Raw genomic sequence first — 288,358 nt, forward strand, 5'->3', positions numbered from 1 at the left:
GCCGAAACATTTATAAGGTACAAGGAGGCCAATAAATCATGCAAAGAAGCTATAAGGCAAGCTAAAATTGCTATAGAAAAGGACATTGCAGCAAGCAGTAAAACAAATCCAAAATTATTTATTAAATATGTTAATAGTAAAAAAATGAAGCAGGAAGGGGTGGGACCCTTACTATCAGAGGGGGGTCAGCTGGTTGATGAAAACAAAATAAAAGCGCAGATTCTGAACTCATATTTTTCATCTGTCTACACAAATGAGGAACCAGTAAGTGAAGGTTTCCTTCTTAACAGTCCCAATTCTAGTAATACAACTAATGGCATGGTTCACACATGAAGAAATTCAAAAGAGACTTGAACATGTTAAGATTAACAAAGGTCCAGGGCCAGATGGTATTCATCCCAGGGTAATTAGCGAGCTTAGCTCTGTGATTGCCAAACCTCTTTACTTAATTTTTCAGGATTCATTGAGATCTGGCATAGTGCCGAGAGACTGGCGAATTGCTAATGTGGTGCCTCTATTCAAAAAAGGATCCCGTTCTCAGCCTCAAAACTATAGGCCAGTTAGTCTGACGTCAGTGGTAGGAAAGCTTTTCGAAGGGTTAAAGGACCAGTAACATAAAAAAAAATTTAAAAAAAATTCGTTCGTACACATCAAAACAAAAACACCAACACAAATTATACTTTAAAATCACAAAGCTTTTATTAAGAAATAACTTACAGAAGCTGCACTTCCTGTCCTTTACAGAAACTGCGAAAAGGCGACCATCCATCCTGCTGGGCTCGATTTCTCCTCCTGGCTACTCTGCTGACAGCGTGTGAACGAGCAACTATTCACGGACAGGCATCATCTCTCCTCGGCTCTCCTCTCCTTCACTGTGCATGGCTTCCCTCCTCCTCGCTGCTCCCCCCAGCCAGATCCCCTGAACTGAATGATGAATGATCGGCCCGCTTGTCACTTCACAGCCGCACAGTACCTTTATTGCTGCGTATTAACGGTGCGCAGGGGGAAAGTCCTGAGGCGCCACATCCCTTTCTTTTCCTAATTGTGCTTCAACCACACTTTCCGTCCCTGCTGCAATGCACAGAGCCTGAGAGAGAGTATTTCCTAAACTTCAGCTCACCACAAGCCAGAGGCACAAGGGGTCAGGATAAAAATGTGAGGGCAATGGAATGAGCAGCTTTCTCTGTAATCCCTTTGGCCTCCTCTTCCCCCTGCGCACCGTTAATACGCAGCAATAAAGGTACTGTGCGGCTGTGAAGTGACAAGCGGGCCGATCATTCATCATTCAGTTCAGGGGATCTGGCTGGGGGGAGCAGCGAGGAGGAGGGAAGCCATGCACAGTGAAGGAGAGGAGAGCCGAGGAGAGATGATGCCTGTCCGTGAATAGTTGCTCGTTCACACGCTGTCAGCAGAGTAGCCAGGAGGAGAAATCGAACCCAGCAGGATGGATGGTCGCCTTTTCGCCGTTTCTGTACAGGACAGGAAGTGCAGCTTCTGTAAGTTATTTCTTAATAAAAGCTTTGTGATTTTAAAGTATAATTTGTGTTGGTGTTTTTGTTTTGATGTGTACTAACGAATTTTTTTTAAAAATTTTTTTATGTTACTGGTCCTTTAATAAAGGATAAGATACTGGACTTCATAGCAAATCATAATACTATGAGTTTGTGCCAGCATGGTTTTATGCCTAATAGATCTTGCCAGACTAACTTAATTTCTTTTTAAGAGAATGTAAGTAGAGACCTCGATTCTGGGATGGCAGTGGATGTGATTTACTTAGACTTTGCTAAAGCATTTGATACAGTGCCACACAAAAGGTTACTGGTTAAATTAAGGAATGTTGGCCTGGAACATAGTATTTGTACCTGGATAGAGAACTGGCTAAAAGATAGACTACAAAGAGTGGTGGTAAATGGAACATTTTCTAATTGGACCAGTGTTGTTAGTGGAGTACCGCAGGGCTCTGTACTAGGTCCCTTGCTTTTCAACTTGTTTATTAATGACCTGGAGGTGGCCATTGAAAGTACTGTTTCTATTTTTGCAGATGATACTAAATTGTGCAGAACTATAGGTTCCATGCAGGATGCTGCCACTTTGCAAAGTGATTTGTCTAAACTGGAAAACTGGGCAGCAAACTGGAAAATGAGGTTCAATGTTGATAAATGCAAGGTTATGCACTTTGGCAAAAATAATATAAATGCAAGTTATACACTAAATGGCAATGTGTTGGGAGTTTCCTTAAATTAAAAGTATCTAGGGGTCCTCCTACCCTCACTATTCCTTTATTCCACCTCTCTAAGGTGTTTCACCCACTCACTAGGAAGTTAAAAAGCTACCAAGAGTGTACTTCAGACACGGGGGCAGTTACCCTTTCCAGATTTAGATATCTTCAGTTGAGGCATTTTGTTTTGGCTATTGTTCCTAAGGGTATACTACCTCCTATTGATCCGCTGTCAGCATTGTGCCGCCTCGGTTATATTCAAAGAGGGCTAACATCACGGTGGTATTACTTACTGAATTCTATTGATTTGGAAACTCACCCTCATGCTTACATGCAAAAGTGGGAAGCTGATCTGCAATGTTCTATAGATTTGCCCAGATGGCAGAGAATGTGGGAGAATGCTTCCAAAAGTTCTATATGCACTATTATCAAGGAAAATATTTACAAATTACAAATGAGGTGGTATCATACTCCAGCGCTATTGCATCACTTGTTCCCTCAAACTTCTTCTCCCAAGTGTTGGAGATGCAATACTGGGGAGGGTACTATTTTACACATTTTCTGGTCGTGCCCGGTGATTTTAGGCTTCTGGGACTCTGTGAGCAAATGGTTAGGCAAAGTGCTTCCCTCACCTATACCTAAAGATCCGATTATATTTGTCTTAGGGGATACCATACCTCACGTTGCCACTCCGCTGCAGAGACTGGCAAACTCTATTTTGTCAGCAGCTAGGTGCTGTATAGCCAGTAAATGGAAGGGGACATCCCCACCTTCTGAACTAGAGTTGTTAAACCGGATCAGGTATGTCAGACGGATGGACTTTTTAACGGCTTTACGTAATGACACAATTGACCGCTTTAATAGCATTTGGGGCAACTGGGATATAGCCCAGGAGATACTTTCTAATTGACATATTTTGCCACTCCTGCTACCTTCCTTATTTACCCAATTATATCGTGCTGGGAGGTTCGTACCACTTTATTATGTCTGCTCGGGGTGTCCTGTATCTGAGATGTTGCTGCTGCTGTGCTGAAACTCATTTGTGTGTATTGCTATGTTGAGTTTTATGTTACTTCTTTTTCGTCACTTTCGGCTTACTGTGTACACTGTGCCATTTGATTTTCAGCTGTCGGATTGCACTTAATGAGTGATTGTTTACCAGAGAAGATTTTTATATGTGTCCTATGCAATAATGTTCTCTGCTGTATGCTGTGATATATTATACCAAGTGTGAAAAATACTGTACACTTTTATGGTGATGTTTTTCTTTTTGTTTAATAAAAATATTTTGAAAAAAAAAAAAGTATCTAGGGGTCTTTGTAGATAACACGTTGTCTAATTCTGGGCAGTGTCATTCTGTGGCTACTACAGCAAATAAAGTTCTGTCTTGCATAAAAAAGGGCATTAACTCAAGGGATGAAAACATAATTATGCCTCTTTATAGGTCCCTGGTAAGGCCTCATCTGGAGTATGCAGTTCAGTTTTGGACTCCAGTCCTTAAGAGGGATATAAATGAGCTGGAGAGAGTGCAGAGACATGCAACTAAATTGGTTAGAGGGACGGAAGACTTAAATTATGAGGGTAGACTGTCAAGGTTGGGGTTGTTTTCTCTGGAAAAAAGGCACTTGCGAGGGGACATGATTACACTTTACAAGTACATTAGAGGACATTATAGACAAATGGCAGGGGACCTTTTTACCCATAAAGAGGATCACTGTACCAGAGGCCACCCCTTTAGATTAGAAGAAAAGAACTTTCATTTGAAGCAACGTAGAGGGTTCTTCACAGTCAGGACAGTGAGGTTGTGGAATGCACTGCCGGGTGATGTTGTGATGGCTGATTCAGTTAATGCCTTTAAGAATGGCTTGGATGATTTTTTGGACAGACATAATATCAAAGGCTATTGTGATACTAAACTCTATAGTTAGTATAGGTATGGGTATATAGAATTTTAATTAAAAGTAGGGAGGGGTGTGTATGGATGCTGGGTTTTCATTTGGAGGGGTTGAACTTGATGGACTTTGTCTTTTTTCAACCCAATTTAACTATGTAACTAACTATGTAACTATTTACCTTCATATGGAATGCACAATCAATCTCCTGACCTGCTACTAACCATTCAGATCAAATAAAGTATTAAAAGTACAGATCAGACGATGTTATGCCCCTGACAGCAATCGTACGAAAGTTATGTCCGACAAAAGCTGGTGTCAGTCTCCCACTGATATTGTCAGATCGGCAATAGATGCAGAGATATTATTGGTAAGCGACAGAATCCATCTAAGACAACCTACAATAACTGCTAAAGCATTTGCACGTGATCTGGAGAAGAGTGGACTAAGGTCTTTATCTGTGAAGAGGGATGTAAATGGGATTTGGAGGCAATAGAAGAGACATCTACTGGGATAGATCATAGATGCTTTTCTTTTTTGTGTAAAATAAAGCAAGAGAATGAATATACTGATAAAAATCTGAATCTCTCCATGACCTTCTTTCTACAACAGATAATCCAAATTAAGGCTCTATGGGTGTTACACTTTCAAAGCAATTTGTTTACTAGTGTTTGTGTGAAAATATAAAATTTAAAGAGAAAAGGGTAGACAGTATTACCTCCTTTTTTGGTGCCTCTGCTTTCTTATTAATTTCCTACATTTAATTAATTTGCCAGCATTTATAGTATATATATATATATATATATATATATATATAGTCAACTACAAGAGGTCCTCTGCACTCAACCCATTATCAGTATATTTAAGACAGCGACATTTTGTGCATACTGCTACTAAAAAATGCCTTACCCTTTAAACAACACAGGGATTGTTTGTCCATATATTGCAATATATTTAAGCTGGCCAACTACGTCAAAGTCATCCCATATCTGGCCAGTCCTACGCTTCATTTTCATCTGATTCATTAAGAATTCAATTGCTTAATTAAACATTTTACAAAGGGACTAAGTTTTACCTGCAACTTACTAGCTGCTTTCAAAGTAAAACTCCCAAACTTGGCTGCCCTTTTATTAGACACCAGTGGGATCACCTGACTATAGCTGGGAGGGGTGGGAGCTACAACATGGAGCTGGTCACTGTTCCTGTATAACTATAACAGACAAGGGAAAGTTGTGCTCACCACTATTTTTTAAAACCATTAGGCGGGGGTGCAATGAGGGTGTGACCACAAAATACATATAGTCAACTACAAGAGGTCCTCTGCACTCAACCCATTATCAATATATTTAAGACAGCGACATTTTGTGCATACGGCTACTAAAAAATGCCTTACCCTTTAAACAACACAGGGATTGTTTGTCCATATATTGCAATACTGTATATTTAAGCTGGCCAACTACGTCAAAGTCATCCCATATCTGGCCAGTCCTACGCTTAATTTTCATCTGATTCATTAAGAATTCAATTGCTTAATTATACATTTTACAAAGGGACTAAGTTTTACCTGCAACTTACTAGCTGCTTTCAAAGTAAAACTCCCAAACTTGGCTGCCCTTTTATTAGACACCAGTGGGATCACCTGACTATAGCTGGGAGGGGTGGGAGCTACAACATGGAGCTGGTCACTGCTCCTGTATAACTATAACAAACAAGGGAAAGTTGTGCTCACCACTATTTTTTAAAACCATTAGGCGGGGGTGCAATGAGGGTGTGACCACAAAATACATATAGTCAACTACAAGAGGTCCTCTGCACTCAACCCATTATCAATATATTTAAGACAGCGACATTTTGTGCATACTGCTACTAAAAAATGCCTTACCCTTTAAACAACACAGGGATTGTTTGTCCATATATTGCAATATATTTAAGCTGGCCAACTACGTCAAAGTCATCCCATATCTGGCCAGTCCTACGCTTAATTTTCATCTGATTCATTAAGAATTCAATTGCTTAATTATACATTTTACAAAGGGACTAAGTTTTACCTGCAACTTACTAGCTGCTTTCAAAGTAAAACTCCCAAACTTGGCTGCCCTTTTATTAGACACCAGTGGGATCACCTGACTATAGCTGGGAGGGGTGGGAGCTACAACATGGAGCTGGTCACTGCTCCTGTATAACTATAACAAACAAGGGAAAGTTGTGCTCACCACTATTTTTTAAAACCATTAGGCGGGGGTGCAATGAGGGTGTGACCACAAAATACATATAGTCAACTACAAGAGGTCCTCTGCACTCAACCCATTATCAATATATTTAAGACAGCGACATTTTGTGCATACTGCTACTAAAAAATGCCTTACCCTTTAAACAACAAAGGGATTGTTTGTCCATATATTGCAATATATTTAAGCTGGTCACTGCTCCTGTATAACTATAACAAACAAGGGAAAGTTGTGCTCACCACTATTTTTTAAAACCATTAGGCGGGGGTGCAATGAGACTGTGACAACAAAATACATATAGTCAAATACAAGAGTCCTCTGCACTCAACCCATTATCAATATATTTAAGACAGAGTCTCTGGACAAACAATCCCTGTTTTGTTTAAAGGGTAAGGCATTTTTTAGTAGCAGTAGCACAAAATGTCTCTGTCTTAAATATATTGATAATGGGTTGAGTGCAGAGGACTCTTGTATTTGACTATATGTATTTTGTGGTCACAGCCTCATTGCACCCCCGCCTAATATCTTCTCTTTTTTATATATTATAAAAAAGAGAAGATATTGCCGCACAACCCTCTTAGTTTTTGGGTGCAAGTAATCAAAAAGGCACTGCCAAAGTAGCCAATATCATAGAAAAAATAAAAACTGACACAGCACTCCAAATTTTGTATGCAAAAAAGGATATATATTGTAGAAAAACATACCAAAGCCCATAGGGCGACGTTTCGGGGTATACAAACCCCTTTCTCAAGCCAAGGGCATCATTCAAATAACAAACATTAGTTTACACCTATTTATACAAGGTAACACAGGAAGTTACATGTAGAACATGACATCATTAACGATCCTCGCACATTAACCCCTTAATTGCTTAATGTCATCCATATAGGTATACAACAACTCAGCGTTAGTCCACTGCATATCCAAATCCAGCTAAAAGGAGACAAAACAAAGAATAAAAAACAGAAATGGAACTGATACTTATCCCATCATAGAAATACATATAGGTCATAGTCTCTATTAAGCCCATTTGGGGCCAACATATTTAATTGGTGTATCCACCATACCTCTCTTTTCCTCAACAGCAACTCTCTATCACCCCCCCCGTTTGGGGGAGGGTACACATTCCAGAACCATATATTTCAAATCTGTATCCGTGTGACCTTTCTCCACATAATGCTTAGAGACTGGCAACTTCACATTGCCCTTCCTAATTGTAGATCTATGTTGGGATATCCGTGTTTTTATTTGTAATGTGGTCTCCCCAATGTAGAGGAGACCACAAGGACAAATTAACACATAAACGGCAAATTTAGTCAGACACGTGTAATACCCCCTTAGAGGATATTTACGACCAGTAGTCGGAAGCTCAAATATTGTACCCTTGTGTACACAACAGCATTGGGAACATGATAGACAAGGGAACATCCCCCGCGATCTTGTACCCATATATGATTGTGTCAATATCTGATTTTCCTTCGTATCAGAGTGAACCAACTGACTACCCAACGTTCTCCCCCTTCTATATGAAACCAATGGAGGTCGACCAAACTCTTGAACTTCCGGATATGAGGATTGAAGAGTCCCCCAATGTTTACGGAGAATATTAGCCACCATGTTACTGCGATCATTGTAATGAGTGACAAATGTTCTTTATCTTTACGATGAACCTTAGCTTTCCTTGCCCTAGTTTTAGCTAGGACACATCTCGGGTACCCACGTGTAAGAAATTTGTTATACATGTCATTTAACTGTTGCTCACGTCTCTCTGGCTGGCTAACTAGCCTCTCAACCCTGGTAAACTGGCTAATGGGGATAGAGTCCCTAGTATGCACCGGATGATAGCTAGTATAATGCAGTAACTGGTTCCTATCTGTAGGCTTCAAATATAATTCCGTAGTAAATCCATTCCCATGTCTATTTACTGTAACGTCCAAAAACTGTATAGACCCCCTATCCATATGTATAGTGTATGTGATATTCGGATGTACTCCATTAATTTCTTGATGGAACCGATCAAGTGAGTCCGTGTTGCCCCTCCATATCACAAATATATCATCGATATAGCGCCATCACACTACAGCGTGTGTGGTAAACGATACATGACGATAGATGTTATCTTCCTCCTGCCTAAGCATAAAGGAATTTGCATATGAAGGGGCGACATTTGAACCCATTGCTGTTCCTCTGAGCTGTAGGTAATATTTGTCCTTGAATCTGAAATAATTCTCACAAAGGATAATTTCCAAAAGTTTCATAAAGAATTCAACCGCCTCTTCACCATAGTGTTTGCTTTCCCTTAATAATGTAGCACAAGCTTCAACACCATCTCTCTGTTTTTTATTCTTTGTTTTGTCTCCTTTTAGCTGGATTTGGATATGCAGTTGACTAACGCTGAGTTGTTGTATACCTATATGGATGACATTAAGCTATTAAGGGGTTAATGTGCGAGGATCGTTAATGATGTCATGTTCTACATGTAAATGTTTGTTATTTGAATGATGCCCTTGGTTTGAGAAAGGGGTTTGTATACCCCGAAACGTCGCCCTATGGGCTTTGGTATGTTTTTCTACAATATATATCCTGTTTTGCATACAAAATTTGGAGTGCTGTGTCAGTATATATATATATATATATATATATATATATATATATATATATATATATATCTATATCTACGAGACTGGAGCACTCCTGCATTCAAAAAGCAGCTGCCTGGGTGCAGTATTCCAAACTTATGTAAACCAAATACTGTACAAAAACATTAAAAATACATTTATAAGTATAATTCTTCCCCAGTGCAATCACAAATTTTCACTGCTTATGTTTTAAAAACTGACTATACTCTTTTGGTGTCAATTTTGGCTATAATCTTTAGTAAACTTTGCGAGACAACTTACCTAGCATGAATGCGATAATAGGTGTTAATATATATGTTTGCCAGAATATTCTCAATGATATAAGTGCTCACACTTTAGTAAACTTTTTTCTGGCATCACAGAAAATAAATAAAAATTTGCAAGAATCAGGTAAATTTGTTCCTGATCAAGTTTATTATTGTGTGCACAGACATCAAGCAGACCCATGTCATGAAGAAGAAAATGATCCAGTCTTGTTTTTTATTGAGGCCTGAATCCCTCTTCATATAAATGATAATATAAAATAAGGTCTCAAAAAGGCTAGGACTGGCTTATTATATTCCTTATTACATGAGGCTGATGTCTGAGTGTGTATGAATATGTGACTTTAGATTGTAGGCTCCACTGGTGTATGGACTATGTGATTTATGTATATTCTCTAAAAATCATTCAGAATATATCAGCTCCGTATAAATAAAGAATAATAATAACAGCTCAGAGCAATGAGGTACAGTTCTCTGAGTGCTACCATCAGCAATTACAGAGCACACCAGGGATTACCCCTACCAGTAATTAAAAATGGCTTCAGTCTGAGCCTTGGTGCTCATGCATATGTGTGTGTGTAAACAGTATGTATATAAAAAATGGCCAGAAACCAAGGGACTTAACTGAAAAAAGGATTAAATGAACATGTAAGTACAACTGATGTTTTGGTCCCTGTTTGGGACCTTTCTGAAGGTATCAATACCTACCATCATGTGATGGTGACCAACAATTTTGAGAACATACATACAGACTAAATAGCACTAATTAATCAAAACACATGGGATCCTTTTATCTGGGAAGGTGTTAGAAAAATCTGCCAATGACCATTCAGGGTTCAGAGGAATGTGATAAGTTTTATACTCGCTGCGAGGGGACAAGCAATACAGAAGTAAGCTGCAGGTTGACCAGCTAATACAGAAAGTAGCTGGCTTTTTATAGATACTGTAAAATGTTACAATCTTTCTGCAGCTGATCTGGCCCCACGTTCACGTCATTTATTCAGGGGACAGTTAGCTGCGTACAAATGCACTGTTTCAAATTATCACAAAGACTTGTTATTGTTAAAGAAGCTACAATTATCACAAGGACATGTTATTGGTAAAAGAAGCTACATTTCACATATCATGCGTTTCAAGTATTAACTCAAGAATTTCCTTACATTTCCACCCTTTTTATACTTGTAAATGCATTATGTGTGACAGAAAAACATCAGTGATCAGGACTAGCATAGCTTTTCATCCTTCGTGTCATATATCTGTGTTATAATTATCCACATAGTCATAAGAGCAGAGTGAAGCTGCAGTATACATGGTTTTAGTAAAAGTAGTATCAATAAGATGTTGCAATAAGCCACGAATACAAGGGATGCAACAGCACCCACAGGTTACCAAAATAGCTGCAAGTATAGCAGTTGAAATTATCACGCTGGATTCAAGTCCGCTCCATTTCCTGAACCAAGTCTTAAGAAAGTCGGTGAAATTGTTGGATATCCCAGAGTTTTCCGCCAGTTCATTAGATAACATAGCCAGTCCTTCCAAGGCCTTAGTGATACTCCCATCAGGAGCAGTGTTATTTGGGATGAAGGTGCAACACATATCACCGAAGATTTTGCACATGCCACCTCTCTCGGCAAGAAGCATGTCCAAGGCTAAACGATCTTGCCAGGCAACCGAGGTGGCTTCCAGTTGACTTGCTAAACCTTTGAATCCATCATGGGTAAAGTTGACAAATCTGTGTTGGTTGTAGTTGATCCAATCGACGTTCTTGCTTATAGTTGCCCACCAGACGAGGAAGGATTCAAAACCAGCGGTGATTTGATTTCTGGCCTTATATTCATCTGGGACTCCTCAGGGTACTCCTATATCATCAATGTATACATGATTTTCGAAAGACCCTTAAAGTCGGACTTCTCGTTTGGAGCGGTGAATCATTTCCTATCTTGGTACCTGCGGAATAGAGGTTATGGGAAAAGCATAGAAAGGCAATATCAGTTGTACTAAACAGCAGCTCCCACTCCAGAGACTTGGAAATAAGGGGAGCAATTTCATGTCTCCACATAACCACCATATATCTGCCCGCACACTACGGTGGTCCTGGAACCATCGTTTTTAAATGTGGTGTCGTTCTGTGTCAGAACTATATTTCAGGCACAAAAGGAGGCTGGCATTGCCAGTAATTTCTGACCACGCCCTTGACTATGGAAACAGGTGTGGTTACCTGCATATACTGTAATGGAAGGTGGCAAATCTAGCAGGGCAGAGAAAGGACAGGGTGGTACCGTTTGCGGGTTGCTTTTGAGTATATAACTTAAGCACACACTACAACCCTTCTAAGTCATTATCAGGGTTTAGCGGGAATGGCACCGTACCAATGGCTGGCCGTGCTTTTGCGCAAGCGAATCAGTTATCTTTCCCTGAGCGGGGGGACATGTTTGGGACATATTTTAACCATTTGTTCCCCTCGGGGACACCTGTCTCTATTCCAAAAGCTTTTTCAAGGGTGAGATTGGGTAAGTAAGTAAGTCACCCTCCCTTCAGAGCCTGGGCTCATAAAACCAGAGATAGAGATCTTTTCTTTGAGGAATGGGGTTGTGGAATCTCTCTTTATGGCCTTTGCCCTATCTATGGTTACATTAATTAATCCCATGGGGTCTGTTCCTGTGATGGTAATCCCGAGACCAAAAAGTTTTTGGTCTCTGGGATGTGGATTTTTAATGGTTTGGAGCAGTGGGTTACATGACTTGATCGTGCAGTAAGCAGATGGGGCTTTCTTTATTATGGAAATCTGCTGCTGCATGAATTTCTTTAAGTCTCCTACCCATGGTGCTATCTCCCACCCTTGTGGATCTGTACTCCACCAGACTGTGGACCAATCTGGGCAGGGCTTTAGTCCGTGGTTGGGGGTACAATGATGCACATATACTTATTTTCCCAGGCAAAGGACCTAGCAGTCTCTAAGGAATCACTCTGAATTCACTGGCATCAAATTCAACTGTGGTAGTGGTTCTTTCGATAATGGTAATGTCTAAAGGTTTGCTCCATGGTGGATATGAATAATCCTTGGGAGGTAGTCCCCAATCCTGTCTGCCTGTTGTACCTACACTCTGGGGAGTCCTATTTCTTGGGAATGAGGGATGCTCCCCAACAGGTGTATTATTGTGGTTGGTGGCATTATGTTATAAGGGGAAGAAAAGCCAAGGGAATAAGATGAAAAACATTATTAGTTCTAACATGCCTGCACAACCCCACCTTGAGAATGGTGTCCAGGTATCATATTGTTCTACTCTTTCCCTACTTCTGCTGCTGCTCCCAAATAGTCCCATGGTTCTTCACTGACGTTGAGACGACCCCCTCCCTAGTGGAGAGAACCCCCTTTGTAGTCAGACTGTATCTAAAGGACTATTTGGGTTCCCTAGCTACTTGCCCTAGTTCTTTTACTAGTTTCCAATGACTGGAGTGTACCCAAGACACTCTTTCTGCGATTTTCCCTGATAAGGCCCTTCCCACAATGGAGTCGCCTAATTCTTCATTTTTATTACCTTTACCCACATGTAGCCTCCAGGCTTCACAAGTTCTATTGGGATGGGCTCTCCGGTATCTGGAAGAGAATTTGGAGTAAGCTCTTGTTTATTTAATATTCTGCACGTGTTCCGTCAAACTTTGGTCTGCCTCTTCCTCGATGATCTGAAAAAGGCATCTATAATTACAAGGCAACATTTCTTGTTCTCCCATCTATTGAGTTTGATAAAATCCATGCAGATCTAAAATCTAAAATGAGTATGTTATTTACCATCCCTCCTGTTGAGACATGGCTTTGCCCATGACTCAAAATTGCAACATAGTGAAATAGTGTAGTAGGAAGGATTGGTTTTCCTTTTGGGGCAATAATATATGCCCTGTTTAAGTTGGGCCCCTTTAGAACCCCATTTGTGGCATTCTGCTTCACTGACATTATTTTGCATGTCTTTGAGTAACCCTTGATCTAAAAAGTTTGTGTCTGGTGATGCAGTTAAAGCTTGAATGGGAATGTGCTTTAGCAGCCGCATCAGCTTTGGCATTTTCTAATGAGACTGGGTCAGTCTTGGAAAACGGCCTGATTTACTGCCTGTAGGTCCTAAACCATGCAACAACTCCCATCAGGTTTTCCTCATCTGTTAGGGCAGCAGGTCCACCACAGGCATTGACCCTCTCTTTAAATCTGGTTGCATACTGGACAACAGACTCTTGAGCATCATGGTTAAATTTGAAAACTGTTTCCCAATAAACTTCTGGAAAAATGGTGCCTTTGGTACCTTCCAGAGCACGTAAGCGGAACCCTACTTGGGCTGGGTCAGCATGATTAGTGTCCCAATTCATTTTGACCAACAAATGTTGGTAAGCCCCTGGACCACACACATGTTTGAGTACAACTAACATCAGTCCAATTAGGGTTGGACAAACATGAGTTCCTGTACAAATTTGTGTGGATTGGTGCGGGGATGTGGAACGTCTTGAAAAATCCTTCTAAGATCTGATGCTGCCCATGGAATGTACTCTGTGTGTGTAATGTGACGTGTTGAAGCAGCAGCCCCCGCTTCTACCCCTCTTCTCTAGTTTGTATTTACAGGCGGGGTAGAACTTGGCTGGGGGGCTGGGAACTGCTTGTTCCTCAGTATCAGAGCTGCTATTTTCAGCACTGAAAGATAAATTGTCTCTAAGGTGTTTTTCCTTTTGGTGTTGTTTCTCACTGTTTACTATTTTCTGACTTAACTCCTTTGCTAGCAGCTTTATCTCTCCCTCTAGCTTTCTAGCTTCCTCATCTTTTGTGATTGTGTAAGAGGTTTGATTGGTATTTGATTCGGGTTGGCTGCTATTCTATTAAGCGGATGGTCGCCAAAGGCAATTAACCATCCGGGTGGTTATAAGGCACTTTCCTGATCTCACCAACATGTCCCTTCCCAGTAAGTTGAATGGACAATGGGAAGAGAGAATGAACTGATTAAGAATAGTCTGTTGAATGTCAGGGTCAGTTACGGCTAATAGTAGGGACAAGTATACTTAGAAACGTAAATTCCTCAGTTCTTTGGATAGTTGGCACATCAGGGGGGTGTATAAGGAATCTACATGCCCCAGTGTCACATAGGAAGGTAATGGATTTTCCCCCAACTTCAAGTGTGAGTTGGGGTTTCGACTTACATAAGAGACTACATTCTATGTCTTCTATATTAAGAATTATCCTCATTTTTCTCTAAGTTATTTATAGGGGAATGTATACTCTCAGATAGTCATGCCTCCCCAAGGGGGCTCCTGTCATCCCCATTGCTCAATTCTGCTCGGCATTCTCTAGGAAAATGCCCCGGTTTCTCACAATGAAAAAACCTAATTTCTCCTACGTCTTTTACTTACAGTATTTCCCTTTCTCGCTTGTCATCTCAATGGGGTCTGAACCCCCCCTTCTCTCTGCCTATCTCGTCCTCTATCCTGCTTTACCACATACACATCTTCCTCTACTAAAACACATAGTTTAACCCTCGTTTTTTTTTTGTTTTTTGGAGATGTCTTTCAGCATGTCTGGCATATTCATGGACTGCTTGCAAACTGGCTACCCAGTGGTCTACCATATGTTGACTCACAAAACTGCAAAGACATCCTCATAGGAATGCATTTTTTAGTTGTAGCTCATAAGGACTATCATTTACCATGCCCTGATCTGGTATAGGCACACCACTATATGTGTCAAAGACTTCCTTCAGTTTACAATAATATCAATCCACAATCCCTTCATTATCTTATTACCTGACATATAGTTGATCTTGTACCTTGCCTTTCTTGGCATTCCTTTCTTTATTTTCCCTCCTATTACATTCCTCATAATATTGCATTGGAAAGAAACTTATAACTTCACAATAACGTATTTGCACAATGCTTTTACATTACCTGTCTGATGCCCAATGCTCCTGTATGAGGAGGCTGCCATATTTGTGCAGCAGGAGGCCGTTAGCATTAGAATCTCTAACTGACAGGCTGACAAAACAGTCAGGTTTAGAAACTTCATCTAATAATTACTTACAAAAACAAACCTCCCAGCAAAGAGAAAAAAAAAAAAAACATGACCTATAGGTAACTTTTAATGTACATTTTTTATCGTCAGTACCTCTCCAACAAGCAATCTATACTGTTCCTTGTCTAATATAGGGTTAAAATTAGAATCCTCTTTCTACCTTTTAAGAACCTGATATTATTTGGATTCTGATCACGCATGAACTGAGCGTCCTCAGTTAGATCATTGATACTTTTACAGCATTTATTTCCCATGGTTAGTAGGTATAGATGACAAACAATTGACAAACAATTTTGTGGAGTCAAACGCCTGGTGAAGCAGTACTCACGGATATGGCCTCACAGCTTGGAGCTCGGCCAAGTAAAACCTGAGGAGCAAGGTAGTCCGTTTGCCGAAAACGTTCACCGGTCAATGTATCGCCCTTTACGGCCTGTCTGAGGGGTTGACCATTCCCTCTTTGACTCCCAAACACTCTCTTTCACACACTTTCAAACACAAATTCAGCGGTCCCCGGAGTACTCTTTATCTTTAACGTGCACACGGAGTTAGTTATTCCTGTAGTCTTCTCACACAGACTATGGACTTGTCCGCTTGTCACTCTGTTTCTTTATCAAAGGCGGGCGATTATGCCACTTAACACCTTAATATCAACAGTCTAGGTGACCGGACCCACTATCACTCCCTGTCTCTTTATCGAAGGCGGGCGATTACGCCACTTAACACCTTAATATCAACAGTCTAGTGACGGGACCTTTACGTAGCAACAGTCTAGGTGACTGGACCCACTATCACTCCCTGTCTCTTTATCAAAGGCGGGCGATTACGCCACTTAACACCTTAATATCAACAGTCTAGTGATGGGACCTCTACGTAGACAACTAGTAACAACAACAACAAAAAGAAAACATATACGTTACCAGATTCCAGTGACCCTGGTCGCTGTGTTCTTTGGAAACCGTCACTGTTCCCCCAAACGAGTGCAACTGGCCTCTCTTTACGACAGCTGTCGGAGGTCTTTCGGTTCAGTCCACAGAGAGAATAGGATTAACCCTCTGCAGTGACCACAGTCACGTTTCCCGTTTGAGAAGACAGATGTTGGTTTCCGGTTCGAAGGACCAAGTTGTTAGAAAAATCTGCCAATGACCATTCAGGGTTCAGAGGAATGTGATAAGTTTTATACTCGCTGCGAGGGGACAAGCAATACAGAAGTAAGCTGCAGGTTGACCAGCTAATACAGAAAGTAGCTGGCTTTTTATAGATACTGTAAAATGTTACAATCTTTCTGCAGCTGATCTGGCCCCACGTTCACGTCATTTATTCAGGGGACAGTTAGCTGCGTACAAATGCACTGTTTCAAATTATCACAAAGACTTGTTATTGTTAAAGAAGCTACAATTATCACAAGGACATGTTATTGGTAAAAGAAGCTACATTTCACATATCATGCGTTTCAAGTATTAACTCAAGAATTTCCTTACAGAAGGCCATCTCCCATGCAATCCTCTTTAAGCAGCTAATTCTAATTACAATTTCCCTTTTCTCAGAAAGATTGCAGGTTCGAAGTATTTAAGATAATAGATCCTATACCTGTATTTGCTTAAAAAAATATCCCTTACCTATATAACTGGCTTTATAAACAGTGTTGCACAATCATTGGAACTCAACATTTTTTTATAGCATCTATCGAAACAAGAGTGTGTGAGTATCCATCTTTAAGGGGCAGGGAGTTGTCATGATTAGTCAATTGTTTTATCTCTGCAGCTATCGGCACACACTGACTGCCTTCCTGGACCTCATCTTGTAAATGACAATACTGTTAAAATACTGATATATTTGTTTCCTCACTAGAATATATACTGATGCATTGATAATTGGGGTGTGAAGTGAATATTTTCCCCGCAGAAAAAAATCTCCAAAATATCTCACAGTACAAAAGAATGTCTTTGAACTAAGCATTCAAATTAAAATCTGACCCTATTTTAGTATAAAGAAATAATTAGCTGGCACTATTGGCACCTACTGGTGGATTTCTAAATTCAGAATTGAGGCTCCTATTTTACACACTAGTATGAATATTTCTGTTACTATGTATGATCATTTGACCAGGGTGAATATGTGATGCAAAAAACAAATAAACAGGACAGCATCTGCAAGTGCAGTTGAAACAAGTGATCACAATTGTATCAACTCTCACAAGATCTGGAAAGTAGAATAGTGTAGTCATGTTGCGTTTTCATAAATCTCATCTAAGATATAAAAGTTTACATTACATTTTTGAGTTCTGTAAAGTCAGATACAAACGTATATGATGTAAATATATATGTTAGCCCACTTAGCCAACCCCCCTGGTGCCAAGGTCGTACCTGCTTACCAACTAGAGTCTTGAGTCCCCTTTGCAAGGTGAAAGGGTACTGGGAATGTTTCTCTGGCAGTGCCTCCACCTAATGGGATCCAGATGAAGATTCTTTATAGGCTCCAGACTCTCCCAGTCGAGCACATAACTTGCTTGATCCATTTGCTGAACTGTAGCTCCCAGTACTGTCTATAGCACGAGCCTTTAAAGTCCAATGTCTGGCATCAATCTTCCAGAACATTAGGGTCCAGTTATCCCTGAGCCCACATAGGGCCTAGCAGCCATATGGGGTGTCTCCATAGCCTGAGGTCTGCCACTGCAGCACCCCAGCCGATGATCACTTCATCCTGCATCCAAATCAAGATCGATGTGTGAGCACATGGCATTCTCCCTTTATATTGGTGCACAGCGACACCTTGTGGCTTCCTTTGGGATCAGCCATGCTGCACCAATCCAAGAGCTCTGCCCCTGGAAACTCTAGGAAACCCCACTCTCAGCCATGAGAAATGAACCCTTCGGGTCCCTAACATATATTAGTGATCTGTTTTAGACCAAACCAGCAGAGATACTGCCTACTGCCTCAAACTCCCCGTGCCTGTTGCCAGTGACTACAGTGGCTTCAATCTGTCACTGCAAACACAGGGTGGATTGTAACCTGAACATGCATGACTGGCAGAAACCATAAAAATCACTAATAACAGACACAAAGTTTATTAAAGATGTCCCCACATATAGTGTAAATATGCTTGTAAAGTAAATGCTAGGTGTGCCTTGTAATGCCCCCCCCCCATCAACCTCACCCACAGGCTGCCTAACATTATCACCTCTGGGGCTCCAGCTTCAGTGCGAGATGTAAAATGATCCTCTGCAATGGGGATTTTAGGCTAAAACGGAACTGGTTTATGAGCAGTGGGGTTTGATCCATTCTAGTTACCCACTGGCTAGTAGTTGATATGTTATTTTCTCAAGATCACGTTTTGCAGAAGTTACTTTTTTTTTTTGTTTTTTCTGCAATTACAAAAAAATTTTCAACCTGGCCGATCAATTTTCTGACAGATGGATGAAAAATCGTAAGATGCATGATCGTTCGATTCCCACTAACTTCACGATAATTTGATGGATTGCACTGAAATCGATCATTCACCAATGAAAGATCTTTGCATCTATAGGGACCTTTAGCCTAGTGTTAAGATAAATGTGACAGCCTACTATAAAGGTATATATAGAGTTATACAGAGGGGCATATTCATTAACATTGGAGACAAACATCACAGGGAATGTTGCCCATAGCAACCAATCAGATGTTTGATTTTGTTTTCTAACTTGTAGGTGCAGGCACAGATGTCAGATTTTTCCTAACCAATAAGCGAATGTTCCTTTTGGCATTTTCTTCACTTCCATAGAAATAGCTGTTTTTCACTCTGTATTCTGTGTGCACAGATTCCGCCTGTCAAATCACACAAAGCATATTTTGGTGCAAAAATGTATACTGGGACATTACACTACTCAACCCCCCTAGACTTCCACCACCCTCCCTCCAGACTCCCCAGTCTCTCCTGTGCTCCTTCACCCCTGTCACTGATGAGGAAGTCTCAAAGCTTTTGGCCTCTTCTCACCTTACCACCTGCCCGCTTGATCCAATTCCCTCAAAACTTCTCCGCAATATTAATCCTTGTCTAATCAAAGCCTTAACTCACCTATTTAATCTTTCGCTCTCAACTGGACTGTTTCCTTCTCAACTAAAACATGCTCTTGTCACCCCCATTCTGAAAAAACCCTCTCTTGATTCCTCCAATCTTGACAACTTCCGACCTATCTCTCTGCTACCTTTCATCTCTAAACTACTTGAGGGCCTAGTCTACAACCGACTAACCTCATTCCTCTCTGACAATAACCTGCTGGACCCCCTACAATCTGGTTTTAAGCCACAACACTCCACGGAAACTGCCATGACTCGACTTACTAATGACCTTTTAACCGCTAAAGCCAACAATCATTTCTCACTACTAATACTGCTTGATCTCTCAGCCGCATTTGACACTGTAGACCACCCTCTCCTCCTCCAGTCCCTCCATTCGCTTGGCCTTCGTGACACAGCCCTGTCCTGGTTCTCTTCTTACATCACCAATCGTTCCTTCAGTGTCTCCTACAATGGAGTATCATCTTCTCCCCTACCTTTCTGTTGGAGTTCCTCAAAGCCTGGGACCATTACTATTCTCCCTCTATACTTCCTCCTTCGGCAAATTAATCAACTCGTATGGTTTCCACTACCACCTCTATGCTGACGATACTCAGATCTATCTCTCATCTCCTGATCTCAACCCAGAACTCCTAACTCGAGTCTCCTCCTGACAGTCCGCTATCTCGACCTGGATGTCGCAATACTACCTTAAATTAAACCTCTCTAAAACTGAAATGGTTCTCTTTCCTCCAACTAACACCAGTAACATCCCGGAAGTATCCATCATAGTTAACAATTCCACTATCACCCCCTCTCCCCAGGCCCGGTGCCTTGGGGATATCCTAGATTCTGCTCTGTCATTCACTCCTCATATCCAGTCACTTATTAAATCACTTCCACCTTAAACATATCCAAAATACGATCATTTATCACCGCCAAAATTCTTATTCAATCTCTCATCATATCACGTCTAGACTACTGTAACTCTCTTTTAATTGGCCTTCCCCTCCAGAGACTGTCACCTCTCCAGTCCATAATGAACACTGCTGCGAGGCTCATACACCTCAGCAACCGCTCCTCCTCTGCCTCGCCATTCTGTCAATCCCTGCACTGGCTTCAGTTACCTTTCAGAATCAAATTCAAATTAATGACCCTGACATTCAAAGCACTTCATAACTCTTCCCCACCCTACATCTCTGAACTCATCTCTATATACTCACCCAACCGCTTACTACGCTCCTCTACTCAACTCTTCTCTCATTACCTCCTCACATGCTCGCATTCAAGACTTTGCAAGGGCTGCACCCCTCCTCTGGAACTCTCTCCCACGGTCTGTTCGACTTTCTCCCAACCTTTCTGCTTTTAAGAAATCTCTTAAAACGCACTTCTTTCGAGAAGCCTACCCTCACTCTGCTTAACTACCAAACGCAACACCACATACAGTACCACATTTCTCACCCACTTAATTCGATCTTGCCCACTCCCACACCTTGTGTATTACTCCCTTCCCTTTAGAGTGTATGCCTATGCATAGGGCCTTCCTCACCTTTTTGTACCTGTATTGATTGTGATGTATGTAACTCCATATGTATACAATTCATGTGATTTAGTTGTATAATCACATTTACTTTACAGTGCTACGCAATATGTTGGCGCTATATAAATACATGTTAATAATAATAATAATAATACTGGTACAGGGTAATGCTGCGCTGACAGGTTGGTGCCCTGTGAATTGGCCTTTTTTCTGCCTGCCATGTTTGTCACTAGCCTCACCCACAGGTCTAGTAAAACATAACCATTATTGTAAGATTTGCTTTGTAGGAAATCTACTTACTAAAGCAATTGGCAATTGGATACATACTGAAATGTGCCCTGTGTGTATTAACAGGGCGGTCCCATGCCTGTCAATGCACACACATACAAGGAGTAGAAGGCAGTGGATCGGGTTACGCCAGTAGAGAAAACACATGTACAATAAGCTTAAAGGTTGCATAAAAGCTATATAAAACAGTGAAATAGTTAAAGGAAATGTAAAAAAATATAATGGTATTTCCTTAAATGGGAATAATTGATTAAGTACAATATCCATTTAACATGGAAAATGGCAACTTGAGAGCGACACTATGTGGTAGATTTGTGAACTGCAGCTGCCACTATGAAGGTAATGACGCAAAATGTTACATACCAAACAGTTTCTGGGAAAAGGGTTGCTCTACCTGTTCTTCTTTTGTCTCTACACGAGTTCATGCATTCAACCTTTTCTGTTTGTGAACTTAAACAGTTCTGCTTGCCATGGAAATAATTACAACATATTGGGTTGGGGTGATCAAGAAACATTATGTTTACATGCTTGGTATTATCAACATTTTACCCCCAGAAGATCCATGTCAATAACCAAGGGGATTGTCACTTTAGTGTTATATGAATCTTTGAAACCTTTAGGAAATAGATAGTTCAAGGAAGGCTTGTGATAGCAAGTAATTTCAAAGTTCTCTTTTCCCAGAAAGTGGGATGCTGGAAACACAGGGAGGGAGGTACTGCAAGTGCTGTGCCTGAGGTAAGGAAAAATGCAGCATCATCTTGTTGTTCTCAATGTTTTCAGCCAGGTGACCTAAGGTTACTTACACGGAGAAAGTGCTCCAATCTTGGAATGAGCATGATGAATTCAACATCTTTACACCTGTGAGGGCAACTTGATGTCATTATCTGCACACATTACATCAGCACAATCCTGTCAGGCTGCAATTACAGCCACAATTTTGACACATCTTGAGCCTCCATTGTTTGCCCATTCTGCTTGCTAATATTGCTCAAGCTCTGCCTGATTGAATCGGGGCCACTGGCAAATAGCAATTGTCAAGTATTTACCATTTTTCCAGTCCCTGATGATGAAGAAAATCCTCACATGATGCTACCATCACCATGCTTTACCATAGGTTTGGTTTTCTAAGGGTTTCAACAAAACATAATATTTTGCTATTTGCTTTTTAGCCCAGAAAGATTAATTTTGATCTTGTCACACCAGAGAACTATTTTTCATTTTGTTTTCTTTAATAAGGTTATCTAACTCATTTTGCTTCGCTGACAATTTGCAAAACAGCAACCATTTGCAGAATTTGTTTTTATCGTACGAGAATCATTTTTTTCACCTATTGCAGTATATCTGTGTCTGTGTCAATGTGAAAAACTTTGCTCATCACAAGTTTCTTGTCTCCTATATTCATTTTAGCAAACTCCAAACAAGATTTGATGGCTTTTTTTCCCCTGCCCTGCTATATAGAGAGAAATTGTGTTTCTGCCATGCGGCAAGGTGTGAACCTGATTTGATTCCAATATTGCTGAAAAAGTGTTGGGGTTGGTCTAATCCTGAACTGAATCAATGCATCCAGGGGCGATTTGGGAGTCCTTGCTGCCCTGAGGTGGGTGTAGGGGGTGCTGCATCACTAGTGCTAGATTGCATACCCATACTGTTACCACTCAGTAGTAAGAAATAGGATAGTTCAAAATTTAAATAGTTCATTGTGAGTCACATATTAGGAATTCTATGGGTGGTCTAGTTGTCTCTGGGCATTGTATCAACTTCTCCGGCACAGACTCCACCCCCTCAGGTATGGGTATGACAGTATATAAGGATGAGACATCCATTGTGGCAAGTTTAGTGTTAGGTGGAAGTGGCAAACTTTGTTTCAATTTAATATGAAAATCACCTGTATCCTTTATGTATGTGAGGACTGTTTGTACCAATGGCTAAAGAAAGAACAACAAACCTTGCCAAGGGTTATAACACTGAGTCCCTTGACTATATATTTCACCTTTATTTTTCCCTATTTTTCCATTTTACTCTGTTCTCACCTTCTATTACCCATTTGTGTTTTTCGAATTGACTTTAAACATATTTCTCTGCTTATACTCCTTGTATTTTTCTATTTTACTTTCCACTGTTTACTTTTCTAATTTTTTGTCTTTTGCAGTTCCCATCTTCTGTCTCTCTTCCGTTACCCCAACCTCCCTCTCTAAAAAACAAGTGAACAAACTCCCATGACACCAGTGCACAATTTTTATACTGCCATTGTTCTTGGAGGTGTCCATTTCAGCGAGCTTCACTTTAAATAGACCTAATGCAATGACTAACTTGACAGTAGGCTGCAGACATCCTCATGGTTGGGTTAAAAGTTCTATTTTACAAATTTTCAAATCACTGCAGATTGTATACAATAAATAAAAAAGCAATGCAGCATGGACCCTGCAAGGAAAGGTAAATATAAATCCATGGCCATGGAATCATAAAAAGTGATGGCCAACCAGTGCCTGACTCAAAAGGTTATAACGTGGTATCCCACCAGGCCATTCTGACACTGGACTTATGGTACCCCAACTAAGAAATGATGAGTTGAGGAAATGGAACTGGTTTGGCAGATTTTAGATTAAAACGACGGAATGGAGTTTATGATAGTGAAGTCACTTGAAAAGAAAACATGTTGTAACACAGAATAATCAACGAAGTACCACCTTGATCTGGGCAGTATTGGGCTGATCTGGTAGTTTGACCCATGCACCACACATCAGAACTTAATGGCAGCCAATCAAGATTTTGGAGAGGACTGCATCAATGCACTGTTTTGGCAGATGCCATATAATGGGGTAATAAGCTGTTGTCTCATTCCAGAAGGACCAAGACGCAGGTTTTACTGGCCCATGTATGGCAACTTTAAGGGCCCCAGGTAACAGTAGTTTTGTGGAATTTTTGTGGAGTTACCACCACCCTCCCTGGCCTCTGCATGTGCAAAAGTTCCATTAATAAAAGAAACGATTAGTGCTCTTTCTTTCTTTGTTATACAAGCCCTAGTGCACGTTTCCTGCTAGCTGTCCTCGTCTCCTCTTGAATTTCCCTCCATTCCATTTTTTTCCACCTGCATCCGTCCCCACACGGCCTGAATGGGAGTGCCTGAACAGTGGCTTAGTGGGAGCTGGAATGCCCGGGAGGTGAGGGGGTGGCGCCACACGTGTTCTTTTTCTCTTGCACAACCTTAACCCCAAACTGTGCATTCTCCTCAGCGCACACAGGTCCATTCACAGACACGCAGCACAGAGCCAGCCACAGGGGACATTCTCGTCCACTCCCCCTCATAATTGCACCTCCTACTTTCTTCACTCCCGTCCAATTTACACCTCTCCCTCCCGCATCTCTTTTTTGCTAGCTGCTCTGAGGGGGATTACATTTAGGATGCGTATGTCCCATGTGCTTGTAATTGTGTACGCACGAAACTATCGAACTGGAGTAATTTTTGTGCGTAAGTACACTGACACCCGCCTCTTATCACTACATTTTTTCTTTGAGCTCAAGCGCGAATTTGCACTAGTCCCCCAGAACTGTGCGAGATGTGTGCGAGAGAGAAGCAACATCTGTAAAACTTGGATTAAGAAGGGAGGAGGAGGAGGAAGAAGGAGGGGGATGAGGGAAAGACAAGGGAGGAGGGAAAAGAAAAAAATGCATGTGAGCAAGTAAGGGAGCTCTGCGGAGAAACTTTGAAAGTCCAGTGGTAAGTACCAGAATCTCCCCCGTTTCTTGCATGTGTATGGTACATGCCTTTTCTCTTGCATGTGCCAGGCGCTGTTGTGTGCTGTGCGAGTCGTGGCTTTGGGGCAAATTGAAGCGAAAGGCAATGAGATGTCAGTGTGGTGCTGCTCCGAGTGAGGCAGGGGCAGGATCAGATTACAAGATCCCTGAAACTGATGCAGAAAAAAGGGAAAGAGCAAAGAGTGCTGCTGTTGAGGGAGTTAGCTCGGCTGGGGGGGGGGGCACACAGAGCTTTCCGCCTGGCACCGGGAGGGTGACAGCCCATGCCAGGGAGACTTGCCCTGGAGCACGGAGGAGGGGATCACGCTTGTAGTTTTGGGAAGCTCGCCTGGAAGGTATGTGCTTTGCACAGGGATGTCCCCACCATGCTCTTACTCTTTGTTTTCCAATGGCTACAGGACTTTCCGCATGTTGTTACACAGAAAACTTTATCGCTACAAGAGAAACTGCTGCGGGGCCCAGTTTATGTATTCACTTCTAGCTGCAAACATACCCTCAGGGACTGATGGGCAGCCCATGGCCCTCCTGCAACCTTGGCAGCGATTTAGCTGGAGGGTTGCACTCAGGACATCCCACACACCTTCATGTAATCACTATTTCAATATGAATATTCGGTTTAAGCAGGAAGCTAAGTGGAATATGTATGCAGAAAAGTTACAGATTAGACAAGAAACATCCTTTATCTACTTTAGGGGGCCGATTCATGAAGCTCGAGTGAAGGATTTGAATTAAAAAAACTTCGAATTTCGAAGTGTTTTTTGGGCTACTTCGACCATCGAATGGGCTACTTCGACATTCGACTACGAATCGAACGATTCGAACTAAAAATCGTTCGACTATTCGACCATTCGATAGTCGAAGTACTGCCTCTTTAAAAAAAACTTCGACCCCCTACTTCGGCAGCTAAAAGCTACCGAAGTCAATGTTAGCCTATGGGGAAGGTCCCCATAGGCTTGCCTAAGTTTTTTTGATCGAAGGATATTCCTTCGATCGTATGATTAAAATCCTTCGAATCGTTCGATTCGAAGGATTTAATCGTTCGATCGAAGGAATAATCCTTCGATCGTGCGATCGTAGGATTTGCGCTAAATCCTTCAACTTCGATATTCGAAGTCGAAGGATTTTAGTTCCTAGTCGAATATCGAGGGTTAATTAACCCTCGATATTCGACCCTTCATACATCTGCCCCTATATTTTAACATTTGTATGTAAATGCATCTAGTGATGCCCAGCTGTTTATTTTCTGTGCATATGTCACGTTTAGATGTTTGCTATCCTTGCCAGGGAACAGTGTACTGATGACAGTACTTTTGGGCTAATCCCAGAATCAACATACACATATCATTTGTGATGTGTACATTCTATCTGTTTATGACTTATTTTAAGGGACACGCCAACCTCGGGTTGGCTGGAAACTTTGGATCTTTTCAAACATAGTCCTTTCACATCTGGACTGAGATGGGAGGGAACCACTGATCCTAGCTGCGGCTTCTCCTTCGCTTTACTGTTTCAGCAGTTTTTTTCCCCAGTAGCAAGTATGTTGGGTTACTAATATTAAATATAAGGAAGCACCCAGTTTATTATTTGTTTTAATTTGCTTTCTATACTGACAAATATTCAGATTAATTTTAATCTAATTCTATTTGTAAAATGTAAAGAAAGCAGTATACTGAAGCATATTCTGAGGCTATGGAATTAAACTTTCAATGTCTGTGTTAAACGGTTTGCTGCAATGAAGCAGTTAAATTATGTTTAAAATGTCAAGTAATCACCAATGACTTTGAAATAGATACAAAACTGAATCTTAACTGCAGAATTATTTTGGGGCCTGGAAATGGTCCAAGTTGACTTTTTGCATGTAGTCACATTTATTTATATGTATATATTTTTTTGCATGTGGGGGTTGTAGCAATCTGTTGTTTTGTAACCTGCCCCCAGGTCCTTTCTTTATAACATGACCCTGTCTATAGACAGGCACGTTCTATGGGGCAAACAAGGACTCTAGGCCCGATGAATCAAACTTTCACTTTCTCCAGCTGGAAAGAGACAGGGAAGAAAAAGAAGTAAAGTAAATACACCAAACACCACAAGCCAGACTGGATTAACTGATCTACACTTTTTAAATAAATAAACTTTGTGAGAAACAGAAAGGGAGTGAAGCAGATGCTGGGGTTTTGGTAGTGTGTGTATTTTATTTTGTTTGCCCATACGCTCTTTGCAAACTCAAGTGCAGAACAAATCAGGTTCAGTGTATCTAGTAAAACTTTACACATCCTGAGGCAAAATATCCTGCAACTTTTTAATCATTTAGAAAAGCATTGTTGGCCCAAACTTTCGGTAGTAGAGTAGAGTTTAAATCTTATAACTGTATTTTTTTATCCATCCATATATTTTAGACAAACTATTAATCATTTGTATTTTTGTGTTCTAAGTCAGTCCATAAACAATATACTGTTGACAGTTTCTGTTTGTATTGTGTATTCTATTTGTAGGGGATATTAAACTAGACCTTTTTTGTAAGATGTTAGTTGTGCTATATCATGGTCTTGGGTTGAAACCATTTGCTTTTAATATGTCTGTGGTATACCATGGAAGATATAAAACTGGTTGCTGGTGTTGGAAGTGGTAAGAAATCAGAATAAAACTTTTTTTCTGTTATTACTAAAAAAGTTTGGGGAATCAGTCTTTTTCCGAAGTTTAACAGGGGAAAACCATGGTTCCTGCTGGAGCCAAGCAGAAAGAGTTAATAAGAACAGAATTTAAAGAGGGCGCCAGTCTTCTATTTTCTTTCATTCTCTTCACTTTTTTTTTTTTGCATGGTCCGTCTTTGTAATTGAAAACATGGAATTCATTCATCTTTCAGGATTCATTGTTTTTTGTTTGCTTATTTAAGATTAATAATTTCAACTTGCTCCAAAGTATTAATTTCAAGTTTTTATGTAATTGCTCTATAATTTTGAAGGGTGCCACTCTGATGGATTTTGTAATTATTTCAGTTAGGTGCTTTAGTAAAAATTAACAGTTGCCTTTTGGTTGCAAAAGTAATGCTGTAAAGATTTTTAGGACAAAGAAAAAAAATCCCAGTAGACCCTATATGGAAGTTCTGTTTGCAGATAACCAGAACTCTCATACAGCAGAATATTATTATCTAATTAATATATTAAACACAGAATAATATTAATAATATATATATTACATTTTCACCATGTGTTCAAATTACCTAATAACATACCAAAAATGAACTGGTCAAGGGCATGTGGATAAGCAGTACTCAGTGAAATTCTACAGCTTAATATGTTTAAACTTTTAAAATATTTAAAATAACTACCATTTTAAGGGGCAGTTTTATTAAGGGTCTAAGTAAAAATTTAAAATTTGAATATTTGAAGTTTTTATGGTTAAACCTGTCAAATTCAACTAGGGAATTATCCAAACTCAATTTTATTAAAATTTTACTATTCGCCACCTAAAAACTGCCGAATTACTGTTTAAGTCGATGGGAGAGGTCCAGGGGTCAATTTGGAGTTATTTGTATCCTTCCTCACATTCTAGTTTTTTGTTGGAGAAAAAATTCTAATCGAGTTTGATCAAATTTGAATCCAATTTGATTCAGATTTTCGGGTCGTTTAAATTAGTCCGACTTTAATAAATTAAATTTTTAATAAATCTCTCCAAGTCGGATTTCGAATTAATTCAAATTTAAGATCGTTTAAAATACTCACAAAAATTCGAAATTCGATCCTTGATAAATATGCCTCACATGTATCCCTTACCATCAATCACACATTAAAGTTGATATACTAGATTTGATCGCTGCTCTGTTGAGATATACATTTCGTGGTTACAATGAAGTGGCATTTATTCTAGTAGTTCTGTTAAATTCATTAGTGCATCTCAAAAAGTTGAGGAGAATGTGCTGTTGCTAAAGTAGAAATTTGTTTTATTTAATAAATGCCACTAAGTGAACAGATTAATGTCAGGCAAAGACATTAATCTGAAGTTCTTTTGCTATAACATCTGCATGTTGTTCCTCTTTTACATCATCATTTAGTTACTGTATGGCAGCATTCTACAGAATTCTTAGTAATTCTACCAATAGGTCATGGATACCATCCTGTAACTCTGAGTACATAAAATAATAACGAGGATAGGATTGAAATATACATTTTGTAAGCTCATCTATAGGCAGGTAGCGTGCAAGAAAGCATGAAGTTGGACAGAAAGTGAATTATTGTGAAAAAATAAACTTGTCTACCTTCATCTTGGAATGTTAATACATTTAGACTGTGGTAGATTATCCTTAAAGTTATTGCATTTTTTCACCATGCTTGTAAATCGATGCCTAAGGCCTATGTATGAAAAATCCTTTGGTTTGTTGAATGTTTATGTGCTGTAAAGTGTGTAATCTTATAGCTCCTAAACATTGATTTTGAGGGACACTGAATGGGTTAACCCTTTAAGTGCCACAGAACGTAGAATCTACGTTCTGTGGAAAAGTAACTTGAAATGCCACAGAACGTAGATTCTACGTTCTGCAGCACTTCCGGGTTCTGGAGCGGAGGAGCGGCTGTTAGAGCCGCTCGCTCCGTTCCGCATCGATCCCCTGCCCCTAGGCAACGAGCAGAGCAGGGGATCGAGTGGCCCCTGGGGCGCGATCGCCCAGGGGCCCAAAAACAGCAGCAGGCACGTGTAACTTACGTGTCCTGCTGCTGCAGCCTACACCGCGCTGGATATCTCCGCCCCCACAGCACAGGCACACAGAGGACGTCGCAGATCTCTTCCTGAGGCCCTTCCAGATCGCCTGCAACAGTCTCCAGCGATTTTTTCAGGTTAGTGCAACAATTACACACACAAACACACCAACACACACTTATTACAGTAATACACACTTAGATTCACACTTACACACACTTACACATACATTTTTGGGGATTGGGGGGGTCACTTACACTCACTGCACTTACACACATGTGCACACGCACACACGCGCACATAACATGTAATTTACCATTTGTACACACGCACACGCACATACATGGCATTGTGGCTTTTTTTTTTTTTTTTCTTATCGCATCGTTTCTTTTTTTGGCTGAAAAAAATGTTTTATTGCCATTACGAATAGCGTATTCGCTAACCGTACTGTGCAATATCTTTTTTATGTTATTTCGGTGATTATATTGCAATTTTGGGTATTTTGGTGCATTTTTAGCCATTTTATTGAATTTTTAGCCATTTTATTGCATTTTCAGCTCTGCGTATGTTGTGTTCACTTGTTTCTAGCCGTATAACCTGTTTGGCCCAGCTAAAATATTCAAACTGTGATTCTGACGGCCGATAACACTAGTCTGGAAAAAAAACATTGATTTTTGTGGTTTTATTGGATTTTTTTGCATTTCACTCTTTACTGCCTTATTTTGTTTTGCCTTGTAAATTTTATTTACTATATATCCATTTGGGGGTCTCTGTGCGCCACATAGTTTGGTATATCTATGCATATTGGGCATCAAAGTGTTCAGTAGACCCCTGGCGTTCATATTTAGGATGTTTTATGCTGATACGTTACGAAATGTGGGGCATATAATGGGGTAAAATTCAAGCTTTGTGACGATTTTCAGAAATTTCATAAAAACCGTTATGTTCAGCATTGCTTTGCAGTTTGGCAGTTTACAGTAGAAACATTTATTTACCCATATTGTATTCGTCAGAATGTGTACTTTCTGAAAATATATGGTTTTCTGGGGTCTCTGTACTGTTAGGGGGGTCTAATGTCGCATAATACACACACCAGGTGCTCAAATTGAAGCAGCCAGCGCGTCAGCCGTGAAAATGTATATACACTATTGTCATTTGGGGGTCTCTGTGTGCCACATAGTTTGGTATATCTATGCATATTGGGCATCAAAGTGTTCAGTAGACCCCTGGCGTTCATATTTAGGATGTTTTATGCTGATAAGTTACGAAATGTGTGGCATATAATGGGGTAGAATTCAAGCTTTGTGACGATTTTCAGAAATTTGATAAAAACCGTTATGTTCAGCATTGCTTTGCAGTTTGGCAGTTTGTAGTAGAAACACTTATTTACCCATATCGGATTCGTCAGAATGTGTACTTTCTGAAAATATATGGTTTTCTGGGGTCTCTGTACTGTTAGGGGGGTCTAATATCGCATATTACACACACCAGGTGCTTATATTGCAGCAGCCAGCGCGTCAGCCGTGAAAATGTATATACACTATTGTCATTTGGGGGTCTCTGTACGCCACATAGTTTGCTATATCTATGCATACTGGGCATCAAAGTGTTCAGTAGACCCCTGGCGTTCATATTTAGGATGTTTTATGCTGATACGTTACGAAATGTGTGGCATATAATGGGGTAGAATTCAAGCTTTGTGACGATTTTCAGAAATTTGATAAAAACCGTTATGTTCAGCATTGCTTTGCAGTTTGGCAGTTTGCAGTAGAAACACTTATTTACCCATATTGGATTCGTCAGAATGTGTACTTTCTGAAAATATATGGTTTTCTGGGGTCTCTGTACTGTTAGGGGGGTCTAATGTCGCATAATACACACTCCAGGTGCTCATATTGCAGCAGCCAGAGCGTCGGCCGTGAAAATGTATATACACTATTGTCATTTGGGGGTCTCTGTGCGCCACATAGTTTGGTATATCTATGCATATTGGGCATCAAAGTGTTCAGTAGACCCCTGGCGTTCATATTTAGGATGTTTTATGCTGATAAGTTACGAAATGTGGGGCATATAATGGGGTAAAATTCAAGCTTTGTGACGATTTTCAGAAATTTGATAAAAACCGTTATGTTCAGCATTGCTTTGCAGTTTGGCAGTTTGCAGTAGAAACACTTATTTACCCATATTGGATTCGTCAGAATGTGTACTTTCTGAAAATATATGGTTTTCTGGGGTCTCTGTACTGTTAGGGGGGTCTAATGTTGCATAATACACACACCAGGTGCTTATATTGCAGCAGCCAGCGCGTCAGCCGTGAAAATGTATATACACTATTGTCATTTGGGGGTCTCTGTACGCCACATAGTTTGGTATATCTATGCATACTGGGCATCAAAGTGTTCAGTAGACCCCTGGCGTTCATATTTAGGATGTTTTATGCTGATACGTTACGAAATGTGTGGCATGTAATGGGGTAGAATTCAAGCTTTGTGACGATTTTCAGAAATTTGATAAAAACCGTTATGTTCAGCATTGCTTTGCAGTTTGGCAGTTTGCAGTAGAAACACTTATTTACCCATATTGGATTCGTCAGAATGTGTACTTTCTGAAAATATATGGTTTTCTGGGGTCTCTGTACTGTTAGGGGGGTCTAATGTCGCATAATACACACTCCAGGTGCTCATATTGCAGCAGCCAGAGCGTCAGCCGTGAAAATTTATATACACTATTGTCATTTAGGGGTCTCTGTGCACCACATAGTTTGGTATATCTATGCATATTGGGCATCAAAGTGTTCAGTAGACCCCTGGCGTTCATATTTAGGATGTTTTATGCTGATACGTTACGAAATGTGTGGCATATAATGGGGTAAAATTCAAGCTTTTGTGACGATTTTCCGAAATTTGATAAAAAACGTTATGTTCAGCATTGCTTTGCAGTTTGGCAGTTTGCAGTAGAAACACTTATTTACCCATATTGGATTCGTCAGAATGTGTACTTTCTGAAAATATATGGTTTTCTGGGGTCTCTGTACTGTTAGGTGGGCTAATGTCGCATAATACACACACCGGGTGGTTATATTGCAGCAGCCAGCGCGTCAGCCGTGAAAATGTCTATACATATTGTCATTTGGGGGTCTCTGTGCGCCACATAGTTTGGTATATCTATGCACATTGGGTATCAAACTGTTTAGTAGACCCATATGTTTATATTTAGGATGCTTTATGCTGGTAATGATACATGGACAATACGATGCTGGAAAGTTGAAGCTTTGAGGCAATTTCCAGATATTTCACCAAAACCGACAACTTTGGGAAAGCCTTGCGACTCAGTAGTTTGGAGCAATAAGGCATGGGTACCCATTTTAGATTCTGTAGAATGTGTACTTTCCAAAAATGTATGGGTTTGGGGGGTAAACATATATTTCTGTGTTTTTACCCCACAAAAATGCAGTCAATGTGTTGATTTTTCATTAGCTGAAGTTACCCACGGGACTGTTTGTATGCGCTAACTTCATTTTGGGGCCTCTAAATGCCAGATACTTTGGTAAACCTATGAAAAATGGCCACCAAACTGTTCGGAGGAACCCTGGCAATCATATTTAGGGTGCTTTTTCTTGGTGCATAACGATACATGGGTGATATGGTGCTGAGAAGTTGAAGCTTTGAGGAAATTTTCAGATATTTCACCAAAACCGACAATTGTGGGAAAGCCTTGCGACTCAGTAGTTTGGAGCAGAAAGGCATGGGTACCCATTTTAGATTCAGTAGAATGTGTACTTTCCAAAAATATATGGGTTTTGGGGGGTTAACATATATTTCTGTTTTTTACCCCACAAAAATGCAGTCAATTTGTTGATCTTTCATTAGCTGAAGTTACCCACGGGACTGTTTGTATGCGCTAACTTGATTTTGGGGCCTCTAAATGCCAGATACTTTGGTAAACTTATGAACAATGGCCACCAAAATGTTCAGAGGAACCCTGGCAATCATATTTAGGGTGCTTTTTCTTAGTACGTAATGACACATGGGTGATATGGTGCTGGGAAGTTGAAGCTTTGAGGCAATTTTCAGATATCTCACCAAAACCGACAATTGTGGGAAAGCCTTGCGACTCAGTAGTTTGGAGCAGAAAGGCATGGGTACCCATTTTAGATTCTGTAGAATGTGTACTTTCCAAAAATATATGGGTTTTGGGGGGTAAACATATATTTCTGTGTTTTACCCCACAAAAATGCAGTCAATGTGTTGACTTTTCATTAGCTGAAGTTACCCACGGGACTGTTTGTATGCGCTAACTTCATTTTGGGGCCTCTAAATGCCAGATACTTTGGTAAACCTATGAACAATGGCCACCAAACTGTTCGGAGGAACCCTGGCAATCATATTTAGGGTGCTTTTTCTTGGTGCATAACGATACATGGGTGATATGGTGCTGAGAAGTTGAAGCTTTGAGGCAATTTTCAGATATTTCACCAAAACCGACAATTGTGGGAAAGCCTTGCGACTCAGTAGTTTGGAGCAGAAAGGCATGGGTACCCATTTTAGATTCTGTAGAATGTGTACTTTCCAAAAATATATGGGTTTTGGGGGGTAAACATATATTTCTGTGTTTTTACCCCACAAAAATGCAGTCAATGTGTTGATTTTTCATTAGCTGAAGTTACCCACGGGACTGTTTGTATGCGCTAACATCATTTTGGGGCCTCTAAATGCCAGATACTTTGGTAAACTTATGAACAATCGCCACCAAAATGTTCAGAGGAACCCTGGCAATCATATTTAGGGTGCTTTTTCTTAGTACGTAATGACACATGGGTGATATGGTGCTGGGAAGTTGAAGCTTTGAGGCAATTTTCAGATATTTCACCAAAACCGACAACTTTGGGAAAGCCTTGCGACTCAGTAGTTTGGAGCAGAAAGGCATGGGTACCCATTTTAGATTCAGTAGAATGTGTACTTTCCAAAAATATATGGGTTTGGGGGGTAAACATATATTTCTGTGTTTTTACCCCACAAAAATGCAGTCAATGTGTTGATTTTTCATTAGATGAAGTTACCCACAGGACTATTTGTATGCGCTAACTTCATTTTGAGGCCTCTAAATGCCAGATACTTTGGTAAACCTATGAACAATGGCCACCAAACTGTTTGGAGGAACCCTGGCAATCATATTTAGGGTGCTTTTTCTTGGTGCGTAACGATACATGGGTGATATGGTGCTGGGAAGTTGAAGCTTTGAGGCAATTTTCAGATATTTCACCAAAACCGACAATTGTGGGAAAGCCTTGCGACTCAGTAGTTTGGAGCAGAAAGGCATTTGTACCCATTTTAGATTCGGTAGAATGTGTACTTTCCAAAAATATATGGGTTTTGGGGGGTAAACATATATTTCTGTGTTTTTACCCCACAAAAATGCAGTCAATGTGTTGATCTTTCATTAGCTGAAGTTACCCACGGGACTGCTTGTATGCGCTAACTTCATTTTGGGGCCTCTAAATGCCAGATACTTTGGTAAACTTATGAACAATGACCACCAAAATGTTCAGAGGAACCCTGGCAATCATATTTAGGGTGCTTTTTCTTAGTACATAATGATACATGGGCGATATGGTGCTGGGAAGTTGAAGCTTTGAGGAAATTTTCAGATATTTCACCAAAACCGACAATTGTGGGAAAGCCTTGCGACTCAGTAGTTTGGAGCAGAAAGGCATGGGTACCCATTTTAGATTCAGTAGAATGTGTACTTTCCAAAAATAAATGGGTTTGGGGGGTAAACATATATTTCTGTGTTTTTACCCCACAAAAAATGCAGTCAATGTGTTGATTTCTCAGTAGCTGAAGTAAAGTCCTGAACAATTTGGATGTGCTAACTACATATTGGTGTCTCTAAATGCCAGAAACTTTGGTAAACCTATGCATAATGGGTATCAAATTGTTCAGTGGACCCCTGGCAATCATATTCCAGGTGCTTTTTCTTGGTATCTAATATAGTTTGGGATATGCGGAGCAGCAAAATAAAACCTTTGAAATGATTTTTCAGAATTTTGAATTTTTTGTTGAAAAACCGCTATGTTCAGACAAGCTTTTATGTTTGGTAGTTGGGAGTAGAGAGACATAGTTACCCATTTTGTAATCGGCAGAATGTGTACTTTTCAAAAATGTATGGTTTTCCGGGGTAAACCTACGGTTTCAGGATTTTTTGCCTTGGAATCTAAAGCATGCCGTTTTCTGCCTTAGTGCTTTCAAAATTCGGTAATATACTGCCGGGAGTTTTTGCTGTACAGAAATCCTAAATCTCCCTAAAACTATACATATCTGGTATTGGCACGTTCGAGAGACATAAGGCTTTCCAAATCAGTTGGATTTTCATCCGTAAAATGAAATATTTTTCTGGTATAAATTGATATACGATGAAAAATGGTAATTTTTCATTTTTTTTTGGTATTTAGCACTATAAATTTTTTTGCACAGGTGGAAATACATGAAAACTCAGGCAGATTTAGAAAGCTCAGTTTCTACCGAAAAAAACAATGTATAGTTTTCCTAGGTAAACTATAGGTTTCCCCTCAGAAAATGCCCCTAAAGTGAGAGAGCACAAAATGTTTCAAAAACGGCTGGCATTTCGCGTAACCAAAATGTGAAATTCTGCTGGCACTTAAAGGGTTAATATAATAATGTTTATTTTGGGGGTGGGAGCATTGCGCTGTATACCCCTTCTTCACAGGACAGCCAATCAGGAAACACCACACAGTTATATGTTGCGCCACCTCACAGCTCTGAAGGGACTAATCATTTGGCATTTTGAAAGCTTACAAACATTCAATACATTGCAAACATTTACTGTAATTCAGAGGTTAATCAGGTGGGACAGGTTCTTTGGAGAAAGCTGTCAGCAGGACATCACCCTAGGGCGTACTGTTTCCTCATTGACATAAAAGTTCTTGGTGTAGTGTTAGAAAACAAACAATTGAAACCATTACCTTTCATAGGCAAAAAAAGCAGCTTGCTTTAAATCAAAAACAATGAATTGTAAAAAAAAAAATATAGACCAACTGGGTGCCCAATACAAACTTTCCCCAACTTCTAACAGTCTTATCATATCCCTCTATTTTCTACAGGTATTCGATAGGTCGGAGAAATAAAGTCTTATGCAGCTGAGCGAGGACTTTGAATGAAATTTCACACTTTGATGGTTTTTTTCACCCTTCTTCTTCTCCTGTGTCTAACTTTGATATATTGACAGCAAAAGGAACTTGCAAAGCTTTTATATGGCTCGAGTGGCAATGCTAAGCAGCAGTCAAATGTCTCCATGCATTTGTGTTTAAGTGCAGAAGAAATAGCATGTCTGGGGGCAGCAGAGGTTCTTGTCAACTCCCTAATCCCAGGTCCCAGAAAACCTTGAGGGCATGCCTCAGATCTTGCTGAAATGATTGTAGACTCACACAGTTTGCAGATTAAATATGCTATGTGTTCCTGTCTCCAGCAACAGTTTTATGAGCAAACTAAGCTTCCTGCTTTAAGACCCCCTTTTGAAAATGTTAGGACCTGCTATAGGCAATGCTGTCTGCAATTGGGGACTCTTATTAATTTGTTTACTTTGTTTTCACTTTCTATATATCTAAAAGAATGCAAAAATAATTATATTTGTAATTCGTGATTGCTGTGGTCACACTGCATTCTTTCACAGATGATTCATTTTAAATTTCTTTGGAAGCAAAGTAAAGTGCATGGAACAGGGGGATTTTACGAACCCATAGTGCAGAAGAAACATATGTATGCAACACTTAGGATTCGAATTAAAAAAACTTTGAATTTCGAAGTGTTTTTTGGGCTACTTCGACCATCGAATGTGCTACTTCGACCTTCGACTACGACTACGAATCGAACTGCAATTCTCATAATTCAAGAGAATGGGCAATTTCAAGCAACTTTTCAATTGGCCTTCATTTTTTTCTTTTTATAGTTTTTAAATGATTTGCCTTTTTCAGACTCTTTCCAGCTCTCAAAAGGGGGTCACTGACCCCGTCTAAAAACAAATGCTCTGTATGGCTACAAATGTATTGGTATAGCTACTTTGTATTACTTTTATTTATAGCCAGGTCCTCTCCTGTTCATATTCCAGTCTCTTATTCAAATCAAAGCATGTTTGCGAAGGTAATTTAGACCCTATCGATCAGATTGCTGAAACTGGAAATTATAGAGCTGAAAAAAAGGCTAAATTACTCACAAAACACAAATAATAGGAATTGAAACATGGTTTCAAACATTTAGCAGTTCCAACCACACATGTTTATAAATTATATTCTTTGGAAAAAAGAGGACATCTGTAGACTTCTCTCTGTACAAAAAGTGTGAACTGCCATGTAATTTACATTTTATAAACACAGTGCAGACTGCCCATAGAAAATGTTGTCATTCCTATACAACTTTTTGGGCTCTTTACAGAAATCTAAACTCATTGGCAGGGCACATTATACACAGTATGTGCAAGTTTTATAACGAAATTCATTCTGACTCCCCCATAAAGATAATTGTTCTAAACACACATAGAAGTTATATAATTAATGTTTATCACAATATAATACAGGTATATCTAGATACCCAATATCCAGAAAACTCTGAACAATGGAAAGGCCATTACTCATAGAGTCCACTTTAAGCAAATAATTATATATTTTCCCCTTTTTTCTATGTAATAATGAAACGGTACATTGTACTTGATCCTATTTAAAGGGCATGTCAAGCCACAATATAAAGAAAGCATAAAAACTATAAGCAACTTTCCAATATGAATCTATTAAAGAGGATCTCCGGCTTCCAAACCAAAATTTGATAAAGAGGCCCACATAACACAGAAACCCCTAATATACCCATCACTGTTACCTGTTTCGTCAAAAGGTATGAATAATTGCCATTTTCTATGCTGAAATCCAGCTGTTCAACAGTTCTCTTTATGCATCATTTGAAATCCTGGCAGGGAAGGAGGGGCTAAAACATTGATGTTACAAATTGTAACAAGTACTCCACAGTTTACAGACAGCATGCAGGACCTACATAACCCAAAATGCATTGCACTGGGATGTTCCTTTCCTTATTGAAATCATGTGTGCATGGAATTGTGGGGTTTGGAGGATGCAGACTGAGGACAGTTGGCTGTTGATACAAAGTAACAGTAGTCAGCCAGCTCAGCAAAGTAGTCAGAGAGATCAACAGGAGAGCAAGGGGCTAGGCTTAGGGAACTTTCAGAAACCATTAAAAATCATGAAAAGTCTGCATATTTTTTTAAGTTGCTTGAAAGTATGTTTACTTTTCAAAAAGCTTAAGTTATGTTTTTGTGGAGTTCCCCTTAACAATTGTTAGTGCTTTTGTTAAGTATTTGTCAATGTAATTGCTATTGAAAGCAGCTTGTTGTTACTTTTTAAACAATGTTGCAAAAGTCAATCTCCTCCAGCAAGACAGGTCTGTCAGTCCCTTGGCCTGTGTTACATTTTTTCAAAAGCCAGAGTTACCAGGGCAGAGAATAGAAAGGGACAAACGCTGCTGTCAATAGCAAAACAAATATAAATAACTTAGAAACCATATGATTTTTTTTATGAGACAAAACACTTTTTTTGGTTTGACATGTCCTTTAACCTCCATGAATCCATATTGGTGTTAAAACAATCCTACTGGGTTTTTGTAATGTTTAAATTAATTATATCAGAGGTAAGGTACAGTATACTGATCCACATCCTTATTTGGATAAATTTAGGCCCCCAGCATTCAGGATCAATTTTATATATGTATGTATAAAACTATAGATTTAATAACGTGATTAGAACTTATGTTAAGTTCATTATGTTCATTGATGCAGCATTATATTCATTGATGAAGCAGACACATATAAACTTATGCTGGATGCATCCTGTACCCTAGGTTGTATTGCTGAAATGATGAGGTGTGCCATAGGCGCAGTTGAATATGTTTGTTTGAAGCAATGTACATTACTGCATATATAAAATATAAGGGACACTACCTTAGACTTGAAGAATAGTTGACAAGTCTCCTATCTACATTGAAAGCGTTTTTTTCTGTGAGAGAAAAGCTGTGATTTGCTTTAAATACCTTTCTCAAACCCCAAATAATTAATTACAAAGAAGCTTACTCATGTGCCTGCGTTGTGAGCCACTTTTGTTCTTCATGAGGTCTGGCTGGGTGCAAATGCGCTAGATGCATTGTCTAAACCAGGGGTTCTCAAATGGTTTCATTACAGTTAAATTTAGAATCACAGTTATATACTTACCCTTTTGGAAGGGGACTGGGAGTTGTAGTTTGAGAACATCTGGTGGGCATCTGGTAGCTGACCATAGGCTTAGAAAGTTTGAAGTGAAGATATATAGACAACTTCATCTTTGAGACAACTTATTTATTTAGTATATTGCTTATCATGCTTTTATCATGCAGATGATTGCAAATGTGGTGCTTTTCAGCATCATGAAAAGAGAAATAGACCTATCCTGCCTCCAAAAATTATTGTCACTTTTCAGCCCAAAAAGGCTCACTAGAGCCATCATCTGAAAGGCAGAGATCCAGCATTAATTTTAAATGCTATACCTCAAAAATATACAATGTAGTCTGAATAACTAGAAATACCAAGTAGATTCTGTCTGATGTGGCTTGATTCTGATAACAATCTGCAGTGATTGGATCTACCATAATATTTTTACTCTTTCCAAAAAAAAGCCGGCTTGATCCTCTCTGATTTTCTGAATCACTTTCGGTATCAGAGGAAGAGGAGGAAAGATGTAGCCTAAATGGATCTCCATCTCTGTGTCAATGCATCCACTGCCGATGCCTTCGGATCCCAGCCTCTTGAAAAGAACTGAGCACACTTGGTGTTGAGGGACGATGCCATCAGATCTATCGATGGTTGACCCCACCTCTGCACTAGCGCCATGAAAATTTTCTGATCCAGAGTCCACTCGTGCCAGTCTGCAAAATTCCTGCTGAGCGTGTCTGCCACTATGTTTAATTTTCCTGGAACATAAACTGCCGTCAGATCCTTCAAAGCTTTCTCTGCCCATTGAAATATGGGATGTACTACCTCCAGAAGCCCCAGGCCTCTTGTTCCTCCTTGTCATCTTATAAATGCTACTGCTGTGACATTGTCTGATCTTATTTTCAGTCTTGTACCTCTTAGTTGATCTTGAAAGAAAAGACAGGCGTGTCTTATTGCCCTTAGCTCTAAGACATTTGATGGCACGTCTGATAATGGATAAGGCCATAGATTCTGTGCTACCCTTGAACCCAATTCTGCTCCCCAGCATAGACCTGAGGCATCTGTAGACATTATGACCCACTTTGCTGGAAATAATTTGGTACCCATATTTTGGTCCACGTGTTCTTTCCACCAAAGAAGGGATGTTCTCATTTGAGGTAACATAGTTATACCCTTGGAGCTGTTGCTAATCCGAAGGGTAGGCATCTGAATTGATAGTGATGGTTGCCTATGGCACACCAAAGAAATTTTTGGTCTGGTACTGCTATGGGAATATGATGATACGCATCTTTGATGTCCATTGTGCACATCCAGTCTCCTGGTGATATTGCAGACTTTACCGACTCGATGGATTCCATCTTGAAATGTTGAATTCTTAAAATACTGTTGACTCTTCCTAAATCCAGAATAGGTCTCCATGACCCTGTGGATTTTTATGAAGAACCAAGAATAAACTTGGTCCAGTGGGACTTGAACTATCACTTGCTGTAATCTCAGTTTGGAAAGGCAAGTTTGGAAGGCTGCCTTTTTGGATGCATCTGTTGGAACTGTCGATATGAGGAATCCTGGAGACGGAAGAGTGGATGTGAATTTGAGACTGTACCCCTCTTTCACAGTTCCCAGGACCCATCTGTCTTCTATTGACCCTTCCCAGGCAGCCTGAAAACTTTGAAGTCTCCCTCCTAAAGCCGGCCCCTGGATAGCACCACCTTCATAATTGTTTGCGGGTATTTTCTCCAGATTGCCCCTGCCTTTCAACTATCTTGTCTTGAATTCTCTCTTCCTGTCCAAAATGATCGGCGGTGATATGGTGTGAATCTGGCTCTGGTTGACGCTTTCCCCCTTGGTGGCTGTTTCCATGGCTGTCGTCTCTTCCTCTGAGTTAATAACTGACTTTTGCCACCCGATGCCTTAGATATAGGGTCTTCTAGTTTTTTTCCAAATAAAACTTGGCCTTAGAAAAGTAAAGAACATAATGCTGTCTTAGATGCAGAATCTGCTTCCCAGGCTCTAAGCCAGAATGCTCTTCTTGCTGCCACTGATAACGCCAGTGACCTGGAAGCCAGTCTTATTTAATCCACAGAGGAATTAATCAGAAACGAGGAACCCAGTTTCAATTCCTTAAGGCCTTCAAGAATCTCAGCTGTGTCCCTACCTGTAACGATCGCCGCCCGGAGCAGGCCCAGGAGCTCCGGGCGGCGCGTCCATCTTCGCCGGCGTCGCTCCCAAAATGGCGGCGCCCATGGCCGCCACGTGGGTAGCGGCGCCGGGCGATGACGTCAGCGCGCCGACGTCGGCGCAAGAGCGTCAATGACGTCAGAATGGCGCCAAATTTGAAAATAAAAACTCCAACTAGACGCCAGAATGGCGCCCAAGAATAGGATTACTTTCCTGAAGCATATCCTGGGTTTCCTGTGTGCCTTATTGCCTAATATTGTTCCTGCCTTGTATCCTGACCCTTTGCCTGGACTTTGGACTTTGATTGTATTCTGCCTGCCTGTGAACTCTTGCCTGATCCTGACTATTCTCCGTTTAACCCTTTGGATACCGCGACCTTGTTCCCTCAAGAGGGCTTCCTCCTTGATCCAGACAACCTCCCTGGAGGGAGCTCCCGGCTCCCTGACATTATTCTTGGGCCATGGATCCTTCTGAGGAAGCCACACCTCATGTCGGACGAGCGCTCCGCGGACTGGCATCCCGCATGGAGGACTACGAAAACCAGCAGGTTCGCATTGGGCAAGCACTCGATGTCCTGCTGGCTCAAGTGCCTTCTGCGTCCTCCACTGCTCCACCTACTGGGGATCCCCCCATGGCGGCAGCCCCCACGAACACAAGCTACCCGACAGGTGAGCCTCGCATTCCTCCTCCCCCTCGTTTCAGTGGGGACCCACAAGCCTGCAGGGGATTTGCCACGCAATGCCAAATTCAATTTGAGTTCCAACCCACACAGTTTCCAAGCGAGCGTTCCAAGGTGGGGTATGTGATGTCTCGATTGGAAGGCAAGCCACTGGAGTGGGCAACGTCTCTTTGGGAGAAGAATTCCCCGCTGACTTTTGATGTTAAAGACTTTCTCCAAGCTTTTCGTATAGTCTTTGATGCTCCAGGTCGGGTTACGAACGCCCCTGCCCGTCTCTTGCAGCTCCGGCAAGGAAGCCGCAGTGTCAATGAGTATGCTATAGACTTCCGAACACTGATGGCGGAGACTTCCTGGTGTGATGACGCTTACAAGGCTGTATACTACCAAGGCCTATCCATCCGCATCAAAGATGATCTCGTCTCCAGAGAGACTCCTGACACCCTGGAAGGGTTGATCGCTCTATCCATTAAGGTGGACACTCGTCTCAGAGAGCACCAGGTGGAGAGAGAGCGCAGTAGACGATTTTCTCCCATGTTGGCCCCTCGCTTTCAAAGGCCGATTCTGCAAACACCCGCTGTTCCTGTGACCCATGTGTCGACGTCTCCCTTGGAGGAACCCATGCAAGTAGGAAAGACTCGCCTCTCCGAGCAGGAAAGACTCCGAAGACGTATGGCAGGTCTCTGTTTATACTGTGGTGGGCATTCCCATTTTGCCAACGCCTGTCCTGCCAAAGCCAAGAGTTTTGTACCCCGAGGTATGTCTCAGGTTTCTTATGTAGGGGGCATCACTCGAGGTTCTCTGGAGAAGTATCAAGAAAATTCACGCAGGCTTCTCCTTCCTTTGCAGATTCACCTGGCAAGTAAGTCTATCTTCGAAAGGGCCTTCCTCGACTCCGGAGCGGATGGCAATTTCATGGATGCCTTTTTTGCCGAACGCATGAAGATTCCTCTGCTTCCATTGTCTTCTCCCCTGCGAATTACTGCCATAGATGACAAACCCCTGGAGTTTGAATTCGTCACAAAGTTCACGGCGGAACTATCTGTACAAGTTGGGGCGCTGCATCAAGAAAAACTTTCATTCTTCATCATCCCCTGTCCTTCTACTCCAGTGATATTGGGTCTTCCATGGTTACGTCTGCATAACCCCACCATAGACTGGTCCACTGGGCAGATCTCTCGTTGGAGTTTATTTTGCCTGCAACATTGCCTTCCGCCAAAACCCCTCGAGAAGGTGAATGTCTCCTCTGCGGAATTAAAGACTTTGCCCTCCACTTACAAGGGATTTTCCGATGTGTTTTGTAAAAAGTCTGCAGAGTTCCTTCCCCCACATCGCTCCTACGACTGTCCGGTTGAACTCCTGCCTGGAGCTATGCCCCCCAGAGGGCGCACCTACCCTCTCTCTCCTGCAGAGACTACCGCTATGAAGGAGTACATCCAAGAAAATCTCCAGCGGGGGTTTATCCGCCCTTCTACCTCTCCTGCAGGGGCTGGGTTCTTCTTCGTGGAGAAGAAGGACGGAGGCCTTCGGCCTTGTATAGACTATCGGGGTCTGAATAAGATCACCGTGAAAAACAGATACCCTCTGCCCCTGATTGCCGAGCTCTTTGACCAGCTGAAAGGGGCCAAGATTTTCTCCAAGTTGGATCTCCGGGGGGCCTACAACCTCATTCGCATCCGGGAGGGTGACGAATGGAAGACGGCATTCAACACTCGGGATGGGCACTATGAATATCTCGTTATGCCCTTCGGCCTATGCAATGCCCCTGCCGTCTTCCAGGAGTTTGTGAATGATGTGTTCCGAGATCTCCTAGGAAGGTTCGTAGTCGTATACTTGGACGACATCCTGATCTTTTCCAAGGACCTTGAAAGTCATCGCTCCCAGGTGAAGGAGGTACTCTCTCGTCTGAGGAAGAACTCTCTCTTCGCCAAGTTGGAGAAGTGTGTTTTCGAGGTATCCAAGATCCCCTTCCTAGGATACATTATCTCTCCAGAGGGATTTGAGATGGACCCCGTGAAAGTGTCGGCCATCCAGGAGTGGCCTCTCCCACTGAGTACCAAAGCAATCCAGAGATTCATCGGATTTGCTAATTATTATCGACAGTTCATCCGGGGGTTCTCTTCCCGCATTGCACCTATCCTGGCCCTCATCCGAAAAGGGGGTAAACCCAGCCTGTGGCCTCCATCTGCTATAGAAGCCTTTCAGTCCTTGAAAGAGGCCTTCACGTCCGCTCCTGTTCTTCGACATCCCAATCCTGCACTACCCTTCTGCATCGAAGTTGATGCTTCTGAAGTCGGAGCCGGAGCTATCCTGTCTCAGAGACATTCCTCTGATGGAAAATTGCACCCCTGTGCGTTTTTCTCCAAGAAGTTCTCATCCGCAGAGCAGAACTATGACGTCGGGAATCGAGAACTCTTGGCAGTCAAGCTTGCCCTTGAAGAATGGCGTCACCTCCTGGAGGGTTCTGAAATTCCTGTCCAGATTTTCACTGATCACAAGAATCTGGAGTTCATACAGTCCCTCAAGAGGCTAAATCCCAGACAAGCCAGGTGGGCCCTTTTCTTTTCCCGATTTAACTTTGTTTTGACTTATCGCCCAGGTTCCAAAAATCTGAAGGCCGACGCCTTGTCTCGTAGCTTCACTCCGGTGGACCGTGACCCTGAGAGACAGGAACCAATCATTCCACCAGTCAAGATCATTGCTTCTCTGTATCCCCAATTTGCCGACCAGATTCTGGCTGGGCAGTCCTCGGCTCCTCAAGATACTCCGATTGGCATGGCCTTCGTCCCTCCAGAACTTCGCCTGGCCATCCTGCAACAAACCCACTGCTCCAGGCAAGCTGGACATCCTGGTTCGGCTAAGACCCTTGAACTCTTGAGGCGCCTAGTCTGGTGGCCTGATATCCGCAAGGATGTAAAGGACTTTGTGGCTGCTTGTAATGTCTGCGCCACTTCTAAGCCTAGCCATTCCCGCCCCAGTGGGTTGTTACAGCCTTTGCCGGTACCCTCTCGTCCATGGACGCACCTCTCTATGGACTTTATTGTCGAACTTCCTCCCTCCGGTGGGAATACTGTGATCTGGGTTGTTATTGATCGCTTCTCCAAAATGGCCCATTTCATCCCTCTGAAGAAGTTGCCCTCTGCGGTGGAGTTGTCCCAGCTTTTTATCCAGTACATCTTCCGCCTGCATGGTTTCCCGGTGGAGATCGTCTCCGATAGAGGCACCCAGTTTACTGCCAAGTTCTGGCGTTCCTTATGCAAAGACCTGGGAATTGTTCTTCAGTTTTCATCTGCATACCACCCGCAAACGAATGGGGCAGCTGAACGTGTCAACCAAGCCCTGGAGCAGTTCCTGAGGAACCACGTATCCCTCTGCCAGGATGACTGGTCTGATCTCCTCCCATGGGCGGAATTCGCTCATAATAATGCTTGTCATTCCTCTACAGGAAGGTCTCCGTTCATGTCGGTGTATGGTCAGCATCCTCAAGCTTTTCCCCAAGACTTTGTGCTATCTGACGTCCCGGCTGCTGACGACTCCGCAGCCCATATGTCTGCTATTTGGGCTGCGACCAAGTTGAACCTAGAGAAGAGTGCTCTTGTTCATAAGACTTTCGCGGATCGTCGTCGAAGATCCTCTCCTCTCTACAAGGTGGGTGATAATGTCTGGCTCTCTTCCAGGAATATCCGGTTGAAGATACCATCTCCCAAGTTGGGTCCAAAATTCGTGGGACCATTTCCCATCTTGGAGATAATCAACCCTGTGGCTGTCAGACTCCAGCTTCCACCAGAGATGAGAATCCCCAACGTGTTCCACGTGTCTCTGGTGAAACCCGCCATCACCAACCGGTTCTCTGGCGGTCAGTCTCCTCCTCCTGCCATCTCAGTGGAGGGTCAACTCGAGTACGAGGTGGAGAAAATCCTAGACTCCAGAATCTCCAGAGGGTCCCTTCAGTACCTCATTCAGTGGAAGGGCTTTGGCCCTGAAGAATGCTCCTGGGAAGGACACCGTGATGTTCACGCTCCTCGTCTGGTGAGGGAGTTCCATTCCAAGTTTCCCCAGAAGCCAAGTCCTGGTGGTCCAGAGGCCCCCCGTGAGGGGGGGGTACTGTAACGATCGCCGCCCGGAGCAGGCCCAGGAGCTCCGGGCGGCGCGTCCATCTTCGCCGGCGTCGCTCCCAAAATGGCGGCGCCCATGGCCGCCACGTGGGTAGCGGCGCTGGGCGATGACGTCAGCGCGCCGACGTCGGCGCAAGAGCGTCAATGACGTCAGAATGGCGCCAAATTTGAAAATAAAAACTCCAACTAGACGCCAGAATGGCGCCCAAGAATAGGATTACTTTCCTGAAGCATATCCTGGGTTTCCTGTGTGCCTTATTGCCTAATATTGTTCCTGCCTTGTATCCTGACCCTTTGCCTGGACTTTGGACTTTGATTGTATTCTGCCTGCCTGTGAACTCTTGCCTGATCCTGACTATTCTCCGTTTAACCCTTTGGATACCGCGACCTTGTTCCCTCAAGAGGGCTTCCTCCTTGATCCAGACAACCTCCCTGGAGGGAGCTCCCGGCTCCCTGACACTACCTTCCTTCAAGGCTATCTCTATATGAACTAGCCAAACCTCCATGGCCTTTGCTACCGATACGTTAGCAATTGCTGGTTTGAGGCTTTCTCCTAATACTGAGAATACTCTTTTTAGGTCATGATGGCACTAGAACCAAAATAGAATTAGTGAGAGGAAGATTTCCATAATCATTTATTTATTTATTTATTTATTTATTTATTTATTTATTTATTTATTTATTGTTTAAATTACCTCAACCAGGCAAGGAAGATTTATGTGGAGTGGCAGCTGGGATATGAATTTGGAGCAAAAGAATACCTGCAAAACAATAATACGAAATGACAAAACAGAATCCTTAGGATTCTAAGCAGGTCCCCATAAAAATATCCCTCTACCTACCTAGCACTGTATTATGCAACCCGCACTGTGGAAGCCATAAGCACGAGGGATGTGTGGACTGGCCTATAGAGGCCTATTACTCCTCCCCTTCTGACTCACCAGGCCGGGCTGTTACAGCCAAGGGCTATTGTGAGAAGCATTGGATCCGCCTGACTGGATATGCCCCCTTGTCGGCGTAATCACTATGCGCCTTCGCCTAAAGAATGGCGGATATCCCCATTGCTGTATCCAGAAACCCGTACTGGAACAGATCGGCTCTTGCTGATCCCGCACTCCCCAGACGGTATAGTGCTCCTGGAAGCAGGAACCCCGGATGAAAGATATGCGAGTGATCGCATAATACGCTAACCTCAAGCTCTGGCTGTTAGTACTCTGCGACACACTAACCTGCTGCCACTCCACCTGATGCCTAAAAATGTCACTGGGCTGGAGGGGAAGCAGCCACGTATCTCTCGGACGCCCTTGGAGAGGCAGGCCGGATAGCACCAGGAACAGGGAGACAGTAATTTCTGTGTTTCACTGCCGGTGAATAATTAAGTCCAGCGAAAAAAAATTTGGGCGCGCGTTGGAAAAGTCGCTCTCTTCAACTGGCGTGCGTCAGCACTTTTCGGACGCCTATTGACTTTAACACCGGAGTCAAAATTGACTCAAGAAATTGAAACGGGAAAAATTTACCCATCACTATTCCTGACACTTGAGAAATTAAAAAAGAGTTAATATACCCATCTTTTTCAAGCTTATTCATTTATTAAGGGTCAAATTGGAAATCCAAATTTTCCATTTTTTTTTTTTGGTCAAAACACTCAAATTCGAATTGTGAATTATCCAAACTCGATTCGAATTTAAATGATCAATTATCAAACCTATACCCTGGGAATAATTCACCACCTTAAACCTGCTGAGTTCATGCATACCTTCCATTGTGAAGTGATGGATTATGTGTTTCTGACCAAAACCCTATTTAAAATGAGAACTAAGTGCACAAAATGGAACAGAAGACAGGGTATCATCCATTTCTCATCATACTTTATATACAGGCAGTGAAAAGGCCTAAAAGGGGTGGAGAACTGGTCCCCGCAGCACAAGCAGACTATCATGGTTTTTTCCAGTGGAATCGGGTATTATTTTTATTTCAGGTATTATATTTACTTTTTGGAAGTTCATAAAGTGTTTTTTCAAATTTTTTACATTCACCCATCTTAAGAGCTCAATTGAAGTTTATTGGTTTGGATGCAGTCATATAGAACTAACGTGTGGGTTTTATGAATCTCCTAGTTTTTTTTTTGTTATAAGTTTAACTCACATCAAACCTTGAGATAAATAAAATGATTTTGATTGAGTGTAGAATTGTTTGCTCTAAATAATTCTTCCAATAGAACTAAAGTTATTACAATTCTTGGTGATTGTTTAGATTGTTAGCCCTGATTAGAGCCCTCTTTGTTTCCATGTAATTTGTATGTTTGATATGTATACACTTCTATTTTATAGCACTGTGGAATAATTTAAGCATTATAAATACTTGCTCATGACATATGAAATAATAATGATATAAATGCTGTTAAGTTATTACAAATTTAATGGAAGGGATTTGCCATAACTTTGATGGGTGATTAAAAGGTAATGCAAATAAAACCTATTGAAAAACAGTACAGTTTTTTACACATATTGGTGTACCTATATTAGCTTTTTAAGACAAAGGAAGACAGTTGTTATTACTGCTTGTCCATATGCCATATTCAAAAGACTGTATATCTAAGACCTTGCTAACCCAATAGACCTCAGAATAAACTGCACTGATCAGACATATTTGTCTGATGTTATACACAGCCTAGCCCCATGTCTTTCACCATATTAAATTTACAATGTCTACCATTAACCCAAGGCTGATCGCAAACAGGATGCTATCAAGGCCTCTTTTAACCTCCTCTAGCGCAGGCATCAAAACATCCAAAGTTACATTCCTACTGTGATTATTATCTTCACATATTTAAAAAGCAGTAACATATTCTACAGCACATTAAACATACAGGTTTTCATATACAGTAAAGCAAACAATAACTGATGCAAGAGGAAAAGAGGGCTCTGCCCCAAAGAGCTTACAATCTCAAATTGTAAGACATATACAAGTAGGAGTGAATCATCATAGTGTATGGTTTGACCGAATTGAATACTGCTATACCTGTTGTTGTCTAAGAATTGGAAACAAGCATCAAAAGTGAGATATGGGTGTCTATGTGAGGAATGATCCTTATCCTCTAGAATTCTAGAAAGTAAAAGGTCAAAAGGGGACAAGATTATGGGCACTGAACTAAAAGCAAAGTCTCTTTGATCTATAGCTTAACTTTCTGAAATTAAGTTGGAGGTTGTTGATTGAGTTTGGTAACTCCCAATAACAACTTTATAGAAATTATTTTACAAAATTGCTATATTATGTTTGCTAAAAGAACCCAACACTAAAAACATTTTAATTAAAAAAGATCATAGGAATGTGTAACTTGTAGTTTTTTTGTGGTGTTTTTTGTGATTTAATTGTAAAATTGTTTTTTGAACAGGTTAAGGAGGCTAGAAGTAATGAGAAGACAACATGGAAGCCCAGTCCCGTAGCACTACAGCAAGTGAAAAAAAAAAAAAGGTTGAAAACTCTATAGTCAAAGGTCACACTCGAACAGAAGTCAGTGAGAAAGCTGTTGCCTCCAGCACAACTTCTAATGGTAAGTGTCATCTGCATTTATGTCTGTGAAGGTTCTCATTCATCCAGGTCATGGTATATATATAGTAATAAGTCAAATCAACTGGGCTTGCTGTGTTTTCCTTGAAGACGTCTCACTAGTCATCCGACTGGCTTTCTCAAATCAGAATGACCTATACACAATTTGTGTGGGTATATATACCCTGGAATCTGCTGATTATTTTAATATAATCTGCACCTCTAAATATTTAGTATATATCTTAAACTGCCCACTAAACTTAAAAACTGCACAGAAGTGATGAGTATAGTTAATTTGCCTGTTTGTGGTGTTGATTCTGTAATATTTATCATTACCTCATGTTGGGAAGTACTTGCTTTCAAAAGCCCTGCATAGCAGAGTGATGCACCTCAGTCCTTTTACTTGGTTCAATATATAACAGTATGTTAATCAAGTCCCACCTCCTGCACAGATATGAGCAAATTTATATTTTTTTAGGAAGAGTTTCATTTATGTCCTGGCTCAGAGCAATTTTCTAACATGTGGAAAGTTAACTTCCATCCCAATTATTAAATCTTTGGAGACCATTCCCACATGGTTGTGTAAATGGTAGCTTCATCCTGAGTTCTTTCATCTTCTTTCCTGCTCTCCTGGCTTGACAGTTGAAAAGCTCTGACTGTGCCACACAATGGTTTGATTGGTTTCTCTGGGGGAGGCTTTTCCCTGCCTCATCATTCGCCAGGCAGGTGGACCAGAAAGTCTCTTGATTCTTTTGTTTCCTCTCAAAGTCAGGGGGTCTTTGACTGAACAAATCCTCCGTCATGGGATAATTTGCTAAAAGAAGACTGAAAGATTTTTGAGAAAAGCCTTACTACTTGGGTGCTGAATTAATGAAATAACTTGGGCCCCAGAGTTTGCAATTGAAAAATCACCAGGAATGCAGCGGAGGGCGGAGACTGACTTTAGAATGCAAGTCTTTTATTCCCCATAATAAGATTTCAATGATGTAGCTAATTTGCCTTGTCTGGCCGCTGGCGCATTTGCATTTGAACTCTGTAGGAATGGAAATCCTTGCAAGAATGAAAGCCGCTTGCATTCAGAGCCTAGCCATTAGATTGCTGCAAGAGGATGTGGGGAAAAAATCACACATGACAGGACTTAAGCTGGAGTTAACCCTGGATGAAAAGTAATTTACAGATAGTCTATCCTTAGCCATGTTTGTAGCCCCGATAAGGTTTAATTTCAGAATGGAAAGGCAACATTTCCCTTAACGGACCCATTCTGCGACACCTGTGATAACAGCTCTCAGATTCTAATTGAAATTGGTTACAGAATGGATTTTCACTTTTTTATGTCTGAGAAAAATATCGAATGGGCTTAGAGCTGCCGCAGAAACCTTTGGCTTTTGGAGGAGGAATCCAGGATCATCTTTCATAGTATTGTCAATGACACAACACTTTTCTTATCAGTCTTATTAATGAACTCATTGATCATTTGATGAAGAAGGCTACTTAAAAATCTACTGAAATACTAACAATTAGTTCTGGAAAAATGAATATAGATATTAACCCATTCCATAGAGATGCCAGCACTCTCAAAAAAATGTAGTTACTCTAGTTAAAAATTGTAGTCTGGGTGCCACAGTAGCGTTATTCAATTTGGCCAGCAATCTAGCCTTTCTCATATAGATATATATGTATATACACTCATTTAAATATATATATATATGTATATACAAGTTTGAAGAAGCTCGCACTCTCAGGACTTATCACATCAAAAAGTGTTTATTCAGAAAGTAAAACAACTACGTTTCGGCTCGCACTCAAGCCTTTCTCAAAGTGAAACCACACACAAACACCAACCTTTTTACACCCAAAATGGCGGGAAGCTGGGGGTAGTGACGTCACAGTGACGTTTGTGGGGGAAGGTATTAAGTAATAGGTTAATTAAATACAAAACAAGAACAGAAATTAATAAAAAACATAAAGAATGGGGTCATAGTATCACAATAAAATAGCAGGCAGTGCTGTGCATGTAGCCATGTAAGTTTTGTTACAGTAACATATTTTCTAGTGTCTGCTAGCTTGCAACAATGTATAATGATCGGCACAAAAAGGTCTTTAAACATAACATGTTGCCTTTGATTGTCCACAGAGTGCGCTTTGCATTAAAGTCTATTAGCCGCATACACTGTCAAAAGAAGGGCAAGAGTTTACTAGCCTGCTGTTGGCCATCCCCAGATCAATATTTTAGCGACTCCGTGTTCCTCAGTGTGTTCCGCCGATCGCTCACAATAAACCTGTCATGCGGCACTTAGTATTAGTGTTCGCTATGGCGCCATGAGTCCGAGCGCCGTTTAAGCAGTGCGTGCTGTATCTTACGTGCCGGCTGGATACCACCGGATAGGCGGGGTAGTTAGGGAGCAATCTCCTAGCAACCTCCACAGCACTTGGCGCTGATTCGCAGGGGTATACCTTGAGTTCACCGCATACGTACTGTACCCTGTAGACCAGGGATCCCCAACCTTCTGAACCCGTGAGCAACATTCAGAAGTAAAAGGAATTGGGGAGCACCACATGCATGAAAAATGTTCTTGGGCTGCCAAATAATCACTGTGATTGGACATTTGGTAGCCCCTATGTGGATTGTCAACCTATATTAAGGCTCTGTCTGGCAGTACATCTGTTTTTTATGCAACCAAAACTTGCCTCCAAGCCTGAAATTCAAAAATAAGCTCCTGCTTTGAGGCCACTGGGAGCAACATTCAAGGAGTTGGAGAGCAACAATGTTGCTCACGAGCTACTGGTTGGGGATCACTGCTGTAGACAGTTCACATCTATCGTGGTAGTTGTGCAGTGCAATCAGGTGGCTGGAGGTGGCGCTGTGTATAGCCTTGAGTGGAGGCCGACGTTGCCACGGTGTCCATGCTTGGCAACCCACCTCACCAACTACTAGTTAAGGCAAGGTACTGAGCCTTATAAGACAAACTGTTAGTACACACTTGGGTAGTAGGCATGGTCGGCCACCCTGTTGTAATCAAGCGGGGGCTCCCAACACTCAGCCATTCCAAATTTGTGTGTGCATATTAGTATGGAGGTCCGTCAGGTAATTATCTAGTGTGCCCAGATCGAGAAGGAGTACTGCCGCTTATATCGAGGCCATGGAGACGGTATATCATCCCCTGCAGTGTTGGAGTCTGTTGCGTCTGGAGTGGATCCGCACTGTACGTAACAACACCAATCCGACACGGCTTGTTACCCAACTTGATGACTTCACTAATCGGTTTTTGCAACGTGGCTATCCTTTACATGAACTGCTTGATAGTCGCCAGAGAGCTTTAAGCCACACGCAGGCTGAACTGCTCGTTTCAAATCCTAGCACCTTCAAAGGAGCACAGCCTGACAGACTTACTTTTTTAACAACATATTCTACGACCACCAAATCCTTCACGAAGGCCATCCACGATCATTGGTCCATTGTACAGAAGGACAGAACCCTTCCACCACCTTTTAAACAACCTCCACGGATAGCCTACAAGAGAGGCAGAAACCTGAGGGACCAGCTAGTGAACACAGATCCAATACACTGCTACCAGCTCCCTACGCCCACAACTTGGCTTTCCAGGTCCAAGCTGGGGTGCTATAGATGCACTGATTGTACACTTGCAGACAATTGCTGACTGGATCCACATTTTCCCACCCACACTCAGGGAAACAGATCGCAATTAGGCATAGACTTACTTGCACTTCCAAATACATTATCTACATCCTGAAATGTCCCTGCGGACTTATGTATGTGGGTAAAACAATCACCAACTTCAGGGACAGAATGGCAAACCACAGATCAACAATTAGGGCAGCAATCAGCAAAGGAAGTGGAGACACCCCGGTGGCACAGCACTTTGTGGAATGCAAACACACACTGGCGTCCCTGATAATTGATAATTGACTGCGTCTCCACTCCCCCAGAGGTGGTGATCGGGAAAGACTTCTGTTACAAGCTGAGCTCAAATGGATCCACCGTCAAGACACACTGAGCCCCGTGGACTCAATGAACTTATCTCGTATGCTCCATTCTTCTAAAAGTTGTGTATCCTGTATGTTGAAGTAGTGACTTTCATAGTACAACTAATATGCTCCTTTCCCTTAAAGTATTGATAATCACACTACTACTAATATTTAACATCCCTGATAGACGGCACCTTAGTAGATTGACCTTTAGTGCAGGCCCTATGTCTTTCTCTACCCTCAGACGCAACAGACTCCAACACTGCAGGGGATGATATACCGTCTCCATGGCCTCGCTATAAGCGGCAGTACTCCTTCTCGATCTGGGCACACTAGATAATTACCTGACAGACCTCCATACTAATATGCACACACAAATTTGGAATGGCTGAGTGTTGGGAGCCCCCGCTTGATTACAACAGGGTGGCCGACCATGCCTACTACCCCAGTGTGTACTAACAGTTTGTCGTTATAAGGCTCAGTACCTTGCCTTAACTAGTAGCTGGTGAGGTGGGTTGCCAAGCATGGACACCGTGGCAACGTCGTCCTCCACTCAAGGCTATACACAGCACCACCTCCAGCCACCTGATTGCACTGCACAACTACCACGATATATGTGAACTGTCTACAGGGTACAGAACGTATGCTGTGAACTCACGGTAAACCCCTGCGAATCAGCGCCAAGTGCTGTGGAGGTTGCTAGGAGATCGCTCCCTAACTACCCCACCTATCCGGTGGTATCCACCCGGCACGCAAGATACAGCACGCACTGCTTAAACGGCGCTCGGAGTCATGGCGCCATAGCGAACACTAATACTAAGTGCCGCATGACAGGTTTATTGTGAGCGATCGGCGGAACACACTGAGGAACATGGAGTCGCGAACATATTGATCTGGGGATGTCCAACAGCAGGCTAGTAAACTCTTGCCCTTCTTTTGACAGTGTATGCGGCTAATAGACTTTAATGCAAAGCGCACTCTGTGGACAATCGAAGGCAGCAACATGTTATGTTTAAAGACCTTTTTTGTGCCGATCATTATATATTGTTGCAAGCCAGCAGCCACTAGAAAATATGTTACTGTAACAAAACTTACATGGCTACATGCGCAGCACTGCCTGCTATTTTATTGTGATACTATGAACCCATTCTTTATGTTTTTTTATCGATTTCTGTTCTTGTTTTGTATTTAATTAACCTATTACTTAATACCTTCCCCCACTAACGTCACTGTGACGTCACTACCCCCAGCTTCCCGCCATTTTGGGTGTAAAAAGGTTGGTGTTTATGTGTGGTTTCACTTTGAGAAAGGCTTGAGTGCGAGCCGAAACGTTAGTTGTTTTACTTTCTGAATAAACACTTTTTGATGTGATAAGTCCTGAGAGTGCGAGCTTCTTCATACTTGTATCTAATTTTTGGGCCATTTGCACCCAGGCAACTATGACCGTTTGACGTGTTGTGCCGGCTTTTGGACTTCTTTAGTATATATATATATATATATATATATATATATATATATATATATATATATATATATATATATATATATATTCTTGCACAACTGAACTGTAACTTTCTTAAAAAAAGACACTTTTAGTTACAAAGTTTGTACGAAGCATGCATAAGTTGACGTGCCCTGTCAAGGCAGTGTCCATGCGTCAGTCCAATCCTAAGTGGGAAAAAAAAAAAAAAAAAAAAAATATATATATATATATATATATATATATATATATACACATTCTAGTTCTGGAATGCAGCTATATTTTTTCATTTTTTTAAAGCTACAGCTAATATTACGAGCTTCTCATATTTCACTTTGAGTAGTCTCCTAGGTGTTTCTATATTCTCTGCTTGCTTGGGTCAATTTATCCCCTATTCACAGCTTGAAAAAAGATCTGTGATCAAAGGCTTTAATGATGTCACTGATCTCTGGTGATTGATTGGGAGCAGGAGATCTGCAGAATTCTACATGTATTCTTTCTTTATCAAATCCATTAGCATCCTTGTTCTAATTCTCTACTGCTAAAGATGCCATTTAAGTCCCCCCCATCTTTTTTTATTGGAGAGGATTAGGGGGTTACTTTACAATGATCTCTCAAAAAGGCTTAACGGAGAGAAAGGAATATCTTTCCTTTATAGCTATGGATCATTTAGGTTAGATTTCTAATATGTATACTTTGGTCATTATTGGAATGTATAGGATTAAAAAAAGAGGAATTTCAAATGGATTTCAGATGTTCATTTTTAAGTAAGGGTTAAGGAAAGCAACATATATTCTTTACCAAAAGTGATCATTATTTGCTTTTCTCCAGATTATCCATGCTGTCCCAAACAGTGACAGTTCCTTGCTGGTTTATTTGCTCACCCCCCCCCCCCCTTCAGTGACATTAGAAAGGTGAGGTAGGAGCAGGTAGATGAACCATTGTGGCATGGTTAAAAAATATTACTACAGAGATTAACTGGCCCCGGCATTGTTTAAATCTCAAATTTACACCGTAATCCCCTGTATTGTTCACACCTGTGATCCCCCTGTATTGTTCAAACTTGTGATACCTCTATTGTTTATATCCTAAAGGCCTGTACTGTTCACACCTGAGACCCAGATTGAAACTGCCCACATTGTTCACCTGATCACACTTTATTCAAAATGCTACCAATGTAAACCACACCCATGTTACCACACGAACTTTTAAGATCATATTCACATTAACAGTGGTAGCACACCAAAAAGCCAAATGGTTGGTGCTCACTGAGGGAAATCCCTCATCACTCATATGTGAAAAATTGAAGTCATGCTAAAATATACCCCTAAATCCATATGCCTCATCCTCCCCTGTGGATAATACAACAACCCCCAACACATGATTAAACACCTTAGGGGCCCTTACCAACAATTTCCAAATGCTAACAAACCCCAAGAACAAACCCCTAACAGGCTTACATTCCATAGGTAGTGTAGGGCAAGCAGAGAATGGCACACACAAGCAGCACTGGGCAAGCAGAGAATGGCAAACACAAGCAGCACTGGGCAAGCAGAGAATGGCACACACAAGCAGCACTGGGCAAGCAGAGAATGGCACACACAGGGAGGGAAGGCAGAACAGAGCAGGAGACAGGGAAAGCTATCATTCTAATATGTACTACATACAATGACACAGTGCTTGTGCTCCATTAGCATTTTGAATAAGGTGTGATCAGGTGAACAATGTGGGCAGTTTCAATCTGGGTCTCAGGTGTGAACAGTACAGGCCTTTAGGATATAAACAATAGAGGTATCACAAGTTTGAACAATACAGGGGGATCACAGGTATGAACAATACAGGGGATTACGGTGTAAATTTGAGATTTAAACAATGCCGGGGCCAGTTAATCTCTGTAGTAATATCTTTTAAATCTTACATAGATATCTTTTAAATTTTACACAGCATGTGGGGGGCCACAGAAGGGGGGGTCATGGGCCGCCAGTTGGACAGCCCTGTTCTAGTCTATAGAAGACTGCAGTATACTATAGGACAGGGATCCCCAACCTTTTGTACCCGTGAGCAACATTGAGAAGGAGTTGAGGAGCAACACTAGCATGAAAAATGTTTTTGGGGTGCCAAATAAGTGCTGTGATCGGCCATTTGTAGCCCCATGTGGATTGTAAACCTACATTGAGGCTCTGTTTGGCAGTGCACCTGGTTTTTATACAACCAAAACTTGCCTCCAATCCTCAAATTCAAAAATAATCTCCTGCTTTGAGGCCACTGGGAGCAACATCCAAGGGGTTGAAGAGCAACATGTTGCTTACGAGCTACTGGTTGGGGATCACTGCTATAGGACAAAAGCTCTGTAGTCTATTTGGCTCATGTTACAGGAATACAGCATGCATTGGCAATAATTATGTTTGTGGTGCTTACGCAGTGGCATAAACATTGAGAAATGTAAGCGATTTTTTTAGTGCTTACTATGAATTCAGCATATAAATTGAATCCAATATACTTTACTATAGTAGAGAATGGACTGATTGCATCTCAAATGGAAATTCAGACCATCTGCAGTATTCCTATTAGATGGAACAGGCATAACAGAAAGGAAAAGTTTGATGCAAACCAGAGCAGAACTATTAATCATGAGCAGAGTTACTTCCTAAGGCTAGGGGCACACGGCGCGATTTCGCCGCGATTCTGCGCTGGGCGAGTTGTCGCTGCGTTTTTTAAGCCGAAATAGCTTTGTTAACTTTGGCGCTGGCGTCAATGCAAATCGCGGCGAAATCGCTGCGCTAATTCACACGCGGCGATTCTTTTTCTACTGTCGCCCGGAAACGCCCAGCGAGGCAACTTCGGACGACAATAGAAAACGAATCGCCACGTGTGAATTAGCGCAGCGATTTCGCCGCGATTTGCATTGACGCCAGCGCCAAAGTTAGCAAAGCTATTTCGGCTTAAAAAACGCAGCGACAACTCGCTTAGCGCAGAATCGCGTCGAAATCGCGCCGTGTGCCCCTACCCTAAAGGCTGCCACTGACTGTCAAAGGAGATTGCCTCAGGCTTGCTTATAGCTGATTCCCTCCAGAGAATACTTCAATTTGTGGCCCTGCCCCTGAAAGAGATTGATAACTCTGTTTATAGGCAAGGATGAATAGCTATAGATAGCAGATAATGCAAATGAGCTTATCCTTATGATAAGTAAGTAAAACAATTATGGCTACAGTTTGATTGAAGCTTATTGGAAACACATTTGGATTCTTGCAAAATCTTTCAAGTGTTAAAATTGCTTTTGCTAATAAGATTATTATTTCTAACTTTCTCGTAAAGGACATTAAATACAAATAGGAGAATGAGTAACAAAGGATTGCATGGCATATTGTGTATATATTTGTTTTTGTCATTTCCATATTTTAGTAACCATAGTGAAATAATTTCTTATTACCTAACATGTCTTCTGTCTTGCAAAAATAAAGCTGTCCAATCATATATACAAAGTAATGATGTGCAGCCTGACAAAAAGATTAACCCAGACCCAACCCTAATCCAGACCTAACCCTTGATTATCTACCTGAACAATAGGAAGGCAGCCATACCATGTGATCCCTTGTATGTTATTCATCTGTTCAGCCATTCAGTTATATTTCAAATTACAGACACTTGCTGGGATCAGACAGTGAAATCTGTGAAATGTAGGTGAAATTTGTCAGTGACTCATAGCAAGTTTTTGTTGCTTGCAGCTGGAAGAAATTTAGATCGAAGAACTCACAAATTTACATATCCATATTACCAGCTGTTTGGATAAGTAAGCTTATCTGTGAAACAGATTTCTTTAACATTAACTACAGTTAGTGTTTTTATTTTTGTAATAGTGATGGTTGTAACTGTTCTAAATGCAATTAATTGATACATTCTTTGTCCCTGCTGAGTAGAATCCCTGAGTTTCATTAAAGGAAAACTATACCCCCAAAATTAATATTTAAGCAACAGTTTATATCATATTAAATTGCATATTAAAAGAATCTTACCAAGCTGGTATATATATTTAAGTAAATATTGCCCTTTTACATCTCTTGCGTTGAACCACCATTTTGTGATGGTCTGTGTGCGGCCTCAGAGATCAACCTGAAAATCTGCTGACCATAAATACTAATACTCTTACTGTAACAGGAAGAAGTAACAGAACTATGTCTGTTAATTGGCTCATGTGACCTAACAAGTATAGTTTGTTGGTATGTTTGTGTGCACAGGGAATCGTACAATCCCAGTGGACGGCCCTTATTTTTTAAAATGCCAATTTTCTATTTATGATTACCCAATGGCACATACTACTAGAAAAGTATATTATTATGAAAACGGTTTATTTACATGAATCAGGGTTTTACACATGAGTTGGTTCATGCAATATCTTTTTTAGAGATCTACATTGTGTAGGGGGGATATAGTTTTCCTTTAGAGACAGCTGTTAGAAGTGATACAATAATTGCTAATATTCCAAAACCTGTCCTGCACTGCCCTAAACCTTCAGCCAAGGAAACAGATCCAAACCGTGTATGTAGTTGAACAGGCACTCATGGACCAATCATCCATGGATTGCTATGCATACGGAATAAAATACTTTGTTTTATCTGCAAAGTCTGTGTGGAAGATTGGTCCTTGAGTACCTGCTCAACAACATACACGGTTTAAATAATCTGAAAACAACTCAACAATCAAAAAGTGTTTGGAAAGTGAACAACTGTAACTGTAAATGTAATTGCTGCTCAAAACTACACTACTTGTACCATTTAAACAATGTTAAACAATGTTGTAGAATTCAGCAACCCTTCCAGCCAAGACTCCACTTCCCACAATGCATTGCATACTTCTATGATAATAGCAAAGAACAGCAGATACTTCTAAACTAAAAAATGTGTAACTAATGTAGAATATAATGAGCTATTGGCTCAGTTTTCCTAGAGTCATATTATATATTTTGAAGTAAGTGTTCTCTATGCCCATAGGTTTTATTAACTGTTTTTTTAACTGTGCTGAAATCCGTCTTTCACCAAAGAAGACTCGTCGTGTCTATGGGGACCTTCACTGTGCAGCTTCTCAATGATCTTTTTCAAACTTTGCAGATAACACTGTGGAAATAAAGAAATATGGGGATTGATTTAAGAGGGTTACATTGTGTTTACTAGGGTTAGTGTTCTTTGTATTATCCATATAAATAGCTGGATGATCTCTCTATTATTTGTTCTTCATTCTCTGTATTCTCTGTATTCCAAACAAATCTGTGGGGAATTCCATTCAGTAAGGGACCCCTGCTGTTTAATCTTAGAATAACTTCTGCTTAGTGCCATGTTTATATTCTTCTTTAGCCTAAGTGCTACACTGATTGACACTACAATGAACAATTCAAATGCTACAGGTATATCCAATAGTCAGTGCTTAGTTAGAAATTTAATCTATAGAACTTGTCTATATTGGATGTGGGAAACTGGTGTAAGAAACTGTTGATAATTCCCGTTTTAAAATCCCTGTCATACTGATGTATTTCTTATTACCAGATCAGAAAACTTCAGTTTTTCAGATGCAACATACAACTACATTTATCCAGTAGCTAAACTGACAAAGAAGCTGGGAGTTATATGAGTACAAGAACTGGTTTATTTAAACATGTCTTTGCCCATGGTTGTGAAGATTTATTGCAGGAGATAAAACGTCCCCTGTATCGTTAACATAATTGTGCCTTAATTAATTGTATATCCCTACAAAAATGTTATGTGTTTTATAGACAATATGTACTGTATATAGAAATAACCAAACATTTCTAACTTTTCTTTTGGATTGAGCGTCTTCCACAATAACTTTTTAGCAACATGAATTAAGGGGGTTATCTATCAAAGGTCGAATTTCGAAGTTATGTGAATTTTTTTTAACTTCTAATAAATTTGAATGTACTCACAACTCAAGAGGGTTGTTTATGAAAAGACTCAAATGTCTAATATTCAATCAATTAGGAACGACCCGAAAATTCGAATCTATTCCGAATAGTTTTCCCTCCAAAAAAACCTTGAGGGGCAAATTTACTTAGCTCGAGTGAAGGAATAGAATAAAAAAAACTTCGAATTTCGAATGATTTTTTTGGCTACTTCGACGATCGAATTGGCTACTTCGACTACGACCTTGAATCGAATGATTCCAACTAAAAATCGTTCGACTATTCGACCATTCGATCGTCGAAGTACTGTCTCTTTAAAAAAAACTTCGACCCCCTACTTCTCCAAGTAAAACCTACCAAACCTCAATGTTAGCCTATGGGGAAGGTCCCCATAGGCTTTCTTACAAATTTTTGGTCGAAGGAAAATCGTTTGATCGATGGATTCGAATCGTTCAAAGGATTTAACTTCGACAGTCGAATATCGAGAGTTAATCAACCCTCGATATTTGACCCTAAGTAAATGTGCCCCTGAATGTCAGGACGGCAATTAACATCTTCAAATGGTTCAACAGACCCCTGTCATTGACTTCTACATGAACTCTGCAGGTTTTAGGAGGTGAATAATTGAATTAGAGTCTAGGGGTGATACATCTCACACTTGAATTCAAATTCGAGTTGGTGGTTTTAAATTAGAAATTGTGAGTTTTGACCAAAATTTTTTTTAAATTACGCCAGGTGAATTTTCGCTAGCGACGTAACTACGCAAATTCACTAACTTGCGCAGTGTACTGAATGCTACCTTTTACGCTAGACTTCCTTCGCCACCTCAGACCTGGCGAAGCGCAATAGAGTAGATAGGGATTGTTTAAAAAAAAGTCAAAATTTTTTCTAAGTCCCAAAAAACGCTGGCGTGTTTTCTACATTATGGGTGATAGGCTGAAAAAGATGGAAAGATTTTTTGGGGCTCCCCTCCTTCCCCCCTACATTTCCTGACTCATGGCAACTTACCTAGACAGTGGGCACATGTGTAGGGCAAAATAAAATTTTTATTTGATGATTTGAAGGTTTTCTTGGCATTTGTAGTGCTGATACGTATTCCTCCATTGAAATTTGAATTTGGCGCCGTATGCAAATTAGCCTTCGCTAGCGTAACTTCGCTTTACATAGCGAATCAACACTAGCACAACTTCGCAACCTTACGCTACCCCTGAGCGCAACTTCGGATTTTAGTGAATTTGCGGAGCGCTGGCGAAACTACGCCTGGCGAAGTGCGGCGAAGCGCGGCGAAGTTGCGCCTGGCGAAACTACGAATGTTAGTGAATTTGCCCCTATGTTCAAACAAGCTCTTTTGTCTAATCACACCTAGACACACATTATTTTGACAGCTCTTTAACAAAAGGTAGGGCAACAGAGTTCTTAAGAATAATAGGCTTCTTATGATGATATGTACGTTTCTAAGGTTGTGCTGTAATACAATATAAAGCTGTATGTAAAACTAACCCTGCGCATTGCCAAAGATCATTTGTTAAAGATTACATTTTTTGGCCTTGAACTTAAAAGTACAATCTGTAGCCACCTCATAAATAGAAGGTGTTGGAAACGAACAATTTTAAATCTGCAGTAACAAAAGCAGTGCCCTAACCCTTTAAAGTCTACATAAATCAAACCCTTCACCTATTCCTTTTGCTAAGTTAACATCTTCTGGAGGCTTTTGTGCAACATTTTATTGTATTTCCCAATTTAAATGTAGATTTCTCTCGTTTTTAAGGCTTTTCTTATGTGCAGTGCATCTTCGGCACAAAAATGTTAATCAGGTGTCTTTTGTAGCAATGTGCTTGTGAGATAAAATATTTGTTGCTGTTGTAAGGCATAGTTTGTGTCTGGTAATAGGCTGGAAGATGCTCTACTTTAAAGACTTTATACATATTATTTTCATGAAGCAGGAAAGTGGTGTTTTTATCGAAATCAGAGAGATGTTGCTTTCACCTGGAAGTGCTTTACCAGGAGCTTAGCTGGTTGCTTTCTCTCTTTCAGGTGATGCGTCAATCTTTGGCCTATTTTTTATAATCATTATTTCATACTAGTATTATGCTGAATTGTTTGTTATATGTTTCCTAGAAAAATGAGTTGCTCTTCTTGCAACTTCTTGCTTTATGTGGCAAGTCCAGTACTAGCTGGTACTAGCAGCAGCACACACCATGCTTTGGTGGAAAAGGCAATATCCAAAATCAACCCATGTTACATAGTTAATTTACACAGTTAAGTTGGGTTGAAGAAAGGCCAAAGTCCATGAAGTTCAACCCATCCAAATAAAACCCAGTACACAAACCTACACACAGCCACTGAAACTATATATATATATACCAATATCTATATTAATTATAGATTTTAGTGTCATTATAGCCTTGGATATTATGCTTATCCAAGAAATCATCTAAGCCCCTCTTATAGGTGTTAACAGAATCAGCCCTCACAACATCATGCAGCAGGGCATGCCACAACCTCACTGTCCTCACTGTGAAGAACCACCTAAAGGTGGCCATACACGGATAGATCCGCTCGTTTGGCGATGTCGCCAAACGAGCGGATCTCCCTCCGATATGCCCACCTTGAGGTGGGCAATATCGGGCTGATCCGATCGTGGGCCCTAGGGCCCAACGATCGGATCCTAGCGTTCGCCAAACGGGCGGTCGGATCGCGGGACCGCATCAACGAACAGATGCGGCCGCGATCCGACGGGATTTTTAACCCCATCCGATCGAGATCTGGCCGACTTTCGGCCAGATCTCGATCGGGGAAGCCCGTCGGGGGCCCCCATACACGGGCCAATAAGCTGCCGACTTGGTCTGTCGGCAGCTTTTATCGGCCCGTGTATGGCCACCTTAAGTTACTGCAAATAAAAGTTTTTATTTATTTAATAGATCTCCTGCTAGCAGTTTATAATGCCCTCTAATGTACTTATAAAGAGTGATCATGACCCCATGCAAGCATATTTTCTCATGAGAAAACAACCCTAACCCTCATAATTTAAATCTTCCATCCCCTTTACCAGTTCTGTTGCATGTCTCTGTACTCTCTCCAGCTCATTGATATCCTTCTTAAGGACTGGAGCCCAAAACTGCACTGCATACTCCCAAATGAGGCCTTACCAGGGACATATAAAGAGGCAAAATTACGTTTTCATCCCTTAAATAAAATTCTCCTTTTCATGAAAGATAGTACCTTCTTTGCTTTAGTAGCCACAGAATGACACTGTCTGGAATTAGACAACTTGTTATCTACAAAAACCCCTAGATCCTTCTCAATTAAGGAAGCCCCCAACACACTGCCATTTAGTGTATAACGTGCATTTATCAACATTGAACCTAATGTTTCAGTTTGCTGCCCAGTTTTCTAATCTAGTCAAATCACTCAAAGTGGCAACATGCTGCATGAAACATATACAGTAGTTCTGCACAATATAGTATCATCAGCAAAAATAGAAACTGTTATTTTAATACACACCTCCAAGTTTTCAACAAGCTGAAAAGCAAAGGACCTGCAGTACTTCACTGACAACACTGGTCCAATTAGAAAATGTTCTGTTTAACACCACTCTTTGTAATCTATCCTTCAGCCAGTTCTCTTTCCAAGTACAAATACTATGTTCCAGGCCAATATTCCTTAATTTAACCATTAACCTGTGGTACTGCATCAAAAGCTATAGCAAAGGCCAAGTAGATTACATCCACTGCCATTGCAGAGTCGAGGATCCTGTTTACCTTCTCATAAAAGACAATTACATTTGTTTAGTAAGATCGGCAATGCATAAAACCAAGCTGGCACAAACTTACAGTATTATGATTCGCAATGAAGTTAAGTATTTTATCTCTTAGTACCCTTTTGAAAAGCTTACCTATCACTGATGTCAGACTAACTGGCCTATAGTTTTGAGGCTGAGAACGGGATCCCTTTTTGAATAGTGACACCACATTAACAATTCACCAGTCTCTCTGCACCATGACAGACCTCTTTGAATTTTGAAATATTAAGTAAAGAGGTTTGGCAGAGCTAAGCTTATTTAGTACCCTGGGATGAATGCCATCCTGTCCCGGACCCTTGATTATCTTTACATGTTCTAGTCTCTTTTCCACTTGTGTAAACTATGCATCATTTGATGTATTAATAAAATTGTGACTGTTTAGAAGGAAACCTTCATTACATGGTTCCTCATTTGTGTAGACAGATGAAAAAAAACAGAATAGCTGCTTTATTTCTGTTCTCATTAACCAACTGATCTTTCTCTGATAACAAGGATCCCATTCCGTGCTGCTTAATTCTTTTACTATTTACATGTTTAAAAATAATTTTAGGTTTATTTTATGCCTTGCAGCAATACCCTTTTCCATATTGATTTTAGCTTGTCATGCTTTTATTGCATGATTTGGCCTCTTTAGAAGCTTACAAACCTCAACACCAACACTTCTATTGAACTACAACGGTTTTGTAACAACATTCATTGCTTACAAGGGGAGTATACTGACACATTTATTAAACAGCATTTTAAAAACGTCCCATTTTTGTTCTGTGAAAAGCCTTTTCCAGTTGATATGTTTTAAACTTAGATGCGTTTCGTGTCACAAAAACGTAATCATAGGCCTATGATTAAGTGTTTCTGACACGAAACGCGTCAGGCTGTGGACACATTAAACTTTCTTCACTTTTGAACATTTGCCTGGTGGAAGTTTGCCTTATTGAGTGCCTGCTCCATATTGGTTTCGTCGAAATAAACAGAACATACTAAGTCACTCAGCTAAATCATTTTAGACTTATCCCCTATTTTTATGCACCTGTTTGGATTCTTTTTTCATTGCATTAAAGGAAAAGTACAACTTTACATTAATTTCAATGTATTACATATGCACCTGTCTAATTCTCCAATTATTTGTCTGTGTACATTTTTATTCTGTATTGTATATCAGGACATTTACTATTCATCCTCCTATTTGATTTTAAAATGGCTCCTTAGTTGTTAGGTAACTAACCCCTAGACACCATGCCAAGCCTGAGATCTGCAGAACAAATAATGTTAATAATAATAATCCCAAAAATAGAAAGGCCAATTGCAGTTTATCTTCTGTTTTCTACCACAAAATAAATTACACTTAGGGGGTTACTTATTAAAGTCCAATTTTTTCTGATTGGACTTTTAAAGGGGATGGTGGTAAAAGTATGAATAAAAAGTAGTCAACTCAGACCTGCCGAGTTCATGTAGAAGTCAATGGCAGATGTACCTTTGATATCCTGATCTGCGCTGGGTTTTGTGCAATAATCGGATTTCTTGGATTTTGGACGTTAAATCCGAAAAAGTTGTAGTTTTTGGCGACAAATCTGAAAATTTCTTACTGTTATTTCATTTCATTTTTATCAAGTTTTTTTCTCGGAACAAGAAATGTTTTTGGTCAAAGTAGTTTTTCGGATTTTGATAACCCCCTTAATGTCAAGGTAGGTACTCTACTTCTTCAAGGGAAATATCAGTTGTTTTTGTTGGTTTGTTTTTACAAGTGTTTTCACAACCCAGTTACATTGCTGTTGCCATCAGAAAACAAAACGGTTGCTTCTTTAATTTTCACTAAATATTGTAGTAAAGCAAAATATCTTTATTGAAAAAATAGCAGTTATTAAGTTATGATCAACAAACTATATTTATTTTTCTGTTATTTTATCATCAGGCATTTATTATCAGGCAATGGAGAATTTAATGAAGTAATTTGACATCCTATAAGTCTACAGGATGCTAAGAAGAAGGAATATTCTCTATTTAAAAGGGTTTTCACGCTTGACTGTTATAGTTAAACTGCTTATAGCAGAGCTAATTATCTGTTTTAAGCAGCTTGAGTAGGTTTTAGACATAGGTAAATACTAAAGCGTCCTCAGAATTAACCCTTTTAATAATACAGCCTTTTTCATAAACGAGTCCTACTAGACCTATCAGAGTCAAAATGGTTTGTTCATCCATTTTCTCTCGAGATTTTAAATATCCTCTAAGTTCATTCAGGCTGTTACCTACCGATAAGAATAAATACAAGAAACAAAACCACATTTTAAAACCCCTCTGGGATGTATTTCTTTCTTCGTAGTTCATTTATTTATTTACTTTTGATGTGACTTATTAGCTACTCACAATAAACCACAACAAGCCGTCCTAATAGAAGCTTTGTACAGTTCTTATACAAAAGGGTATATGCAAATTTTTGCAAAATAGAGAGATAGTATACCTCACAGCTTTTAAGTAAGAAATACAGACCTTGCATTCAATTTCAAAGGCAGTTGGCTAGTGATTAATGGTTCTGTGAATTTCAGTACCTTTTCCAAGATTCATCAAGTGCCCTGCTTTCTTACACAAGCCTGCAAAGAGCTTTGATATTGGGTGCGAACAAACACTTGGTAGGTGTGTTTAAACTAGTGTTGTTTGATTTTAGCCCTTCTTTAACAAAGGCAGAACAAGCAGTTTGTTTAAGCACTTGTATTCTCCTTTTTTATTTATTTTCTTTTATTGTACTTAATTCTATACTGTATGCATGCTGCCGATAGCCATTGATAGAATATTTCCTTTAATTTACCAATATACTATTAGGCTAATTTCAGGTTTCTCACTAAAATGCATGAATATTATGTATGTATATAGTGCCATGTACACAGTGCTAAATGGTGTACGTTGAATATTTTTTTTCATGTATGTGTGAATTTACACACACCTCAAAAAAGTGTAATAGCACATAATGAAATTAAGTTTAGCCAGTTAACCTCTTCAGCATTTGCACCAAGATCAGTCACTTAACACATAAATCTGGGCTGACCCGTTTTGCCATATGTAACGTTGTTAACAGCCGACCCAGAATCCCAGACCATACTCATTGCAATTCTGCCATCCAGCTGTGTGCATAAACTGCAATACCTAGCTTGACCATTGCACTGGATGAACATTTAATTATCACATATCTGCATCATATAACTACTGTTCTGTTTCTTAAACTGTGTGCCATGCCTTAAGGAGGCCATACATGGTTAGATTTAAAGAAGAATTAAAGCCTATAAATGAATATGGCTAAAAATAAAGTTTTAGCTTCTCAATAGCAGCAATGGCCCAGGACTTCAAACTTGGCACAGGGGGTCACCATCTTGGAAAGTGTCTGCGACACTCCCATGCTCAGTGGGCTCTGAGCAGCTGTTGAGTAGCTAAATCTAGGGGTTGTCATAAATTATCAACCAGAAAATTAGGTTGGCTGATTACCAAATTCTGGTGCTAGTTGCAATGGTTTCTGTGCTGCCATGTAGTAATTATCTGTATTGATTACCGATCCGCCTTATATTGTGACATTTATATTCTATGTGTACTGTATATTTTAAGTCAGCCCCTAAGCTCAGTAAGTGACAGCAGCACAGAGCATGTGCAGTGAATCAGCAGAAAAGAAGATGGGGAGCTACTGGGGCATCTTTGGAGACACAGATCTTCCCTGCTAAAGGGTTGAGGTTGCCTTGGGCTGGTGCAGAAACCCAAAACATAATGTACAACATTTCTAGACTACCTTTTTAATTAAGCTCTCCAAAAAAAACCCTATTCCCCACCCCACGTATACCCCCCTCCAGCCTAGCTGCCCCCCCCAGAGAAATGCATCTAACTTTTTACTTAATATGGGGGGGTTTGTGGATGCACACCTAAGGCCAATTTCAAAAAGTATAATTTCAAAAAGTATAAAGCCCTGTCTAAGTAATTCAAGTAAATATGCCAGTGCATGTAATTTTGAAACAGGGTTTTTTTGTTACAAAGTTATGATCATAATATTGATAAGCCTTGACGTGGTATGGTGGCTTATCAATATTATGATCATAACTTTGTAACAAAAAAACCCTGTTTCAAAATTACATGCACTGGCATATTTACTTGAATTACTTAGACAGGGCTTTATACTTTTTGAAATTGGCCTTAGGTGTGCATCCACAAACCCCCCCATAACTTTTTACTTACCCCAGATTCAGGCATCGGAGTTCACCGCAGCCATCTTCTGGGTCTTCGCGTCTTCTTCCGGCGCTTTGCCAATTTCCGTCCATTTCGGCGCATGTGCAGTTGTCGAAGCCGGTACATTGCTCCAACTGCACATGCGCCACTTCGCCGGTCTTCGTCTCAGCTTACCGAAGACCCGGAAGATGGTTGTGGTGAACTCGGATGCCTGAATCTGCACCGAGGGGTAAGTTAAAAGTTGGGGACATTTCCCCGAGGGGGCAGCTGGGCTGGGGGGAGAAGGGAGGGGGGTCAACGTGGGGTGGGGGTTAGGGGTTTTTCCTGGTAAATTCTCTTTTAAGTTGCTGATATGGCCCCTTCAAATTGAGTTAGCAGTTCTGTCTGTCTATGGGGCCCTCCAATGGGCCTTCCTGACTGATATCTGACTGAAGAGCAGGCAGATATCTATCAGTCAGGTTTAAAAATCCTGTTGGAGCACGGCCCTTGTGATCAATTTGTATCAACCCAATATTGTCTACCTCTATGGTTAGAATGATTGAGGCATGTGTGTTTGTCTTTAAAGTGATATTGACAATAAAAATATATTATTCAAAATACATCAAAAGTTACCTATAGCTCAAGTTTTTTTTCACTAATAGGGCTGCTTTTGTAAGTAATTGTTACTTGAAGTTCCTAAACCTAACTGTTTTGCCAAACTGACTGTCCCTTCTCAACATGTTTGTTAGAGTTTCTAATGCTAAAGGACTCCTGAAGCTCAAATATGGCAGCACCCTCAGAGAGGAACAAGGGGGATCAGATGCGTAATGTAAAAGCATCTGTAAATACTTTTATGGCAAAATTATAGATAGCATGCAAAGACAATATTATGATAGATGTAAAAAAAAGTTTAATTTCTGGTGTCAGTATCTCTTTAAGACAGGGGTGTCCAACCTGCGGCCCAGAATGGTTATGAATGCGGCCCAGCTTGAAGGAGAGAGAAAAGGATGAGAAGGGAAAACAATAAAGAAATTAAGAAATAAATGTGTGGAAATACAGAGAAAACGAGAGTGAAATAACACTTTGTGCTCTCTAAGTCCAGACACATTAACCACCTCAGTCTGTCGTCTTGTTAGGAACAGGCTTACTATACCAGGTTGTAACAATGTGGTGACCTATGGAGTAGGAAGGATGGGGGACTCTGCCCATTGGCCAGTTAGTAATAATAATAATATAATAATATGTCTGTTTAATATCCAGGTGTCCCATATTCCAATCTATAGCTCCATCTGGTTATCCAACTGGTATTGTAGTTCTTTTCGGTGTATTTTCTTTAATTTTACAAATCAAAAGTGTTTGTGAATTTCATGTGTGGCCCCCAGACAATTTTTCTTTTTCCAATGTGGCTCAGAGAAGCCAAAAGGTTGGACACCCCTGCCATATGAGGCCTAGTAAAACAAAAAAATGTTAACTGCTGAACTCCAACATGTGTTAAATTTTTTGAGGCAGAGCCAGTCTACTTGGGTTTATTTAATGTTTAAATTATTTTCTTTTAGACTTAAGGTATGAAGATCTAAATTACGGAAATTATTAATTTAACAATTATTATTGATATTCGGAAACCCCCAGGTCCCACCTTGACAAAGGTCCTAATAGAGTGTTGGTCTTTTTAATTTCTTATGTTTTCAGTTTTACTGTGCACTGCTGTAATTATTTTTGAATTGTGGGGCTGTCTGCTGCATATCTATCTATCTATCTATCTATCTATCTATCTATCTATCTATCTACTTTTAAAAGGTTAAAGACAAAGGCAATTAAATTCATATGAGAATGTTTAACTACCTGTTGCATATGTGTGGGGAATTGAATGTAAGGGCTACTATAAGGTCTATTGTTTAATGATAAAGATGTTGGAAATCTGTATTCCTTAAATTATAGACCTGAACAAAAATAAGAGAACTCTGTCTTAAAAAAATAACAGAACACACAGCAGGGAAGTAAGGTTGGTAAAAAGGTTGTGTTTCTGCAGTTGGAGTAGGTCTATAGCAACCTGTGCTACTTTTCATGGATAGACTGGCTTCAGTGTATGTGATTTAATGATGGAGACAGGTTTCCTTAGTAAACCAAATTTAGAGTACTGGAATGCTTATCTAATATCCAGACCTTGAACATAAAAGACATTTTATACCAGCAATTGTTCATTTAATGAGCAATTGCAGAGTACAGGACGGCTAAGGGATTGAGCTACACGCACCATTATTGCAAGAAGTATTTCGAAATACCAGAAATAGGACGTAAGCTCTGATCAGGGAGAGTGTGAGCACAATTACCTTCTTTTCAAATCCTTCTGTGACACTGCGGGAGGAAAAAGGACTTTGAAACTTGAAAGGAAAGAGCTTGCTTTCAACCTCAAAAGCTAGGAGGAAAGGGCTCTGAAATTTGCTCAGTATTCCCAATTCACCATTAGCCTGTTTCTTCCTTTAGCCTTAAGGCATTCTCCGCTTTTTGAAAGGATGTTAAGAAATTCAGTCACAATAGAGAGCCTAGTTTTGAACATGTTTCACTCGGCCCATTGAGGTCTGGTCTTCAGCCTTTGTGTGGGGTGAATTGAGCTGAGCAGCTCTCTGGCTGGGAAGAGGTGAATGAGCAGTCTCTGTGCAGTCACAAATTTGGTAAGAAAAGATCTCCCTCCCTTTCTATGACAATATGCATTCCTGTGCAGCCTGGTCTCTTGCAATATGTGAAGCAGAACTTAAGCTTCAGTTAATATCCAGTATTTGGTTCATAACTCATAGTAACTCTTGTTGAATTTGAATTAGAGATGCTGTTGACCCCTCTTTGCTGCCATTGCTGCAGAAAAAACCCCCCACAAGAAAACCCCCAAAAAACCCTTATAACAAGAACTGTATTTATTTAACATAGCCCAATGTACCAAACAAAGGCAGGTTGTATATAAGAGTGAAGTTGATTTGATTTAATGATTAGCTGACTGACCCCTTAACTATAGAGAAGCTGTTGAATAGGAAGAGATCACTGGCAGGAACTCAGGAAGAATGCTAATGAGCTTGTTAAATTTACCATGGCACCAACCAGTTAATTCCACTAATGGGGCAAACGCTGCATCCACATGAGCTAGAGAGTGTAAGTGCTTGAGAAAGTGCTAAATATCTTCACAGTTAGAAATGGTACTAAAGGAATTAAGTCTTGCACAGTGAGCCACCGTCATTCTGTACTGCATTGTAAGTATGATCTCTTTTGCTTAAACAGCGTTTTGTTCTCAAAACAGTAGTAAACAGTAGTCACGTCAGTGTTGCTGCTTTACCTGCTACATACTTAACAGTTTGGGGGGAGATCTGAATTGAAGCCATTCTTGCTGTTAGTCCTTTACCACATCTGTGGTAGAAACAAATTTTTCACAAATTATCGCCTTGTTAAACATGTTTAGTATTGCAGAACTATTAGTACAAGAAACTTTCATGAGAAAAATAAGAATTTTAATTTTAATGTTCGAGATTTATCAAAGCTCTACCATAAGAATAATTCGAATTTGACTATTCGCCACCTTAAACCTGCCGAGTTCATGTATAAGTCAATGGGAGAGGTCCAGTGACCATTTTGAATATTTTATTAGCCTTCCTGACAAGCTTTTTTCGGAGAAAAAAATTAGATTCCAGTTTATTCAAATTTGATTCGAGTTTTCTGGTCGGTAAAATTTGTTGGGTTTTAGATATTTTTTCTTAAATACCCCCTCCCAATCGAATTTAAAGTATATTCAAATTTATTATGGTTAAAAAAAAACTCACGTGGATTTTAAATTTGACCTTTGATAAATGGGCCTCTAACTGTTTTTGTCTAAAAAATACCTTAGGATGTACATAACATACTGTGAGCATGTTACTATTTAAGGGGCATTACGAAAACTGTGTGTTTTATTAAACAAAGGATGGAAAGTCGGGAAAAGATGTACAGAAGCTCCAGAACTAAATTTTTTATTTGAACTGTAGGCCATTCAGCTGGGAACAACATTTTAGCAAATCGGATGTATCTTTTGCCTCTAAAGCTGTCTGTTGAGAAACTTCCACTAGCAGTAACAGTTGTCTTGTGTTTGGCTGTCGAAATCCTTTGGCAGATGCTGCAGGAGAAGTGGGCTGTTTGCTTACACTTTTTGCAATACACTCCCACTTGTTGCCATGGCGGACAGTATGTTTCTGTCAATAATTTGGCTTGGCTCAGCCTGTCTACACATCCTCTTAAAACCTTACTGAACAATCCAGTTCAGCAGAACAAGGTTAGGCAGCTTTCGTCTTTGGCCAACTGAAGTGGTTGCTGCACTTACAGAAGGCTTCTCCTCCCTGCTTCTTCAGAGAAAGAAAGGTCTTGCAAATCCCTTAGCTATTTGTTTTCTGGAGTGCGAGCACTTTCAGCTTTTTATCAGGCTCATTCAAAGGAAACTCTGTGATGCAGGGCATGAGGTAAACTCTTAACATAATGTTTGTCTCTTGAAACTCCTTGTCATCTTATGAAAATATAAATCTGTGAGGAAAGGTGAGAAAAAAAAAAAACTTCTGTTTCAATGGCTGATAACTGAAAACAAAAATATTTGTTTAAGACAGGCATGTCAAACTTATATTTTCTGGGTCTCATGTGGCCCACTCTGTCTTACTTGGTAGCCCCCACACCCATCTTATACTTTCAATTAAATGTGATCCCTGACCTTCCACACTGTTCTGTGTCAAATATATTCTGTTTTTCTTTTCAGTTCTGACCATGCTTTTGTGGTTTTATGTTAATTTAGGTAAAGCTACACAGTTATCAATGTAAATGAGTCCGTAATGAATAATGTATGGAGTAAAAAGTTTTGCTTAACCCTCATTTGCTATAAAATTACTTCTCAGTTATGTGACCCCCATTTTGGATAGCAGGGTCCCTCATAGGCTTTTATCCACTGACTCATTTGAGATTTTAGACTTTTATTAATTTTCTTATTAGAGGCTCATACAACATATACCTCTGATTTATAAAGTTTTTGTTATGTCCCATTTCAACTATTCAATATTATCTCAGGGCTTTTGTACATAGATATTTTTTGTGTGTCAAAATATCTATGCTTACTCCATCTGTTAAATTTATATACATTTAAAAATAAACTAAGGGGGAAATTTACTTACCTCCGAAAAATCCACTAGTGCTGCCTTCACCGCACTTCGCAAAGCTGCACAAATTCACGAATATCCGAAGTTGCGCACAGTTTAAGGAACGCTTGCGAAGTTGCGCAAGCGATACTACGATCAGCCGTTCGAAGTTACGCTAGCAAGGGCTAATTTGCCTACGGCGCCAAATTTAAAAATGAATGGACGTGTATGCTGCAGCGCACATTACACTACACAATCCCAGGGAAAGTTTATAAACATATATAGGGGTGTTCTAATGCCCTACACATGTGCCCACAGTATAGTTATAAAATGTATGGGGGAAGGTGGGCAAACTAAAAATAATTTTGATCTTTTTTAGCCTATCACCCTATAAAAAGTAAAACACGCCAGCTTTTTTTTTGGACTTAGAAAAATTTAACATTTTTTTTTTTCAAACTCCTATTTACTCTATTGTACTTCACCTGGTCTAACCTGGCAAAGTCAACTCTGGCGAAAGAGGTAGTGTTCATAAAAAAAAAAAAAACGTAGTAAATTTGCGTTAGGCTGCGAAGTTGCGCTACTCTAATTCGCTGGCGAATCTTCGCCAGGGCCACTGATAGTAAATTGGCGAAGTGGCAAAATGACATCACGCTGGTGAATTTTAGTAAATTTGCCCCTATGTGCTTTTTGTGAGTTTGAAACATATCTCTGTATTTTAATGTATCACGAACCTGCATCAATTACAAAAAATGTGGCATATTTTCTTTAAGAAAACGTCATAAAACATGGCTGCAAGCCTGCATCTCAAATACAGAAAACTCTGGAATATGTAGAAGTTACCCCGGTGATTTTCATTTTAGCCGGCGGGAAAGGCAGGGGAGGCAATTCTGGGAGATTAGTCGCCCCAAAAAAGAGGAGATTTGTCGCTGGGCTACTAATGGGCTACACGGTTAATACCATAGGGACACATTTTCAAGGGAACTGTTTGTGCATTAGTTATGGGGCTGCAAAACGAAATCACAGCACCATCCAAATTGTGTATAATCTTAAAAAGCCTTTATTGGATTTCTGGCTTGGATCTCAAGCGAACAACGTTTCAGGCCTGTGTGGCCTTTTTTCAAGTGGGTTAGTTATGAGGCTGCTCAGAAAGCAGCACATATGTCAGAAGGTTTTAGACTGAATTGTTTCTTTCTTCAGTATGACTTGCTTGGCAAGGGGAGAGACTTTCCTAAGGTTACAATACCCTTAGGGGCAGATTTACTAAGGGTCAAAGTGAATTTTCGAAGTTAAAAACTTCAAATTTTGAACTATTTTTTTGGTACTTCGACCATCGAATAGGCCTAAATTCGACTTCAACTTCGATTCGAAGTAAAAAAGTTTGACTTCAAAAATTGAAGTACTGTCTCTTTAAAAAAGTTCGACTTCGACACTTCGCCATCTTAAACCTGCCGAATTGCTATGTTAGCCTATGGGGATCTCCTAGAACCCATAGCCAACATTTGGCTAAGTCTTTAGAAGTCGAGCGAAATTCGACCCTTGATAAATCTGCCCCTTAATCATTGCTTGTGTAGTTGATGTGCATAAGTCTCTTAGTTTGCAAATAGTTGGAGAAAAAAAAAAACAGTGTGCCTACATTTAAATGTTCAGCATGATTTATTATTTCGCTAACATTTTGATGTCACAGCTGTTAATACTTAGCTCTTTCAGTGACAACTTCTGGGAATGTTCTGTTATTCTGCTGATATTTATATAATGCTGAACACTAAGGCACAGCTATGTCCTTACAAGTCACTATACCCACCCATAGTCTAAGAACAGACCTCAAATTGAATATTTCATGTTTCTATTTGTATGTGACAAGTTCATTTTGTGATTTATGATGAGGAGAGAAATACCATAAATGTAACATATGTCACTCTTGCTTTTCTAATGAAAAATAGGATTTAAAAATGTTGACTTTGCTAACAGGAAAAATCACTTGTCTCAGTAGATAGTATATGCTTAATAAAAGTATGTACTATTATCCTTTATTTATATAAAGCTAACATGCTGTGCAGCACTTTATACAGCTTGTTCATAATTCACATCAGTCTAGACCTCAATATGTAGGCAATACATTTTTTAATTATACAAAACCACTACTTGTGTAAGAAGAGCTTTACATTAGGGGGCAGAATTGTCAAATTCGACTAATCGCCACCTAAAATCTGTCAAATTCAAATTCATGTATAAGGACAGAACTCCACAAAGCGATGTGATGGGTCAGGTTGCGAGGAAATGTAGGTGACCAGTTGGAGGCACCAAATATAATGTAAGTTATAGAAATATTGCAGCAACAATCTACATGCATCCGACTGTCAAATGAAGATGCAGCGTGCAGCTTTTGCATCGGGCAGTCGAATGCATGGTTTGTAGCTACGATGTTTCTATAACTTACATTATATTCAGTGCCTCCAACTGGTTGTCTGCGATTCATCGCATCGCGACCCAGCGCATCGATTCGTGGAGTTCTGGCCTAAGCCAATGGTTTTTTAAGCTTCCTTAAATTCGAATAGACTTGAAATTTGACTGGGGGGTTATTTAAGAAAAAAAAATCTAATATCTAAAACTCTGACTAATTTTACCAGCACGAAAACTCGAATCAAATTTGAATCTAATTCGATCAAACTTGATTCAAAACGAGTTTTGATTATTCCCAATTGGGGTATATTATTTCTTAAAACATTTCTTTAAAACATTTTATAGTCATGCGACAAATTACATTATTGAGAACCGGCGATAAGTGATTACAAGCTTTAAAAAAAAAATTTGTAATACAGATTCATGTCAGAAGTACTGAACCTGTGGTTCCAACAATGCAGAAACTGTCCTATAACTGAAAATAACACTTGATAAAAATTTAAGTTCAACAGCAATCCAGTAATATATTGAGTCTCTGCAACATTTACACATGCGTTTTACTTTTACAAAAGCAAGAGCTACAAAGACATAAAAGGCACAGCTTTTGCTAAGGACATCCACTGGACCCCAATATTATTCTAGTTTTACAGCATGAGACATATTAATCGCTGAGCCAATTTAACCATCAGCAACTCTTATAGAAAACAGATCTTTAGCACACTGAGCAGGCTGGAAACCTACTAGCAAACAGTTTTTTTTTTTATTGTTTTTGGCTTCTTAGCTGGAGAACAGTGATGATTGGCTGAAAGGCACTTCAATATGAGTCCTATGAACACTCTGAACCAGAAATCTTTTATAGTTTACAGAGTGGAAAATCGCTGCACATAATATTACAGGTGTGCAATCTACCCTTTATATAAAGTATTTTATACCAAAACACAATTTTAGTTTTTTCCCTTGGGTTGCTTAGACCTAGTTCTTTCAGTTATTGTATCTGTTTGTCTGCAAACAAACAACATTCTTTATCAAAATAATTTCACTATGTTGTAACAGATTGTTAGCATAGGTAATTGAATTTGTCACACTGCTGCAATTAACAGCATACTAGTTCATCTATTTACAGATATTACTTTCTGCAACAACAGAAGTGTGAAATTTTACAAGACTTGGCAACAAATTGCTTCCAGTTGGTAGTATGATCCAATCAAGGCTTGTTTTTCTTTGGAGGCTTTTTACATCCTTGCCTTATAATGTGATAAATGCAACCAAATGTGATGTGCAACCAAATGTGATGTGCAACCAAATGTGATGTGCAACCAAATGTGATGTGCAACCAAATGTGATGTGCAACCAAATGTGATGTGCAACCAAATGTTCTACTTTTTCCATGAGGTACTATTTTGGATTTGTGTAATATTGGTGAGAAGATCAGGTCCGGACTTCATTTTTTTGTGACAAAAAGTAGCGTGATTTCCCTCAACACCCTTAATTTGCATTTTCAAATTAGGATTTGGATTTGGTTCGGCAAGGATTCTGGATTTGGTGCATTCCCAATGAAAATTTAGCTTTTTTGTTATTTCTTGAACTTTGGGGAAACTGAAGCTCTTTTGTGTTTGGTCTTTGCAAGGCAAATTATTAACCTTCCTTCAAAATGGACATATGACAAAGAGAATTGAATGGGCTTGTATACCGGCCATCTACTTACACAACTATCAAGAACCATGCTGACACATGACTGTGCAGCCACGCACCGTGCAAATCACATCATAAAGTTCGCTGATGACACAACCGTAGTGGGTCTCATCAGCGATAATGACGAGTCACAATACAGAGAGGAGGTGCAGCGGTAAACAGACTGCTGCAGAGCCAACAACCTGTCTCTCAATGTAGACAAAACAAAGGAGATGGTTGTTGACTTTAGGAAGACTAGGGGTGACCACCTGCCACTGTACATCGACGACTCTAATGTGGAGATCGTCAAAAGCACCAAATTCCTTGGTGTCCACCTGGCGGAGAACCTCATCTGGTCCCACAACACCAGCTACTTAGCCAAGAAAGCCCAACAGCGCCTCTACATCCTGCGCAAGCTGAGGAAATCCCATCTCCCACCATTCATAGTCAAAACCTGCTACAGAGGGACTATCGAGAGCATCCTGAGCAGCTGTATCACTGTCTGGGCTGCACTGCACTATCATGGAGCGCAAGACCCTACAGTGGATAGTGAAGACATCAGAAAAGATCATAAGTGTCTCTCTTCCTTCCATCATGGACATTTACACCACTCGCTGCATCCGTAAAGCCATCAGCATTGTGGCTGATCCAACAAACCCCCTTACACTCAATGTTCACACTCCTGCCATCTGGAAAAAGGTACCGAAGCATTAGGGCCCTCACTACCAGACCGTGTAACAGTTTCTTCCCCCAAGCCATAAGTCTCCTGAATACTCAGGGACCGGATAGATCTCTCTCACACTCACACTCCATCTGACCTTATTGTATAAATGAATAGCCATTGGATACAATTGTTCTCTGTGAGCACATCTGCACTTTATCATGTTCTTTATCATGTTCTTACTACTATCATATCACAATGATACACCCATCATGTCTGATGTTTAGCATTATTTACTTAACATATTACATCTGCTGAGTCTGCACTGTCTTGTCCTGTCCCTGCACTATGCTGTCCTGTTTTGCAGGAGTTGCATATTTTTGCACTTGCACTTTTTGTCTGTTGTCTATGTTGTGTGTAGCACCATGGTCCTAGAGGAATGTTGTTTTGTTTCACTGTGTACTGTACAAATGTATATGGATAAAAAGACAATAAACTCACTCTTGACTCTTGACTTGACTCTGAAGTTTCTTGACTCTTGACTTGACTCTAAAGTTTGCCCTGTTTAGCTTAAGAAATAACAAAACAGACTTCTGGCGATTAAAAGAACACTTACGTCCTGGTGGCATTTCCTTATGTTTTTGTAAATCATCATGCCTTTTTCTTTGTACTGCTTCAGCAAACACACATACGACTTTGTAAAGTATGAGTTAATGTTTTTATGTATAATGATTGTGTGTATTCACAATTTCTTATTATATTGTCATTTTATTTATTTTGCAGAGGATGAAAGTCCTGGACAGACATTTCACAGAGAAAGACGGAACGCTATTGCCATGCAGCCTCAAGGAGGCCAAGGTCTTGGTAAAATCAGCGAGGAGCCCTCTACATCAAGTGAGGAAAGGGCCTCATTAATAAAAAAGGAACTCCATGGATCTATAACACATCTCCCTGAACCCTCAGTTCCCTACCGTGGCACTCTCTTTGCCATGGATCCTAGGAATATTGATCCTCATTACCGTAAGTATAGCAGTCAACTTTCTTATTTATTTACATCTTATTTAATTGATTCATGCTTTTATCTTTTAACATTGTCAACGTAGGCTTAATGGATTGCATGGAGTCGTAGTATAATAACCCAAGGTGGTCAGTGGTCAGATATTCTCTGATATTAGCCTGCCATTAGTAGTAATGGGCGAATATCGAAACACATTGAAGTCAATGGGCATCAAAATTACTTTGATGTGTGACGAGCGACAATTTTTATACGTGAAATATTTTGTCCAAATGCATAAAAGTCAAAGGGGTGTTCAAACAATTTTTTTTGTTGCAGCAAAATTTTCACCGGCTAATTTTTGCCACAGTATTGCGAAAACATTCACGGGCGGCGAAGCGCAGAAAATTAACCGTGAATCCATGCTTGCCGAATAAATTCACCCATCACTAGTCATTAGTCATTTGCCTGCCACATTTTTTATCTTGCTCAAAAGGTATGAAAACACCAAACAAAGGCCATAATATTCCCATTGGTTGTAAATTTATGATCCCATTGTTCAAATGAAGCCATATATCCACTATAAAATAAAAACAATAAAAGTTCACATGACATGGAACCTTCTATGCAGGGGCTGATTTTGGCTACAGACACCCAGAGCCACAGGGTCCTAGCACCCGCGTGAGCGAACGCATGTGGCATGCTGCCCCTACCACAAATCCAGGCCTGCTTCTTTGTTCCCTCACAAAACTACATACTCAATAGGCAGAATCAAAATAGCATAAATTCAATTATACATTTTAAGAAACAATTTATAGAGACCTCCTCTTGTTAAATGTCTTCATTGCAAGATATTTAAACATGGCTTCAATAAATAAACATTTAGGTTCTAGCAAAAAAGGGCTTAACGCAATAAGACACTGTAATAAGAAAAATAAGAAAAATGCTATTCAGTAATCAAGGCCATTCAGAGGTGCCAGAATTCACGCCTTTGAATCCCTTATATATCACCCAGGCAGGATATGGCTTTGCAATTTAACCTTTTGCTCCCCTGTTCTAGATGACAGTTAGCATCACACAAAAAGGCACCAGTCTGCTTTTTTCCCTTTCACATTATTCACAAACTTTTACGGTTTATGTTAAAAGGTCATTGACCAGATGACTGATTAGGAGGGACAGCTGATTAGTGCCCAGGGGTTGCTAGAAGAAATGTGGCAGGAATAAAAGCTAACCTTCCTCCTTCGTTAGTAAGTAAGCAGCATAAAGCAAAGAGCTCACTTGCTGGGGAGGAGATCAAAGTGTTTTACAAATTTAATAATTTTCACCAGCTAGTCTCTTTTCCATGGCTTAATGAGACAACATATGTTTTTTGTTTAAAAATCTGTTTAACAATATTTATGGGGTAAAGGCATCTTTATTGTTCAATGAAAATCTGATCCATATATATCCAAAAAAAATCAAAGTGCTGCACAATTCTGATTTATTCACTTATTACATATATACCATAACCATGCACATAAATACTGGCCAACAGTATTTAAATACTTCATCACTGACTGGTCACTAAAACCAGCTACTAAAGAGTCAGCAGTTAGCTAGTCTGAACTTAAGCAGGGTTATCCTTAAATTCAGGTCTGATTAGTGTCTTGAAGAGATAAGATATATCTTATTAAATTACTACAGATGACAAAGAGTTACAAAGAGCAGACAAGGGTGCAAAGTGGAATAAAAATATGCAAACCATAAACACAGACTGTTTAACTGGCTAACTATTTTATCCCTATATTCCTAATTGACTGGAGATACTTGTCTGCAGTTGTAAAATGTGGAGGCGTATTTATCAGCATTTTTTTATTTTAGTGGTTTTAGAGGCTAAACTCACATCTAAAACCCACAAATGTTATGAAATTTATTCAAAGATCCGAATATAAAAAGCATGAATGGAAAAAACTTTGAACAATGAGCTAAAAGATATGAATGCCACTTAAACCTATAAAAATGTAAGCTTTTCAGACAATTACTACAGAAAAAAAAATCCGAAAACAAAAATCCAATTGACTTCTATAGCACCTTGACAACTTTTACTGGGGTAGTTTTTGCATTAAAAGTTTTTGGTTGTTTTTAGACTTAATACATCTCGAATCTTTAGAATTTTTTTAGAAATATAGGAAAACCACGATTAACTGAGATTTGTGGAAAAAAAATTAAATTGTTAGTAAATGGGCCCCTTAGATTGTTAGTTGAATTTGTCGCTTTTGCCCTTTCAAATTGTTTTTGTTCTGGCATCACTTTTCTGTTGATTCACTGCACACGCTCTGTGCTGCTGTCACTTACTGAGCTTAGGGACCCACTCACAATATACAGTACGCATAGAATAGAAATGTCACAATATAAGGAAGATTAGTAATTAATACAGATAATTACTACATTGCAGCTCAGAAACCAGTGCAACTAGCATCAGAATTAATAATCAGCCCTGTAGCATCACCTTATATTACTGACAAACCTCATTTTCTGCTTGATAATTTGTGACAACCCCTAAGCTTAGCTTCTCAACAGCTGCTCAGAGCCCACTGACAGACACTCTCCAAGATGGTGACCCCCTGTGGCAAGTTTAAAGTCCTGGATCATTGCTGTTATTGAGAAGCTGAAACTTTATGCTGGTGTAATAATAAATATATAAAATATGGCATTTTTAGCCATATTAAATTTTAGGTTTGAGTTCTTCTTTAAATCGAACCTGCAGTTTTTGAAATAATTGATTAATAAATCAGTGTATATGTGTACATGTGTATTAATTCAGTATTAAAAATTTGGTATGCATCTTGTTTTTGGGGGTACATAGAATTCTCACCAGCACTCTTGCTTAAGTGCTTCTCTGTTTTACCTTAGTTCTCTAAGGGGCAGATTTATCAAATGTCGAATTTCGAATTGATGTTAATTTTATTTTACTCTAATAAATTTGAATGTACTCACAACTCAAATGAGAGGATATTTATGAAAAAATTAGAACGTCTAAAATCCGATCGAATGGGAACGACCCGAAAATTCGATTCGTATTCAAATTGAATTAGAACAAAACTCGAATCAAATTTTCCTCCGAAAAAAACTTGATTGTCAGTAAGGCTATCAACATATTAAATTGGGTCAACAGACCTCTGCCATTGACTTGTAAATTAATTTGTCAGGTTTAGGTGGCAAATATTCAAATTAGAACTGTTTCCATAGCCCAGGTGTGATACATCTCACATTCTAATTTACATTCAAATTTACATTCTAATTGGTGTTTTAAAATTCAAATATGTGATTTTTGAGAAAAAAAATGTGAAAATTCTAATTTACCATTCAAACCTTAATAAATCTGCCCTAAATGTCTTGGCCATACATCACCATGTAGCAATAATGAAGAGAAGTGGGAACAGCATTCACGTAAACTTTATTCAAACCAAAGACTGACTTGTACTGTACTGCCTTTGTCTTAAAAACCCACATTGGCTGGGGCAAACTGTTTTTGCATTGTTCACTGTCTATTTTTTGAAAATAAGCACAACATTGCCAAAGTGGTAGTGGATACTATATTCTAAGAAAACTAGGCATATAATATTAGCTTAATCCATCACTAACTGGTTACTGTGGGTTACTGCTATCAAATTATATTGTATTTGATTCTTCTGTGGTTATTTTTGTCTTTTGCAGTAAGTAGTTTTGACTGTAAAATGGACACAATTATCATTATATTTTTTAGCATGGTTCCATCTCATTGATTAGCAAAAAGGAATAAAAACCTAGAGGTAAATCTATCAAATATTGAAATTGAGCATTTTGCAGTTTGACATTTGCAGCAGTTTGATATTTTGCCAATTCACTGGCACTTTTTTTGCGAAACAGAAAAGGCTTTTAACAAAGTGACATTTACACTTATGTAAGAAGATGCATATATCAATTTTGCTGCTTTAAGTTGCCAAACATCTTTCTGCTTTGTACTGCGTTAGAGCTCAGTAGCAACTCCGGGCTCTAGCAACCCTCAGAAGCTTAACTTCAGCTGCACTTACAATCTGTTATGATTTTGACAATTTATCCAGCATAGTTAGCAAATGCACAGTATTTTTTTAATGAGTGGTAATTATGAGTAAACATTTGGGCATAATAAATCTTCACCACAGTATTTTGACAGATCTCTTTCTTACATTTAGGCACTGTGAGACAGCAGCTGGAAAAGTTGTGAAAGGTCAGGACATTTCCCCTAGGTTTCTTTCCAATATTTAGGAAGCTGAACCCAGCAAGATGTTGTGAAGAGAAAATGGAAAAATGTGTTCTGGGTCTGGTTATATGTTGGAAACAGCCTTACGGGGGAATGAAATAAAAGTCGGTAACGGAAAAACTATTATGCCTTTGCGCAAACAAATTTTGATTTGCGCGAATTTAATATAGCTTTTTTGACCACTTCCGACAGTGGAAGTCTATTTGCGTATTTTATAGTTTGCGCCAATGTGCAGTAAATGTAATAAAACTTCTTACTGAAAAAGTTGTTATGTTTGCTCCAAAAGATTACGACACCTTCAAGCACTTCTTTAGAGTGCGCAATTAAAATGCGCAATGCAATAACAGTTTAAAGAACAATTTTACATTGCGAGATGTGGATTTTTATCCTTATTGGTGCGAATTGTTTTTCTCTTTGCGACTTTAATTACATCCCCCCTTTAATCTGCTAAACCTGGTTCCCTCACAAAACCATGACAAGTGTTTTTGAATCTTTCTGTTGTCGTTCTTATTTTACCCTGTTTAATTGCTTGGTTTTCATCACAATTATTAGGATGATTAGAAAAAAATGGAGCCTAGAATTAAGTTTATCTAATATTTGTTTGGTGAATCGAAGAAGTTCTGGTGATTACCATAAGTTTTATATTTTCCCCCTTTTATCAATACTTTCCTGTCTGACAGGAAAGGGTTGTAAAGAAATTACACATTTACTTTTATAAAAAAAGATATATCAGTTTTTGGCTGCTTTGAACTGAGAGATCTCATCTCTTTGGCAGAATGAAGTTGGCAATGCATTTATACTTCTATGTGTTCTGAAGCATTGGATATGAGCATGTATACTGCTGTATGTCATCAGGGCATTTAACATGAAGTAGCTCTATTTTTAAACAGCTATTGGGGTTATGTAATAAAATGCACTAAGTTTGCCCAGGTGCAGTAACCTATAGAAACCGCAGGTACCATTTACTGGTCATCTGTTTAAAGGAGAAGGAAATTCCCTGGGCGCAAAAACCCTCCCCTGTGTTGCCCCCCCTCCCTCCTCCCTCCTGGCCTACCTGTCCGGCCGGGCAAATGCCCCTAACTTGTTACTCACCCCTCTGCGCAGGTCCTGTCCACGAAGTTCACAGGTGCCATCTTCTCCCAAGCGGTTGGGAGAAGATGGCGCCTGTGAGCTCCGTGGACAGGACCTGCGCAGAGAGGTTAGTAACAAGTTAGGAGCATTTGCTGGGGGGACAGGTAGGCCAGGGTGGAGGAGGGAGGGGGGGCAACACAGGGGAGGGGGAGGGATTTTTGCGCCCAGGGGGTTTCCTTCTCCTTTAAAAGCAAACATCCTAATGCTTGCTATGGGTTACTGCTCCTGGACAAACGTAATGCCTTTAATTACATTTGGGGGAATGTGTTTTAGTTGGCACTACATTTGTTTTGCTGTGTATTCAGGGACATTACACATAAAGTTAGTACAGCAGTTATCCCTTTAAGTGCTTTGTGACCATAAAATTAAGTTGGCATTATGTTTATACAGCCATGTGTTCTGTCATTCAACATGTTGGCACTGTGCATATACAGATATGGGACCTGTAATCCGGAATGCTCGGGACCTGGGGTTGTCCAGATATTGAATCTTCATACCTTAAGTCTACATGAAAATTATTTAAACATTAAATAGACTCAAAAGGCTGGTTTTGCTTCCAGTAAGGGTTAATTATATTTTAGTTAAGATCAAGTACAAGGTACTTTTTTATTATTACAGAGAAAAAGGAAATCATTTTAAAAATTTGGATAAAATGCAGTCTATATGGATGGGGTTTCCAGATAATGGATCCCATACCCGTACTGCTGTGTTATGGTACATTAAACATTAAAGGGATACTGTCATGGAAAAAAAAAAAATTTCCAAAATGAATCAGTTAATAGTGCTGCTCCAGCAGAAATCGGCACTGAAATCCATTTCTCAAAAGAGCAAACAGATTTTTTTATATTCAATTTTGAAATCTGACATGGGGCTAGACATTTTGTCTATTACCCAGGTGCCCCTGGTCATTAACTGATTCGTTTTTTTTTCCCATGACAGTATCCCTTTAAGTTGGTACTGCATTTACTTGTATGTGTTTAGTTTGTAAACATGTACCTCAGAGAGTTTCAATGGGAAATCTACCCGTGGTTTAATAAAATTGGCTAAAATCTTATTGGAGAATTGTAGAGACGAGGTATTATCATGGCATTTATTTATAAAGAACTAGCACACATACAATAAGCAATACATAAGCAATTGCCATTTATAGAAAGTGAGAGTATGTAATGAGGCACCTGTAAACTGTTACCAGCCTGTTATCAGCCTGATCCTGCATTCAGTTAAATGAAAATTGAAAATTTTGTGTTTTGGTCACTGACAGCCCAGTCTACAGGCAGTTTCAGGAGAATTCTGATCTATTTTTGTTTAAAAAAAAAAGCTGGCTAAGTGTAAGGTACCTGTAACCGCAGCCGGGGCGCAGACACGGGGGTGCTTAGGTTCCTGAGGATTCCCGGCGTCTGTCGCGCGTGTGCGCGTCTTTGCGCGGGCGTGCGTCCGTTCATTCGGACGCGCGCGTCATTACGTTTTTGGCGCCAAACTTGTCCCTATAAAAAGACTTCAGCAAGAACAAACAGTGCTTGGTGATTTCCTTGCTAGTGCTTGTTACTGTGTTCTCTGATTATACTTTGGATTTGTCTTTCTTGTTACCGACCTCGGCCTGACCTGGACTTCGATTACCTTCTGCCTGCCTTCGACCTCGGCCTGTTCCAGACTACGAGTACTTCTGCCTGCCTACTGACCTGTTGCCTAATTCCCGTCTACGAATATCTTCTGCCTGCCTCCGACCTCTGCCTGTCCCTGACTATGTTCACCTCTGCCCGCCTACCGACTCTCTGCCTGTTCTCCGACCACGCTTTTGACTTGCATCTATTCCTTCAGGTCAAGTTCAGCAAGCTGTACACTAACAGCAGTTCTAACTGCTCTTCCTATTGAATCTCCAAAAGAGCCTGACAGAATCACCAAGCCAGATGGAGCATTCGGAAGAGTTGCCTACCTTGGTCGACTTGTCCCAACAAATCGTTTCACTCACCCAGGTAGTGAGAGAACTTCGGGGAGATTATTTGCATGTGCAGGAACAGTTGCAAGATTTACAGATTTCTGCGATTCCTCCAGTCGCTCCCACATCTGGGCAATCAGGTGCTGCCGCCGGAGGAGCAACTTCTTCTTCCCATGAACCTAAGGTAGCTATGCCTGACAAGTTTTCTGGGGACCGAAGGACTTTTAGAACCTTTATTAATAGTTGCCGTCTTCTGTTTACATTGAAACCTCAGTCTCATGCTACCGATCAGATCCGGGTGGGAGTGATGATTTCTTTGCTTCAAGGGCAACCTCAGGTGTGGGCTCATCGTTTATTGGAGCAAAATAGTCCTCTCTTGGCTACGACGGATTCCTTCATTCAGGCCCTGTCTAAAATCTATGAAGACCCTCACCAAGTAGATACAGCTGAGTCAGCTCTACGAAACCTTTGTCAGCTCCGTCGTCCAGTAGAAGAGTATGTGGCTGAGTTTCGTTGTTGGGCTCCAGATACCCTCTGGAATGACAGAGCCCTTCGACATCAATTTCGTATGGGACTGTCCGACACCCTAAGGGATGAATTGGCAAGGGTTGGTCTACCTTCTTCCCTGGAGGAAGTGATTTCCCTCGCTATTCAAATTGACCAGAGACTCAGGGAGAGGCGCCAAGAAAGAGGTGTCAGCTCATCTACTCCGGACTGGGTGCTCCCTACCGCTCCCCCTCCAGTTTTCCCAGCTTCTTCTTCCTCTGACCCAGAACCCATGCAACTTGGGGTGGTCCGTAAGGCACTTTCGGTGGAGGAGAGACTTTGACGTAGACGTCTAAATCTATGCTTGTACTGTGGCCTGGCTGGACACCTGCTTAAGAATTGTCCCACACGACCTGATGGTAAAATTCCTTCATCTCAAACTTACAAGTTGCCCTGCATCCCATCGCTGCAATCTTATATTCTACTTCATCTCTCGTTTCAGTGGAACCAAAGAAGGTTTGAAGTGGATGCCGTGGTGGACTCGGGAGCCTGTGGATGTTTTATTAATCAGGCTTTTGCAGATCTTCATTTGATTCCGCTCATTCCCAAGACCCAGCCTATTCCTGTCAAGATGGCGGATGGAAATTTTGTTGCTTCGGGACCAGTATCCTTGGAGACCCCACATATTTTGACCTTTTCTGTTCAGGGGCATTTTGAGTTATTAAAATTTGATGTGATGGAAAATCTTCTCTTCCCTGTCATTCTTGGAATTCCTTGGTTAAGAAGTCACAATCCCTGTATTGATTGGCAGTCTGGGACACTTGTTTTTAATTCTAATTACTGCCGTGAAAATTGTCTTCCTTCCTCACAAGTTTTAGGCCTCACCACTGTGGATGATGAGACTTTTCAGTTGGTCCCTCATGCGTATCACGATTTTTTAGATGTCTTCAGTAAGAAAGCAGCGGACTCCCTTCCTCCGCACAGAAGTTATGATTGTCCTATCGATTTACTTCCCGGTGCAGCCATCCCTTTCGGAAGAATTTATCCTTTATCCGAACCTGAACTGGCTACTTTAAAGGATTACATCGATGAAAACCTTGCTAAGGGTTTTATCCAACATTCTACTTTCCCCGCTGGAGCAGGCATCTTCTTTGTCGAAAAGAAAGACCATTCTTTAAGACCATGCATCGACTTCCGAGAACTCAATAAAATAACTATCAAGAATCGTTATCCGTTACCCCTCATTCCTGATCTTTTTCAAAGACTTTGTCGTGCTAAAATCTTTTCTAAGTTTGATCTCAGAGGAGCCTATAATTTGGTTCGTATTCGTGAGGGAGATGAGTGGAAGACTGCTTTCCGTTCTCGTTATGGTCATTTCGAATATACTGTTATGCCTTTCGGTCTTTGCAACGCTCCTGCCACTTTTCAGCACTTTGTCAACGACATCTTTCATGATCTGTTGGACCAGTTCGTCATTGTTTATCTTGATGATATTCTAATTTTCTCTAATTCTTTGGAAGAACACCGTCTTCATGTAAGAGAGGTGTTAATTCGCCTCAGACAACATCAACTATATGCCAAGGCCTCCAAATGCGAGTTTGAGAGATCCAGCATTGAATTTTTGGGTTTTTTAGTTTCCGATCAAGGTTTCAAGATGGATTCCAAAAAAGTAGAGGCAGTTGTTAACTGGCCCCCGCCTGTGGATCGTAAGGGTATTCTACGTTTTGTAGGGTTTGCTAACTTTTACAGAAGGTTCATCAAAGGTTTTTCTACTATTATCAAACCTCTCACCGATCTTACAAGCAGTAAAATTAAATTTTTCTGGTCTCCGGCTGCTCAACAAGCTTTTGAATGTCTAAAGAAGTTGTTTGTCTCTGCCCCCATTCTCGTACATGCTGATGTATCCAAACCCTTTATTCTTGAAGTTGATGCCTCGGAGGTGGCCATTGGAGCAATTCTTTCCCAACGCACAGGACTTAAGGACATTTTACATCCAGTAGCCTTCTTTTCTAAGAAATTATCCCCTACTGAAAGAAATTATGACGTGGGAGATCGGGAACTGTTAGCTATTAAGGGAGCCTTAGAAGAATGGCGACATCTTTTAGAGGGAGCTGTGCATCCAATGATCATTTTTACTGACCACAAAAATTTGGAATATTTACGCACAGCAAAAAGATTAAATCCTCGACAAGCAAGATGGGCACTTTTCTTCTCTCGTTTTCAGTTCCATATCACATACAAGCCTGGTTCTAAGAATATGAAGGCGGATGCTCTTTCCAGAATTTTTCCTGTAGAAAAAGATGATTTGGCACCTGACACGATTCTTCAGCCTGGACATTTTTTACTTCTACAATCTTCTTTTATCGAAAATTTAAGAAATTTTCCTCAGTCACTAACGGATTATCCTGGGGTTAATGACTTGTCGCTTCAAGATAATCTTCTTTTTCGAAACAACAAGTTGGTTGTTCCTCCCAGTCTTCGTCTAGAGGCTCTTAAACTTATTCATGATCATCCTTTAGCTGGACATTCGGGGGTTTGAAGATCTTTTGGTGGAAAATTGGTATTTATTAAGGAAATTGTGAGACTACATGGCTTACCCAATGAAATTATCTCCGATCGAGGGTCACAATTTACCTCTAAGTTCTGGACTGCTTTATGTAAGGCTTTAGGTATTTCATTGTCCCGGTCTTCTGCCTATCATCCACAGACTAATGGCCAAACCGAGAGAACCAATCAGACTCTTGAACAATATATTCGTACTTTTTCTTCTTATCTCCAGGACAATTGGTTTTCACTTCTTCCCTGTGCTGAGTTCTGTTATAACAACTCTATACATTCTTCCACAGGTCAAACACCATTCTTCTCTAATGTGGGATTCCATCCTATTATGTTTCCAGATATTTTGCCTGAAATAACCCTTCCTTCGCTCCAGGATCGTTTGAAGTTTTTGAAGCAAAACTCTAAGACTCTGAAGATACACATCAGCAAGGCTCAACAAAACTTTAAGATCTTTGCAGATCGAAGACGAGGGGAGGATCCGGAATTCAAGGTGGGTGATAAAGTTTGGCTTTCTACATTGAATCTACGCCTTTCTAACCCCTCCAAGAAGCTGGCTCCGAAGTTTCTGGGACCCTTTTCTGTTAAAAGAGTTGTTAACCCTGTCTCTTTTGAACTTGAGTTACCAAAGTCTTTGAAAGATTATCCTGTTTTCCACTCTGCTCTGCTCAAGAGGGTTGTTCCAAATACTTTTCATGGTCGTATCCTTCCTCCTCCTCCTGTGGTTTCTTGTCAAGGCGAAGCGGAATTTGAGGTGGAGAAGATTCTAGATTCAAGGCTTCGAGGCAGGAGATTACAGTATCTTGTCAAGTGGAAAGGATTTCCTAACGAAGAGAATTCCTGGGAACCAGTGGAAAACGTTCATGCTCCGAGGTTGGTTTCAGCTTTCCATAGGAGTCACCCTGAGAAGCCTGCTAAAGACGTCCTGAGGCCGCCCCTCAGGGGGGGGCAATGTAAGGTACCTGTAACCGCAGCCGGGGCGCAGACACGGGGGTGCTTAGGTTCCTGAGGATTCCCGGCGTCTGTCGCGCGTGTGCGCGTCTTTGCGCGGGCGCGCGTCCGTTCATTCGGACGCGCGCACATCGCAATGGACGCGGGCGCGTTGACGCTGCGTCATTACGTTGTTGGCGCCAAACTTGTCCCTATAAAAAGACGTCAGCAAGAACAAACAGTGCTTGGTGATTTCCTTGCTAGTGCTTGTTACTGTGTTCTCTGATTATACTTTGGATTTGTCTTTCTTGTTACCGACCTCGGCCTGACCTGGACTTCGATTACCTTCTGCCTGCCTTCGACCTCGGCCTGTTCCAGACTACGAGTACTTCTGCCTGCCTACTGACCTGTTGCCTAATTCCCATCTACGAATATCTTCTGCCTGCCTCCGACCTCTGCCTGTCCCTGACTACGTTCACCTCTGCCCGCCTACCGACTCTCTGCCTGTTCTCCGACCACGCTTTTGACTTGCATCTATTCCTTCGGGTCAAGTTCAGCAAGCTGTACACTAACAGCAGTTCTAACTGCTCTTCCTATTGAATCTCCAAAAGAGCCTGACACTAAGTTGCCTACATGCCTCCAATTGTTGTTGTGAGACAAGATAGGGGGATAAAGCAAAGTAAGCACGTATTCACATGTATGTCAAGTCTAAAGTAAAGTAAATGATAACCCTTACTTTTTTATTGGTTTATCTTTTTATTGACTCCAAAATTAGCTAGAGACATATGTGTAGAATGGCAGTAGTAACCAATATGCCAACTGCACAAACAAGCAAGGAATGCAAGAGGTCATATAGCTGCACCCAGGTCCTGTTCAGGTGGGTTCCAGCAACATTAGCTTATGCTGTGTGTTTTAATTCCAAGCCTCCTAGGGGCATATGATGCGTAAAAAACGGTGGGATAATCATCGCCAAGCTTAGCTGTGTAAAAAAAGTTTTTACGCCAGTTAAACATTCTGCCCATTGTTTTTTTTTATAGGATCAAGTGTTTTTTGGTCAATTATGTAGACATTAAATAGGTTTTATACTATAGATTGGATTGGTGCAAATATGGTAATATTAACTATTCTTCAGTATCTTTATAAGGAGATGTATTTCGTGTCTTACTATGGCCAAAGAATGACTTACCTTATTACTTAAAAGTAAACAGTTCTGGAGGCAAGGTCTGTAGTGATTAGGTGGGATAATTTAAAACTGGTGAGATCATTCTGGCTGCTTCTCATTAACTTATCGAACTTGAGAGCAAGGCATGAAAATTCTTGAGTGTTTTCAGAGAGCTACGGGGGTTTGTGCAAGCAAATGATCTAATTTCAGAGCCAGGCATCTGAATGTGCAAAAAATAACATTAGCAATGACAAATGCCACATTGACCTCCTTCGCTCTCAGTGTTACCTCTTAAATTTATCACTGGTGCCAGTGTTGTTTGGTATACTGCAGACTCAGCAGACAACTCTCCAATTTTCCCCATGGGGATTGGTTCCTTGTCCAGTCCCGTCATTGCTAAATGCACTTAATTTCATGACACATGTGAATGTTATAGAGAACAGTGTATGCGAGGAGCCTGCATTTGCAGTAGTGCTTGCATGGTTTATATTTCCTTGAATATATATTGAATTTAATATAATTTATCCTATTAGTTGTTCTACACATGAGAAAAGTTCTCTTTTTCATGACATGTCTTGTAACTGCTTCAAATCAATTTAAATGCACAACAATTTGGAGCTGTATGTTTTATCATTTGGTCGGCAAACCAGGGAAACACAACTGACAGTTGTCCAGGTTTTGGTGAACTACAATTTCTAGGAATCGCCAAGCTGTCTAGACAACTTTGAGCTAGCTTAACAGCTGCCGATACCTTCTGATCAAATAAAGTAGAAAAGAACAGATCAGCTGATGTTCTGCCCCTGACAGCAATTGTACGAAAGTTACGTCCGACAAAAGCTAGTGACAGTCTCCCACTGAAAATCCTACGATCTGCAATACATGCAGAGATATTATCGGCAGCCGACAGAAATCTTAAAGGAATAGTTCAGTGTGAAAATAAAAACTGTGTAAATAGATAGGCTGTGCAAAATAAAAAATGTTTCTAATATAGTTAGTTAGCCAAAAATGTAATATATAAAGGCTGGAGTGAACAGATGTCTAATAAAACAGCCAGAATCCAACTTCCTGCTTTTCAGTGAGTTAGTCAGCGACTTGAAGGGGGGCCACATGGTACATTTCTGTTCAGTGAGTTTGTAATTGATCCTCAGCATTCAGCTCAGATTCAAAAACAACAGAAATGACTCATGTGGCCCCCCCTCAAGTCTCTGATTGGTTACTGCCTGGTAGCCAGGGTAACCAGTCAGTGTAAACCAAGAGAGCTGTAAAGCAGGAAGTTGGGTTCCGACTGACAGGTTATACATCAATCACTCCAGCCTTTATACATTACATTTTTGCTAACTAACTATATTAGAAACATTTTTTATTTTGCACAGCCTATCTATTTACCCAGTTTTTATTTTTACACTGAACAATTCCTTTAAAACCTGTCTGATCGACCAAACGACTGATCTCCGCCGGATGAAAAATGTTGTGACTCTCCACACACGGTCCGAAAATCTTCAATTCATACGATCAAATCTTTGCGTCTATGGCCAGCTTAACTCCCATCCACGAATTTTACTTATTTACCAATATTTCAGGTAGAAAAAATTGGATAGAAAAAACCTCAAAACTAGAAGACAATTAGTTTAAATATGTAACCCTTAGTGTAAAGTCACCTTGCATTAATTTAGGAGAATTTTCCTTAAATACATCCTCTGCAATATCTGGTTTCAGCAGTTTCCACTTTTATGACTGTTGATTTGAATTGTATAGTTGGAGAAGCATGCCTAGTGTGACTTTTCTTTCCCTTTAAGCAAGGTGTTTGTGTTTAAACAAAATGTCTCACCTTTCTGAAACATGCAAAAGAAGAAACTAGTATGTAAAAGGTACTGGTATGTTTTTGCTGTGATTGTTCTGCTGTGTTTTCTGAACATTGCACATGTGGAATGTTGTATTCTCTCGGGAAGTTCCAATTATCATGCAGAATTGAAACACAATCATTTCAGAGGTATGGTAACCATTACTTCAAACATTCATAACGTGTGTGGAATAAAAGCATTACAGGAGGGGTGTACCCCCTTGCTGAGAGTAGCATGGGAGGAGCTGGGGCCTGCATGCTTTTTTGATTGAACACAAGTTAGGCCTGCCAATATCACTACTAAATATGGATGGAAGGCACCCATTACTCAGAAATAAACACTATTTAACTTTTACAGTGATTTGGGCATTTTGTGCTGTTATTACTGGTAGGAACTGTGTCATTATAAATAGCAAATTTAAATACATTTTTTGAAGCACTCTGCAACAAACCCCCTGCTAATTGTTACTGAAGGGCACACATGCTAAAATATTGTTTAGTCATTAGTTTCCAGAGAACTAGTTATGGACAGACGGTCTGGGCTGGATTGCATGGTCCTCCAATATAATGGAGTATTCAAAAGTACTTCTAACTACTAAGAGGATTGGGTTGCCCAATAATAGATAACCAGCCCTCTGTGAGCTACTGAGTAAGACACATCACAAGTCACAACTATGCTAGAGGTGGGATAAAATTAAAAACAAACAAACAATGGACAGTCCTTCATTTCATTAAATGGTACAGCACTCTCTAATATATTAAACGGACTTACTCAACCCTATAGTTAGGGTGGTGCAGGAGATAAAGTAATTGAAGAGTAAATAATAATAAAAGTATCTCAAAGTCTGCACTCGGTATTTAGTCTTAAATTTGTTGTATTTCAATTTATTTATTCTTTCAGCCACCTGCTTCAAATAATTAGTAACCCATATGTAAATACGAATTAATCAGCTTTTATTTTACACATATGCAAAAACCACATATTTTTAAAAAAAATCTTCACACATAAATATAAATCACAATTGATCAATATAAATAGAGTCGGTTAATTGATATTAGATTTGATGCTGTTAATAATAATTTGATGTTCCAAATTGATAATTATGGACCAGTTGCTGTTGATATAAAATTCATTAGTTGGTTAATTTGTTAATGTCCCGGATAAATCCATAATTAATGTCCATGTGTTCCTGTTAAAATTAAATTACTGAGAAAAACGCCAGCTCTGTTATTTCTTCCTTCTGCCGCTGTTAAGTTAATTGCAACATTGATAGCTACTGTTGCCACTTTAATAAATCCTCCTTCAGGTTGGAAACAAAGTGGAAACAATTGTAACGGTTTGTAACCAAAGTCAGTCTTAACAGGCCACCTGCTGCCAGCCACTTGGAATTACTGCAAATTGCAACAGTATAAAGTTGTTGAAACTGTTGCTAAATAACTCCTGTTGAGATTTTTCCAAGGCCCATACTACATCAAAGAGTACTGCACATCTCGCTATTCCTGAGACAGTGGTACAGAAATAAATGCCGGTATACGTTACCGCTTCGTGGTTACTAGAGTAGTTACTCTTGATTGTGGGCTTAGTGCTCCTCGTCTCGCACCTTTCATCTCTGCATATGACTTTCTGGGCAACACTTGTGCGGCTTTTCTTTTACGGCTGCAGTTGTTTGTTCTTTTGTGTCCGTGTATCGGGTAGCGGCAGGAAGGAGAGAGCGTTTTCCCTCATGGATGCACGCCAACGCGCGTTTCACCGTCCTCAGCTTCGTCAGGGCGTAATGATGTCATTGACCACGATCCTCTTAAAGCTTATATGGTGAAATACGTTATGTTGCCATAGCAACTAATCTCCATATTACTAGAATTATTAGCACCAATTTGATCTATTGACTTAAAGATTAACAACATCAATACAGGTTATTTAAATGCGATCAATTCTTTATTAATTTATATAGTACTAGCTTGGATCAGATATTTATCCCAAATTAATGCAGAATAAGGTTATCTTGGATTTTTTATATATACATATTCACAGAAATACACCAAATTTCATATCTTCGTTTAACCCATGGGGCCATTTCGTATCTAACTCAAAAATCCATCTAAGCTCTTTTCTTAATAGCACTTTATCAATATCACCACCACGAATACCTAACGTAACGTGCTCTATCCCAAACATTTTCAAACTTTTGGTATCTCCATCATGGACTGAATTAAAGTGCTTAGCTACTGTACTTTTTTGTGATTTTTGTCTAATATCACCCACATGTTCTAGTAGTCTTGTTCCTATCGATCTTTTAGTTTTCCCTATATATCTTGGCGATGGGCAGTCCTTCTTTTGCCTCTGTTACAGACACAATTCCCGATAGTGCTGCCAATATCACTATAATTTGTGGCTCTTTAGAACAATAAGAATAATAAACTTTGTTATATTAAAGTTCATTAGTATTCCATCAATAGTGTACGTGACCATTGTTCCTGATGTTGGCCTACTTACTTTTTTAAGTTTGAGGTAAAATGAAACAGTGATAACAACAATTTTTATATATGGCAACTTGGCCTACTGTTTTGTATCATTGTAAAAGCCTCATGTAAAAAATGTGGCTATTGCCACAGATATATAGCAACTTGGCCTGCTGTTTTGTATCTTTGTAAAAGCCTCACGATTCAGTCTGATGAGAAGTTATTTTACAGTGGTGTATAATATGTTGGCATTTTAAAATAATAGTGATAATAATAAGTGATTCAATAAAGTCTAAAGGGATTTCTGAAATTAAATTAGGGATTTAGGGTTTTCATCTTTAATATATTAAAGGCTCCTGCTGATTATTCAGTCCAGTTTCTCTTTTATACAAAGCCATTCCTGGTTAATTTGCCTGCCGAATTCAAATTGATGTGTTGAAAAGTGAAATTCTTATCTGAATTCAGTTTTCTGGCAGAGGTTAGCAATGAAAATTGTATTTTTGCTCCGAAAACTACGAATTATTCGAGGTTCGGATATACGGACCTTGATAAATAACCCCCATATGTCATTTTGGAGAGGATTATCCAGGTTAACTGAACATACTTTGTAAAAGAAAGGTTTTTGTTTTGTCTTTTAAATCTTCTGAATAGTCCTGCTTTATATGTGTTTGTTAAAAAGCTAACAAATGTTGACTATCTGTGATAGTAGCATTCATATTCTGGCTTCCTGCTAATAGGATTCAGTTTGCAAAGCTTCTTCTAACAGGCATTTAGCTCTAATGTGAAAATAGGAGGTTTATCTATCGAGGTCTATCCCCATATTGTGGTGTAAAGTATAATCCTTAGCATTGTTTTCTTCCTTTCTTTCTAAATAGCTGGGCAAGGCATGAGTTAAGAAGGTGAGCACCCTTTGTTTCACATGCAGTGCATCACTAGGGGACATAAAAGTAACTGAACTGAGAATGAAGAAAGACATAAAAGGATCCAAGCTCAAGGGGGTCAGATCCATCACAAGCTTAGTATTGCCTTCAAAGATGCATAGGACAGGTGGCGGTTCAAGAAAATCAGAAGAGGAGCATCAGCTAGCAGTGAGATAAGCGATCCCTTCAGAATCATGCTATCTGGTCCCAGTTTGCTTTGATGTTCCGTCTGCTAAGCTAGACTTCTGGGAGCAGTCTCCCTCCATGACAGACTGCTGCTTATCTACCTCTTAAGGTCTTATTATAGCAGTCCTTATGGATTAATTCTTTTTGTGGCTTGTATGTGAAGGTTTTGACTGCTTGCCTAGTCCGGGACCTTGTTACTACCTGGAGCATTTCCCAATGAACTGCTCAAAATAATCCCTGTTGCTTTTTTTTTATCTTAATGATGTGGCTTTTGACAACAGAGAGAGCAGAAGTGTTTGAAATAGCATTAAAATGATGTACAAGGAAAGAGCACAGCACAGCAGTATTTTTATTTGCACATTTCTGGTCTTTAACATTCTTTTGTGACAAATGTATAGTTACTCAGATGAGAAGTACAGGAATCTACCAGGCTATTCTGCAACCTTATGTAAACCATAAACAGTAAACTGAAGTTGTCCACTGACAAAAATGGATTGTTACTCTTATACCAGAGAAAAAAAGAGAGAATATTTTCCATTGCATGTCTGGTTTGCTTAAGTGCTCTATCTGATATTGATACAAATACAAATTTGTCTTATGATGAATTTGCCAGTAGAGTCATTGAAGACCATGCTTCAAAGAAGGCAAGAATAAAATAAAGTTTTGCAAACTATATGAGAATACTGTACTATCCACCTCTACCCCAGATCAGTTTTCTAAATATTCCACTGTCTGGATAAGATGGTTACTTTTACCAAAGAATCAGACTTACAAAGCAAAACAGTAGGGAAGTGTGGCTCCACCAGTACCCTGCAGCATCTACCTACCTACATTTCCTATACCCCCTCTCGTTCCAAGCTATACACCTACACCCTTCCCCTCAATACTTCAGCTTCTCATTAAACCATCATTAGCATCTTAAAGGAACAGTTCAGTGTAAAAATAAAAACTGGCTAAATAGATAGGCTGTGCAAAATAAAAAATATTTCTAATATAGTTAGTTAGCCAAAAATGTAATGTATAAAGGCTATAGTGAACAGATGTTCCAACTTCCTGCTTTTCAGCTCTCTAGCTCTGAGTCAGTCAGCGACTTGAAGGGGGGCCACAAGGGACATAACTGTTCAGTAAGTTTGCAATTGATCCTCAGTATGCAGCTCAGATTCAAAAGCAACAGTTATGACTCATGTGCCCCCCCCTCAAATAACTGATTGGTTACTGCCTGGTAACCAATCTGTTGAAACAAAGAGAGCTGCAAAGCAGAAAGTAGTGTTCTGTTCTGTTAGACATCCAGTCACTCCAGCCTTTATAGATTACATTTTTGACTAACTAACTAACTAACTATATTAGAAACATTTTATATTTTGCATAGCCTATCTATATACACAAATTTTATTTTTATACTGAACAATTTCTTTTAAAATCATATAATCTCAACAGGCTATTCAAGAAACTTGATATTGAGTAACAATTACGTTATCCATAATTGTTTACACATACTAGCTTCTATATTGTTGAATGTTTACAATAAAGCTATTTGAAAAAAAATTATAAGAGGATTAACCCATGCTATACCATACCAGAATGGACCCCATCCCCCTGTTTTGCCTACTTAGTGCAGGTTAGCCATGGGAATACAGCACAGATTGTGGGTTAGGATTTAGTCAAATGCCATGGTTTGGAAGATTAGATCTGGAAGGATCAGACAGTTTCTACTTGGCTGTGCCAATCCTTTACCTTGTTGACATATGACTAGCGTGTGAAATATCTGATGAAAACAAATATATGTTCAGAGGAGCACAAATTAAGCAATTTCTCCTTATTTTCAGAAGAGCACAATTTAGGACATTTCTCCTCAAATTCAATAAGGATTTGGATACAGTTTGATATTTAGTTGCATTTTTGTGGTGGATTCTCCCAAATCCAAAAATGAAAGGTCTGCTGCAAGCCAAGTAAGCACATTTAAATTAAATTGATGCATGGATCTAGTATTTCACCAGCTGAAAGCAATGCATGCTGTTAGTTCTTTGGTATGTACAATTATTTAGTTGTTAACCAGAGATAACAACAGGAAAAGCATCTGCTGCATATAGAAGTACTTATTAATCACTGTTTAGTTGTCGATTAGGATCCCAAGAGAGGACTAAACCCATACCTTACCTTGCTGATGTGTTTTATTAAACAGCAGTTTCCTACATCCAACAAGAGAATTTAAATACATGCAATTATTTACTAATTTCTTCTGTATCTGTGCTTATAAATCTTTGAGTAAACCTAGCTCAGCTGGGAGGCTGTCTTATGTGCTCTGCAAGTAGGGCTTTGTTCTCATGCTCAGCTCTGACTGCAATAATTCAGCAACATATTAGATAGATTGTTGGTCCCAAAAGGCATAATAAAATAAACTTCACTCCTAGCCGTAGGTACATAAGTGTACAATCAAGGTTTTGGGCAGATCTCTCGATTAAACAAAGAACTAACTGTGCACAAATTACTCTTTAACAATTTGTACATTTCTTTGCAGATGGAATAGCTGATATTTTTAATCACAGTGGCATGACTGTAAACGCTTTCAGCATACGGTTCTGGCTGTGTAATTAGCTGCTACAAACTATTTTCATTTAAAATTGCCTTGATAAGTGTTCCCTAGTCTAATGGGCATGGGACTCCAAACAAAAAATCTACTCAGGCAGCATTTTTACACAATATATATATATATATATATATATATATATATATATATATATATATATATATATATATATATATATATATATATTATATATATATATATATATATATATATATATATATATATACATACATAAATATATACAGCATGGCTCCAGCTCTAACACATGCAGTGAAAAATACTGTGAGTTTTATCCTGGTAATTTTCTTAAAAAAAATATTACTTTTATAGTGGGTTGGGCCCTATTAGTGTAAATCACATCCTAGTTATAGCACCAAACATTGAATAAAGAATGCATACGAGCATATTTTTTAAAAACGGATTGATCATATAGCTTGTCGGGCCAGCGGAGTGGAAATCATTCTCTCATGAAATTTCACAAACTGCTCCAAGGATAGAAAAGCTATCATAGTAATACAAGTAATATACATTGTGAAGGAATAAGAAATTCCCACTAATTGAGAATATATATATTTATGATGTTGTTATGCATAAAGAAAAGTTATATATTTATGTATGTTTTTTCCATTCATGACTTATATCTACCTAATATATTCAGTATTCTACATTGCACCATGAATGCCTTTAATTTGCAGAACCTGTTGCTTAAAGGAGTAGTATAACATTTATTTACATTTTTAGTAGTATGATAAAGACAGTTATATTCTGAGAAAGTTTGCAAAAGTTTTTTTTTTTATTTATAATTTAGCTTTTTTTGTTCAGCAGATAACCAGTTTGGCTATTTAATAAAAATTAACAGAATCAATAAAATTGTAGCATCACAGTTTGGCTGTCAGGCTCAGTGACATCCATTTGAGAGCTGGACAAATGTATTACCCATTATACCACAAAAAGCGATGTACAATGAGGGAAAACTTTAAATCAGAGGATGTCAAATTGAGCATTGCCTATAGCACAAGATAAGTTAAGAAAACTTGTCATGTGCTTAGTGAGTGATTTGAGATTGAGACACCCTGCAAGATTTTCTGTCCCTCACAGAGCAGGCTGATTTAAGACTTGGGGTGAATCACTGACCCAGAGAAGCAATTACAACTCTATTGATTAGTGTGGGGGAGACAGTTAAAATTTGTGCTGCTCATTATTATAACATCATTATTATAACACTTATAAATATGTGTCTAATCGAATACTATTAAAAGCCTAAAGCATACCATAAACAGGGCAACTAAAGCTCACCAGCTAACTGCAGAATCTCTGAAGGGCAACTCCCGAAATCTCCTGGAATGCTCTAGCTCTAGGAGGCCTCTGGTACTCATGACTTACATGTCTGCTATGATTAATGATAGCATTTATACCATTGCAACAGTGAAGCTAAAAGAGTTGTGCACAGAGGCAATATTAAAAAAATGGTGGCACATTTTGTGCACCTTTTTGCACAATTGATATATGTTAATGTAGCTCTGTAGAGTACAACAATACATTATTAGAATAAATAGGGTCAATAATAAAAATTATAAGATAAAAAAGATGAATACAAAATAAAGTTACATTCAAGTTTTAGTGCTTCATATTAAAGAGTAAGGAGGTCACTGCCCCATAGAACTTTGACATTTCAAATGTAAGAAGCAGCAAGAGAAAAGTTCAAGGTGAGCGACAGCAGTATAGCTTGTGGTGCGACCAGGTATTGGCTCTGAGAGGAATGTGCCATGTCGACCAGAAATGTATGGAGACACAAGAGAAGAGAAAATGCCTTCCCCTTACCTTCTGATCACTGCATGTAAAACACACCTGTAACGGGGCTGCTGCCTTTTTAATTTTTTTTATTTTTTCAAGACACAGGATGAGCCTTGATATTATTCATGAGAAAAAAAAAATGCACCAGACAAACATCAGTAGTGTACATTTAAAACTGCAAATGAATGCATGGGCTGTGAGATCATGCACTTCTAATGAGACCTGGCAGCTTTAAGCCAGCATCATCATTTATTCCATTCAATAGCAAAACCAGACCTCAAGCAACTCAACAAGTACAAACTTTTATTCCTCAATAAGGCCTCTTCTTGTTTGTGTTATAGATGTCTCTATGTAACTATTCCACTTCAAGCTGAATCTGCAGTAAATCTGAGTATGTATCAAAGGCATGAGTGTCAGACTAGAGTCAGAGCATCAGTAACTTTTGCTTGGAGAGAATGCTGTGCTTTGGTATTGATTGCAGTGACTTCTTGTCAGAGGGAGGTTTTCGTCTTTAAACCAGTACATTAAAGGTTTCATACTCTGCTACTATAAAAAAATACCAGCTGGAAATATGGAACCAAAAGAAGTTTGCATTGTTACTTACATGGAAAAGTGAGATAAAAGATGCTCACAAAAAAGAATTATGAGACCATTTCTACATTTTCATTATCATCACAGCATTGCTCAAATGCAGTTTTTTTCCTCTCCTCAGTTAGTACCCTTAAACATTTTAAAATGGTATGTCAAAATCCATTTATTATTTTCAATTATTACAACTTTTAAGCACATTTTGAACAGTTAACTCATTATTGGTTAAAGTTACTTATCTAAATTACCTACATGAATAAACATATACTCCAGATTAATAGTTAAAGCATTACTGTAACCTATAAAAATCAATAAGAAATTTCAGGTTTGGTGGAATACTTTGGCTTTAAAAGTGGTGTAAAATGTTAAAAGTGGCCATTGTTAACACCAGCTTTTTAGATTGGGCTATATATTGGCAAAAGATTATTACACAATCTTATAAATATGCATTATTTTTAACAAAAATTTATTTTTAACAAAAATAAGGGCATTCAATCACAGAATCACGTCTGCATCAATAAAGGCATAATGGTAATTACAAAAGGTGTTATACAGTATATATTTGTGAAGATGATTTCCCCTTGACAAAGGCTTGTGCCAAGACGTTGAGGTAATCTTTACTTTGCCCAAGAATATGCTCTTTCTGATAATCAATTTTTTTCTGTTGCTGGGTGGTATGTATTACATATATTGCATTGTTTGCATGTATGTAAAATAAAATGCTGCATATTATTGTACTGGTATGTATAGGATCTATTGTTCAGAATTGGTTATGAGTGAATCTGACTTGTTTCGTTTCGCCAAAAATTTTACAAAATACAAAAAAAACAGTTTACTTCTGATGTGTGACAATTTTTTCACCCATTAGAGTCTATGGGTGTCATTTTCATGGTGAAACTTGCCCAAAAATTTTGCTCATCACTATTCAGAATGTTTGGGACCTGGGGCTTGCTGGATTAGGGGACTTCCTATAATTTGCATCTCCATACCTTAGTTCTACTAAAACAATAATTTATACATTAATTAAACCTAACAGAATTATTTTGCCTCCAATAAGAATTAATTATGTCTTAGTTTCAAAAATTTGAATTACTTGATTAAAATGGAGTCAATAGGGCAAATTTATTTTCGCTTAGGAAATCTTGGCCATACTTTGTGCAACTATGTCAAACGTTATTTCGCTATGACTACACGTATTCATCAAAATGCAATGATTTGTCAATGCAATGATTTTGCCAAGAAACACTGCCGTATTTTCGCTAGCAAAAATTAGCATAAAAGTTTCTTAGCAAATTTTTTCTAGCATTACTTTCAAACTTTGTTAACAAACTTACGCTTGCATCAATTTAAATATGGCGTGTACATACAGATCATATGTATGCCTTTATTAGTGATGGTGAAATTTCTGAAAGTGTCCACTTATAATTAAAAATGGAAGGAAGCAAAATAAAGACAAAAGAGATCCTCTATTGTCCTAAAAATTAATCTAGCCTAATACAAATGTGGCAAGAGCTTCAAATGGTTGTGTAAATAACATATATTTAACAGTTACAACTTTTTTACATAATCCCACATTACGATATGAAGAAACACCAGGGGGTTTTTCATGACTTTTTTGTCACTGACATGTTGAGTATGTAGCTTCATCTTAACAACTTCTTAACAATTCCCCAGGTAGAACCAGGCAAAGTAGACTTTGGTGAAAAGGATAATGCATTTTCACCAATAAATTTGTGGCTTAACCTGCTCACCTGTTTTTTCGCTCACCTGAGTGAAAAATTGCATGGCAACATGGTACGATAGTTCTCAAGCGTTGAGCTTTTTAGTTAAGGTTAAGGATAGGGAGGACCACATGTCACATGTTCAATATGGTGCCAGTATTAAATGTATGTTTACAAATGCAAGAAGTCTGACTGGTAAAATGGGAGAGCTGGAGCTGCTGGTGATGGAAGGAAAATATGATGTGATTGGTGTGGCCGAAACATGGCTGAATGAGTCGCATGACTGGGCAGTAAATATCAGTGGCTATACTTTGTTTCGGAGGGACAGAGGCAATAGAAAAGGAGGAGGGGTATGTCTGTATGTTAGGCAGGATTTAAAAGCTCATATAAAGGAGGAGGTTATGTTAGAAAATGAGGGGCCAGAAGTCGTATGGGTGGAGTTCTTCACCAATTGTAAAGAATCCAGCAAATTAATTGTAGGCGTATGCTATAGACCCCCTAATGTAAGTGAGGAGGAAGAGACAAAGCTCCTAATGCAAATAGAAAAGGCTGCTAGTTTAGGTAAAGTAATGATAATGGGGGATTTTAATTACCCAGATATTGACTGGAGCAACGGTACTGCTAGATCAGTTAATGGGAACAAGTTTATAAACTTATTGCACGACAATTTTTTAGCACAGGTTGTTGAGGAGCCTACCAGAAAAAATGCTATTCTTGACTTAGTGATCTCAAATGACCCAGAACTTATAGCAAATGTGCAAGTCATTGAACCCCTGGGTAATAGTGACCATAATGTTATATCTTTTAATGTCTGGTGCAAAAAACAAAAATATACTGGGGCAACAAAAACCATGAATTTTGCAAAAGCTAATTTTAGTGCCTCGAGGGCTGCCCTACAGAGCATTGATTGGGGCATTAGGTTTTCAGCTAAAACACAGAACAGAAATGGTTGTCCTTTAAAATGATATTAAATCATTACTGTTCTCAATTTATTCCCTTAAGGACTAAACGTAGAAGCTCTAAGAATCATCCTGTGTGGCTTAATACAGAAGTAAAGAAGTTAATGGGAAAGAAGAGAAAGGCATTTAAAAACTACAAATCTGTAGGGACAGAAGCTGCATTTAATGAATATAAACACTGTAATAAATGTTGTAAATCAGCAATCCGGAAGGCTAAGAAAAGAAATGAAGAGTTAATTACGGTGGAGGTGAAAACTATGTTTTTTAAATATATTAATAGTAAAAAGATGCAGGTTGAGAGTGTTGCTCCATTAAATAATGGTACCAGTATGGTTGTAACAGATACAGATAAGGCAATACAGATAAGGCAAATGTGTTAAATCAGTTCTTTTCTTCAGTGTATACAATAGAGGAGTCTGGGTTCACAGGCTCACTTTATAACTGCACGAATGGTTCAGCTCAATCTAGTCAGTGGCTGACTCAGGATATGATTCAAAAAGCTTTAATACAAATTAATGTAAACAAGGCTCCAGGGCCTGATGGCATACACCCCTGGGTTCTAAGAGAGCTTAGTTCAGTTTTAGACCAGCCCTTATTTCGGATTTTCTCAGATTCACTGTCATCTGGTATGGTGCCTATGGATTGGAGAAAAGCTGATGTTATTCCAATATTTAAAAAGGGATTACGATCTCAGCCTGGCAATTATAGGCCAGTAAGCTTGACATCTGTGGTGGGCAAATTATTTGAAGGCTTGTTAAGGGATCACATTCAAAATTTTGTCCTAATGAATGGCGTTATGAGCAACAATCAGCATGGCTTTATGAAGGATAGGTCATGTCAGACGAATTTGATTGCATTTTATGATGTGGTAAGTAAGATTCTGGATAGTGGGGGGGGGGGCAGTAGATGTGATCTATTTGGATTTTGCCAAAGCGTTTGATACTGTGCCCCACAAACGACTGCTTTCTAAACTAAGGTCTGTTGGGCTTAATGAAGTCGTTTGCACGTGGATAGGAAACTGGCTACAGGATCGGGTACAGAGGGTGGTTGTTAATGGGACATTCTCTATTGGAGTAAGGTTCTTAGTGGGGTCCCCCAGGGCTCAGTATTGGGTCCACTTTTATTTAACTTGTTCATTAATGACTTAGGGGAGGGTGTTGTAAGTAATGTATCAGTGTTTGCAGATGACACAAAATTATCCAGCCCAATTAATTCCATCCAGGATGTGGCATCCTTGCAACATGATCTTGACAAACTGGCAATCTGGGCAGCTAAGTGGCAAATGAGATTCAATGTTGATAAATGTAAAGTCATGCACCTGGGATGTAAAAATATCCAAGCCACTTATACCCTTAATGGGACTGCACTAGACAAATCCATTATGGAAAAGGACCTTGGAGTCCTTGTAGATGATAAACTTGGCTGTAGCAAGCAATGCCAGTCAGCAGCATCAAGGGCAAATAAGGTCTTGAGCTGTATTAAAAGGGGCATAGAGTCAAGGGAGGAGGGGGTCATTCTTCCACTGTATAGAGCACTTGTAAGGCCCCATCTAGAATATGCCGTACAGTTTTGGTCTCCATCACTCAAACAGGACATTATTGTATTAGAGAGGGTACAGAGAAGGGCAACTAAGCTGGTAAAAGGTATTGAAAATCTTAGCTATGAGGAAAGACTGGCCAAATTGGGGATGTTCACGCTGGAGAAGAGGCGCTTAAGGGGTGATATGATGACTATGTATAAATATATAAGGGGATCATATAATAATCTCTCTAATGCTTTATTTACCAGTAGGTCTTTCCAGCTGACACGAGGTCACCCATTCCGATTAGAAGAAAAGAGGTTATTAATTCGGAATTAATATTCGGAAGGGGTTTTTTACAGTGAGAGCTGTGAAGATGTGGAATTCTCTCCCTGAATCAGTTGTACAGGCTGATACATTAGATAGCTTTAAGAAGGGGTTGGATGGCTTTTTAGCAAGTAAGGAAATACAGGGTTATGGGAAATAGCTCATAGTCCAAGTTGATCCAGGGACTAGTCCGATTGCCATTTTGGAGTCAGGAAGGAATTTTTCCCCCTCTAAGGCAAATTCGAGAGGCTTCAGATGGTTTTTTTTTGCCTTCCTCTGGATCAACTGGCAGATAGGTAGTTAATAAAAAAAAAAAAAAAAGGTTGAACTCGATGGACATGTGTCTTTTTTCAACCTTACTTACTATGTTACTATGTTAGTAAACTGACAAATTTGCTGCAAATTATCATTTAGCAGATTTTCCCCAAAAAAACACAATTTGCCCTTTAATAAATGTGCCCTTATGGGAGAAGGCCTTCACGTAATTTAGAGCTTTCTGGATCATCATCATCATTTATTTGTATAGCGCTGTCAAGATACGCAGTGCTTTACTGCAGTTATAGCAAACAGGGAATAAATGGTGGATAACAAACAAGGGTTACAGAGTACAATAGGGTTAGAAGGACCTAGAGATTAGAGTTTACAAACTAAAAGGTTAGGGTACAATTGAGACATTAGGATTATATAAACACTTTGTCATTTTTGATACAGCAATGATTAATTAAGGTACATCGAATAAGCCTCTTTAAACAGATGGGTCTTTAAGGAGCGCTTGAAAGTTTGGAAAGAAGGAGAAAGTCTGACAGCTTGTGGCAGAGAGTTCCAGAGAAAAGCAGAAGCCCGAGAGAAGTCTTGTAGACGAGAATGGGCAGAAGTGATCAGAGGAGAAGTGAGGCGAAGATCAGAAGCAGAGCGTAGGTTTCGTGAAGGAGTGTATTTGGAGATTAGAGATGAAATATAGGGAGGGGTTTCATTATTAAGGGCCTTGAATGTGAGAATGTGAGAATCTGGATAACATGTTTCCAGATAACGTATACCTGTACATGCTGAATTGCTGTATCTTTCAGTAAACTTAATACCTAATAGCAAAAGCATACTACTTTGTGTATCATCTCATTTATAAAGTACAATTTATAAATCACAGCATGCATGATTTTATACAGCACATTAAAAAGTTAAAGTCCTTATGCAAATTGTATTCTGCTTTTTACACATTGGTCAAGTGAATTGTAAACAGTCCTACTTGTAGGTCCATATGTTTAGTATGTTGAGCTGGAACGCTTTACCCAGAACAAAAGGCTCCTCTGCTCTAGTCAAGTGGCTGTAGTCTGTTTCAGTCTCGTTTGCATTGGTAATGATAAAAGATGTCTGTTTTAAATGTATCATTAGGAATTTTTAAATAGAGACAAGTTTAAACACAGATGTCATTAAAATGAATGCCTCCCATGGGCTCTGTGTTGTGAAAAGACCTTATTTACTTTTGCAAAGATCTACATATAAGCAGTTTAGTTTAGTATCTTTATTAAACAAAGTGAGTAGGAAGTACATGCAAAGTTGAATGCCAAACTTTTACATAGGTACAAACATGGCCTTGCCTTTATAAATATTGGGTTTGGAATGGGGCTGATCACTTTTGTGACTAAATCAGCAAATAATTTGACCTAGAAATTCAGTACTGTGACATTAATGAAACACATTGTCAGAATCTCTTTCAAATAAAGTGGAGTATAAATATTCAGTCAACTTGTGTGATTTCCCCTTTTACGTAAAATGCCTAAAAGTATTTAGTTTAAAAAAAGAGAGAAAGAAATGTATAAAGAATGCAGAGCCCAGGATCTGCTTAATGTCCTGTCAGATTGGGGATTAAGTATATGACCAGAGGAATTCATCCTGAAAGAATACAAGGGAGTTTGAGGTGCAGCTGCCAAAAGACTTGCTGTGTGAGAAAACTCTAACTCTAAGGGGCTGATTCACTATGGGTCGAATATCGAGGGTTAATTAACCCTCGATATTCGACTAGGAATTGAAATCCTTCGACTTTGAATATCGAAGTCGAAGGATTTAGCGCAGAAAATTCGATCGAAGGATAATTCCTTCGATCGAACGATAAAATCCTTCGAAGCGAACGATTCGAAGGATTTTAATCCAACGATCGAAGGAATATCCTTCGATCAAAAAAAGGGACCTTCCCCATAGGCTAACATTGACTTTGGTAGCTTTTATCTGCCGAACTAGGGGGTCAAAGTTTTTTTTAAAGAGACAGTACTTCGACTATCGAATGGTCGAATAGTCGAACGATTTTTACTACGAATCCTTCGATTCAAAGTCGTAGTCGAAGGTCGAAGTAGCCCATTCGATGGTCGAAGTAGCCCAAAAAAACCTTCGAAATTCGAAGTTTTTTTACTTCGAATCCTTCACTCGAATTTAGTGAATTGGCCCCTAACGGTTTACAGTTAGAAATTCAGAATTACCACTTTCATGTTCAAGCATAGAATAGTTTTAGTTCAAGTTCAACCTGAATACTTTTGGCATTAAACAAAAATAAATCAAATAGATTCTTTCAACTGATTTGAAAACTTGTAAGGCAGGGCAGTTTTCTCTGCAGTTTGCAGGTATTAAGCCTCTGCAGCCAAAGTCCATCCCACAAATTGCACTGACATACCAAGTGACCCTTTTTTTGAAGGCAAGGATACTCTAAATCAGGTTTCAGTCATGATTCAGCATAATTCCAACCTTGTTTGCTGGTTTTTGCTGAATCTGTGCACTGATATCTGGAACACTGGAGAGCTGAATGTTAACACAATACACAGATTCTGTCTATATTAGAACACGGTCAGCAGAATTCAGTATCCAAATATAAGTTGTTGCATCCCTACTTGCAAGTAGGTAGAAATTATACCAAGGGGTTGCCTCTCCTAATGAGGGCTACAGAGCATCTTGATGTTTGAGTTATGTTCTGTAACAGCCACGTATAGTGAAGATTAGCTACCTGATAAATAGAGAAATTAAATAGGACATAAATTCTCACATTTTGGTGAGATACCATTTGGAAAATATGATGTAAACATCAATGAAGCCACCATTTTAGTCACACTTTTTAAGTCAAATTAATTTGAGAGCCACATGAAGGTGCAATATACTTTCAGGGGCTCTTGTCCTCCATTGGTGTATACTTTAGGTCAAGTTGTGACCCACATATTATATGTTGTTTTAGCATTGTATGGTGCTTAGCAGCTGGCTTTTGGAACATCAGTCAGGAAACCGTATGATAAATTGGAGGAAGCTGTGCTTCAGGCAGTTTACTCTGCTTCAGCAGTTTTAACTTAGCTTTGGAAAAGCTGTCATGTGATATTTTGTCATGGGGGTTGCACCAGGAGATGGATCATACACAGTAAGAGTATGTACAGTGGAGATGTAATGTGCTCCAGCTGGTATGCTTATATATAAGGAATAAACTGTGATACTAATTGTATCAGATGCTCAATGTTTAATGCAACTTGTATACTCTCTTATATAGTATGTGATGAATGTATGTCTATGAAGATTCTAATTTATTCAAGTCATGATATACAGTAACTAGTAGAATTAATTCAAAGGTAACTGGACATTTACAAGTTTTTGTTCTTGAAAAGAAAGAAAAAAAAACTCTAAGGGGGTTATTTATCAAAATCTGAAAACTTCTGACTATTTTCTGAAAATAACTCAGACCAGATCCACACAGACTTTCCCCCCTATTTATAAATACATTTTTTGTAGGATTTCTTCTGCGGAAAAAAACGGAATCATGAAAAATTTTGAATTGTGTTTTCGCATTTGTCGCCGAAAACTGCGACTTTTTCAGATTTGACACTGAAAATCACCAAATCTTTGGATTATTGAACGAAACCCAGCACAGATCAGGATATCAGTTGGACACCTAGCGGTTATTAATCAAAGACTGAAAAGTTCTCACTATTTTCTGAAAACGACTCTGATCAAATCCGCACAAAATTCCCCCCCCCCCTATTTATCAATAAATGTTCATGAATTTTTTTTGGATCTTAATAAATAACTTTCTGCCATTGACATCAATTCGGTAGGTCTGATTTGGAGTACTTTTTTAATCCAACTTTTAACACCATCGGGTTTAATAGATTTAAGTTTTTTTTTCTTACGAAAAAATAGTGGTTTCCCCTTTAAAAGTCAGACCAGAAAAAAATCGGACTTTGATAAATAACGCCATAAATGTCCAGTTGCCTTTGAACTAATTCTACTAGATAATGCTTTATTTCATTTTTTTTATGAAGGGAGTTTAAATTGCATAAAGTGGGTCAAAGTTCCCACTTAATTGCAGGAAATTGCCTCCTTTCACATTTTCCTGTGATTAAGCCACATTGCCACAAGTATATGTTTTACTTGTGATGGTCGTAATGTTATTAAATTTCAAGTCTTTTTCAGGAGTTTTGGCTGCAGTAGTGCATATTTAACCATGGGACCTTGGGTACTAAGTTGTATGTGACTGACAATGGCCATGGCCAATTATTATTCATAATTGAATAGGCTGTATATTTACTCTCAAGAGCATTTTGTTTCCGAGATCTGTTTGTCACCAATATGTGTGTGTGTTCAATACTGAGGTTTTCATTCACTTCTATTCATTCATTTTGGTGCCTTGGTGTTATCCATGATTCTACTTTGTCCTTCAGTCCTCATGTCCAGTCTAACCAAATCATGTCACTTTCACTTAAGGAATATTGCGTTTATCACCCAATGTGTTACCAAAATTCTTATGTAATCTCAACTATCATGTCCATTGTCAATGCTGCAACTAAACTCATGCTCATCAACAACCATTTCTCCTCTGCCATGCCACTCTGCCTGTGACCCTGACATTCAAAGCAATTCACAGTTCTACTCTCTAAGTTATCTCCAAGTACTCAACAAACTCTTTGTTGTACTCCTCTACCCCATCTCTGGAAGGCAGAGGTGGTCAAACTGCCTGTGTGCCATAGGGCTTTGTCTTCATTGATACCCCTTCACTGATATTCTCACATGTTATGGACAATTGACTTGACTTGAATTGAATTTAGCTCTGAAATTTCTGTTTTCAGATCCGCCTCATCTCTTTCCATCCTTTCATCTTCCTGTGCCAATTGATGCAAGACATCACGAGGGAAGATACCATTATGAACCAACTCCCATTCCTCCACTGCATGTGTAAGTAAAATCTCTTAATTGTATTATAATGTGTATAGCAACAAACATTTACTGCATTGGAGCAATTTTGCCTCATCATTGATATCACAGCTGCGGCCAACTCATGAAGCCTACATGGGTCATAACAAAGGATGATTCACTGGTAAATTAGGTATATTAATTCAAAATATGAGTTATATTTTACTTTTGTTTAATATTCTACCTATTAATGACATTTCTGGAATTTTGAATTTCCATTACCTAGTAGCTACATATCATTGTACTGCAGTAGCAGTTTTCCACATCAAGCAAATCATCCAAATACTAGCAGTTACAAAGAAAAATCAAAGTGAAAAGTCTAAATTATGGGATTGTGAAAAAATAGCATTAATTATTAAACAATCTGATAAATGATTTTACCTTTTATTAATGCATCAGTAGTATGTATGTTAATAATACTATGCCATATGAAATGTTCACCTTTGTTAATTAAATGTATTGCAAAGGTCTTTTAGGTTGAGAAGGCTTTTTGTATATTGCAAATGCATTTTATCGCCTTGTAGTAACATGACTACTTTTGTTAGGAATTCAAACGGGCAGCACTCCGATTAAAATAAAAGCCTTTATTTCTCACATGCAGGGCAACAGCAGAGCAACGTTTCGAGCCGCCTGGCTCTTTATCAAGCTAATTGACATGTGTACATTTCCTCCTTTTATCCTAACACAACACAGCACCACCTAGTGCTTCATTAACATTGGTACAGGTAAAGAAACAATATATCACAAAAACGATACAAGACTTCACTTATCTTGTTATAATGTTCCATTCTCTATGTAGCCACATTGTATCGAGATAAAAAACTGTGAAAAAAGGGGAAGGACATTAAAACAATGTTAAAACCATTAAGTTATCTAAAAACAGGAACCAAGTCATATTCCATGTTTAGTCCATTTGGTGACAGACTATCCAACTTCCGAATCCACCAGGCTTCTCTGTACAGTAGTTTTTTTAGGCGATTACCACCCCTTCTCATCCTTTGTACTGTTTCCACTATTTGGAATTTTAACTGATTAACAGCATGACCCATCTCTGTAAAGTGTCTCGCAACAGGTTGTTCAATTTTTTTGTTTTTAATAGCAGATTTATGTTCCCTAATCCTATCCCTGGCCATACGTGATGTCTGTCCGACATATACCAAGCCACACGGGCATTTAATTACATACACTACAAATGTAGTTGTACACGTATATTGGCCAGAGATAGGAATAGGGACTCCATTTCTCGGGTGATAAATCACTTCACCTTTTTGAACATTGTTGCAACAATTACACATACAACAAGGGAAAGTGCCTTTTTTAATTGGACGTAACACTGTCTGTTTACATTTTATTTCTGAACCAATGTCAGCTTTTACTAACATAGATCCAATAGTGCGAGCTTTCTTGTAAGACATCACCGGTGGATTCTGAAAGCTGGATATCTCTCCTAGATTTGTTTGTAAAACACTCCAATGTTTTTTTAGAATTTTTCCAATCTGACTACTCAATGTATTATATGTCGATACAAACGGAATTCTAGACATCTCTCGTTTAAATGTTTTAGTCAGTAAACTGTTTCTATCAAATTGTTCCAATCTCTCTTTTTGACTTTGCACCACCTTTCTAGGGTATTTTCTACTTATAAATTTCTCAGTCATCTCTTCCATTCTTGTTTGTGCCAGTCCCTCATCTGACACTATCCTTTTTACCCTGGACAATTGGGATTTGGGAAGTGAATTTTTTGTCTGGAGTGGATGAAAGGAAGAAAAGTATAAGAGAGTGTTTCGGTCTGTCTCTTTGGTGAATAAGTCAGTTTGCAATTTGACATCAGACACATAGACTTTGGTATCCAGGAAAGCTATCTCTTTTGAATCAACATGGACTGTAAACTTGATATATGTACACACTGAATTGATCTCCCAAAAAAATTGATCAAGAGACGAACGAGGCCCCCTCCATAGCATAAAAATATCATCAATAAAGCGCAACCACTTTAGACAATGCTTTTTAAACCACCAATTTGTGTAAATAAATTTTTCTTCATATTTTCCCATGTAGATATTTGCATAGGAGGGGGCGACGTTCGACCCCATGGCCGTACCCCTGATCTGTAAAAAGAATTCATCCATAAACATGAAGTAGTTCCATCGTAAGATGATTTCAAGACAATTTAGTACAAAATTTTTTTGGGCCCCATCAAGGGTCTCCTCTTGTTCCAAATACATGTGGACTGCCTCTACACCCCCATCATGTGGGATGGAGGTGTAGAGGCTCTCCACATCCAATGTGACCAGCCAGACCTCATCACTCGGCAATTCAATTAATGCCAATTTCTTCAAAAAATCACTAGTATCCTGTATGTATGAGGTCTGCGAGGTGACATATGTTCTGATAACTGTGTCCACAAATCTGGCTAAAGGGGAAAAGATAGAGTCTATGCCCGCCACTATCGGTCTCCCTGGTGGCCTATTAAGGTTCTTGTGGATTTTAGGCAGGACATAGAACACAGGAGTCACTAGTTTGTCCTGTATCAAATATCCCGCCAGTTCTCCATCAATCACTTCACATTGCCTAGCATCAGAGACCAACATTTGAATTTTCTTTTGAATCTCAAAAACTGGATCACCAGCTAGCTGTTTATATGTAGTCTCATCTGCCAATAATCTCCGAATTTCACCAACATAGTATTCCTTAGTCATTACAACAACTGCACCCCCTTTGTCTGCAGCTTTAAGTATTAAATCCTTTTTGTTAGTCAATCTTTTTAAAGCTTCATTTTCAGCGCGAGACAAATTGGGTGGAGTTGCTGCAATTTCCCCTTTTCTATACATCGATTCTAGCTTTTTCATATCAGCTGTCACCATTTTAACATAAGTTTCTACAGAGGCATTTCTAGCATCAGGCATATAATTACTTACTGGCTTTAAGCCCATTGTTTTAGCACAGAAAGTGTTAATACACAATTCCTAACAAGAGTTATATTCGTGTGGAAGGACACGTGGGACAAGTGCACCCGGGAACAAAAATTGCAGACAAGTGAGTGCGGCCTAAATTGAATTGACATGACTACTTTTGGACACTAAGGGGCACATTTACCTAGGGTCGAATATCGAGGGTTAATTAACCCTCAATATTCGACCGTCGAGGTAAAGTCCTTCGACTTCAAATATCGAAGTCGAAGGATTTACCGCTATTCCTACGATCGAAGGAATAATCCATCGATCTTAATCCATCGATCAAAGGATATTCCTTCGATCAGAAAATTGTTAGGAACCCTATGGGGACCTTCCCCATAGGCTAACATTGGCCTCTGTTGGTTTTAGGTGGCGAACTAGGGGGTCGAAGAATTTTTCACAGTACTTCGACTATCGAATGGTCGAATAGTCGAATGATTTTCAGTTGAAATCGTTCGAGTCGAAGGTCGTAGTTGAAGTAGCCCATTCGATGGTCGAAGTAGCTATATTCGACCATTCGAAATTCGAACTATTTTTCCTCTATTCCTTCACTCGAACTAAATAAATGGGCCCATAATACCTATTTCTGTTCTCCTAGTAGGCCTAGGCCTACTGAAAAACTACCCTTACAGATTTTCAGATTTTGAAAATGGGATGGGATCCCTTATCCAGAAACCTGTTATCCAGGAAGCTGCAAAGCATGGGAACCCACAGGGGCAAATTCACTAAAGGACGAAGCGCCTAACGCTAGCGTTAATTCGCTAGCGTAGCGCATTTTCGTTAGTTCACCGATTCACTTAGGGACGCTGGCGTAAATTCGCTAGTGTTACTTCGCACCCTTACGCCTGGCGAATTTGCGCAACGGACGTAACTACACAAATTCACTGATGCGCGAATTATTCTGAACGCTACCTTTAACGCCAGACTTCCTTTGCCACCTCAAACCAGACGAAGTGCAATAGAGTAGATAGGGATTGCTTCAAAAAAAGTTAAAAAAATTTCTAAGTCCCAAAAAACGCTGGCGTTTTTTCTTTTTTTATGGGTGATAGGCTGAAAAAGAAAAATTAACTATACAGTGGGCACATGTGTAGGGCAAAATAAAAATTTTATTTGCTGTTTTGAAGGTTTCCCAGGCTTGTGTAGTGATGCTACATATACCTCCATTGTGACTTAAATTTGGCGCCGTATGCAAATTAAGCATCGCTAGTGTAACTTCGCTTTGCTTGGCGAATTAATGCTAGTGCAACTTCGCAACCTTACGCTTCCCCTGAGCGGAAATTCGGATTTTAATGAATTTGCGTAGTGCTGGCGAAAATACGCCTGTCGAAGTGTGGCGAAGCGGACGCTGGCGCAACTACAAATTTTAGTGAATTTGCCCAATAGACTCCAATAGTAAGTAATTCTACACCATGTTTTCTTTCTGTAATCATAAAACAGTACCTTATACTGTACTTGATCCTAACTAAGCTGCATGAATACTGTTAGGTTTACTTAATGTTTATATGATTTTTAGTAGTAGACTTTAGGAGTGGCGATTCAAATTACACAATTATTATTGTGTAATAGTGACTGTTTCATGTTTATGTTTAGCACAAAACAAAAACTGTGGTGCCGTGTTAGTCAGTAGCAAAAATAAATTAAAAACAAACAAATATTAAAGTATTATAGAAGTGATACCTATATTGTCTGACAATAAAAATGCATTGCAAGCTTTCAGAGCACCAAGGCCCCGTCATCAGGCAAAATACAAATGAAAGCTGGAAAGACATAGCATATATACTGTTAGATCTGTGAAAGGTATTCATGGGCAATACATTAGGAAGTTACAGATAGATATAAATTGTAGACATAATAAAATAAATAAGGGTGGGTTGTAAATAGTCCAGGGGTCTTGATTTAGTCAGGTCACATAGTGTGACGTGAAACCTGACCCTAAATTAAGGCGCTATCTTAATGTGTTAAATAACTCCATACATTTGAATTCATAGATCTTTCTTTTTAGATTTAGGACCTTCATGTCCTGTAATTTTGATTGCAGAAGTGTTGACCCACTGGTGTATCATATGATTTGGTCTCGATCTTATGTCGATGATGGTTCATCCACCTGCGTAGTTTTGTCCTGTTTCTCCAATGCATACTGTATGTCTCCTGTAGAGCACTTAGTACATGTAATTATGTTTACCACATTGGATACCAAATACACAAAAAGTCTACACCATTCGGAACTACTATTTCTGTGCTTCATCCAATGTGGTGTACATGATTACATAATCACTGACCCCATCTAAAAACAAATGCTCTGTAAAGCTACAGATTTATTATTATGGCAATTTTTTTATTAATATTGCTGTTCAGACCCTCTGATAATTATATTCCAGTGTCTTATTTAAATCAGTGCATGGTTGCTAGAGTAATGTGGACCCTAGCAACCATTTTTCTGAAATTGCAAACTGGAGAGCTGCTGAATAAAAAATAAATAACTCAAAAATAATAAAGAAAAAATTAAAACCAATTGCAAGTTGTCTCAGAATATCACTCACTACATCAAATTACATAAAAAACAACCCTTTAAATGATGATTTTGGAATAAACCCACCGGGAGATACATTAGTGCTTTATATCTTCTACATATATGAAGAAAATTAAAGGCAACAAAAATATGATAGCTCTCCAGTTGATATTTTCCTTGCACACAAATTTCCTGTACCAAAACCTAGGTGAAAAGCATATAAAACATGAAGAGAAGTACCTGAGGAAATGAAAAACGCTGATTCCTCAGAGTTAGTGCCGTCTACTTTCATAGTGAAATTTTACCCCCAAATATCTAGAAAAAAATCCTGTATCTATTTACATTAAAACACATTTGAATATGAAGTAATAAAGAAGAAGCTTGGTGTTCCTTGATTTTTCAAGCTTCTGCTGTATTTCTATAGTTATTAATTTAACTCTGTAATTACATCTAAGCGGAAGAGAAATTGGTATCTTTTCCTCTGTGAAAAGAATTAATTGATAATAGCACTCCTAACTACATGCTGAAGAACACATATAATGCTGTTTGCACTAGCCTGCCATTACCAGTCTATAATTTCAGAGAAAATGTGCCAGTGATAGATCTGCATCACAATTTTCTCTATTTCCTATAGAATATTATTTCCACTGGATCTTGCAGTTAGTGTATATATAATATACCTATGTTATTTTACCGTGGGTTTTTTTTTATTCCTAACTATTGTGGAATTTATTTGCATTTTGTTGTTGTCTTTAACAACAATTACCGCTTTTTTCTCAAACCAGTTGCAAGGTTAGATTCTTAAGTTAGCAGGTTTTTGCATGTGCATTTAATTTTGAAATATGATATGGGGCTAGACATGTCAGTTTACTAGGTGCCCCCAGTCACTTGTGCTCTGATAAACTTCAGTCACTCTGTCTGAAAGCAGTTCCATCCTGAAGTGCTGTCTCTTTCTGAAAGCACATGGCCAGGTAAAATTACACACCAATATTACAACTTGACAAAATATACAATTTTGGGTTAAGAATTGAAATGGAATCATGGTAGAGTGAATTATTTGCAGTGTAAACAGTGTAATTTAGAAATAAAAACTACACCATATAAATCATGACAGACTCCCTTTAAGACTTGGATGTGACACTAATATATTCCCTTTTATCAAAATGGACTACATCATTGCATTGGTAGAATTATTTCAAGTCCAACTTATGAACTAGACAATAGAAAATGCAGGACTACCGTGCACAATTGAAGTCAACAAGTGAAATCAAGGGTTCCTCCATTCAGCTCTCTACCGTCTAAATTGCTTCTGAATAAGAAAGGAAATCACAAATTAATCTGCCTTTGTTTTTACAACAGTAGAACATGAATTGCTGAAAGAATTATAATTATGGAGGATGATAATCCAAAGGCCAAACAAACATTCTTATTTAAGAGTAAAAAGAAATATAGTTTGTATTATTTATTTTTTTATTTTTGTTCAAAAAACATCTAAAATGTTTCCTTTTATTACAAGATGCATTCAAAGTGTTACCTGACACTAGAATTTGAGGAGCAAGTGCTTATCAAAGCATCAGCATAGGGATGTTCTGCCATTCTGTTCAGAGCTTAAAGTTGCGGTTCGGTCCTAATAACTGCTGAAATACTCATATTTTCTCTTTTATAACTGCCAAACTGATACTTATTATATTGGTCTCACTAGCGCTAAAGAGGTTCACTATTTAGTCCATGCAAATGTGTATGTATGTTTTTATTTATACAGCACTGCTTACATACACAAATTGTAAGCACTTTCAGATCAAAGCCGTTCACCCAGTATTATTATTATTTCTTATTTATTTATATTTTTTTGGAGGGGGAGTGCAGACCTGTTTATAGATATACTTATTCCCCTGTACGTCTGTAAAATATGTTATACTACCTGTTGTAAATAAATAAACACTAAAGCACCACCCTGCAATCACATTCAGAAGAGGTGTTAGACATGAGAGGGCAGACAATGGTAAGCACTGTACAGGTGCCTGTGGAGTTTGTAAATGAGCCCACATGTCTGACCCATGTCTTTTTCAACTCAAGGAGGGTTGAGAGGTGTATTTATGCAGCATCTGAAGATACCAAAGGTTGCCTATTCCTTATTTAGCAAGACATCCAGTGATTTACCCATGAAGAGTTGAGGACTCATTTACTAATTTGTAAATAGAAACAAACTGCAAACTGCCTATCTATTTGCCATTATTTGACTGAATGTTAAGATTTTTGTAGAATTGCACTAGCAGTCTTACATGAAACCTATAGTCGGTGTCATACATTTTACAAAAAATCATATACATTTCTGGACTGTTTTCAAAGAATAGTCTTGTTAAATTCACAATCTAGTAGTAAACAAAGTGTAGATTTAAAGGGTCTCTCCTAACTTCTCAGACAAAACTCCAGTGTCTTTGTGCTACTGTCAGCAGTATTAAATATTAACTCATGTATTCACAATCAGTGAACCAGAATCAAGCTGGCTGTATAAAGACTGCTGTCAAACCTGTTGCTGTGGCCAATGAGGCACTGAACTGTAGCACACTCCCCTTTCTTCACCACAAATCTACCTTTTATGTGTCTTAATCTGGTCTCCCCCTCCCCCTCCCAAATAAGTAATATAGATTTTATAGCCTTAAATTTATGCAGTCAACAATTGTTTTCAAATTTAGAACCTTAAATTGATGCAAACTCTGTAGAAAAACGTGATTTTCAAAACAAGGTCTCAAATATATTGATGTTTCAGATAAAAGATGAGATATTCAAGCAGCTAAGATGAATTAAATGTTTATGTGCTGGTGACACAAGTGCTAGGGGTGCTGCTGTGTTCTTACAATGTAAAGAGCACAGAACTGTGTGCACATGGAAACCTTGTCCATAGGGCAGATGGAAAGCACAAGCCTCGATAGCACCTACTTTGTAAGCTCCACAGAAGCAGGGACTGATTTTATAAAAGAATGATGTAATTGAATAAAATAGTATTATATTTAATATTTAGCTTTCTTTAAATGTTAGCATTTAGTTGTAATTTAATTGCAAGCTCTTTGGCGATATGTAATAAAAATGTGCTAAAATAAGCTTAAATATTGCATTACCCACTGTTATTTAATTTGCACACTATCTTTAAGACATGCTTGAAGCAGTCTAAATAAGATGTTTTATACATAAATGCGTATTGGCTGGTGACTGAGATACATTGTGTTTACAAAACATAGGGCCAGATTCAATTCAGTGAGAAAAAGTTACCCCACAGTTTATCGCATAAAAACTTATGGACAAGATTAAATTCAAGGAGTAAAAAATGTGTCTTCAAATTTAATTCTAGTTTTTTCTCATACACTTTAAAATAGAGATTTCACATGATAAACCGTGAAATAAGTTTTTCTAAATTAAATTGCATCCTAAATTGAATCTCGTCCATGTGCTAAACTTTTTTCTCACTGAATTGAATCTGGCCCTAAATTTGTTCTTGTGTGTTTTTTCCTACTAACGTTGCTTATTACACAGAGAGGTTAGTGCTGGTTTCTTTGTAAAATAGTCTATTTTATGTTGATTCTGCCTTGCTCTGCTCTCTTCTAGAATATTTACTTGTGTGAAGGGTGTCCTTTGATGAAGCTTTTGTTACATTTGCTTCCACTAAAGTTCCAGTGTACTCAAGTGTTAGATGGCTATTGTAAGTTAGACTTTTGTTTTCTTTGTGAAGCAATTTTCCTTTAACTGCTTCTTCTTCCCATAAGGATCTTTACCTTCCCACCTACTCCTCTCTACCAACTTTTTTTGTTTTCTGCATGAATGACATTCTGTGGGGCCATGACCCTCTTAGTTCTTATAGAGAGACTGATTCCTGCCTCTTTTATTAGTGCCCACTTATAGATGCCCTTGCCCAGAAAACGGATTTCTAAGTGCATCTTACATGTAATTTAAACTGTATTTCGCACCCCTACTAGGTTGTAATACAAAGGACCTACTGCATTTGTCATCTATATTCTTTACAAGGCTACTTCTTCGGGAAAGGGCTGTATAATTGGCAGCTCAGTTTTTTAAATTGATTTAGGAATTGAAATGCTGTGTTTTTTTAATATCTTAAAGGATGTGTTTATTAAAAAAGAGTAGAAACTAAATTCTTTGAATCTAATGCACAATAAGCACAATATGTTTATTTTTTGAAGTTTTACAAAAAGTGTACTTCTGTTCTTCTCATTCGCAAAGTTTTTTTTAATAACTTTGCCTAATGCTTAGTTCACTAAGCACTATATGATTATTTTTTAAAGTTTTACAAAATGTGTATTCTGTTCTTCTCATTGTTTAATAATTTTGCCTTTTTTGATTACTCATTAGAGACTTCTTATTTTTACTCTTTCGCCCCTATTTTAAATATTCTCCCTGGTCTCCTAGGTTTACTTGTGTTATGCGTAATTGTAGCAATTGTAACAGTTGTAGTTGTTTGATTTAGATCAGTTTACACATCTTGTATATTCTCCCTGTTCATCCTTGGGCGTTTAATCCAGGTATACTGCAATGCAATGTAAAATCTGTTCAGGATCATTGCAATGGTGTTATTTAGAGAGTCTTTGTCCAACAGAACTACTTGATACAACTATCCATTCTAAGATACTACAGCAATCAATGGTAGGAGGTCATGGATTTTTCTCTTGAAGACTACTGGTCAACCATGAATGAGCATCTATGTATGGGCGTCTACATGGCTCTTTCTACCTGCAGTTAAAATTTAGTTTTTGCTGGGTGTTCCCCACGTGACATGTTTGCTAAGTCTTGCTTTAGGATGATGTCTGAGCTGGATGGCTATGAAAAGAGGTAAACAGGCAGATATCCTACTGTAAGATACAGCCTGTAATTAGAGTTATTTACACCTTTTCAACATAAATATTTTTATAAACAGTATGTTTCCTATAGTAACTACACTATTATGCATTTTGCTATTTCCTTAAATCCAAGTATATACGTCACTTTGGCAATTTAGGCCAGCAAATGCTCATTCAAGAGCACCTATTTGTTAGATTCGTACCTTACACTAGCAATTTTTTTTGGAGGTATGCAAATTGGGGGGTCATTGCTTAATATACCATGTTGCATGTTCTATGCTGGCCACCTAGTGCAATTTGTACCTGACAAACAGCTCTAGGCGCAATGAGTTATTCTCAGGCTGGGTCAGATAAGCCATTAGAAGGTTATCAAATAGTAGTCTAACTGTTCACAGCCTATTCTAGGTTTTTTAAAAAAAAGGGGTGAGGAGGTTAAGCAAAAGAAAAAAAAAGCAAGACGTGGAAGCAAAAGAAAAAAAAAGCAGGTTACATGAAGCATTTTCTGCCATTGTACAGTGATACCAAGCACATATCCACTCCACAGCAATGAATTCATGATTAATGGTGTTTATTCTTGACATAAGCCTCCTCTATTTATCCTGCAATACAGTTTAGTGATATTATCAGTCACCTGAATGAGAAATATTCATTCATACCAATATTGCGGTGTAAATTGAGGAGAGTCACTTTTTATTATATCTCACAGCTTTATCACCCGCACAGTAATTTTCTTGCCGTGGTTTGATACGGAAAGGCTGGATTTAGCTTTACTTGACACAAAGCCTCTTCAATTTCCACTGAAAGTTCAGTCTGCTTTTAGAAATGCAAAAAAAAACTCTTATCCAGGCAATTTCAGGATTTGAAATAATACAGATAAAAAAGCAAAGACCTGGATGGGAAAATGATGTAGATGTGGAATCGCCTAATAGCTGTAAAGTAACTTGTGAGAAGGTCCTGCAGTATTATAACTTTGAGCCTTAATTTAAAGCATTTTGCCTTGATATGTAGCCTTTACTTTGTAAGTCACAATGGAATTGAGGCCTTTCTATATTCTTTGGTTACAATTCCATGGATGTTGCCCTAAAAATCTAAGAGCAGATTATTCATAGTTGCATTATATCTAGGGTCATCTAACTGGTATTTTATCAGCTTGGCCAGTAAAAAATATGCTTGATGCCAATGTTATTAAGGAAATAATATAAAGATATACAGTATGAAGACTGGAACTCTTTTTACAGAAAATGTGGCAACCCTAGTTTTGTTTTTGGAAAAATGATACTCACTCATGGAATTATAATGGAATTTTTTTTTGCCTTCCTCTTCTGTTTTTCTATTTTAAATTTTTTACCATTTTGATGTTATCTTGTTTTGGGCATCAATTCAATTTCAGATCCCTTGTTATTTGATACTCGTCAGAATATTAAAAACTGATAATCAGTATGATTTATTGTCTTCAATATACATTGCAGGATAATGCAACAAATTGTTAGTTACAATTTTTGTTGCGAGGTATGGTTTTACTTTTAATGTTCTTATAAATTTGTTGATTTTATTGTAGATCTTGTGTTATGGCCATTTTTTTCTATGGTAACAAATTACTAGGCACGTCTTTAAATGCCTTGATATCACATCCTTGTTTTTTCAAAATTGGTTGCTTTAAACAACATAACGTCACCTGGCTGGGACAAAAGTGATGTTGCTATTAATGGGTAATAAAGCCCAACTTATGTATTCTAATTCTTTATTCTACAACATTACATAGGTCCTATGTTCTAAATCTGATCTGTGTTAAAGGACCAGTAACATCAAAAAAAAATTAAAAAACATTTGTTAGTATACATTGAAAAAAAAACTAGCAAGACAAATTCAACTTTAAAATCGCAAAGTCTTTATTAAGAAATAACTTACCGAAACTCTGCTTGCGCTCCTCTTCAGAAAAGGCGCGATTTCTCCTCCCTGCCTTCCTTATAGGAGAAAGCCAGGGAGGAGAAATCGAGTGCTGCACAATGGATTGTAGCCCTGTCGCCTTTTCTGCAGAGGAGCGGAAGTGGAGTTTCGGTAAGTTATTTCTTAATAAAGGCTTTGCGATTTTAAAGTTTAATTTTTCTTGGTGTTTTTTTTCAATGTATACTAAAACATTTTTTAAAAAGATTTTTTTTTGATGTTAAAGTTATTTAAGTAAGAATCTGCCACCAGCTCGGATATTATTTTATAGGAAAAACTGTAAAGTTCTCAGCAGTATGAATTTATAAGAAAACTACTGGTGTGAGATTCCCAAAGGGTGTTTGACAAATTAATTGCTTCCTGAGCTATCCAGTTACACACAGCATGCCTTTCGTTTCAAGTGGCCCAAGTAAAGTTGAAAGCAAAAGTCTGACATACTATTTGGTGTACATTCTTTTTCTAATTGCGTCTATGACAAAGAGCATTCGTTTTAAGTTTTTTATATACATAAATACATTTTGCAACAAATATGTTGCAATAAATAAGGCACCCTCAAACTTTGCCTATTAAATAGGTATACTTACGAAAAATCAAGGGGGTCTGCTGAGTCTGCTGTAGCTCCTTATTTGGATTTCATTGCTCACCCTATTAAAAGGAGACTGCTAGCAGAATGAAACCTTATGGGATGGTAAGATCCTAGTCCCTTATCTTTATAGAATGGTAAGTGAAAATGGTAAGAGAGCGAGGGCCCTTGGCATCTCCTGTAACTCCAAACACATCGGGGGTTATTTTTCAAAATCCAAAATGCAAGTCTGCACTGACTCCCCCCTCCATTTATCAATAAATTTTCACGAAAATGTCTTGTGCAGGAAAAGACTCGATAAAATTATGAAAAACATGATTCTTCAGATTACTGAACAAAACCCAGCACAGAGTAGGATATTTTCAAAATGTCAACAGGAAATCTGCCATTGACTTCTACAAGAACTCTGCAGGTACTGTTTAATTCAGACTTTTAACACCATCATAGTTTAATAAATCACAAAAAATGCAAGTTTTCTTTTCTACAAAATAATTGTGTTTTTCCCCTTTAAAAGTACATCCAGAAAAAATCTTACTTTAATAAATAACATGGACAAATTTGAGATTTATGACCAATTTATCTGAACTGAGGTGGCTGAGAGCTACTCAGATTGGAGTATTGACTGATGACAGTCCAGTGGAATAGTAGGAAAAGGTCTATCCAAACTACCTCTTTGTTGGGCTGTAAAACCTATTTCCGCTATACCAACATGTCTGCTTTAGAGTAGCTCTCTGTCAGTGCACCTTAAAATTATTGTGGTTTTAATTGCCATTAACTGATACTATGTCTAGAGAATGGCCCATACTGTTTACTTCCTACACTGGGACAGAGTTATTGCCATAAGCAATGAGTGGAAGAATTTACATGAGGATATTACTATTAAAAACATTTCAGTGATATTACTTGACCTATTTACTTTCCTTATGAGATTGCTGAGACCTTGGCAGACAGGAGTCTTTGCAAAGTAATAATTTCATTTTGCAACAGTAGTTTGCCTGTGTAAATCTCCCTGACACCTCCATTGATCTAAATGGCACATTAAGAAAGTCCCAGTACAGGTTTTTTTTTTTTTTAATTCAGTGTGGTGGCAAGGAGCAATTCTAGATACTTTTTGATTGCCTCCTTTGCAATTTGCCTTACATTGCTTTTCTTTCTTAGAGAATACACCACGGCTGTCGCAACATTAAAATCTAACTTTTCTGGCCTGTAGATGAGGATGAGGTATGGAAATACAGAGCATTTGACTGCTGCATTTGGGTGGAAAACAGCAGCCATCACCATGTCTGCCTGTCCCTACTTCCTAAAATGTTATGGTGTAATGGAGGTTTGTTTCTCAATCACGTGTTTAACTAATTACAATTGCAAATGCCCTGTGTGCCATAGGTCCTAAAGTCTTAGTAAGTAATTTGCACTTATCTGTATGAAAGAACCAATAAAAAGTTGTGTTTACATTAAGCTCAGATTTTGTTGTTTATGTACACTGTAAGAGAAAACTAAAGTTATAGTAAAATACTGTTGAGTCCTTTGGTGTCATATGTATTAAGCATTGCAATAAATGCCTTTTAAGTCCTGATATCCTAGAAAAGTATTAAACTGCTTTGAAAGGTTGTATGTTTTAATCTGTTACTCTGCTTTATTTCTTCATTCTTAGAGGTGCTGTAAATGTAATAAAGTCTGCATATTTTGTGCATTGAGGATAAAATGAATTTGTATGAGGTGCAGATTGAGCAGATAATTGAAGACTGAGGCAGAAGAAAGTCAAATATATCATCCACCATATTTTGTTTCTTAGGAGCGCCAGCTCTCTTGGGAATTGCTTTGATCTTTGATTAAGATCTCTCTTTGTCTAGAAAGACATGGTAGAACTGACTTTAACATTAGATTACAGTTTGCTATAGTGATATCTGCCAATTGCAACCCTCACAATTATCAAATCTAATCAGCTTCTTTCTATACTGAGAAACCCTCTGTTCCTTTTGTACATGTTTCTTGATTAGTTTTTTTAGGCCATGTTTTTATACTGTAATATACCATATTGAAAATGTAATATATATTACTACAATTAAAGTGTAAATAAAAGATTAACTAGAAATGTCATAACTACCAAACATTTAAAAAGTCCTTGACTAAAAATGTTGCTTGTCTATTATTTATATCCATCCCTCTTGTTTTAATATGCTATCACACTGTGTGTATTTCAATTCTCAGCATTAGTATGTAGTGTAAGGCTACTATCAAGTAAAATACTGGATAGGTGGCAAACCTAAAGTCTTTTTTTAATCTGGGTTTAATAGGACATAAAGTAAGATTGAGCCAAACATAAACTTTCATTTTGCAGAACAATTCATTTTACAACTCAGAATAATCTGTTATACTTCCTCTGAAATATTAAATAGGAAAAATGGATTTCCTGTATTTTGGAGCTTTCTGGATAATAAAGCCATAGCTCCAATAAATACATGTAAAATATACTATGAACCAATTGTATATTTCTTTTGTACAACTAAAATGGATTATGTAGATGAATTAATTATTTACAAATCTGTCATAATCTGCCTTTTTCTTTTAGGCCTTCTGCATTAGCAAGCAGCCCAACATACCCAGATCTCCCATTCATCCGGATATCTCCACACAGAAATCCAGCCAGTGCATCTGATTCCCCATTCGGCCCTCCTCATCCTTACATCAGTCCTTACATGGACTACATCAGATCTCTCCACAGCAGCCCCTCACTGTCTATGATTTCGGCTGCTCGTGGACTTAGCCCAACCGATGGTGAGTTTTGTCTTGTGTCTGTCTAACTATTTTTCATTGACTTCACTTTAGAGAAAATCGATTTGTTCAGTTGCACTTTATTGTATAGTTTCAGTTAACTGTTCCTTGGTCACCTCTGTATTTGACATATATGGGTTCTCTGTGAATACATGTCTGTTAATGACTCTGATCATATTGGAGCAATGGACATGCATCCTAATCTGTAGTGTGGCAACACTAAGGGGATTGTTTAGCAATACTTGCATAAGTGTTTTTCATTAAGATCAGCTGGGAATTGCAGTCTATTCCTATATGCTTACTCATGTTTCATAGCACCGAGCCATGTTCCCAGCCTTAATAAACACTCTTTGTTCCCATGGGGCTCTGAAATTAACAGAGAAAACCCAGTTCTGAGTTTCATCAACTGGTTGAGGAAATACAGCAATTTTTTGCCCATCTATTATGATTTGTTTTTCTGCAGAAGGTTGTTCTGAATCAAAGAAAGGACTTTTATGTTATAATAATAAGAATACTGAGGCAGGAGGACAATGTTAGTGCAGCAATTCTTGCTCCTTGGTTTTAACTGTGACCCTTTTTGTCTTGGGGATTGGTAAGCTTAAATGTTTAGGTGGAGTGGTTACTGTTTGGCTACGTCCTCATTTTCCATACTTGTCTAAGGTGTCAAGCATCATTGCGTAACTTAGTAGTGATTTGTGAATGTATTAGCCAGACGTGGAGTCACAGCGAAATTCCAAATTTCGTCATGTGTAAATTTTTTTCGCAAAACTGCTGGAAAAATTTGCAGCAGATAAATTTGCTGAGAAAAAAACGCTCATTGACTTTAATACATTAGGACAAAAAAAGTTGCCATAAGAAAAAAAAACGGCCATTGACTTTAATGCATTTGGACAAACAAAGTTGCCATATGAAAAAATGCCCATTGACTTTAATGCATTAGGACAAAAAAAGTCGCCATAAGAAAAAACACCCATTCGCTTTAATGCATTTTGAGTATGAGAAATGTTGCACGTAAAAACGCTAATTGACTTCAATGCATTTCATGAATTTTTCGCCATTTTGTTCATTTTTGGGCAAAGCGAAATGGGCCAGATTCGCTCATCACTGTATCTTAGGTTACACTTTGCTTTTGGAACTGAGCACAATTTGTTTAGAAATAACAGATATGAGTATATAAATTTGTAGCAATTATAGCATCATTTGTATACAGATGGAGAAGAATCTGTCCAGTTGCAAGCTGAAATCTTTTTCTCCTGCAGTGCAACATGCTGGTGTTGGTGCTGCTGAATATTACCATCAAATGGCACTGCTGGCTGGACAGCGAAGCCCATATGCTGATATTATTCCATCCCCTGCAACTGCTGGTGCCGGAGCTAATGCCCTTCATATGGAATATCTTCATGCCATGGAGAGTAAGTATAAGATCCTTCAGTTATTGCATGTCAGGCTGACTTAAATGAGAACTTCAGTTACCTTGCTCTCAAACTCTTACTTGATATGGTTATTACTCTTACTTTATATGGTTATTACAGGTACAGTATGGGACATGTTGTCCAGAATGCTCGGGACCTGGTGATCTTTTCATAATTTGGATCTTCATACCTTAAGTCTACCAGAATAATAAGTAAACATTAAATAAACCCAATAAGCTGTTTTTTCTTCCAATAAGGATTAATTATAACTTAGTTTGGATCAAGTACAATGTACTGGTTTATTATTGCAGAAAAAAAGAAAAAAAACTGTAATTTTGGATTATTTGGATAAAATGGGGTCTTCTGAGTTTTCTGGATAACGGGTTTCCGGATAACAGATCCCATACCTGTACAAGGAAATTACAGCCTTTTTTTGTAATGTGGCTAATTTGATAAGTGCCAGTTTTTAGCAGTGCAGTTGCCAATAGCAATTAAACAAGTAAGGGGATGGCTAGAAGTGTAGATTGGGGACATGGGAATACTTATCTCAATGCACCCCACATGAATACAGAGGTGTCAAATGCCTGCAGCACTGTGTTCATTGGGAAATGCAGGTTCTTGCGCTCTATTAAAGAGCTAAGCAATGGTTCATCTAAATGTTTATTGCAGAATGTATTATTTATGCATTAGATCCTAATGTAGTGTTGTGTCAAGGGAAATCTGCAGCATTAGGATTTTTGTGTCAAATATTCAATAAGTGGTTAATATCAGTTTTTCAGTCTTTCTCTGTATGTGATGATACCACTGTGATTTCAGTCAGTATATTATTACTTACATTCAGGTTGTCATAAAAAATAAGGTTTCTACCTTATTTAAAATCACATTTTTAAGCCCTAAGAAATTTAGATGTTATGTATTTGAAAATAATTACTAGGTCCAGAGGAAACCTAAATAAAGCTTATGTAACAAATAGCTGGACCATTGCAAATAAAGTTGGTTTTGTTAATCATATAAAAGTTATCTTTGTTTATACCTGTCTCCTTAAAATACAAGCAGAGAAAAAAAATTCAATATAAAGTCCGTGGTATCCATTGGCCCGATTACTTTCTGGGAGAGATTCCAAAGTCAAACAGCTTCAGAAGCAAACCTTGTAGGAGCTTCAAAGCAATACTGAGGATATGTTCAAATATGCTTTATTGTCCTATTATTATTAGACATTTCCAGCTAAGACATTTATCATGCTCCTGACTAGAATGGGAAAAGCAAAGGCAAATGTAGAGTGAGTTTAATCATAAGTTCTTTTGGCCAGAGCACTGGCATATTTGGCATGGTTTCAGATATGTTCAGCAGTACGAAATGTTTGCAGTCTTTATTTTCCTGTTTTTTGTATTGCACAGACCACATATAGAACCAATTGCACCATTGCATACTTTGTTTTTTAGTTCTATGCTTGTTATTTAAAAATTACGTTCCCTTCTACAATACAGAAATGTGTTCAAACTTTCATAACCTGGCAAATTTGTAAAATTGGCATGGTGATTAGGGGGTGTAGTCCAGAAATTGCAGTGCTACTCACGGCACAACTTTATGTCCTGCTTTCTGTTTTTCAAATGTTGTGAGATATGTTGAAATATTTCTAACAAATTAACAAAGCAAGCAAGTATATAATGCCAGAACTGAGCAGACAGGAATTCATCATTGTAGCATTTGTTTTCTACTTTATCTGTTGATAAACGTTCATATTGTATTGAGACTGATTTTTTATCATCATCATCACTGGCCATAATGATGTAAAAAAAAGCATGTCATGATTGCATCTTTTTTTGCATAAAAAGCTTGTGACCTAAACCCTGTTAAGATAAGAAAAGACCAATGAAAAGAAACACCTGATGCTCGATCCTCAAGTAATAATAAATGAGACCATCAGTATTTCAATGTAACTTTTACTTTCAGTTAAAAAAATTATGTTTATTTGATTATTGCCATTAAATTATGGATCACTTATGAGAAAAACAATTGTTGACATTGCTGAATCAGCCATGTCTCTAGTGGGAAACAGCATCTGGAGATCCTCTGCCTCCTCATACCTACTATATAGCTCTCCACAAACCTTAAGATCAGCTCATTTGGCAAGTTTGCTGATAAATATCTGCTGATTTTTGGCCAGATATAGAGTCTTGCAGCAGGTCAGGTATCAGTAAGTACCCGCAGAATACCCACAAAGCAGTGGGGATTTGACTGAAATATCCTTCATGTCCCCACTGTGCAGATGGCTCATGCTGGAGCAGGTTGGGTGGAATTACATAAGGATAAGAAAGTGGTTAAGTGGGTGCGGGTCAGGCTTAGGGTAAGTGGGTATGGGTTGGGAGCAGATGTAAAAAAAAACAGAACTAAGTAGGTCTCAAGCCAGACATACATTGAGGAGGCAGTTGGGGAGAAACTGCCAATTTGGTCTGAACTGATAAGACCTTTCCATTAAAACAGTAATTGGACATAGAAGTTTAAGTACAAGAAAAATCCAAGGTTTATTTTAATTCAGAGAAAAGTAAAATGTAACTTCCATTCAAAAATCCACGAGCATCCATTATGCTGTGACGTTTCCATAATGAAGAATTTTAAACAATTGGTCGATTTCACAAAATGAAGGCCCTCACAGGTCACACAGCCCTTCAAAACTCGTTAGCTAAAAATCTGCTCGCAAATGATGTTACCCTTTCAGTGTGAAACCCAATAAAAATTGTCCTAACTAGTCTCTTGTAAACAGTAAATTAATTATTGTAAAATAGGGATAAAGTGCCTTATCATTCATCGCCCAAAAAATACAAGCATTTTAAACTGACAGAATGCTAAATCAACAAAAGAAGATAATATTACTAAGGAAATCAAATTACGGCATGTTCTTTTCATATCACACAATCTTCGTTGCTTGAATAAAAAAACAGTTATTCATCTTAAAGCTTTATTCATTTCACAGAGCCATAACCCAAATTACATTATTTATAAAGCGATGTTGACTTGATGTTCGTTAAATTAGTAAATGAGTAAACTTTATTCAAACATCATTATTAGGCAATTTTGTATTTTTTAACTGATCTATATCATTATGAAGGGAAATAAAAAAAAATCTGTGTGTTTTAGCTTAGTATTGTCTTTTTGCTTGGTATACCTTTTGAATCATTCATTTAGGGGGCCAATTCACCAAGCTCGAGTGAAGGAGTGAAGGATTCGAAGTAAAAAAACTTTGAATTTCGGAGTGTTTTTTGGGCTACTTCTACCATCGAATGGGCTACTTCGACTTCGAAAAATCGTTCCACTATTCAACCATTCGATAGTCGAAGTACTGTCTCTAAGAAAAAACTTTGACCCCATAGTTCGCCATCTAAAACCTACCGAACCCAATGTTAGCCTAAGGGGAAGGTCCCCATAGGCTTGCCTAAGTTTTTTTGGTCGAAGGATAATCCTTCGATCATTGGATTAAAATCCTTCGAATCGTTAGATTCAAAGGATTTAATCGTTCGATTCGAAGGATTTAATTGTTCGATCGAAGGATAATTCCTTTGATTGTTCGATCGAACTATTTGTGCTAAAATCCTTCAACTTCGATATTCGAAGTCGAAGGATTTTAATTCCCAGTCTAATATCGAGGGTTAATTAACCCTCGATATTCGACCCTTGGTGAATTTGCCCCTTATTGTTACATTTTATTATTTAATTTTATTTCTTGTAAAGCGCCATGGGATATATTTACGTTTGGAGAGTGCTATTAATAAGTAAGGGAGTGCCCTGTCTACTTTGTGCTCAATAAATCTTTTGCAGTAAAAGCTGCTGAATTGTGTGCTCCATCCTACTTCCATTTTGCAGTGCCCTGTCTACTGCCAGTCACTTCATATTTGTCTATTTAGCAGGGACCTCTGTTCCTCTTGTATAGAACAGTATTTGTATGTAATTTCCATGTTTAATGTAACAATCGTCAATGATATATATATATATATAGATATATATATATATATATATAGATATATATATATATATATATATATATATATATATATATATATATATATATATATATAACCAAAGGAATGGTGCACTCCGTAGACAAAATTAATAACTGGGTGCCAGCATGGGAAATAAGCAGTGAAAAAGGATTGCAGCACTCACAGGGTTTTAGTGAAAAAACAAAAAATGTTTTATTATTAAGCCTCAACGTTTCGATCCCCCACAGGGATCTTCGTCAGGAGCAAAAACAAACAAACATCCAGCACCCACAACCCCCCAGAGGTAATAAAGCCTTGAAATGGCGCCAAAATCTGTTGCTAGGCAACCATACAGGTGTCAGTGAAAGTGCTCAAATCTATTGGCCAGTGATATAATCTAAAAGGCACATGGGGAAAAATGTAACAGCAGGGTGAAACGCACAAAAAAGATTAAGAGAAAAAGAAAACAAAAAGAAAACAACAGCGCAGTACTGTGAGTGCACAGTGTCAGTATGTAGGCCACTCCCCCAACTCCTATTCTAACTGTCAGTGCGTGTCAAATGCGGGCCTGGCGACCTATCACTGAGCAGCGGTGGGTGTATACTATGCTTCTACCGGGTCTCTGTACTTCTGCATTATCAGTGAGCATACAGTAATTAAGACACGACCGCTGTCCAAGCGGTTCTGAGTGTCACTTATCCAGCCCAGCCATGGAGTGTGTGGTATTCAGGACACGATCGCTGTCAAAGCGGTTCTCAGTGTCGCTGCACAAAAGTTTAAGGAATTAGAGGGTAAATAGACTCCAGGCCCGTCATCGGGGTAAAGGATTACTGTTGGTACACATCAGTACTCCCACTTGCGGTGGGGGATGGTATGCCCGGCGCTGCACCACTCCGGCAAGGAGTGGGCGGCTATCAGATACACAGAGTACTTTGACCACAACCCACATGCTACTGTGTTGCTAGGACCCGTCACGTATGGAAACACATAGGAGTCTAGTGGCTACTGGTCGGTCCGGCGCCCCAGTACTGCGTAGGGTTAAAAACACAGATAACAGGACAGCACATGGACAATAGGAAAGATGGGGGTAAAGGGATGGAGGAAGCACAAAGAAATGTTTCGATAGAAATCATAAAGCTGAAGCAGATAAAGATAGCTACAAATGTAGCTAGTAAGCTTGTCAGAGAAAGTCTTATTAATATATCCATATCGCCATTGTCCAGAGTTATGTACTTAATGATATAAGCTATCCCCATATAGAAGTTCAATCCAAGGATTCATATAAGGCAGCCAAGAGGGAGAGTTTCGTTCAATCCACGGGGAGCTACTGTGTCTAGGCGATATATCCATCTCGACTCCCGTCTAAGGAGGGCCAAATCTCTGTTGCCCCCTCTCGCCAGAGGGGGTTGGTGATCGATCGCCATACAACGGAAAGTGGGTAGGGTGTGGCCCATTTGTAGAAAATGTCTTGCCACAGGTTGTTTAGCGGTTTTTTCTTTTAGGGCTTTACTTATAGCTGACCTGTGGTTTGCGATCCTATCCTTCAGTGGTGTAGTGGCTTTGCCTACATAATAGAGGCCACACGGGCAAGTTACAATGTAAACCACAAACGATGTGGTGCAAGTCAAGCGATACTGTATTTTTATGCGTTTTCCAGTATGTGGGTGGGGGAAGTCTTTGCCAGTAAGCATAGATCTACACGTCGTGCAGTCAGGGCACCGGTAGCACCCCAATTTCTGTTGACCCGAGAGTTAATTCGGGGCTTCCTTAGTTCTGTTCATTAAGTCAGTTTTCACCAGAATATCTTTCAGGCTACGATTCCTGCTGTGGCCAAACATAGGTGCTGGGGCATGGTGTAGGGAAAGTGTTTCGTCCATGGCGATAATTGGCCAATTTTTTTGCACACACTTCTTTAGGTCCTTGGACAGATGTGAGTATGTGGTGGTGAAAATTAACTGTGTATTCTCTGATTTAGTAACATGCGGTTTTTCACTTATCAAGTCCTCCTGAGTATGTGTTAGGGTTGCTGGTGTAAGAGATCCTCATTATAGCCCCTGTCTAGAAAACGTGTGAATGTCTCTCGAAGTTGTAACAGTGTCTTTTGAGGATTACTGTTGTTGCGTATAGTCCGTAAGAATTGTGAGTATGGGATGGCTCTGGAGGTGGCTGGTGGGTGGTCTCTGCTACCATGCAAGATCGTATTACGATCCGTTGGTTTCCTATACAGACTGGTACCTAAGCCCTGTTCTGTCTTAAATATCAATAGGTCCAGGAACTCAATGCTATGGTTATCAAAATTCAGTGTCAGTCTGATAGGGGTGTCAAGTGTATTGAGTTTTTCCACAAAGTTTAGCAAGGACACAGAGTCGCCCTTCCAAATAAACAGCAAATCGTCAATGTAGCGTAAGTATAAAATGATATTGTCCCCAGTCCAAGTGGCAATGTTTTCTTGTTCATATTGTAACATAAATAAATTAGCATAGGAAGGAGCTAGGGCACTTCCCATTGCTGTCCCAGATACCTGTAAATAAAAGGTATTTTCGAATCTAAAGTAGTTCCTAGTTAGTGTTAATTCTAACAACTGTAATAGGAATTCTGTTCCTAGCAGCGACCACCCACCAGCCACCTCCAGAGCCATCCCATACTCACAATTCTTACGGACTATACGCAACAACAGTAATCCTCAAAAGACACTGTTACAACTTCGAGAGACATTCACACGTTTTCTAGACAGGGGCTATAATGAGGATCTCTTACACCAGCAACTGCAGAGGGCCCTAACACATACTCAGGAGGACTTGATAAGTGAAAAACCGCATGTTACTAAATCAGAGAATACACAGTTAATTTTCACCACCACATACTCACATCTGTCCAAGGACCTAAAGAAGTGTGTGCAAATAAATTGGCCAATTATCGCCATGGACGAAACACTTTCCCTACACCATGCCCCAGCACCTATGTTTGGCCACAGCAGGAATCGTAGCCTGAAAGATATTCTGGTGAAAACTGACTTCGTGAACAGAACTAAGGAAGCCCCGAATTGGCTCTCGGGTCAACAGAAATTGGGGTGCTACCGGTGCCCTGACTGCACGACGTGTAGATCTATGCTTACTGGCAAAGACTTCCCCCACCCACATACTGGAAAACGCATAAAAATACAGTATCGCTTGACTTGCACCACATCGTTTGTGGTTTACATTGTAACTTGCCCGTGTGGCCTCTATTATGTAGGCAAAGCCACTACACCACTGAAGGATAGGATCGCAAACCACAGGTCAGCTATAAGTAAAGCCCTAAAAGAAAAAACCGCTAAACAACCTGTGGCAAGACATTTTCTACAAATGGGCCACACCCTACCCACTTTCCGTTGTATGGCGATCGATCACCAACCCCCTCTGGCGAGAGGGGGCAACAGAGATTTGGCCCTCCTTAGACGGGAGTCGAGATGGATATATCGCCTAGACACAGTAGCTCCTATGTGTTTCCATACGTGACGGGTCCTAGCAACACAGTAGCATGTGGGTTGTGGTCAAAGTACTCTGTGTATCTGATAGCCGCCCACTCTTTGCCGGAGTGGTGCAGCGCCGGGCATACCATCCCCCACCGCAAGTGGGAGTACTGATGTGTACCAACAGTAATCCTTTACCCCGATGACAGGCATTTACCCTCTAGTTCCTTAAACTTTTGTGCAGCGACACTGAGAACCGCTTTGACAGCGATCGTGTCCTGAATACCACACACTCCATGGCTGGGCTGGATAAGTGACACGCAGAACTGCTTGGACAGCGGTCGTGTCTTAATTACTGTATGCTCACTGATAATGCAGAAGTACAGAGACCCGGTAGAAGCATAGTATACACCCACCGCTGCTCAGTGATAGGTCGCCAGGCCCGCCTTTGACACGCACTGACAGTTAGAATAGGAGTTGGGGGAGTGGCCTACATACTGACACTGTGCACTCACAGTACTGCGCTCTTGTTTTCTTTTTGTTTTCTTTTTCTCTTAATCTTTTTTGTGCGTTTCACCCTGCTGTTACATCTTTCCCCATATGCCTTTTAGATTATATCACTGGCCAATAGATTTGAGCACTTTCACTGACACCTGTATGGTTGCCTAGCAACAGATTTTGGCGCCATTTCAAGGCTTTATTACCTCTGGGGGGTTGTGGGTGCTGGATGTTTGTTTGTTTTTGCTCCTGACGAAGATCCCTGTGGGGGATCGAAACGTTGAGGCTTAATAATAAAACATTTTTTGTTTTTTCACTAAAACCCTGTGAGTGCCGCAATCCTTTTTCACTATATATATATATATTAAAGTTTGGATTTTAGTGGTTTTAGAGGTTTTTGAATTTGTTGAAAAGTTCTGATTAAAAAAAGTGCTGAGTGATGCACTTAAAATTTCAAAAAACTGGAAAAATCAAGTTTTTCACGTAAAAATTTGAAAATCTCTAAAAGTCCAAATTGTTTAAAGGAATTGTGTTCAACGAGTGTGAGCATGCGTGTGAACGAGCATGAGCACGTCTGCGAACTGGCACACAGACGTGCACATGCGTGCTTGAACAGGCACTCACCACTGTGGGGGGGGGAGGCATCAGGGAAGGTTTGCACCCTAGGCATGTTCCTATTCTGCCTACCCCTAGTTCCGGCCCTGGCCAAACACTTTTCCAAATAAAGGGGTTTCTCTTTTTCTTGTTGCACCACGGTTTATTATGATCATGGATTGTTATAAAGAGATTACTAGGCACCTCCAGCATTTACAAAGAATATCATTGCAATGTCTGTAGCAAACGGACATCACACATGTTATGCTTAAAATACTAATTCAAACACAAATAAATATACACTCAGTTTCAATATTTTACAAAGAGGTTTTATATTATAGGGACATCCTTAAACATAATCTTAAAGGGAAACTATCGCGGAAAAAAATTATATATAAGCTTCAGCATACTGAAAAAGACACTTTCTAAATACAATCAATTAAAAATTCTGTACTGTTTCTAAAATAATAATGTTCATTTTCATGATACCTCTCTCAGCATCTGTTTCTCTTCATTCCCTCTTAATCCAGGAGTTGGGTGTCAAATTTTCATTGACAGTTAGATACAATATATCTTATAGTATATCTTATAGGGGGTTCCTTTTACCTATAAGATGTATTAGAGTTTACTCTATTAAAATCACCAGACATCATGGGGCAAATTCACTAAACGACGAAGCGCCTAATGCTAGCGTGAATATGTCAGCGTAGCGCATTTTCGTTAATTCGCCGATTCACTAACGGACGCTGGCGTAAATTCGCTAGTGTTACTTCGCACCCTTACGCCTGGCGAATTTGCGCAACAGACGTAACTACGCAAATTCACTAACACGCAAATTATTCTGAACGCTACCTTTTACGCCAGACTTCCTTCGCCACCTCAGACCAGGCGAAGTGCAATAGAGTAGCTAGGGATTGCTTCAAAAAAAGTTAAAAAATTTTCTAAGTCCCAAAAAATCATTTTTTATGGGTGATAGGCTGAAAAAGATTGAAAAATGTTTTGGGGCTACCCTCCTTCCCCCCTACATTTCCTAACTCATGGCAACTTAACTACACAGTGGGCACATATGTAGGGCAAAATAAAAATTTTATTTGCTGTTTTGAAGGTTTCCCAGGCTTGTGTAGTGCTGATACATATACCTCCATTATAACTTATATTTGGCGCCGTATGCAAATTAAGCATCGCTAGCGTAACTTTGCTTTGCTTGGCGAATTAACGCTAGCGCAACCTTACGCTTCCCCTGAGCGCAACTTCGGATTTTAGTGGATTTGCATAGCGCTGGCGAAAATACGCCTGGCGAAGTGCGGGGAATCGGACGCTGGCGCAATAACGAATCTTAGTGCATGTCCCACCATGTCTCTCTACATGCAGGATTTGTGCAAAAATCAGTTATTTTGTTAGATTTTGTTTGTACTGGAATCAGTTAGTGAGCTCTAATTTATCAGCTAGAAAGGAAGCCCCCCATAAGATGTATTGGTTCTAACTGTCAATGAATATCTGACACCCAACTGCTGCAAGAAGACAGAATACAGAAACAGATGCTGAGAGAGGAATAGTGACGATAAACTTGATTATTAATAATTGATTGTATTTAGAAAGCTTCTTATTTTAGTATGATGAAGCCTATATTAAATTTTCATTTAATTCAATAGTTCTCCTTTAAAAAATAAAGTCAAAATCAACAAGGACATGTTGAGCTAAATATGCAGCTAAAGTTTGAGCCATCTGCAGGTAAATAACTAGTTTTTGAGTTTCATGACCATATAAAGGAACAAGGTTGTGGGCATCCTTCCTTTTTGCACATTATTGATAACTAGAATGATTTGTAATAACCTTATATTTAAAAGTAATGGGTATGTAATATATTAGAATAATCATGATTCAAGGACTAATAATAAATGATGATCTTATCAGTGCCATTTTCATACCCTCACAACAGTGCCACAAGGTGAGATTTGTACAGTACTGTATGTAGAACACAATGTATGTATATTTGTATTTCTACTTATGTACATAACTATACAGAAGAACAATAAATTGATAGATCAAATGGGGCAAGTAAATAATAAATACAAAATACAGTTACATTTAGAATTAGGTGCTAAATGTTAAGAGACAAGTGGGAGAAGGGCACTGACCTTTAGAGATTGCAATCTTTAGATATGAAGCATCCCACACAGATATCATTGCCCCAAATCCCCCCTCCCCCTTTCACAACTTGCAAAGGATTTAAAAATAGAATTTCCCCTTTAGAAATAAATGTAGTCATATGAAAAACAGAGATGTTTGGAGAAAGGCAACATTATCAAGCATGTGTATATATCTTTTATTTACGTAGCACTCCCGGTATATGCAGTACTGTATATTTTTTACAATCATTCAATTTGAGAAATTACTTTGTTGCAGCTATGTCTGTTTGAAAGCTACATTGTTTTATAATGAATTAACAAAAAACTGATTCTCATAGTTTCTATTTTGAAATAACACATGTATCAATTTCATGAACACTCTTGCCTCAGCAATTATGCCGTACAACACCATTAATCATCTTTTGGATGATTTAGAGAGTTGCATTGTTGTATTGACAAAAATCCTTGGAGTGAGCATAATCATATAGTGTGATATATGCCCAAAATGTGAAAAGTCTGCTCTGAGCACACTTGTGATGTCAGTAGAGTGAGGTAAAGGCACTAAGAATCTTACCATCTGATTAAGTATACCCCCCTCCTTTTACAATAGTAGTTCATGTAATAGGGCTTTTGCTAAACATACTTATTGTCTATTGTTTTAAATAAGAATTACAGGTATATCTAATATAAGAAATTCTAAAAAATAAACTGGACTTGCTGAGTAATCATTGAAGACTTTTCACTACTCACACATCCATTCATCCAACACTTCACACATCCATTCATGCAACTCTCATAAGTAGCACTTGTTTCTAGGAGTTGCATGACACATTGGTAATCCTTAATTAGTGTCTAGTGATAGATTCAACCCCTACCAATAAGATACTGTAGATGATTGACTTAAATTAAAGTGCAATGCGTGCCTGTTCTTTTAATTCATCAACGATAATATATGAAAACCAATCACTTCCTGAATCAATTAATTCCAAGCCAATTCATAAATAAATAAATATAAAGTGCAAATTAGTGCATATACCCAATGACTGCTGCCCAATTAATGGTAACAACCAGTTTATTGACAATTCATGATTGGACTCCAATAAATTAAGTTAAAAAATACCAAAATTCATTAGGAAGTGCCCAAAGTTTGTACCCAAGTGCTTATATAAAAATTGATGTTTTAAAATAAAGTGCCAAGCATACAATTATCTATGACTAGAAGATAAGTTCATGAGAAAGTTAAAATCTAATTAATTATGACCAAGGATTGGGTAAAAGTCAATCAGAGAGCTACGGTCTTGAGAAAAGATAGAAGGATATAATGAAAAAATAGAGAGTGGAGCTGTCCCAAAATTAACTGCCTATTAATCTCTAAGACTGGGACACCACAAAGAGGAGGCAGGACAGGATAACCAGGACTGTGGCCTTGTATATTAGCTTGCCCTGATCTTATTGGAGACTAAGATAACCTAAAGAGCCACAAATCACTGGCCCCTTAGAATGGAAATACAGCTTTATCAAGGCGTAATGGACGGTAATCTCGCGAGAGCGCCTGATTGACGCAATATGACGCCAAAAACGGAACTTATTTTAGGCGCGCATCCACAGAGACCGTCCATTACGCCTTGATAAAGCTGTTAAGCGAAACGCGTGTTGGCGAGCTTCTTAAATTCTCTGGTTTTTAAACAAACTTTTAACAACTTATTATCTTTGGGTTATTTAATTGGGCCTGGTTCATCTACCGGTGCTACGGTCGTCTTTTTATCTACGCAATCTTCTTTCCATTCTAAGGGGCCAGTGATTTGTGGCTTTTTAGGTTATCTTAGTCTCCAATAAGATCAGGGAAAGCTGATATACAAGGCCACAGTCCTGGTTACCCTGTCCTGCCTCCTCTTTGTGGTGTCCCAGTCTTAGAAATTAATAGGCAGTTAATTTTTGGGACAGCTCCACCCTCTATTTTTTCATTATATCCTTCTATCTTTTCTCAAGACTGTAGCTCTCTGATTGACCTTTACCCAGTCCTTGGTCATAATTAATTAGATTTAAACTTTCTCATTAACTTATCTTCTAGTCATAGATAATTGTATGCTTGCCACTTTATTTTAAAACATCAATTTTTATTTAAGCACTCATTTAAGAGTCCAATCATGAATTGTCAATGAACTGGTTGTTACCATTAATTGGGCAGCAGTCATTGGGTATATGCACTAATTTGCACTTTATATTTATTTATTTATGAATTGGCTTGGAATTAATTGATTCAGGAAGTGATTGGTTTTCATATATTATCGTTGATGAATTGAAAGAACAGGCACGCATTGCACTTTAATTTAAGTCAATCACCTATTTTATTGGTAGGGGTTGAATCTATCACTAGACACTAATTAATTATAATTGACGGGATTTCTTTCTATTATCTTAATTTTTTGTTCACTGATTTTCTGACGGTTGTCAGCCCCTGACTTTGAGAATTTGTTACTTATTGTGATTGAAGAGTTCTTTCCTTTCAATACATTGGTAATCCTATCACAGTAACTACACAGAATCAACACCTCTGTACATTTCATATGTCACCTCTTTGAAGAGTAACAATATGCTATTGTGATTGGATTAGTGGAAGAGTTTATACGCCGAGAACTTCCCACACCAGTCAGTTGAACTGAAGAAGCTGCTCGGATGAGTAGTGAAACGTCTTCAATGATTACTCAGCAAGTCCAGTTGCCCCATGTCTTTTAGGTGTAGAAAGATAGGCAAGTCTTGCCCTGTAGATTTCGCCCTCCTATGCTGAGCCATTCGTTGGTGAGCAGTTGTTTTGTCTCCCCAATGTATAGATCAGTGCACTCCTCGCTACACTGGACTGCGCATACCACATTGCTTTGTTTTTTTTTTAGGTGTTGGATCCTTTGGGTGTACCAGTTTTTGTCTGTGTGTTGCTAGGTTTGAAAAACACAGGGATGTGGTGTTTGTTGAAAATCCTCCTGAGTTTCTCTGACACTCCAGCTACATATGGGATTACTATGTTTTGCCTACTATGTGTCTCCTGGCGTTATTTCTTTTGGTGTTCCTGTTGGGCTTGGTTGCTGCTGTTTTGACAAAGACCCAGGCAGTCTGGGTAGCCACATGCTTTCAAAGCTCCTCTGAGATGTTTATGCTCTTTGTCCTTGGACTCTGTATCAGTTGCTACACATTTCAGCCTGTGGATTCTAATGACACCCAGTTTGTGTTCCAGTGGGTGGTGGGAACTGAACAACGGATATTGATCCGTACGAGTGGGCTTCCTGTATACTTCCATTTTCAAGTTACCCCCCCCCCTTTTGGATGCATATCAAACAGTCCAAAAAGGCAAGTTTGTTCCCATGGACATCTTCCAAGTTACTGTCCACTGAGTTAATGTGTTCTGTAAAGGCCGCCACTTCATGGATCTGATTTTAACCCAAGTGGTGACAGGGAGCTCCGCAGGACTTCTCTGCATACTGTAAATAGTTTATATATCAAATAATAGATCAAATAAAGTATCCAACCAGCTCTTTGGTGGGCCTTTCTTGTAATTCTTACTTTTTTTTTTTTTATCAAATCCTTATCTATAAGGGGGTAATTTATTAAAGTCTGAATGCCAAAAACTATAAAATGTTAATTTTTAGTTAAAAAAAAACTGAATTTTTTCGTGAATTATTATATCCCGAGGATGGAAAAAGTCAGAATCTGAAAATCCGGCATCTCAGACCTGCCGAAGTTGTATATAAATTAATGGGAGACGTCCCAAAAATATCCTAATCTGTACTGGGTTTTGTGCAATAATCTGAAGTCATTGTGGTTTTCCGGCAAAAATCCAAAAAAATTGAGTTTACGGGCAGAATATCAACAATCCGAATAATTTCACACATTTTTTGGTTTTCCCCGTACAGGAAATTGTCCGGAAAATTGTATTGATAAATAAGGGGAAATAACCTGTGTGGATTTGGTCAGAGTATATTTCAGAAATAAATTAGATGTTTTCAGATTTCGATAACCCCCTAAGTGTTAATAGCACCATATTATATTTTGTATATTTAAATGTTATATTTCAGCACATAAATGTTATTGCTAAGTTATTCCAAACACACAAATAATAGTACATCAGACTTCCAGAGAGTTAATTGTCTTAAAATTCTGACACTAAAAATACAATGTGGCTGTGATTAATATAAGGCAGCGTGTAACTCAATAATGAAGTGAGTTTTTTTTTCAACCCATTCATTTACCCAGAAAAGGAAGGGTTTGTTGGTATTTAGGTTTGAGCACTGTCTCATGGCTTGTTCTGAATTAATGATGAGAATGTCTTCAAAGCCGTCAGATTCATAAATCACCAGAAATGAGAGGGCTAATACATAGAAGTCTTATCCTTTTGTTTAGCTATTTATCATGTTGCTTGCACATTAATAAACAGAGTTCCCCTGAGGAAAACTACAGGATGATACATTTTTCTTCCTAGTTTTCCTCAATTGTATCCAGTAGATCACAGGTGGAAACTGAAGGCTATTGTCATAACCAATAACTGTTTTGAGTCCTATCTGTAGAAATCTGGAGCTCCTCTGTAATAACATATTTTATCTATAAAGCACTTTTTTTTTACATCTGTACATTTAGAAAACTCTTGTGGCAGAATCCATGTAGTCCCTTTTTGGGCTTAAGGATTTATGCAAGAAAAAGGGCCCACATTTATTATAACTAAAAACTGCATTTTCTAAATATGTATGTATAATGCATGACATGTTTAAGTTTAGAAGTAACTTGAAATTTCTAAGACTATGTAAAGATACCGCTCTCCTAATATGTTAATAACAATTTAGGGTGTATGTATATGGGAGAAGCAGTTTTTAAAAGAGTGGGAGGATTTGGGATATATGTGCAAGAGCTGTAAGGCTGCCCTGGTACATTTTGAAATTTCAGTATCAGGAAACCTGACTTCTGTTTACAGTAGAACCCAGATTTTATGAACCCAGATTTTATGATTTCCCAGAATTAACATCTTTACTTGCAGTCCCATACAGGTAAGTGGCATCTTATTTATTCTCTGGATTTTACCTTTTCCTGGAATTGATGCTGTTTTTATACCACACCTTGGGAAATGTAAAATTGCGGTTCTACTGTATGTGTAAATAGAAGTGAGCTATTTGATTTATTCTTCAGTTCTTTTCATTGGTTAAGATGGCTTAAATAATTCATCCAGTCAGCAACAAGAATATGTAGCTAGTTTGTTAACCTGCTCAAGAAACTGAGGTTGGTACAGGTATGTGAAAGGCCATCTCTCATAGACTCCATTATAATCAAATAATCCACATTTTTAAAAATGATTTCCTTTTTCTGTGTACTAATAAAACAATACCATGTACTTGATCCAAACTAAGATATGATTAATCCTTATTGGAAACAAAACCAGCCTATTTGGTTTATTTAATGTTTACACGATTTTCTAGTAGACTTAAGGTATGAAGACCCAAATTACGGAAAGATCTGTTAATCGGAAAACCCCAGGTCCCGACCATTCTGAATAGCAGGTCCCATACCTGTATAGGTCTCTATAACAGGGGTGTTTGGATGAAGTCCTATAATATTATGCCATTACCATTCAAGTAATAGAAAATGTGCAGTAGCAATAATTTTGGGTGTTTATTCACAGGCTCACGTTTTCCCAGTCCCAGACTGTCAGCACGGCCAAGTCGCAAGAGAACACTGTCTATATCACCTCTTTCTGATCATAGCTTTGATCTCCAGACAATGATTCGCAATTCTCCAAATTCTCTTGTTACTATCCTTAACAACTCCCGCAGCAGCTCATCTGCTAGTGGCTCTTATGGACATCTAGCAGCCAGTGCCATCAGGTAAGATCAGAATAATAATTTTAGACTATAATTTATTAACATAGTAATGCAATTTGTATGTTTCATTAAAGACCATCTTGTAGAATTAGTGTTGTTCTCCTCAAGAAAGAAAATCAGCAGATATAGCATCACAGAATACTATTTATATCAACTGGGAAACAGGGCATTTGAGAAGTGTTTATAACTTGTAGCAGGCATCCTGCTTCATATATAAATTATATATAATATTCATACTTTTGGCTTTGTTCTTGCTAAATATTCTTGATATATCATCAAGCTTGGAGCAAAGACATTATGTTTGCATACTTCCATCTTCATTAAAACTTTTACAGTGTACTTATATGCAGTGGCAGGTGGAATTTGGTCAGTGACATAGGAATTGTGACCTATTCAGACTAAAAACATATATATTTTTCTCTGCACTGTTTAAGGGAAAGAGAATAGGAAAAAGAAAGATATCAAACTATATAGAAAACAGGGGAAATCATGGAAGATGTTTAGCTAAGAATCAAACAGCTGCTTCTGGGTACATTCCACAGCTGTGACTAGAAACTGTGTGACCTTGCTAGTATGAGTTCCACAAAGTTTGGTTTTTATTACAAAGCCTTTATTTTTTTTATTTCCCAGTTAGTAATTTAAGACTTTACATCCTAATGAAATTACAATGCAGTTTACCGACCACATGAAAGGGGTTGCTGCCATTTCTATATATCTTTGACATGGAAGTTATTTCTTTGCTGTACATTCCATGCAATGCCATTTTGCTGTCTGAAATTAATCCTATGTGCTTGAGCAGCAATGTTAGCAGTGAGGTGGTTTGACGTTTTTGTGTGGGGGATTCATTAGCACTGGGCAAGTATGGAATTTAGTGAAATTGCCAAACCATAATTCTGAAAGACAAACAACTTTTGATCAGTAAATGTGATTTAAAATATAACAAATGCAAAAATGGAATGTTAAGTGTAAATCTAATCTCCTAAGTTTAAAGAAATGCAGGAAATTGATTAAACAAGTCACAGTTCTGCAATTTTTTGTTTCTTTTTAAAGCAGCTGCCGAAAAGCCCAATTGGGGCATTGAATCTGAGTTTATATATTGTTTTGCATACAGCAGCTGTCATCAATGAACGTGAAGCTGTCTAGTATATCTGAGAATGGCATAAGTTTCTAGCATATATGGGAATGCCATACAGTAAGAATGGCTTTTGTGGTCCCTTGAAAACAGTGGTCAAGAACTATGCAGCTCAGAGGATTCTGCTAGCATGCACATTTCTATAGGTTTTTTTTTGTCCCATAGTGTATTTATTTCTGTTCCGACAAAACAAAAGCAAAACTAGATTGCAGATTAGGCATGTGATATGTAGGTACAAGTATGGGATCCGTTATCTGTAAACCCGTTATCCAGAAAGTTCAAATTACAGAAAGGATGTCTCCAATAGACTCCATTATAATAAATTAATCCAATTTTTTACAAATGATATCCCCTTTCTCTGTAATAATACTACAGTAGCTGGTACTTGATCCCAACTAAGATATAATTAATCCTTATTGGCAGCAAAACCAGCCTATTGGGTTTATTTAATGTTTACATGATTTTCTAGTAGACTTAAGATATGAAGATTCAAATTACAGAAAGATCCATTATGTGGAAAACCCCAGGTCCCACGCATTCTGTATAACAGGTCCCATACCTGTACTGTAAGTGTACAGTGGTTACAATTATACAAGACACCATGATTGTAGAGACTCGATTTTCACATTTTAGAGAAAATGTATTTCTCTAAAATAAAGTCTAAAAACCACAAAAACTCTATGCAAAACTTTAACAAGTAAAAGCTTTGTAGAAGTCAATGGGAGCTTTTTTGATCCAATTGTTTCATCTTCAGTCCATTCAAACGTTTAGAGGTTTACAGATATTTTTTCTTACTAATTGCCTGAAAAACGTGGATGTTAAGAGGTTCAGTGTTTTTTTCATTTGTGCTTTTTCTATTTCATTGTTTTAATAACTTTCATAGCATTCATGGTTTTAGAGAAACTCAGTTGGTTTTTGAAAGTGCTTTCAAAAATCTCTAAAACTATGAAAATTAGAATTTTGATAAATAGGCCTCCCCATACTACTAAGAGTTTCAGAGGAACCGTATATCGTTTGCGTACAGGTAGTGTTCCTGTGTTCCATGCTTACTGTGCCTACATCTGCAGGGTGCTTTTTCTGACCCAGAAAGCCTCTGGTGAATTGCTTTGTAATTATTTTGGATCAGAAACAGCAGCCAGCAGGTAGGTATGATCCAGAGTGTATGGAGGACAGGAACACTATCACCATAAATCTAGAGTAAATCAGAGATGAATGACGTGAGTAAATGCATGACATGGAACAGCTTTTTCCATTTCATTGGAGAAAACAGTATTCATCTGAAACACATTCTGTTTCTTCTTAATCACTTTATGTTCAATGGAAGCATCTGGCTTCCTTAAAAGTTACAGCAGTTCATTTATTTAACCTTTGAATCTGTCTGTAATTATCAAAGATTGCTTCAGTTAAATTGAGATTTTCAAAGATATAACTGCTGATAACATTCTTCAGCATTAGATTTAATAAGGAATCTATTTATATTGCTTAGAAGTAAAAATTATTTAATTTTTTTATTATAACACTGAACTTCAGCTAAAACCACTCTATACAGCAATGTAAATGATCTATTATTGTTAGGAAAAGTCATGCTCAGACTTGAGACTTGATAAATATGTCTCATCAGCAGCTGTCAGAAGAACAATAATGAGCTGCCAGTCTCTTCCAACCCATGAAAATATGATTGAGCTTCCCTGTATTAACACCATATTCCAAACCATACTTTCCTTCAGTTTGAAAATGTAATTCAATATTTTCATTTGTGGCCTATTTTCCTTTGTGTGGTCGGGCACTTCTCTGGACTTATTACCTTACTTCTTCAAAATGCATTTTTTTGAACTTGAAAATGGCATGAGACTTGTAGATAACTCTACATTTTATTTTTTTGTTAATTTTTAGCAGGTCTCACTGTCACTTTAAGCACCTGTTACCGTCTCTCACTGGCATTGTAGTATATGCATATACTCAATTCTCAAAAAATACTGTTGATTAATGCACAATCCATAAACGTTTATTTCGCCTATGTGGATTGAGGAATAAGGGTACATACTTACATGGGATTTTTGCTGCCTTTGTCATTAAAGGGGTGGTTCACCTTTAAGTTTATTTTTAGTATGTTATAGAATGGCAAATTCTAAGCAACTTTTTAATTGGTCTCAGTATTTATTTAGTTTTTTTTTAATTATTTGCCCTCTTCTTCTGACTCTTTCCCGCTTTCAAAAGGGGGTCACTGACCCCATCTAAAAACAAATGCTCTGTAAGGCTACAAATGTATTGTTATTGCTGCTTTTTATTACTCATCTTTCTATTCAGGCTCTCTCCTATTCATATTCCAGTCTCTTATTCAAATCAATGCATGGTTGCTAGGGTAATTTGGACCCTAGCAACCAGATAGCTGAAATTGCAAACTGGCGAGCTGCTGGATGAAAAGTTAAATAACTCAAAAACCACAAATAATAAATGAAAACCAATTGCAAATTGTATCAAACTGTCACATATTAAAAGTTAACTCAAAGGTGACCAACCCCTTAAAGTGGATACCCACTGGTGTTTAATGCTGTACTCAGCAACTGGATCACTAAACAGTGTCTACTTACCATTAGTGGCTTGTGTTTCCCCTGGTCCAAGATTCAGGGCCTGAAAGCTAACTTTGAATATAACATATTCTCCACAGGTAGAAAATGGTGGTTGAGAAAACTGAATGCAATTAGGAATTGTTCATTATAAAAATAAAAACTAGGTAAACAGATAGACTGTGCAAAATAAAAAAATGTTTTCAACATAGTTAGTTAGCCAAAATTGCCAATTGAATCTGACCTGCATGCTAAGGATGAATTGCAAACTTACTGAACAGTTTTGCCCCATATGGCCCCCATTAAAGTCTCAGACTAACTCAGAACTAGAGAGCTGTAAAGCAGGAAGTTGGGTTCAGGCTATTATGTTAGACATCCAGTCATTCCAGCCTTTATACATTACGGGGCACATTTACTAAGGGTCGAATATCGAGGGTTAATTAACCCTCTATATTCAACCCTCAAAGTAAAATCCTTAGAATATTGAAGTCGAAGGATTTACCGCAAATACTTTGATCAAACGATCGAAGGAAAAATCGTTCCATCGAATGATTAAATCCTTCGAATCAAACGATTCGAAAGATTTTAATCCATCGATCGAAGGATTTTCCTTTGATCAAAAAAAGCTTAGAAACTTATGGGGAAGGTCCCCATAGGCTAACATTGTAGCTTGGTAGGTCTAAAGTGGCGAAGTAGGTAGTCAAAGTTTTTTTAAAGAGACGGTACTTCGACTATCGAATGGTCGAATAGTCGAACGATTTTTAGTTCGAATCAAAGTCGAAGTCGTTGTCGAAGGTCGTAGTAGCCTATTCGATTGGTCGAAGTACCCCAAAAAAAACTTTGAAATTCTACGTTTTTTTACTTCAAATCCTTCACTCGAGCTTAGTAAATGTGCCCCTACTTGGGCTAACTAACTTTATTAGAAATATTTTTTTATTTTGCACAGCCTATCTATTTACATGTTTTTTATTTTTACACTGAACAATTCCTTTAAGAATGGCCAGTGCTGTCTCCAGGCAGAAGGTGCACTTCAGCAGTTTTGGCTGAAATCTACTTCATGCACCTAGTAAACACTGAGATAAAAAAATGATATGCCCACTTTCTCAAATAGCTCGTATTGATAGATCCTGGTTTGTCATGAAATGTATTGGCAAAAAATCCCCCAAATGTTTTTATTAGGGAATTAGGAGTAGAGTCCTCCATTTCTATGTTTTATTGTCTAACCCTTGTTAAATAATTATAAGACCACTGCTTATTATAAATTATTGTATGGTGTAAATTGCTTGGTGCTATTTACATAAGTGATGATGATAAAGATGATGAATGGAAATGGATCACTTATGTACCGCAGTTAAACAAGTGATGCATTTAGGGAATTAAGAATAACAATCTGAATAGATCTAAAAATTGGGCATTGCCTAAAAGTCACGGAATTATATTTGGATTACACAATTAAATGCTTTAATAGCCCCATAAATATAGTAATATGCTATTTAGATATAGATTTTCTTCTTGATTTATCTTTTTGGTGTAGTGTAATTATCTGTATGCACCAATAACATGCAGTAGTTTCGATATGTTTTAATGAACAGAATAGGGTAGTTACACTGTATAATATATGTTCACTGAAAGGAAGAAAGAGCATTAAATCATTGGGCTGTGTGATGAATGGTTTGTACTATACATTGAAAAATAAATAGAACAAACTGGCATAGAGCTCAGTGAACATGAAATCAGCTATTAGAAGGAAGCTTGTGAACAAATTCTAAGGCTGATATGCATCTTTTGATTAATGCCCTATCAATCATCCATAGTGGTTACCTTAGCAAAGTTGGCTTGTAATCATTCATAGTTCCTTTCAGGAACACTGGCAGGGATATGGGCTTGTAATAACCAAACATTATTACTTATTTCCTACTGACTATTGCTGAGAACAAATACTTATATTCACTGTGTTAGGGCTTTATATTCTAAAGAAGACTACATTGTAAAATGCAAAGAGCTGTTCTTAGACCTTAATAATATTTATACACCAATAACAAAACCACTGTCATGCACAATAGATTTAAAAATACATTGGTGTATCTTATTATTGTTTTTACTAATATGTCTATTAGTATTACAGTATATGCAAATACATTAAAGGACTTTATACTGACCAGTGGTGTACAGTTTTCCGTGTTGTTTAACACAAAAGAACTCTTGACTCATCCTAATAGGTATTGTTTGGTAAGAGCAATCAAACATCACTCCATTGTTTATTGTAATTTGGCCTTTATCATTCATTGATTTGCTTATAGTTTTTGAAAGGACTTTCCACTTCATGAAGGATCCCATAAAAATAGAGTTAAATAAAATCACTGCCCTACTGTATCTACAATTTATTTATTTTTTTGTTGTATTAGTTTGTGCTGTTGTTAAAATCGATAAAAAGATTAGAATAAATAAAAAAAGATGCAAGCTTTACATTGTATCCTTTTTTATTGATTTCTATATCAAAATATGATTCTAGAATATTTCTGCATTTGTTTTATGGTCTGCACACAGGCCATATGTAGATGCATTGCGGACCAGAGTATTATCTGACTATGGTTCAAATTAGGGATGCACCGAATCCACTATTTTGGATTCGGCAGAACCCCCGGATCCTTTGTGAAAGATTAGACTGAATACTGAACCGAATCCGGTGGGAAGGGGAAAAACATTTTACTTCCTTGTTTTGTGACCAAAAGTCACGTGATTTCCCTCCCCACCCCTAATTTGCATATGCAAATTAGGATTTGGTTCGGCCAGGCAGAAGGATTCAGCCGAATCCTATTCCTGCTGAAAAAGGCTGAATCCTGGCCGAATCCAGAACTCAATCCTGGATTCGGTACATCCCTAGTTCAAATTTACAAACATTTGGATTTTGTATTTTTTCTCTAAAAATGTGTATTTTTATTTTATTTCGCAAAAAAAAAAAAAATTGAGATTTATAAAGTGTAAAAAGCAAGAAAAACTCTACTACAAATATTTGCCTGGTGAAAGCTGACGGGGTCCTATAGAAGTCAATGGGAGTTGAGTTGATCCCATTGGACCTTTTTTTTCCTTTTTAGAAGTTTTGGGATTAATTTCTGCTAGTAATTGTAAACTTGCCTTTTTAGAGGTTTTCATGATTTTTATATTCTGAACTTTGAGTAACTTTTATGGCGTTGCTGGTTTTAGAGAGATAGAGTTTAATTGTGGTTTCAAAAACCTCTAAAACCACTAAAATTCGAGCTTTATTATTAATAAATATGCCTCTATATTATTCATAGCCCTATATAGATATATATATATATATATATATATATATATATATATATATATATATATATATATATATATATATACTTCCAAATGAGTATCCGCACTCCAAGGCTTATAGCTTCAGCAAAGAGAGGGGTGCACAGTAATTTTGTATACACCAATTATTTTCAGACCAGCACTCCCTGTTATAAAAATTCAATTGTTTATTATTACATAGTATCTATGCCCATATATACTATGTAATAATAAACAATTGCATTTTTATAACAGGGAGTGCTGCTCTGAAAATAATTGGGGTATATATATATATATATATATATATATATATATATATATATATATATATATATATATATATATACCAAAAAAGAGATCAACAACATCGGGGTATTTAATCAAAATTAAGGTGTATTCAAATTAGCATGAATAGCCGACGTGACGTTTCGGTCCACGCAGGGACCTTCCTCATGTATATATATATATATATATATATATATATATATATATATATAAATATAAATATATATATATATATATATATATATATATATATAGAAAATTATACAATGGGTGCCCCAGCACTCTTAGAAGTATACTTGCTGTGTTAGTCGGTGCTCGCTCCAATAGGAGACGCCGTCACATCCCCACATCAAATAGAATGTGTAAAGAAGAAGCAGCACTCGTCAATTGCAAAAAATTGTATTAAAAGATCAGAGCATCACTCAAGGCAACGTTTCGGACAACATATGTGCCCTTTGTCAAGCCAAAAAAGTTCTCTCAGCTTCTCACAGGTATCACATTATATAGGCAACAAACAGGAAATGACCTCAAAATTTGCATATACATAAGTACAGAGCATTATCATATACATATATCTATAGAAACAAAAACAGGTCATAATCACGATTTAAACCCCGAGGATATAAAGATTTGAGCATATTAATCCACCATACCTCTCTTCTTTTAAGTTTCAATTCTCTATCCCCCCCTCTTCTCATAGGCGGTACTACTTCCAGGACCATAAATTTAAGCTGATCCGCCGTATGTCCCAAATCAACAAAATGCTTTGAAACAGGTATAATATATATATATATATATATATATATATATATATATATATATATATATATATATATATATATATATATATATATAAAGCATCACATGGAGGCACTCTCCAAACATATCAGGTTATCATTTTCCATTTGGTGGTCAAGGAAGCCAGTGTATAAAAGATTATGCCATACATAATTACACAAACACAGGTGTAGTTGCACTGCTTCTAAATCACCCAGACATAGATACTATATCAACTATGAAGGCCATTTGTACTGTGGTACAGGTATGGGATAACTTATGGGATAACTTATTCGGAGACACATTATCCAGAAAGCTCTGCATTGCCATCTCCCATTAAGCCTGTTTTAAGGAAATAATCCCAATTTTTTAAATTATTTTCTTTTTTCCTGTAATAACAAAACATTACTTTGTAATTAAACATAACTAAGCTGCAGGAATCCATATTATTGGTATAACACTCCTATTAGAAAGAACTGTTTTCTGGATCCCACAACTGTAGCACCTCAGAGCCCATGATTTGTAGCATTCTTGGCCTAGCTCATAAAGTAATAATTACATTCCAATTGCAAAAGTGAGCCTGCTATAGTTCCATGAAAATGCCGCATATTAAATTCTAATCTCAAATAGTCTTCAGGTGGGCCACCTCCATAATACCTATGCTTTACACACTTCCAAATAAGACTCATTGATCCACTAGCGTGAGTCTGATTCCTTTCATTGTTTACAAATATGTTTCATGGTACCACAGCAGTGTGGTAGGCCTCATATAGTAGCACTGTTTTTATAGTATTTTAAATTAACAAATTATCTTGGATGTAGTTAGCTGCAAGTTAAGGTTATGGATGTACATTTCCTACAGTGTGGTAACACAGAGTAATCAGTCAATAATTCACCTTTTTCTGTCTACTGCAGTTTGAGTGATGTATGCCATAGTCTGGTGGGTTGCTATGAGTATTGTATATGAGAGTACAGTAGCTCTGTGTTATTAATAAATGATGCTAGTATCAGTAGAGGAAATATCATAAGTAGGACCTGTCTGGGCCTTCAGTGCTCAGATTCATTCGCTGCTGGATAAATTAAGGTATTTTGCCAATAGAAGTAAAAGTTTATTTCTTATTGTTTATTCTTAACTTTTTAATGAGCTTTCTTGACTGGGAGAATATGGGAAAATCAAGTTATAAAGAGTGATTTGAAAATTCCTGCTTTCGGAATAAACTCTGCTTCTGAACTGATCTGCCATCTCAGAAACACAGAGAAAAGTGATGACAGGTATTAGCATGCATAATGGTCATTAATAGACATTTAATGATGTTAAACGGCAGAAGAGATTTGCCCTCCTGTTGAAATATCCTTGTTCTGAAAAAATCATTGATCACAGCTTTCTTGGATGGAGGCTGCAGTGCAAAGAGCATTGATAAAAATTCTTTAGGTGACACACAGGATGAGCTGAGCAAATAAATGAATGGTATGACAAGTACAGTGTTCAAACACATTGGGCATTTGATTTTCTCTCCTCAAGTAATGCGATCTTGAGACATATGAAGGAGCTCGTACTTACAGAGATGAAAGGAATTACATGCATGGAACCACCATACATTGCTATGTCCAGTAGAGAGTTTTGCTGCATTCTGCCAATGTAAATTAGGTTTTAGACCCCATTAAAATATAATTTGCAGGTGGAAAAAGTCTCAAAACGATTTGTATTCCAAATTCTATTTTACTGTCTGTTCAAAAGAAAAACTTTCACCTAGTGAACTGTTTACCTCTATATAACCTGTTAAACTCTTAACCATAAAGCAGAAGGACACATTGATTTTGACACATGTAATGCATTTAAGCAAACACAATTAATGTTCAAAATAGAAAAATATGATATTTTGCCTTATAAAATTTTTAAAGGAACAGTTCAAAAAAATTAACGTTTGTTTTTCAAGTAAGCAAAATATGTACTGTTGCCCTGCACTGGTAAAACTGATCTGTTTGCTTCATAAACACTACTGTGTATATAAACACGCTTCTGTGTAGCAATGGAGGCAAGTTCAAAATAGGGCTAAATGGCACAAGTTAAATAGCATAAAGCTTTACATCTGCTTCATAACTGAAGCCTTTTCTCCTTTGAGTGGCTGCCCCAATGGCCACACAGCATCTTATTTATATATTACAATATAATTAGAGTTGTGTTTCTGAAGCAAATACATCAGTTTAACCAGTGAATGGTGACAGTACATTATATTTTAATTACTTAAAGGATAACTAAAGCCTAACTAAAGAAGTAGGCTACAAATGTTGTACATTATGTTTTAGGCTTCTGTACCAGCCCAAGGCAACTTCTTTTCTGCTTATTCACTGCACATGCTCTAAGCTGTTGTCAGTTACTGAGCTTAGGAACCCACTCCCAATATACAGTACACATAGAATAGAAATGTCACAATATAAGGCTGATTAGTAATTAAAACAGATAATTTCTACATGGCAACACATAAACCAGTGAAACTAGTGCATCAGAATTTAATAATCAGCCTTTTAGCATCAGCTTATATTACAGGCAAACCTCTTTTTCTGCTTGATAATTTGCGACAACCCCTAAGCTTAGCTTCTTAACAACTGCTCATAACCCACTGAGCATGTGAGTATCACAGACACATTCTAAGATGGTGACCCCCTGTGACAGGTTTGAAATCCTGGATCATTACTGCTACTGAGAAGCTGAAACTTTAGGCTGGTGCAATAAGGTCATTATATAAAATATGTAATTTTTAGCCATGTTCATTTTTAGGGTTTAGTTCTCCTTTAACATTTTCTTTTTTATTTGGTGTTGCTGTTTTTAAATAACCTATACATTGAGCCCACCTATGGTATCCCATGAAAATAGTAATTTTAAAGGAATTGTTCAGTGTAAAAATAAAAAAACTGGGTAAATAGATAGGCTGTGCAAAATAAAAAAATGTTTCTCATATAGTTAGTTAGACAAAAATGTAATGTATAAAGGCTGGTGTTACTGGATGTGTAACATAATAGCCAGAACACTACTTCCTGCTTTTCTGATATCTTTTGGTTTACACTGACTGGTTACCAGGCAGTAACCAATCAGAGACTTGAAGGGGGGGCCACATGGGTCACATCTGTTTCTTTTGAATCTGAGCTGAATGCTGAGGATCAATTGCAAACTCACTGAACACATATGTACCATGTGGCCCCCCTTCAAGACGCTGACTAACTCAGAGTTATAGAGCTGAAAAGCAGGCAGTAGTTTTCTGCTATTATGTTACATATCCATTCACTTCAGCCTTTATACGTTACATTTTTGGCTAACTAACTATATTAGAAACATTTTTTATTTTGCACAGACTATCTATTTACCCAGTTAGTTTTGTCACACTGAACTGTTCCTTTAAGATCTATTCCTTTTACTTTATTTATTAGAGGCAAACCCAGCCTACTGGGTTTATTTAATGTCTACATGATTTTCTATGAAGATCCGTTATACAGAAAGATCCGTTATACAGAAACCCCAGGTCCTACCTGGATAGCAGGTCCCATACCTGTATTAATATTGCCTATTTCTTAAGCTAGACCAAAAACTGTTTTTTTATGATTAAAATAGACAAAAAAGTATGTTCAACAGAAGCCCTGTTCCCTTAACTAATTTTGAACAAGGGGTTTACTGCCCCTTTAAGGGTGCTCATGAAGTTTTGGTTTTCTTGCACACATTTGTAATTCATATTTTATCTCTTAACATTTGCTCTTGAATCTTGTCAATTTATATGTATATTGTTTCAGTGGTTGTCTTCCTGTCATTAATATTAGTGTATTAAAATATATTCTGCAATGTACAGTAAATTCTCTTGACTTGTATCCATTTCAGTCCAGCTTTGAGTTTTACGTACCAGCCTACCCCAGTATCTCTTCAGCAAATGCATCAACAGATTATGAGTCGGCAGCACAGCATAGGCTCAGCCTTTGGACACAGCCCTCCACTTCTTCACCCAGCACCAACATTTCCTTCTCAAAGGACCATTCCTGGCATTCCCAGTGTTTTGAATCCAGTACAGGTCAGCATTGGCCCATCAGAGGCTGCACAGGTGAGAAAGAAGCCGTAGAATTTTTATAGTATGTACCATATATGTATGGTAATTACAAAATTTGTAAAATCAAATCAGACCTTGTTAACCTAATGGCAAATACAATGTAAAGGTGGATATTATTATTATTATAGTGTGCAGTAGAAGAGTATAGATACAAATTACATACAATCAGGAGGTAAGGAGGGTCCTGCTCATTAGAGGTCACAATGGAAAAAAATATATGGCGTCACTATTATTTATTTAAGTAAAGATAGTGTTTTACTGCAATCTGAAAATCTCATATGCAGCCAATATATATATATATATATATATATATATATATATATATATATATATATATATATATATATATATGAAACAAAGTAGTATCAAAACATTTGCTATTGTACTGTAGGGCTGTAGAAATGCATTGTGCCAGATGGAGGATAACATCACAATGATAAAAGATTTAAAAGTTGCACTGCTGATTAACGAAAATATTTTGTTGTCTGTTATGCCAGATAGAAAACATAAAGACCTATAAAATATTATTTAATCCTGATTAAGATATATAGATAGATAGATAGATAGATAGATAGAGATAGATAGAGATAGATAGAGATATAGATAGATAGATATAGATATAGATATATATAATCATATGCAGTAAGCGTTTATAGTATCATTTGAAATACAGTATTCAATAATTTCAATAAGGCCTTCTCCATATCATTAGGCAAACAACAATTATTAACTATTCTTTATTGAGCCATTGAACTGCACACTTTAAATGGTGTTTCTTGTATGTTATCAATGTTTAGCAGAACAAGCCCACCAGTGAGTCAGCAGTCAGCAGCACAGGGGACCCACTGCACAACAAGCCCTCTAAGGTAAAGCCTGAAGAAGATCTTCCAAGCCCTGGAGCAGTGTGCATTCAGGTAATAATATTCTTTGTAATATTCATATTGTATTGAAATTATACAATATGTGATTCTACCTCTCTGTTATATGTGGATTTCGTTTTATACTCTTGAAGCTCTAAACTAAAACTTAAAAGGGGATCTATTGCGAAAATGAAAATTTAATATAAGCTTCATCTTGCTGAAATAAGAAACCTAAATACAGTCAATTAAAAATTCGGTACCGTTTAAGAGATAATCAAGTTAGTCTTCAGTATCTCACTCTACACAACCTGTCACTCTGCATGCTCTCATCATGCTGAGGTCTGGGTCAGATTTTGATTTACAGGTGGGTCTAATTTGTCTTTTAGAGGGGCTCCCTTTCTTAGAATAATACAAATAACCAAGTCCAGTACAAACAAAAGGTAACAAATTAACATACTCTGGCAAACACCCTGGATTTACATAAGAGCCAGATATTTTTAAAGAGTGAGCACCTAGGTTAAGGATGCAACCCATCGAAAGGATGTTTTACATCTAACTGTCAATAAAAAACTGACTCCACCTACTGCATGAAGACAGAATGAAGACAGAAGACAGAATGAAGAGAGACAGGTTGCTCAAAGGGGGAGACGAAGAGTAACTTGATTATTTCATTAATGGTACAGATTTTTAATATATAATATTTAGAACGTTTATTATTTCAGCAAGATGAAGCTTATGTTAAATTTTCATTTTTGTGATAGATGTCACAATATAAGGCTGATTAGTAATTAATACAGATAATTACTACATAGCAGCACAGAAACCAGTGCAACTAGCATCAAAATTTAATAATCAACCCTGTAGTATCAGTTCATATTACAGACAAACCTCTTTTTCTGCTTGTAAATTAGCAATGACCCCTAAGCTTAGCTTCTCAACAGCATCTCAGTGCCTACTGAGCATGTGAGTGTCGCAGACACTCTCCAAGTTAGTGACCGTCACCCTGTGACAAATTTGAGGTCCTGGATCATTATTGGTATTGACAAGCTAAAATTTTAGGCTGGTGCAATAAGTTCAGTATAAAAAATATGGAAATGTTAGTCATATTAATTTTTAGGCTTTAGTTCTTCTTTAGTTATCCTTCTGCATTCTGCACTCTTAACAAATAAAGAATATACTTACATGTGACAAACTGTAAAATAATACAACTTATACACTTATTGAATTGCCATACCATGGATAACTACATAGCATATACACATTTTCACAAAACGAAGATAGAAATGTTCCTCAAACGTAACAAAACACACAGAACACGATCCAGTCATCAGTGTTTTTTGAATATTACTGGTACAATTATCCCATGATAGTACCTAGTTTTAACATTGGCATTTCCAAAATGAAATTTTAAGCAGTTTTATTGCAATGTGGTAAAACATTTGTAACTCTTTTTTTTTAACTTTTAACTCTGTTTAGGATCAGCCAGATGGAATGATTCTGGTGAAAGAGGAGGGGGACAAAGATGAAAGTAAACAAGAGCCTGAAGTGGTCTATGAGACAAACTGCCATTGGGAAGGCTGCTCAAGAGAGTTTGACACACAAGAACAGCTAGTGCATGTAAGTTAATGGAATCCAGGAACTAGAGTTTTTAAGCAATGCAACCTCTTTTCACAAAGGTCAGGATCCTTGACCCCTCTGCTGAATCAAGTTTCTTTGCCAGCAGCATTGCAAAATGGAGAAGGCTTTATGAGTTTAAAAGAATAAAGGATAATCGTATCTGTGGTGCTTGACCTGTTCAGTCAGCTAAAGCTTAGTGCAAAATTCAATAAAGTCTTCAGCAGAGAGTGTAATGGCTCTGATCTTGTACGCCAGCAAACATTATTTTCAGTACAGACTTTGATATGGATTGAGTAATAGTGAGCTGAACATGAATTGATGCTTAACTATGGGGGGGTTGTGTATGCACACCTGAGGCCAATTTCAAAAAGTATAAAGCCCTGTCTAAGTAATTCAAGTAAATATGCAAGTGCATGTAATTTTGAAACAGGGTTTTTTTGTTACAAAGTTATGATCATAATATTGATAAGCCACCATACCACGTCAAGGTAAAACCCCACATGGTGGTCCCTAACTTAGCCGCTCAGCAGTTGGCGGGGGAGGATTTAGCACAGAGTTTGAAACCAAAGCACAGGAGATGTTTACATAAAGAATTGTTACTACAGAGAGGTAATATTCCTTTTTTACTATGACTAAAGATAAATAAGTTAGGGACCACCATGTGAGGTTTTACCTTGACGTGGTATGGTGGCTTATCAATATTATGATCATAACTTTGTAACAAAAAAACCCTGTTTCAAAATTACATGCACTGGCATATTTACTTGAATTACTTAGACAGGGCTTTATACTTGAAATTGGCCTCAGGTGTGCATCCACAACCCCCCCATAGTTATGAATTGATGCTTACCTCATGCTAAGAGTATTTCATTCTTTTTTTCAACTAAACATTTAACAAAGATTGTGACCTTGTGGGGAAAGTTTGTGATTTTTTCTTCTTGGGAACCACACTACTGCAGCATATATTTAGTCAAGCAACCAGTGTAGGCACAGACAGGAAGTAAAAATTTCCCCAAGATGCAGGCAGTTAATCTTTTGCTGAAATAGCTGAGCTTCTCTACCCCTAACGATATACAGCTTCCATATGAAAAACAGGATGTGTTTCCAAGTCCTCTGTTGCATAGTTGCATTTTCATTTACATAAAATGTAAGTACCATAGAAAGCACACATGTAAAAGTCATTTTCTAGCTCATGTATGTATGTATGTCTGTATATTTTTATTTGTATATTGCCCCTTGAGGGCAAAGCACCGTACAGCAAAACAATAAATTAGTAGTAACAAACAAGGGGTCACTACAATAATAAGTAACAATAAGTGCATTATTAGAAATACAATATAAATGAATATAAAATATAATTACAATACAGATTAAGTGCTCAGTGTCAAGGAGATAAAAGGATGGAAGACCCTACTCCATAGGGCTTATGGTCTAAATGGGAGGGTAACAGACACAATTCAGAGGGGTATTAAAGTGCTGTAGGTTATAGTGTGTGACACTGTCATATAAGTGCCAATTCCCAGTTCAAGTGCTATCCAGGTGCTTCTAGAGGTAGTCTTTGAGTTTAGTTCGAAAGACATTGAAGGGTGATTCTCTCCGGAGAGATTCAGGAATGGCATTCCAAATATAAGGAGCAGCAAGACAGAAGCTCATGATAGGTTAATGGTCGTATAGAAGCTCAAATAAAGCTTAAGTAGAAGCCATTGCCTATTTGTTTCACTATATACATTGAACTGGAAGAAATTAGACTCTGCAATATAATTTATAGTTCTTTGAAAAAACTGTATTCAAATTAATTTCCATTCAGTAATATAAGAGCCCCTTGTTTAACACAAGTTCAATAAATAAGTCCTCTGCTTTTGCTTGTTTTAATCATACAGAATCAGTGGTTTGTGTTATTTCTTTAGCTAAACATGGCAAACAGAAAAATATGCTCCATGTTTGGAGGTAAATAATTAGATTAACAGTATACAATCCACTTTCATCACCCATTGTTGCAACAGTTGTTTTAGCAGGAGTCCATTATGTAGGGGGTTTATATGTGCAATTATAATCTAATTAACAGAGCCGATCCAGGTAGTATTGGTGTCCAACACACCCACCCTGAACCCTCCTCCCTGCTTAGTCAGGACCCAACCCCCAACTCTCTGCCACTAACCAATTACTCCAGTCATTGCCAGTCTGTCCACATGGCCTCACAAATCTGCTCCCCTACCAATTGCTTCTCCCTCTATTGCGCCTGAGGCACCTGCCTCTTCTGTCTACCCCTAATTCCAGTCCTGTTATCAGGGCTGCAGCTATGCAATCTCTTATCAGAAAACGAAATATCCTGATAGCTCTGATAGGCCATCTACCATAGACTCAATTTTAGGTAAATAATTTTAATGTTTATATTAAAAAGGGCAGTATCATTGCACTCCAAATGTAAGAGCATGTTCTTAATTTCATATAGATTTAGAGCAGTTTTAAAAAATGTCCTATCCTGCCTTTTATTATACTTTTTAATATAGGCTAATATTAAACCTTTCCTAGTAAACATGTTACTTATTAAGCTAGTTGTATGAAACATTTTTGTTCCTAAAATTGGTTCGGAGCTCTAGATTGTACTAGGCATGAGCACAGACCAGCTGCACTATGATTTCATGACAGCTATTGTTAACTTTTGTTGTAGGTTAGCACAGTTCTTACTTTTAAGCTATTTTTCATAAATACCAGTTAACATGTGGTGTGATGTTTAAGTTGTGAAATTTGAGCATATATTCTATTAATGTGATCCCACTTGTCTACAATGTGAAGTGAGAAGAGATGAGAGATTTTGTTGCTAATGCTTTTTAGAAAAAAAGTGTGCCATGCCTAATACATATGGATCTCATACTGTGAAACGAGCTTTAATAGAGAAGGAAAGGGTAACCCAACGGGGCGGGGTGGTGGGAATGACATCACTGACACTGGATATAATACACTAGAGCAATGAATATCCTATAAATTATATCCTTATCAACAGAGCTTAGTGATGTCATTAGTTATAATAGGTACTTAGCAATGTAGTTTGACTTATATGTATAATAATTTATTAATTTATAATACACAAAAGCCATGAATATCCTGTAAATGATATCCTTATAAATGGCTCTTAGTGATGTCATCAGCTATAAACAGAGCTTAGTGATGTCAGTTTTGTCACACGTCTCACTTAAACTATTGTATTATAATAAATATACAAGTACCCCTTGTTGGAATATATGAGGCTATTAAAAGTAATCCCGGAGTTCCATGACCTGTATCAAAGCACTCGACCTTCGCCCTTGTGCTTTTATATGGTCATGGAATTCTTTGGTGACTTATAATATCCTTATATTTTACAATAAGGTGTACTTTATTAAATATAATATATTATATATAACATTATCATATTGTAATATATATTAATATAATATAATTTATTTTTATAATAAATACTGGACCCCACTGCTGTAAATTATGAATATATTAAAAGTCACTTTTCCGTTCCATGTCTGATGTAAAAGAACTCAGTCTTTGGCCTTGATTCTTTATTGGTCATAGAACGCCTCGGTGACTTATAATATCCTTATATTTTACAATTGGAGGTACTTTGTTCCCTATATGATTTACAGTTTGGAAAATGAACAAACTGTAGATTATATAGGGAATAATGCACCCCCCTAAAATATAAGAATATTGTAGATCACCAAGGAAGAATTTCATGACCATACAAAGGCACAAATTCTAATACAATGGAGGTCCATTATTTGTTGTTACATAGAAGTTTAAGGCAAGCCTTTTGGCACGAGCGATCATATAGGAAACCCTGCATGAGTTAAGGGTTTCGAGGAAAAAATCTTCGTTAGTTGAGGTATTTTCCCAGAAAAGCTGAAAAAACTTTTTCTTATTTAAGAAAGCCCACTTGGGGAAAAAACCTCAACCTTGCATGATTTCCTTAACGTAACACAAACTTTATAAAAATATAATTTACAGGATATTCATTGTTCTTGTGTAGCATAATAATGGTTTCCAGGGCCGCCATTAAAAATGACGGGGCCCCGTACAACAAAAATTTTGGGGCCCCTGGGCCCCGCCCACCCGGCCCTGCCCACCCCACATCCCGCCCGCTTCACACCACAGTTAAAGGAACAACACAGACATCAGTGCTAAAAACGGTAAGCACCCTCACACACAAGTTATAAAAAGCTATTGATGGTCAGGCCCCCCACACATTTGAGAGTGCATGCTTTTCTCTTATGCAGTATTAATTGGTAGGCGGGTTGTTTATTTGAAAAACCATATGCTTCCCCCTTTAAAGAGCCATGTTCAGCATCAATAGCAACATAACAAAAGTGGGTATATGGTATGTTTGGAGCAAAGCTATTTATCAAGTGATGTTTCTTCCTAATGCTTTAGCTGTTGCTCTCCAATTTTCACTGAGAAATTTCTTCTGAGACATATTAATTAGCCAATAAAGGTATCACCTTTATACCACTTTTGTTATTTTTTTTTATTTCAAAAGGGTTTCCCTATAACATTCCTGAGACACCCACCCAGCCAGTCCTGGATAAATGGCCTCCCTGATTCTGCTTCCCATCTGTGGCAATAAATTTTGCTTCTGGCTTTTCCCTGACCCCTCAATTAACCCTTTTCTATCTTTCTCAAAACAAAAACTGTGGTACCGTGTTAGCCATTAGCAAAAATAACAAATAAAAAAAAAAAAAAATACAAAAAGTATTGTAGAAGTGATACCTATATTGGCTAACAATAAAAAAAATACATTACAAGCTTTCGGAGCACCATGGCCCCTTCATCAGGCAAAATACAAATAAAAGCTGGAAAGGCACAGCATTTGAAAGCTTGCAATGTATTTTTTTTTATTGTTAGCCAATATAGGTATCACTTCAACACTACTTTTTGTATTTGTTTTTTTTATTTGCTATCTTTCTCACAAACTGTCGTTTCTTGCCTAGGCTTCCCCCAGGCACATTGTATTAATTGCCTTAATTGTATTAATTGTACATTAATATGTAATTGTAAAGTTTCTGACCCCACAGAGATTATGGCATCCCTGACAACCTGAAACTTTTTCATTTATGGAAAATTTTGGAATATTGCTGTGAGAAAATAAAAAAAATAGACCCTGAAAAAGGTATTAAAGGGTTGCTTTGTGTTCAGACTGTAAATTTCAATATATCCCATAATATAATTGCTGCACAACTGAGCATTAGATTTCATAAAAACTCACAGTACAAACACTGATACTGCCTTCCCCTACTGCCTCTGCTTTTGCTTCTTCTTTACTTGTCTTTCTAATCTGTAATCTTTGTTCTTCCCCCATATGTGTTTTCTGCAAGTTTTACACAGTTATTCCCTTTCTTTTCCTCTCCATTCAATTCTACTTTTTAAATCTCATTTTTAGCTCCAACTTTATTATTCATGTACCGTTTCTGGCATTGCAGTCTATCTATTCTGTCCTCACAATCCTCATTCTGCTGACCTCCTTCTCTTCCTGTGCTTCAGATGCACATCGCCTTTTCATGCTGCTGCCGCGACACAATGTTTGCCCTTTGACCCCTCCTTCCCGAAGTCATAACGAGGCTCAACTCCCCTGCTAAATCAGCAGGGTCTAGAGCAGATAAGAAAACTTGCCGACTCTAATGTGCGTGTCTAGTTTGAGCCATGCAGTGAGTATCTGCCATTTTAACTTACTTCCAATTGAACTTATTCCAGTCTCATTCGCACTCGCACAACTCAAAACTGTATTGAGAGATGCGCGCAATGTAGATTGTGCGGCTCTCTGACAGCAGCAGGGGCCCACCAGAGATTGAGTACAGCTACCGGGCCCCCCACAAAACCCAAAGGCGCCGGGCCCGGGACAAGTGTCCCCCCAGTCCCCCCCTGATGGCGGCCCTGATGGTTTCTATATAAACCCCTTTGCATTTACAGGTATGGGGCCAGTTATGCTGAATCCCTTTATTCGGAAAGCTCCAATAGACTCCATTATAATTGAATTCCCCTTTTCTCTCTAATAATAAAACAATATCTTGTTCTTGATTCAAACTAAGATATCAGTAATCCTTACTGGAAACAAAACAATCTTATTGGTTTTTTTAATGTTTACATGATAAGTAGACTGAAGTAAGAAGATCCAAATTACATAAAGATCAGGTCCCAAGCATTCTGTATAACAGGTTCCATACCTGTACAGTATATGCAATTATGTTTTCTTTTCAGCAAGAGAAGGATATTAGGATGCAACCATTCTGTGAATAAATCTCATCACTATGGGGCAGATTTACATAGGGTCGAATATCGAGGGTTAATTAACCCTCAATATTCGACTGCCGAATGTAAATCCTTCGACTTCGAATATCAAAGTCGAAGGATTTAGCTCTATTCCTATGATCGAACGACCTGGGATTTTCCGGATAATGAATCTTTCTGTAATTTGGATCTTCGTACATCTACTAGAAAATCAAGTTAACATTAAATAAAGGCTGGTTTTGCTTCCAATAAGCATGCATTATATCTTAGTTTGGATAAAGTACAAGTTACTGTTTTATTAATAAACAGAAAAAGGAAATCATTTTTTAAAAAATTTTAATATTTGGATAAAATGGAGTCTATGGGATATGGCCCTTCCGTAATTCAGAGCTTTCTGGATAATGGGTTTCTGGATAACAGATTCCATACCTGTACTACATTGCCAGAAAATTCGTAGGAAACAATTGCATTGAAGAAACAGAACCCTGCTCAGTTTACAAAGAAAATGACATTGAACATGTCAGTATTTGTTCAAAAATAAATACATTGAGCTGGGAAAATATAAAATATTCTTTAAAAATTGCAGCTGTTGACCTGGTAAAAGCTTTTATGTTACAGTAGCCAACAGTCACCCTGTGTTATTTATAATACCTTTCGCTTTCCTCTGTCCCTTGCAGTTAATAGCTGGATTCATGATTCTCCATGGTTGTCTATCTAATGTGTAACACTGCCAACTCCCTGCTATAGCAAGTCCCTATCTATAATTGATATCCTTCCATGGAATAGGGTAAAAGAAGCAAGTGAAGAGTTTTGCTGAGCACTTTTAAATCCTGACATTGTCCTCTTATTTCAGTTTAAGTTATTGAGGGCACTGCAGAAATTCCAAGCTTATTTGAACTTGGCTTTTGAAGTTTTGGTTTGAATCAGATGAAAATAACATAAATGTTGAGTGACAGTGTTTGAAAATTGTTTGTGCTTCCTGTCAAATAGTCTTATGTAGGCCCAACATAATGTATTTGTTATTTTTTTTTTTTGGTGATGTTTTAGATACATTTTAGATGCATTATGAGGTGCATGTCTATTGCAGTCAACAAACGCCAGAATGCTAAAACTGGGGAACACAGGGGGTTGCAAGGTGCCAGGTTGCTGGTTGTGCTCTACACCCTGCACCTGATTTAAACCAGTACAAGGTGCAGAGGGCAACTTACAACTACCAATACCATGGAGGCAAGTGTGCTTGCATCCATACCATTAGTAACTGAGCTAAAATGTGTTTATACTGAGAAATTTGAGAACTACACAGTTGCAAGTACTAGAAATCGTGATAAAGATAACTATAAATGGTGTTACTTCTCAACGATGCGATATGTCTAGTTTTTTCTATTCTCTGTTAAGGCCTAACCCTTGGAACATCTTCAGGAACTGAGGCAAAGGGGTTGTTCTCTGAACCCAGAAGGCATTGACTTAAAATTACTTCCTCCTCCCTTTACTTCCTGGTTGGAAGCGAGAGGAATGTGGTAAGGTACCTGCTGCCTGTCCCAAATTAAGCAGTATCCTGGTTTTGGAACAGATTTTTTTTGCCATTGGGGTTCACGCTTCTCAGCATGGTTTTTTGGCATGCTATCCTGATATCTCTGTACAGAATAAGGGTGGCAGTGATTGTATCATTTATTGTAAAATAATTAAATTTTTTGTGATTTATTCATAGAGCCCTTGATTGAACATGCAAATGCTGCTCCTGAATACCTCTTCTTTACTAATTTGTATTTAACAGGGAAAGTCATTTTTATTCAAGGTGTTTGTAAGTGTAATCTTGGAAGTGAATGGTCCTGCATTTGTGCAGGAAGACGTCTCTGTAGTTGCGCTAGTGTATGTGTGGGACTATTATTCCATTCCGCCCCATATCACAAGGCCTAGATATTGCAGTTCATAAACATAGATAAGCGTTCAGCTGAAAATGAAACAAAGCTCTGACTGGATTCCTCCTTGTGTTTAACAGAGATAAACTTCAGTAGAGTCTCAGTGCTGCTCCTGGCGGAAGCTTTAATTGGTAAAATGCAGATTTTTTTTTTTTGATCAAGAGAGGATTACTTTTCTTATCAGTGTAAATCATCGTATTTGAAGATGAAAAGGCTGTGCTGAATTACAGATGCCAACATAGTTGCAAGGCATTTCAGCAAATGACATCTCAAATAAAACTATGATTTATTAGCCTACAGTGGCTAACATGGGTTTACTAATCTGCCATAGGTTTCAGTGCTTTATAAATTGCATAGAACAAATTGCTTTTTATATATAATTCACTGATAATATTCCTTTAAAATTTCAGCAATCATAATATGTAATACCAGCAGTGAAAATCAGAAAAGTGTGTAATATAATGTAGCTCCTTAAGAAATGAGAGACAGTGAACATGATTCTGAGACTGTCTTGGTGGTGCTTTTTCAGTTAGGCTGATAAACTGGCAGTGGAAAGATTAATAACAAGGCTCTGTCACTATCAGTAGTTGCTTGTCACTTCCCTTTAACAGCCCTGTCTGCTCAGCATGGAAATTATTGATTAAACCAAAAATTGCCATTAGTTTCTGAGCTGATCCATAATCAAAAACACCAGTAGACAGTAAAATGCCCAGCAATGAATCATGGATTTGTACTCAGCCATTTATATCACTGACACTACAAGGAATCAGTTTTTTCTGTATTGTACAGTAAGAAAAGTTACATTTTAGCAGCTACATACCTAGCACTAAACCATGTTAATGGGCACCCAATTTACTATTCATGGTTGTCAACACAACTGAATGTGGTTTTTTAAAAATTCTTTCAATTTTTAAGAGGTGTAATATACATTTGGGTAAAATAACAACAATGAAACAATCCTTCAAGGCTTGAAGTCAAAATATGCTGCCTGTAGTGATGGATTTATATTTTAAAAATCATTTCCCTTGAAGGAAGCATGTGAAACAGCTTGTCAGTTCTTGCCTGTCTTGCTTTCAATGTTGGTAGACGTAGCTAGCTTTTCATACTGACCTGAAAGTTGTGTTGATGCTCCCTATTACGTGCATATGATTGACATACAAGTGAGGTGACCACATTTTTCACATTTTACATTTTTTTGTGGTGTCAAAATTCACACATTTGCATTTTAATCACCCGATTTGAATGTAAATTCGAATGTTAGATTTATCACACCTCGACCATGGATAAAGTTTTAATTTGTAGGTTCGCCACCTAAAACCTGGCAGAGGTCCGTTGAAGCATTTGAATATGTTAATTGCCTTCTGGAAATTCAAGTTTTTTTGGAGGGAAAACTCAATTTGAATTATATTAGAATTTTTGGGTCAGGACTATTCCGTTGAATATTAGATGTTAGAATTTTTTCTTAAATAACCTCCCATTTGAGTTGTGAGTATATTCAAATTTATTACAGTAAAAAAAATTCACATACATTCAAAATTCGACCTTTGATAAATCTGCCCATGAATGTATTGTTCTATCTTCTACCAAATTCTTCTTTGATACCTGCACTTCTTCCAAAAGGAACAGGACTTTCATGTTTTTAATACTTAATAATTCTCAAGGTTTTGCTTTTCTCTTTACCAGCAGCTTTAATATTATAATAAAAGTCAGGCAGTTGCTGCACTGTAAGGGATCCACTTTTATGATGCATAATAATATTCTTTATTACCATGACTAAGTAAAAACTGTGCTGCACAGAAAAGAAAACATAGATACAATGCCATCTGAATTCCATGTCAAAAACCTGAGAGTCGACAGAGCATGTCAGTGAATTCTACCAACATTATTTCAAGCGTATACTTTGTATTGTAGAAGAATGACTCTATACATTGGATAATTCTCTAGCAGGCTGAAATGGGTCTGTATGAACCTGCCTTACAGCTGGCAGCCTCCTCTCTAAGAAAACTCTCCTGTTTTTTGTACAGGAAGTAATTTAAAATGTCTTATCTGGCAAAAAGTCACTTCTATAAGGTGTTTTTGGCTCATCTGATTCTCTGCGTGGACTGTGACAAAACACAGAAAAGGGAGACATTGGCAGCTATTTTTCATTTAAGTAGACGTTTTTACAAGGTTTTTACCTTGCATTGTGCCTGGATAAATAATTGCAGCTTTAACTTGAAACCTATTATCTTACATGGGGAAAAGCAGCTGAAATAAATATTTTACATCCTACATGTCACAAGTAATTTTTTTCGGATCTATTAAACACGGGGATGTCCATCCTATGGAATTCCAGCTGTTGTTTAGTTGGAATGGACATTGTGGGGGTTATTTATTTAAGTCCAAATGCCAAAAACCCAAAAAATTTGTGTTTTTTCTAACTAAAAAAATCCACATTTTTAGTGGAAAAGAAATAGAACTTTTCTTTCCTTGAGGATGTAAAAAGTCAGAATCTGAAAATCCGGCATCTCAGACCTGCCAAGGTTGTATATAAGTCAATGGGATAAAATAATGAGATAAATTCGGATTTTGATAAATAGTGTAATTTGACATGCCTAAGGTACAGTACACTCTTGTGCTTGGCTACCACTACTAGCACAGCCCTTAGCTAGGCTGATTTACAACATTGTACAACTAGTTAGGTATTGTATTATTCACTCACAGTGAAAACAATCAACTTTTGATAAACTTTAATCCTGTTTGAATCTATAGAGCTGGCACTATAGTATGTGCTCTATAATATATGATCCATGGCACTAGAAGGGTTAATGATTGTCACACAAAGGGTATTTTGAGAGATTTGATTGCCAGGAATACACAGACTTTGAACAGAAGGAGACATATAAAGCCATAAAAACTGTGACCCACTCAGAGATTCACAGAATTCTTATTTATTTTACACCATTGGTTTTTAGGTCTATTAAAAAAATGTTGTTTTCAAAGTTTTCACAAGGGTTACAAAAAAAGCATTTGAAGGGGGAAATTTGTCTCCCCATTTATGCGTTTTTACCATAAACATGTGAAAACACTAAACTGCCAATTGAATTTCATGATGTGTGGAAATGATTACGCCTGCCTTGGACAAATGCAAATGCTTTATAAAAATGTCAGCACTGTGTGGAAGAGATTGGCAAAGCTCAGCGTGAGAGCCAGATCTGAGGTGTTGCAAGTTTTTTCCCCATCACATGATACAGAACCACTTTAAGCTGTCAATTAGCTTTGTAGCTATCAACTGATTTTAGCTATTCCAGAATCAGTTTTTTCATTGTGCCGTTTATATCTGTCATTAAAAGCATTTCCTTAAAAAGGGTCGGAGAAATATTTACCACATTTAGCAATTAAACTTTGCATACAGTTCCCATTTAAAAATGTCACTGTATATTTATGTGGAAAAAAAGACCAATGTAAGGAAAAAACTGTTACACTTGTGGTGCAGAGTACACGTTCCAGGTCCTTTAGCAGGCAAACTACAGCAGTAACCAAGCAGGGGGTTCCCTATAACCTCCACTTGACAAGGTGTGAAATAAACTAGATGCTTCTTCCATCATTTGTATTTATTGATACTTTTGATCATTTTGTTTATTGATGCTTTTAATAATTTCTGTACATAGAGAGCTACTATACTCTGTTTCAGATACAATTTTCTCTGTTGTTCATTGCACTTCTCCTGGAAACGCTATAGGGTGCAGCAACTCTTGTGAAAGAGTGCTTCTCAGTTCTCGGAGAATGTAAAAGCCTGGAAAAGGTATGTGCAATCCATACTGTTGAGAAGTCAGCATCCTGTAGATTGGTTTGTAAAGTGATAGATTTCAGAATTGCTACTAACAACAGAAACTACACAAACGAGGGTGGTCACAGCAGGGAAGGCAAATATCCAGCCTTATTACTTTGCGGTAGGGATGCACCGAATCCTTTGCGACAGATTCAGGCGAATAACGAACCGAATTTGCATATGCTAATTAGGGATGGGAAGGGGAAAACATTTTTTACTTCCTTGTTTTGTGACAAAAAGACACACAATTTCCCTCCCGACCTTAATTTGCAAATGCAAATTTGGATTCCGTTCCACCAGGCAGAAGAATTCTGCCAAATCCGAATCCTGCTGAAGAAGGCAGAATCCTGGCTGAATCACAAACCAAATCCTGGATTCGGTGCATCCCTACTTTACAGCATTAACCTTCTTGTGATGATGGATGGTATGTTTTAATTATTCAGGCTTATCCTGCTCATCGCATAATTTGGTTGTTTTATTAGGTTTGTCACTTGGCTGCAATTTTGTGGAGGATTCAAACTATAATTTACAACCACAACTGTAGTGTTCAAAGTGCAGTTTCAGATCCAAGTCACTACAATGCAGTATTTGCATCACTGTTCCAGTGTACTTGGGGGCAAAAGGGGGAGATACACCATAATGTGCTGTGTGTCAAAATGACGCATGTGTATGATTATTTGTTGCAAGTATGTTGTGTGCTCCTTGATGCTGGCTGCTCTGGAAACCCTGGAGCTGGAAGGTTGCAGTAGCTCCAGGGTTTCCCAGTGTCAGTAGTGCACTTGTGCACAATTCACACAGGAGGCTGGATGGATACAGCAGTGCTGAGCTCAACTATGTGAAAGGGCAATTACGCAGCTTTGGATTTAAAGGAACAGTAACACCAACAAAAATGTATGTTTTAAAGTAATGAAAATATCATGTACTGTTGCCATGCACTGGTTAAACTGATCGGTTTGTTTCAGAAACACTACTATAGTATATATATATATACAAGCTTCTGTGCAGGGGCAACGTACATGATATTTTCATTACAATAAAACACTTTCATTTTTTGATGTTACTGTTCCTTTAAGTACTTTTAAGGGCATATTTATCATGCTGTGCATGGTGACAACATACACTACACATCAACAGTCATCACAGTAAAAGAACTGTGTATTTTGCAAGCTGTGCATTTTTAGTGATTGCATCCTTCTTTGTAAAAATCTGGTCATGGTGTTCAGCCATCACGTTTTTAACTAAATTATACCACTACAAGAATCAATGAAATCCATGAGATAAAATAATATCAGAAAGGATATTTTGAGTAAGAAGTGGTGTAAAACATGTAAAAATGGTGGCACGTATTAATTTGTATGCTAAGGGCATTTTTTAGGCCTTTGTGTTACACCATAGCATAAAAGCATTACACTGCTTCGATCAGTGTAGGACTGAGACACCAGGGGTCCACCAAAAACTTTAGACCAGGGGCCCTTCAAAAAACCATAGACCATGGGCCCACTCTTAGTACAGTACTATTATTCTTCCTCTCCTCACTCAACCTCTATTTTCCAAGTCTCTTTACTTTAAATACTATCATCTATTATTACATCTGTTAAGCCTCTTTGTTCTCATAGAAATAGGGGCTTCATAAATACCTGTGATTTTACACATTTTATGAACCTGTATCTCCTTTTTCCTGTCTGGGTACTGGGGTTATGTGATCTGCAGTAGGCGAAATGCCTATAATCCTCTGAAAAACCCCAGAGAACAAGTGTTGAATTTTACTGCGATAAGAATAACCTTTTAACATAGTATAATATAGGTTGTTTGCTGTACTAATCTTAAAATTGTGTTACCATCAGAATGAATAGCTATTAGCAGTAATAACATTGTTATACAGGGAATGAATGTACATTTTCTTTTTTTATTTTAAAGCCAGCTGGGGTTATATCTTCTCTTGGGGTCAAGAATGTTATAAAGGGGGATTTTCCCTCTCTTCAGGATATTGTGTCTGCCTCTCCATGTAAATTACTACAAAAAGCTCTTTTTTTTGCAAAGTGCAGTGTTTTCTTTGTATAGAAGCCAGGGATTTTCTGCTCCCTTGTGAATTCTGACTTGTATCTTAAAATACAAGCTGAAAGTGTTTAACCTATTGACTAATGTGTAAGCAGCTGCCAAGGCAGTGCATAGAATCACAAGCAAACGTATATATGATCATGATAGTGGTCAAGCAGGTTATCACACATTGTAATAGCTACCTGTGTTGCGCTTGCAAGTTATACTTTCTGCTGACAACTTTTAGGCAGTTTATGAAAATCTTTTGCAGGAAAATATTTTATAAACTGTGTATTAGTAAAAAAAAACATATTTATCAAAAGAAACTAAGTTGCACTAACTTGTTGTTTCTTATCTTCATTTTGTAATTGTTTTTTCCTCACTAGTCTCAGGGTAAAACAGTTGTCAAACCTGTCTGATTTTTGGCAAGACGTAAGTCAGGCAGGTTTAATGATGGGCCCAAAACATGGGCAGATTAGCTGCCAACTCAGACTGAAGGGGCCAAACCAGCAGCGTAAATCTGCCTACGTATGGCTACTAGAACTGTATAGTGTGGCATCAGTATGGACTTTACTCTTTACACTGAATAATTCATTTGTTTAATAATAATATTAAAGGGGTTGTCCACCTTTAAGTTAACTTTTAGTATGATGTAGAGAGTGATATTCTGAGACAATTTGCAATTGCTTTTTATTTGTGGTTTTTGAGTTATTTTGCTTTTTATTCAGCAGCTCTTCAGTTTGCAATTTCAGCAGTCTGGTTGTCCAAATTACCCTAGCAACCATGCAATGATTAGACTAAAGGCCCCCATAGACACAAAGATTTTTCTTTGATGAACGACTGATTTTAGTGCAATCCAACCACTCCGTCAAATTATCGTGAGGTTAGTGGGAATCGAACGATCATGCATCTAACGATTTTTCGCCTGACATCGGTCAGAGCCAGGTTAGAATATTTTCATCGGTTACAGTGAAATGTATCTATTGTCCAATTGTTTGCAGGGCCAAGAAGGCAACTACCCTCAGTTTTCCTGGCTTCAATTAGACATCGCTTGAAATGGTCTTTTTAGTTGATGGACAAATCATTTAAACATTTAAACGAAAAGATATTTTAAAAATCTTTACATCTATGGCCAGCTTAAGAGAATGGACTATTAATAGGAGAGGCCTGAATAGAAAGAGGAGTAATAAAAAGTAGCAATAACGATACATTTGTAGCTTTACAGAGCTTTTGTTTTTAGATGGTGTCAGTGACCACCATTTGAAAGCTGGAAAAAGAAAAAAAGGCAAATAATTAAAAATCTATAAAAAAATTAATAATGAAGACCAATTGAAAAGTTGCTTAAAATTGACCATTCTATAACATACTAAAAGTTAACGTAAGGGGGAACCAACCATTAAATAATAATAGCCTGGACAGAGACATACCAAAAAAAAAGTATAGTCTTATACGCAGGTCGCTTCTGTAAGATACTTCTATAACTTGTACACAGGTTGCTTTTCCATTAATGTATGATAATCCTTAGACTGAACTGAGAAATGATTTCTCTAAATTTTCTTCAGTAAGTCGGAAATTATATAAATGCGTGGCTTCTTTTTAATACATTACTTCATCTAGAGGTAAAAGAGTAGAATTACCCCTTTAACTGAAATGATGCTGTGGTTCTTTTCATCACCTGTGTTATAGAACACTAACTATATCTTTATGTGTTAAACTAATATAATTTTCATGTTTAATCCTGAACAGATCATTTTTAATATTTCCATGTATGATTTCAATAGTTATCATTTACATTTGGTGAAATGATATATGCAAAATATCATATACCTGTATACGTTTTTTTTGTAACTTTAATATTTGTAACATTTCTTAAAAGTCCTTAAAAGATTAAATAATACTGCTAATATCTGATAACTTGTTTAAGCAAGCTCCAGGTATGTTATGTGGACCACAACTGATTGTTCCATATAAAACATGTCTGCTTTTGTTTATAGTAGAGTTTTAATTGTTGTTCTTTGGTCCATATATGATAACCCCAACCCACCTGCAATATTGTAGATTAAGCCCTAGTCTGACCCACTCATGATTGCATACATCCTTTGCTTATTATATCTGTTTCCTTGTTCTTTCAACAGCATATCAACAATGACCACATACATGGAGAGAAAAAGGAGTTTGTGTGTCGATGGCTGGATTGTTCCAGAGAGCAAAAGCCGTTCAAGGCGCAATACATGCTGGTGGTCCACATGAGAAGACATACAGGAGAAAAACCACACAAATGCACTGTAAGGATCATATCTTTATAATGCAGCTAATTCTTCAGTATATGATGGTTATAGTATTTGAAATCAAAATAAGAGTATGTTTTGAGTAAAAAAAATCAACAAGACATATATTCAATGTTGCATATTAGCATAAAACAGAATAATATTTATTCTAACAAAATATACTCACAAACCCAGCATAGCACACATATCACAGATAATGTGATTTCTTGCAAGCTCTCAGACAGCCATACAATCTGTTCCCCTCAACTATGCAGAACAATGATTTGTTCCAGGAAATCATAGGCTTCTCTGCAGTCCCATTGTACATGTTATTTCTATGTCCTTACTCTGTACTATTGAGCAGCACCCAGATTCCGAGGGGTTCTGAGCAATATGCCAAGTGGTACAGCCAACTACAAATACGTTTTTGTAATACCATATATACTCGAGTATAAGCCAAGTTTTTCAGCACCCAAAATATGCTGAAAAAGTCTACCTTGGCTTATACTCGAGTCAGCTTAAAAGTTGCTGCTTACTCACTGATCTGAAGCATGCAGTGACTCCTCCGTGCTGCTGCCCATACTTCTCCCCCCTTGTGGCTTGATTTTGCTTCCGTAGCCCTCAGCCCGTACCCTCTCAGCCCTCCTCACTCACTCACTCCTCCCTCCTCAGCCCTTCCCATCTTAAAGGGGGTGTATAGTCAAATTTTTTTTTCCTCCATTGCCCTTGTCAAAACGAAACAAAGCGTTTTTTTTTTTAAATTATATATATATATATATATATATATATAAATATCAGTAATCTGACATAGAGAGCACAAGGGCAAAAAGCGCTTCTTGATGCACAAGTTTATATACATATTAGTCAGTATATAATGTATTATATACATTAGTCAGTCACTGCAAAACAAAACGGAAAGGGGCTGTTTACATAAGGCAACTGTAATTTTACTTTGCCTATTCCATTAGTTATATCCACCCACCCCACAGCTAGGGATTGTGTAACTGACGTGACTGTGTTCCTCACTATGCGTGTAAGATCAGGTGACCAACATTGAGCTGTCAATCAGGGGCAGGCAGTAGGAGATCGTGCTGTAGCTGGATACACGACTCTTATTAATTTGCTAACAGATGCTGAAGTGAGAGGAGGTCTGCAGAGGTAAATACTCTGTGAAATTTAAGTATATTGCTGGCTGTTTTTATTAAGTTAAAACCCCGCTGTATTGGTTCATCTATATGAGGGGATCGCTATTATGCATTTTAGAAAAAGCGACTTTAGATCCCCTTTCCCCAGGGCTGAGGAGGGAGGAGTGAGTGAGGAGGGGGAGGGGCTGAGGGCTAAGGAAGGATGATCAAGCCACGAGGGGGAGAAGTATGGGCAGCAGCACAGAGGAGTCAATGCATGCTTCAGATCAGTGAGTAAGCAGCAACTTTAAAGAGATTCTGACACCAATCTTTTTTTTTTTTTTTACCTGTCTATTGATAAATAATTTGGCATGCTACCTGAGAACAGAGAGCTCTTTACTAATGCTGCAACTGATTTGTGAAATGGTGCTCCTTATCACATAACACCCCCTCCCTTCTAGTCCTCGGTGCAGATAAACATAGTGAGACATGCTGGCAAATGGAGTTCAGATTTTATCAAGGATACTCACCCTTTGACATATTTTCATAGACATTTCTCTGGGTTTCTAATACTTTACCCTATTTGTATCCAGCAGTGCACCAGCAGAATGACTACCCTTCTTCATTAGAGTTTTAATTGTTTCTGTGCAATTATCTGTGCTGCTAACGCTTGTACACAAGATAATATGCCATGTAATTGGCCATGTCCTAAAATGAATTTCTCACCCCTAGGCTTATACTCAAGTCGCTAAAATTTCCCAGTTGTTTTAGGTAAATTAGGTACCTCGGCTTATACTCGGATCGGCTTATACTCGAGTATATATGGTATGTAATTTGTCATCAGGGGATCTAATATGTAAAAGATATTGATATATATGAAAGCAAGCATAATTATTTCTAGGCGTTTTAGCATTCCTTTAGCATGCCACCCAACATTTGAAAAATTTAAAGATAGAGATAATGGAGGTAAAAAATTTTTACCAAGCCCACTTTTTTTTGCAATCTAAAATATTTTTTTATACAAATTACAGGCATAATGAAAAAAATAGGGAATGTACTTTCAGTTAGAGTATAATTTAACAATGGTAGTACAGTTTGCAATAATTGGCTACATCATTATTCAAAATTCATGTCCTGTTTACAGTGCAATAGGTTTCAATGTCGGTATATATGCTATAACAGTTATTTGGATTCATAATTGTATAAATGCCCAGTATAAAGATAAAGAAACAATAAAAATAACATAAGAGAACAATAGAAAATAGTTGGAATGGAAACATCACCACTGTATCGGCAGTTGTCCGCCCAACCACTTGAAGAGTTCAGCAACCTCTTCTCCCATCAAATGTAGTTTGTCTTCAAGTGGCTCTGGCTTGTCAACACAATATTAAAAAAAAAGTCATTTCCAACTCAGACAGGTCTTCCAAGCACAATGTGGTGGAGTTGATAAACATGTCTCCCAACCCCAATTTGAAACAGTACCCTGGTCCCCCTCGCTAATGAAACCATCAACATTACATAAAAGTCTACTGCAAACAACCTCTTCTTCATTCCAGAAGGCCTATAGTAAGTGGATGACTGATATCCCAGACCTCACAGAGGATAACTGGGAGGAGGCAATAGAGAGAAGCTACTACTTTTTATACTCTATACGGGATAAACTAGTCCAGTTGAAATGGCTTCACCAATTCTATCTCACCTGTATGACTAAGATCTGTGGGACTTAATCCCAGCACAAGATGCCTCAGGTGTGGGTCAGAAGGGGCAAACATCCTATTAGACTTAAACTGCTAACACCACAGGGGTGTATATTATGGGTCCTAGATGATCTTATAAATACTTACCATGCCAGAATCAGATAAAGAACACTCTTATTCTACACTAGGAAAATAATTGCAATGGCATGGATGGGGCCTAAACCCCCTGTGCTGCAAAACTGGATCACCCTCGTGACTCACAAGAAATAGAGGCTCACAAAAAATATTTGACAAGAGTGCATGGTGGGAGGCAGGGCAGGGCTAGGTGGTCATGGTTTCTTAACATTAACTGGAATACTCAAAGCTGCTTCAGTTAAAGTGACTGCTTGGTAAAAACTCAGAAGTGGTAAAACCTTTGTCAGTAAGTATGGGGAAAAGCAAGACCCCTCACACACAAATTGGTACCTGCCTGGGGATTAAATTGACTGATAAACCAACCAATAGTATGGAGTGAAAATACTATTACATACTACTACAAACATAACAAGTTTTATGTATTTCTATGTGTTTTAAAACACTAAAAACTTAAAAAAAAAATATTAAAAAAGTCACCTCAGAGTCTCACCTGGCATGGTTCATGACAGGGCTTTTCAAGAGAGGTGAATTTACTCATAACTACCTAGGGCTGCAAGTTGGGGACCAATGTTTGGGACTTTCCCACAAAAAACAGAAGTGTTGGGAGGAATTCTTTTATAATTGGCTTTTTCCTTGTTACTTGAATCTCTGCTTTATACATTCATGGAATCTTTTGTGCCTCAGCAGTTGACCTAAAGAACTTACATTCTAATTAAAATCTATCTTCTACTGTTGTTCAAAATATACTTTAGTGATAAGAGAGTAGCCACTGAGAGCAGCTGTCTTTTTTTCCCAAGAATAATTAATGACAAGATATTTCTTACCTGCAGTTTGAAAGTTGTTTAAAAGCCTACTCCAGACTAGAAAACTTGAAAACTCACCTGAGATCTCACACTGGAGAGAAACCATATGTCTGTGAGCATGAGGGCTGCAACAAGGCCTTTTCAAATGCATCTGATAGAGCCAAGCACCAGAACCGCACTCATTCAAACGAGGTAAGTTGCTGTTTTCAGGTGATCAATTCCTTGACTTAATTTACAGCTTAATTTGAGTTACAGGTATTTGCAAATTTAGACTGCTTTTGACAATGCCCTTTGGATTTTTGTAGATCTTTGCAGATCAATATATGTCTCAACCTCCAAACATGCATTTGGTTTTAAAACTGCATACCCTCCACATGTATTACACTTCTTTTACAATACTTTCAATTTGACCTTTTTTATTTTATTTTAGAAACCTTATGTTTGCAAGATCCCAGGGTGTACAAAACGTTACACTGACCCTAGCTCACTCAGAAAGCATGTAAAGACAGTGCACGGTCCAGAGGCCCACGTAACCAAAAAGCAGAGAGGGGACATACACCCAAGGCCTCCAGCACCACGAGAACCAGGAAGCCTTTCACAGTCGAGATCACCAGGCCAACAGATCCAGGGGACACATGGAGAGCACAAGGACCTCAGTAATACTACCTCAAATCATGAAGAATGCCTGCAAGTAAAATCAGTGAAGACTGAAAAACCAATGGTGCGTAGCATTCTGTTTCAAATCAAAAATAACTGCTGGCTATTGTATTTTATAACTCTATGGAAATACCACATGGTTGCTTCAAGTGCTTTAAACCATGTGTTTTTATGTAGTTCAAAACATACAGTTAAATTGCTACCCATAGATTTAAATTGGAATTGCCTGACAAGTGCTCATGTCAGTGTTTGTGAGGTGATAGTTGTAAGAAAACTGTTGTTGCATGGATGCAATCTAAGTCTATGGGTGTCAGTTCTAGGTACATTTATAATGCCACATTTTCAGAATGTGTGTCTTAAGCACCCAAATTATCCCTGTGTGCCATAACTCTTGTACAGAGCAGTTACTGTAACCTAATAGGAAACGTAGAGAACTTCTGCTTGCAAACATAAATAAATGATCTAAAAAAATAGCAAAAGGGCTGCTTTTGTAAATTTGTTCTGATCTAGAGAAACTGAAAGCTGACATTAAATGCTTCGTTTTCCAAACAATAAAACACCTGGAATCTTGCTTCTATGAGTTTAAACCTAATTTTACATTTTAATCAGGATGTTTGACTTAACCTAACCCTCATGTGCAGGTGTATAACGAGATAAATGCTTTCAATGCAGTTTATTTTTTGCAACGTGGACAGTAAAAACAGAGATGTTCTTAAATTGCTAGTAGACAACCAAACAAAGATATTCAGTATATAATGCTGACTCTCTTTTGGCCTGTTCATCTGTATGACAACCTGAACTTGCAACGACTCAGACAAGACATTTTATTTACACACTATATGCTATTATTAAGACCTCTTAGCTAGTATTAACCAAGTAGTTTAATGACTCAATAACGTCTTTATTTTTTTTATTATACATTCTAATATATCAGGTAGCCCATCAGCACCAAATCACCCCAAAAAATGTCAAATATTTTCAAATATAGCAAATAGAAGATAGACTTCACCTGCTCTTTAATTCCATAAATAATAAGACACCCGAAATAGCTATTTTTTCCTTAAGATATTTTTCCTTCTTTTGATCTTTAGACTGTTAAAAAACAAATGTCTCCTAATATAGTAGAACAACCACCAATAGTTATTATAACTCACATGGCTTCTGTTTAGAAGAGATTGGAAGCAGAAGCATTTATTTCCAGATATTATTGTTTATTTCAGATAAATTGAATGTAAGGTACAACCATCCATATACAACTCTTTATACTGCATTGCCTATACTCGATATGCTGTACTTATAATCACAAATTAACAATGGCAACTTGTTAAATGAGCATATCTATATACTGTACTAACCAGACCACCTTTACTAATTCAATACTCTTCTGTCTGTTGTTCTTAAATATCTTGCTCACCTTTTCTAAGGACAGTGGTTAATAAGGTGAGGGGCTTTTATATTTTATGTTATAGGAATGACATGTTTCCTTTTTTCATTTTGTGTGCATTGGCAAGACATCACATTGAAAGATTGTTGACACTATTTTTACTGCAATTTGTTTAACTTAAAAAAAATAATACCAGTGAATAGATTCCTGAATTGGACAGAACTGAATTTGCTTTTAACATTTTCTAAACTTTAGGTAATCAAAACTCAGCTTCCTGAACTCCAGATTTATTTGCACTTGTGCTCTAACAGGGAGTGCATTTCTTGTATGTCTAATTTCTATGTACAATTATAAACCAGTTGCGTAGTTACACATTTACGGGGTTATTTATTAAAGTCTGAATTCCAAAATCTCGATAAATTCTAATGCAATTTTTTTGGGATTTCTTATACCGCGAGGATGGAAAAAGTGTGAATCGAAAATGCGGCATCTCAGACCTGCTGAGGTTGCATATAAGTCAATGGGAGAAGTTCCGAAGATATCCTGATCTGCGGTGTGTTTCGTTCAATAATTCAAAGTTTTCGTGGTTTTCAGGCAAAAAAATCAGAAAATAAATAGATTTTTTCGGGCGGGAAATCTGAAAAAATTGTATACGAATTTTCGTACAATCTTTTTAATTTTTTTTTCCTACACAGAAAATTTTCTAGAAAATGTATTGATAAATAAGTGGAAATAACCCATGTGGATTTGATTGGAGTATATTTCAGAAAATAATTAGATAAATTCAGATTTTGATAAATTACCCCCTTAACCCCCTTAAAACATACTTTGTTTAATAAAAATCCTTATCTAGAAAAGCCCAGGTCTCATGTATTCCAAATACATCACATATGTCTGCTGATTACAACACTTAAATAATATGAAACCATATAAAAATGTCCTCCTCTTCATGTTAATGTTTGTCGTTTTCTTATTTTTGTGTTTGAAATTTAGATTTTTGCTTTTTTGCTTTTAATTTATGTCCTGATTTCAGCAGTCTATCTATCACGTTATAATCAGAACCACAGGCATAGTTTTATGAATAGAAAATCCATTATCATCTCTTGAGATTGCCTCAATAAAATGAACTGCATTAAGTGCATGACATTGAAATTGAATTTTATACTAACTGCAGTACATGTCTTGACTAACCATGTAAAACAGTGTTACAGAGGGTGCCTTTAGAGAAAAATGTACAGACTGGAGCTAATTTGGACTGTTTCAGAGCTGCACAGTTTTGCAACAGAAAAGAGGCTCATCCTAAAATCCAACAAAGCATCATTTAGTTCAGGGCATGGTATTACAAGCTTTAGATTTATATACTGTAACTGTTTTTTTTGTATCTTTGAATCCAGTTAATTAACGTGCTTATTTTTGCTGAGGTATGAATAATATTATTTGCCTGATATATTTTCCTTAACCAGACATCTCAGCCAAGCCCTGGTGGTAAGTCTTCATGCAGCAGCGAGCAGTCCCCCATCAGCAACTATACCAACAGTGGGATCGAGCTTCATCTAAACAGTGAAGGCAGCATTGGAGACTTCAGTGCCCTAGATGAAACCCCAATCATGGACTCTACCATTTCCACTGCAACCACAGGACTTGGTTTGCACGGAAGGAGGATTATGACAGGAACCAAATGGATGGAGCAAATAAAAGTTGAGAAAATGAAACAAGTCAATGGGATGCTTCCACGGCTGAACCCAGTTCCACCTCATAGAGCACCAACTTTACCACCAATCACTGGAAATGGTAAGATGAAATGCTTTAAGACAAATATGTTTCATGTTTTAAGGTAAATGTGTTTTGCACATTAGGATGCCATAGAATAAGCTGTGTTGTCGTTGTGCCTTAGTCTTGTGTTATTGCTATATTATGTAACAAATTAGGCATTACAATGCCTATTTTTCCGCATTTTGCTGTATATTTTCCTACCCCCCATGTTTTGCAGTAACACAATGAAGTAACTGTTGCTAATCCTCACAGGGACTTTACTATATCAGTAAAGTACATTTTTCGCTTTGGTGCATAAAACACTTGCAGCACAGAATATCTTTTGCATATTCTGATGATTTTTTAGCATACATATGCTGCTTCTTTTTACCACTTCTATTTAAAGCACTACTCTATATTACTACCAGGTTATAACTCTTGACTGATGTACCTAAAATGATGTTTATTCAGTTAAAATTGCATTCTTATTACAACACCAACTTTGGCTTGTATTTCAAGCAGGTAGTAGGGAGTATCATTTACATAGCCAATTACAAAGCAATAATGTTTGACCATAGGAGAATGTTTTTGGTGTGAACTGATGCTGTATTTTTATGCATACATATTTTTATTTGATTTTAGGTGTGCAGCTGAACAGCAACATCAGTTTGGGAGGATTGCCCCCTATTCTTCCAAACAGAAATGACCTTTCTAGCATGGACATTACAGTCTTGAATATGCTTAACAGGAGAGATAGCAATACTAGCACAATAAGTTCAGCCTATATGAGCAGCCGCAGGTCATCTGGAATTTCACCATGTTTTTCCAGTCGAAGATCCAGTGAGGCATCTCAGTTTGAAGGACGAGTTCAGAATATAAGTGTTGCAGACTCCTATGATCCAATTTCTACTGATGCCTCAAGACGATCAAGTGAAACAAGCCAGTGTGATGGGCTACCAAGCCTCCTTAGCCTAACTCCAGCACAGCAATACAGGCTGAAAGCTAAATATGCTGCTGCTACAGGTGGGTCCCCACCAACACCACTGCCTAATATGGAAAGAATGAGCCTAAAAACTAGAATGGCTCTCTTGGGTGACTCAAGAGATTGTAGATTATCACCTCTTCCTTCGGTCAATGTCCCACGGAGATGTAGTGATGGTGGAGTAGGATCTTATGGAAGAAGGCATTTGTTGCCAAATGAACTTCAAGTTAATGGACTGCGTAGAGCAAGTGATCCTGTAAAAATGGTCTCTGATAACATTTCTAATACTAGAGTTGTAAGGTTCAACAGTCTTAACAATGTCATCCCTCCTGATGTCCCACCACCTATGGAAAGGCACAATTTAAGTCTTCAGAACTATACTATTAATGTGTATTCACCTTGTCCTCCTAGCATAAGTGAAAATGTTGCCCTGGAAGCAATGGTTATGGAAGGAGGAGTCAATTTTGATGATGAGGATTTACTGCCAGATGACATGGTTCAGTATCTTAACTCTCGGAACCAAAGACTTTATGACACTGTTGAAACAGACAAATTGCAGAATAATGCTGAAGAGAGAAATGGAAACAACTTTGAACAATCCCATGTGAACAGTAATGTAATAAATGAACAGTTCCACAATAGTGAACAAACAGGTCACATAGAAAATAAAAATGACCTCCCAATTCAGTGGAATGAAGTAAGCTCTGGCAGTGCAGAATATTCTCCGTCAAGATTAAAGTATGGGCACCGCTTTGCCACACAGCAGAACCGACCTTTTGGATTGTATAATAACATGATGGTCCAACAGCAAAATGTACCAAAGAGCGGGTTGCCCCAGCAAAGGAACTATCAACATCACACACAGAACAACCCACAAGCTCCCCAGCAAAACTTGAATCTTTATAATAACAGCAACATGTGGGGTGTTCAGTTAGTCAAGGGCAATCAGTACATTGATACCATAGCAAGATCATCACTGGGACCTTCTGCAACAGGAAGTCTTTGCAATACAGCAGCTCGAGGACAAAAGTTTACAACCAATGGTTTGCAAATGAATACTGGTCAACAAAACATTGGACCATCCACACATTATAGTGTGCAATCAGCTGACAGAACTGAAACGGTCACGAATGAAAACATCGTAAATCAGGGATTTATGCAATCGATGACAACTGAACAATTAATCTATGGTATGCATTTGCTGGGGGTAACTCGATCTAATCAGGCAACATCAGGACAGAATGGAAACACAACTGATGGAACACAAAGTTTTCTGTCAATTACTCAAAATGCTGGAGAGCAGCAGCCAACCCTTGCAAAGAATTTCCAGTATTTTGTAAACTCTAATGAAAATAACAGGCAGAATCTACATAGAAACAACCTGTTGTATCTGCAAGATCAAATATGTGACACCAACCAACACATTTTCAAAGTTAACGGTATTAAAATGGAAATGCAGAGTCACCCACAACAGCACTGTGCAAATGCACAAAACTTCTCTGGTCAGTTGTATGACCAAACAGCAACATACTCTCAACAAAGTATCAAATTAGGTTCTGAGTCTGGTATGGAAGCAAACTGTCTTTTAGAAGAAAGTAATGCAAACTCATCCAAGCTTCTTTCACCTGGGGCTAACCAAGTGACTAGCACAGTTGATAACATTGATGACAGTTTGGATGGAGTGCAAATCGATTTTGATGCAATCATTGATGATGGGGATCATGCCAGCCTAATTTCTGGAGCTTTAAGTCCAAGCATCTTCCAGAATCTCTCCCGTAATTCTTCACGCCTTACCACTCCTCGAGCATCTCTGACATTTCCAGCCATACCTGTTAGTACAACTAACATGGCTATTGGGGACATGAGTTCTTTGCTGGCCTCACTTGCAGAAGAAAGCAAGTTCCTTGCTATTATATAATAACTTAGGAACAAAAAGAAATGAACAATAAAGTAACTCATTTCTATGTGTGTACGTATTTCAGCAATTTCATCCCAAGCAAATGGGATGTATTCCAAGTAAATTCCTTTTATGGAATAAAGACTCAAACCCTAAAGTGTTATAGGGAGAAACAGTCTTCCATTTCAAGTTTAGATCAGTATTGTCAACCCAAAACAATGTTTCTTTTTAACCCAGCCGGGTCTGTGTTCATAGTGTAAATGCATGACATCTGTGCATGTTTGAAAAGGAAATCATGTTTAGATGCTCTGTTTTATCAAGTAGAAGAATGGTGTTTTTCCATTTAACAGGAAAGAAAACAGATCACAGGTATTGTTTTACAGAGACTTTTATTTATGCATTATTGCAATGGGGACAGCTAAGCTCTTAATTCTAGTCATTTGGGGGGGAGGGGGGTCAAATGAATTACCTATTTAAATCATATCACCCATCCTTGATCTATTTTCCTTTTTAAAACAAAAGCAGTATCCAAACGGAGACTGACAGGGATGATGTTTTAACGGGATCATGTGCTATTAATTCATGTATCCTTTGTAAAGAGAAAAAAAAACAAAATCTATATATGTACCATTTAAATTTATGTTCTTTTTGATGAGACATAAAGCAATTTATATTGCAAACACAGAAAAAGGAAGTGTATCCTTCAGAAATGGGCATCTTTTTAGCAGAGGCAATCATTATGTACAGTATTGCATTGTAGATTAAACAAGGCCAGTCCCGAATGACAATGCTTCATGCAGTCCAGCTATTCAAACTCAGAGATTAACTAAAGGAACTTTTCTTGTACAGAGGGAACAATCCACTCATTTGTATAACGTTATGACATGCACATTGTATAGGGAAGAAAGGTACTTGATTTGAGGCACTACTGTGGACACTGTTTTCCCAAATGTACATTTTGCTGCAGTTGTGCTACAATGAAATCCATGAACGGTACTCGTTTTTTTGTGTGCTTTAACAAATTACATTGATCGATTGCATTTTTTTTTAAGTTAAAGCTTCAGCATTCTGTCCAAGGCACAGCAGTGTTTAGCATGTTCCCTGTACGGGAAATGTATGTGCCTTATTTTGAGTTTGAAATAGGGACCAAGTATATTGCCAAACTGTGGCTACGCTACAGGAGTATAACATAGCACTGTAACTAATGTTTGAAGTCTCATTTCCAAGTTTTTTTGTCCTGTTGTGGGTTCATTTCCCACATTTTAAAGTAGCAGAATGACATTTGTATGTTAAATATAGTACTTTGTCACGTTTTGTTATGTTTTTTTATATTGAAATGTATACTCCATGTTTTTTATTGTGTAAATATATTGATGTATGTTAGATCTAGAACTGTAACGTTACAGGCCTATTAACCGTGGTCCAAAACACACATGCTACAGCTGTGGATTTAAAAAGAGTCAAGCCTTGGACAAGCCCAAAAGGATCTATAGCATTACATACACATACGTTTGTTTGTTTGTTTGTTTTGTTTTGTTTTTTTTGCTCTCAGAACCACTTAGCTTTTTTTTGTAAAAAAAATACAAAATAAAAAAAAGACCAAAAAAATTTCTTACATCAATAAAAAAAACTTTGTACTTAAACAGTGTTTTCTGTAATTTTTCTGTGTTTTCTGTGTACTTCTTGTGTTTTACTGCATGACCTATTGGGTTTGACTGTCAGCACGTGTTCTTTTTGTATAACTACCAATACAATTCATAATAATTTTTTGAGAGTTGGTTTTGTTAAAAAGAGTCTAAAACTCCATTTCATTACTATTATCAGTTTATATCACATGCAAAAATAAATATAGGAAAGATGCTTCACTAAACTGGACCTGCCTTTTAAAAGGGCGATTGGCTATAATTCATAAAACCATTTTCCATGAGTTTTCACAGTGATTTATTAGTAGATGAGTGTTTATTGTTAGTGTTTACCACTAAAAAGCCAACATTTTAGGCATTCACCCTTGATTGAATTTGCAGTAGAAAACTGACTCGCACAGAATATAGGAGTCATGGCAACTTTCAGGGAATCTGAACTGGATACTCATAATAATCAGGCAGAAATTGTACACAATAATTCCTTATGTCTAGGCAGTGTGAGCAGAATATGAGTATGGTCATCTGTGAATCTGGCAAAGGCCAGAGGGGCCAATATTTTTGATCTGAAAATGGGTTGTTGTTGCTGCTTATCAAAGAATAACCACAACACAGCAGAGCAAGCAACATAACTTCTGCTTTTACTATATAGTCTAAGCCAATGCTGTACCATTGGAAGTACAAGGCAGGAGCTGCCATACTGCCCCTTTCATCCCCCAGGGCTTACTTTCCTGAACGGCAGAAGGGGTGTGCAAGCTTTAATGGTATCAGACATTATATCAACTGGCCCTTGCATTATTCACGCCTCAGGATGTTAAAGCCCTGCATTGTTTACACTTGTAATCTCATGTATTGATAACACCTGTTAGATCCTTTATTGTTCACACCTAAAACCTTGCATTGAACACACCTCATATTGTCAGTGCCCGCATTGTTCACCTGTTCAAATCTCAGACAGACTGTAGGAGCAGAACTGGCATTGTGTCACTGTATATAGTACAGTAGTGTGGAGTGGTCCTGATAAGTCTCCTACCCTTCTCTGCCTGTGTGTGTCCTACTCTGCCTGTGTGTGACCTACTCTGCCTGTGTGTGCCATACTCTGCTTGCTCTGCTTGTGGGAGGTGAACCCAGTGGAAGTTTGAGGGTTACTGTGCTATCCATATGGGAGGATGAGGTGGCATATGGATTTAGGGGTATGTTTTAGTATGACATGAACTTTTATTACATATGAGTGCTGGGGGATATCCCTGCAGTGAGCACCATCCATTTGTTTTTTTGGTGTACTACCTCCATTGATCATCTTTATATTTCTTGTGATAACATAGGTATTAACACTAGAAAACTTCAAAAGAGGCTGGCACAAGCCTGAACCCACGAAGTAGTAAAGCCAGAATCAGATTGTGAAAGGATTAAAAAGGCTTACATTTTATTTTCCATAATTAAGAACCAAGACCTGATGCGTTTTGTGTCTACCAAGGACACTTAATCATAGGCTGAACATTGAACAATACATACAGGATATTTAAAAGAAAAATAGCCAATGGGAAACAAGTAGGTTTCCTCTGGTACGGTGATCCACTTTAAGGGTAAAAAGGTCCCCTGCTATTTGTCTATAATGTCCTCTAATGTACTTGTAAAGTGTAATCATGTCCCCTTGCAAGCGCCTTTTTTCCAGAGAAAACAACCCCAACCTTGACAGTCTACCCTCATAATTTAAGTCTTCCATCCCTAACCAGTTTAGTTGCACATCTCTGCACTCTCTCCAGCTCATTTATATCCCTCTTAAGGACTGGAGTCCAAAACTGCACTGCATACTCCAGATGAGGCCTTTCCAGGGACATATAAAGAGGCATAATTATGTTTTCATCCCTTGAGTTAATGCCCTTTTTTATGACAGAACTTTATTTGCTTTAGTAGCCACAGAATGACACTGCCCAGAATTGGACATGTCATGATATATAGCATACAATAAAACAAACATGCTATAAAGGCCATTGCTAACAAGACAAGCATCACAACCATGAAACAGGGAAACTTGTATAGCCCCTCAAAATGAGACATGAATAATCCAGGACATGGCAAACAACAAGATCTACAAATTCTACTGCTACTGAGACGATCATATGATTAGAATCAAGCATCACAGAGCAAACAATGGCCACACCCTCACAAATCAGAGGGACTTCCACAATACGGTTGCCAACAAATAAAACCTCAGGAGGAGCCTTTACCCAAAACAAGAAAACTGTCAAGTCAAATGCCAACTAGCAGCCAGAACCAAAACACTGGCAGCAAACCAGATTATCCATAACAGGATCTGGCAACAATTTGGATACATCTGCCACTAGTGCTGGACTATATATCAAACCCTTAGCACTAGCCTGTGGCCCTAGAAAATAAAGCTTGGCACTCACCAGCATCTAGCACCACAGTTTGCTTAGGTGCGCATGTGCCTAGCAGATGGCTATACGGGGGGAGAGGAGAGAATGACAGAGGGGAGAGTGGCAGAGGGGAGCAAACACGGACTAGGGGTAGGCAGAAAACAATTCAAGAGGCACCTGCCCAGCATTTGGATGTTGTCTCTGAAGTTGTGAGGTTTACTCTATTACTGTAATATGTTTTCCTCCCTCACTCCAAAAACCTATTGTTAGGTTAATTACCTCCTGATGAAAGTAGCCCTGGGATGTGTGTTGATTTTTAGCTCTACTATGGCAAGAACCAGTGGCGTAACCAGAGTGCGCCAGGCCCACCTGCAAAAAAATCTTCAGAAGGGCCCGGCGCACTCAGATCCCCATCCTCCCGCCCACTTCCTGTCCTGCCTCTGCCCCGACTCCGCCCACTCTGCCGCCCAACCCCACCCATTCAGTGACGAGTTGAGTCCTCCTCACCACAGATAAGCTGCGGAGGAGGGGGTTTTCTTATTAGCAATAGAGGAAGCAGACCCTGTTCCCCAGGCCCCCTTGCGACCACTTTATAAAGTGGTGCAGAATATTGTGAAACTGTAAAAATAAAAGAAGATTATAATTGCACCAAGCAGCACCCATTCTTCCAGACTTTGTCCACTAGTTCCTAATGCATTCATGGATAGAGTAATGCTTATAATATAGGGTTCTGCAGAAAATGCTTGAAAACTGGGCCATGCTATACTGTATGGCGGTCTATACCCAATAATATACTTAAAACCTTTTTAAATTAGGTAAGACATAATCAGGATCTCTTTCAGGAAGCACTTGTGCCCCCCTCCCCCTTGAACTGACTCCTCACTGTAAACCATGTGAAAAATACAATTCTTGAAGATGAAGTAAGTGCCTTCTGCTGTTCCGTAACTTGCGCGTCTGAATGACGTTCATGGGGAAGAAAGGGGGCACCTAAGTGCCTCTGTCCACCTCTCCTTAATGGTTCCATCCAGGGCGAAGTCTGAATATCTGTGCACAATACCCCACGCAATGGCCATAGTGCAAATAAATGTCAGACTGTGGCCTCTTTTTGCTCAAAATGAAAACTCTCTCAAATGACTGTTTAATGATTACCGGTATTAATAATTGGTACCTTATCTATTATTACATTTGCTAATCTCTGAAATTATAGGATTTACATAATAACTAGACTTCAGTACCCTCTGGACCAGATGACCTTATTAAAAGATGAATTTGATTATATTGTAGTAGTCACTGTAGAATGACAATTTGCATTTTATGATATAGGATGAAAAATTATTTTGGTAATTTAAGTGTACTAAAATGATCAGAATGATGGATATTTTGTACTGTTCTTGTTGTAAATTAATCATTTCCATAATAGTTTTACCAAGTTAAATTTATTTTTAAAATGTACATGCTGTTACTTTAAGGTCTACTAGCATTTTCCATTTTGATCAACAATACATTTCAGGTACCATCAGAAGGCACAAAATTATTTAAAGTGATTGGCTTTACATAATTGTGTGTGTGGGGGGGGGGAGATCTTGTTTTCCATGATTCCCTCTTCAGCTTGGTCCCGCTACAGCCTGAATAAGTCATTTAGGTTCATAATTGAATGGGTACATTTTTTATATTGTACTTTTGCTAGACTTTTTGTTTATGTGTCCACTTGGGCTTATTTACATGCTGGCCAAATTTGCTCCTGGGCAGTAACCCATAGCAACCTTTGAAAGATTAGCTTTGTTCTGCCCACTGCAACAAAACAGTGAAAACAAAAATGGTTGCCATTGATTTCAGCTTTTATAACACATGTTATGGCAAGGGGAACTATGAATAACTTGCTCAAAATAAAATTCTCATAAACACTGCAAGGTAAAAAGATGCATATTAACAGTTTCAAAAAGCACAATGGATTTTAAAATTCACCGCAGAAGAGTAAAAGAAGAAAGACAGGTTGGAGAGCATGAGTAAAAAATGAGTTCCTTCACCATTTTATAAGCTGTTGCTCCTATAAGTTCTCAGTTTTTTCTTCTTCTTTCCTGACAAGAAGTAGAGGACAAAGTCACCTTCCTCTTTATTTTTTATTGACAGTTTCATAAATTCCTTTTACACAATTTAAGACTGCAAACTGGGTCAATTCCTTCCCTGGATAAATGCTTTGGAACCTTTAACCCTCCTCAGGCCTCACTCAGGTCTACAAGTGGGTTCCCAACTTGACACAACATACTTTCAGCCACTATCTTCAGGATCTTGTACATTATGGAATGAGCATGGTCTGCTTTCAAAGTTGGGTAGAAGTGAAATGGGCCAGTTTTGCTCATGACCAGTAATCACATATTGTGCCAGGTCTTGGGATCAGGTAGTGTCTTACATAGACATACTAGTCATGCCCTATATTCAGCAGAGAATAAACATTCTATTCTCCAGCCAGCCCCCTCCCACAAATAATTGGGAAGATAAAACAAGCGAAAACAATCACTATTCTTTTAGCAATAGACTGCCACAGGAGCAAGTAATACTCAGATCTAATCACCATGTGAGTGTCCAAGTCTTGAAGACTACTCCTGACACTGAACCTAATCATATAATCTAGAGATGTTAAACAAAATGGCCTGCCTTGTATTACCATAATGTGGCACTCCAAGGGCTTCTCTAGTCAAGTCACAGACATACTCCTACACTCTAAGAAACTTGGAAATTGTGTTAGTGCTCCTCTTTTGGTGTCATAAAAATGAACTTCTTAATGATAAGCATCTCTATATAAAATATATAATAACAAGGCTTTCATCAACAACTTCCTCTAACTAATTTCAAGGGCCCGGTCTTTGTACGTTCTGTACTACTAAGGAAGGCTAAGGAACCAGAGCTTCTTTAATTCCTTTAGGGATTGGGCAGCGTTAAAGGGGAGGTTTACCTTTAAGTTAATTTTAGTATGTTAGAATAGAATGGCTAATTCTAAGAAACTTTTCAATTGGCCTTCAGTTTTTAATTATTTGCCTTCTTCTAAGTTTCCAGCTTTTAAATGGGGGTCACTGACCCCATTTAAAAAACAAATGCTCTGTAAGGATACACATATATTGTTGTTGCTGTTTTTTATTATTTATTTTTATATTCAGGCCCTCTCCTATTCATATTGCAGTCATTCAAAACAATCTTCATTCTTTCATTTCTGGTTAACAATCTGAAAACAACTGGACTGAAAAAATAGTTTGGAAGGTGAACAGCCCATGTTATCAGCTGTGGATGTGCAGCAGAATCATATCTTGGTTATAGGTACACTTTTAGGTTACCTTAGTAATGAAGTGACTACTAACCAAGTATGAAGCAAATTCAATGGTCAGTGGTATAAATGTTACTAGCCACTCCTTTTCTCACCAGGATTATAAGTAATCCTGTCTTATTTATTGCTATACAGGGAAGAACAACCCAATCATTTGCAGGAGGTGGAATGAAATACATTTCTTTGTGCAACCATAGAAAAAGACTACAATCAATTGAAATATAATATGAATATTGTCAACACTACTCTAATTAACTAACCATTAGACACCTTGGTTCAGGTATAGATATGTAGTAACCCCTGTAATAGCACCAGCCTTCCTTTGTGGGGGTGGGAGCTAACATATCTGTATTACAGGTATTGACCTTTTTTCATAACTTGCATCAATATCTTTCTTTTTCCCATACAACCAAAAACATTCCATACTGTCAATGTGATACTATTGGCATTTCACTTGTAAAGAATGAGGCGCTGGTGTCATCTAGTGCTCAGAGTTGTGTATTGAACAATTTCAACAAAGCTATTATTTCTATGTGGGTTTAAAAGCAAAGTACGTACCAAGGTGCAAAATTTGTTCCTGACAACTTTGCCCCATGTTATAGAATTTTGCTGCACAAACAAGGCTTTTCAGTACACTTTAAGCCAAATACATAGGCAGTACTTTTATAAAGGGTGTAAAAAATGGCTTTTGAATCTACATTAATACTTTTTCTACACAATTTAAAAATCCTGTGTAGTGACAAAGCTATATAAAAATTATTTGACTATTTCTGTGTTGTTCTTGTTTGACAATCAATTGATTTCTGTATAATTTGTTTCACTGTCTTTGAGAGGCTTAGACAAGGTGTCATTAATTTTTTTTCCAGGTAACTCTCTCCAGAATGTCCCTTGTAACATTGGCTTTAGCCACTAAATATATTTTTAAAAGTGGGAAAACTGGCTGAAGTCAAGCACAGCACATAATAGGTCCTTATAATTTTAAAAAGTATAAATAAGTTAAGGGTAGTCAGACCTAGAAGGCTTTCTCTTTCATGAATAAAAACAGCCACACTGTATATGTACCTGTTGGCAGTGAGGAGTAACATATAGTAAATGCTTAGTAAAACATCCTCCACTACTCTTACAGATGTAGGACATATTTGTTACTTTGGGGAGTGTATAAATGCCATAAAATTATTACTGTAACAGACAGATCATTATTTCATCCATGCTATTGTTATTGGGAGGTATAATTCTGCAAGCCAGTGTGTGATTTAATATTCCTCTGAGGCAGAGGAGGTCCCATGTTTGTCTGTTTGGGCTGACCACTACTTAAGCTAGTTTTTGGGTAGTTTGGGTGGGTCTGAAGCACACCCCCTGCCTACTAGTAGCCTTTCCTCATTCTTCATATCCCTGATGTCATTTCTGTGTTTTCATGCCACACATCATGTTCAAATAAGAAAATGTTTAAGAGTGTGGGATGTTGATTGAATCAAGAGCCTTATGAACATCTACTTCAGTTATCTCTCCATCTCATTTTGCTGTCCAGACCAGGCACAGGAGATCCCTTTTCTTATGAAGAATTTGTAGTAAATTTTAGGGAGGATTATATATATCTGTTTCAAAAGGTAATCCTAAATACATAATACATAAAGTGTAATCTCAGAAAATGTCCTTTTCATATAGTACACAATGATGAACTGGAGACAGTTCCCAAAATGTTGTGAATAGGGTTTCCCTAATATATTAAGTAAGGTGCTAGATATCCTCATACTTCTTTAATAACCCAATTCCCAAATTCCAAGTACTGTCTCCATTTCATAATTGTGCATTATATATGCTGGTGAGCAAGAATGTACTTGTAAGAATCCCAGTACCGTATATACTCGAGTATAAGCCGAGTTTTTCAGCACCCAAAATGTGCTGAAAAATTCTACCTCGGCTTATACTCGAGTCAATGGCTTGCAGCGCTGCAAGGGCACCGGGAAAATATATTTTGTTGGAGTCGAGGTTGCTGAGGACCTCCCACAAAGTCCACCATCACTCCCCTCAATAAAAGTGTCTACGTCGGGTGCCCAGGACGAAACAAGGGCAGCACGCAGTGCTAACGCATTTGAAAAATACCTGCTATCGCTTCCCATTGGAGTAACGAACTTCCAAAAGGGCCAGCCAGGTGCCGCGTTGCTGGAGGCGGAAGTGCAGAACAGATGACAACTTCCTTCCGGTGTTCTCCTGCTATACCGCTGCCGTCCCGAACCACTCTCTCACCCCCCTCTGGCCCATGGAGCCCGATGCCTCCCTGCGGGACTACCTGAAATCAGAGCCGACGGCTGCAGCACAGGAGAGTTTCCAGTTCCGTATTACTTATGCTGTTCGGCAAACTGCCTGACACGGCACTGTTCCAGCGGTGGCTCACTAAGAAAAGTTGCTGCAGAACCGCACGGTGGGCCGCCTGTTGGAGGAGGCACTGCCCGTGTTCTGCTCCTTGTGGCTCCTCAACGCCCCCGGGGAGCCCCTGATGAGCTGCAGTTCGAGCTGTAGATGGAGTACAGCAGTGTTCGACAAGTCCGCCTCCCTGTCTGTGCGTCTGGCACCATGCCTAACTACACGATCAGGTACTAGGGGTGGGGTACACCCTTTTCTCCTGCCCAACTAAAAGATTATGAGCTGGAGGGAGAAGAGACGAGCAGGAGAAAGGGAGAAGAGCAGCAGGGAGGGAGGGAAAAGAGAAGGAGGAAGGGAGAAGAGACAAGCAGGAGGGAGGTAGAAGAGACGAGCAGGAGGGAGGATGCTGGGAGAGAGCATCCCTCTAATAATGGGCTACACACGTTGCAGGATTGCAAGCTGACTGGGCAAGCTCATGTGCCTGCATTTATGCTGTGCCAGTGGCTGGCATGTGAATGGGCTCCTTACTAATTGCCACTACTTGACCTGTAGTTTTACATATAAAAGTACAGTCCTGCAGAGCAGCCCAGAAAAACACATTATCACCATTGTCCCCTCAATTCTCATTCTATAGTCACTACAACTTGTGTGTCCATTAAGGGGGTATGAGGCTGCACTCTCTGCCCATGTGCGTCTCGGCACCCTGCTTTGCGCTGTTCACCCTGTGATGCATTTCTCACCCCTAGGCTTATACTCGAGTCAATAAGTGTTACAAGTTTTTGTAGGTAAAATTAGGTACCTCGGCTTATACTCGGGTCGGCTTATACTCGAGTATATACGGTAATCACTTTTGTGTCTTATTTTTTCATAAAGCCTGTATGTATTATAAATCTGTACCTACTCTTTGCAATTTAGGAGTGAAATACATACTAGTATTACAATTATGCACCTTAATGCCCCATGAATTTCCACTAAGTTGTCTACAAAGAAATAAATATAAAATGCAAGCAGTGCAATGTATTTTAAATAGATTTTAAAATATATAAATATGCAGAATGCTACTATCTGGAATCAAGAAATAATTCCCTTTTTCCAATTATTATATAATTAGCAGATTAATTAGGAGCTTAGTATTTGCCCTGCAACAGCAACTAACATACAAAAAGACCAACAAGGGCAGTTACAAAAAATAAAACACAGCATTTATTTTTTTACACCCCCCTAGTGATTATAATCACTTACCTTGTGTGGCCCCCATCAAAGTCTGCCTGCTGTGTCTGCTTACCTTGTGTAAACTTTAAAATGTATTAGTACAGAGACTGGCCCTGCATTGTTTAAACCTCATTCAGGCTGTAATCACCTGTATTGTTCACACATGTAATCCCCCTTGCATTGTTCACACTTGTAACACCTCTATTATTCAAGCCCTCTACTGTTCAGACCTGAGACTGCCAATTGTTCACCTGTTCACACTCATACACTGCTAGAGGAGCACCAGCACTGTGTCACTGTATTCAGTATGAACTGTCCATTTTAGAGTTCTGATAGGTTTCCCTGTCTCCTGCTCTGTTCTGCCTTCCCTATGCTCCCTATGTGTGCCATTCTCTGCTTTCCCAGTGCATCTTGTGTGGGCCATTCTCTGCTTGCCCAGTGCATCTTGGGTGTTCCATTCTCTGCTTGCCCATTGCATCTTATGTGTGCCATTCTCTGTTTGCCCAGTGCTGCTTGTGTGGGCCATTCTCTGCTTGCCCCGTTGCTTTTTGGGTGTGCCATACTCTGCTTTCCCAGTGCTTCTTGTGTGTGCCATTCTCTGCTTACCCAGTGCTGCTTGTGTATGCCATTCTCTGCTTTCCCAGTGTTTCTTGTGTGTGCCATTCTCTGCTTACCCAGTGCTGCTTGTGTGTGGTATTCTCTGATTTCCCAGTGCTTCTTGTGTGTGCCATTCTCTGCTTTCCCAGTGCTTCTTGTGTGTGTGCCATTCTCTGCTTGCCCAGATCTGCTTGGGTGTGCCATTTTCTGCTTTCCCAGTGCTTCTCGGGTGTGCCATTCTCTGCTTTCCCAGTGTTTCTTGTGTGTGCCATTCTCTGCTTACCCAGTGCTGCTTGTGTGTGGTATTCTCTGATTTCCCAGTGCTTCTTGTGTGTGCCATTCTCTGCTTTCCCAGTGCTTCTTGTGTGTGTCATTCTCTGCTTATCCAATGCTTCTTTTGTGTGCCATTCTCTGCTTTCCCAGTGCTTCTTGTGTGTGCCATTCTCTGCTTTCCCAGTGCTTCTTGGGTGTGCCATTCTCTGCTTGCCCAGTGCTGCTTATGTGTGCCATCCTCTGCTTCCCTGTGCTACCTGTGGGATGTAAGCCTGGTAGGGTTTGTTCTGGGGGTTTGTTCTGGGGGTTTGTTAGCATTTGGAAATTGTTGTTAAGGTCCCCTAAAGTGTTTAATCATGTGTTGGGGATTGTTGTATCATCCACAGGGGAGGAGGAGGAATTATTATATTAAGGGTATGTTTTAACATGACTTACATTTTTCACATATGAGTGATATCCCTGCAGTGAGCACCAACCATTTGTTTTTTTGGCGTGCTACCACCGTTAATGTGGATATGATCATAAAAGTTCTTGTGGTAATGTGGGTGTGGTTTAAAAGGGGAGTGGTCAACACTGACTTCCATTATTGGCCCTCCACCACATAGGCCAGAAAAATTGGCCCTCTGTACCACAGAAGTTGGACAGCACTGCCCCAGACTCCTGACCGCATTATGATACTGAGACACTATTTAGTGAAAAATTTGAAGCTTTATTGGGAATATAGCTGTTTACTACTATTATGGTGGTGGAATTCCCTTGATAGGTCCACCTTGGAGTGTCTTGTATATTATGACTGAGTCCAGAAACCAGTCCAGCCCCTCCCCCAGTCTGTCGGCTACTAACCCTATCAAGCTGTGTCAGGTTGTTCCTGCTCATGGTGTTTAGCTGAGCTTTTTCCCAAAAGTTTCTAATTATTAGCTATTGGCTCTCATTCCTATCACTTCTATTTTACATCCTCTACTGTGAATAACAGTCTCCAGTAAAGCAGTAGGTCTTGTCATGCGCTCTAAGCTACCCAGCTGGTACATCGCTACCCTGTATGCATGCTTGTGTGAAGGTGCATGTGCAGTTGAGTAACTAGATGTTAATGGGCCCCTCTTCAAATGAATTTTAAGGTACCCAACGTATTCAGAGGTTGTCCGGTTTTACAAATATTTGTTCAAATTGCTCATTAATTAGGGCCTCATCGGGCCCACTATACCCCCTGGGCCCCCTGCAGCCGTAGGGTCTGCTTCTTCCATAGTTACGCACCTGTGCGTGTGCATTTGCGCAGTGACGTCACAGGGAGAGCATGCCGTGTGAAGTGGTGAGGAGCACCAGTGGGGTTGAGGAAGGGGTAGGAAGGCTTTTCAAGAGGTACCTTCTCAGTGCTCTCCCATAGTTGCACCCCAGGCAGGTTCCTCTTCTGCTTCCCCCTGGGACTTTTATATTATAGTTTGGCCTGCCTGCTGCCAGCAGCAACCCTCTTCAATCTTAGAATGAGCATATTATGACATATCCTGATATACAGTACTATTGTAACTATTCGAATAAATTACTTGCATTCAATAGAGACAACTGTAACTTTGTGACAGATGGATTGGTCACCCTCTTACACAGATGAACATGCTTTCTTTTAATTTTTTATTATTATTTCACTAATAGTACATATCAACAGATCATCTCTCCCGGCTGTTACACAACAAGCAATCTTGCCTGGAAGTTGTTATTCAAAGACACCTTTTGGTATGCGTGATTGGATCATAATGAAAAAGAGTACCCCTACAAATGAGTAGGTGATCCCACAGTGGTTATAGAACAAGCTATGCCTGTCTCCTTGGCTGGAAGTAGTTATTCAGAGTCAACTGGAGGGCCACCTTCTGATATGCAATACTAGATAATTACACAATTCTCTATGTCAGCTGTGGTCCCATTACCCCTTGGCCATAGGAAGTTCAGTGTCGACAGTTGGAGGATCAATGTATGATACATACTATGAAATAATTACAAAATAGTATATTCTTCCATGTTAGCAAGTGGCCCTTCACAAGTACTGCATGAGCAATTGGGTAGAGCAAATTGTTGTTCTTCGACAGTTGGAAGGTTATCTTCTTACTATTGTACATAAGGAGTTTGCCCTCCAACTGTGATTAAATTACAATTTTTTCAATCTTATGTATAAAGGAGTTGTTGCTGGTAGCAGGTGGGCCGCACAATAGTATACAAGTATGGGACCTTTTATCCAGAATGCTTGAGAACTGAGGTTTTCTGGGTAAGGGATCTTGCTGTAATTTGGATCATCATACCTCAAGTCTACTAAAAAAGCATTTACAAACGAATTAAACCCAATAGGCTTGGTTTGCCTCCAATAAGGATTAATTATATCTTAGTTTGGATCAAGTACAAGGTGTTGCTCTATTAGTGGAGTTATGCTAAAATATGTTCCTCATTCAGTTTTTAAAATCTATATCCTCATTAGTCTGAAATCAGAGTTTATATCCCCTAGAAGTCAAAAACTACACAATATATAAGAGTTGATGCATCATACAGTATATGGAGGACCTTGTTGTGTTAAAAATGAGTCACAAGCAATAACAGCAGTATAGCTTTGTTTTTGTTATTGTTACAGAAGAGATGATACTGGGACTTTTTCACCAAGGAATTCCCACAGCTTTTTCAAGAAGGAACTACAGTCACAGATACAGACATAAATCATACCATGTAATTGCATCTTCTTTGGAGCTTCTTGAACTGAATTCTATTGCAAAATACACTCTGACCTTCCTACTGTCGAATACTGTTTATCACCAATGCCAAGAGCACCATTATTTCCACGATTTATTACTAATCCCTATCTAACTTTAGTAGTGTGTGCTTTATGCTGACCTGCTGTTGTCTGGTTATTGACATGTTTTGAATTAAGTACCAGATGTGTGAAAGAAACTGGCATTTGAGGACAACATGGTGTGGACACAGATGTTTCTCATACAGAAAAAGCATGCTTCCAGCCTTCAATTCTTTTCGTATTCTTTTTACTGTAATTATATCTTAAACATATTTTGATTCCATTACCTGTACTGAGACCAAACCTATTGCGGAGCTGAAGATATCACAAAACAATCTGGCAACCAATTATACAGAGAGCTCTGAAATACTATTTTCCATAGAGACATAGCAAAGACCTATCTAAGCATACAAATCATAGTTTTAAAATTTTCTCTATAATAATAAATCACTGCCTGTTTTTTGATGGTAACTAAATTAAATAAATACATACTGCTAGCCTAACAATCAAAAGGCGGGTTTTTATGATCAAATAGTAGCCCTAAGAGTTGGTGATCCTAATTATGAAAAGATCTCTTATTCGGAAAACCCCAGATCTCAAGCATTTTAGATATTAGATCTCCTACTTATTTGGAGGGGGGAACTTCTCTAGAATCAGGCAGCATCTCTATAGTGTTCCGTGTAGTGATCAGCATTTCAAATTCTGGATTATGGGCCATATATCCATGCCATATGTTTATGCGACTAATTTGGATTTTTAAAAATTATTTATATTTACCTTGTACTTGATTACTAGGCTGCATGAATTCACAGTGGTGGCAAAACAATCCTATTGGGTTTCTTTAATGCTTAAATGATATTTAGCAGAGGTAAGGTATGGGGATCCAAGGCATGAAAAGATACCTTATCCAGAAAAACCCAAGTTCCTTCCATTCTGGATAGTACATCTGATATACCTGTACCTTCAATGCTAAACCACCATTTTCATAGGAAACACAAACAAAGCACCATGTAGGAAGAATTTTAAGTTAAACATGCAATCTTTATTTTTTAACGTTATCTTAGGGGCACATTTACTTAGCTCGAGTGAAGGATTAGAATGAAAAATACTTCGAATTTCGAAGTATTTTTTTGGCTACTTCAACCAACGAATTGGCTACTTCCACCTTCGACTACGACTTTGAATCAAACGTTTCGAACTAAAAATCGTTTGACTATTTGACCATTCGATAGTCGAAGTACTGTCTCTTTAAAAAAACTTCAACCATTTGCCACCTAAAACCTACCGAGCACCAATGTTAGCCTATGGGGAAGGTCCCCATAGGCTTTCTAGGCAATTTGGTATCGAAGGAAAATTGTTCGATCCATCTATTAAAATCCTTTGATCGTTCGATCGAAGGAATTGCGCTAAATCCTTCGACTTCGATATTCGAAGTCGAAGAATTTAACTTCGAGGGTCGAATATCGAGGGTTAATTAACCCTCAATATTCGACCAATAATAAATGTGCCCCTTAATATTCTTACTTCATGGTGCTCTGTGTTTCATATGGATTGATTTTATCTAGATGCCATCTGGGAATAGGACATCACATTGCAGCACGCAAAGGTTCAGTAGTATAATGTTTGTGCTTCCTGGTTTTTTTCTATTTTGTAAACCACCATTTCCAACCAACATCAGGGCTTATCTGCAGTGAGCTGCCATTGGCCTGTCACAAACAAGCAAGTTGCATCACAGATGATAGGCTAGAGTTAAATGCAATGGGGTTGAAAGGTTTTGGATTGGTTTGAATTTCAGACTATTCTAGTGTAGTCCATATACTATTCTTATGAAGAATGTAACCCAAAGCCATCTTATCCACACAAATACTATCTGCTTTGACCTTAAGGACAGAGGCACACAGAATGAATCATCTGCCTTACTCAACCCGCACTTTGTTCCCACCATAAGACTGCACCAGTTATATACCCATGCACTACATACAACGCTTATCTCTCATGCCTGAAAACATTAAATGGGTTGAAAGTTCTTGCATTGTTTTGAACAAACTATTACAGAAAAACAAACAGCAATTGATGCATAGCAAAGTGAGGTAATACCAAGATTAACATTTTGACTCTTTGGACCATCACCAAGTTATAATTACAACCAGAGATAAACTACATTGTAGATGTTTAGCACAAAAGTAACTTGCTTTATTGAAAATTATTTTAACATACAACAAAAAAGAAAGCCTCGGTCATGAGAGCTAATGATATGCAGTCTAGTATAAATAGGTTTGTGGCATAGAAGAATATATGGCAAACTGTGCCAGACTCACTCTATGCGATAAGAACATGGAGGAGTTACTTAAGCTGGCCATAGACGCAAAGATCTGATCTTCGTACGATTTTCGGACCGTGTGTGGAGAGTCCCGACATTTTTCTTCCCACGGAGATCGGTCGATTGGTCCATCGGCCAGGTTAAAAGATTTCTGTCGGCTGTCGATAATTTCTCTGACGATTTTCAGTGGGAGACTGTCACCAGCTTTGTCAGACATAACTTTCATACGATTGCTGTCAGGAGCAGAACATTATCTGATCTGTTATTTTACTACATTATTTGATCTGATTGGTTAGTGGCAGGTCGGGAGATGGGGACGTCCGATCGTTCTAGGATTCGAACGATCGTATCTTTGCATCTATGGCCAGCTTTAAAGGAATTTTGTCTTTTTCAAGAGTAAACAGATTTTTTTATATTTCATTTTAAAATCTGACATGGGGCTAGACATAGTTTAGTTAGTTTCCCAGGTGCCCTTAGTCGTGTCACTTAGTCGTGCTCTGATAAACTTTAGTCACTGTTTACTGCTGGACTGCAAATTCTACCCCCTCCAGCAGCCTATAAACAGAATAATGAGAAGGTAACCAGATAACAGCTCCATGTCACTGGCATTGCTAAAAATGCTCCCACGTAGTGGTAGATATGGAAATAGCACTCAATAGTTAAAATCCAAGTCCTGCTGTGACTCTTCCTGTTACACTGAGCAGGAGAAAAAATAGCTTATGAAAAGCTGAAAGCAGTTCCATTGTGAACTGCTGGCTCTTTCTGAAAGCACATGACCAGGCACAATGCACTTAGATGGTTGCCTACACACCAATATTACAACTAAAAAAAAATGTATTGGTTGGAGAATAAAATTTTAAATGGTAGAGTAAATTACTTGCAATGTACACAGTGTACCATAAAAAGTCATGATAGAATCCCTTTAAGGACTTTATACAAAATACATTGGCAAATCTTCTTGCATATAATACGTGGGAACTAAGCATAGGGCAATTTGGGATGTGCTTAAATTAGGATGGCCATAGAGGTATAAAGGCTACTGAGATAAGAGGCCAGGTCAAATTTATATGCATGGAGCCTCAGGTCTATTTTCATTTTTATTTCCTCCCTGCAAATTCTCATCACATTTTTTTAATAATCATAATGAATACATAATAAAAGTAACATAAATGGCAACATTTGGAATAAGCTAAATACAAACAATAAAAATTATTGTTAAAATTATTACATTTTGAATGGATTGTATTAATATGACTATCATATGTTTTCCGGGCCAGTAAGCAAAAGACCAACGCTCTGTTGCGCTGACGAATGTTGGCATTTAGAAATAAATTTAATAACAGAGGACAGGTGTATTAAGTTTGAAAAGTTTGCTTACAAATGCTATTATTAAGCCCATTATTGTTTAAGCACAGCGCTGACATTGTTCAGGGTTAAATAAACCTTGTAAAGGGATTTAGCACATAGTTTATAATAGATCTGACATTCATATTTCTCATTTTAATATATATATATATATATATATATATATATATATATATATATATATATATATATATATATATATATATATATATATATATAAAATACACAAAAGCCATGAATATCTTGTAAATTATATCCTTATAAACGGTGAGTTCTGATTTGATCAGTTATAAACGGTGAGTTCTGATGTCATTTCTGTCACATGACTCCCTAAAACATGTGTATTATAATAAATAAAGTACCCCCAGTTGCAAAATATGAGGATATTAGAAGTTACCTCGGAATTCCATGACCTGTATAAAAACACTCGGCCTTCGGCCTCGTACTTTTATATGGTCATGAAACTCCTCGGTAACTTATAATATCCTTATATTTTACAATAGGGGGTACTTTATTCACTATATCACTCCAGTCTCCAGAGTGTCCTGCAGTTTTATAAAATTGCCACATGAACAGGATATTATAACTTATTGTCTGTTATTTTTATTTCCCTCCTATGTACTGCAATAAGAAAAACATGTTTATTTAAAGTATATGAACCTCTATTAACCCTGAGCCCTTTAAGCTATTGCAATTATGAAACTTTTGTCATAGCAGTACATACTTCAGCCCCTACCAATGCAAATCAAAATTTAACAAGCATGACCAATTTGCATTTAAATCTCCTTGCTGTGCAGGCCTGGAAGTTGTCCATTACATGACATTCTTGATACACAGTCTGTCACTGTCAGGTTATATTATTTCCTGTTGTATATGAGGTATCGGGTTTGCTTGCTGTCCTTGACACGAATAGTACCATTAAATATCTAAACAAACATATAAACTCTGAACAAAAGTCATCTGAGGTTTATCGTATTCATGCTGTGATTGGGGATCATTTCTGCATGCCCAGCAATATTAATCTGGTTTAAGAACTGGTACAATGGTCAGTATTCCAGCCATGCTCTGGGCTATAAAGTTCTGGTATGAATCACACCAGAAACATCTGCAAAAAAGTTATAAACATTTCCTAAATGTGTGGTGGTATTTTCCTGCATCTAGAAGCTCAGGACAGATTAACAGTTTTCCCCCATGTATTTTAAAGAGTGTGAAAAGCTATGATTACCTATTCCCAGCTGCACATTACATGACTTACAGAACTGGGTGTTGAGGTGATAGAAGCCATGAGACCACAGGTGCAAGGAGGCTTTTCTTGCAGATATGGGTTACAGCAAATAATATAGATACATATGGGAGAATGTGCTCTAATGCTCTCTCTCTCTCTCTCTGCTTGGTGATTAGAAACATCCCAAAGTGTAAGGAAAGTGACTGGGGTTGTATTAAATTATTGGGGGACTGGTGTGGAGCAACACATACTTTAAGGCTGTTTATTTTGAGACACACTGTTATTTTACTTAGAAGGAACCATATGCATGTTTATACATACCTAAACATACAGGTATGGTATTGCCATAGCCCTGGATTTTATCAGACCACCATGTCTTAAGGCTATTAAAATATTTCACCATCAGCATGGCTTTATTCTATCTTAGTAAACACCATATAAAAGGTATTATTATAATCATCAATACTAATAATACAGCATGAATTAAAAAAAAAAATGAATAATGGAAAATTGCATTACCATAGTTCAGAATGTTTTGGTTAATAGATCCCATATTTGTACATTTATTTGACGTACAACTAATTTGACAACATTACTACCTACTACAGCTCAGAATAGTACTGCACAGCCCTTTACCATTGATCCTATGGGATCCCTTATCCAGAATCCCATTATCAGGGAAATGCCAAATTATGGGAGGGCCTTCTCCCACTAAATTCATTTTAACCAATTAATTTTTAAATAGTGAGTGAAATTTTTCGAATAATCCCTGTAAAATGCTGTGGCATATATTGGTGCTATATAAATAACTCACCCTGATTTTTGAAACATAGTACAGGGATGGGATCTGTTATCCAATATGACCTGGGGTTTTCCAGATAATGGATCTTTCTGTAGTCTGGATTAAAGATGGCCATAGAAATACAGATATTATCCTCGATTCGTACAATTTTTCAACAGTGTGTGGAGTGTCCCGACATTTTTAGTGCCATGGCGAACAGTCGTTCAGTCTATCGAACATATAAGAAAATTTCTGTCGGCTGCCGATAATATCTCTGCATGTATTGCCGATCTGATGATTTTTTAGTGGGAGACTGTCCCAAGCTTTTGTCGGACATAAACTTTTGTACAATTGCTGTCAGGGTAGAACATTGTCTGATCTGTTCTTTTAATATTTACTATTATATACTATTATTTAAACTGAAGGTTAGTGGCAGATCAGGAGATTGGGACGTCAAAGTAAACTTTCTTGTCATCTCAGCAGTATACGAATATACAGTGAGACGAGACGACGTGGCTCCAGCTAGTACATATCACAAAAAGGCACTTAAAAATACACAATAAATATGTAAACATGATATGTGCAATATATTGACAGAAATTGGATATATACATGTGTAAACCTTTAGAATTGTGCAAATAAATTAACAGTTCACAAAGTTAATTCACAGTTCAGGTGTGTCTGGAATGTAGTGGGAGGGTAGGCAGTGAGTTGAGGAGTCTTATAGCTTGTGGAAAAAAGATTTCACGCAGCCTGGTTGTTCGGCTATAATACTGCGAAAGTGTCTGCCAGATTGGATCAGCGTGAACAGTCCGTGTGAGGGGTGTGTGGAGTCCAGTGCAATACAGGAGGCCTTTCTTACACAGTGCTTGTGGAAGATGTCCTGCAGTGATGGAAGAGCCACTCCAATGATGTTGCCAGCTGCTCTGACAGTCCGCTGTAGACTTTTCCGGTCAGCAGAGCTGGCACAACTGTACCAGATAGAGATGCAGCTCGTCAGGACGCTCTCTATGGTGCCCTTGTAGAACACTGTGAGGGTGGGAGGCGGAAGGCTGGCCCGTTTCAGTCGTCTTAGAAAGTGAAGCCGCTGCTGAGCCTTTTTGGTGATGGAGGCGGTGTTGATGTTCCTGGTGAGGTCATCAGAGATGTGGACTCCCAGGAATTTGGTGTTCTTTACTGTCTCTACCATGGAGCCGTTGATGTTGAGTGGTGTGTGAGCAGGGAGAGTTCTCCTGAAGTCGACGATCATCTCTTTCATTTTATCCACATTCAGTGACAGGTTGTTCTCACTGCACCAGACCGCCAGCTGCTGAACCTCATCTCTGTACGCCACCTCGTCGTTGTGGCTGATGAGCCCCACCACAATTGTGTCCTCGGCGAACTTGATGATGTGGTTTGAGCTGTGTCTAGCTATGCAGTCATGTGTCAGCAATGTGTACAACAACGGGCTGAGAACACATCCTTGAGGAGCTCCTGTGCTCAATCTGATGGTGCTGGAAACGTTGTCGCCGATATGAACAGACTGAGGCCTCTCTAAAAGAAAGTCCAAGATCCAATTCCGATAGTGCAGGTAAACCTGCATGTCTATGGCCACCTTTAGTCTATGAGAAAAACATGTAAATATTAAATAAATCCAAAAGGCTGGTTTTGCTTCCATAATGGATAATTATATATTAGTTTGGATCAAGTACAAGGTACTGTTTTATTACAACAAAGAAAAGGAAAATCATTTTCAAAAATATTTTCATAAAATGCAGTCTATGACAGATGGCCTTTCCATAATTTGGTACTTTCTGGATAACAGGTTTGCAGATTACAGATCTTAGACCTGTACCAGTAGTTTCTGCTCTGAGAGCAGCTGCATTGTAATCTTCTAATTTCCTTGCATATTGCAGTACATAATAATAAAAATAAGCTCCTTAAAATATATGGCACTTAACCCTCTCTGTGTACCTAGCCCCATGAAAAATGCACATAGGACCTAACCTTCATTTATTGTTTAGTGTCTGTAACGTATGGTGTCCCAAACCCCAAAACAAGCCCCAAGGTCCCAGTCTCGGTTCACGCGTCTGCCTTAAACAACCGTTTTTCGCTTCGGGAGGAGCCCACCATTACTGGGATGCCACCAGCTCTTAAAGTGAGAGGACCAAGGGGGCAGTTTTTGGCAGGCAAGGGAACTGTATACAGGAAGGACTGGGCACACAGAGAGAGAACAGTGGTGAAACAGGCCAGGTCAATACCAGTCAGACAGGATCAGGAACCAGGAGCGTAATCAAGACAAACAGGACAGGTCAAAACAAAACAGACAATGCCGTACAGAATCAGGATCCAGAAGATTAGTCAGTAATCAGGCAAGGCCAGTTCAGGAAGCGAATCAGCAGATCATAAGATCAATTACAGGCAAAGGTCAGGAACAGTAAATTAGCTCACAAGCACACCCAGGAACTATCTGAGAATAGACCTTCTGTATGTTGGGCATGAGTCATTGCAGAGCAAGGGGTTTTATAGCCAGACTAATGGCTTACACTGATCACCTGTGGCCTACTTGCAATTATAGATAGCGATAGGAGTGAACCAGGACCATAGCTGTCTGCTCACATACAGCAGAGGCAATGCAGCCAGCCAAAAAACACTAGGTCACTGGTTCAACTCCAGGCAGAATGTTACAGTGTCATTACCAAGGTTCTCTCCCTCTTTCTTGGAGTTATCTTGCTTTCTTATAGTTAGTTCCTGGAACCCAAAGCCATATTTGGCCAAGTCCAACCCTTGCAGCAGACTATTTTTTTTAAAGGTTTTTATTTTGCATTTTAAACAAAAATAAAAAAATAAACACAAATATGCTTGACACTTATTCAGCTTCCGTTTACAATTATTATTATTTTATATGTACAGAGCACTTTCTGTAAGTCAATCATCTGGGAGGGATGCATGAGGGTTGACGTCTAACCAAGGGTCCCGTATTTTCTCAAATTTCCAGGCTGTTCCCCTAGCATTGTACGCCACTTTGATTAGGGGTAATGTACCATTTATTAAGTCAATCCATTGCTGCAGTGAGGGAGGGTTGGGGCTCATCCATTTCATCATTACCTATGCTTATTAGGTATCTATAATACCTAATAAGCAAATCTCCGGGGACTTGATTCCTGGAAAGGATAGGAATAAATTGGTGTATTGTATGACTTATGCCCAGTATGCTGCTACTCTAGGGCAGTCCCATATCAAATGGAGGAAACCGGTTTCTTCCTTGCCGCATTTTACACAAGTGTCTTCGTCTACTCTACCAATAGCTTTGAGCCTCAGTGGGTTAATATAAATTTGGTGAATCATTTTAAATTGAATCATTCTATCCCTGAGTGATATTAGGCAGGGGTATACGTTATCTATAGCCTCTTCCCATTGGTCCTCCTCTAGAGAAAGGATGAGTGACTGCCATTTTTGTTTGGCTTTATTGAATGGGGGAGGATGTGAGGATTGAATTATATTGTACAGCTGAGATAGCAGTTTGGTGGGGTCTGGTCCAAAGTCTGGCTTCCCATGCCAGCAATGTGGGTGTAATTTGAAAAGAGCTGAACTGCGCATGAAATGCATGTCTCAGTTGAAGTATCGGAATAATTGTATATCTTGACGATTCAATTTGGCTTTTAATTGCTCCAGGGAGACAAAACTATCCTCTATCATCAAGTCCTCAATGTGTCTTATACCCATTTGTGGCCAGTAATTAAAGTCTGCTAGATGCCTCATATGAGGCAAGTTAGAATTTCTCCAAAGAGGAGTTTTGCCAGGTATGGAGGTCCCTGCTTTGGGTTGTAGCCCTGCACATACTTTAATGAGTGGTAGTAATTACTCCTGGCAACTGTTAAAGAGTTGCTGTCATCTGGGTTAAACCAGTTGTGAATGTAGGATAATTGGGAGGCAAAATAATAATGTTGCAGGTGGCGGGAGGGTGAGCCCTCCTTTGTCTTTAGGGGCGGTTAGGGTAGACCATGACATTCTTGCGGCCTTGTTGGCCCATATGAAGGAGATTCGTTCACTATTTATTTTCTTAAAGAAAAGGTTAGTGATATAGAAAGGTGAGTTCCATAACGGATATAAGAATCTAGGTAAATATAGCATTTTGAATAAATTAACTCTACCCCATAAAGTTAGTGGTAGTTTAATCCAGTGTGGAGTTGCCGTTTTGAAACTTGTAAGGATGGGTTCCAAATTCTCAGCTACATATAAGGAGGTGTCTGTCATAACAATGATACCCAAGTAGCGGAATCTAGTTACTACAGTGAGTGCCAAGGTCTCTTCCATGGCAACCAGGTTCCCCAGGGGAAATAGTATTGATTTGCTCTTATTTATCCGTAGGCCACTATTGCCCCAAACCTTTCTAATACTTCCAATGCTGCCCTTAGTGAAGGACCAGCATCTGCAAGGAAAAGTAACACTACCAATTGATATACCTTTAATTGGTCTAGGTTATTATCAGTGCTAATCCCTTTGTAATATTCTGCAAACATGTTAGCCATAGTAGCGGGGTCTGTCACCAGGTCCCCTAATTGGTTCCGCAGTCCTGGAAACACTGTGACTTGATCTGTCAGTTTTGCCATATATGCCAGCATTTTGCTATTTTTATCCCCTAGGTCAAACCCCCACTGTCTGGAATATAGTAACTTTTTCCTAGCATTATCTGATAGCAAAAGATCTAGTTCTCTTTGGGCCCTAGATAGTGTGTCCTGATTCTCCTTAGATTTAGTCTGGTAGTATACCTGTTCTGCCTCGAATATCGCTTTTTCTGCAGCTTTGATACTAGCTTTTTTAGTTTCCCTGGAGGCATGTATGGTAGTTATAAGGGTGCCCCTGACCACTGCCTTAGCTGCATCCCACACCACTATGGGAGGGGCAGTATTTTGGTTAATTTCCCAGTATTCCCTGATATCTTTTGCATCAGACTATTTACCTGTCTAGCAATAATAAAATGTGTGACAATATAATCAGATGATGCCGGCCACAGCATTATTGTTTGACAGTACAGTTGTCATACAACATGTACAAATACTGTATTGCATAGACATAACCATTACAGAATGTTAGTGCACAGCAGCCATTTAACATAATATTTTATAACTTTACACAACCCACCCTTGGCCTGTCAGTCAAATAAAGCAATGCCAAAGGATCAACAATGTCATGGAGCAACAACTAACAAAGCAGCAAACAAAATACGCCCTCCTTTCCCACAATCGCTTGCCCCACAAAATGGAGGATAGAACCATGAACCTAAAGATCCTTCCACCACTATATAGGAAAGGCATCAGTTACCCAAAGTAACACGGGCAACTTTAATGAACTGCATGACTGGCACAAAGTAAACTTTGTGTTGAAATATCTGTTAAATCTATTGCTTAGTAATTTGATAATATGACACGTGATGTGACAGGTCCCGCTGTTTTTATCCTCAGTCACTAAACATGGGAAGATTCCCCAAGACACAGATGTACCACCATATGGTACATATCAGAGGGGATGCGCCACAAAGACCTTTTGATATTCTATGGAATAGGGAAACACTCTGTGCAGGAAATGAATGTAATAAATATGGAGAACCTGCATATATGCCAGTAAACCAAGATGTTAATCACACATGGTACACTAACCATGCTATGTGAAAGTAATTATTATTAATTTTATTTCAGGCAGAAGAGTAACTTAAAACTATTTGGGTCTGCATAGCTGTTGTATAGTAAAGTGCTGATGGGATTTCTATTTTCTCCTCATATCACCTTCATAGGCTATGTTTCATCTGTTGTTTCTACATAAACAGCCAGTAAATGAATGCTTAAGCTAGAATTACATCTTTTACAAATTATTGCAGCAATATATTGCAATAACAATAAGGATTCTTTCAGTGGATTGGCTTAATCACTGACTTCTAGGGGACTTTCTCAGTATTTTTTTTTCTTTTTCTTGTGTTCAACTGCTCATGCAACAGTTGTTTTTTTAACTACAACTCCCAGAATACTTCAAAGATGCTGATACTTTTCTCTACCTGATCAAATCAGAGCTCTTCAGCCTGCGACTTGCCAATAGTATAATAAACTACACTTCCCATAAGTCCAAGCAATAAACATTTATGGATGCTGGGAGCTTGAGTTGATCAACAGCTGGACAGCCATGAGGTCAAAGTTCCCTGCTACAGATTAAGGGTTTCCAGCATCAAATATCAAAACAGAGCCATTGATTTAGCTGCTGGGAAACACAACTGTGCTTGTGTAAGGATAATTAAACTTAGTCATCCCTAGTACATCTTTTCCAAAAGCTATCATAGTTAAATTAGACAAATTGAGCAAATGAATTTGGTGCTGTGCCATAGCACCTGCTGGAAGAACTTGTAACAGCTCACATATGCCTGCCATATTTTGCACACTGCCTGAAGCTGTTGATCAATTGCTTCCTGCTTGACTAGGGAATGGGAAAATTATATTGGGAGAGACGTATAAAATCTGTAAAGGCCAGCTGTTCCGCTGTCAATGTTAAAAATATTCATGCAGAGTTAACACCAGGGAATGACTTGCCAAAGCATCAGCTGAACAATGGGCTACAACACAGAGCTGAAAATGCTTGTAGAAATGCAAGACATTCTATGCAGATGTTGGCCAAAATGTTTGCTCCCAAATTATCATTTTTGCTGCCAGGAACTTTATTTTCAGTTTGAGACTAATACACATCTTAAATGATTTGGGAGTATTACAATACTCTGATGTAGATAATAAAAGAAAAGTACAATTGTCATTGAACTGACCCTCCTCCCTATTTTACCCCTGACTGATCCTATGGTCAAGGCTTAATGTAAAATCTTATTTCCAAAGGCCAACATTCTCCAAAGCCCTGTATTATGGGAAAATGAATTGCACCAAATATCCATGATAAGAGAACTAGTAGACACAATTAAACTAAAATGAACTGCAGTTCAGCATTTAACTACTAAGTGGGATAGAAGGGATACAAGAGGTGTAAGTGCTATAATATACTGCTGCATTTTATTGAAGAGGTTCTTTGAGATTTAGTAATTGTTATCCACCCATGTTTTACACTATAGGTGCTATTACAGGGGTTCTGAAAATGTCTGAGAATAAAGTAGCAATACCTTCTAAACTCATTTGTTGGATTTTACCAATTTTTTTTGTGCTATTATTGCTTGGAGTTAAAATGGTTTACCTAAAATTTTGCTGTTTAATTTCCATAGCATACTTAAACTTCTGCATATTATTTGTAGCAAAATTGCTCTTTAATAGGATGGGAACCATTGGTGAACAGCAAGATCAGGTTAAGATCTGGCTTTTGACTAGGCCATTCTAAGACATTCAGGTAGTGCTTTGCTCAGAATTCTCAGATGCTCTTTCCTATCTCCTTTTTGACCAGAGCAACATCAGAACACTTCTCTGTTCTCCTTCTGAAGGTATATCTCGTTGACTTCCACTGTATAGTTACAGGATCTGACAGCAGGAGGCCCTGTTGTTACAAAATTCATTATATTGGCAGTTAATAAAAACTTAAATAACTCTGAAACTAAAAAAAAAAAGAAATTTCAAAATTGCTTAGAAAAGTATCCCAAGCAATTTTACATTCAATTTTTTTAAAGGTTTGCTTACCTTTGTACATAGATCAATCAACAGATTTTGACTTTGGTGGTCCTTTCAGTGCAAAATGGTCAGTAGCCCATCTTCCAGCAAATCCTTTTACTCCTTGGTCCTTGCACAGCATTACTTATTTATTACTTATTGGATCAATGAGAACACTTACTCAGAGCAGACAGCTGGTGTTGCCTGTAGTACTCACTAGTATAAGGAGCATGTACGGTTACAGATGCCTTCTATGAAACAAATCAATGTGTGCTCAATTTTTCACCATTTTCACATTTTGCAATTTCTCTTGTATATAAACCTGCAGCTATATCTATAATCTATATAAGAGCTGCAGACCCACCTTCTCCTTCCAGCTGGAATATTCATTATCTCTGCAGTCTGCAGTGACTATTAAGCTCTCCAGAGCCGCTCAGGCAGATGTAAATGCAGAAAATAGATAACTGTGCATCCCTGAGTGCTAGGAACAACATAGGACACTTATAGCTGTGGAAGAATATGGGACAGAATTATACATAAGGTTTATTTAAAAGGGGAGGTATATGCCTTTTATACTTTACATGATCTGTTAGTACAAATGATTGGATTATTAGATTATTCAGCGAATCAGAAACTAAAGGTTTGGGCTATGGCACACAGAGTATGAATTTGCTTGGTTGTTCTGAGCTTTAATGAGAGTTCCATAAATTAGCCTTCTGGAACAACCATGCTAATAGGGAATCAGAACTTGGCATCAAGTACGTTTTGTATACACAATCAATCAGCTGGGACTGGAATTTACTGTGGGAAGAAAATGTTATAAACTCACATTCTGTTTGGTAGCAGTCAGGCAGAGCACTTTTCTTGGCTTCTTTCACAGTCACTTGCTATATGCACTCATTGCTGATGTTTTCAGTAAAAAAACATGCAAATATGATGACTATTTATTTTGTGTACTAATTGGATACAGTAATTATCTGTACGGGTTCTGCTAATACTTCCTGTTTATACTAAATGTTCTGTCATTTGTTAATAGGACCCCTTCAATACCCATGCTGCTCATCCTTTAGTTTAAAAGTTAATTATGGATTCAGAGGCATGGCTGAATTATACAACATTTTCACATCAATCCATTAGAATAAATACGTTTAAATTCATATTAAGAGCAAACAAAGTGACCAACCCTACAGGCAACAAGGGGAAATACCTGCATTTAGATGAAAAAAAAAAAAACCAACACATTTGCGGTGCCAACGCAAGACAGTCCCCCTTTGCATCAGTCCTGGACTAATTTCAAAGCTATGTATCCACTTCTTAGCCCTCTTTAATACTGAACTAGTGGTGTTCCTTAAAGGGAGAGAAATGCTTGGAGAGCTAACACTGACAATGGGTTAGTAACTCATTTTATTTTTTTATGCACTTATACCAATTCATACTAATATATAGAAATATTTAATAATCCTGGATGAAGAAATGCTGTAGAGAAATTGGTCAAAAATGGAGGTAGCAGAGATATGTTTTTTGCTGGATGGAAGAGAAGGCAAAGGAAGGAAGGAGACACGAGTGGGGAAAGCAGATAATACGTTTACTGACTTTTTAAACAGGTACATGAAATAATGAAATTGTAGGTGAGGTTTTAAAAAACTTGCCTAATGGCAGAAATGATAGAGATTTTTTTTCATCCACAATTCCAGCTTCATTGCACCTTCATGAACATATCAGTGCATGAACAAATTCAAGGCAACATAATCATATCCAAAATATAAATTGAATAAGAAGACTTTGTTCTTTTGCTGTTCCAATGGAGTCAAATTCTTGAAAAATGTTTGTGCCTTAGTTTTAATTCCTTGAGATTCCTGCAGAATGTGCCTTAACTCCCATTGTATGTAGATGCTATTCAGCACTCAGTGTAATGAGGTGTTAGGAAACATATTGCATTTACTTCAAAAACAGACTAAAACAAGACACATGGACATGTTTTACCTGTACAAAAATAAGTGCAGACTGTTAAGGCAGGAAATGCAGACAAGGAGGCCACACAAGATATAGGGAAAGTCTCTGGAGCCCACAAGGTTTTAGGAAAGATCTTGTACGTTGAGAAGGTCCCTACATTAAAGAAGGAGAGCTAGAGGAAGGCCTGGAAGATCCAATAAATCTCCAGTTAGGGATACTCAAAGCAATATTTACAGCAAAACAGAACTTATATATTAAACTTGTTTAATTTGCCCTAAAATAAACAGTATTGATCTCATATATTATTTTGTTAACACTGTATTACTATGTATATTTTTGGAATGTTTACCCATTAAATAAGTGGGAGCTGTTGCACTGTATTCTAGCAGTATAAAATGTAATTTTTGCAAGGTAAAGATTATGTTATTGTGGTGGCACACTGCTAATTTCAGTATTATTCTCTTGGTTTGAGAATTTTGTTAGGTTATTTGTTACATGTTTGAGCAATTCATCTTGGGAAGCACAGTATTTGTTTTTAAAACAATACTGCTGGATTTTGTAGAAAAGCAAAATGGTTATGGTTTGATATATAAGTTAGCAATGACGTTGGTAAAATAAGTAAAAGTGGATTCATCATGAAATTCAATTAGCTGGGAAAGATAAAACATTTTCAGGTACAAAGAGGCCAATAAAGTATGCAAAAAAGAAATCAGACAAGCTTAAATATAGAATGGAAAAGGGTATTGCAATGAAGAAAAATAAAAATAAATATGAAATAATTTATAAAATAGGCAAATAGTAAAAATTAAATAAGAAGGGGTGGGACACTTGTATTAGAGCAACAATTGGTTCAATTATAGTATTTTAGGGACATTCATTAACTTAACTTATTTAGTAATATTTGTTGATAATAAGCTTTGTAACGCTGAACAGTGTTAGTCAAAAGCTACTAAAATCAAGTACTGTCATGCATAAAAATGGCATTAACCGAATGGTCAATACTGGCTAAGGCCTCATCTTGAGCATGTTGTACAATCTGGGCCAGTCTTTAAAAAAGGATATTAATGAGCTGGAAAGGGTGGATCTCAAAGGCCACCTGTTTAGACTTGAGGAAGAGGCAAAATTGTTTTTTTACAGTGAGGTTGCCTATACGAGTGGTTTGAACACTGCACATTCTATTCCAAATCAAAACATGAAGAAAAATGTATCAAAAGTTATTCCTTTACAGAAAGTGAAGAAAAGGGAATAATAGCAGTATCTTTACAAACTCAAAATAACTATATAAACTAAAAAATGTTTCAAGGTTTTACATTTCTTTGAACTGAACTAATATTTAGTTGTATAAGCACTGTTTTGGAGAACTGCTACAAATCTGTGTTGCATGGAGTCAACTTCTAGCACCTGTTACATTCCACAATTATTCTGCATTTCTTGGTTTTGCCTCAGAAACAGCATTTTTAATGTCACCCCACAAGTTTTCTATTGGATTAGGATCCGGGTATTGGGCTGGTCACTCCATAATGTCTTGTTGGGCTGGAAGCAAGAAGTTGCTCATTTGCTGGTGTGTTTGGGTCGTTGTCTTGTTGAAGCACCCATTTCAAGGACAGTTCTTCTTCAGCATAAGGCAACATGACCTCTTCAAGTATTTTGATGTATTGAAACTAATCCATGATCCCTGGTATGCGATAAATAGGCTCAACACCATAGTATGAGAAACATCCCCATATCATGATGCTTGTACCACCATGCTCCACAGTGTACTTTGGCTTGAATTCAGTGTTTTGGGGGTCACCTGACAAACTGGCTGCAGTCCCTAGACCCAAAAACAACAATCTTGCTTTCATCAGTGCACAAAATGTTGTGCCATTTCTCTTTAGGCCAGTCATTGGGGCTCATTTATCAACACTGGGCAAATTTGCCCATGGACAGTAACCCATGGCAACCAATCAAATTTCTGCATTCATTGTTTTACTTGCAGCTGGCTTTAAAAAGTTAAACACTGATAGGTTGCTATAGGTAACTGCCTATGGGCAAATTTGACCAGTGTTGATAAATGAGCAGCAATTGTGTTCTTTGATACATTGTAACCTCTTCAGCACAACTTTTTTTCAAAAATTGGACTTTGCGGGGGCTTCTTGCTGATAGCTTGGCTTCACATAGGTGTCTTCTAATTGTAACAGTACATTTAAAAAGATGTGCTCCGATCATACATTGTAACACCAATGTGAAATTGATACAGAAGCGTAATAATATCGAATAATCCTGTGACAAATAATGCCATCCGTTTTCTAATATACTGTGACTTTGCTGATTTGTGCACTTACATACAAATATATACACATGCGCAATACAAAAGTAAAATAGACAATAAACAATCAAAAATAAACACAAAACATCACTTGATAGCCTGTGCACTGTGCAATTAAGAATGTATCTTTATATTAAAACATCGATCCTATATATCAAAAGCTGGTCTTCCTTTTAATAACACTCCAGCCGCTGTAGTAAATTCAATTTACCCTGGTGGTCCAGTGGTGCGGTGCGGACACTTGCCATGCCGCTCTGCGTCAAGCGCCATCTTAGATCCCTAAGGGCGCACGTGCGCGCGCCTCCATGTTATTTAAAGACGCAGGCGCGGGAGGCACCCAAATACAAGGTAGGAGACTCTGTTTGGTTGTCTACAAAAAACATCAAGCTTAAGGTCCTCTCTCTCAAGTTGGGACCCAGGTTTATTGGTCCATATGCCATTATGGAAATAATTAATCCATCTTCTGTTTGTCTCAAATTACCAGTCAATTTCAAAATCTCTAATTCCTTCCATGTGTCTCTTTTAAAGCCAGCTTCACAGGTCCGTCAACTGTCTGTTCCTCCCCTAGTGTTGGTTGAAGGTCAGTCTGAATTTGAGGTCCAAGAGCGCCTCGATTCTCGCCTTGTGCGAGGTAAGCTCCAGTATTTAGTTAAATGGAAGGGCTATTGGGTTCCAGTTAGTGACATCAGGGCTGACCGTCTCAGGAGACAGTTCCACCTAAAGTTTCCTGAGAGACCTGGGGGTCCAGTGGCCCCCCCTAAAGGGGGGGTAATGTAGTAAATTCAACTTACCCTGGTGGTCCAGTGGTGCGGCGGGGACACCCCCTGCGCCATCAGCGGGGACGCCCGCCACGCAGCTCCATGTCAAGCGCCATCTTAGAGCCCTAAGGGCACGCGTGCCTCCTCGCTATTTAAAGGCGCAGGCGCTCTGGCATGATGACGCCAGCGCGCAATGGCGCCAAATTTGAAATCTATAAAAGGCTTATTAAAGCCACAGGACCTTGACCGTGATAGGATCTTGTTCCTGGTGCTTTGTGAGCTTCTGTATTTTGTATTCTGATTCTGATCCTGGTTTTTACCCCTGCCTGGCTATTGACTATCCTGACCTCTATATTTGACCCTTGCCTGAATTTCGACTACCCCTTCTGCTGAACCCTCCTGTCTGATTGATTACCTGGTTTTGACCCTTGCCTGCCTGATTACGATTTACATCTGCCTGCCTCGACCCGGCCTGTTCTGATGATGATTCTGGTTTCCTGTTTTGCACCGTGACCCTCGGCCTAAAGACTCTAGCTAACAGTCGTGTCCCTCTGTCTATCCAAAACCTCTAGCTTTGCACCTCTTGTTTAAGTCCTGGTGGCATCCAAGTACCTGAGGGCTCCTCCTGAGGCCAAAGGCGGTCACTTTACAGGTGAAGCACGAGCCTAGACCAGGGTGCTTGGCATTTGTTCTGGTGTTGGGTGCCGACCGTGACAGCCACAAATTGGTGATACCAGTTCATGAAAACTATGAAAATATCACTTATAGAATACATCTGTCACCTGTGTATTGTAACAGATACATTTATAAAGCAGCAAACTAGGTCCAAATGCACAATTACAATCAACCAGTGGTGTAATTGGACAAAGTTTGTGCCTGTTATATTCTGCAGCAGAATATTGGCTTGGTGCTGAATGCACCACCTCAATTGTCCCCATGTGTTACAATGAATGCAATTGCATTCAAAGCAATTCATGGGGCATTTTAATTCTCAAAGTGATCTAATTAACCAGCAAAACGATCATGGAAAGGAATTTATGGGGGGCATAAAATATACAAGTTGCAAGACTACAGAAAGAACTGATAATAGATATAATTTAGAAAGTGCTAATCCAGATGCATATAGCAAGGAAGAAAATTATTATTAGAAATACACAGCAGGTAGGCGCATGCGCAGCCAACCAGACAGGATGTGTCTGTGAAAGGCTCCGCTCCCGTACTACTAAATGTAAGCTATAACTGCAGCCGAACTTTTATTTTTGAGAACCCCCAAGGTGGCGTAACCGCGGGCTGAAAGTACCCGACTAAGCGGAGATATGGCTCCCCCACCTTCTACAAAGAAAGGCCAGCGCACCCCACCAATGTTCCAGCGACGCGCCCAGGAAAGTGGAACGCTGCCATCTTTACCGGCACAAGAGGGACGCGAGCTGAGCGGAGAGCCACAGTCGGCAGGAGAGGGTGTGCAGGCAGCTCTCCGCGCGGTACAAGAAATATTTAAAACTGAACTGGCAGCAGCGGTGGCTGACTTTGCTCGCCAAATTAAAGACTTGGCGGGCCGAGTGGACCATTTGGAGCGGCGCTCTGATACATGCGCTATAGCCCTGCGAGAGGACCAAAAGCAATTAGCCCTCCATCATGAGCGGATTCTCCAGCTAGAGAGTAAAATGGAGGAGCTGAAGAACAGAGCAAGGAGGGGGAATTTGAGAGTGATAGGAGTACCGGAATCAGAGGTTGATTTGTCTCAGCTGATGAGGGGAGCGTTGCAACAGCTATTACCAGACCTTCCAGAGGAACAGCTACGCATAGAGAGAATCCACCGGGCGTTGGGACGACCAAGAGACACTAATCAGCCCAGAGATATTCTGCTTAAATTACATTACGTGGAAACCAGAGACCAGGCCCTGCGAGCGACACGGTCTGTAAGTAGAGACATATTACCTCATAAGATGCAATTATATACAGACCTGGCCCCAATAACTTTACAGAAACGACGGCTGATGAAGCCAGTCACTTCAGAATTGATAAAAAGAAGTGTGAAATATAAATGGGGATTCCCGTTTGCATTGCAGTTTAGTTGGGAGGGCCGGCAATATTTTTTAAGTACACAAGCGGAAGGTTTACTGTTCCTGGAAGGTATTAAAGCACCAGGCATTTATGAGAAAGGAGAAGAATCATGCACTTTACGCCCAGATCAGGAATGGAAGCAAGTAGCTTCGTCTAAACAAATGAAGCGTCCTGCCCCTCATTCCCCCTCCAAGGATCAGAGGTTACCTCGACCAAGGATTAATATAGAAGGCGGGCAGCTGGCCACGATCGAAATATAATCCTTGGAAGTACTGTATAGAATTGGTCTGATAAAATCTATCATGAGTCAGGATGCTTTTGGGGGTGTTTCAGCGGGGGAAAATTGGCTGTCAAGTTTGGACATGAGAGCAGGATATGAACCCGACCCCATACTCTGTAAAAAGACTGGGGACACCTACCCCCAAAAGTAGATTATAAACCCATGAGTTTAAACGGTCTGATATTTTTGTATAAATTCAGATATATTTATATGTATTTTTTTTTTTTTTTTTTTTTTTTTTTGGTAGTATTGGGATTTTGCTGCCTTAGTTAGAGTACATCTGTCAGTGTGATGGATAATTACAATCTAGACGTACTCAGAAATGGGTGTGAACCATGTTTTTGTGTCTTTTACCCTGTTTTTTTTTTTTTTTTTCTGTGAGGTTCTTTTTATCCACAGCGGCTGGGTCAATAGAGGAGGTACGAAAAAGAAGCTCGGGTAGTCTTCCATTAAGTCATATATGGCAAAATAAAAATATATTATAGTTTGAATGTCTATTAAAGTAATTTCGCACAACGTACAGGGGTTGAACTCCCCAATTAAGCGCAGGGCAGCTTTTCAGATGTACCACCGACTTTCCACTGATATTTTATGTCTTCAAGAGACCCATTTTACGAAACGCTCTTTTCCTAAATTTTTTCACAAGAATTATACCACTTGCTTTCTGGCATCTGCGGATAAGAAACATAGAGGTGTAGCAATATGTTTTAATAGAAACTTCCCTTTTTTGGTAACAAAGACTAAAGTGGATGATAATGGTCAGTACATAGTAATAGAAGGAAAACTGTTAGACCAGGAGTATGTTATCTTATCTACCTATGCTCCAGTAGACTCGCCTTTACGCTTTTTTGAGTCAATGAGTAAATTTATTTCATACCCCAGTACAGGTAGAATAATTTGGGCAGGAGATTTTAATCTCACCTTTAACCATCAACTAGATAGATCCTCAGCTGGAGGTACAACCTATCACAAAAATAATACACAAAAGATCAATAAGCTTTTACAGGATTTTAACTTATTGGATTCATGGAGAGAAATAAATGGCAATAAAAGAGATTACTCATTTTACTCACATCCTCACAAGAGCTATTCGAGGATTGATTATATTTTGGTTAATACCGTAGATGCAGAATCTATTCGAGACTCTAAACTATTAAATTGTTCCTGGTCTGATCACGATATTGTGTTTTTAACTTTAGATTTACAATCCCCTGGACTTGTGCGTCCAACTTGGAAACTTAATGAGAGTCTATTAGCGGACCCAGAATGTATATGTTTTGTAGACCAGGAGACTGAGCTATTTTTTAAAGAAAATACTAAATCAGAAGTAACATCTGAGTGGATCTGGGTAGCCTATAAGGCCTTCATTAGAGGATGTCTAATTAAGTATGCAATTAGAAAGAAGAAAGAGAGAAATCAAATACAGGAGAGACTGGAGATGGAACTTACAGATCTAGAGCAGAGTAATAGGCAAAATCCCACTAAGAAAGGAAGAAAGCTTATTGAGGAGGTAAGGCAGAAATTAAGGGCTGTTCAGATAGTAGGAGCCGAGTATGCCATGCGGAGAACAAATTTTGGTTTCTATAGGTGGGCCAATAAACCCGGCAGAATGTTAGCGGGCCTCCTGAGGGCTGGAAAGCGCAGGAATTTGATTAGTAAAATTAGACTGAAAGATGGGCAAGTTTCAGCTAATCCTGATAAGGTAGCTAGAGTGTTCGTAAAATATTACCAACATCTGTACGCAGTCGGAGAGAAGAAGAAGCAGGGAAAAATAGATGCATTTCTGGGAAAGTTTGCCCCGAGGCCACTCACTGAGGAAATGAGAGGGATGCTAGATCTAGGGATCTCCCAGGAAGAAATAAAAGATACTATTAAGGGCTTAAAAGCGGGTAAAGCCCCAGGACCGGACGGCTTCTCGTCATTATTTTATAAGAAATTTCAGAGCAAGTTAATTCCCCACTTATCTAGACTCTATCAACATATCACGGCAGGTAATTCTATCCCAGCAGAAATGACGGAAGCCAAAATATCAGTACTATTGAAGCCGAATAGAGATATGCTGACCCCTAAAAACTATAGGCCGATCTCTTTGCTTAATATTGATATTAAAATCCTGGCCTCTATATTAGCGTCCAGGTTGAATAAAATCTTAAATACTATCATACATAAGGATCAGATTGGCTTTATTCCTACCAGGCAAGCACCGGATAATATTAGGAAGATCATAAATTTAGTGACCTGTGCAAACAAAACTAAAACGCCGTTATGTTTGCTAGCATTGGATATTGAGAAAGCATTCGATACTTTGGATTGGCAATACCTGTTTAAAACTCTAGAAGCGGTCAATTGTGGCGATTCTCTTATTAATACGCTCAAAGTATACTATAAGCATCCAACAGCTAGACTTAACCTCCCCGTTACAGCCTCTCCAGAGGTTATTAAGATTGAACGGGTAACAAGACAGGGGTGCCTCCTGTCAACTGCCCTTTTTGCTCTGGCGATGGAACCCCTGGCGAGAGCAATTAGGGATAATGTGGACATTAAAGGTTTAAGAGTGAAGGGCAAAGAGTATAAATTGTCGCTGTTCGCAGATGACCTTTTAGTACATCTGATAAATCCAATGACATCACTGCCCAACCTTATGCAGACCTTGAAGATGTTCGCAAAGATATCAGGACTCAATATTAACGCAGAAAAGTCCAAAATTGTGCCCTGCAATATCCCACAACATATAGTTAAACTGATAGAATTAAATTTTGGATTCAGAGTACAATCGGAATACTTACAATATTTGGGAATAAAACTCACTTCTTCCCCAGCTTTACTGTACAAGGTTAATTTCCTACCTATGTTTAAGGTACTTATACAGAAATTACAGCAATGGGATAAATACTCAATATCACTGTTGGGTAGGATCCATTGTGTTAAAATGACGTTGCTACCAATAATTTTGTATCTTTTCCGAACTTTACCCATATTAGTCCCATTAAGGGACATACGGAATTTCCAGTCGGGCATAAATAACTTTATATGGCATAATAAGCACCCACGAATATCTGCGCAAATTATGAATCTACACAAGGCAAATGGGGGCCTTTCTGTCCCGAACATCATAAAATATTATCAGGCGGCTAGGATAGCCCAATGGGCTCTTGTACATGCTGGACAACAGGCCCCCCTCTGGGTCCAGATCGAAAATGATCTGCTGCATCCTTTTTTAATGCACCAAGTTTTATGGTTATCTAAAATACCCTATAATCACTTTAAAGATGCATCACAAGTAACAATTGAAATGTTAAAGCTTTGGCAATTGCTAGCAGGGAAATTTGGGCTTAAGTCTTCCCCTTCACTATTATGTCCTTTAATATATAATTATGATTTTTCACCGGGTTTATCAGGAAATATTTTTAGATGGTGGACAGATAAGGGAGTTACTACTACAATGTCTTTAACGCAGCGAAGATGACCACTTACACTCTCACAAATTATGGAAATTTACCAACCTCCACCACACGAAATTTTTAGAACTTTACAGCTATTGCACTGTATTGTTAAACAAGCGTCACATTGTGAGCACAAGATTTTCATGATTTCGAGTTTTGAGTCAATATGCAGCAAATCCTCGCTTGGGGCAGGTATACTGGGTTCAGTATATTAAAGTTTGAATAAGCCAGTTTTGGGTAAAGAAAAACAACGATACATGCATATGTGGGAAAAGGAGCTCAATTTCACGTTGTCGATACAACAATGGTACCAATGTAGTTTAGCGGCAAATCAAGGTAATATTAGCGCCACATTTAATGAGACTTCTTTAAAAATATTGCACAGAACATATTTAGTCCCAGCCAGACTGCAAAAGTTATATCCCTCAAGTGACCCACATTGCTTTAGGGGTTGTAAAGAAAAGGGGACCATGGCCCACATCTGGTGGGATTGTACGATAGTATCGAAATATTGGGATTTTGTAAGGAACTATATTTCGGGAGTCTTGGGAGTCAACTTTGAAAAAGATCCGACAGTGATGCTGTTGGGGAGGAAACCTGATTATCTCCCTAAAACATCATATAAATTGAGCCAATTCATTTTAATGGCAGCCAGTAATTGGAAGAAACCTAATATATCTTCGGAGCTTTTGAAAACTAGAATAATATATATAGCAACTAATGAGAAATTGAATTACAAGCTACAGAATAACATGGAGACATATGATAGAATCTGGATGCCCTGGCTATTATATGAGAACGATGCACTGTTATCTCCATCTTTGCATGTATAAATGAGTTTATGCCCAGCCGCTGAATAGGGTAGAGAACCCCCTTTTTTGCCTTTTTTTTTTTTTTTCTCTCTTTTCCATACAAAAATTGTGGGGTTTTTTTGTATTTTTTTTCTTGTTTGTATATTCTTTGAAAATGTGTAATAAAATATTTTGATTACAAAAAAAAAAAAAAGTTGGGGAGCAACACGATCATGGAAAAAGTTCCAATGGGGTGCCCTATAAGGGCTGAAATTGGCTATTTGGTAGCCCTTATGTGAACAGGCAGACTACAAGTGAGGCTGTTTGACTTTACACATAGTCTTCATGCCACCAAAACTTGCCTCCAAGTCAGATATCCAAAAAAGCATCCACTTTGAAGCAATTGGGAATAACATCAAAACAGGTTGGTGAGTAACATGTTGCTCACGAGTCACTGGTTGGGGATTACTGATCTAGAGAATCATCTATCACAGATGAACATATGAACACTCTTGCTGTACCTTGATTTCCGCTATTTTAGATTTCTTCTGCCAGTCCCAGACTGTCAGCATGTGCTCATTGGAGTCATCTATCACAAACAAATGCACCCCGGAATCCTAATGAGAGAAGACAAGATTGGTTAGGATGGACTGAAGACAAGAGGGAATCAACTGAAAGGATTAATGCAGAGTAACACATTAGTTAAATACAGTGAAACCTCAATTTTACATCCTCGGATTTTAAGTTTTCCCTTGTTTTACATCGTTGTTTACACCTATATATTATGCATAATACATTTCCCTGATTTTACATTTAAAAAAAAAAAAAGAAATACACAGCACATTTACCAATAAAAAGACAAAATGACTGCTGGGCCTCAGAACAGATGGATATCAATGTAGAAGATAAGGAATACATTTACCAATAAATTCTCTGCAAGCTAACATTACATTCGATGAAAAGTGTCTTTTTGTGCATCTAGTTCTATCAGTATTTCCAGTGTCTTTTCACATCACTGAAAGCCAGAAAATGCTCAGCATTCACCGATGACATCAGTAATCAGGTGTAATTTACAAGGCAGTGCTCTAAGTGGTGTTAAATGAGAAATTATGCCATATATTTATGTCAATATTTCTTATTCATTTTTGTGCATAAATATTTGCTTTTTATCGTTTATAGCAGCTGGTCAACTCCAGGATTAGACCGAGCCCTGGCACAAGGGTGTTTCTAGCAGCTGGTCAACGGCACAGCGTGGGTTAGACCGAGCGCTGGTGATTTTTTTTTCAGTGTTTTGTGTACTAATTGTAGCCAAATATTGCCTATAGCTGCTATTCAGCCTTTAAAACAGGGAATTATTTATAGATGTATGTTTATTAGCTGGGGCTAAAAAGCTTCCTGCTTTCTCACTATACAGTAGCTTCTGAGTTAAGGGAAAGTGCAATATTGTCTTACTACTCTGTCACATTACACTACAAACTTAGAATGCTGATAGATAGTGGAGGATGGGAATTATTTACAGGTGTATGTTAGTTGGCTGGGGCTTAAAAGCTCCCTGCTTTCTCACTAGAGCTCCTGAGTGTAGGGTAAGTGCACAATGGTCTTACTGCTCTACTTCTTTTTGTGTACAAAATTTGGCTTTTAAAGTGGACCTGTCACCCAGACACAAAAATCTGTATAATAAAAGTCCTTTTCAAATTAAACATGAAATACAATTTCAATCTTTTATTAAAGCATTCATAGCTGTTGTAAACTCATTTAAAAATCTCGGCTGTCAATCAAATATTGTCTGCCCCTCCTCTATGCCAATGGCATAGAGGTGGGGCAGACAATTACTTTCACTTTTCACTCAGCACCTAGATGTCACAGCTCTCCACACATTCCCTCGTTCTCTTTACTGGTTAATTGTGTAGCCAGGGCATGGAAATGGACATCGGGTCCCCCATTCTGGTGCACAAACAAGATTCTGAGAAGATAAAAGGCCTGCCTTAGTAACAGTGTCCACAAAATGGCTCCTGCCTGCTTGCTATAATTATGAATTCCCAGACTGAAGGAAACAAGATTCAAATAATTTTTATAGCGTAATTAAAGTTCATTTTGCTTGACTAATGTGATAAAATAGGATTTTGAATCATTTTTTTGGGTGACATGTCCCCTTTAATTGTTTATTTGAGTTAGACTGATCACTTGCACAAGGGTGTTTCTAGCAGCTGATCAACTTTACAGCGTGGGTTAGACCAATGCCTGGTGATTTTTTTCCGTGTTTTGTTTTTATTTTGTGTAATGCAACTAGAACTGCAACAATCTTGTGCTAGAGAACACTCCCAGTATATCTAATCTCCCTTTTATATTCTCCACCTACCCCCTTACCTGGATAATGTGCTGCACACCCATGCAAAAATTATTCTGTTCAGTGAGGTTTAATATGCATCCATTCTGTCATTGGAAAATGGCTTGAGGGGACGCTAAGCTAGATTCTGACTGCTGATGTATATAGTATTTTACATTTCGACTGTAATATAATGTTATCCCAATTTTTATTTTGAATTAAAACATGCAATATTTTTAAGGCTAAAGATGTTGTAATTTTGATATGCGTTCTATTTAAATTCTTCTCTTTCCACTGTCCCATAGGTTTGTTAAAGGGATACTGTCATGGTTCATCAGATAGTGCTGATCCAGCAGAATTCTGCACTGAAATCCGTTTCTCAAGAGTGCAAACTCAGATACATCAGAAAGTGCTGATCCAGCAGAATTCTGCACTGAAATCCGTTTCTCAAGAGAGCAAACTGATTTTTTTTATATTTAATGTTGAAATCTTACATGGGGCTAGACATATTGTCAGTTTCCCAGCTGCCCCCAGTCATGTGACTTGTGTTCTGATAAACTGCAGTCACCCTTTACTGATGTACTGCAAGTTGGAGTGATATCACCTCCCTCTCATCCCCCCCAGAAGCCTAACAACAGAACAATGGGAAGGTAACCAGATAGCAGCTCCGTAACATAAGATATAACAGTAGATCCAAGAACAACACTCAATAGTAAAAATCCAGATCCCACTGAGACACATTCAGTTAGGTAAAAACAGAGTAGTTGAAACAACAGCCTGCCAGAAAGCAGTTCCATTCTAAAGTGCTGGCTCTTTCTGAAACACATGACCAGGCAAAATGACCTGCCTACAAACCAATATTATAACATGATAGAATCCCTTTAAAGGAGAACTAAATCCTTAAAAGGAATATGGCTAAAGACACCATATATTATTTACTGTACTTGTTGCATCAGCCTAAAGTTTCAGTATCTCAATAGCAGCAATGATCCAGGACTTCAAACTTGTCACAGGAGGTGACCATTTTGAAAAGTGTCTGCGACACCCACATTGGGTTCTGAGCAGCCGTTGAGAAGCTAAAGCTTAAGGGTTGTAGCAGAATATCAAGCAGAAAACAAGGTTGGCCTGTAATATAAGCTGATGTTAAAAGGCTGATTATTAAATTCTGATGCTAGTTGCACAGGTTTCTGTGCTGCCATGTAGTAATTATATGCATTAATTACTAATTAGCCTTATACTATGATATTTATATTCTATGTGCACTGTATATTTTGAGTGGGTCCCTAAGCTCAGTAAATGACAGCAGCACAGAGCATGTGCAGATAATCAGCAGAAAAGAAGATGGGAAGCTACTGGGGCTCCTTTGGAGGGACAGGAATTTATTAACCAAAAGGTAACCATCTTTTTTTTTTTAACAAAAAGTACCAATGTCTATTAAATCAAGTCTCTGTGTTACATCTTGCATCTGACAATGTAAAGAAATAGAAGGAATGAAATGCAATGCTAGATAAACTTTATGTTCAGACTCTATCATAAGATTCTAATGCTCAAAGGTTTATGTAATGAATATTTTCCAGTCATTACGTACAGTATATTTTCTAGGAATCATCATTTTTCATATTTTGCACTTTATATAAAGAAAATGTAAAATAATTTTACACTGCCAATACTTGACTACATACATTACTTTCAAACTCAGTATTTTTATGCTGATAGCTGTTACGTAGCAGCTACAGTACCATGGAGGTTAAATGAAAGGTGAAACAAATTAAACAATAAGGTGCAACATTGCAGGCCATTCTAGTGTCCTCGGTTAGTATCTGTAGTTTTAAAATATACTAAAAGCAGTTTGTATCTTAATTACAGCCAATACAACTCAAATGTCCATTACTTCAGAACACAACTCCTTTAGAGGCTATTAAAGTCTTCTACTGGGAGGAACATTGAGGTCACATAATAGTTAGGGATGTAGCGAACGTCGGAAAAAAAGTTCGCGAACATATTCGCGAACTTGCGTCAAAAATGCGAACGGTTCGCGAACGTCGCGAACCCCATAGACTTCAATGGGAAGGCGAATTTTAAAAGCTAGAAAAGACATTTCTGGCCAGAAAAATGATTTTAAAGTTGTTTAAAGGGTGCAACGACCTGGACAGTGCCATGCCAGAGGGGGATCAAGTGCAAAAATGTTTCTAAAAAATCCATTGTTGACACAGCGCTGCGTTTTGTGCTGTAAAGGGCAGAAATCACACTACATTTCTAAACCTGTGTAATAAAATGCTTTAAAACGTCTGGCGTCTACATGCCAATCAAGTCGTGTAAAAGTTACAGCCTGTTCACACGCAAAGACGAAACGCGGTGCTTACTGCAACGCAAAAAGACGCAAAGAGCTTTAATGAATGATACCGTCAAGTGAGCAAATAATAGTTTTTAATTACTAGTTGCTTGTCACCTCCAGGATGTTCGTCCTGTTGGTGGCAATATTTCTGTAGTGGTGTGTTTAGCAGTCACCGTGCTTGTCGCACGTGCACGGTCAGGCAGAGGTAATTCAATGTACAGTGAAGTGAACCAAAAAACACTGATTCTGCAGTGTGGGCCCAGTTTTGGTCTACTTTATTGATCACCTGCGGTGACCATAAAAGATGCGATTTTGCCACTGTTGCAGAACCCTGAAAAATTAGGCATGTGTACTTTCCTGAAAAATTATGTTTTTTTTGTCGCAGCCACTGAACCAGGAGTCCAGAAACAATATGCCATATAAATGCTGAAAATATTAATTTTTTTTTGTGGCAGCCACTGCAGCACAGAGGCCAGAAAAAATATGCCATATAAATGCAAACAATATTAATTTTTTTTTTGTCGCAGCCACTGCAGCACAGAGGCCAGAAAAAATATGCCATATAAATGCAAACAATATTAATTTTTTTTTGGTCGCAGCCACTGAAGCACAGAGGCAAGAAAAAATATGCCATATAAATGCTGAAAATATTCATTTATTTTTGTCGCAGCCACTGAAGCACAGAGGCCAGAAAAAATATGCCATATAAATGCTGAAAATATTCCATTTTTTTGGTCGCAGCCACTGAAGCACAGAGGCCAGGAAAAATATGCCATATAAATGCTGAAAATATTCTGTTTTTTTTAGTCGCAGCCACTGAAGCACAGAGGCCAGAAAAAATATGCCATATAAATGCTGAAAATATTCAATTTTTTTGGTCGCAGCCACTGAAGCACAGAGGCCAGGAAAAATATGCCATATAAATGCTGAAAATATTCTGTTTTTTTTAGTCGCAGCCACTGAAGCACAGAGGCCAGAAAAAATATGCCATATAAATGCTGAAAATATTCATTTTTTTGTCACAGCCACTGAAGCACAGAGGCCAGAAAAAATATGCCATATAAATGCTGAAAATATTCATTTTTTTGTCACAGCCACTGAAGCACAGAGGCCAGAAAAAATATGCCATATAAATGCTGAAAATATTCTGTTTTTTTTGGTCGCAGCCACTGAAGCACAGAGGCCAGAAAAAATATGCCATATAAATGCTGAAAATATTCTGTTTTTTTTGGTCGCAGCCACTGAAGCACAGAGGCCAGAAAAACTCAGGATTTACCTGGATTCAAATTAAACCAGTAGGGTTTGCACCCTAGTTTGTAACGGTGGTGGAGGGAGGAGGACGCTAAAGGACAGCTGTATGTGGAGTCATGAGGCGTGCAGAGAAGGACAGCTGCATGGGGAGTCAGAATCAGAAACTCAGAACAAGTCTTCCGGCGTGCAGTAACCCTCCGAGATCCACCCCTCATTCATTTTAATAAAGGTCAGGTAATCCACACTTTTGTGACCTAGGCGAGTTCTCTTCTCAGTTACAATCCCTCCTGCTGCACTGAAGGTCCTTTCTGAGAGGACACTTGAGGCGGGGCAAGACAAGAGGTTCATGGCAAATTGTGACAGCTCTGGCCACAGATCAAGCCTGCGCACCCAGTAGTCCAGGGGTTCATCGCTCCTCAGAGTGTCGATATCTGCAGTTAATGCCAGGTAGTCCGCTACCTGCCGGTCGAGGCGTTCTTTGAGGGTGGATCCAGAAGGGTTCTGCCGCTGCCTTGGACAAAAAAACATTTGCATGTCTGACGTTACAGAGTGGCCAAAGTGCTTTGTCCTTGCAGGTGCGCTCGTGGCAGGATTACTGGCACCTCTGCCCCTGGAATGTTGATGAGTTCCTGAAGTGACATCACCCTTAAAAGCATTGTACAACATGTTTTGCAGGCTGGTTTGTAAATGCAGCATCCTTTCAGACTTGTGGTATGTTGGTAACATTTCTGCCACTTTATGCTTGTACCGAGGGTCTAGTAGAGTCGCGACCCAGTACAGGTCCTTCTCCTTAAGCCTCTTGATACGGGGGTCCTTCAACAGGCATGACAGCATGAAAGACCCCATTCTCACAAGGTTGGATGCAGAGGTATCCATCTCCGCTTCCTCGTTATCAAGGACTGCATCATCCACGGTCTCCTCCCCCCAGCCACGTACAAGACCAGGGGTCCCCAAAAGGTCACCACCAGCCCCCTGGGAAGCCTGCTCCTGTTGGTCCTCCTCCTCCACAAAGCCACCTTCCTCCTCTGACTCCACTTCTGACACCTCTCCCTGCGTTGCAGCAGGTGCCTGGGTTCGTTCTGGTGATTCCGACCAGAAATCGTGCGCTTCCTGCTCCTCGTCACGCTGGTCTACAGCCTCATCTGTCACTCGTCGCACGGCACGCTCCAGGAAGAAAGCAAAGGGTATTAGGTCGCTGATGGTGCCTTCGGTGCGACTGACCATATTTGTAACCTCTTCAAAAGGGCGCATGAGCCTGCAGGCATCGCGCATAAGCACCCAGTAACGGGGGAAAAAAATCCCCAGCTCTGCAGATCCAGTCCTACCACCCAGTTCAAACAGGTATTCGTTGACGGCTCTTTGTTGTTGCAGCAGATGTTCCAACATGAGGAGCGTTGAATTCCAGCGAGTCTGGCTGTCGCAAATCAAACGCCTGACTGGCATGTTGTACCGCTGCTGAATGTCAGCAAGGCGTGCCATGGCTGTATAGGAACGTCTGAAATGGGCCGACACCTTCCTGGACTGCCTGAGAACGTCCTGGAATCCTGGGTACTTTGAGACAAAATGTTGTACTATTAAATTCAGAACATGTGCCATGCAGGGCACATGTGTTAAATTGCCCAGTCTCAGTGCTGCCAACAGATTGCTTCCATTGTCACACACCACTTTTCCGATCTTCAGTTGGTGTGGGGTCAGCCACCGATCGGCCTGTGACTGCAGAGATGACAGGAGTACAGATCCGGTATGGTTTTTGCTTTCCAGGCACGTCATCCCCAAGACAGCATGACAACGGCGTACCTGGCACGTCGAATAGCCTAGGGGGAGCTGGGGGTGCACAGGTGTGGAGGAGGAGGAGGACCCAGCAGCAGAGGACGAAGAAGAGGAAGAAAACGAGGTAGAGAGCGATGGAGGAGTAGAGGTGGTGGCAGAACCGCGTGCAATCCGTGGCGGTGACACCAACTCCACTGTCGTTGTTGAGCCACACATTTCCTGCTTCCCAGCCATGACCAAGTTCACCCAGTGGGCAGTGTAGGTGACATACCTGCCCTGACCATGCTTGGAGGACCATGCGTCAGTAGTCATATGGACCTTTGGCCCAACACTAAGTGACAGAGATGCGGTGACTTGGCTCTGCACATGGTGGTACAGGTGTGGTATTCCCTTTTTTGAAAAAAAATTGCGGCTGGGTACCTTCCACTGCGGTGTCCCAATTGCTACAAATTTGCGGAAGGCCTCAGAGTCCACCAGCTGGTATGGTAAAAGCTGGCGGGCTAAGAGTGCAGACAAGCCAGCTGTCAGACGCCGGGCAAGGGGGTGACTCACAGACATTGGCTTCTTACGCTCAAACATGGCCCTCACAGAAACTTGGCTGGGGGCAGATGACTGGGAATGGGAACTGGTGGTCAAGGTGGAAGGCGGAGTGGAGGGTGGTTCAGACGGGTCAAGGACAGCAGAGGTAGAGCAGTAAGATGCTGGACCAGAAGGAGGGTGGCTTTTAGTTTGCCTGTTGCCTTTGAGGTGTTGCTCCCAAAGTGCTTTGTGCTTGCCGTTCATGTGCCTTCGCATAGAAGTTGTACCTATGTGGCTGTTGGGCTTCCCAAGACTCAGTTTCTGACTGCACTCATTGCAAATTACAACGCTTTTGTCAGAGGCACACACATTAAAAAAATCCCACACTGCTGACCTTTTTGAGGCTGGCAATCTGGCGGTAAAAGTAGAAGTCGGCGGCGTTGGCGGCAATGGCGGGTGCGTTGGCCGGCTGACCACAGGTGCCGATACATGTTGTTGCCCTACTGTTCCCTGCGAGCTGTCCTCCCTGCTTCTTCTAAGTCTTATTCTCCTCCTGCCTCTCTGACTCTCCGTCTCTCCATCTGAACTATCCTCCTCTTGCTCTCTTCTACTGGGCACCCACAAAACATCAATCTCCTCATCATCATTCTCCTCAGATGCATCAATTTCTTCTAACAGCTCACAGAAGGAAGCAGCAGCGGGGACCTCCTCGTCATCACTCATTATGTCCATCTCTGTTGTGTTCTCTGCCAGAATTAAATCTGGTGTAACGTCCTCATCTCCTTCATCTTCTTCTGCCAATAATGGTTGCGCATCACTCAGTTCAAGAAACTCATGTGAAAATAACTCCTCTGACTCCAGTGAAGAAGGGGCGCCGGTGGTGGAGGAAGTGTTACGTGGGGTGCCCATAGCAGTGGAGGATGAGGAGGATGTTGTGGTAAAGTTAGAAACAGTAGAGGATGGGGTGTGCTGTGTAAGCCAGTCAACTACCTCTTCAGCATTTTGGGAGTTCAGGGTCATTGCCTTTTTAAAACTGGGCAATTTCCTAGGGCCACAGGATAGCATAGCAGCACGGCCCCTAGTGCCTCTGCGTGGCGGCCTGCCTTTGCCTGGCATTATTTTTAAAACAAAAACAACAACAACTCAGGTGGTGTTTCTGGAGACGGTATTATTATTGATATTTAGACAGAATGTGAACAAGCTCACAGAGCTAGATGGGAGTTGTTTGAAAATGAAGAAGAAGAAGAACACACTGGGCAAACAAGGCCTACAAGGTCAATGTATACACTACTACAGCAGTGGATACGGAATATATTATTGCTGCCTGAAAAACGTCACTCGGGTGGTGTTTCTAGAGACGGTATTATTATTGATATTTAGACAGAATGTGAACAAGCTCACAGAGCTAGATGGGAGTTGTTTGAAAATGAAGAAGAAGAAGAACACACTGGGCAAACAAGGCCTACAAGGTCAATGTATACACTACTACAGCAGTGGATACGGAATATATTATTGCTGCCTGAAAAACGTCACTCGGGTGGTGTTTCTAGAGACGGTATTATTATTGATATTTAGACAGAATGTGAACAAGCTCACAGAGCTAGATGGGAGTTGTTTGAAAATGAAGAAGAAGAATAACACACTGGGCAAACAAGGCCTACAAGGTCAATGTATACACTACTACAGCAGTGGATACGGAATATATTATTGCTGCCTGAAAAACGTCACTCGGGTGGTGTTTCTAGAGACGGTATTATTATTGATATTTAGACAGAATGTGAACAAGCTCACAGAGCTAGATGGGAGTTGTTTGAAAATGAAGAAGAAGAAGAACACACTGGGCAAACAAGGCCTACAAGGTCAATGTATACACTACTACAGCAGTGGATACGGAATATATTATTGCTGCCTGAAAAACGTCACTCGGGTGGTGTTTCTAGAGACGGTATTATTATTGATATTTAGACAGAATGTGAACAAGCTCACACAGCTAAGTGGCAGTGGTTTGAAAATGAAGAACACACTGGGCAAATAATGCCTACAAGGTCAACGTATACACTACAGCAGTGGTGGATACGGAATATATTATTGCTGCTTGAAAAACGTCACTCAGGTGGTGTTTCTGGAGACGGTATTATTATTGATATTTAGACAGAATGTGAACAAGCTCACACAGCTAAGTGGCAGTGGTTTGAAAATGAAGAACACACTGGGCAAATAATGCCTACAAGGTCAACGTATACACTACAGCAGCGGTGGATACGGAATATATTATTGCTGCTTGAAAAACGTCACTCAGGTGGTGTTTCTGGAGACGGTATTATTATTGATATTTAGACAGAATGTGAACAAGCTCACACAGCTAAGTGGCAGTGGTTTGAAAATGAAGAACACACTGGGCAAATAATGCCTACAAGGTCAACGTATACACTACAGCAGCGGTGGATACGGAATATATTATTGCTGCTTGAAAAACGTCACTCAGGTGGTGTTTCTGGAGACGGTATTATTATTGATATTTAGACAGAATGTGAACAAGCTCACACAGCTAAGTGGCAGTGGTTTGAAAATGAAGAACACACTGGGCAAATAATGCCTACAAGGTCAACGTATACACTACAGCAGTGGTGGATACGGAATATATTATTGCTGCTTGAAAAACGTCACTCAGGTGGTGTTTCTGGAGACGGTATTATTATTGATATTTAGACAGAATGTGAACAAGCTCACACAGCTAGATGGCCACTGGGCAAATAATGCCTGCAAGTGCACTACTATTGGTGCACTACTATGAAGAACAGCAAACAGCACTGGACACCTTAAAGAACAGTAAGATAAGTAAAATAAAAAAAAAAATTATATGTATATTAAAAAAAAAAATATTCTCGGGTTGGTGCTGCTGAACTACTAGGAGCAGCACAGTAGCACACCAGTCCCACTCCCCAACACTGCTAGACTAATAGCACTTGGCTGTTAAAGTAGCAAAGTAAAACAACAAAAAAGAAAATAAAAGCAGTCCTTACAAGGACTATTGGGTTATTACAGCAGTCAGCAGATGAGATCAGAAGAGATCAGTGCCCACAGCAGGCAGCTACATACAGAGCACTGCAGTAGAAGGTAGATTACTAGCCAGCAAAGCTACCCTAAAATGTCCCTCAAATCCCTGCAGACTTCTGTCCCTCCAATACAGAGCAGTATCAAGTAGATTACTAGCCAGCAAACTTACTATCAACTGTCCCTCAAATCAGTGAAATCACTAGCAGCTCTCTCCCTACACTAGCTCTTCCAAGCACACACAGGCAGAATGAAAAAACGCTGCAGGGCTTCAGTTTATATATGGAAGGGGAGTGGTCCAGGGGGTGTGGGGGTGGTCCAGGAGGGAGAGCTTCCTGATTGGCTGCCATGTATCTGCTGGTCTGGGGTGAGAGGTAAAAAAAAAGCGCCAGGTAAGGCGAACCCAAAATGGCGAACGTCGCGCGACGTTCGCGAACTTGCGGCGGACGCGAACAGCCGATGTTCGCGCGAACAAGTTCGCCGGCGAACAGTCCGCGACATCCCTAATAATAGTAAACATAACAAAATGTAGCAGTTGCTGCAAACTAAAATAATGCATGCTAAATACAGAGGGAAAAGTAAGTATTCTATATGACAGTAAAGAAAGTGCTACACAGCAAAACTTCGTCTCACTTGTTGCACTGTTGGGTGCAAGCTGAATTCCCCCTTCCGGGGAAAACATTCAGTATTATACATCCAATCCAGCAGCACCCAAAGTTGCTGTTGCAAAGTTGCTGTTTAATCTTTCTTGTTTACTCCAACACATCTAAATGAATATGCTGATTTTACAAAAAACTATGATACACTTGTTGTTTCAGGTTATGTCACAATGCACCAACAGCAGCAACAAAATAGTTCTTTACCTTTGAATGTAACATGGTAGCACAGTAAAATATTATCTTTTATGTAGTATGGCTGAATGAACCCTTTATAGTACACATCAATAAAATAGGGAGTTTGTTTGTAAGGACACTTAGAGGCCTATTTACTAAAACTCAACTTTTTCTCACTCAAAAAATATTTGATCAAACTCCCAAACCCGAATTATTTTTCAAAAAAAAATCGGTACGACAAAAGGTTGCGATAAAATGAGCATCAATTAGAATCATGCAAGCCAAAAACTTAATTTTTTCAGATTATCAAACAAAAAAGCAGCACAAACAGCCCGACACTATTGAGAATCCTAAAGTTAAAAAAACATGTTCCAATTGTTAAAGGGACCATCTGACATTGACTTCTAGATAATTTCGATAGGTTATAGAAGTAGTAATATTTGGATTCTGGATAAACTCAGGAGCAATCATTATTCACAGTTATTCACCAATCCTTCACTTGTTACAATTACAGAATTAGAGCTCCTACCCTCCGAGTCTCCCCTCAGATTCTCTCTTGGCTTACAAAGGCGTCTGGCCCAGGTCGAAGAACACCTCAAAAATGCCCTGCCTAGCAGGAAAAGGGCCTACCTGTCAGGGAGAGGTAGGGGAACTGTGGAGGCAATGATGGGAAGGGAGAGTCCTAGATCCAGTACTGTGCACAGCAGGAATAGGGTGACAGGGATCAAGAGCCATTCAGGATGAATAATGATGGAGTGGACAAGGATCAAAACAGGACGGTGCGGTGGAAGAGAGTCAGACAGGAATAGTAACAGGACCAGATTAGGATGTGCAGGCAAAGAGAGTCAGTCAGGAATAGCAACAGGACCAGATCAGGAACAGGTGAAGGAACAGGACTGAAACAGGAGAAGGCGCAAGGTCAGTAAACGCGAGGTCAGACAAGGCAAGGTCAGGAAAAGGCAAGGTCAGGACAAGGCAAGGTCAGAGCTAGACACCAGAGCTAGAGAACCAGAGCCAAGGAAAATGCCACAGTGCTAAGGTTAGGCAATGGTTGTGAGGAGGGCTGGCCTTATATAGAACAGGGTCAGCGCTGATTGGTTGACCCCAACCCGCCAATAAGGATGCTGGGATGAGTTGGCTAATCCTGAGACCAAGCCGAAGTATAAATAAGAACTTGCTGGCTGCTCTCCTGGCCCTGTTGTTAGGACAAGCAGCCAGTAATCAGCAGGTCTAAGGATCAAACCCCAGCAAAGCCTGACACTAGCCTTACAACCCAGACACTGTGCCTCAAAGTTTTACATTCTCCACATAATTTTCATTTTGCCACATGGCAGTACTAGTCCCTAGTCCCTGAATGGCAATAGTACTGTTCTGAGACTGATCTATTGGCTTGCTACCACTTCTCTATAGTTTATACTAACAGTTTAGAGCTTTTTTGATTCCCCAACGTGTAGTCCAACACGATTTTCCATCCCTCCCTTAGTCCAAAACAAAGTTACAGATGTATGAAAACATAATCACATCTGTAACCCCTCTATAATTATGAGATAATAATAAAACTAAGCATCATAAAGGCTTACTCTAACTGTTCTTCACTTGTTTGTATATTGGTGGGTTTTTGTAAAACATGACAAGCCACTACAGAACAAAAATACAGCTGAAAGATCCATTCCTCTTCTGTTTCTAAACAAAAGTGGCAGAACATAATGTGAGAATCATCAATATACTGAGATTATGGAGTTTATTATCTTCTAGAATTAAGCAATGCGATTTCTTAAGATATTGTTTACCCTAATTTCTATAGTGTTACTATTTTACTTAATTCTCCTTCCAAACACAGGTTTCCATCATTCCATGGGGCAAATTCACTAAGATTCGTAGTTGCGCCAGGCGTAACTTCGCCGCACTTCGCCACACTTCGCCAGGCGTAGTTTCACCAGCGCTCCGCAAATTAACTAAAATCCGAAGTTGCGCACAGGGGTAGCGTAAGGTTGCGAAGTTGCGCTATCGTTGATTTGCTAACTGAAGCGAAGTTACGCTAGCGATGGTTAATTTGCATATGGCGCCAAATTAAATTTTCAATGGAGGAATACGTAGAATCATTACAAATGCCTGGGAAACCTTCAAAACATCAAATAAAATTTTTTTTTGCACTACACATGTGCCCACTGTATAGTTAAGTTGCCATGAGTTAGGAAATGTAGGGGGGAAGGAGGGGAGCCCCAAAAAATTTTTCGATCTTTTTCAGCCTATCACCCATAATATAGAAAAGCGTTTTTTGGGACTTAGATAAAATTTTAACTTTTTTTGAAGCAATCCCTATCTACTCTATTGCACTTCGCCTGGTCTGAGGTGGCGAAGGAAGTGTAGCGTTCAGTACACTGCGCGCATTAGTGAATTTGCGTAGTTACGTCCGTAGCGAAAATTCGCCAGGCGTAAGGGTGCGAAGTAACACTAGCGAATTTACGCCAGCGTTCATTAGGGAATTTGCGAAGTAACGAAAATGCCCAACCATAGCGAATTGACGCTAGCGTTAGGCGCTTCGGCGCTTAGTGAATTTGCCCCATGTCCTTTATTTCTCATTTACAGTAAATACATGGGAAGCTTTCAGTTTTGAAGCCACCTGCAGAAATCGTACATATGTACCCATGACAATGAGCAAAAACACTCTAACTAAAATGGTTCCATCAAAATCTCTAAATATTTGAAAAAACCTCATAACGTGCAGAATGTTTTCATATTTGGGTTTGCAGTGAGTTTAGGTTCCTTCTGAAAAGCCTGGGGTTACTGTGGCGATTGGGTAATTAGCCCAGTATCAGTGGTCAGTGTGATAGAAGGTGCCAAAAGAACACGCAAGGCAAGAGGCTCAACCACCATGGGTGATATCACCAAGGGACAAGTTGAAACTACCTAAAGGAAAGTTTGGGTGAAGGCGGAAGAGGCAGTGTCAAATGTTCATGTGGGGAGAAAGCCATGTAACAGCTGTTAAAGTTACAGTTGGTCATGAGAATAGAGACAAGGCCAAAGGAGCTGTTTAGTACACAGTGTTTGCTGTAGCATGGAAACCATCCAGTCCCTCCAACAGTTCACCTGATGCAATCCGATGTACAGTATGAGGTACACATGGATAGAATGGTGTTCAGCTATAGGTTAGTGGGAACCTATAGGTACTTCATGTGAGGTAGAGGGAGAAGTTTGTGCACTGTGTTGGTGTACCTATCGAGGAAGCAGACCCTGTGGGACGGCTAGGGGGACAGGGGGGCCCAGACCATGGGGTATCTGTACAAAGCTACTGTGGCAGGTGGGTAAACTCAAAAGTTCACCCATCTGCCACAGTGGACAGGTGGGTAGAGGGGGGGGGGTCAATGTTACTGTTTGCTCCGGGCCCCTCCAAATATTTTTTTTTTGCAGAATGGGACCCAGCAACAGGTAGTTAGATCAATACACTGTTGTACACGTGCTGTACATGACAAAGAAGTGGGGTAACAAAAATGTTGGTAACCCCCTCAACAGTTCACAACATTGTTCTAGAGCTGGTGTAATCCCAGACTTAGATTTAGAAGAGAAAGTAAGTGTGAGAGAAGAAGAAGTGTTGAATGTGTACTTCAAAAGAGCCACTAGTGTTTCAAGGCTGTGCTATTGTAATTCATGTGACTAGTCTTTTCTTGGTTCATCACATCTAGGTGTACCATGTCTGCTTTCCCAGTAAAGGCTTACTTATCTTTCTAGGGGGTGGAACTTTTACAAATGCAAGAACACTAATGGCACAAAATTGTACCCCTTTGTGCTCATTCAACACTTGCATGCAAAGAATATCTACAATTTGCATCTAGCTCCAGATCATATTTCCAGTGTAAGGTGCAGAGCTGACAGACCTAGGGCAGCCCTTTTGGAACTTCTTGCAGTAAGGCAGGTGGTAATAACAGGGCAATCTGCTCCTGCTGGGCTCCCTAACCTTCATATCATAATGGCAGTGCTGTATTCTTTGACATAATTGACCAGATTAAATATATTGCAATATATGGACAACCAATCCCTGTTTTGCTTAAGGCACAAAATGTTTCAATGTCTTTATATATGATAATAGGTTGAGTGCAGAGGACCTCTTGTATTTGTCTATGTGAATTTTGTGGTCACAACCTCATTGCACCCCCACTTGATGTTTTTTAAAAATTTGTGGTGATCATAACTTTCCCTTGTTTGTTATAGTTATACAGGAGCAGCGGCCAGCTCCTTGTTGTAACTCCCACCCTTCCCAGCTATAGTCAGGTGATCCCACTGGTGTCTAATAAAAGGGCAACCAAGTTTGGGAGTTTTCCTTTGAAAGCAGCAAGTAAGTTGGAAAATTAGTACATTGCAGCAAACAGAACATGTTCTGTCAGGGTTTTATTTCATATGTACTTGAGCTCTTATTATTGAAGATACTTTAAATGTACCAATGCTATCTGGATATAATTCATAATGTTTTTATGGTTAAATTCAGTTAAATGTTATATCTACATTTGCTCATTAGAGGGCAGTGTGGAACAGGGAAATCCATTGATGGGAAAATTTCTAGTAAGAGGTGGTCCACCAGTGTCATTCAAGGTGAGGGAATAGCCCTGAGGACCTTTTTGGCAGTTGTATTCAGGAAACTATGAACCAATGGCCCAAAAGAAGCCTACTTCAGGCAAAATGCCCAAGTGAGGGCCAAGTTCATTATTTCACAGAAGTTAGAATAGCTAGACTAATAGCATATTCTGTGGAGCTTACATTAGCTGGTGAGGGTCAGGGATATGCCAACTAGCCCATTAGCTTAGTTTCCTGTTAAGCAGTCTTTCAGGTTCTTGCTAGAAAGCTTCTTCTAAATTATTATTGCAGGACGCCTTATTGTGTTGTCTGGGCCAGCCAGAAGTTGAAGGAGAGTACATGGAGTGAAGGTACCTTGGTGGCAATCTGTATCTATAATACAGTACGTTGTACTGCTACTTTAAGACTGCAAAAAGTCCATTTGGAAAAATTGGTTGCCTTTAAAGTGTTTGTTACCAGTGTAGTGTTAGGAAAGGGTACAGCAGCCTCATTGCAAAGCAATCTATATTATCCCATCTTTCCCAACACACCAAAGAAGCATAAGTAGCTATGAAAATAATATTGTCTTTATAAAACCTACATGCTGTAACATAATTAAAATGTCCATATTAGCTCCCCTATACTGTACATCATTTACATGTTCTCCTTTTGATTGTCAGAATGTTAGCTGGAACTGAAATACTTTGTTATGCAGCATCTGATTTATTTCTACCGAGTCCCAGTGTATTGTCCATTACTCATCCTTAAAACTTTGCATTATTAAAGGCACATCATGTTCTTTTATGAGAAGCCAACACTTTCCCAGGCTATTTTTCTGAGGTTTTTTTGTTTTAGTAAGAAACATCTTGCACTATGGCTTTCTCCACAGGAGTGCATTTTATTCAGTAAATTGATTTCTTTATAGTTTCTGGAATTTCTAGTTTCTTGTTTATGATTTAGCATTTTTTTTTGTACCGAATGAGGGATTATTAATAAAGTGTAAAAGAAATCACACTAAAAAGTGGTGCAAAAAGTAATGCATGAATTAATGGTATAATTAATTAATCCCCTTCCTCTATGTGCACACTGAAATACTAGATAAATTCACAGCAAGGTCCAATAACTGTATTGAATTTCCAATGAATCCAGGATATGCAGAATAACCAAGAGCAGTTCATTAAAAAGTCAATGTTTCAGAATAAGAATGCCATACTTGAGAGATTAATGAGCAAAATATTTCCCCAGATATGGATTTGCAGCGAAATTGCCATTGCTGATTTTTTTCATGAAACCAAACCACAGTAAAATTTTGCGACAAAAAAATTCACTGCAAAAAAACATTGTGCCCATTGACTTCAATGCATTTCATGATTTTTTTCAGCTCATCACTACGGTACCTACTTTTTCTAAACATGATTTAGGAAAGGATCAATTTGTAATTCTAAAACATTTTTAAAAAGTGGCGCCTAGGGACTCATGGAGCAAGTGAAGTTTACTTCTTTTTTTTTTTTTTCCAATAATGCTTTTAAAAATACATGCTACTATATTTTTTATAGGCACTATAAACACAGTTTTTCCATTAGGCTTCACATATTTACTTTGTTCCTTTCATGCATTTCCAGCCCTTGGGAAGATATAGTAATTGTCCTTGATGATATTCCAGATAACTGACATTGCAGATATTTAAATATTTAGCAGATTGGTGGTTATTTTGAAATGATGAAGAAGTACTTTCAGCAGAAATATACTGCTTTTCATTTTCTTAACAACAAGCTGGCTGTCTAATAATCCCTGAACATGTTTTATCACTTGAAGTGATGCAGATTATCTATAATGATGTCTTTACTTTATCTCAAAACTCAGGTCCTCCATCAGCAGCAGCTGAAACCAATGGCAGCCAATTACATATTATATTTCTTCCTAACTTTTATCAGTTGGTAAAAGTTTTCAAAGAAATAAGTCTTTTTTTCCAATAACCCTAGCCATACTTTGTCCTGTCCCAAACGCATTGTTTCAAAGTGTTCAGCATGCATTTCAACAGATGAACAACCCCATATGTAATGGCCCTAAAGATTTAAGGTGGCAACATTTTAGAAACACTATCTTAACTATGGCACCAGTAGTGTAACCATGCTGCCCCCCCCCTGCAAAAAAACTTCAGAGGGATCCGGCACACTGCAGCTCCTACTTGGCCCTCCCTCCATTGGAGAAGGTAAGAGACCTACTGGGGAGGGGGGGGGGGTTTCTTAATTATAAAGGACCCTGTGGTCCAGACCTCCTTATTCCTCACAACTGCGGGATCTGCTTCCTCTATAGCTATGCCACTGTATTGCACAACAAAATCTAATATTAGCCTGCATAGCTTAAGAAGACAATGTTGGAAAATGGTGGTTTATGCTGAATGATCTCAATGCATATTGCAAAAGATGCAGAATTAGTAACTGCATTCAAAGACAAGGGTTTGAGAAGAGTGAGTTTCTTTTTTCAGAAACATATATTTATTTATAAATTAGCTGGAGATATTGAGCTGAGAGATGTGCAACTAAACTGGTTAAGGCGATGGAAGATTTAAATTATGAGGGTGGACTGTTAAGGTTGGGGTTGTTTTCACTGGAGCCAAAACTCTTGTGAGGGGACATGATTACAAGTACATTAGAGGACATTATAGACAAATAGCAGGGGACCTTTTTCCCATTAAGAGAATCATTGCACCAGAGGTCACCCCTTCAGACTAGAAGAAAAGAACTTTCATTCCAAGCAACGTAGGTGGTGCCGGATGATGTTGTGATGGCTGATTCTGTAAATGCTTTTAAGAGTGGCTTGGTTGATTTTTTGGACAATCACAGTATCCAAGGCTATAGTGATACTAACATCTACAATTAAAGAAGAATTAAAACCTAAAATGAATATGTTTAAAAATGCCATATTTTATATAGTGAACATATTGCACCATCCTAAAGTTTCAGCTCCTCAATAGCAGCAATGATCCAGGACTTCAAACTTGTCACAGGGGATCACCAACCTGAAAAGTGTCTACGACACTCACATGCTCAGTGGGTTCTGAGCAGCTGTTGAGAAGCTAAGCTTAGGGGTCGTCTTAAATTATCAAGCAGAAAATGAGGTTGGCCTGTAATATAAGCTGATACTACAGGGCTGATTATTAATTTCTGAAGCTAGTAGCACTGGTTTCTGTGCTGCCATGTAGTAATTATCTGTATTAATTACTAATCAGCCTTATATTGTGACATTTATAGTATATATATTTAGTATATTGTACGTTAGACCAGCTCAGTAAGTGACATCAGCACAGAGCATGTGCAATGAATCAGCAGAAAAAAGATGGGAGCTACTGGGGCATCTTTGGAGGCACAGATTATTATTACTAACGTGTATTTATATAGCGTCAACATATTTTGTCTTCTCTGCTAAAGGACTATGGTTGCCTTGGACTGGTACAGAAGCCCAAAACTTACAATGTTCAACATTTGTAGCCAACTTTTTTAGTTAAGATTTTGTTTTCCTTTAATATAGATATTGGTACTAGTGATGTGCAGGTCAGGCTTTTCCCACCCTGCACCCACCCTCACCTGCCTGAACCTGAATTCTGGGATCCTTTTATAGAACCGTGTTGCAGATGACATCACAAAAGGGGCGGGTGAGAGGCGCGTGTCTATAAAAGTTCAACCCAGAAGTTGGAAGCCGGCATTAAGAAGGTCGCGGCCTGGAAAAGGGGGGTGCGAGGTGGGCAAATAGTTTTAATTTTTTATTATTTATCCTAGCAACCATGCATTCATTTGAATAAGAGACTGGGATATGAATAGGAGAGGACATGAATAGAAAGATAAGTAATACAAAGTAACAATAAAAATTCATTTGTAGCCTTACAGAGCATTTGCTCTTTGTATGGGGTCAGTAACCATTTCAGTGTCAAAATAGCCTCTTATTTCTGAACAAAAAAAGACATCTTTCACTGTTTACTATAAACAAATATAATAAATGTTTCCCATGAAACCACATTAGATATTTAGCAAGAAACTCATTAAGCAGAAGTAGATGTAGTATTTAGTTACTCAGCAAAACAAAATCCTTATATGACCTCTAAGAGAAACATTTTAATCTATTATCTACATTCTAATGGTTTACTTGCCATGATTTCAAAGCAATTAAACATGTTAGAAAGTTATCATGTAGATATTAAGCAATGCAACAGCAATGCAATGACTTAAAACTCCTAGCACCTGAATTAATATAGCAATTATTACCTCAGCTGTGAAGAGGAAGCCAGAGGGAATGTAGGCTATAGGTGAGAAGAAACAAGTAAGACCCTTAGGGTAATACTGCATTTCAATACATTTTTAACACTCATCTGTGTTGCATGCAGGCAGTGTTAAGAGTTCAGGATAGGACGTGCTAAAGATTGTGATCAATATGTGATAATTGCCATTAACATGTGTGTTCCGCTATGTAAAAAGCAGGGAAACCCATCTGCTCTTGATATTTTAAAGCTGCTTCATCCACAAAATTCCACAATTTTTGCAGTTTTCAGATAAAGACAAAGGATTTTGTGTATATGGAAATTACTTGATGATTCTGCACCCAGGCATATTAATGGCTTTTGTCGAGAGTGCCTGTATTATAGTGGAATGTATTGGATGGTTAAGTACCTGGCACCAGTGTTTCTTCAATGAATCTAAATGACTTTATACCATGCTTAAACTGCAAATGCTAATGGAGGCAACAGCAATGACCCTAACCAGTTGATTGTGGGAAGTTGAGGAGCAGTACCGATACTACAGAGAAGGCCGTTGATACTTTTCCCTGATATACCTACACATCTGATATCTGATCCCTGATTACTTGCACTTGTAGGCCGGAGTTTGTTTGGGATTAAGCCCTGGCTGCACTAATTGCACAAGGTATGCACAGATGCATGGAGGAAGCGGCAGTCTGTGACTAGCCAGGAGGGCTATGGTCGCCTTCGGGGGATCGCAACTTGGATATGAGAACTGCCTCCTTGGGAGCATCAGCGCCAGCCTGAGTTTGTTTGGGATTAAGCCCTTGCTGCACTTAAACTGCATAAAGTGAACCCAGTTGCATGGAAAAAGTGACGGGCGGTGATCCTTGCACCCGTGTGATTAAGGGGACCCCAAGTGAGGTAATTTTCTCCTGTCAGGTGAGTTCTGGTCGCCTTTGGTTGATCGCGACTTGGACATGAGAACTGCCTCCTTGGGAGCATCAGTAGCCGTGGGAAAGGGGATGCACTGCTACTTGGGAGTGTCACAGTGATGGCCTTTGGACTGAAAATGTGGTCTTGACATGAGGTGTAATAATGACACAAAGTGATGTTTTGTTAAGCAACACGGGGGTGTGATTATACTTTTTACCAATATTTTTTTTTTTTATTCTTGTATAATTTTGATTAAAATAAATTAGTGGTATAAACCACATACACTCATTATTAAATTAAATGGTGTTTGTGCACAATGGGAATTACCTATACTATAAAGATTATCCATAGAGATAGATAGAGATAGAGAATGGGAATAGTAATTACATATGTATGTTTTTGGGGTTAAAGGTGTTAGTATAGATTATCAAATTTTTTGCATATATTGATGAATTGTCACATAGTCATCAACACAATTTTGTGATTATAAGTGGTATGTGTCAAGACCTATGAATCCATTTATTTTAACGGTGCAAAACCATGTTCCCAGTGTGCAACATGAAGTAAGGCAGAATTTGTAGCTATGGTGATAGAACTTGGGACCCAAAATAATATTACTGAGTGATAGAATGTGAGGTAGGTGGGAGTTAACTGATAAATTAAATTAAATTAAGGGATATAGCACGAACATACTAAGTAACATTAAGCTATTTATTAAGGGTTAAACTAAAGAGGCTGAATGGGATAAACTGTGCTGGATCTGTAGTAACTGGGGTGGAACATGGAGAGTAGCCTACTTCATGACTGGTAGCTTTCAACTATTGTGTTAAACTATAAAATACCTGCTCAGAGAATGACACATTAGCAACAATGTTTATATAGTTTATGTGAGGTGTTACAAAACTGATACAGTTAAAATGCTATTTTGTGTCTTGTTTTTAAACTTTTTTTTTTAAAAATGATAGGTGTATGGGTAGGACTCCATGAGCTATTTTGTCACGATCCGATGCGCTGCGACAAAAATAAGGTAAGAGAATTGTCGCATGGTGTCGCAGCGTTGAACCGACGCAACACGACAAAACAAAAATAAGGCAAGAGATAGAATTGTCGTAGCTTTGATCCGACGCGACACGACTGTCGGATGCATCGTGTTGCATTGGATCAACACTGCGACACCATGCGACAATTCTATCTCTTACCTTATTTTTGTAGCATGCAACAATTCGCATGCGTTTTGTCGCAGCGAGTCGGATCGCGACAAAATCGCTCGTGGAGTCCTACCCTATATGTTGTATATTTTAAATGGTGGTCACTTTTCCCGCCAGTAAGTGGATTTAAGGCATGTACATTGAAGATTTGGCACTTTGAGAAAGGCCTTGGGTTTGGCCAAAACGTCAGTCTTTAGTTCTGCAATAAAACATGTTTTTCAATTATAAGCCCTGTGAGTGCAGATCTTTTCGAGTGAATGGAAATTATGTGATGGTTCTGCACCCAGTCATATCAATAGCTTTTGTCGAGAATGCCGGTATTATAGTGGAATATATATATATATATATATATATATATATATATATATATATATATATATATATATATATATATATATATATATATATATAGTCAACTACAAGAGGTCCTCTGCACTCAACCCATTATCAATATATTTAAGACAGAGACATTTTTGTGCATACTGCTACTAAAAAATGCCTTACCCTTTAAACAACACAGGGATTGTTTGTCCATATATTGCAATATAATCTACAGTCTGGTCATTTCCCTATGGGACCAGACTGTAAATTATATCCTTATAAACGGCGCGTTCTGGCGTCAGAACGTGCCGTTTATAAACTTAAAGAGACAGCACTTGTAGCTGCTGCTCTCTCCTCTACACTTGTTTCACACAGTTTGGCTTTCATGCGCCACATTTCCTTGCTTCGCCTGCACTTAACACGCTCCACCTGTTTCACTGCCTCCCATCTATCGGCTGCACGTTCCTTCCTCCCAGAGTCCCAGGTCACCTGCAGCTGCCTCCCTGGACGGTGTCGCTTCCCTCCTCACACTATTCCTCTACTCTCCATGCCCCTCCCGTCCACTATAGCAAGTCTTGCTCCCCCCTCCCATCCATCATCTCAAATCTCGATCCCATTCGCACCAACTATCGCATGTCTGGGAAGGGGGTGTGACTTCCTGTGTGAGGAGAATAACTGACTTTACTGTTGTGAGGTAATTTTGAGTAAAACAGCAGAAAAAAAGATCGCAAACACAGAAAGGAATCAGGAGTTACGATTTCTAACCATATTGCAGACAGAAAAAGTTTCACTCCCCTCCCATCAATCATCTCAAAACTCGCTCCCCCTCCCATCCACTATCGCAAGTCTCGCTCCCCCCCTCCCATCACTATTTCAAGTTTCACTCCCTCTCCTTCCCTTGGCCCACCCCCATCTCTGATACAGCAGAATGTCGTCACACAGAGCAGGCTCCTCCAAAACAACAGAAATCAAAAGTAATACAGGTAAAAAGCAAGGACAGGATGTAAAAATTGAGCTTAGAAACTGTAGATTATAATAAATAATGTACCCCCTACTCAAAATTTATAAATATATTATAAGCACCTCGGAGTTATGTGACCTGTATAAAAGCACTCGGCCTGCGGCCTCGTGCTTTTATGTGGTCACATAACTCCTCGGTGACTGATAATATCTTTATAAATTACAGTAGGGGGTACATTATCCACTATATATTTAAGCTGGCCAACTACGTCAAAGTCATCCCATATCTGGCCAGTCCTACGCTTAATTTTCATCTGATTCATTAAGAATTCAATTGCTTAATTATACATTTTACAAAAGGGACTAAGTTTTACCTGCAACTTACTAGCTGCTTTCAAAGTAAAACTCCCAAACTTGGCTGCCCTTTTATTAGACACCAGTGAGACCAGCTTAAATATATTGCAATATATGGACAAACAATCCCTGTGTTGTTTAAAGGGTAAGGCATTTTTTAGTAGCAGTATGCACAAAAATGTCTCTGTCTTAAATATATTGATAATGGGTTGAGTGCAGAGGACCTCTTGTATATAAATATGGATATATGGAGAGAGAGAGAGAGAGAGAGAGAGAGAGAGAATCACTCAAGTGGAATCACTGGAAATAGACAGAAACCTACTGAGACATCTGTTATCCAGAAAGATCCAAATTACGGAAAGGCCATCTCCCATACACTCCATTATAATCAAATAATCCATTTTTTTCTCTGTAATAATAAAACAGTACCTTGTACTTGATCCAAACTAAGATATAATTAATCCTTATTGGAAGCAAACCCAGCCTATTTGAGTTTCTATGATTAATTATTTTCTAGTAGACATAAGGTATGAAGATCCAAATTATAAAAAGGCCATTATACCAACAACCTCAGGTCCCGAGCAATCTAGAGAACACGTCCCATACCTATATCTCTCTGTTTCTATCGTTTATCCTTTTATAACTTAGTCCATTGCAAGTTTACTCCTCATAATGGGATGAACTTTTGATTAAAAGATGTGTGAACATTCCAGTGTCATTTAAATTCATTTAAAAGTACACCAGTTGTACAAGAAGATCATTCCATAGAAACAAAGCAAAGTCTGGTGATACAGTAGATTTCATCATTAGAGACAGGCAACCAGACATTTGAGATGATAGTTCTTGAGTTTGAGCACTCAAGCTTAAGTCCCAACACCAGTCTTTTACTTTACTTTGGGTCTCTAAGCAACTGGATTACATATTCATGCTGCTAACCCCAATAACGCTTTTTGGTATAGTTAGGGGTTTCCAACTATTTTGTGTTCCTAAAGCTCATAAATGTAGAATCTAATCTACACTCTAGCTAGTCTTTATTTATGGGGACCATGAATTGGCCACACAGTTAGATTGATCTTCTGTCTTAAAAGAGGTTGTTCACCTTCAAACACTTTTTTTAAGTTCAGTTGTTTTCAAATAGTTCACCAGAAATAAATACTTTTTTCCAATTACTTTCTATTTGTGACTGTTTTTCTAATATTGAAGAGTAAAGTTTCACTTTTCACCTTCTAAAGCAGCTTTGGGGGGGTTGCCAACTCTTTAACGGGTCTAAATCGATACATTTAGTTGATACATTTGTTATGTTTGTCCCTGTAAGGAACGTACCTGGTGGTCTAGTGGGGGGATGGCAGGGACGCCTGCCGCCCCCTCAGCGGGGACGCCCGCCGCAATGAGCAGCTTCCTTTAGGCCGCAGGCGTCGGCATCTTAAGGTGCGCGGCGCGCTTTTGTGTAATTTAAAGGCGCATGCGCGCTGACGTAGTGACGTCAGCGCGCAATGGTGCGTAATTCAAACGCTATTTAAAGCCCATTAGGGTTGTGGGACCTTGCCCGTGATAGATTTTTACCTGGTGCTTTTGAGCTTTTGCTATCTTGTATTCTGAACCTGTTTGATTCCTGTTGTAACCCTTGCCTGGCTTTTGACTATTCTAAACTCTGGATCCTGACCCTCGCCTGTATACCAACTACCCCTTCTGCTGAATCCCTTCTGATTGACTTCCTGGTTTGACCCTTGCCTGCCTGATAACGTTTATTCTCTGCCTGCCTCGACCCGGCCTGATTTGACTACTCTTTTGCTTAACGCCTTGTACTACGATCTTCTGTCCAAAGACTTTGCTTTGCAGTCGTGCCCCTCTGCCTATCCAGAACCCTCATCTTGCACCTCTCGTTTAAGTCCAGGTGGCATCCAAGTAAGCCGAGGGCTCCTCCCGAGGCCCAAAGGCGGTCACACTACTGGTGAAGCACGAGCGGAGACCAGGGTGCCTGGTGTTTGTTCTGGTGTTGGGTGCCGACCGTGACATTATCACGGGCCCAAGATGGACGAAGAAGGTCGAGCTGCCGCTGCTCCTTCCACCACTGAAGCGCTTCTTACCACACTGTTACCGCGCCTGGAAGAACATGAGCAGAGGCAAGATTACCTGATGCAAGGTTTCCACAATTTGACCCGTCGACTGGATGCTTCTGTTCAGTCTCCAGCTCCAGTAGTCACCCCTCCTGTGTCCACTCCTGTGGGTTCTCCTGCTCTGTTGGGTAATGTATCCAAAACCCATGAACCCAAAATTGTGTTTCCTGATAAATTCAATGGGGACAGGTCAAAATTTTTCGTGTTCCAAGAGGCATTTAAATTATACCTCAGCTTTTTCCCCCACTCATTCACTACTGGCGAGGAAAAAGTGAGGTTCGTAATGACCCTATTACAGGGTGATCCCCAAGTTTGGGCTCTCAGATTGCCCCTCTCAGATCCTGCCCGTTTTTCCCTTGATTCATTTTTTAAAACCATGGCAGTACTTTATGATGACCCGGATCGTGCATCTTCTGCCGACTCCGCGATTCGTAAAGTGAGCCAGGGGAAATGGGATGTGGAGGTGTATTGCACCGAGTTCCGCCGGTGGGCAGTGGAGACTGGGTGGAACGACATGGCGCTTCGCAGCCAGTTCCGTATTGGGCTGTCTGATTCTGTCAAAGATAGCTTGGTAAATTACCCTTTATCTTCCAACCTGGATGATCTCATGTCACTTGCCATCAAGGTAGATAGGAGGCAGAGGGAAAGAAGGGGTGAAAGGGGTTCTCCTTTGCATTCTGGGTTTACCAATGTTAAGTATAACTTTTCTAATATGGTGTCCAATGTTAAGTCCCCTAACCCTTCCATGGTTCAACCTCAGGAGGAACCCATGCAATTGGGCATATCCCATCTAACCCCTGAGGAAAAAGCCCGCAGGCGTTCCCTTGGTCTTTGCATTTACTGTGGGGAAATGGGTCATTTCCTGAATTTATGTCCTAAGAGGCCGGGAAACTTCCAAGCCTAAATGGAGAAGGGGAGCTCCATTTGGGTGCAGAAGTTTCCTCTCCCCAGTCCACTTCTAGGATTTTGATACCTGTTAAACTCACCTGGCCTACGGGCTCTGTCAGGGTGTCCGCTTTTGTGGATTCAGGGGCGGAAGGAAATTATCTGGATGCCACCTTTGCGGCAAAATTTGGTATTCCCTTAACCCCCCTAATTCCTCCTATGAGGATTTTGGCAGTTGATAAAAAACCCTTAGGGTCAGGCCTGGTAACTAAAAAATCTGTGTCCCTTTCCATGTGCTCTGATAATCATCACAGTGAGAGGTTAGCCCTTTTTATCATTGAGGGTGCGTCTTCTCCTCTTATTTTGGGGTTACCTTGGCTTCAGACCATAATCCTCATATTGACTGGGTATCGGGGAAGATTCTGCAATGGGGTCTTAATTTTTAGTGGTTCATGTATTCCTCAGGTGGTGGGAACCACTTCTTTAGAAGGTTTACCTGCAGCATATGCTGAATATGCTGACGTATTTTCTAAGAAAGCTGCAGAAACCCTACCTCCACACAGGCAGTATGATTGCTCTATAGATCTAATTCCTGGGTCTATTCCCCCTCGGGGTAGAACATACCCTCTTTCCTTGCCGGAGGCCCAGGCAATGAAAGAGTATATAAAGGACAAACTTAAAAGAGGGTTCATTAGGCCTTATAGTTCCCCTGCGGGGGCGGGCTTTTTCTTTGTTGGAAAGAAAGATGGTGGTCTACGCCCCTGTATAGATTATAGGGGTCTCAATAAGATCACCATAAAAAAACGCTATCCCCTCCCGTTAATTTCTGAATTGTTTGACCAGGTTAAGGGTGCTAAAAATCTATTCTAAGATAGATCTTAGGGGCGCCTATAATCTCATAAGTATTAGGGAAGGGGATGGTGGAAAGCTGCATTTAACACCAGGGACGGCCACTACGAATATCTTGTAATGCCCTTTGGTCTCTGTAACGCACCCGCCGTGTTCCAAGAATTTGTCAACGACATCTTTCGGGACCTGCTGGGGATATTTGTAGTGGTCTATCTTGACGATATCTTGATTTTCTCCTCTAACTTGTGTGAACATAGAAATCATGTTCATCAAGTCTTGTGCAGACTCAGGGAGAATAATCCTTTTTTTTTTTTTTAAAGAGTAATTTTTATTGAACTTTACAACATAAAGAGTAGAGAGAAGAAAGCAAGTTAAGAGAGGAAAGAAAAGAAAAGAAAAAGGGAGGGGGGAGGAAAGTGTGGCTGAAGATTGTCAATCAATTGTTAATGGAGGTGGCAGGTGATTCGATCCAAGGATTCCATATATTCTCAAATTTCTTTGGGCATCCTCGGGCAAGGTACGTGAGTTTATATAGTTCCAATTGCGAGTTAATTAGTCCAATCCATCTACTCAGCGTCGGAGGCGAAGGGCCCATCCAGTGAAGGGCAACCACTTTTTTCGCATAGAATAGAAGCAATCTCATCAGACATCTAGTATTTACTCTAGGTATCACCGAGTCAAGAAGGCCCAGAAGACAGGTAGCAGGGTTAAGTATTTGGGGAAGTTCCAGTTCAGCAGCCATAAAGTGCACAATTGCTCTCCAAAATCGGAGTATCACTGGGCAGTTCCACATTAAATGCATAAAATTGGTGACAGAAGCACCACATCTAGGACAGGCAGGTGAAGCTGCCCTACCCATTACAAATAGTTTCTGCGGGGTGAGGTATGTTTGGTGTATGATCCTAAATTGGATAAGTTTGTCTCTAACACTTACTAACGGAGTGTAAAGGTTGTCTATAATTTCATCCCAATCATCTGGATCTACACTGACTCCACTACTTTCCCACTTATATTTCACTCTGGGCCTGGGGTCATATCTATTAGAGATCAAATGTTTATACGTATGCGACAGGAGTTTCGCTTTAGTGGGTTGAGCTATCAACTCCTCCACCATCGTGTGTTGCAGTTGCAAAGGGGAAGCCGGGAATTGCGCTGCAAAAAGGTGGGTGATCTGGTTGAATCTAAATTCGGACAGGTCAGGCAGAGAAAGGATCTGACGAAGAGTAGCCAGCGTATGGAGACTCCCATCAAAGAACACTTGGGACAGTCGTTTTAACCCTAACTTATTCCAAGTTCCCACTTCTAAGAATGTAGCAAAATGCTGATAGTTACTGTTACCCCATAAAGGCGAGTCCGGAGACAAAGTAATGTCGGCCTTAATGATTTGTACAATTGCGTCCCAGGCTCTTTTAGTAGCATCCATTGCAGGTAATAAGGGGCCAACATCTTTTCGAGTCCTATATAAAGCATTGTGTAGACTTTCCACTGAGGTAAAATATAAGTCTTCTATTACGGAAGCCAGATTGTCGGCATCAAACACTTTCCAGCCGGCTGCATGTGAGGCCTGGGAGGCAAGGTAGTACAACTCAAAATTTGGAAAATTAAGTCCCAGCTGATCGTGTGGGGCATTGAGAGTGATTCTGGATAGCGTGGGCGTTTTATTACCCCAAATGAATTCCGATTGTGTGCGGTCTATATCGTGTAAGGCTTCTTTGGGTATGTGGCAGGGGGTATTACTGAAAATATAAAGAAATTTAGGAAGATACTGTAGATCATTTTGCATATATTTATTCTGCCTATAAGGGTAAGAGGGAGTTTAGTCCATTGTGTACGTGTATCCTTTAATTTGCGATGCAAGGCATATAGGTTATGTTGCAGAAATAGGGTCGGATCTTTGTGTACCGTTATCCCTAGGTATTTAAAGTTATCTACTACTTTAAGATTACAATCCGGGTCTACTACTGTCGGGAGTTGTCCATCAATGGGAAAGATTACGGACTTGTCCCAATTAATTTGGAGGCCCGAAAACATACCGAATTTCTTGACAATCCCAAGCACAGAGGTGAGAGAATCATGCAGGTCCGCTAAATACAGTAGCGTATCATCTGCATAAAGTGAAACTTTCTCCTCAATTGTTTTGTATATGAGTCCCTTTACACTTGGAAAGCGTCTAATCGCTATAGCCATAGGTTCAATTGCCAGAGCAAAAATTAACGGGGAGAGGGGACACCCTTGGCGGGTACCCCTCATAAGGTGGAATGGTGAGGAAGTAATGCCATTAACCCTGATGGATGCCCTTGGTTCACTGTATATCAGCTTAAGCCATTTCGTGAAAGAAGGACCAAAACCCATCCTAGCTACGACCTCCCATAGATATGGCCATTCAACCGAGTCAAATGCCTTAGCCGTGTCTAAAGAAACCACCAGTCTAGAGCCCAGATTTTCATGTCTCAGTTGTAAATTAAGGAATAGTCTTCTCAGATTAAAACTAGTAGATTTAGAAGGCATGAAGCCCGTCTGATCTGGATCCACAACGGAAGACACCAACTTGACAAGTCGTTTAGCTAAAATTTTTGCAAGAATTTTAATTTCCATGTTGAGCAAGGAAATTGGCCTATAAGAGGAACACAATGTGGGGTCCTTTCCCGGTTTAGGGATGACCACAATTGTTGCGTTAGAAAAAGTTTTGGGTAAAGAGAAATTCTCAAAAGCATACATCAGGGTTTCATGTAGTTTGGGTACAATCTCACGTATATGAACACGATACCATTCTATAACAAAGCCGTCTGGGCCTGGGGATTTACCCGAGGGAAAAGATAATATGGTTCCTGCAATCTCATATGGGGATATCGGGGAGTCCATATACTTAGCTTGCTGAGGTGAAATTTTCGGAATGGGAATCTCATTAAGATAATCGTGGAGGTCTTTATTAGAATAGCTTGCAGTAGAGGTGTAGAGAGAGGAATAAAATTTACCAAATTCTAGGGCTATCTCAGACGGGGCAGTCAGCATCTCACCTGTTGAGGAGAGTATTCTGGGGACAGCGGAGGTACCATGAGGAGGGTTAGCAAGGAAGGCAAGAGGTTTGCCATTTTTATCACCGTATGCAAACGTGGTACTAGTGGCATGTAAAAGTTGTTTTTTCGTGAGTTCAACCCTATGCAGACTCAGTCACCTAAGAGCAGCTGCAAACTCAACATGTGTCTGTGGCGTGGGATTGCCAATATATTCAGCTTCAGATTGGGCTACTGCTGATTCCAGAAGTTGCAGATTATCTTTGGAGGTGTTTCTAGCCCTGGCAATTGCAGCCATCAAGGTACCCCGGGACACAGCTTTAAAAGCTTCCCAGGTAGTCAAGGGATCCGCGGAGTCATGATTAAAAATCCAGTAGTGCGTAATGGAGTCCGTGGACTCCTCGACCACACTAGGGATCCGCAACCAGTATGGGCTCAGCCTCCAGTTCCTGTGAACAGGGTCAGAGAGGAGATCTAAGGAGAGGAGTAAGGGGGCATGATCTGAGATTCCACGGGGCAAAAATTTAACCTCTCTAACTTTGGGGAGGAGATCCGAGGTAACCAATGCTAAATCTATTCTAGATAAGGATTGATACGTGGTAGAATAACAGGAAAATTCCCTAGAGTCAGGGTACTTCCAGCGCCACACATCAACCAAACTGTACGCTCGGGCCCAATCCGCAAGTTTAGAGGTAGTCACTGCAGGGGAGGACAACCTATCTACCTGAGGGTTACAGCAGTTGTTGAAGTCACCCATAATACATATCGGAGCAGGGGGTAACAGCAATAGTGTCTGATATAGATCATGTAATATTGTTTCGGTGAATGGAGGGGGGAATGTAAATATTCGCCAGTAAGATGGAATAACCAGCTATAGTACAAGCCAGAATTTGGTATCTACCCGACCTGTCCGAGCGCACCTCAATGAGGTCAAATGGGAAACCTTTCCTAACCAAAATCGATGTACCCCTAGCGTATGTTGAGTATGAAGTATGGTGAGAATATGCGACCCACGGTTTCCGAAGAGCTAGGGTCCGCCTCCCGACTCCTGGAGCAGGAGAATATGGGGAGTATAGGATTTGAGATAATTAAACACTAAAGCCCGTTTTACCCTATCATTAAGGCCCCTAATATTCCAAGATATTAACTTAACGGTAGCCATTTGGTATTGTGTGGAAGGGATGTTTACTCACTCTACGAAGAGTCTGACTTTGGTATCCGTACACCTCAAGACTCTTCAACCCGCCATGCATACACATAGTTAGCCAGCCAGGGAAGGGAAGGGAAGGGAAGGGAAGAAGGAAGAAAAGACTGAAACGAGGCAGAAAAGACAGAGTTAAAGCAATATACACAAAAATTAAACCCCCACCCAACTGCCCCCCACCCTGCCCAACCCTCAGAGTCTGGTGGGCTTAGTATCCCAAACATAAAATCAACTGGGGAGATTGGTTGCCCCCAACAAGCTTGATCCAAATCTTGTTGTGGACGAAGAGCTTCCGTGGTGATAGGTCAGCGATACATAGCACAGTAAAACAGGAGTCTCTCGAGCTAAGAGTTATCATATAAACCCAAGTTGCGTGTGGCAAAATGCTCATATGCTGAACAGAATTTCTAGTACAGAAAAAGTCCCGAATCAAGGAAGCAGTGCTCGTCTAAGTTTGCTGGCAGTGCCAACTGGGTCCTAGGTATCCTGCAAAGAGCACCGTGTTTGCCACCTATAGAATCACATCGTGGTAGACTTATCCATACGACACAACTCGGAGAAAACTGAGGTAATAACAGTACCTTTGAGAGGGAAACATGGGATAGATGCGTGCATAGGTAAACTCGTGGTGTAATAGGGAGTACACCCAAAATTGAAGTACGTTTGCTTACTGCTTCTTCCCAGACAGTGCAACGAATTGAAACTAGTTATAGCAGGATAAATATCAGTCGAAGAAGAGGCACTCTAAGAAGACTGTTATGGTCTGGGGCTTCTCCCAGATCTCGATTCAATCCAGCCCAAGGCCTCTTCAGGTGTATTGAAGAAGTGAGACTTGTTTGCGTCTATGACCTTAAGTCTAGCTGGGTACAACATGGCATAAACCAGCTTCAAATCACGCAGCTGCCGTTTAACGCCATTGAAGGTGCTGCGCTGTTTTTGCAGAGAGGTTGAGTAATCAGGATATAATGACACATTGGCCCCGCCATGTACCAGCTGGCCTCTTGCCCGTGCTTCTGCGAGAGCTGCATCTCTATCTCGAAAATGAAGTAATCTGATTAGGAAGGAGCGCGGAGGAGCACCCGGGGGTCTAGGGCGACCTGGGACACGATGAGCTCGTTCCACTGTATAATGTGCGGTAAAAGGAGCATTAGGCAGCAGTTGTTTGAGCCAATTTTCAGCAAAGTCTGTGGGAGATGTCCCTTCTGCCCCCTCCGGCAGCCCCACCACTCGCACATTGTTGCGGCTTTGACGGTTCTCATAATCATCTAAGAGGGAGGCCTGTTGCTTTAATTGTTGCTGTAAGTCAGTGAGCTGCGCCGGAATCGGAGCACACATATCTTCCACCGCACTGACTCTGGTTTCCACAGCAGTTGTTTGCTCTCGAACTGCCTGCAAATCCACTTTAATCAGGGAAAGGTCTATTTTAACCTCCTCAATGTGTGTGGTAAGTGTTGTTTGGCAAGTTGCTATTGCAGCAAGAATAGGCGCAAAAGCCACCTCGGGAGCGTCATCGCTCGGCGCTGAAGAAGGAGATGATGGAGTAGCACCCTCCTGGCAAGGCCGCCGTACAAACTGGTCCAACTTTTGCATTGTGTCGCCCGTTTTTTTGGGAGCTCTGCTGCTACGCATAGTAAGTGTGTGGTAAGCAATGCTCAGCAAGGTTCAATAACTAGACAGTTAGTATATCATCAGGATCAATTGTACCACGGAGCTCTCAGGAGCATACCCAGCTAGTCCAACATGGGAAACATGTGCCAAATAGAGTTTATGGCTATGCAAAGTTAGAGTGCTACCCTGTATTTAGAACTCAGTAGGGTTAATATTGCACTGGAACACAAATAAGAGGTAGGGGGAATTACAGTAGAGGCCCTCTGGTGTAGTACTCTGTATGCCCACTTCTGCCCCAATCACCAATCCAGCACACGGAGTGACATGTAATGGCTGCCCTGCATTCAAAATGACATGCGTTCCAAGCTGGAGCGCCTTAGTTGGATGGCCATAAAAGGAACCGCCAGCACCCGTGGAACTAGGCAGAAGTCGTCAGTGCCCACCGGAGGTGCTATGTAAGAGCACCGCTCCACACCTTCGGCGCCTGCCACACGCCACAGAGCCTCAGAAGGCAGGGGGGCCCCGTGGGAGCAGGCCGGACAATCTGCGGGTGCACGCTACTGACAGGCTCTGTGCAAGGGCTATGAAAGGTAAATGGAATCCAAAGGTTCTGCAGTTCACTCCCTTTGCCGGTAAAGGATCTGTTCTCCCTCAGATCGACCACAATGTGAAAAACCCTTCCTTCATATGAAGATATACCAGCGCTAAAACTTAGGGGTAGACACCAAAAAAGAAACAGGAATACAATATAGTGTAGTATTTTCGGATAAAATATGCACCCCTTTGTGCAATTACTATACAGTGTGGCTTGACATCTTCCACCAAGGAATTCAATTGCCCTTTATCCGTGACTTTTAAAAATATACGTGATCACCTCCTGTGTGGGGTAATGGGTACTTACAAACGTTTAAGTTTGCCAATGGCGTATAGTAAGAATCTTTGTCCCAATCCTGGTTAGCTTTAGGTTTCTAAGAAGATATGCTAAAATCGTGTAAAAACTTCTTTAATTTAATAAAAAGATAAAAATACAGATTGCACTCACATATGTGTGCTTATAATAAGCATAAAAACAGTTAGTCTTGGGGTTCTCCAGTCCTGCGTTCCACTCTAGATGTTTGATTGCCTGGCGTTGTTGGTAGGACACGCGCTCCTGGTCTCCCTCTGATGACATCACTGTTCAGCCAACGCGTTTCGTCTGTGCGACTTTCTCAAGGCTTCCAATTTCCTAATGCGCAAATGCGCCTTTTGTGGACGGGTCCTAACCATGTATGCGCATGCGCACCTCTCCCTCTCCTGGAACGCACGCGTCTCCATGGCAACCCGCCGCTTGATACAACACGACGATAGCATAAAGTTTGGGAGAATTTACTTCATATTGGTTTTCTTTTAAAAAAATTTTGTAAGGACATATTAACTACAATTTGATTATATTAAGGCCTATCAGGATATGTGAACTTCTCTGATCCAACATATAAAAAGTGCTACGTTCTACAGTTGCCATGGAGATGGCATATTTAGCGTTTCTATTTCCAGGTTGCATGGACATCCATGGTTCAACTTAGTTATTTACATACAAGTATAACATATTTAAACTTCATTCGAAGGGACCATTGGTTAACATTTTAAATTAGTCATAGTCCACCTTTGAGTTAAAGACTCCCTCCCAGATCTAATGTAAAGTCAGACCAAGAGGTGATAGTATATATAATATATAGGTTAATATTCCTATAGAAATGCTCTTAAATTTATATCTACATTGAGACCTTTGGGTGTAGATGTTTCCAACAGATGTAGCCATTTGCTTTCACATTGTAAGGTTTTTTTCACTAGATCCCCTCCTCTCCATTTGTTCTTTACTTTTTCTAAGCCCCAGAATGCTAAACCTGTAGGATTCATTTTGTGGTACTCTTTGAAGTGTTTGGAAACGCTATGGTTATCCTTTCCCTTTTTTATATTATTTATATGTTCTCGAATGCGTTCTTTTAGTGTACGATTCGTTTTGCCTACATATTGACGGCCACAAGGGCATTGTAAGCAATATACAACATTTGTAGTTGTACAATTTATGTTATCCTTAATTTTAAATTCTCTTTCATTTACATTCGATTTAAATACTTTTTTCTCTTTCCCATATTGGCAAGCTTTACACAAGGAGCAAGGGTAAAAACCAGGCCATTTGCAGTCTTTTGGTTCTACTTTGTTTTTTTCTGTGTCAACATAATTTTTTGTTAGCATTTGCTGTAGATTGTTAGATTTCTTGAATACTACTTTTGGTCGTTCTGGGAGGATGTTTTTTAAGTCTGCATCACATTTTAATACATCCCAATGTTTTCTGATGATATTTCCAATCTCATTAGCGAGGGGGTTATTGAGAATACTATTTCTGGTTCCCTGTTGCTTTTGGGTTCCTTTTTCTCTATAAGTCTTTTCCTCTCTATTTTATTTACTTTTTCTCTCGTTTGTTTAATTATATTCTCTTTATATCCTCTCTCTTTAAATCTTTTACCTATAATGTCAAGCTGTTTGTTCATTACCCCTTCTTCACTACAATTTTTCTTTATTCTGCACATCTGACTATATGGGATGCTTCTTAACCATTGTGGGTGGTGATTACTCATGGATGTTACATAATTGTTGGCATCCACCTCCTTAAAAAATGTTTTAAAATGTATTTCAGAATTTTTTATATAAATCTCAAGATCTAGGAAGCTTATTTGCTGTGAGTCGTAGGTCAGTGTGAATTCCAAGTTCAAATCATTCTGATTAAGGGAATTGGTAAATTCTAATAGGGTTTCTTCAGACCCTTTCCAGATTAGAATAATATCATCTATATAGCGACGCCATAGCAACAAGTTCGCACCCCGCTCTAGGATAGGAGCAATATATTGCTCCCAGTGCCCAAGATGTAAATTGGCATAGCTAGGGGCGAATCTTGTTCCCATGGCTGTCCCGCATATTTGAAGATAGTACTTGTCCTGGAACCAAAAGAAGTTATGTCCCAAAATGAATTCAATTCCCTTAAGGATGAATTCCTTTTGGCTATTTGGTATTGATTCATCGCCTTCAAGGAAATGTGATGTAGCTTTCTTTCCCTGGGCATGTCTTATAGACGTATATAGGGATTTAACATCTAAAGTTGCAAGGGCTGTTGGGCACTCACCCCCGAGCGGAGACTTGGAGGGAGTCCGTCCGTAAAGGGCAGCCGGTCCGGGCCGCTTCCGGCTGCGGGCCGTGAAACTTCGCAAGTCCCTGGTGTCGGGCCCAGCCGCAGGCCTCAGCGCGTAGGATGGATCCGGCGGTGCGGCAAGCCAAAAAGAACAAGCCGTCTGCAGCAGGTAATTACCTTAGCTGCTGTAGCAATAATAGACACTGACTGGGGCTATTTTGAGTCCAGATGAGGGCAGATTGTTAGTTAAGCCCACGGAGCCCAGGAGGAACACGTCCGTTCCGTTGCGAAGCCAGCCACGCCCCCAGGGAGAATAATCTTTATGCAAAACTGGAGAAATGTATCTTTGAGGTTACTTCCGTTCAGTTTCTAGGGTTTAATATTTCCAGCAAGGGTCTTGAAATGGATCCAGGCAAGGTGAGAGCTGTACTGGATTGGACCCAACCCCAATCATTATGTGCTACCCAAAGGTTCCTGGGGTTTGCAAATTACTATCGTCAGTTTATTAAAATTTTTTCCTTAATTGTGGCCCCCATTACTGATTTGACTAAGAAGGGTGCTGACCCCAGCATCTGGCCTCCTGAAGCGGTACAAGCTTTTGACTTCCTCAAGAAGGAATTCAGTTCTGCCCCCATTCTTCGACACCCCGACACTGCGCTTCCTTTTATAGTAGAGGTAGATGCTTCTGAAGTTGGGGCAGGGGCAGTCCTTTCTCAAAGGCATCCAACAACCAACAAGGTGCATCCCTGCGCATTCTTCTCTAAGAAATTTTCTCCTGCTGAGATCAACTATGATATTGGGAATAGAGAATTGTTGGCTGTTAAATGGGCCTTTGAGGAATGGCGGCATCTGCTGGAGGGAGCAAAACACATGATCACGGTTTATACTGATCATAAGAATCTTCTGTACATTGAGTCGGCCAAGCGACTAACTCCTAGGCAGGCTAGATGGGCACTGTTTTTCACCAGGTTAAATTTTTCTTTAACGTTTAGGCCTGGTTCCAAGAATACCAAAGCGGATGCACTCTCTAGAAGCTTCGAGTCCGATCCCTCTGAGTCTAGCGAGTGCATCCCCATCATCCCCAGAGAGGTAATTGTAGCAGCACTTGAATCTGACCTTTCCTCTTTATTGTCCCCTGTACAATCATCTGCTCCGGTGGATACTCCCTCTGGGAGGCTGTTCGTTCCACAGGAGTTAAGGGAACAAGTATTGAAGGAGGTTCACGATTCTAAGATGGCGGGGCATCCTGGCATTTCTAAGACGGTGTCTCTGTTATCCCGTTATGTCTGGTGGTCTTCCTTCAAACAGGATGCAAAGGCCTTTGTTAACTCCTTTCCGATCTGCCAACGGTCAAAATCATCTCATAACTATTCCCAGGGTATGTTAATGCCTTTACCAATTCCTGTGAAACCTTGGACCCATCTTTCGATGGACTTCATTGTAGATTTGCCCTCTTCCCAAGGGAAGACTGTGATTTGGGTGGTGGTGGATAGGTTCAGTAAGATGGGTCATTTTATTCCCCTTCCACACCTCCCTTCTGCTAAAACCTTGGCTGATCTGTTCATTACTCACATTTTTAAGTTACATGGTTTTCCTGAAAATATTATTTCTGACAGGGGGGTTCAGTTTGTCTCGAAGTTTTGGCGTGCTTTCTGTTCTTTAGTAGGGATTGAGTTATCCTTTTCCACTGCATATCACCCCCAAACAAATGGTCAAACCGAAAGGGTAAACCAGTCCCTAGAACAATATCTTAGATGCTATGTGTCCGATAATCAGTCTACATGGTCTGAACTGTTACCCTGGGCGGAATTCGCATACAATAATGCTACCCATTCCTCCTCAAGAGAATCTCCATTCTTTATTGTCAATGTGTTACATCCCAAAGGGTTTTCTTTTTCTGGCTCTAATTCCCCTGTACCCTCTGCTAATTCCTCTCTCGTTAAATTTTCTGAAATTTGGTCTCGGGTGCACAATTCTTTGTCCGCAGCTTCCCTTGCTCAGAAAAGAGCTGCTGATAAATCCCGTAGGGAAGCACCCCAGTACAAGGTGGGGGACTTAGTATGGTTGTCTACAAAGAACATCAAGCTGAAGGTTCCCTCTCCCAAATTGGGTCCCAGGTTTATAGGTCCATACCCCATCACTGCAATAATTAACCCATCCTCTGTTCGTCTTCAGTTACCTGCTAATTGTAAAATTTCTAATTCTTTTCATGTCTCCCTCTTGAAACCTGCCACTCATGTTCGTCATTTGTCTGTTCCTCCCCCAGTATTGGTTGAAGGTCAGCCTGAATTTGAGATCCAGGAGTTCCTAGATTCCCGCCTCGTACGAGGTAAACTTCAATATCTCACTAAGTGGAAGGGCTTTGGTCCTGAGGAGAACTCTTGGGTCTCAGTAGAGGACATCAAGGCTGACCGCCTCAAGAAGCAATACCATGCTAAATTTCCCGGTAAGCCTGGGGGTCCAGTGGCCCCCCCTAGAGAGGGGGGTAATGTAAGGAACGTACCTGGTGGTCTAGTGGGGGGATGGCAGGGATGCCTGACGCCCCCCCGGCGGGGACGCCCGCCGCAACGAGCAGCTTCCTTTAGGCCGCAGGCGCCGGCATCTTAAGGCGCGCGCGGCGCGCTCTTGTGTAATTTAAAGGCGCATGCGCGCTGACGTAGTGACGTCAGCGCGCAATGGCGCGTAATTCAAACGCTATTTAAATCCCATTAGGGCTGTGGGACCTTGCCCGTGATAGGTTTTTACCTGGTGCTTTTGAGCTTTTTCTATCTTGTATCCTGAACCTGTTTGATTCCTGTTGTGACCCTTGCCTGGCTTTTGACTATTCTGACCTCTGGATCCTGACCCTCGCCTGTATACCAACTACCCCTTCTGCTGAATCCCTTCTGATTGACTTCCTGGTTTGACCCTTGCCTGGTTTGTTCTCTGCCTGCCTTGACCCGGCCTGATTTGACTACTCTTTTGCTTAACGCCTTGTACTACGATCTTCTGTCCAAAGACTTTGCTTTGCAGTCGTGCCCCTCTGCCTATCCAGAACCCTCATCTTGCACCTCTCGTTTAAGTCCAGGTGGCATCCAAGTAAGCCGAGGGCTCCTCCCGAGGCCCAAAGGCGGTCACACTACTGGTGAAGCACGAGCCGAGACCAGGGTGCCTGGCGTTTGTTCTGGTGTTGGGTGCCGACCGTGACAGTCCCCTAATGATACAATAGTTGCTAATATTTCACAGATACTGCTGAGAAATATATCAACTAAATGTAGCAAATTATAACAGTTCAGAATCTGCTCCTGCATTACTGAACTGTCACTAGAGACACAAACATCAAACTGTAAAAAATAAATATGGAAAGCAATTTAAAAAAGTCTTTGTTTATTGTGAACAATCAAAACTGGAAAGAATGTAATGGAAGGTGAACAACCCCTTTATAGAGGACCAAAACTCTAACAAAAGGTATGGTTAGCACATCAATATTTTTTGTTATGCAGAGTGGTTCTACACAATGGAAATTGTGTTCCTTCCAGTCCTTGCTTACTTCCCATAACCTACTTAAAGACCAGATTTCACAAAAGCTGGTGATGGCACCCACATATATATAATGACAGTGGGACAAAGGACATATAATAATACTATAATATTGTCCCATTTCATTGATTCAATGTTTTGGAGGATATTCACTTTACTAAGGGAGGCTGTTATTATTAGAAAGGCTCAGTAATATGCTATCATAGCTGCATGTTGGTGTGTGCTTGGCTTCTTATTCTGTATTAAATGGAAACAGATTGTAACCCATACACAACACATTGCTATCTTATTTAAAATAAAGGTTTTATAACTAACATTAATGAATCAATAACCTTCGCTCTTTAAAGAACAAAATTATTTAATACCTCGTCATCAAAAGGTTTATGTGCACCCTGTCAGATTCATAACAAAAAGATCAGCAAGCTATTCACTTCACAACTTAAAGATTTTTAAAGAATGTAAACAAAATTGTAAATGGAATTTGTGGCGAGTTATGATTTATCATTTTCAAGGCACTTTATTTAAATTAAGATGGAAACCAAAATAAGATCAGCACATACATTTTCATCTGCTCCATATATTTAAACCAGTCCCAAGTGCCTCTCTGACAATTATTTTGATATCCTTAAAAACAGCACAGGTGCAACAATAAGTCAAGTAATTGGAGACTTTGCATCTGTGTCCACCTTACATGGATATTAGGGACATAAGGAAAATATTGGAACTACTTTACTGTAGTTTTAAATTGATTAAAACAATTTGAAATATTTTCCATTTTTAAATAGTATCTTAATATCCTGCCCTAGTGGGGGCTAACCCTAGTTATAGAACTTAGTAATGTAATGTAATTTTGGAGTATGTATACTGTAAGTGTAAATGTAATTTGGTTAGAATAATGGCATGGTGCTGACTGGGTAAAGTAACAGCATAATTTTCAGCACAAATCTTCTGTAAAACATACTATTAAACATAAAATGTTTGTATGGAATTGCAAGAGATGATGTTCATAATAACCATGCATAAAGTTAGTTCACATTTAAAAACAACAGGGGGTTACAAAATGGCATTTATTTTAGCCTGAAACTTAATGGGGCTGAATGTCCCCACAATAATACCTTAGGCTAGTGCAGGGTCCAGGGATTGAGGTAAATAATTATAATCACTGGGGGATTTCTAAAAATGTGGCATTGCCAAATGATTAAGACTTTACTTGTTCCTTAAAGGAAAACCCAAAAAATGAATGCTGGTTACATCGCAGATAACAGACAAAGCAAATTTCCAGGAAAATGTAATAATAAATAAGGGGCACATTTTACTTAGGTTCGAATATCGAGGGTTAATTAGCCCTCGATATTTGACCGTCGAAGTAAAATCCTTCGACTTCGAATATCGAAGTCGAAGGATTTACCGCAATTACTTCGATCAAACGATCGAAGGAAAAATACGATTAAATCCTTCAAATTGAACGATTCGAAGGATTTTAATCCACCGATTGAACGATTTTCCTTCGATCAGAAAATTGTTAGGAAGCCTATGGGAACCTTCCCCATAGGCTAACATTGATGTTCGGTAGGTTTTAGGTGGCGAAGTACTTGGTCGAAGAGACAGTGCTTCGACTATCGAATGGTCGAATGGTCGAATAGTTGAACGATTTTAAGTTCGAATCGTTTGATTCGAAGTCGTAGTCAAAGGTCGAAGCAGCCAATTCGATCGTCGAAGTAGCCAAAAAAAATGTTTGAAATTCGAAGTATTTTTTCTTCTATTCCTTCACTCGAGCTAAGTAAATGTGCCCCTAAGTGTAAAAAACCGAGCTGATTTGATCGGAGTCTGTAGCAGAAAGTATTGAGATAAATTCGGACTTTGATAAATAACCCCCTGAGTGTAAACAATAAATATGTTTACCTTTTGAAGTTAGTGACTATAATAATATGACATTTTATGTAGATTATTTTCTGTAGTGGAAAGCAACTGATGAATATTTTATTGTAATTAAAACTGCAATGTTTATTCCAGTTGTTGTAACTAAAAAGAACATCCAATGAAATATATTTTCTCAAACAGATGTCCAATCAGTGAGTAGAGTATGTTAATAACAAAACCCAGGCAAGTATATTATGAATTAAGTGATTTATAATACAATGTTACCTTCCCTGGGTCCCCTCCTTATATTTTACACAGACATTAACTGAAGATAGTAGGTATTGTTTCCACGTATCCATACAAGCATGCAGTCAGGGGAGAAAAGTATAATATCACTGTTGCATACTGTACATATTCTTGATATAATGTGTAATGAGGGGTTCTGGCTGTTTTTGGCACCCTCAGATGAAATGCATGATTATCTTTTTAATGGGATTGCCCTCAGGCTCTTTTCATGTATATGGCAAATAGCCTCATAAATTCTGTGTTCTAAAAAGTGTATGACATATTTATCAACCTGGACTTATTTGCACATTGTATAAAGAATACATGGAGAGTTAAAAATGTCTTTATGGTAAAACAATAATGAAATATATAAAAGACGAAAGAGCAGGAACTACAATTCCCTGGATTATTATTAGAATTATTATTAGCAATAGTAATAATAATACTTTGAAATATGTAGGCTGAACTTGCTGAATCTATGTATTTTCAGCTTTAGCCACTTTGTTACAGCCATTTTTTTTAAGCTTTAGGGTTGAGCTCTTCCTTTCTCCAAAGCCACAGCTCAGGTCTTCACTCAAACAACAATTCTAAGTGAGATATTTTTTGCTCCATTAAACCATGACGTCTATAAAATTTATAGTGCTCGATGAAAAATAAATTCCAAGTTGAAAAGGTCAGGAAGAACACATTTATTTTTAAGGAAGTTCAAGTTGTACAAGGAAAGATCGAGCTCATGATCTGCAAAATAATGTAGTGAGTGTTAAATTGGTCCTGCTTTTTTTGAGAACAGGCCAGTAACAAGATTTCCCAAAGCTGTTTTTGTGATATTCATTTTTCACATTAAGAATATTTCTGTTTTACTATTTTATTTTTATGTTTACCCAAAACTGTGCCAAATTTAATAGAAAAAAGTTTGGCATTATAAAACTCTATATAATTATACATTTACATTTTTCTGTTGTATAAGAGGGTTTTATAATGCTGCAGAGGCCATACATTTTAAAGATTAACAATAAACAGAAGAAGAGGAAGACAGGAAACACCATACTATGTTACAAATTTTAACCCTTTTTATAAGTATACCTTTCTTCTTGAGTTATAGCTATTAATTTCTTTTACATAATTTTAAAATTACTGCTAATAGACAAAGATGGTTAATAAGTAATTTTTTTTATAAACATTTTGAAGACCTTAGAAATAGGTATATTAAAGGAGAACTAAACCCTAAAAATTAATATGATTAGAAATGCTATATTTTATATACTGGAGTTATTGAGCCAGCCTAAAGGTTCAGCAATGAATTAAGTTTACCAGTCATAGAAGCTGATGTTACAGGGCTGATTCTGATGCTAATTGTGCTGGTTTCTGAGCTGCAATGTAGCAATAATCTGCATTATTTACTCAACTTTATATTATAACATTTATATTCTATATATGTTGTATTTTGTGTGTTGGTCCCTTAGCTCAGTAAATGACAACAGCACAGAGCATGTGCAGTAAATCAGCAGAAAAGAAGATGGAGAGCTACTGGGCCATTTTGGAGGCACAGAGTTTTACTGCTAAAGGGCTGGGGTTACCTTTACCTGGCATAGAAGCCCAATATATAAAGTACAACATTTGTACCCTACTTATTTTTTACTTGAGCTTTAGTTCTTCTTTACATTTTTTAAAATCTAAGCTAGAACTTCTTTTGTAAAAACTAGAATGTTGCCAGGTATGGCAACCCAAAGCTGTCACGCTAATCCCAAAGTAATGTTTAGCACAAACATATTTAAGAGAACATGACAGCCAAACATGGTTAATAAAACAACTGTAATACCAAAACATGTAAGACGGTTTTCAGTGAATGCACTCAATCTTGCGCACATGCACGGAATGCAGGTCGGCAGGGTGCGAGCGCGTATGCAGGATCCTCTCTCTGCCCTTGCTGGCCCTGACCTTCCTTTTCGGCCCTGGTCAGGGAAAAAAAAGATATGCGCATGCACGCATTAAGAGGGGTTGCGGCTGGGCTGAGGGGTCTGGAGGGGACTTTGTGGCAGGGGTGGGGGGCTCCTGATATAGAAGCCCTGGTGGCCCCCGGGACCCCCAGTCTGACATGAGGCGGGGCCTCAGAGCTGGACAGCTGGGTTGCTTAGGGCAACCGACAGGCTTGGCCCACCTCTGGAACAAACCTAGATTACCAGGGGGGAAAAAATGTTGAAAAGGAACCATATTGTATCAATTCTTCAGTGTTAATGGAGCAAGTGCTAAAAGAATCTATGTCAGGACCTGGTGGCTCTAGGTAGGTTGGAGTTGTGACTGAAGAGGAAGCTGGTGTGCAGACTGGTGTACAGAGGGATAAATATTTAAGGTCAAAGTCTAGGAACGAGGTCAGGACAAGCAGCAAATCAGTGCAGTCAGAATAAAGCAGAAGGATCAGGAACCAAGGTGCCATTGTATCCAGGTCAGTAGCACTGAGTGGTGATGGTTCTGGACCTAATTGTGAAGGTAGTTTTTGTGTTTTTTGATGTGATCGTCTTGTGCTTTTAGTAAATGAGAGAATATGCCTTAAGTATTAAGGCAAACTTTGCCTTAGACAAGGACAAATTCACTTTTTAGTAAATATGTGTTTTAAAAGTTTTAAAGACTGTCAGCTGTGAAACCAAGTCCCCTAGTCCAATAAACTCCTATCAAAATGGATTCAATATGGAGATGGTGTATTTTAAAATTGTTTACTTTGTTGAGAAGTTAAGCTTTATCTGTTTGTAACAGTCTAACAAAAACACTGACTTATTTTATGTTTTACCTTGCCTACTACCAGTGACTACCCCCTTCTTAAATCTGTTCAGGCACATTATATATATGATGGCTTGAGTCTAAGAGCTGAAACGTTGAATAACTATGTCTTTTTTTTCATCACAAGACCTATGAGTGCAGACTTTTTTTGTCTGTTGATATGAATTGATGTTCCTGTACCTAGGCAATCACTAGTTCTCTGAGTGCACCTATCTAGCTGTTTGTTTCTATACGGATCTTCCTGCTTTCACTTGTGTGATTAACGGGCAGTTCCTTTGAGGTGGTACCAGACTTCCAATTTTTTGTTTATTGTTTTGTTGCATTAATTTTGAAGGATGGCTTAACATCTGAACATATACAGCATACTTCTCATTTTGGCTTGCTACAACGGATAATGGAAGACATGCAGCTACACATTGAAGTAGACAGCAGGAGAACATACATTTTCACCTGAAGATGCGGAAATAATCTTGTTTGCTGACCTCCCCAGTGCATCCCTACCAGGTAGGACCCCTCGGGACCTGTTTCACCAATTGCTGAACTTAAAGAAAAAAGAATTAGATTTATTACTACATGGGACATATTTATCAAGTTACCATAGACAGAAGCTTATCCCCAGGGGTTTCAGAATTAGTAACATTCCCACTTTGGGTAGATCCAATGCTGAGTTTTGCAGTAAATAGTGTAAGATCCTCAATAAATGCTCTTCAGATCTGATCTTGTTGGTTATAGAATTTGTGGGTAAAGACCTCCAACTCACCAAGGCAGAAATTACCAATTTTGAAACAGACCATTTACTGCAACTCTCACAAGACAAAACTGTTGACTGGCTTAACAACATATAAACAAATATAAATAAGTACAGACAACATTTAATCTCCTTTAAGGAGAAAAAATTGGGAATTGTTAAAGAAGATTACAAACAAAAAAAAGTGTACAGGTGGCTGTTGGGGATTACTGAATCTAAAGGGAGACAAATTACTCGTAGAAACAAGCCAGTTTCTCTTAGTACTGTGGACAGTTCGGGAGATTTGACTGACTCAGACCCTGGACTGCCAACAAACTCTTCACACGCTTTTTTAGACACCACTCCCAGGACACAGCTATATACAAACCTAACAGGGGAAGTAGAATCAGGAGGGGCGGTAAAAAGTATAACAGACAAACCCTCGAGAAGAGGCAGGAAGAAAACATAGTAGTCAATCTATCTAAACATACACTCACAATGGGGGAAACCAGACTGTTAATCCATGGGTTAAAATTTGTCCCTTCAAACCCCTGAATCATTTGATGTATCTAAGGACATACATAGGTTCAAGAGACAGTTGAAATTAAAGGACCATTTCAAAGGAAAAATTATTACTGACAAATCTCCCTTTACTAAAAAAAAGTACTTTTGATCCCCCCAATACTCCCCAGACAATTTCTACTTTCACACGACTTTTGTCCAAGGACTCCACAAAAATACATTTAAATGTATTAAAGGATATCCCAATCTTACTAGCTTGGAGAAAGAAGCGATTGTTTCATTAAGGGCCAGCAAAGATATCATAATTAGACAGGCTGACAAAGTGACCCCACTAGCAAATACAAACAAAAACTTGATAGTTTGGTTAGTATGGGCATCCGCGCTGGGTGGTTGACAGAAAGCACAGAGCAGTATCTTATCACAGATTTCACAGAATTCCTTTTATGTACACTATCCCAAAGATACATAAATCAGTGACCGCACCTCCTGGACGCCACATTATTTCAGCAACAGGGTCTATTTTTCAACCAGTGGCAAAATATTTAGACCATTTTTTACAGCCTTTGGTTCAATGCATGGAGTCGTATATTAAAGTTACTAAACACCTGTTGAGCCTGTTAAAAGAGGAGAAGGTATCCGATGAATGTTTACCGGTGACTATGGATGTTTCTAGTTTGTACACTGTCATCCCCCATACAGAAGGCCTAATGTCGTGCAAAAAGGCACTCCAAAATCATCATCAGGGACCACCAACGGTGGAGTTCTTGATCTCCCTGCTTGATTTGGTGTTATCACACAACTACTTTATGTTTCAGGACTCCTTTTTCTTAAAGATATCGGGGACCGCCATGGGCTTGAATGTGGCTCCCTCCTTTGTGAACCTTTACATGCAGAAACATGAGACTGATTGGTTGCTATCAATGGGGGGTAACATTGACGATCTGTTGCTGCTCTCGTCAGGGACTACTGATGAAATAAGGTTTTGTAAGGCCTTAAACAAATTAGACTCCCCAATATGATTTACTATGACTTACTGTATGACCAACACAAAATCCATTATCTGGATTTGACGATTTATAGACAGGGGGAGGGATTGGGCACAAAATTGAATTAGAAACCTACAGATATGATTTATAGACAGGGGAGGGATTGGGCACAACATTGAATTAGAAACCTACAGATAGAAACAGTTTGATACATGCCAATTCCCACCATCCCCCCATATGTCCCAAGGGGTCCAATATTCGCAGTTCCTCGCAGTTCAACACTGAATACAATAATGCTGAACTACAACTCTCCAAGCTAGCTGAACAGTTTCGTTGCAGCGGCTATTCCACCACTTTGATTGATGAAAAATTGCAGAGAGCAAAGAAATGGACCCAAGGTGATTTGTTACAAGATCAAGCAACAAGATAAATACAACCGGAATTCATTTTCACTACCCAGTGGACGAGTGGTGAGTGCTCAATTGAGGAGCGCCATCACGGACAGACGGGAGATTGTCAACACAGACACACACCTTCCCTTTTATGACACAAAAAGACCCTTGCTGGCTTACCGCAGAGGACAAAATTTAGGTGACCTATTGGTGGTGAAAGATGTGCTTGCTGAACCCAAGGGCGCCCAGACATAGTTATATAAACTGTTAAAAAAGGGGTGTTTTAAATGCCCCAATTGCTTGACATGTAGTGGGATGCTACAGGGATCTCATTTATCACATCCAAGGACTGGTCACAAATACAGCATCAATTACAGATTAACATGCACCACTGACCACGTGGTGTACATGGCGTGGTGCCCCTGTGGTTTACATTATATTGGGAAAACTGTGACTACATATAGGGAGATGATGAATAACCACAGAAGTGCGATTAGATTGACTTTATCCACTGGAAAAGCAGACCAGCCAGTACCAAAACACTGGCTTAAATACAGACACACTCTCCCTCAGTTCCTTCACATGTTAATTGACCATGTCCCAGTACAATGCAGAGGGGGAAACAGGGATTTATTATAAATGCAAAAGGAGCCCATGTGGATTTATAAATTAGATACTTTGGCCCCAAAAGGTCTAAATGAAACCCTTCCGATGTCCAATTTTTACTGAAGTGTATGTTTGAACTTTTCAAAAGTTGGTGGTAGCTGGTATCTCCCTCTGATTTAATTTTCTTTTAGCATTCTGGACACACTCCCTTATGGTTAAACATACTTGCGCAGTTACTTAGCCAATAGCAATAATGAGTTGGAGTTTGTCTTCTCTGGTCAGATGATAAGTTTCTTCCACTGGAGGGCTAAACTAAGCTAAGCTATAGTTGACTGAATTGGACATTATGCTTCATCTTGCTACAAAAGTAGTACACTAAGGTGGACACTTTGTTTCTTTTTGCTATGAAAGTAACGCACATGCTATGTACTTTTATAATCATTAAGTTACAGTGTGACAGTTATAACAAGTCAATGAGCCGATACAATACAATAGTAACGTTTTTCTACATATGCTGATAAGTGGTAGAAATGTACAATGATTTTTTCAGTTTTTCAGGATGCTCCTTTCTCCGCTGGGAGGTGGAGTTCAGCTATGTTCAAAGGCCGGCCCCACACAGGGTTTCGGGTTACGTATAGCAGGACCTGCAAGATGGTTAATACAGAACCATTAAATCCTTATCACACTAGCAAATTATAGTAATATTGTTGGTCTCGATGCACCCCCAAAAAATGACGTAAGCATTACATCTAAGCACCGGATACAAACCTTGCTTGATAGTGAGTACAGCAACTATATGTGTTGCCAAACCGGTCAGTGCGTGATATATATATATATACACAACCAGAACTAGATTCATGCTAGTCTGAAAATCTGATTGAAAATAAGAGCTTTTATGACAACACTGCAAGAGTTTGAGCGATTTACCTCCATATTACTCACACTGTATGAACCATGATTCTCACAACAAGTTCAGCCCGACTCTGCAGAATATTGCAGGCCAGAATACAGATAACCCACAGTTCCTTTAATTAAAATGTTATTCACAAGTTTGCAACACTCTATGTTCTCTATACATATTTCTGTGATCAAAGTGTCCTGTGGGCAATAATCCTCATTTTTTTTGCATTAACATGCATAAACATTTGTTTATGATTGTGGGGTGAAAATTACTAGGGTAAAATTCTACTCACAATATTGCTTGTGGCAATATGCATGCCTCTATCTTTGCACTAAAGTCTGGTTGTGCTTGCTTTGCTGCATATGGTGGGAAATACTGTATGGACACAGAGAAACCCTGGAACCCTAAAAGAATAGCAGAGGACTGTTTGAAGACATGAGACATAATTGTAAGAAAGCATCTCATAGTCTGTCTTCATCAAAAGCAGCAGAAAGTTTGATGAGTGTAGCTATGGAGAATTGTCCATTAGACTTAGACAGAAGGTCATTGGTGACTTTGTTTAGTGATGTGTTAGTTGAATGAAGTAGGTAAAAAACAGATTAAAGTGGGCCAAATAAAGAATTATTAGAGAATGTGCATTCTAAAAGTTTAGAAGGAAAAACTGTATATAGTCAAAAGGGGAATGTCCCAGTACAGATTGAGAAATTCAGGATATGAAAAAGTGCTGGGCAGTGGGCAGATGGTAGTAAGCAGATATGTTGCAAAAGGATTGGATCAAGAAGGCAGGTGGTTGGGTATTGGGTAGAGGGAAGTGAAGCCAACTTCCCCCACCAGGCAGAATGTTGACATTATGGCATGACTAGAACCATGTGATGTTAGTTGCTGGTACAGTATCTCATTCCTAAAGTGTTGTAACAGAAAAAGGAGGACTGAGGTTTGGGTCATTGGCAGTGAGTATTGTAAATCTAAAAAAATTCAGTCATCGGAAATATCAGTGAGATTAACATTATGGATTTATTTTACAGAGTGGTTTTCTATGGCTAAGGTATGGGAGAAAGCAATGTTTTAAATGTTAGAAGACTTTGATCAACAGGAGGAAAGGCAAAGATTGAGAAATGAGAAATAATGAAGTTATAAATGAATATGAGGTCCAGGCAGTGTCCATCCAAATGTTAGCCATGAGAAAATATTACCATTTTTTCACAAAAGAAAATAACCTATACTGTTTGTATAAATCGTTATATATTACATACTATGTATATAAATATATGATGGCTTGGGTCATCTTTGTGATATTTTAGAAGTTTGCACACGCCTGCAAATGCTACTTGAGAAAAGTCCCATTAGGTACTGAAACGAAACATTGGTTTTACATGCACAAAATATAATATTAAAACTTAAGCCCCTTGAGTACCGGTTGTTTAGAGTTTAGAGTAACAATAACACCAAAATATGAAAGTGTTTTTAAGTAATGAAAATCTAATGTACTGTTGAGATTCACTGGTAAAACTGATGTGTTTGTAGCCATTTAAAGCTGAAAAATGAGAAAAGGCACAGGATACACAGCTGATAACAGATAAGCTCTGAAGTATGCAATCTTCAGAACTTCTATTATCTACTGAGTATCATGTGCTTGAATGGCTGCCCACATGGCTACACAGCAGCTTGCTTATTTAAAATATAGTTGAAGTAAGCACACCAATTTCACCATTGCTGGGTAACAATAAATTATATTGGCATTCCTTTCCCTTTCCATTTATGTTGTTACTGTTCCTTTAAGAAAGTTTGGTTATACAGTACTTGGCACCAAGGCAGTGATTTAGATTGGGGATAGGTGTTCACACGTACACACACACATGGATATTACTTTCCTACGACATTTTTTTCATCTTATGGGGCATAACATTTTCTTTTACTTTAAACACTGAAGAAATAATCTGATTGCCTGCAATAGAGGAGGCAACTTCTTAAATATAGGTATATATAGGTATATAGGTATATCCTCCACATCTAAGGGTAGATCAAAAATTGTGATTTTGATTATTTTTTTATATGTGAAATAAAGTACCTTCTATAGTAACATTTAAGGATATTACAAGTCACTGAGGATCATTTAAAGGTACAATAATGTAGGCTGAGTGTTATTCTACAGGTCATGAAACAACAGGGTTACTGTAATATTCCTTATTTTATATTGGGGTACATTATGTCTTTTAATGCACAAGTTCCTGTGAGTCATTGACTCATTACAGCTATGCACACATTTGACAAAGCAGGTACCTGGAAAATAGAGATCTACTGTAATGTGTTCCAAAATTGTAATCCCTTCAGCTCCAGTAGGGACCATAAAACCTCAACCACTAAATATTTTCTGAAAGGTAGCCAGTGGCTTCATTCTGTGACATGCCTTCTGCTTGCTTGCTTGCTTATTTATTTCTTCTTGAGCTTGTGTCAGTAAAAATGATGTCACTTCTTGGCTACTCATTTTAAGATTATTCAAAATTAATGTTAAAGGTGACAGATAGACCAACTATGTTTTGTAAAAGCTATCCAATTGCTTCAGTCTGTGACATAATTTGTTTGTTTATTTCTTTCTTTATGTACTTGTGTCAGTGAAAATTATGTCACTTCTTGGCTATGTGTACATTTCAAAATTATTAAAAATTAATGATAGAGGTGAGAACTAAACCACATAAGGTTGGTCTGAAGAAGGGGGGACACTCTGTAATGACTAAACCATATGATCTCAGGTTTGGCAGTTTGTCCACATAACCTGTATTCACATGCTTTGGAAATGATTTATGAAAGCTTTTACTGTGCTTTGAAATCATTTATAAAATTCAAATTCCAGGTAGGTTACATGCTTTCTCTGGACAATAAAGCTATTGATTACTTTGTAAAAATACTTAGATCAAGAAAATTAACCTTGTTAAATACCAACTTGTTGTAATTCCAACTCACCCAAGAGTTTTACCTCCTGCACAGTTCATGGACATAGACCAAAGTGACATAATACTCTCAGACTACTTTTTTTATTTACCGCATATGCATGCATAAACTGGGTCTCCTACAGACTATAGGCAAAAGATGTGTTGTATTTTTTATACATATACTATTCTCTATGTAGCACACCTGTAGGTGTATCCGATACTTGTGCTGATGGGTATACCACTTAAAAGCACCCCCTGGTGGCACCCCAGAGATCAGTAAACAGGAACATAAGAAATGCCAGTTCAACAGGCACAGTCTTACTTTATTAAACAGGTGAAGCTGTAAGAAAGAGATGGTTAGATATTGTGAACAATATTAGGAAAATGTCTAATAACAATAACAGCTCAGTAAGAATAGCCCCCAGCATAACACCTAAGTCTCTCAACATGTTGCCAGCTGAATATAGTGTGGGGGGGGGGCTTTTGAAGACCTCTATAGGCTGTAAAAGGCACAGCTGCCTAATGAAAGGGCAGAGATAGGTTTTAATATAGGTTAAACATTTAAACTTGGAATTTGGATTCTGTCTGTCGATGTGTCTAACATGTGTGTCTAACATTTGGCACCCCCAAGTGGGATATGACCTTCTCCAGCAAGCCTGCATTGCTAATATCTGACCGGGAATCTAACAGATACCTATCAAGAATAGGAATGCACAGAATTCACTATTTTGGGATTTGTCCAAATACCAAGTCTTTCATGAATAATTCAGCTGAATCAGGAATCAAATTCGAACCCTAATTTGTATGTGCAAATAAAATTAGGGAACAGTAAAAAGAACTGTGCATTGAAAATCACAATTTCTATGTTTGTGTGCATAAAGTCACTTGATCTTAAGGATTCAGTTTGGCCAGGCCCTTGATATGCCAAACCAAATCCTGAATTCATTGCATCCCTAATCAAGAAAGATTAAAAATCTCATCAATGACTAAATCAGGATACTAATTTAGTTCTTTCCCACCCGATCTACACAGGACTCCAGAGGCCAAATAATTGGTTTATCCTCATCACGGATTTTGGTGACATCACCTGTATGATTTATTTACAGTATTTGTTACATGACTAAACTTATAGATCAGATATTTACATTTACCCCAAATAACATCTTCTTCCCAATACATGTATATAAGTGAGCATTCCTGAGGTGGGGGAAAGAAAATGTTCCCACGGTGGGCCCAAATATTTAGTTTGGCATAGTTGCCCTCAGAAAAAAAGTGCATTTCTTCATAGGTTAACTTCTTCATATTTCCCTGGGGAAAATATTATATATTTTATCTGACATCTAATGTTACCATGGCCATATATGGTAACCCAGCAATCTTAGGCTAATACCAGAGAGCATCACAGTCCACTTACTTTGTAACAAGGTCATATTTTACTCCTGTATCTCCATCACATTATGTAAATCTCTCTTGAAAAGTCTTTAAGTATTTTCTTTTTATATTGTGATACCCACTGTTCTCAGCTCCTATTCTGTTAACCTTAACATAGATCCAATCATCTGTCTAGTAAATGGTTTATTTATTGGAATACATTTTATTCCTCATGAAACAATATACAAAATACTGAATCAATATACATTTTAATGCAAAAATACAAGTGAAATAACAGTGATAGTATTTGTGGTTGGAAATACTTTGTACGTACTGATTTTCTAATAATAAAAATACCCTTAATAGTCATTTCTGTGAGCTACTGACCCACAACTGTGTAAGTATATTTAACTGTGAACATCAGACCCAGACAAATGTAGGGCTTAAGTGTGTTTAACACTTATTAGCAGGCATGGGAAGGTTGCTGTAAATATAGGGTTAATTTTGTATGCTTACCTGAGGTAAAAATTGTAGTCAGTGAAGTCCCTGGCTTGATTGAAGGTCTCGTGCGACAGCTGGGTAGCAAAGAAAGTCGATTGGTGGATCATGTGACCTAAACGAAGGGGTATAAAAGCGGGGTCGCGGCTAGCTTACCTGTCAGTCGGTGAAGGAGGAACATCGTCAGCATGCTGTCCAGATTTGCACCCACCCGCCCACCCTGTTGTTTCATATATTGAGTATATGTTGTTAATAAAATGATATATTAAAAAAAAAAAAAGAAATATATATATATATATATATATATATATATATATATATATATATATACTATTGTCGCAGCTGGAGAATTTTTTTTATTATATAATTCGTTTCCTGGCCGGAAGAATCAAAAGGCGGAACTATTTGGGATAGGCTACCCAATGAAGGAATTGGGCTGGCTAGTTTATGTATGTTGAGATTACACGGTATGTTTAAAAAATCTATTAATAAATTCTGCTGCGGCCATTCTCCAACTAAAGTAAGTTGTCATGTGTATTATTTGATATGTGTTATTTTTCTGTATTATAGCATACCGTTCTCATGAACTTAACATACTGACTGTGCCAGGGAATGGAATTTCTATATTTCTGTGTTTCCTATGTGCAACAACACCACTAGTATATATGTTACTGTATTTTGTATTAGCGTTTATAGATCTATTTGTTTCTCTTAAAAAAGGGAAGCCTAGTGGAAAAAGTTGAGCACTTTCTTTGCAGAAAATTAGATAACAAGGAACATTCCCTTTCGGTTAGAGCACACCCCACAAGGTTTAGATGATAGTATATAAATAGTTATTTTTGACTTAGAATGATAGAATATTAGCTAAGGAACATAATTACACATAAATGGTACATTTCAAGACCACAGATAAGCATGCAATCTATATAGAAATGTGATCTCTTTGGTTAATTCTTTTTGAAAGATATTTGGCAGATTTTTTTTCTGATCTGACCGCACATGTTTCCTTCCTCACATAAACACAAAAAGTCTACTCATGATGAGGATTATCATGTAACACTATAGGTAATTACTTAACACTGTGGCTGCATAGAAACCATTTTAACCGTTTAGGCTTCTGGTTAAAGGGTAACTGCATTAATGGCATTTATTCTCTTTCCACTGGGATGGGCTCTTGTAGTATGCTTGTATTATATGCTTCACTCGTGTATTTTGCTATCTCTGTTTACTCCAGTATATTGGGTCCCAAACATTTTCATTTGCTTTCATTACTCATTGTGTAGCATGTGCGTAAATATAGTTATATTCATGGCATACATATATAATCATTCAAATACACCCATATAAACAGGCGTGTACACTTCACAAGCATCTCATTAGAAATCTCACTAACTTTAATATATTGCTACTGTCAGATAAGTCTCATATACTGTAGATGCAGAACAACTGAGGTGAATCTTTTTTTTCTTCTTGAGCTCAGTGCTAGCCATGTCCTAATAACAAATGCTTATATTCCTTAAATTTGGAGGCTACACACTGCTTTGTAGTCCCCATCACACTCTTATCCCAGAAAAATATCTTAGCACAGCTTAGCCCCAATCTTTCCATGCTGTTACTTAAACAACTAGAATAAATAATTTCTTCTTTACTTGATCTTCTTTCCCTAACGCCTCATCACATTATTCTTCCATCTCCAGGGAGGGAAGCCAAAGACAACAACTCAACCCCTGTATAATATACACAATAAGCAGTCACTTCTACATTTATATCATGGGATCTGGGAAGATTCACCAGATATCAAAATCATGTTTAACCCAATCCGCGCTAAACTTATGCACAATTAATCAGTGTGTTTTACCAGATTTTATAATATAGAAGCCATTGTTGAATGAAAAAACACTTATTCTATGAAAAAGAGAATATCCAGATGGGGGAAAATGAGAATGACTAAAAAGTACAAGACTCCCATGGTTCTAAAATATATTGAATTTTATGACAGAAAAGGTCTATATAAATCAGTAAACCCTCAAAGTAATGCTTATCTGAGTCCTCTGTCAAAAGAGGGCTTCTGTATCAGACTTCCTGTTTTCAGCATAAACCTCCAGGGCAGGGCTTGAGCATGCTCAATTTGCTCCTCTCCCCCTCTCCTATCCTAACAAACAGAGACAGCATCTAGAGCTGTTTACTCAGGTATGGTAAAGCATTCTGCAGAATAAATATAGCACCTAGCTTGCACTAATGTGGCTAATCTATTGGCAATAAACTGTCTTGGAGTTTTCCTTCTCCTTTAAAACAGCTTTTGAGCCTGACATTGTTTGCAGTTGTTTTTTAAAGCTCTTTTATGATGAGATTATATTCAAAGTTACCTGGTACTAATACCTACTGTCGGTCAAGCAAACTTCTGCTCACTCACAATTGGGGTCACACTAAGACATAAAATTAAAATATACTTACATATTATAATATATTATAATATTATAATATAATATAACACATTATAATATAAACTTCCTACCCAAAAAAACCCAAATAAATAAATAAACAGCCATGCAATACAGCAAATCATCTACTGTATATAAAGCATCCTGCAGGGGCTATAGTTTCCTAGCTAAAGCATTCATGGGGCAGATATACAGAATATACAAGATATGGTTTTCGCTTTTACAATAGGTATTTTTCCAGTAATTGCACACATTGTTTCTGTAACACCTATGTATTGTATTGTTTTAACAGCTTTCGGTCATAGTCACTGTAGGGGAAGTTTTAGATGATAGTTTCTGTCATTTGAACCCTACATCATCCTAAAAAACAGGTCATTGAAGTTAAAAAGGGTGAAAGGATTTCCCATGTGTCTGTTGGGATTCCTATTAGGAATTGTAGAGGAATCTTGGAACCAAGATGTGTTCTTTTCCATGTCATAAGACACCAGGAACAATAATCATTATGGGATCATAACGTTTTATATAATCTGGCTGCCACAGGCAATAACATATATGATATAATAAAGAAAGCTTGATTGCTTTGTGTGCAGTTAGATTTACTAAATCAAATAAAATGCATCATAAATAAATGAAGGAAGTAAATAAAAAATGTAAACATTACTTTTTATTTTTATCACAATTCCTATCATATGTGCCACAAAATGGTATGCACTAGTCAAGATATGATACCAGAAAACTTGTGGCCAACTGTAAATGGAGTATAATTGGTATTCATCTTATTATGGGATTCACACATGGGCAAAAAAGAGAGTGCACACTGGCGCAGTGTGAGCACTATACCTCGTACCTTGGAGATATTGACAGCAGCCAAAAAGACTTTGCACATGAGCTTCCTATGTGGCTTTAATACACACAGAAGTTTATACATTTTTTACCTTGCATTTTGCTTTCAAGTTGTAAATAAGGCATTTAGCTTTTTTTTTTTTTTAAAAAAAAAATATATATTAAAAACAAGAAATCAAATGTACAGTAAAATATAGCTAAACCCCTATGTATTTTATTAGGGATTCACCAAATCCAGGGTTCTGTTCAGGATTCAGCCCAATCCCAGCACTTTTTTTCAGGTATCCAAACTGATTATAAACCCTAAAGTCCTGTGAGCTAAAGGCCCTAAACAAATGAAGGCAACAACTTTCTGTTCACAGATGATGGCTTTTTTAAATTCTGGTGTTTGGGGACAATTTTGGATTAGGATACTTTGCAAAAAAAACAGAGCTGGGAACAAGTGGAACTTTACATTTTATGAGTGTAAATTACAACATGTGTCATTAGTTACAATTCAAGGAATAAAATCTCTTTGCATAAGCTGTGTCATTGTAGAGACTTTCTAAGATATTAATTTAGAAAGGTTCATGTTTAGCAATTCAAGCCCACATTTAGCTGAATCTGTTAAATTTCAATGTAGCTTTATACTTATACTTACTTATACATAAAAGCCTTGTTTTGTAGCAGACTAATAGCACACAACTTTTGACTCATCACATACCATCTATTGATTTTCCTGGCTGAAAAATGTGCAGCGGGGTTGGAAATCTCCATCTCACACAACTTCGTGTCCTGTTCATCTCGGGAGCATGGACAGTTCATATGGATCTGGATTCAACTGCTTATGCCCATATTGGCATATTCAAGCCAGGAAAATTGGCAAATGTTGGAGTCCCCAGTGGTGCCGTTTAGATAGGAAACCTGTGGAGGTTGCTGGAGATATCAGCAGGCTTTCCTGTTTCTTTAAGTATGATTGGAGTTTTTGTATATGACATAGAAATCATTCTTTAGATGTACAAATCTTAAGATTCTAATTACAAAAATAGTAATTTGAGTATCTTAGTTTTGTTGGAGTCAAATGCCTTTACTCTTCACCTTACAAAATAAAAAATTATTTATTTACAATCATACGGTAATACATCTATTGAAATTGCTCAGTCTAGATGACCCTCTGCATATTATAATGTGTCAATAAGGCACGAGCTATGACTAAATCATTAAGGCGCACCTATTCATGTGGAACCCAGTCTTCAGAACTTCACTCGCTAAATTCTAGAAACTATTCACTTAATAAAACATTATATAACTCTTGTTTTTATATTACCAACAGTTTTAAAATAAAGCCCATAGTGATAGTGGCAATGGAAATAATGAAACATTTACCAGCTACTGCTGTAGAAGAGAAAATTATGACATAATTTACATTTGGAAAAACAAACTTTCAAGTGACCTCATGCTGTTTCATAAGGTTTAGCAGGGATATCAAATTTTATGCATGCACGTTTTGCTGGACACGCCAACAATAATTGGGTTTGTTTAATTAGCCTGCTGTATATTTTTTTATTCCATGTATTCTCAGTTGTTACAAGTTTCAGAGACATTTGTCACTGGTGCCAAGATGAAGAGAGATGTAGAGATAAGAAACAATGAATTGGGACATATATATTTTTTGTCAAAATGTCACCCTGCAACTTGAGCCGTCGTTCTCTGGATTTTCACAACTTGTACTGTTTATGTACTCAAGTCATCAGATGTTTGAAATCCTGTGGCTGATGTGCCTCTTGTTACCTCAAATATGCAGATCTGCTGTCTGTGTTATGTCACACTTGAGCAAATGTGACGGAGGCTGCTGAAAACCAGTAGCCGTAGAAATGCCTTCTTGTCATTCAGCATGAATGTGCAATAATGAGTCATTCAGAAAAAACCAAAGTGTGAGTTTATTCTGGTGTTTATTTTCCACAAGTGTCTGTACAACTAGAATGCAACCATATACACATTTTTTACAATTTTTAAAACTGATCTGCGTATCACTTTAAGTAAATTACTTTAAACAGAATCTCCAGTGGAGAGATTGAAATTTTTGTAGCCATACCAACTGAGCATGATATGTTTGCACTGACTCAACTGACAATTTTTTTGCTTCTATGTACTGTACATTGTGGAATACATTCCAGATATAGGCAACCTTTACCTATCTGGTAGAATGTGAGAAATTGCACTTTAATCTGGATAACCAAATTAGCATTCTACCTATTAGATATATCCTTGCTATATGGACAGACCCATTGTTAGGGGATCTACAGTATATACTGACAATTTAAACAAATGGCTTATACAGAACATATGTAACCCTTTCTTGTCCTGGTAGAACATCATTACATTGACACCATTTCTCATCTGGGCCCTTGGAATGAAAAATGGAGGGAAGGATGTTGTTGCATCTTATCTGCTACAAATAAAGAAATATAGACACAACGAGAGGATGTTTATTTAACAAAATTATAATTATCATTTATTTATATAGCGTTGACATATTCCACACTGCTTTATTGATATTATACATCAATTGCATCACTCCTTATCATATTCAAATTTATCGGGGGCCAATTTAACAGAAAACCCACAAAGACAGCTCAGAAAAGCTCTCACTAAAACAATGTTTCTCTAAGTTTTGAGCTCGTATGCACACACACAAGTTTTGAGGCCAGCTCAACTGGTGTTAAGACAAGTCTGGGCCA

The 288,358-nt window shown here is 38.9% G+C and overlaps 1 protein-coding gene across 6 annotated transcripts; it reads left to right on the forward strand.

Moving 5' to 3' along the window:
• Positions 1-24,351: 24,351 nt before the first annotated feature.
• On the forward strand, positions 24,352-189,683 carry gli3.S (GLI family zinc finger 3 S homeolog). Of its 6 annotated transcripts, none has more exons than XM_018269358.2 (15): positions 24,352-24,857; positions 50,211-50,369; positions 80,369-80,605; positions 113,033-113,138; positions 128,563-128,768; positions 130,025-130,177; positions 146,486-146,687; positions 158,617-158,833; positions 159,640-159,753; positions 161,176-161,316; positions 177,489-177,638; positions 181,407-181,571; positions 181,810-182,100; positions 184,884-185,211; positions 185,815-189,683. In XM_018269358.2, the coding sequence occupies exons 2-15, from the start codon at positions 50,243-50,245 to the stop codon at positions 188,070-188,072; spliced, it is 4,695 nt and encodes a 1,564-aa protein (XP_018124847.1). In that variant the 5' UTR covers positions 24,352-24,857; positions 50,211-50,242; the 3' UTR covers positions 188,073-189,683. The 6 variants fall into 6 exon arrangements, with proteins under 6 accessions (XP_018124847.1, XP_018124844.1, XP_018124845.1 ...); XM_018269355.2 differs by having other exon boundaries at positions 24,353-24,857; positions 159,637-159,753; XM_018269356.2 differs by having other exon boundaries at positions 24,353-24,608; positions 159,637-159,753.
• Positions 189,684-288,358: the final 98,675 nt, after the last annotated feature.

This window comes from Xenopus laevis, chromosome 6S, assembly GCF_017654675.1.
Source record: "Xenopus laevis strain J_2021 chromosome 6S, Xenopus_laevis_v10.1, whole genome shotgun sequence".
Classification (NCBI taxonomy): domain Eukaryota; kingdom Metazoa; phylum Chordata; class Amphibia; order Anura; family Pipidae; genus Xenopus; species Xenopus laevis.

Coding starts and splice junctions, on each gene's coding strand:
- gli3.S (XM_018269355.2), top strand. CDS start 50,243: ATGGAAGCCCAGTCCCGTAGCACTACAGCAAGTGAAAAAAAAAAAAAG. Junction 177,639..181,406: donor AAAAACCACACAAATGCACT/GTAAGGATCATA, acceptor TCTTACCTGCAG/TTTGAAAGTTGTTTAAAAGC. Junction 185,212..185,814: donor ACCACCAATCACTGGAAATG/GTAAGATGAAAT, acceptor ATTTGATTTTAG/GTGTGCAGCTGAACAGCAAC.